We start from the raw sequence: 288,358 nt of genomic DNA on the forward strand, positions 1-288,358 counted from the left end.
TTCCCTTCTCCTTTATATGCATACCCTCCCCCCCACACTCTCTCTCTCTCCCACATTCTCTTTCTCACACTTTCTCACACACTCTCGTTCTCTCACTCTCACTTTCTCTGCTCTCTCCCTCTCTCAATCACTCTCTCACAGGCTCTCTCACTCTCCCTTTCTTACCTCTCTCTGACACAAACTCTTTCTGCCCTCTCTCCCCGGCCAACCCGCCTCTCTTTCCCCCCTCTAACCCCCCACCTCGCTCCCGCATTGTTAAGAGATGTGCTTGCTTTCCTGACAGACTGCAGCAATGGCCGGTATTATTTCCACTCTCTGCTCTGCGTCCTCCCAACTACCAGCTCCTGCTGCTGCCTCAGGAGGATGTTCACCAGGGGGGGGAGGGAGCAGAAATTGGAATGTTGGAAATGGACGTGGGCCAGATAAATTAACCACCGGGCCAGATATGGCCCGTGAGCCACTTGTTGGACCCCACTGCGCTACAGGACTCCATAATAATGACCCGGAACATAAAATGACAACGTTTCCAAAACTGTTGACAAACTGTCAAATAAAACATCACAATTGTCAGACGGAGTTGCTTTTCAGAGTTTGGTACAGTGTAGACAGGGTTCTAAATTACATCTTATAAGATCAGTTATTTCTCAGTTTTCAGCTTGTTAACCACAAATAATGGGGTCTCCAACTTCAGTGACCACTGCTGGTAGCACAATAGAATCAGACTCAGCTTTGGTACTAATTTACAGTCAAATCAACTGTGGACATTCACTCTCTATGTTCATACACAACATGATGGGCCAAATGGCCCTTTTCTAAAAAAAGGACATACGCGATCGCCTTAGAGGAGGTGCAGCGTAGATTCATTGGTTTGGTTCCTGGGATGAGGGGTTGACCTACGAGGATAGGTTGAGTAAACTAGGCCTATATTCTCTGGAACATAGAAGAAATAGAGGTGATATTGGAAAAAACCTATAAGATTCTTAAGGGTTTTGTCTATTTTTGCACATTCACAAATTATGCACTAACAGCATTGTTAGTAATTTTAGAAAGCTGATAAATTTATGTTAATAATCCTTGCATTTGATATAGCGCCTTATCATGTCTCCTCGATGTCTCAAAGCGCTTTGCAGAATACATGGTAAAGTGAATTGACTGTATATTTTGTGGGCGATAACACTGCAGCCAATTGCGCTCAGCAGTATCCCATGAACAGTCATGGATTGAAGTAACCAATTTATTATTTATTTATATATTTTTTGGAAGGAATTATTATCCCCGGAAAAGTGATCCACCAATCCACTAACAACAACAACAACAACAAGATTGCAATTATAGAGCGCCTTTCACGTCGGGAGGACGTCCTAAAGTGCTGGACAATTGGGCCAGGACCCGAGCAGGGGGGAAATGGTCAGGGTGAGGGGAGGGAAGGGAGGGAGCGAGGAGGGGGTAGAGAGTCGAGAGGGGAGCTGAAGGCACGGTCAAAGAGAAAGGTCTTGAGACCGGCCTTGAAGGAGGAAAGGGAGGAGGCGGCGAAGGCACTGGGGGATGGAGTTCCAGAGCCTAGGGGCTGAGAGGCTAAAGGCCCGGCCACCGATGGTAGGGCAGTTAGGGTGGGGGATGTGGAGCAGACCGGAGCCAGAGGAATGGAGGGTACGGGCAGGTAAGTAGGGGGATAGTAGATCGGAGAGGTAGGAGGGAGCAAGGCCGTGAATGGCCTTGTAGGTGAGGATGAGGATCTTGAATTCGATCCTCTGGGGAATGGGGAGCCAGTGGAGGCGAGCGAGGGTGGGAGTGATGTGGTCCCGAAGCCTGGTGCGGGACAGTACATGAGCTGCAGAGTTCTGAATGATCTACAGCTTGTGGAGGGAGGTGCCCGTAGTCCAGCCTTGAGGTGATAAAGGCGTTTAATAAAGGCGTTTGATAAAGGTAAAGTGATAAAACAACTGGGTTCCTATCTACTGCTAGGTAAACAGAGGGGTGTGGAGTAAGGAATCTTGGCCAATACTTTGCCCTGCCGGGAATCAAACCCAGGTCTTTCGCTTGTGAGGCGAGTGCTGCAACCACTGAGCCACAGGACTCTACGATACTGACAAAAGGGATGTGAAATGGTGAAAGTTGCCGAATTATGGAATGAAAGGCTGGAGAGCAAACTACGGTCTTCCCACATCCGTCCATTTCACTCACTCGTCTTTTTTGTTGTACTTAACTCACAATTTGTGGCTTTTCAGAAATTACTGAACCCTAATTTGACCAACTAGGCTGACTAGTGTCAAATAAGCGTTAACTGCCTATTCAGCAAAAAACACAACTTAAACCCAATATCAATATGGTAAAAGTTCCTGGAATAATAATAATACTCCACAAGCATTCATTTCCCAGCAGGAATCACTGATTAGTAATTAGGAGCAGAAACACTGACTGATTTTTCCTTATTCATTGCCGAAGTCTGGAGAACTCTTTGTTAACTAAGCAATCTTACCTGTTTCAATTGAAATGAATACAATAGCTCTATTAGCACTCAGCAATTAACTAATGGTCTTATCACTTCAGGTTAATTACAAATTGAAACAGCAAAGGCTGATCAATGAGTTATGCTGACTCAAGCAGTGTTAAATGTGAGGACAGAAAATTTTCCTGGTTGGATTTCTTAAGAGTTAAATATTACACACAACCACTCATAGAATTGATATTTGTTATTTCTGTTCCTCTGGGGTATATGAGATGGCCTCATGATTAGCGAGCCAATCAACATGTCACTGCCCTAAGACCTCAAGGACTGTTGTGCGTTGCACTTCTGGAACTGATTCATTGCACATTGTAAAAGTACATTTTAGGCAGAAAAAAATCTTGAAACAAACCAAAGGATTTTGACATGTTATTTGTACGTTGTGCCGTGTTGAATACTCATATATAGTGCATGACATGCAACACTGCAGCTTTGAAAGTTCATGTTGGTTTCTGGGTTTCTTCAGAGAGAGGCAGAGCAAGGACCATTCTTCTCAATCATGTTCCTCACCAATTTTACGAAAGAAGAAGTCGACTGGATTAACCCTAAACTTTAGCACTTTGAGTGCTGCACTGCAATCTACTGATAACACTCCAAACTGTCAGACAGACACAAATTCACATGCGGCACAAGTATTACGCAAAGCTCCAATGGGTGCCAATCCCTAACACGCACAATCTTTTCATTCCATGTTTGTAACTGTAACAATTTTAAAGACAGAAAGAAAAGATTAGATCTCAGTATCCAAGGCACAATGTACTGGAAGTGGCACTGAAGTGTTTAAAGAGGGCACCGCCTTCATGAAAATGTATTTCTATTTTGTTGAGGGAGGACGATAATCCTTTGTACAATTGTGCATTTTGGTGCGATTCGAAAGAACAAAACTTATTTTACTTACTTTTAAAGTGTGCTTTTAAGTCATTTCTGTGAATTTTTTTTAAATTTAAAAGTAATGGTATCTAAATGTGTCAATAATACCTAGGGCCAGGCAGAATGGCACAATTGGAATCTGGAGGGACGTACTCAGCCAAAACATTGGCTCTCAATTATAGGTCAAAGACTTGACAACTTTATTGCTCCCTCCCTACCTATCCAACTTTAACTAACCAATGTTGGTGTTTTCTGAGCAAGTCAGCAAGATAATAGTAGGAACCAGGAGACCAATCTACGTGACAGCTGAAATGTGATGAAAGTAGAATTGTTGCCAAATGTCTCTCGCCTCTGATTCAGAAGGTTGTGGGATCAGTTCCCATGTCAGGGTTTTGAACATCACACAGTCCAGGGTGCTGACATTCCAAAGCATTGCTAGGAATGCGTTGCATTGTTGGAGGTGTCATTCTTTAGATGAGACATTAAACTAAGGTCCAGTCTGCCTATTCAAGTTAAAGATCCCATGGCTTTACTTGTAAAAAGTAAGGAATTTCTCCTGCTGTCTTGGACAACAATCCCCCAGATAAAATTGATCATTCACTTCATGGCTGTATGTGGGACATGCTGTGTGAAAATTGGCTGCCACCAAATGCACATTCACTACAGATTACAGTAACTCCTGTGAAAAGCTCTGAGGGATCTCAACAATGAGATAAACCATTACATCAAATGCAAAGATTATTATTCTTATTAAATGCCCAGGAACTGGTCTGACTGTGGCACAGGGATGCCTCACCTTTACACTTGCAGTCCATTCAGCATCTAAACAAAGCCCTCCCCCATCTTTATTTTTCTTGAGTGAGATGGGGGTACCTCTATTAATACCCTAGGAAGTGGAAGTAATTCTGGAGTCATTATAGCCTAAGGAATTTCTGTCATCAGCATTAATAAGTAATGTACATGTATTTTAACTGAACTCAAATAGCCATGACCTTGTTGTTTATGTTTTCTCAAAGTCATTCAGCCAGTTACTTTCCATATCCTATCACACTTTGTCAGATATGTTGTGTCTACTTCACTAACTGATTCTGTGGCTATCAAGCTACTTCAAAGTGGAAGCTGAAGATTGACTGGGCAATATTCTTTCATGCTTCAATACATGGACTGTTTTAAACAGAGCTCCTTTTTCTGATGTTTTGAGCAATATAGTAGAGCCTCATTGGAAAATGTTTCACTATAAGCGTTTCATTTAAGTGCTCCAAGACTCTACCCCGCTTGAAGGGCACTATATAAATGCAAGTTGTTATTCTTATAACACAGATTTGTTTAGAGTGCAGTTGAGCTATGGTCCAACCATTAATCTCAGTCGGAAGGTTGTGGGTTTCAACCCCACATCAGTACTTCGAACTCATATACTCTAGGCTGATACCCCAGTGCAGGGCTGGGGTGCGCTGTATTGTTAGAATTGTTGTTTTTTGGATGAAATGTTAAACCGAGGTCGAGTCTGTCTTTTTAGGATGTTAAAGATTGGAAACGAGAAGGGAGTTTCTCCCATATCCTGGCCAACAATTCCCCAAATCAAAAAATGGCCATTCACTTCATGGTTGTTTGTGGGGCATTGTTGTGCACAAATTGGCTGCTTTCACCTACAAATACCAGTCAGTCCACGTTACAGTACATCCTGTGAAGCTTTTGAGACATCCTCCTGACATGAAATGTACTTTATCAAATGTGAAGATTATTGTTGTTGTTTACTCAAAAGAACAAAATGTGCATTTCGGCTCCATTGGTGCTTCTCCAGCACAGGCATGCCAAACTGGTTGATCTAAGGTCCTAAGTCGGCAGCAATAACCAGTAATCGCTCTCCGCTGATTGTGATTTTCCTGACCCCACCTATCACTTTATAATGGGGGCTTCACTGTAATACGAAACATTCTGATACAATCCTGGCTCTAGTGAGATCTACAGAGCTGAATCTACAGGGAAATAATAGAAGGGTCAATTTTGCGTAAATTCTCAGCAGATTTCTTAATGTAAGAAATGGTTTTCTTAATTAAAAATGGAGCCTTTTACAGTAACTGGAAGCACTGCATTTTGGTCGCTCCGACTCAAGGGAATACCATGCTGAAATGAGGTTGCGTTGGAGCAGTGTTCCTGAGATGGGGCATCGTAGATTTCTTAATAAAGAAATCCATTAAGAAACAATGTAAAATTAACCCACTGATACATATACACAGATTTGCAGATACATGAAATTTTCTGAATCGCAAGGGGACAAATTGGTGTCCCTGCCTCTGTTTACTGATCTGTGTGCGCTCTGAATCAGAAAGAAAAAATGTCTCTCCTTCCCCTTTCTTATAGGAGAAATATTTCTTCTGTCCTGGAGGGGAGACACTATCACTCGCTAAATTTTTTTGCTTTTCAGGGAGTTGTTCTTCAGATGAGACATTGTGGAAAAGGATGGGCAATAAATTGGCTTCCTTGTTTGAATTATAGACCTCGATCATCAATTGCAAAGGCAGTACATTCTGATGGTACACAATGAGAAGTTACATTATCGTTCTGAATTCTGACTGTTAGTTGACTAGTGGATCACTTTTGCAGGGGTAATTATTATTTTTCTTATATTTCAATAATTGAGCACAGCACCACAGACATCACTTTGTAATCACAAGCAAGGAATGAATTCGGGAAGATGATGCTTTTGGTGTCACTGCCTTTACAGCAATCTAAAGATACGAATAGAACAAATTACTCTTAAAATAGTGAAAAATACCTCCCAGCATTGTTAATGACTATAGCATATAACGAGAGGTTTAGAACAGACACACAATGCTCGGGTGATAATAATAATACTAATCCTTGCATTTGATATAGCGCCTTATCGTGTCTTTGAGACGTCTCAAAGCGCTTTACAGAATATATTGTCAAGTGAATTGACTGTATATTTTATGGGCAAAAAGCGGCAGCCAATTGTGCACAGCAAGGTCCCACAAACAGTCATGGATGGAAGTGACCGATTTATTATTTTTTTTGGAAGGAATTATTACCCCAAAAAGCAATCAGCCAATCGACTAACAACTGGGTTTCTACTTACTGCTAGGTAAACAGAGGCGTGTGGGGTAAGGAAACTTGCCCAACATTTCACCCTGCCGGGAATCGAACCTAGTCTCTCACTTGCGAGCACTCTAACCATTGAGCTACAGGACTCCACAACTTTTCAAGTTTATTATTTAACTGCTGAATTTCCCTCTTATCTGTTCCATGGTTGTGGTATCCTTTCAATAATGAGGTCTCCAGAACTGGAGTTAGGAGGTTCTATTAAAGGAGCCTATTAAGTATTTCAAGTTGAGAGAGAATAGACACACATTGAGAACCATACCTGGAGGCTCCCAGTTGACAGTTCAAAGTATGTTTTTCCTTCCAGTTTACTCACCTACGTTGCTCAGGAGGTGCTGGCTCATGCTGAGATATGGTCCCAATGCTGTCAGGGTACCCCTCAGGCATTTTGCTTCCTTGGCCCATTTTTCACATGTCTGACTGTGAGTGTGGGCAGAATATTCACAATATGGGACATCACAGCAAACCATATCCTTCCTCACCTTCATATACATGGACTTACAGTGACATGGTTATCAGGCTGTGTCAACCTGGCTCAGTTGGTTGTAATCTGAGTCAGAAGATTGTGGATTCAAGCCCTGTGTCAGGACGTGAATTCTTAAAGTCTATGTTTATATGCAGAGTTAAGGGTGTGCAACCTTTGGATGAGACATTAAACCAAGGTCCTGTCTGCCTGTTCAGGTGGACTTTAAAGATCCCATGGCACTATTCAAAAAGAGAAGGGAGTTTCCCCTGGTATCCTGGTCAACAATCCTCCAAATAAAAATGGTCACTTATTTCATGACTGTTTGTCACACTGTGACATGTGCAAACTGGCCACCGCTTCATCTACAAAACATACACTTTACTTCACTGAAATACCCTGTGAAGCACTTTGAGATGCCCTTCAGACATGAAAGGAATATATGAAATGTAAATTTGCATTAGCACCCTTAGGGTTAATGTGAAGGATAACTTTTTAAAGAAGAGTAACTTTCGCAGCAGTCTCTTTTACATGTGTAACCATTTTTCTAAAACGCAATGTGGTTTAAATTAATATGACGTCTGTCAAAAAGGGAAATGTGCTTTGAATCAGTAATAACAGTACAGTCGAATGCATTTTGAAACCAAATGAGTTCTTGAAGAAAGTTTAAATTGTGTTAATCAAAACGATTACAATGGCAACCATGTGAAAAAATAAGACATTTTTAGGAACTGTGAATGGGCCTTTTTGTGACGATTTTCAATGATAAGAAATCTTATATTAAGATCAAATAGTCTCCATTTTCATGACATCTTATCTTCTGCCATTTCTACTAGTTTTCTGGTTATAAATCGCCTATGGCTACTTATGATTTTGACATTGCCCCAATAATGATGACAGCATTCTGTAATTTGAAGTAACCAAGATAATTCTATCCAATTATAATCATTACATCAGTGGAATGGCACAGCAGTAAATGGCAGTGAAGGAAGGTGAGCTGTGCTGTGACCATTACCTCAATCAATCTGAATAACCATCTGCTCAACTTTGCATTACTTTTCCAACATCCAGTGAATCATCGCACTATTGTTTTGCATAGAACATATTTCACCAATAATATTCTCCCTGATCGCTGCTTAAATGAGAGTAATCTGTATGACTGTATGCAATAAATATATAGTATGGATGCAGGTGGAGAGGGAAATCAGGTTTGTGGTGCATGTATTATTTATCACATTGTTGTAGGAGGTAGAACGTATCAATACTTGTTCTCAATGGTTGGATTGGATCCACAGCTTTACAGTTCCAATGTATTTTCGCCTGCCAGCTGACGGAATTTTGAGTTGTTTTGATGCCTGGGATGTCCTCCCGACTTGAATGGCACTATAGAAATGTAGGTGTTGTTTGCTTCCTAAAATTCTGGCATCTTGCTAAGCGCTGTTTAAGGCTATGAATGGCAAACCTGAAGTCCAGTCTGGCTATTATCTACTGCACTACTGATAACTGACTGTGGATGAGGGAGGAGAAGCAGGGGGGCTGGATGGCGTGATCGACTGTGTCGAACGCAGCAGAGAGATCCAGGGGGATGAGGAGGCAGAGGGAGCCGTGGTGACAGAGAGAGAGAGGATGTCATTTGTAACCTTGACAAGAGCCATCTCTGTGCTACAGGCAGAGCAGAAACCAGACTGGAGGGGCTCGAGGAGGGAGTGGAGGGAGAGGTGGGAACAAAGCTGGTTAGCGACAATGCGTTCCAGAACTTTGGCAAGGAAGGGCAGGTTGGAATTTGTAAGGTTGGAGGGGTCAAGGATGCTTTTTTTGAGGAGGTGAGTGATGACAATGGTTTTAAGGGGAAGAGGAACAGAACCTGAGGAGAACGATTGGTTGACTGACTAGCCTCAAAAGGAGTTGTAAAATTATACAGGACTTTGTTTTTTAACCTTCCCCTTATTGAAGACAAAACGTGCTACTGTCTATCAGTCTGAGATGTAATTGAACCCAGGTCTCAGAGATGAAGGGCCAGAATTCTCATTCACATTTTCTACTCTTGTGGCAGTGTCTGCCCACTAAGAACTGGTTTGAAGCTTCCAAACACCCTTCACATAATACTCTCTTGGCCAAAAGACACAGGAGATGTTTTCCTACTAGGCTATGTTATATTTGCGGCCAGGACACAGACACTAGCTTAACTGCAGGAATTAATTTGTTTACAGTTGAGCAAGCTACATATTGCCCCTTACCCTTTTCAGGTCTTAAGCATGATGATAGGTGTCTGCATGTGTCAGACATCCAGCTGATCAAAAAACAAATGCTTTCAGACAAAAGCCTAGTCACAAAAGAGTATGAGCAGAATTGTCCATGTTATATCATTAACAATCTTGGTTTACAGAAGTCCAGATAGTATGACATCCATGCTGTGTAATGTATTCCAATTGTAAATCCAATATACATATTAACAGTTCATAAAATGCCAATAACTAAAAAGTTGTATATGAGCAGTTAATCATAAATCAGATCACTGGTACAACTATTGCTAAAGCCAGGGAAATGGTTTCATTAACCATGGACTGTGGAAATGGGTTTAGACAGATTTACGGCAGATCAAAAAAATTGTAGCTTTCTTGTGGATCAATAGTTTTCCTCAATTCCACTTCCTTTTAAAAGTTTCCTTTAATCTTTTTTGTTTACATAGTTGTAAGTGGGGAGGATGTCCTTAAACATCTGATTTGAATTTGGGTTGAAATTAATCTTCAAAGCACTTACCAACCATCTCCTCCTGCCTCGTTTTAACATATATGTTGTCTAAGTTCTCTTTTCATTCTGGTATGATAGGGGTTGTATGTTAAACACCCCAAATCACCAATGGCACCAACACCATTTAACTGTGGTTAGCTTCTGGTTGCTACCTAAGATACAGAGACTAATAAATGATCTACACATTAAGTTGTTTTCATAAAGGAAGATCAAGAATTATATCACTGGGTCCTATTAGGGATAAAGCTATTTCCTGATGTGAAATGGAGCTATGCATACATGGAAGGTCTCATTCGTTCTGCAGGAAGTGGACTTTGTAAGTTGAGGTGTGGGCTACAAGATGTTACAAGAGAGATTCTTATGTAATAACATAATCTCAAACATAGTTATTTACTAAATTATTCAAATGAAAACAAATCAAAGGCATCATAGGCACACCTCTGCCAACCTTAGAGTGAAAATGGGAGTGTGACTGGGAATACATGCCTGAATTATCTTGGCCATGGTTCATACAGTCATATAGAATATTATATAATTGATAAAATAATATTAACAATAATAACAACAATAATAATACTAATATGTAATAATCATTACATTTGGTTTAGCACGTTTCACTTTAGGAGGACATCCCTGAAAAGGCAGACAGGGCCTTAGTTTAGTGTCTCATCCGAAGGACAGCACCTCCAACAATGAGGCACACCCCAGCACTGTATTGAGGTGTCAGTTTAGACTATATGAGTTGAAAGTCCTGATGTGGTGCTTGAACCCACAACCTCCTGACTCAGAGGTGAGAGTGTTATCAACTGAACTAAGCTGACACACCATGGCTGGTACAAGTAGTAGTTCTCAGCAGCTCAAGTGGTCTCTTGAGCAAAGCAACAACACAACAGACGCCTGGCTGCAGATCAGGCACCCAAGACTCTTTTGTATTGGCTCCTGCTCCATGTCAGCTGTTGCGTTAAGGTTAGGAGCATTTTTTTGTTGTCAGCCATGTGTCTGACACAAGCGGAAACCCATTACTATGCATAAGAATATTCAAACCAAACTGTAACCCACCTAAATATGAAATTCCAGAGATAGATAGATTGTTGGAATGGAATGCGCACTCTCTCCCTGGAGGGACGCATCCTGTTTACCTAATTCTAGAAAGTATTAAGCACAGGTTGGCAAGAGCCAAGGTTTAGGGACCCCGCAGTGTGTGTGGGGGTACTGCTGGAGTCTGACCAGCTAAAATCGAATTGCTTGTCCAGGAGCATAGAATGAATAGACTAGTCATGGGATGACTGGCTCACACAGTCCTGCACAGGGATTGTATAATTTAGTCATAATGTGTTTCTGTGTGCAGGATTTAAGTTTGTGTGGTGTATACAGTTGTACTGTGATGTCAGGCGTAGGGTCAGGCACAAAGAAGTTAAAGAAGAATAAATAAAAGGCCCTGTGTTATCATGATAGATGGACAAACAAAAGCACTTCGATAAGCTGCTAGGATAAGAACATAAGAAATGCTAGACAAAAATAAAAAAGGTCCATCTAGTTCGCCTTCCACCTTTCTGATGGTCGCATGCACATATATCCCAAACTACGTATATACTATATTCCATAATGTTATCTCCCAAAAGAAAACTAATCTGTTTGAAGGAATCAACACTACCTGCTTCAACCGTCTCCCTAGGAAGTTTTTCCTCATTTTTCTCCGCCTCTTGCCAGGATACAGTTCCACAGTTGTTGATCACCCCTACCTCCCCTCCCACCCCACCAGTACCACGCCTGAGCATCATCCATTTTCTACGCATTGTCAAGATACTTAACCATGAAGGGCACCACAGTCAAACTTGATCCTGTCTTCATTCAACAGTCACCTTCCAGCAAGGGATTCTTTGTAGGCAGGGGGATGGAGTTTTAGCACTTAAATGCTGCCCGGGTTAGATCAGCTAACTTTGCAACCTCTCAGTGTGTGTGGCCTAGACAGGACAGAACAAGGCCATTGGGGATTTCCTGACAAAAAGTTTAATGCAGCATTTAGCTTATCGACAACTTGTGAACTGCTTCAAATATTCAGCCTAAGGCTGCTGGTGCCTGGAATTTCATCCATCAAAGTAAACCAGGGAAGTGGGGGTGGGGGGCAGGGGGGACTTCCAGACACATGGAATATTTATACAATATTCATAGAGTAGCCTCTGGGTGAACATTTGAATTAGTTCTCAAGTTTTGAATAAATTAAATATTGTATTAAACTTACCATGGGAAACTCCCCCAATGGCCTAGCGTGTAAAGCCACCGCCTTGTAGATGTGTGAACTTGCTTTAAGTCATGAATTGCAACCCAATTTTTCACCTTACTTAATAACTAGGGACTGAGTGGCAATGGTAAAGCTCATGCTGACCTGTCAGGGCAGACCGAGAGCTAAACTTGTTCCCCAACTACAAAATCAGAGAGGCTCCATGGAAATCTTACCTCACTATGTCAGATGCTGCTGTCTCTGGAGCTTGAATGCACTTAGAAAATCACAGAAGAGAGGTTCAAGTGAAGATGTCTATTTGATTTTTATTCTTCCAGAATATCTAATCTACCATCTCCCATTACAGCATCAAGTTGTTTCTTGTTAGATTGGGATATCGAGAGAAAATAATATTCCTTGCATTTGATATAGCGCCTTATCACGTCATTGAAACGGTCTAAAGCACTTCACAGAACATAGTATAAAGTGAATTGACTGTATATTTTGTGGGTGAAATGTGGCAGCCAATTGTGCACAGCAGTGTCCCACAAACAGACGTGGATTGAATGAACAATTTTTTTAAACATTTTTCTTTTTTTTTAAGGGATTATTCCTACTTACTGCTTGGTAAACAGAGGGGTGCTGAGTAAAGAAACTTGCCAAATGTTTCACCCTGCCTGACTATTAAACAGAATTGACAACACCTGCCTTGGATATTGGGCAAGGGCGGGTAACTGGAGTTGAGGCACAGATCAGCCATGATCTTATAGAATGGTGGAACATGCTTGATGTGCTGAATGGCCTGCGTCCTGGCCTCAACACCCTTCCTGGTAACGCTCGAGTTTTGATTAGCCTCTACGAAACAAAGTAGTTCCTGATGTCCTTCCTTACATTGCTCCTCACAATCCTGAAGAAGAGCAGAGGTGGGTGCTGCCAATTCACGGTCTGAGGATGTGTCCCACCAGAGAGAGAGTGTGCATTCCATTCCAACAATGTATTCTGGAATTTCTATGTGTAATTGAGATGCATGGAATTAATTCTCAGTTTGGTTTGAACACTCCCAAGCATGGTGACGGGTTTCCGCATGCGTCAGACACCCAGCTGATCAAAAAAAGCATTCTTATGAAATTCATCTTAATCCATGCACCATAGAAATGTAATGTTCTTTTGTAGACAAAATGAAGAAACAGTTTATCTGATCTCCAACAGTTTACAGTTTAAATTAAATTAGCACTGAGCTGCTTTAAGTAGGTGTATCTCATTAAAATTATCACAAGACAAACTCTCTGGAGCTGGTTGATAGATTCAGTTCTTCCCTAATAAATAATTGTGAAAAAAAGGCCAAATACTGCTGATGCTGGAAATCTAAAATAAAAACAGAAGTTGCTGGGAATACCTAGCAGGTCAGGCAGTATCTATGGAGAAAGGAAAGCAAGTTAACATTAAATTAAACAATTAACCTAATTGTCAGCTCTGTTCCCAGCAACTATTTTGTAGATCAGGAAGAGGAGGGGGCCAAGGATGGATCCTTGGGGTACCCCGCAGGTGACCAGGTGAGAGCAGGAGAAGAAGCAGTTTGTGCAGATGTACTGCTGGCGGTTTGTGAGGTAGGACTCGAACCAGGCGAGTGCGGTCCCACTGAGGTGGATGACGGAGGAAAGGCGGTGGAGGAGGATGTATCGAACGCAGCAGAGAGGTCTAGGAGGACAAGGAGGCAGAGGGAGCCCTGGTCACAGATAGAGAGGATGTCGTTTGTGACTTTCACAAGCGCAGTCTCTGTACTGTGGGCAGAGTGGAAGCCGGACTGGAGGGGTTCAAAGAGGGAGTGGGAGGAGAGGTGTGCGCAAAGTTGATTTGCAACAATGTGTTCTACGACTTTTGCGAGGAAGAGCAGGTTTAAGATAGGGCGATAGTGGTTGGGGTTTGAGGGATCTAGGGTAGGTTTTTTGAGGAGCGGGGTGATGACAGCAGTTTTGAGGGGGCAGGGATTGATGATGTCAGCCAGTAGTGGACAGAGGAGGGGGAACTGGGTGACCAGCAAGTTGGTGGGGAGGGGGTCGAGGCAGGTGGTGGGTTTCATTAAGGTGATGGTGGGTGAGAGGGAAGAGGGAGAGATGGGGAGGAAGGAATGTAGAATGGGTGTCGTGGTAGGAGCTGATGATGGGGAGGGTGAGGGGGACGGAGAGGGGGTTGCTGTGTCTGTGACTGTGTCAAACGTGTGTCGAATGTGTGTCGACACAGAAACTGGACACTGCATGTGCGTTTTGGCTGCCGCCCGACCCGGGCCTCCCCCTCCACTGAATATCTCTCCTCCCACCCCCCTCTATCCGCTACTCCCCCTCTGTCCTTCTCTCCCACCACCCTCCCCGCCAGAGGAGAGGCGATTGTGAGCAGCTGGACGGCTGCTTCAGGATCTCCCCGGGTGGAAGGCCAGAGGGATAGGATATTTGATGATGAGAGGGCCTTTGTGAGGTTCTCAGGAGGTAGCCTTTCCCATGGGCAGTAGAGAATGGTTGAGGGCTTGGTGGAGGAGAGAGGGATGTGAGAGGAGGAGATGAGAAAGTGGTCTGAGATGACCTTGTCTACTATGTTAAGGTCAGAAATGTCAAGGCCGTGGGTGATATCGAGGTCAAGGGCATGACCATGGTTCTGGGTTGGTGAATTTATGTGAAGGGTGAGGTTTAGGGAGGAGAGGAGGGCAGTGAAGTCGGAATAAGTGGTGCAAGGGGAGTTTAGGTTGAGGTTGAAATCGCCCATTATGAGCAGGCACTCGGAGCAGAGGGACAAGGAAGAGAGGAGAGTAGAGATGTCTGTGTGGAAGGAGCTGGGGGGCTTAGGGGAGGAGAAGACCACAAGGATTTTCAGTGGGAGAGAGGAGAGGGATGGAAGACGATGAGGTGCTCAAAGGAGGAGAAGCAGCCAGAGGGGTAGGAGGTAAGACCAAGGGAGGCTTTGGAGATGAGGACCACCCCTCTGCCACGTTGGTTTGGACGGGGGTTCTGGTGGAAGGTGTAGCCTGGAGGGGAGGCTTCAACTAAGGGGATGGGGTCATTGGGGGAGAGCCAGGTTTTGGTGAGCCCAAGAATGTCAAGGTGCTCATCCAGGATGAGGTCATGGATGGTGAGGGCTTTATTTGAGAAGCAACGGACGTTTTGGAGAGAAATGTGGGTGGGTTTGCAGGAGAGAGTGATGCGGAGAGGAATTTTGGGTGTTCAGGAGAGATGGTTGTGGAGAGTGGTGTGAGTGGAGAGTTAGGGAGGGTTCGTCTGAGGAAGGAGGAAGTTGTGTTTGCCTTAAGGAGGCAGTTTGTGCGGAGGGAATGAATGATTGGACACTTGGGGTTGCTGCTCTGGACAGCCAGTGCTGGAAGCCACGATGGGCTAGTTACATTTAGTTACATTCACATCTGTATTTAGTTACAGATACAACTGCCAAATGCACTGCATTTCTGCCTACTCATTCATTTTATCTATTAGTCCCAACATCTCACCTGACTGCTAACTCACAAAGCCATGGTAACAAGCACACCTACTCTCAGACATAGCTGGCACAGAGCAGGATTTGTAGGCAGGGCTGTCTATAACCACTCGGTGATGCATGTTTCCCAGGACACAGGGATCTAATCTGAGATAGTTAGCAAAATGAGGGAAACTCTAATTTGAACTCACCTAATCCTCATCACTATTCAATGACTCATTGATTTGGAAAATGGTGTGCTGCTGTGAACTGGCAACTTCTAAATTAAGTCTAAATTGAGGATTTAATCAGACCAGAGGTCAGACTGGGGTTTTGATTACATTTAGAAAGCCACCAGAGTGCAAAAAAATACAGGACTGAACAGTGAAACACCTGTGGGTAGTTGCAAATATTACAAATAAGATGGCAAAATGGAAATCACAACTCATTTTATCATTAACTCTATTGAGACCCCAACTGTAATAATATATGCCATGAGAGCAATTTATGACAATACTCCATTGGCAGGGGTGATGACAATTGCAAATCAAAAGAAAACCATTAGACTTTACCTTCAGTGTTTAAATGCTGGCTCGGAAGAAACATTAACATGAGACAACTGTTATGGATATGAAGGTTAGAATCATTACACAGGTATGCTGAGACACACACCTTGACAAGATGGCAGAAGACAGTTGACATCGGGATCTAAACTGTAGGTTGGACTAACAACTCATGGTCTAACCACAGTCAAATGCATACAGGTTCCCATAATTATATAATTAACCAGTGAAAAGCATTAAAGAATCATGCATTACTTAATTTAATAAAACTTACTGTAGTATGTTGCCTTAAATTCTCACATGAAAGGTAGTGTCAGGTTCGTACTGTAATGATAAACAATTGGATTGTCTCATATTGACATCTTTTCCCAGAGAGTGAACCTGGATTGGCTGTTGTATTGCACCCCACTGGCAGTGCCCCTCAAGGACATGTGTGCTGGTGGATCACATGGCAGAGCTCAATGATGGCAGTGATTATTCCCTTACGCTTGGTGCTAGAGATGAGTGCTAGTTTTACATAGAATTTTAAAGAAAGTTTTCCTTTTCTAGCGGGACATAAATTGTCCAGTGTTGTGAATGTTCTGCAGTCCGACCCCATGGCATTTATAAAGTTGCACAAGCCTGAGCAAGGACTTTTCAACAGGCACTGAACATAGAGGTGAGAGTCACAGGGTTACAGAGCAGCTGGTTTCCGAGGAGACATTAAAGCCAAAGATTTATTGAAGAGACATTTAGCACAACTTACAAAATAGTGAGACTATTAAGCAACCTCAAACAATATGAATACTGTACTTTAGTTGAAGTAATTTTTTTGCATACATTTCTGTTTTGAAACACAAACAGAATTGACAACACCTGCCTTGTATCTCCAATATCAAAGAGTTTACTTGTGAGTTATAGTATTATTATGTTTTTACTGTAGTCATAATTCAAGAGACATCTGTCATTTCTCAACCAGCTACTTAGGAAGACAGATCTGTTTACCCCAATGGAGAGGGTAAATGCACTGAGACTAATAAACCTGAGCCGTAACGTCAGGAAATACATTGGCTGTTTTAAGTGAACCATTGCACTGTTTCCTCTACAGCTGTTTGTGATGTTGGCAGGAATGGGTACTTGAATGAAGTGTGTATAGACATAGAACAGTGGTACTCGTGATATGGCCCAGGGGCCATTTACAGCCCACCTCCACTTTACCTCTTGTTGTCCCCAGAGCTGCTGATAAATGGAGCAATCTGGCCAGATCTGGATTTCAACACTGCCAGACCTGAGATTTAATACTGTTCCCTCTGCTCTTGCTATCCATTAAAAGAAAGCAAGGAAACATTATTAGGAAACAAAAATTCCCAGCCTCTGCAGAACCAGTGAAAGGCTTCTCTCTATGTAAAGTAATAATAATCCTTGTATTTAATATACTGCCTTATCACGTCTTCAAGATGTCTCAAAGCGCTTCACAGAATATACTATAAAGTGAATAGACTGTACACAACAACAACAAAATTACATTTGTGTAGTGCTTTTCACATCGGGAGGACGTCCCAAGGCGCTGGATAGTCAGTGGTTTCGGACCCGAGCTGGGGGTCGGGATTGGGAAAGGTGGAGGGCAGGGGGAAGGAGAGTGATCGAAAGCACGGTCAAAAAGAAGGATCTTGAGATGGGTCTTGAAGGAGGCAAGGGAGGGGGCTAGGTGGAGGGACTGCGGGATGTTGTTCCAGCGAGTGGGCGTATATTTTGTGGACGAAACACGGCAGCTAATTGCACACAGCAGTGTCCCACAAACAGTCGTGGATTGAGTGACCAAATTATTATTATTTATTTTAAAAAATCTGGAAGGAATTATTACGCTTGGAAAAGCCAATCAACTACCCACCGGGTTCCTACTTACTGTTAAGTAAACAGAGGCATGTGGAGTAAGTACAGTCAGTTTAGCAATTACATTGGCACTGACCTCGGGCACTGAGAGCATCACCATCCAAGGATGCACACTCCACCTCACTGCACCAGTCCAGAAACTTGGCATCTTGTTTAACCTTCAACTGTCCTTTCTACCCCACATCCATGCCATGACCCTCTCTGCCTTCCCCCACCTCCACAACATTGCCAGGCTCCGCCACTATCTCACAACGCAGGCCGCCGAGACCCTCATACAATCATTCATAACACTGAACCTGAGCTGGAGGTAGGGATCAGGAGGGGTGGAGCACAGAGAGAGTATCGGTAGGAGAGTGACCGAAGGCTCGGACGAAGAAGAGGGTCTTGAGACATGCCTTGAAGGACACAATGCCTTGGAGGGGGTGAGGCGAGGGGACTGTGGGATGGAGGTTTAAAGGGTGGGAGCAGAAAGACTGAAGACTTGACCACTAATGATGGGGTGGGGTGGACTGGGCGGTGGAAGTGGATTAGGCCGGAACCCATTGAGTGGAGGTCTATATGGAAACAACAGCCAATTTGCCCATAGCAATTCTCAAAGAAAGCCATTACTCAGACAAACAATTATCTGAAGAATCTGGAGAATCTCTCTTATTTCTTCAAAGAATGTCACAGGATCTTTAATGTCCAATAGGCAGATAGGACCTCAGTTGAGCATCTCGGTAGAAGGGCAGCACTTCTGACAATACAGCGCTCCTACTGAACTGTGCTGAAGTGTTACTTAGACTATCAAGTCGAAGTCCCAATGTGGACTTTGCACCCACAATGTTCTGACTGCCACTTAAGTGGAGGTTTACCCCAATCCTGAGACTGGCCATCAACCAAGACACTCAGTGAATCATTAGTCAAAGGCTCTGTGATAGGAGCTTCGAAGACAGCAGCAACCGAACAAAGGGAGATAAAAATTGTTAATTGGACTCAGCATTGTAAAACGTTGCACATCAAAAAGTATTTGCATAGATTTAACTATTTAGCTGGAGTTGGCAGTTCCCGCGCAAGATTAGATAAGAAACCAATGAAACTGGCAGCAATTGCTGACTATTTTTAAGCAGTAATTTATCGAGACAGGTTCCAAAAAGCAAAGATTATTTTGAAATGTTTAGAGAAGCATTCAAACTGAAGATCTGGGTGAAGTACGGATATCATCTTTCTTGGGTTCCAAATTCTGATTACATTAACATTACTTCTAAATTGCTTTTGCCTCCAGGTCAGTGAAGCACAAAGCAATGCTCTTCAACAGTGATTAACATTCTACCACAATGTTCTTATGATCAGGAAATAGCCTGGCACATTGCATTTACTTGATGGGGATTTTTTGAAGGGACTGCCTTACCCCTTTGGTTAGTCACACAAAAAGTCATCATGGATTTTATTTTTGGGGAAACAGCAACCTTGGAATTAACATTTATAAATGTATTGGCACACTCTACACATGGTGTAGTTGCCAGCATATCAGTTAGTCACAGTTTGTTTTCTTTCTTCTCTGCCAATTTTTTCTTTCACTCTTCTTCTCTCTTCTCCTGAAGCCAATTGACTCTTTCTATTAGTGTAAATGCCAGATGCCCTCCAGGGCCCCACCAGGGTGAACATTCTTCATGTGTGAGGCTTGACATTGAGTGTTGGCAGGCTACATGCCCAGGGGCCATCACAACTGACCCTGATCCTGCCCTCACTTGATGTCTGCACACACACACAAACACACGCACACACCTTCCAACAAGAGAGTCCCTAGCTAGCCAAAGGCAATAGGTCTAGAGAGGGCTCAACCTCTACCACCCCAGCTCCCCAACCCTCCCCCCGATCTATGTACCACCTTAGCTTTCGCCAGTTTTGGCAGAAAATGTTCCCTATTCAGCCTCGCACTGCTGCTATAGTCTAGTGTCTTACTCTCAAACAGGTCCTGTCTTTCCTTGCATTGGTTTTGCTGAGGAAGATCTGCTCAGGAAGAAAAGATTTTGGAAATGCAATGCGAGCACCTTCCTTATGTGTCCTTCCTTGAGCACCTTGCAGGCTGTGTCAGCTTGGCTCACTCTCGCCTCTGAGTCAGAAGGTTGTGGGTTCAAGGCCCCACTTTGGGACTTGGAATCATGTAGTCTAAACTGACACTACAATGCAGTGCTGGAGGCGTCGTCCTTCGGATGAGATGTTAAACCAAGATCCCATCTGCCTGTCCAGATGGCTGTTAAAGATCCCAAGGCACTATTCGAAAAGAGAAGGGAGTTTCACCCGATGGTCTGGTCAACAATCTCACAAATACATTTGGTCACTCATTCCATGGCTGTTTGTGTGAATTTGCTGTGTGCAACTGGTTGCTGCATTTCACCCACAGAAAAAAACACTGAATTTCCCGTGCAGCACTTTGAGACATCTCGATGACGTGATAAGGCGCTCTAACAAATGCAAGGATTATTATTAACAAATGTAAGGATTATTATTGGGCAGAATGTTTCTTTAAGGGGAACTCTGAGCCCTGAGGAGGACCACAGCCAATCCTCTGAGCAGCCCCAACCTGCTTCACCCACGGCTTCGCTCTTGCCCCTCTGCCAACTCATTATCAAGACCCACCCACTTGCGGTCTAACAGGCTGCTCGCTGGAACATCCTCGCCTCTGATTGGCCAATGGACCTGCCAGTCAAGTCACTTTCATTTTAATTTTTAACCATCTTCCTGTTCTGTCATTTTTTAAATTTTATTTAGTTTTAAATAAGATTTTTTATTTATTTAGTCTTACGTAAGTTGTTGTTGTATGTTTTTTGTTTTATTTCATGTTATTCATATTTGCGACAGACACAGGGCTCTAACTATGACTCACACCATCCTGAACAGCACGAAATGTCAATTAGCACAGTTAGTTTTGCACAGCCTCCTCTCAAAAGAATATTTTCATCTGCCGCATATGTGGATTTCTCTCTAACCCAGGGAATGCAGAGGCCAATTGTACCACATTTTGCCGACAAAATATACAGTCAATTCACTTTACAGTATATTCTGTGAAGCACTTTGAGACTTCTCGAAGACATAATAAGGCGCTATATCAAATTCAAGGATTATTATTATTATTACCATGCCAACTCCTTCCTTGACTAAAATCAGATAACTCAACACAGATTTGAATGGCTATTTTCTGTTTGTAAGGCTTAATGCTGCACCAGGTGCTGTCTTTACACACTAGACCGTCAAAGGAGTATTAACCACCAAATTAAAATAAAGGTTACAGATATGCAGGTAATGTTTGACTGAATAATGAAATGCTGCAAATTGTGCAGACAATCTTTTTGGAATCATGGCACATTAAAATTTGCTGTTGAACATAGATGCATTGACACAGAGCCCAGATAGAGAGGAGACTGCCAAGGAACGTTTAACAGCTAAATGATCCGATGAGAATGGGCAGAATTGCTACATTGCTGCTCCAGAGGCATTCCAGTGCAACAGCCAGCGAGCTTAGTTTCATAGTTTTCCGAAGCTGATTTATCACAATGTAATCAGTGGGGTCCAACATGCGGTTTAAATTTAGAAATTCCTAAAATATGGAATGGGAATTACTTGGATGCACTGAGGCAGATCTCCCATGTGCCACCCCCCACAACCCCTCCACCCGTTTTCTCTATGCTGATGTCCATAAGGCAGAGCTGACAGCTTTACACTGAGTATTTTATTTAGTAAAACATTGCCTGTCTGACCAGTGCACGTGAAGAAATGCGAGTTAATAATAATAATCCTTGCATTTGATATTGCGCTTTTCACGTCTTCTCGATGTCTCAAAGCGCTTCACAGAACATACTGTAAAATGAATTGACGTGTGGGCGAAACGCGGCAGCCAATTGCACACAGCAGTGTCCCACAAAGAGTCATGGATTGAAAATAACCAAATTACTATTTTTTTTGTTGCTGAAGGATTATTATCCCAGGAAAAGCGATCTGCTATTCAACTAACAACCGGGTTCCTACTTACTGCTAGGTAAACAGAGGTGTGTGGAGTAAGGAGACTTGCCCAACATTTTGCCCTGCCGGGAATCGAACCCAGGTCTCTCACTTACGAGGCAAGTGCTCTAATCACTGAGCTAGAGGACTCCACAATGATGTTATTATACTACAAAAACAATAATTGAATCACAGTGGAATGCAATAACTAATTTGTATCTAAAAGGATTTATTGTAGGAACATAAAAAACAGGAACAGAAGGAGGCCAGTCACCCCATCAAGCCTGTTCCACTAGTTTATTAGATCTTGGTAAATCTATTAATCCAAATGATCTACTCTTTTGCCATGTCCCTTTATATCTCTACTATCTAGTATCTGTCTATCTCTCTTGTATGTATCCCTATTCATTCCACCGCCATAGCTTTCTGGACAGAGCATTCCACATCTTCACATCTTTGTGTGAAGGAATATATGATATAGCACCTTATCACTTCATCAAAGCGCCTCGTCCCCTCCCCTCCACCAATGGTGAATACACAATGGGCAACAACAGGTAATAATAACAATAATAATAATAATAATCCTTACATTTGATGTAGCGCTTTCATGTCAGAAGGATGTTTCAAAAGCACGTCACAGGATATATCTTAAAATGCAGTGATGATGTGTTTTGTGGGCATATGGTACATACAACATACAAGGCTTATTTAAATGGTAACCAGTTGATTTCACTTACTTATAAAATCATTATTATGTTGGTTGACCACTGGTCCTGAGAATGGAAGGCTTTGAACGCTTTAAAAACATGGTGGGTCCACACAGTCCTTTACTCTTTTAAGGTCAATAAAATGCATACCATGTCCAAACAACATCCTCTGGTGGTTGTAATCGGAATCTCCGTGGCTCCAAGGAAACATGTCTGGCAAAACACAAAGCATGTCTATAGCAATTCAAGGTAGGTTTGGAATTGTTAACATGTTTTCAACCCTAAAAGCCAAAGCTCAATGGGTGGGGTGGCTCTTGCTGGATAAGAACCATGCTATGTGTTTGCCCACAACATATCTTTAATTCCTTATGTATTTTCTACACTGTACTCTGCCTTTTGGATGTTTTGTATCCCCCAAGATGGACATAACCAATATATTTTGAACATAACCAATGTGGAGTCCTGTAGCTCAGTGGTTAGAGCACTCGCTTTGCAAGCGAGAGACCTGAGTTCAATTCCAGGCACAGGGCGAAACCTTGGGCAAGTTTCCTTACTCCACACGCCTAATAATAATCCCTCCAAAACCAAAACAATAATAAATTGGTCATTTTCAATCCATGACTGTTTGTGGGACATTGCTGTGCGCAATTGGCTGCCGCGTTCGCCCACAAATATACAGTCAATTCACTTTACAGTGTGTTCTGTGAAGCGCTTTGGGATGCCCTCCCAACATGAAAAGCGCTATATCAAATGCAAGGATTATTATTATATTGATTGCTCAGTGTTACAGAGTGGTGTACCACCTAGTCACTTCAGGTGCTGACCACATCAACCTGCGGAGATGCTCACTACTCTTCATGCAACTGGTGCAGAACCTTGGTGTCTTGTTCGACCATCAGACTGTCCTTCAAACCTTACATCCAGGTTCTCATTCACTTTGACTTTCCTCACACCCACAACATCATCTGCCCCTATCGCTAGCTCTGCTCTCGGTTGCTGAGACCCCCTTCAACCATGTCTTCATCACTTCCAGGCTCGATCATTCCAATGCTTTCCTCACCAGATTCCCCAGCTCCTCTCTGTACAAGCCTTAGAACTCTTCAGTTCATGTACTCTCTCACTCCAGGTTCCTTTGGCCCATCCCAAACCTCATTCAGCTGCACTGGCTCTCCATCCCCCAGTGGATCAAATTTGAAATTGTTGCATTCACTTTTAAATACCTCCACGGCTTCAACCCACTCTCCCTCTGTGACCTCTTGAGTAAACAACAACAATAATTTGGATTTATACAGCGCCCTCCACGCTGGATGGCGTCTCAGAGCACTTTACAGTAATGGATCCCGGGGCCGAGTCAGGGAGAGGGGAAGGTGACCAATGGCGCGGTCGAAAAGAAAGGTCTTCAGCAGAGACCTGAAAATAGGAAGAGAAGGGTCGAGGCGGAAGGAGTGAGGAAGGGAGTTCCGGAGCCTTGGGGCATAGTGACTGAAGGCACGGCCACCGAGGGTGGAGTGAAGGACTTGGGGGACAAGGAGGAGGCCAGACCCAGAGGAACGAAGGCAACGAGCCCTGGTTTGAGGAGAGAGGAAGTCAAAGAGGTAGAGGGGTGCAGAGGAGTGGAGTGACTTGAAGACAAAGGTGAGGATCTTGAAATCAATCCTCTCTGGGACAGGCAGCCAGTGCAGTCTGGCGAGGACTGGGGTGCGGAGTTTGGTGCGGGTGAGAATGTGGGTGGCAGAGTTTTGAATAATCTGGATTTTATGGTTGGTAGTGGAGGGGAGGACAGCAAGGAGGTCTGCTTCACTTCCCCTGCTCATCCCACACTACCATTTGTGGGCAAGTTTTCAACCATTCTGCCCACGCTATCTAAAACTTCATTCTGAGATTGCTTCCACTTGTCATCTTTGTCACCACCTTCAAAACCCATCTAAAGGCCTATCTCTTTGACCACATTTTGGCCACCTTCCCCTCCTTCCCTGCCCCACTCTCCCACAGCTACCCTCCACCTCTGGCTTCAGTGAGTTGTGTTAAGCCATTTGAGATGTCCTCGCAATGTGAAAAGTGCTATATAAAAGTTTGGATTATTGTTGAATATGGACGATAAAGGCTGAAGAAAATAATTTTTGTTGATGTGTGGAGCCCTAGTCGCTTCAAGTCTGTTGCTTAAAAGAATGCTATTATTGCAGTATTATGGCATCACCGTGATGTTAGACTAGTTTCAAGGCTTTTGGCTTTATCATATCGTAACCTTGATGCCTTGCTAGCATAGTCTGATGCACTGCAAAGCAGAAATCCAAGAGCATTATTTTATCTCAATGTTTTGCCGTTTTGTGCAGAAGCTGCTATGATATTGGATTTAAACTTTTGCAACACTGTAATTGAAAGAGGAAGTGTTAAATCAACCCATTGTAAAATCGAAAAGTATTAAAGAATAACTGAACAAAAAGAATCACATAGGCATAATGCTTCTTTTAGACTAGTTCTTACATATAAATTTACATATAAATGTAAGTTGTTGTTGCTCTTCTCACAGACAACAGTTATTTTTTTAAAAAAATCTTTGGTGGAAATCATGCCAGCTCTTAATCTCACTGAGAATGAGTATGATCTTTGATTTCCCATTTCTCATGTGTCCTTGGATCCCAAACTCACTTTCTGCAAATAGGTTAAAACTGGTTATGAAGCAACGTTACCTCTATTCCTCAATTTGACTGTCCTACTTGGGGGGGAGGGAGCTGAGCTGGCTCCAAGGTGAGGCAGGTCCACAGTATTCCAGGGCACTGCTGGTGACAGCTCAGCCAAGCTAGTTCAGCAGCAGGACTTGGAGAGGCAGACCAGCACTGGGGGCAGGGAATCCTCCCGCTTGGCTCCCATTAACCCTGCAAGCCAAAGCATTTCACAGATGGTCCAAACTAGACAAGCAGGGGGAAGTTTGCCAGGCAGTGCTCTCAATGGCAAATGATGGGATTTTAGCTGGTTAAACTTCAGCAGTACACCAACACATATTGTGAGGTCCCCAAGCCCTGGCTGTTGGCAGCTCCTGCCTAATATTCTCTGGAACTCGGTAAGCAGGTTGCATCCCTCAAAGGAGGGAGTGTGCATTTCATTCCAGAGACAGGGACATTTTCATGCATAGGTGACATATACACATGGATCTCTGTTTGGTTTGGATGCTATTACACATGATGATAGGCTTTTGCATGTGTCAGGCATATGGCTGACCAAAGAAATTGCTTACATTTTCAGTTTTTCTCCCTATAATAAGATGTTAGTAGGATTTCTGAGTTTGGAAAAAAGCAAGTTTAGATTTATTCCCAAGCTGTTTTCATAAAGCAGCGCATAGTTATTTTTTCAAAAGAATCAAGTTGCAATTGCCACAACGTTGATTCCAATAAAACCTGTCTTCAAGGCTAAAGTTAGCAAACACAGGAAAATATTCAGAAATGTAAATAATTATTCAAGGCAGTGAATCCAGTTTCTTGGTAGAATATCAGATTAAAATTTTAATTTTGCTTTGTATATTTTGTTGGCAGAAGAATTCCTTGCAGAAGTTAAGTTGTTCAATATAGAGAAAGTTTGGCAATGGAATATCAGAATCAACCCAGCTCTGGCGCTCTTGTTAGTCCGGTTCCTGAGCCAGATGGGTCCGCAGTATTCCTGTATTGAACTGATAATAAAGACAAGAAGGGCCTTCTGTATAGCAGGGAGATAGGAAATACACAGCTCAGCATAAAGAATTCAGATAAACACAACTTTCAGGACCAACACAGGGATACCAGACATACCATTGCATTTTCCATTGATTTTTTGTGTATTCTTTGAATCAAAGAAGATGAAAGAAACACACTGAGCATTATCAATTCTAGCTTGTGCCTGTCCTTGAGCAAACTACCAGCAATTGGCATTGTTCCCAGATGCAAACAGTTCTGTCTTAACTAACTACCAGAAGTATTTGAATCTCCCGAATGTGTGCCAAGTCTCCCGAATGTGTGCCACTTGAATACATGGGTGTCAGTGTGGCTGAGTTGGTAGAACTTTCACCTCTGAGTCAGAAGGTTCAGGACCTATATTGAGAGTTTGAATTCACAGTCTAGGCTGATACTCCAATGCAGTGCCGGGGGCACACTGGATTATAATAATAATAATAACAATAATAATAATAATATATTATTGTTGGAAGTGCAGTGCTTCAGATGAGATGTTAAAACAAGGTCCCAGCTACCCATTCAGCTAGACATTAAAGATCTAGTAATATTATTTGACAAAGAGAAGAATTTCTCCGAGTAATCCAAATAACAATCCTCCAGATATATTGGTTATTCACTTAATGGCTATTTGTGAAATATTAATGTGTGCAACTTTATAAAACATCCCATGGCGCTAAGAGAAGGGAATATCTTCTGGCATCCTGTCCAACAATCCCCCTGATAAAATTCATCATTCACTTCATAGTTGTTCGTGAGACATCACTGTTTACCAATTGGCTGGCACATATGCCTGCAAATAATATAATATAATAATAATCCTTGCATTTGATATAGTGCTTTTCACATCTTCTAGAAGTCTCAAAGCAGTTCACAGAATATACTGTAAAATGAATTGACTGTATATACTTGTGGGCAAAATGCCCACAAATATAGAGTCAGCACACTTTAGAGAATTGAATCTGTTCAACAGATAATTATTGCATAGAATCTGTTATGAAATGTTGAAAATATCACCTCACTGAGTTACCCTGAAGTATTGTGTTCTTACATAAGCCAGAGCAACAACTAGTGGTGTCAGAAGAGTCCTAATGAACAAGAGGAATGGCCAGATCCTCAGTTCTTGGTGGATTTGGAATAGGGATGAATAATAATTATAATAATCCTTGCATTTGGTAGAGTCTTATCACATCGGAAGGACATCTCAAAGCGCTTCATAGGGTTTACTGTGAAATGAAGTAACTGTATTTATAGGCAAATGGGGCAGCCCATTTGAACAGTAAGAGTCCCACAAACAGCTATGCAGTGAGTGACCAAGTTTGTTTCAGGGATTGTTGACCAGGACATCGGGAAAAACTCCCTTCTCTTTTCGAATAGTGCCATGAGATTTTTAATGTCCACCTGAACAGGAAGACAGGACCTCGGTTTAATGTATCATCTGAAGGATGGCACCTCCGACAAGGCAATATACCACCAGCACGGTATTGGAGTGTCAATTCTTAGAATCTAAATTCAAGAGCTGATGTGGGATTTGAACCAACGACCTTCAGACTTAGAGGCAAAAGTTCTACCACTGAGCCATGCTTGCACGCCTGAATAGAGCTGAAGAGAGACTAGAATAGCTCAAAGATCTCACACTGACCACATGATGAGATGAAATGGGCCAAGGAACCTTCTTCATCCAAACCTCTATAGTAACTATTTGAAGAGCATTGGGTCCCTCTCATCAGAACCAGTGTCTGTGACGGCCTTTTCCCATTCCTCGTGTGAAATGGTTGCATTGGCAGTCAGCTCACCGATGGACTTGATGACCGATGAAACTCTTCTGCAGGTGCAGCTCTGCTTCCCAGACAACCGGAATTTATCAGTCAGGAATTTGGATATTGTTAACCTGTCCTGTAGGCTGTAAGGCAGCTGAAGAAACCAGAGAGAGGTAGTAAGGTCATACCTTGTACTTACCAGAACATTTATCCAGTCATGTATTTATGATGTTCTGAATGGCTTCAGTGGAAGGCAGTGTGTAGTTGTGTAAATTCATGGTAAGCAGACTTTAGCAGCCAATTTGCGCACAGCAATGTTCCACATACAGCCATGGAGTTAGTGACCAACTTTAATGTGGGATTATTGTTTAGGACACCAGTTAAATATTTGCTTCTACAACTCACCCTAAGTCAGAAAAAGTAGCAACCTAAATCACTGAGTTTTATAAACTGAAAATAATTTGGGGTCTAATTTGCAATATTAGTAAAAATGGTGGGAAGTACCGAAAAACACCAATTTTATGAAAGAGGCCTCAAAGCCTCACATCCCCATGTCTCACTTTGTCCCCAGAATTTGTTTGCACTTTGTTTGGAAACTCTTGGAAATTGCTAGCCCCAAACTGAATTCTCAGACCTGACCAACGACGACTCAAATAAGTGCTTGTGAATATTTCTCAAATCTCAATGCAAGTTTGCCCTTTTTGTTACCTCAGTACTGCTCTGAAAATATACAAGTAACTTTCAGGAAATACAGTACCATGTGTCAGCTCATGAAATTGTACGAACACTTCATAACTAATCCCGGGAGCAGTTTGGCTGCACAGGATTGTTAACCTCACCTGACTCCAGGGTGTTCTTTGATGACAAGTTCCACAATATTTGATTTCAATAAGATTCAACAAACTGGAAATGTGATTCACTTATTACTAATGTGGCAGATCAGAGTGGAATCAAATTGGATCCCTACGGAGTATTTAACTGAGCAAGTTTTTATAGAACAAAGTCTACGCAAGCTTTCAAACCGTCACTTTGCATGCAACATGACTTTATCATTTCAGGGAAATAAGAGTGAAATCATAGTCAGAAAGTAGTGTTAAGTCTTTAGAAACAAGAGCTTAGCTACATAGGGAATTAGCATTCTACAAGTGGTGAATTTTACACCACTTGGAAAACTTTGATTTTGTCTATTTAAGAAAATTTTATTCTCAGTATTTTAAGTGAACAAATTGTTTTTTAACTGAATAATTTTTACACAATGTCCCTCAAACATCCATTTAACTGAGTAAGTTTTTATAGCGCAAAGTTTATGCAAGCTTTCAAAATGTCACTTTGCATGCAACATTACTCTATCATTTCAGAGGAATAGAGTGAAACCTTAGCCGGAGTGAGTGACCAATTTTATTTGGGGGATTGCTGGCCAGGACACCAGGATAAACTCCCTTCTCTTCAAATACTGTAGTGTTGTGGGATCTTTATCTGAGGCAGATGGGACCTCAGTTTAAGATCTAATATAAAGAACAGCACCTTTGCCACCCCAGCACTGCACTGAAACTTCAGCTTAGACTACATGAGTTCCTGGACGTGGCATGGGGTTTGAACCCGCAATTTTCTGTCTCAGAGGTGAGGGTGCAACAACAACAACAACAAGATTCCATTTATTGAGCGCCTTTCACGTCGGGAGGACGTCCCAAGGCGCTGTACAGTTGGGTCAGGACCCGAGCAGGGGGGAAATGGTCAGGGTGAGGGGAGGGAAGGGAGGGAGCGAGGAGGGGTAGAGAGTCAAGAGGGGAGCTGAAGGCACGGTCAAAGAGAAAGGTCTTGAGACCGGCCTTGAAGGAGGAAAGGGAGGAGACAAGGCGAAGGCACTGGGGGATAGAGTTCCAGAGCCTCGGGGCTGAGAGGCTGAAGGCCCGGCCACCGATGGTAGGGCGGTTGGGGCGGGGGACGTGGAGCAGACCGGAGCCAGAGGAACGGAGGGTACGGGCAGGTAGGTAGGGGGATAGTAGGTCGGAGAGGTAGGAGGGAGCAAGGCCGTGAATGGCCTTGTAGGTGAGGGTGAGGATCTTGAATTCGATCCTCTGGGGGATGGGGAGCCAGTGGAGGCGAGCGAGGGTGGGAGTGATGTGGTCCTGGTGCGGGACAGTACACGAGCTGCAGAGTTCTGAATAACCTGCAGCTTGTGGAGGGAGGGGCCGGGAAGGCCGGCGAGGAGAGAGTTCCCATAGTCCAGCCTTGAGGTGATAAAGGCGTGGACCAGAGTTTCAGCAGCGTGAGGGGTGAGGTAGTGCCGTAGTCTGGCGACATTCCGGAGGTGATGGAAGGCGGTGCCAGTTGTGGCGCAGATATGAGGGAGAAAGGACAGCTCAGGGTCGAACAGAACCCCGAGGTTCCTGACTGCTTTGAGAGGTGGAGAGTGCAGCCTTGGATGCTGATGGTGTCAGCGCCTGAGGTGCGGAGGCGCTGACGTGAGCCAATCAGGAGGGCCTCAGTTTTGCACACGTTGAGCTGAAGAAAGTTGTCTCTCGTCCAGCACTCGATGTCGGACAGGCAGACTGTCAGGACATCGGTGGTCGTGGAGTTGAGGGTAGAGGAGGAAAGGTAGAGTTGGGTGTCATCCGCATACATGTGGAAGTTAACCCCATATCTGCGGATGATGTCACCAAGGGGGAGCATGTAGAGGGTGAAGAGGAGGGGACCGAGGACAGAGCCTTGAGGGACACCGCACGAGACAGTGCGAGGGGTGGAGGAGAAGCCATTTGTGGAGACAAAGTGAAGACGGTGGGAGAGGTCCGACCTAAACCACTCAAGGACAGGGCCTTGAAGGTTTAGGTGGGAGGACAAGCGGTGGAGGAGGATAGCATGGTCGACCGTATCGAATGCTGCCGATAGGTCGAGGAGGACGAGGAGGCAGAGGGAGCCCTGGTCACAGATGGTCAGGATGTCATTGGTGACCTTGACCAGGGCAGTTTCTGTGCTATGGGCAGCACGGAAACCCGATTGAAGGGGTTCGAATAGTGAATGGTTGGAGAGGAAAGAGCGCAGTTGGGAGGCGACAACTCGTCCCAGGACCTTAGATAGGAACAACAACAACAACAACAAGATTCCATTTATAGAGCGCCTTTCACGTCAGGAGGACGTCCCAAGGCGCTGAGAAGGGGAGGTTGGAGATGGGCCGGTAGCTTGATAGCTGCGACGCATCAAGGGAGGTTTTTTTTTAAGGTGGGAGTGATGGTGGCAGTTTTTAAGGGAATGGGAATAGAGCCAGAGGAGAGGGACAGGTTGACGATGTCTGTGATATGTGGGGCAAGGAGGTGGAGCTGGGAGATAAGGAGTGAAGTGGGGATGGGGTCAAGGGAGCAGATGGTAGGTTTCAGGGTGAGGATGAGTTTGGTGACAGAGGATGGGGAAACGGGTACGAAGGTGTGTAGGGGAGGATGGGTAGGAGTCGGAGTGTGGTAGGGAAGGGGTGGGTGGTGGGTGGATGTTGGAGGGGAAGTGACCGCGGAGCGGATTCCCTTGATCTTGGATTCAAGGAAATCCAACATCTCCTCGCAGTGAAGGTTGGAGGAGATGACCTGCGCGGGGTGGCGGGGCGGACGGAGGAGTTGGGATGTGGTAGAGAACAGTAGCCTGGGGTTGTCCTTCGCCTCCAGGATTATCCTGGAGTAAAAGGACGATTTGGCCAAGGCTAGAGTGGAGCGGTAGATTTTGAGGAAGTCCAGCCAGATTTGTCGGTGGACCGTTAGGCCAGATTTGACCCAGGTGCGTTCAGCGGCCCGCACCTGGCTCTTCAGTGAGCGGAGGTGGGTGGTGAACCAGGGGGAGGAGCGAGAGTAGAAGACAGTATGGGAGGTGATAGGGGCAAGAGTGTCAAGTGTGGAGGAGAGGGTGTTGTGGAGGAGGGAGAGAGCAGAAGAGGGGTCGGTGAGGGTTGAAGGCCAGAGGGAGAGGAGTTCAGAGGACTCCAAGGTAGCGGTTAGGGATTGGGACTCCAAGGCAGCGGTTAGGGATTGAGTGCAAACAACATCATGATAATCCTCACCCTTGATACAATAACTACAATGTCAAATAACTCAACATGCTTGATAGTTAATTGGTATAAAGTGTAGTGATAGTGCATTTGTAGGAAGAAGCATCAGTAACTTAGTACGCAGAATTTCAGTTGTGTTCCTGATGTGGAGCTTGAACCCCAAACAAAGTTGAGTTGTGAAAAGTGCAAAAATAAGCTGATTAACTACTGATAGTACATGTTGCTAATACAATCTCTTTATTTTAGAGGCTATTGTAGCTGAATTGCAGGCAAATCAGTTCCAATCATGTCCTAAGGGGAAGAGTTAAAAAAAAAGTAGATCTCAAAATCTACAAGGAACGATGAACAGAAACATGGGGTTATGGGTGAGGGGAATGAAATGATGGGATCGGATTTACTGTATTTCTTCACCAAAGTCAATTCCAAAATCCTTTCCAGTAGTACCACATACGTTGGTATTACACATATTGCTAGTATCACATATATTGGTAACCTGGAGCCAGGTTTAGGGGTCAAGCTGGCTCAGTTGGTAACCAGGCTGGGTCAGAAGGTTGTGGGTTGAAGCACCATATCAAGATTTTATTTGCTCGCGCTGGGCTGACAGTGCAGTGCCTAGGAGAATTGCAGCATTGTTGGAGGTGCCATCCTTTGGTAGAGAAGTTAAACTAAGGTCCTGTCTCACTGTTCTGATGGCCGTTAAAGATCCCATGGCACTATATAATATATATATATATAAATCAAAGGAGTTTCTCACGGTGCCCTTGCCAACAATCCTCCAGATAAATTGGTCATTTACTTCATGGCTATTTGTGGAACATTGAAGTATGCATATTATTGCATGTATCTAATAAACAAATAAACAATGACAGAAATGTTGTGAAGTGCTTTGAAATGTTACAGGCGTCATATAAATGCAGATTATTATTTTATTACATACTTCCAGCTACTGGAAGGAGTTATTTTCATTTATAGAAGGTAGCCAAGGAAAACGAAGCAGGAAGTCTTCCACAGAGCTGTATATATGTATTTTTTTATGTACACACTGTTGTTGGAGGGAAAAAGACAAGTTCTAAATTATAAACAACATTTCCTAACCTCGTGCAGAACTAAGACCTTTTAAGTGTTTTGTAGTGGACCACCATATCTCCAAAAGATAGGCACCCAAAACTCACAGGAATTTAGGGTGTATAATTAATGTTCGCTTTCCCCTTAATTCCCCAAATTAAATCAGCCATCTTATTTTACCTCATATTCAGAAAGGAATTTCAAGCCTATGCTTTCTATAAGATGCCTTTGTTTTGTGTGAAACACATCATGTTCATAGTTAAATGATGCTCCCTAGATTTTTATATATTAAAAAAATGACAGTTTTCATTTCAGCCTCCTGTGTATTATTAGCACACATATCTAACTTATTTTTTTGATCGGATTGCCCTTGTCTAAACTAGCAATGGCAAATTCCAAGTCAAATGTATTTAAGAGTCTGGGGTGAAAGCAAAAGACAGCCGTAACCTCATATCAAATGAGCATTAAACTCAGTGACTCTCCTGGATAAAGGCTATAAAGCAGTTTGATCTCTAATAGAGGTCATAGGCTTCAAGCTAGGTTGCACAAGTTTGTCAAGCACCATGCTTCGAATTCCATTTAAGGACTAAGGGTTAGATTTTCAGGGTGTTATGCACTCAGCAGTCTATTTTGTTCTGGTTCTTATTGTTTTTTGGAATGAGTCTATGTGTAAACATCTGTGTATTATGTGTAAGCATATTTGTATTATGTACAGCGTGAATTAGAGCTACTGTGAATTATTCAATATTCAAATGATTTGAATTGGTCAATTATATAATTAACAGGTCAACAAATTTGGTCACTCACTCCACGACTGTATGTGGGATACTGCTGTGCACAATTGGCTGCTGTGTTTTGCCCACAAAATATAATGAATTTACTTTACAGTATATTCTGTGAAGCACTTATCAAAGCTCTTGATAAGGTGCTACCTCAAATGCAAGGATAATTATTATTAATATTGGCATGTCAACCTAAGAGTTCCAAGTCCCTTGGAGCTGAACCCACAACCCTCTGACCTGGAGGTGAGAATGCTACCAGGCTAACAACACAATGTATTCCAAACCAAAAGGATTAGAAAATTAATAACAATTCTTTGGAGCAGTTTAAGAGAATTTTACGATAGTAATTGTACATTTTGCCTAATCAATTTCACGAATAATTCTGGTTTGTTTATTAGGGTACCAGAATTCTTTAATACTCCCACTTAAAATTTGATAACACTTTGGAAATGGTTAGAAAAGAATATTAATATCTAGTCATTCTGTATTTTGTATAATTAAAACACCAATTTAAAAATTAACGTTAGGATTAATTACATTTCTTGGAATGGGTTAAAAGAGAAAGTTAATATGGACACAGTCTATAGCTTGTATAATTTATTTTAGGGGGTAATTTTAAGAGTCTACAGGGTGTCTTGATACCCCAATACCAACATGGGTTGGTGGGGGGGGTTAAGTTCACTAATCACCAGTAAGAATGTGCAGTAGACATCATCAAACATAGTTTAAAGATTGATTTAAAGATTTGATTAGAAACATTCAAATGTTATCTGATCACTTGTGCAGCCACAGAAGGTTCAATGTAAAATGTGTTCCACGTGCTCGCTCTCTCTTTCAAAGGCTCAACGAAGCCACAGCCCAGTGTGGAACCACGACATGCCTGGATAGCCACCAACCTGTTCTGCTCTGAGCTCGCCTGGATTCAGTCGAGGTGCCAGTTGGCCTCAGCGATGAAAATGATGAAAGCGATGAAAATAATGGATTTTGTGATCTCTATGTCCATCCAGTGCCTCATGCTATGTAAGTGGACTTTGCATGAGGATCGCCCAACAGTTGAATAGTCTGTAAACATTCAAAGGTCCAGGCTCACAAATGAAAAGTGGCCCATTTTGGATAAGGAATCATATCTCTTGTGATCCAAACCTGACATTGTGTGCTACTGAATACCACATTTCACCCATGAAATACACAATCAATCCACTTTATAATATATTCCATGAAGCGCTTTGAGATGTCTCAACATTATATCAAATGCAAGGATTATTATTATAATTACTGTTCAGTGCGGATTCTGAGACGCTATATAATTACGAGCTGTTGTGTCTAACCGAACAGAAAGCACAAGAAAGGTGCAAGAGCAAATGACAACCTTTATTTTAATCTTTTGAAGTCACTTTAAAACTATAAGCCATTATGGACTAAACTGATTTTACTCGGGAATGAAGACCATGTACAAAAGTGTATGCATTATAAAAATATGCTAAAACATATCTTCAGTTAGTCAGCTGACAAAATCCTTTGCCTGCATCTGAATGATAAATTACATTTCAATTAATGGCTTGCTATGGCAGCACTAAGTGATGATAAATTACACACCCCTTTACATAACATTTACCACAGAGAGTTTAGAGGACCAGGATGCATTCAAATCAGTCATAACAACATACACCAAAGGCCGGCAAGCCACAACTCAGCTAATCTTTCAAGTAATTATTACCATACTCATTCATACTTCAAAAAATACTTTATATCTTGGTGTCAGATGTTCCATTACAATTTGTACTGCACCGCTCCACATAATAACATTCCCTATCTTTGCCAGAAGCTTTTATGGATTTTGTATCACGGATTCCTGCAGTTCAGTACTGGGGGTGGGAGGGTGGGATAGAGAAGGAAAGGGGGTGAAGGGGAATTATTCTAGGCTCCAATAACAATGATACACTAAAATACAAGCTCTAACACTACTTAAAATATCACATGAATCACATTTGATGGAGTACGTCTTGAGTTAAGCCAACGTGATATCCTACTGAAAACAAACGTTGTTCAGTTTGTTTGATTTCTTAAACCATGCACAACTTTTGCACCATTCTGAAACAGTGCAATATGAGTACAGGACATGTGAGTGGAAATGGGAGAAAATATGCCCTTTGAGACCTGAGCAAGATTTTTTTTTTGCTTTCTTATGTTGGAGAGCGAAAGCCACCCTGTTGAACAGAAGTTTCTCTGGTGTTTGTTCAGACAGCTCAAGATATTGCCAATGACAAGCACGATTTAACCCAAAACCCACACCTACCCTCCCTCCCCCCAAATAAAAATACAAAGAAACTGACATTCACTCAAAGAGCTGGAGAGAAAAATCTACAAAACTGTACAGAGTTCGATGTGAACAGCACTCCGAGTGAGGTACTGGACAAAGGCTGTAAATCCAGGATTAGGGTTCTTATTTTTATCAAAAAAAAGCAACCGATGCAGTACAACCAAGGCTGACGTACAGAGAGTGATGAGCACTACCGCATCGCAGTGTTACAGGTGTAACTAGACTGGATGCATGCTCAAAGGTCAGGCGTAACTGTTCTGTTGCCAGCGATATAAGAGGAGTATACTGAATTGCACATTTACCACAGGCCATCGTACAGAACGCCAGTTTGGTCGGGTGAAGAGGGAGAGGGCGGTGGATGTTAGATCAGATCAGCTCGATAACTGAACTACGAGACGTGAAAGAAGGTGAGGCAAACCAATTTACAATTCGACAGGGAAGAGAGGAAAAGGCAGGGAGTTGGCAAAACTGGCACACTGGCTAGACACTGGTCAGCAATAGTATCATCATTCCGCTGTAACAAATACTTTGGCGTCAGTGAGCCACTGGACTGAGCTACATTACATGCAGTCATCTACCACGCTGACTTGCTCAGAGGGAGCGCAATAATGTAAATTGTGCTTTCAGGTTCCAGACCTTTAGACATCAATAATAAAGACTAAAACGAAAAAAGCAATAACAACAATGAAAAAAATCCAAAACAAAAATTAAAAAAAGGAAGAAAATAAGAAACGCTGATATCCCAAAAAATAGAGAAACGAAAAGTGGGCGAAGAATTCATGGGAATGCGTGGTTCCGGCACTTGCAGACTTGCGAAGGAATGACGCACGTGCTAAAATTCTATTTATATTTTTAAAAAATACAAGAAGCTATGTCCATGACTTCAGCAAAGGCCAGACCCGCGCAAAGCATGGCAGGACCCGTCCCCGGGAATGACATCTTCAGAGCAGATCAGGAGACTCCAGCCGAAGGACAGCCACAGGGACAAGAGAGCAGTTGTTGGGCCTGTCTCATCATGAAGAGCTCAGAGAAGCAGTCACCAAGGCGAAAGAGGGATGAGAGGAGGAAACATGAATTCAAAGGAATCTGCGAAGAGTAAACGTACAATCCTGTTAGTGCACGTCATTCATCCGGTCAGAGCGAAACACACCATCCCACCGGAGTCGGTTCAATTTTCAGGATTTGGAATGGAATTTGTAAATACTGAATCCTGCAGGTTCCTAGATGTGTCTCAGGCCAACCTAACATAACTGCTCAGCAGCTAATCTCGTCTCCAACTTCTGTCACAGTATCAGTATCCAAACTGATTTGGAGCTGGTTGAACCAAGATACATTCTGGTATCTGTAGGCTTCACAACTTGCAAATTCTTTTACAAATCCCGAAACTCACTTTGCCAGGTCAAACAATCTTTAATATACTCGTGAATATTGTCTGGAATAACAGAATTGTCACAGAGTACAGAGGGAAGCAGGAAGGAGCCCTGAATGGCTTGGTTCTCGATGTGTGGGTGTGTGTGTGTGTTGAGTGGAGAAGGGGTGGGAGACAGCAAGAGGGTTAAGAGCATCAGTAAGTATGGGTGTGGATTCTGGATGGGTGACAGCAAGATCTGCTGAGATACCCCTAGTGACAAGCAGTCAGCCCCGGGTCTCACTCACTCCCTGGCTCATACGCAAAAAATATAGCAGTGGATGAATATTGGACTCCAGAAAATCAGTGTGCTGGTTCGGGGGTAGGGGGAGGAGGAAAAGGAAGGAAAACTGTGGGGGGGGCAACGGAATGTTTATTGGTTAGCAATAGAAGATGGCAATACTTACCACAGGCATTTTCAAAGGTTATCCTGCCTTTGTGTCCACGAGCTGCATCTGAACATTGACTGGCAAGGCTGGACCTGCATATCCACCTTTGGATTGCATTTGGCTCTGAATCGAGTTCACCTGGAGACGGACACACACAGGAGAGGTCAAATGTAAACCACTGCTCAGAGCGGGCTCGGAAGCCTTAGGCTGCTCCCACTGGCACACGAGAAACTCCCCCTTCCCCTTCCCCCACCACCAAACGCCTTGCTGAGATTTTCACACGGCTGTTGCTCAGTGATGCGGGCCAGTATCACAGCTGGCGAGGGTGATCCTGACAGTGACTCACTGCCTTTCTTCCCCATTTCATTGGACGCGGCAGAAGTCAAAAGCCACAGATTTTTTATTAACCTCCGTCCGCTGCAATCCTGAACACACGCAATTGGTTGAGCTAAAACAGTAAGTAAAACTGGCTGCAATGAAGCCATTGCATTCTGCAGTGTGCTGGAGTAATCATGTCAGCCTTTCATTGGGCATCCCCATGTGACTCAGTTTGTTTCATTAACCCTCTGGAGTTTAAAGTGGGACTTTTTGGCTCTTAAATGAGTGAAAGCTCAAATGGAGCACATCCGCTTCATGTGGGACCACAGCTCAGCCCGTATCAGTCTTGCTTCATGGTATGTGCAAATCAGACCTGCTTTACATACGAGCACAGATCAGACCAGCTTCCAAACAGAAGCAAGTGGCCTGAATGCTGAGGACACCTAGCAGTAAGCAGTAAGCAGGAACTCGGTTGTTAAGTCGATTGGCAGATTGCTTTTCTGGGGGTAATAAGCCCTTACAAAAAATAAATTTTAAAAATGTTTTGGTCACTCAATCCAGAACTGTTTGTGGGACACTGCTGCGTTTCACCCACACAATATTCAGTCAATTAATTCACTTTACACTATATTCTGTGAAGAGCTTTGAGACTCCCGAAGATGTTATAATACAACGATTATTATTATTATTATTAATATGCCACACTTACGCAGATGGGCACAGTCCAAAGCTCCCTCAGCAACACGGAAACATGTGAGAATTATCACGCAGAATTGGGATAAGCACAGATTAGGTAGTGTCAAACCTGCTTCAAGTGTGATTGCCAGGGAGACTGCAGTGTTGACAGGGAAGTGACACTGGTTAGATGTTAAACCATATAATAATGATAATAACCATCTTTTTTTCATTTTATTTGCGATGACATGTTGAAAAGTTACAGGGTTTAATGGAGCCAGGCACTCCAATAAACACAGGGAAACATATTTGCGTTACTCTGCCTGCAATATTAATGACTCGGCCACAGACCATGCCACAATCATTTTCGAACGCAGGATATTCATGTCACTGATGGAGAGGGGGTGGGGTGAGGTGGGGGAGGAGATAAGTGGGCTGCTGTGCCCAACTGTGCGTCACCCCACTCTGGTGCTACTGTTTTGCACACTAGCTGCCAGTGGAAAACCACAGGCTCCACTGGCAATAATAGAGCTAAGCACCTGGCATCAGTCATGGTACAGCGGAGAGAGTCAGTGAGGGGTGACTGAACCTTTGACTCTCATAAAATAAAACTCACTATACACATGATAAAAATATATGAACTCAAATCTGGCAGCCTTGGGGGAAGGGGAGCGGGGATGGTTACAATTAGGTAAGATAGTGAAAATAGTTTACAGAAACTGGGCTTTTTGCCTTCCCGTTCAGATCCACTGCTGGTTTTTGCAAGCCCCAGAGAATGTCGTCATTGTAACCAGAAAGTCCTGCCTCAGACAGCACTCAATGTTTTACACAGCAAACCCAATCTGTAAAACCACACTTCACATAACGCTGCAGGCCTGTTTTCACTAGAACAGAGAAGGATGAGAAGAGACCTGATAGAGGTGTTCAAAACTTTGAAAGGTCAATAGAATATTTCCACTGGTCAGTGAGCTGGTAACTAACACACACACAGTCGCGTGAACGCACACACACACGCTCACGCACTCATGCCATACGATTGCACTCACGCGCACGCTCAGATAGTACACACTTTGTATAATGCCTTTCACATTCGGAGGATGTCCCAAGATGCTGGACAATCACGGATTTGGACCTGAGCCGGGGGTTGGGATCAGGAAGGGTGGAGGGCAGCGAGTGTAGGGGTAGGAGGGTGACTGAAGGAGTGGTCGAAGAGGGTGTTGAGACGTGTCTTGAAGGAAGCAAGAGAGGGCGCGAAACGAAGGGACGGTGGGATGAAGTTCCAAAGGGTGGGAGTAGGGAGGCAGAAAGCCTGACCACCGATGGTGGGGTGGGCCAGGCCGGTGACGTGGAGCAGGCCAGAGCCCTTGTTACGATACAAAGTCACATCTCTGAAGAGCTTCAGCAGTTTTTTCCCACAGGCAGGCCCAGTGCTAATAACCCATCACGTCAGCCCCACTTCACTTAGGAAAGAGCAGAGGGCATCGTGTACCAGTGCTGCAGCCAGAAAAAATAGAAGCTGTTATTTCTCAAATGTCCTGGGAATGAGTCTGTGCAGCTTTGTGGGTGTCCAGTCATGACCTCAGGGTCAGCAATCTGACTCACTTATCCAAGTGTCATTTATATGAGCTATACTTTCCCCCGATCAAACTCCAGCATTTGACTCGCCTGCGTTTCATTATTCTAAGTTCTATTCTACAATTAGTTACTATTTTTCCCCCCCAAAATGTAAAATAAAGAACACTTCATCTGTGGGGGTGAAGATCCTCTTGCTATGAAGTGCAGTAAGTTGGATGATGCGCGCTGTTGCCAAACGACTCGCTAGGATTTCTCCTGTTGCATAAAAATTTCACAGAATGTGGCAGTCGGTGGGGCTGGAGTGAGTGAGCAAACTTTTAATCGTGTATAAACAGTAATCTCAACGGGCTGAGTGACCTACTCCTGTTCCCAACTCTCAACAAAGCCACTGAGGAAACCTGCCAGCCGGCTGGCATCCTACATTTCACCCCAGAAGTATACAGTCAATTCACTTTACAGTATATTCTGTGAAGCACTTTGAGACGTCCCAATGATGTGTTAAGGCGCTATATCAAATGCAAGGATTATTATTATTATGATGCCTTTAGCGGTTCCTTCCTCTAACGTGCAGCTTGTAACATCCAGCTGCACAGTTCACTTCAGAGAAAATCCACGTCAAACATTTCGAAACGTGTTGTCTAAATCGAAGCTGGAGTAATAAAAGCCTGTGGCACTCATTATTGATCAAAACGATGTAATGAGTTTTGTTTTCTTTTACATTGAGGACACACCTTGTGAGTGAGACCTGCACTGATGTGCTTGTGATCGACTGACTCGGCATTTCACAAAGCACTCTGCTACATTTTATTGAAACCTCAGTTGCAGCATGCATCCCACTCCCCTTTCGAGGCTAGTCCAAGAATGTGAATTTTAGATGGCTTTTGAAGACAGGGTGGAGGAATTGAGGGAGAAAATTCCAGAGGGGCTTGGCATAGTGGCTGGCGATTTATAATAATAATAAAATAATAATCCTTGCATTTGATATAGCGCTTTTCACGTCTTCTCGACGTCTCAAAGCGCTTCACAGAATAGACTGTAAAGTGAATTGACCGTATATTTGTGGGCGAAACGCGGCAGCCAATTGCGCACAGCAGTGTCTCACAAACAGTTGTGGATTGAAAATGACCAATTTATTATTGTTTTGTTTTGTAGGGATTATTATTAGGCGTATGGAGTAAGGAAACTTGCCCAAAGTTTCGCCCTGCCTGGAATTGAACCCAGGTGTCTCACTCGCAAGGCGAGTGCTCTAACCACTGAGCTACAGGACTCCAGCTGCTGATTTGACTGCCAATGGTGAGCAGAGAAAATGCAGGAGTCCTGCAGCTGAGTGGTTGGAGCACTCACCTCGCAAGCGAGAAACCTGGGTTTGATTCCCGGCAGGCTGAAACGGTGGGCAAGTTTCCTTACTCCACATGCCTCTGTTTACCTAGCAGTAAATAATAATAAGCCTCGCATTTGATATCAATGGTTGATTGGCGGATCGCTTTTCCGGGTGTAATAATCGAGTATAAAAACATGTGGTCAGACAGTCAGCACTCCACTTTAATATCAAATGCAAGGATTATTAATATAGTAGCTGGAGACTCAGCTGCCAAAGGCGAGCAGAGAACATGCAGCAATGGAGGGGACAAGCAGGAGAACGTCACAGAGGCAAGGAAAAGGGCAGTGAATTGGGATTAAAGTTTATAACTTTGTTAGAGGAGCTGGCAGCAGAATGAACTGGTTGAATCCTTCCAACCCTCCCCAGCTCTGGTCCCAAATTAACACTATGAAGCACTTTGAGACGTCCTCTCGACATGGTAGGCACTATATAAATGTAAATCGCTGTTTTTGTTGAGTGGCCTCCTCTGTGCCGTACATTCTGTGATTCTGTGAACACAACTGGTGTCAATTAAATAAAACAACAGTTGGGTTAAGACCAAATCAGTCTCGCATTAAACAGGACTCACTTCACGAAACGTGGCCAATTTGCCAATACTCAATTGTGAAGCCAATGGAACTCTATAAAGTGGTTTCTTGAAACTAAAACCACTGAACAGTGCATATAAAGTTGGAAACTTTTCGCTTTAAGCTGGCTCAGGAAGGACTATTCACGTCTCCTTTGACTTGCAGAACAATGGAAGCTCAAAAGAAATATTTTTTAAAAAAATTGGACGGAGTGACTTTGAAAAAGCCGCTGTTTCAGATGAATCCTGTTCTGTATGCTGGAAGCAGCAGTTCTGAGTTGCTAGAGAGCTCTCACTTTGCTCCCGTGCTGCGCTCATCGGGTTCCACGAATGAACTTGTTGCACATAGAAAAATAGGCTGATCACTCGCCACTAAGAGCCTGTTTGAGACTGTAAGTGCCCTGCACCTTGTGCTGGGTCATCAAGTACATTGTCAGGTCCAGGAGGGATTGGGTACAGCAGAACTGACTCTTCCAACAGGTTTCCCAGACAGTCAGGACTTGGCCAACATGCACCCAAATGTTCCCATTATTTTTTAAGACACATCCTGAGTTTTTTCCTCCTGTTTCTACAATACAAAGTTAGATTTGTTTAGTGTTTTTCACATTGTGAGGACTTTGCAAGGCATTGGACAGTCAGGGATTTGGATCCGAGCAGATGTTTGCGATCAGGAGGGTGGAGGGCAGGGAGGGTAGGAGGATGGCCAAAGGTACGGTCGAAGAGGAGGGTCTTCAGACGTGCCTTGAAGGAGGCAAGGGAGGGAGAGAGGCGAAGGGAATGTGGGATGGAGTTCCAAAGGGTGGGAGCAGAGAGGCTGAAGGCCTGACCGTCGATGAAGTGGCAGGCCGGACGGGGGAACGTGGATCAGGCAGGAACCCACTGAGCGGAGGGAGCGGACAGATTGATAAGGGGTTAGCAGGTCACAGAGGACCTCTTCAGCTCTGAAGAAAACTGAAACGCAATGTCACATAGTTGGAGCATGTTTCTGTTGAATATGGAGCCTTAGGACGTTCTACCGACGTGAAAATTACTATACAAATGTAATCTTGTTGTTGTTGTTGATGTACTTTCTGCGGGTGAAATCTCGTGAAATTTTATATTCTTTAAGGTGAGATATGGAACCTTTTTCCACCCATTGACCGTGTTTAAGTGTTACTGGTCTGGAGATGGTTAAACTCAGGATAAAGGCGAAGTTATAATAAAAATAATCCTTGCATTTGGCATTTCACATTGGGATGGACGTTCTCAATGTGCATCACAGGATTTACTGTAAAGTGCAGAGATGGTATTACTGTGACCTCCTTCTGTGTTAAATTTACATTAAGATGCACATTCCCAGATTGCGATTCACTTTTAAGTGTTCTTTCTTGCCCGCTCCATTCCTACACTGTACCAGGCAGTGTGTCTTCCCAGCACCTTGGGACGTCCTTCCGACATGAAAGGCACTATATAAATGTAATTTTATTGTTTTTGTTGTTGTTGTGTCACAGCAGCAACTCCACGCAGAAAGCGCTAGTTAGTACTCACTGAATTCATCCCGCTGTTGAAGACGTCTCCTGATCCCACATGGGCCGTGTGAACAAAGTTCGTCGGCTCTCCGATCATGCTTCGGTCAATCCGCCGTCTCCTCTTCTGAAAGAGTAAAAAAGGGAGTGTCAGAGCACGACAGCCAGAGGAATGCCCGAGCCTCGGCTATCTACCCGGCTTCTCTACGTCCTTCTTTCAAGCAGAAACATTTAATTGGATTTTTTTAAAAAAAACTCTTCATTCTTCAGTCTGTTGAGTCTATAGAAGCGCTCCTGTTGCACGTCACATTCTCTGTGTGCTGCTATGGCAACTCAACAGCCTTGGCCATACACCACAGGCCTCGCTAATGACTTCTTGTTAAATCAGGAGAACACATAAAACGGCGTCTAACAGCATTACGTGTGCGGCTTTCACAAAGACAGAAGGTCCCGGACATACACTATGGGAGGTTTATTAGGTACTTACACAATGATTCATTTCGGACCCTTCTCTACAATACAATTACAGAGACACAATCTCCCACCTTGCGGGTACAGGGAGATCGCTGTACAGCATGGTCCGCTGGGTCCAATACCTCAGTACCCGCGTTACAGGCACGGAAAAACTGGTGGATTTCCATGTTAACAAGGCAGCCCTGATGTCACTTCCTACACCTTGAGCACATGAATGCAATGCGCATGAAGTACCACTGACATCACTTCTTTCTGGCGGCACTTCCTGCACAGAGCATGCATTAACAGCACACAGGAAATGACGTTAGTCCACAGTAGGCCAAAGGGGCTATAAATGGGTTCCTTTGTATTTAGAATCCCTTGAAAGTGTACATGGTCCTCCCTCCGTGAAAGGCGCTCTATAAATGTAATTTTGTTGTTGTTGTTGTTGTTGTATGATTCATTCATTCATTCATTCACAAGCTATCCAGATTCTGCACTCTCTCACACCCACACATTTGCTCCAATTTCAAGTGATCTCATTTATTCATTTGCTTTGGAAGATAAGGTTGTGGAATGTATGTTGTTAAAGGCTCTGCAGGGAGAGGGAAAACTTTTAGAGCAAAGAGTTTGTCATGGGTACCCGGAAATGGAGCAACTACTTTCAATATTGATGCGATTTGGAAACATGCAGAGGTGTCTCTGAAATCTAATACAGTGATTTCCTAATTTCAGCCATGCCAACAAGGCCAGGTTCCCATTGGGAGCACAAACCACAAGGATCACCCAGGATGCTCTGCCTATTTCCTGCTGGACTCATTTTGAAACAACACTTGTCAGAGGCTTCAAGATTAGGTCTCTAACTTGATCTCACAGTGGAAGGCAAAATTACACAACACCACTTTTATAATCCACTGTTTATCATATTGCTCAGAGTGCACGCTGTCAATCGTACCCAGTACCTTGTAGTTTAATAATAATGATCATCGTTACATTTGGTACAGTGTCTTTCACATCGGGAGGCTGTTGCTTCACAGGATATTGTGTAAAGTGTAGTGACTGTGTATACATGTCTGATGGAGTATCACAACGTGAGGAGAGGTTGCCAGGAAGCAGGCCCCTATATACTCACTACCTTAGCAAATGTAGATTGAGTCATTTTACAGAAACTTTCAGGACTCCCAGCAACCCTACCTGTTAAAAAAGCCATCAAACCGAGCTTTGTAAACCACAGAGAGATTGAATTGCACTCAGCTCTGATACTCTGCAATATCAGGCAGATCTTTTCTCACATACATACACACACACATACAACAAACTACACATACAACCATTACTGGCAAACGTTTGCTAGAGTTAATGATCAAGTTTCCACACCAGGTGACAAAAATGTGGAGGACAAAGCTACTGAAATCTGACTCATTGGATCCCCACAAGCAACAGTTTCCTTACAAGGCACTGTACAGTTTATGTCAACTTGTGTTCACTCAACTTGTGTCCAAACCAAGAAATCAGAAACTGCCTCAAACCTTGTGTGAATCCAGTGCTGATGGGAAATGCCTTTAATCCCAGGTTAAAGTAGGGATTTTTTTTAAACCACTGCATTCCTGACCCTGGAAATCGAATCACTTAAGTTCAGATCCCCAGACATCAAACTCAGGCTGTATAGTGTTCTGGTCAGATCATGCTTTGAGTACTGCATACAGTTCTTGTCACCACAACATTAGGGGGGGGCTGCCCAGGCACCAGCAGAGGAGGGCAACGAGAATGATTTCCAGTCTTAGAGGAATGAACACAATCAGACAAGGTAGGGCTCTTCAGACTCAGGGGGACCTCATAGTAAACCTTACATAAGTCGCATCAGTTGGGACCATACATTCAATATGATTTATGCAAAGTATGAGTTAAGTCAAACTTGCATAGAATATAAACTCTTGAATGGGATTTGGGTAGATGTATGACTTAGACAATTATACGATTTATACAGATCAGATTTAAGCAAGTTTTACTATATAAAACTTTAAATGGGATTGAAAAAGTGAACCAATACTTTAGGATGGACCAAGACAATAGAACAAGAGGACACAGGTTTAGATTTGTAAAGGGCAATTTCTGGACAGACACGAGGATGTTTTTCTTGACTCAGAGGGTAATTAACGACTGGAACAAGTTGCCAGAAAGGGCGTTTGCGGCCAGAACACTGGACTCATTTAAAAAGCAGCTTGATGATGCGATGGGTGGGATGGTAGGGTGAATGTTCTGGAGGGAGTGAGATTAGATAGGCCGAAGGACCTTCTTCATCCAAAACAATCTTATGACATTATGTGATCTTGTAAAGTGGCAGCGTACAGCAACTATAAAGGATATTGAAAGATGTGGTTTCCCTAACGGCCCTGTAGTTAAGGGCACTATCCTGATACTCCCATGTGGATCAGAAGATCCCAGGATCAATTCCTGGCCTTTGTCGAATTACCACATCTCAGCTGGGGTTGCCTAAGGCATGTTAAATTGTCTTTGGTGTTGGTTTTACATATGGGGCTGAAAAAAATAACCATTCCCAATAAAAATTCAGTGAACTTTTCTCCCTGGTTGGAGAGTGTGTGTGCGGGCGTGCGTGTGGAGTTTGGGGAAGAGGGAAGTCAGATAAGGATAGGAATTATCTCTGATGCCCTCCCCATAGTCAGATAGCCTGCTGACACTCATGGTTTAAGCTTTACATGTGAAAAATGTCCGATTGGATGAGTTACTCCAGAACATCAGACATCCATAGAACCACAGAAATTTGCAACCCAGAGGAAGGCCATCAGCCCATCGTGTCTCTGCTGGCTCTTTTAAACAGCAAAATCCAGTGGAACATTGTGTCAATATGAGTCAACATCCTCTCCAGGGGAGGAAAATGGCCAAAAAAAAGTATATACTTATTTGTCTGTGAATCCCATTCACAAATTACTGCATATGGGTGAGCTAGTTACAACTGTCGTCACCGCATGTCAACATGTCATCATGTTGTTATGTACAAAATATAGATCTGTGTTGGGGAATTTCTCTTGTTGGTCTGGCCAACAATCATTCACTTCATTGTTGTCTGCGGGACCTTGTTTTGTGAAAATTATCTATTGCGTTTAGCCACAAGTATACAGTTACTGTTCCATAACAATTACTTGTGAAGTTTGAGGAGGTTTGAGGTTAAAGGCGTAAGATCAAATGCAATGACGTTTATTTATTAAATTGGTACATGGAGGAAATTCTGAGTCACAGAGGAATCTGAACTGCACTTCCTTATGTAAAAAAAACCCCACAAGGCCAACTATAATAAATGCAGTTTGCTAAGTGTTGTGCTCTTTTTTTTGTCAGCTGTTGTTTGACACATGCGGAAATCCATTATGATCGTTAACATTATCCAAAGCAGACAAAGTTCCACATATAATATATACACAACATGTGCCTGGAATAGAGTCCACATTCCCTCCATGGACAGACCACTCTTCTTACTTAATTCCAGAGTATGAGGCGCAGGTTGTCAGGAGCTAGAGCTTGTGGATCCCAGAGTGTGCATGGGAATTTAATCAACTAAAACTGCATGGCTAGTCATTTGGGAAGGTGCCATAGGCTAGTCACTTTACCCACTGGCCCCCGAGTGCAACGAGTGCTGCAGAGAAGTTGCTCTTTACGGTCTGGACTAAGAACCAAAGGTACTCCGGGGACAAATAATTTATACTTTTATATATTACCTTTCAAGGTAAATATCTCAAAGTGCTTCACAGAGATGAGTGTGAGTTCCAGCAGAGTAGGAGATGGAGAAGGAGGGAATGATTGATAAGCACAGTCAAAGAGAGATCTTTAGGAGGCTTTGGAAAGTAGAGAGGAAGAATTCCAGGTGATGGGATCTAGAAAAAGAAACAGTCAAGCAGCTTGTGCAAGCACAGGATCTGTACCAAAAGTTACATTTGCACAGTTATTACACAGACCACAATTGGGGTTTCCTACATACATTTCATTCCACGAAAAGCCCTGGCCACCAGTTCCCACTTAGCAGGGATCACTTTGGAAAGCTGAACACATTTTTACTGAGCCTATTCAAGGCATCCTGGCTGTGCTCCATCTCAGTAAAGCCAATATCCTGTGAGTAAACCCTGAGAGGCCGTTTCCTATGCTCGCATACGATAACCCAGATCATGCCAACGGAGAAGCACAAGTTATGGGCTGTTTTCAAAACATATTTTAAGAAAGTTTCTTCAACGAGTGCATTTAGAAATTCATTTATTTCCCGGCTTTATTTTGGCACACTATCAGAGGTGGGTCATGAGGGTGTAGGTTAGTTAGATCCAGCGGAGGAGCTAACACTGGTTTGGGTCATTGGTCTGAATAGTCTCCTTACACTCCAATCTCTGTGATTCTGTAGAAGGTCCCCGAGCCTGCTGGGGAGATCACCATGCTACAAGCAATTTGCTAGAAGTTCTCAAAGCGTAAAAGCTGATTGTCTCACTGAGGCTCTGACAGTGTCAAGTCAGGAGACTCTTATACAATAGAATTTACAATTATGTGTAAATCTAGTGCCTTTCATGTCAGGAGGACGTCCCAAAATAATAATAACGATAATCCTTGCATTTGATATAGCGCCTTATCACGTTGGTGAGACTCCTCAAAACGCTTCACAGAATATGCTGTAAAGTGAATTGACTGTATTTTGTGGGCGAAACACGGCAGCCAATTGTGCACAGCAGCGTCCCGCAAACAGTTGCGGATTGAAGTGACCAATTTAATATTTTTTTGAGGGGATTGCTTACAACAACCCTTCCTCACGCATCTACACATTCAAAAATGACAGGCAGCATTAGATCAGCTGTATCTTCTCTACAAATGAACGTTTTTTCCAGAAATCCCATGAAGCTTTTCCACAATGCAATAAGGCGCTATATTAGATACAAGGATTATTATTCCTCATTCACACCAATGGGAAGCTTTGAATATAGTGTACTCAAGGGTGTCCCCTGGGTTCATGCTAACAATCCCCAATCACTGAGACAAGATTAGGAACTCATCATGTAAGGAAATGGCAAACAGAAGTGGAAGGTAGCTTCTCACTCATTCAAACACAGTGCACTGTTCCATTCCCCTTTGCTGATACTTCACCTGCACCAATCCACGCCCTCATTCTCCACCCTGCACCCTGATCTGTACCTGGTCACCTCATCAAATTCCCCACTGATGTCTTTTCACATTGCCGAAGAACTGAGGTACTGTTGGCCCTGGAGAGGATCATAAATCATTCCACAACCCAAAGGTTGACTCAAAGGCATTCTTATATTCGATACAGCGCTTTCAAGTCAGGATGACGTTTCAAAGTGTTTCATGTGATATTCGGTAAAGTTTATGACTGTGTGTTTTGTAGGCAACCGCCCAACCAGGTAGACAGGCCTGGATTTAACATCTTATCTGAAGGACAGCACCTCTGACAATGCAGTGCACCCCAACCACTGCACTGGAGTGTTAGGCTAGACCAGGGTCGTCCAACTGGTGGCTCGCAGGCCGATTTCACCCCCCCCCCATTTCATCTGGCCCACCAACTCCCTCCATAACCCGTAAATATTGTTACGTTTCTGGAAGGCAAACACAAACGTGGCCATTTCTCAAATAGGGCATCAGGCCCTCAGCAGCCAAAAGGTTGGACCATCCTGGACTAGACGATGAGGTCAAGACTTGACGTGGGGCTTGAACCAACACCTTCTGATTAGGAGAGAGTGCTTGCTACCAAGGGAGTCATGCTAAGGCACAATACAGAACAGTGACTGTTGTGGTGTTAATGTACTGTTAGCATCGTGCCCTCGGCTGGTCCTCGTGGGGGGGTTTCTGAGAAAAGGAACTTGGTTTACCAGAAGCAGTGAGTTTCTTCAGGCTGCTAGTACCAGACTCTCTTTTAAAGACCCTTCCCTAGCTGTGGCAGGCAGGCCTCTGCAGGTTAGAGTATACAAATTCACAGAGCTCCAGGGTCAAGTCTTGCACTGAACAAGACTAACACAAGTCTTAAGAAAATGGCGGCAACAACTGTAAGGGTAGAGCCATCAGAAAACCTTTCCTTAACCCATCTCTGTTGTCCAACTACCGCCCCATTTCAAACCTTCCTTTTCTATCAGAGGTCATGGAATGTGCCATCACTTCCCAGCTTTGCTCTTTCCTCTCCCAGCATTCCATCCATGAACCCCTCCAATCTGGGTTTCATGCTGCGCACAGCAGAGACAGCCCTGGTGAAAGTGACAAATGACATTCTGTCCACCTGCGATCAGGGGTCCCCCTGTCTCCTCGTCCTTCTCAACCTCTCAGCCGCTTTCGATACTGTTGACCACTCTATTCTTCTCCACCACCTCGCCTCTCACCTCCACCTCAATGATTCTGTTCTTGCCAATTCCAATCCTACCTTTCTCACCATCTGCACTTTATGGCCACCAATGGCTTCTCTTCTAGCCCCCGCACTGTAATGTGTGGTGTCCCTCAGGGCTCTGTCCTCGGTCCCCTCCTCTTCAATCTATACATGATCCCGCTTGGGATGTCAGCTGCAGGCAGGGGGTCAATTTCCACATGTATGCGATGACACCCAACTCTATCTCCCTGCCTCCACCCTCGACTCCAGGACCGTTCATGTCCTGGCTAATCGTCTGTCTGACATCAAGTCCTGGACGAGAGACAATTTCCTCCAGGTCAATGTTGGCAAGACAGAGGGAGGCCCTGCTGCTTGGCTCCTGGCAGCGCCTCCGCACTTCAGCTACTGACACTATCACCATTTCTGGCTGCACTCTTCACCTCACCGAGCCAACACAAAACCCCGGTGTCCTTTTCGACCCTCAGCTATCTTTCAAACCCCACATTCCTGCCGTGTCCCGTTCCGCCTTTTCACACCTCCGCAACATTGTCTGCCTCCGCCACTGCCTCTCACCACAGGCCGCCGAGACCCTAATCCACTTCCCGCCCCACCATTGGCAGTCGGGCATTCAGCATCTCTGTCCCCACACTCTGGAACTCTATCCCGCAATCCCTCCATGACACCTCCTCTCTTGCCTCCTTCAAGTCCTGTCTGAAAACCTTCCTCTTCAACCTTCGGTCACTCTCCCACCCCCACCCCACCTGTCCTCCACCCCATATGATTCCAACTCCCAGCTTGGGTCCAAAACCCCTGATTGTCCAGCGCCCTGGGACATCTTTCTGACATGAAGGCCGCTATACAATTGTAATTTGTTGTTGTAAACAAAGTCTGTTCTTACCTCAAAGACCTCTCCCCAAAGAAAAAGGTAGTTCTCTCAGAGAATTTTTTTTCTTTTGAAATGTCTATAACTAGTGTGTACAATGTGCCTATTTTTATCGAAAGAATGAAGTCTCCTCCCTACTGTGGGCAGGTCAACTCTTACTTCAGAACATTCTTACTTGTCAACATTCTTACTCGTTTCTCTCTCTCTCTGTCTTTCTCTGCGTGTCTCTCTCTCTGTCTCTCAGTCTCCCCAAAACACTTGCGTGTCACTGATATAGGGACCAGAATCAGTCACCGAGACTGACTTCAACCGCCCCTGACCCAAATCACTTGTTTGAGTCAATCGAGGTTTTATTTTAAGGTAACAGATGGAGCAAATGGCCTGCAGTTGAGTTGAGAGGTTACTTTGATCTCTGAAAGAGAAAACCCCACAATTTTTGTATTGTGTTCATCGATTGTCAGATTGCTTTTCCAGGGGTAATAATCCCATGAAAAAATTTGATCACGGAATCCACAACTGTTTGCGGGACACTGCTGTGTGCAATTGGCTGCCGTGTTTTGCACACAAAATACACAGTCACTACATTTCACAGTATATTTGTGAAGCGTTTTAAGACGTCTAGAAGACGTGATAAGGCGCTGTATCAAATGCAAGGATTATTATTATTAACATTGGCGTAGGATTTAACACTGGGTTCATTGCTAAAATATTCCTAGGTTCCCCCACATGTGTCAAAGCTGGAAAGAAGGCTGCTGCTGTGAAGCTCGTACAGAGAACCAGCGCTAGAAAAGCATTTTCCTCCATGCTTAGAACGGGACATCCCATTATAAACATGGGCAAGCATGGCAGACAATTCACATCCAGCAACGTCCCAAAAACAACCATGAAGTGAATATTATTGGGGGAGGGGTGTATTGTTTTCCTTTTGAACAGTATGACATACCAAGTAGAGCCCACCTGAACAGGCTGACGGGTCCCCACTTTATAATAATAATCCTTGCATTTGGAATAGCACATTTCACCTCTTTTAGACGTCTCAAAGTGCTTCACAGAATATACTGTAAAGTGAATCGACTGTATATTTTGTGGGCGAAATGCAACAGCCAATGGCATACAGCAGTGTCCCACAAACAATCGTGGAGTGAGTGACCAAATTATTATTTTTTGAAGGATTATTATCCCTGTATAAGCAATCTGCCAATCGATTAACAACTGGGTGCCTACTTATTGCTTGGTAAATAGCCCAACATTTCGCCCTGCTGGGAATCGAACCCAAGTCTTTCGCTTGCGAGACGAGTGCTCTAACCACTGAGCTACAGGACTTTAATGATTTATCTGAATGATAGATTAATTATCACAGATAATTATTTGGGGAGGACACGTTTGCAGGGCTACGGGGAGAGAGCCGGGGAGTGGGACTGAATTAGACAGCTCTTTTCAAAGAGCCGGAACAGATATGTTGGGCCGAATGGCCTCCTTCTGTGCTGTATAATTCTAAGATAGCACCTCCAATAATGCATCGCACCCACAGCACTGCATTGGAGTGTCAAGCTAAACTGTGAGCTCAAAGTACAGATGCGAGTGGTTCAGATTCTCTTTGATGTACTCAACGAGAATCAGCTATTTTTAAAACATAATTCAAATTTATGTGCTGTATGTGAAAGCAACTGGTTTAAATAACATAGGACAGACTACAGCCAGCAAGATTTGAGCATTGCTAATGCCTCCACAAGGGAGGCTGGCTGGACATTGGCTTGTTGTTGTGGGACCCTAAACTACAGGCCTATTAGTATCAAGCTGCAGGAAGCTACCACCTGCTCAGAGACCACAGGGCCCCCGGGTGCAATGTATCTAAATTAAGGGCAGACTGGCTGTAATTGCTGTTGGTGAATTTGTGCTGCAAATTGGGCAGCGCTGAGGGCAAGTGAAGCAGCCTTCAACAACGCTCCACCCATTTAAATGCAATTTGTTCTGAATAAATATTTAAAATGGAGACCAGTCAAGTCCAGCAACTGGGGAGGAAGGGGTTTCAGTTGTGAGGGCAGGAATGAAAATTTGGGCTGTTTTCACTGAAACAGAGAAAATTATAAAGAGGATCTAACAGAGAATGATGAAATTCTGGAAGGTTTTGGAAACCATGGAAAAATGATTCCCGACAGTTAGGAATGGAAGGAAGCATAACATCAGTTTGATCACTGAATATTAATAATAATCATCCTTATATTTGTTGTGGTGCTTTGTCATGTTAAAATATCTTAAAGTTCTTCACAGGATTTACTGTAAAGTGGATTGATTGTATTTATGGGCAACCAGGCAGCCAATGACCCACAAACAGCCATGAAATGAATGACCAATTCAATTTGGGGGATTTTTGGCTAAGGTATCTGGTGAAACCTCCTTCTGTTTTCTAAAGTGCCATGGGATCTTCAAACTTCCATCTGAACAGGCAGACGGGACCATCCAAAGGATATCACCCCAACAAACCAGCACTCCCCTAGAACTACACTGGTGTCAGCCTTGTCTCAAGTCCTCAAGTACGGCTTGAACTCACAAGCCCTGAGTGCTGAGGGGAGAGTGCCACCAACTGAATCAGTATGAAACCTAAATTATTTAAATGTCACATAGCATCATGTAACCCTTCACAAACTTTCATTAGTGCTGTTTGTTTTGATAAGTATTGAAGAAGTGACTACCTTGGAAATAACTCAAGGTTTGGACTTCACACTTTGTTTGGGCGTTTAGAATGATGTTTTGTTTGTCAATGTCCCTCTCGCTTCAATAATAATAGTAATCCTTGCAGTTGATATAGCGCTTTATCACGTCGTTGAGACGTTTCAAAGCGTTTTATAGGAGATACTTGTAAAGTGGATTGACTGTGTATTTTGCTCGCACAATAATACACACACAGGTCCTTGAGTAGCTCTCCAGCCAGTTTGTGCCACGGGAAGGAACCACTCCCCTCCCTCGATGAGGCTCGAGCGACTGTGCAGTTGGGCATAAGCTAGTGAGGCACCTAATACAGGCATTTAGACATGAAAGGGTGGTACACAGTGAGAACAGCGTGTTCCATAGTACCAGCTGAAAAGACCATATCTACTTGTAACTGTAGTTTCTAGTGCACTGCACCTGCAACAGGCCACACAACTAGTGCTTAAAACTAGTATTTCTAGTGGGTGGCGATTCAGTAATAAAGAATACGGCAGTAATTTTGCCAACCGATGGGAACATAGCTCTGATGCGATCCTCTCCCAAGCTGAGTTTTCATGGGTTGCTGTGACGTACTTCCTGTTACTACAGAGGTGTCCCCACTCGAACTCAAAGCAATCCCACTGGAACCCAGGGCACTTAAGTCCTGATAGCTCAGTTACTCAGCCAGAATTTTTTTACACACATTTGATATATGCTTCTGCAAGCAAAGAGCAGTCACTGCCAGCAGTAGGGATTGGCCCCTGTACAACACAGCCAAGGTTCGAACCCTCCCCACACACCACCAATGGCTCTCCCCCACCCATCCCATGTCACGGTGCAGATATAATCAGCACAATAAAAATCTGAGGGCGTATTCTGCCGCTCACTGTTGGTGCTGTGACAGTGGAGCCACAGTCAGCGGCAAGCAATGCTATTTGCAACACTTCTGTCACCTCTTCACCGAGCTGACCCTTGGTCACACTGAGAAGGTACTGAGCTACCCAGCTAATGTATACATGTGATATGTGATATATGAAGCATGATCATTGCTCACTGGCTGGCTGAGGTTGTTCTGCAATACTCTATAGTGAGGATAAAAATTGCGCCTGAAGCAGCACATTTGAACGCAATTTTAAACATGGGAAGCTAAATCTGTTTTCTTATATATAAAAAGAGTAAAAATAATAAATTACTCAATGTTTTACACCAACCTGGAGTCTGCAGTTTTTTGCCTACACAGTATCACATTTCTAGCTTCCAGCTACATATAAAGACGCCATGGTGTAATCAAATTTTCAACATAACATAATATCTAAAATCTGTATCATATAGAGAAGCATTTGACAGACTGTGTATATTGGATTAAATGCTCCAATACTAGAGGTGTGACATTGCTTTCCTTTGAATGTTAAACCTGTCTGCTTGTGTCATAGGCAATAAAATATTGCATGTTAAAAAAAAGCGAGGAGTTCCCTTTGCATCCTGGCCATTATTCCTCCCTCAGCCAAATTAACCAAATCAGATTCTATCCTAGATTGCAGGCTCGCTGTTTTTAGACTGCTTGCAATATCAAGTGCAAGCATTCTATTAAGAAAATATTAAACCAATTATTATTTCAGCTAAGGCATTGGCAAGGTGAGTCCTGTAGCTCGGTGGTTAGAGCACTCGCCTTGCAAGCGAGACACCTGGGTTCAATTCCAGTCAGGGCGAAACTTTGGGCAAGTTTCCCTACTCCACACGCCTAATAATAATCCCTCCAAAACAAAACAATAATAAATTGGTCATTTTCAATCAACGACTGTTTGTGGGACACTGCTGTGCGCAATTGGCTGCCACGTTTCGCCCACAAATATATACAGTCAATTCACTTTACAGCATATTCTGTGAAGCAGTTTGAGATGTCGAGAAGATGTGAAAAGTGCTGTATCAAATGCAAGGATTATTATTATTATTAATCTAATGTCTGAAACGTCAATCGTTGCTTATGAAATACACAGACAAGTCATTTCCTGCTTTCCCAACGGCCTGGGTGAAGTGAGTGTTTGACCTCAGTCTCTTCTGAGCTACACTTCCCATTAAATTTATCAGAGTTAACATATCAGAAGAACTCCTCAATGAGAAGCTTTAACTTTACCTCCAGCGGCATTTCCTCTTGAGTCAGCCTGACTCAATTGGTATCACTCTCACCTCTGGGTCGGGTGGTTGTGATTCAAGCCCCATGATACTTTAATACAGGAGGGTTGCTGTGTTGTTGGAGGTGCCGTCCCTCAGATGAGATCTTAAACCGAGGTCCCGGTTTAAACAGCCATGAAACGAATGACCAATTTTATTTGGGGGATTATTAGCCAGGACACTGAGAGAAAATCCCTTCACTTTTTGAACAGTGCTACTGGATCTTTAATGTCCACCTGAACAGGCAAACCTCAGTTTAACATCTCCCACACTGTAACAACCCCCACCTTTGCATTGGAGTGTCAGTTTAGTTGATGTAATTTCAAGTCCCACGTGGGATTTGAACCCACAACACTGCAGCCAGAGGTTTCTGTCTAAGGAAATTGAAAACTGCAGCAGCAGAGCAACGCCAAGCTGAATCCCACCAGAGGCCCTGCCTATACTGTGTCTATGCTGCATATTAGTACTTATCTGATCATAATGCAACTCTTGTGGTCGAGGATAAGACACAGTGTACAGGCTCCACCTTACAAGCGTTTATATAAAAATGCTTTTACCGCATTCTCCAAATTCAGAAACAGAAGAAACAAAACAAATCTGAAACTCAAGGCCTCAGCTGTACAGTTTGTGAAATACATCCCGAATCCGAATGTAATCACATTTTTTGATGTGCCCAGCGCAGGCAGACCCATCAAAGCATTGAACAGGGAACCAGACAAACACGGAAAATAAAAAAATATGAAGAGAGAGCAGAGAGGTGAGATTAAAGAGTTGCACTGGGGGCGAAAATAAGAGATTAAAATAAGTAGCTCTAGTTTGTGTGTGGGTGTGTGAAAGGGTGGAAGGAAGAGACAAGAGGATTTCAGATTAGAGTAGATATCTGGAATGGAGAGTGTGACTTAAAATATCAGATTAGAGTTGATAGGTACAGTGGGGGGGGAAATAGATCAGGGATAGAAAATTACAGCAGGTAAATAAGTGGGTCAGACGAGCACAGCACAGACATGATGGGACAATTGGTTTCTTCCTCTGCTAATATCTCTATTGAAAGCAACTATGGAGTCAAAGTGCAACCATGTCATCTGATCAAATGAAAGCAGACACGTGGATTAAGTTACTAAGTACGAATTCCGAAGAAATGTCTTTGGCCGGTTGCAAAACACAAGAAAGTAATTTTTTATCCACTTGACGGTCTGGTTACATTTTTGTGAACTATTTAACCTTACTCTCGGCTGGTGCATTTCTAAGCCCTTTTGAAACTTACTGTGAGGAAATGAGATCACTGCAGCTGAGAACTGAAAGCCCCCCAATTGTAAAGAAACTAATGCAAAATTAGTGGCAGTTGTGAAAAAAATAGAAAAAAGTCACACTTGAACGACGTTGGTGATTTGGAAAATATTAAATATGCAAAAACATCATCTCGGGGTAGTCCTGAACTGCAAAACACAATCACCCACAAAAGCCCAATAGCGCGACAGAGATGTTAATACCTACAGAAGCAGTCCATAAACAACAGTCAACATCCAAGGACATTAAATTCCATGGCTAACATCAGGAATACCTGGAATAGGCTTTGGATCAGTTTGTTATTCCTCTTTCAAACTTTTCTGTTTGAAATAGGGAATTCCTGGAGGATTGGCAAGCAAGAGACCTGGGTTTGATTTCCGGCAGGGCAAAATCTTGGACAAGTTTCCTTACTCCACATGCCTGATAATAGTCCCTCGAGAATAAATAACAATAATAAATTGGTCACGTCGATCCACGACTGTTTGTGGAACACTGCTGTGCACAATTGGCTGCCGCGTTACACCAACAAATATACGGTCAATTCACTTTACAGAATATTCCGTGAAGTGCTTTGAGACGTCTAGAAGACGTGAAAAGCGCTATATCAAATGCAAGGATTATTATTAGTAGTATTATTATCTAAATTAAAACTGAATGAGACTTTTCCAAAATCCTGCACAATCTTAAATTTCAAGACAATGCTCTCAAGACTAAGACAATGATCTGGTGGTAGGTGTGAGGAAATGCAACCACTTAACTGACTGGATGACCATAATCTAAATTACCACAAAATGCCCAGTTAATGTCCTTTATTTAGTATCCAAAGTGTCAGTGTCTCAACAAACCTTGCCAAACGGTTGCGGGATTAATTCAGTGAGTGAAAACTGTTTGACATGTAACAGCCAGAAAATTCCCACTTCATATATGAGTAATCCTGACAGGTATTTTTTTTAAAAAAAAGGCTTGTTCTTTAAGTTACTTTCTGGTTAAATCTGATTCTATGCATGGATCAAATTGTGTGAATGCTACTACTCAAGCATCACCACCGATGAACTGCAGGTCCAGTCTGTCGGCTGGGAGGGCAATGGATATTGCAAGTGTGATTCGGTTGTAAGGAAGGACAGACAGACTATGTTCTGTGCAGAAATGAAAGGAGCTGGGCTTCAATTCTAAAGTAAAAATGAAATAAAAATAAAGAGCTCCCATTTAATTCCTGCGGCTCTCCAATTCAACACCGCTGTTTGGTTAGGTGTGAGGAAATGCAACCAATTGACTGACTGGATGACCCTATCTAAATTACCACTAAATTTAGTGGTATTCAAGAATATAAGAATGGTTAGAGTGTTACGTAATGTTCAACCATTGATCGTAGATACAACAAAAGACAAAAACAAACTCCAACAGCAAAATCAACCGTTCTACAACCATGTCTGTGACATTGCTACCTGTTTTGTTTTCTAAACTTATTATTTTTAATATACAGTATAAAATTAACTCCACTTTCCAGCTCTTTCCTCATATCCAGTAATGTTTTCACTTTTCAGGCACGCACCCAGTTTTTTGTCCTAATGATCCCACTCTTCTTTAGAAAGATTCCCAGATATAGCGCATTAATGTAGGATAAATATCTCACCACAACAACAATGAGGATTCCAGAGCAGAAAGATTGCAGTTGTTGACAAAGGGCATGGTCAGAGATCGGTTATTGATAATAATAATCCTTGGATTTCATATGGCGCCTTATCACGTCTTTGAGACGTCTCAAAGAGCTTCACAGAATATACTGTAAAGTGAATTGACTGTATATTTTGTGAGTGAAACAAGGCAGCCAATTGCGTACAGCAGTGTCCCACAAACAGTCGTGGATGGAAGTGACCAATTTATTATTATAATTTTTCTTTGAAGGAATTATTACCCCCGGAAAAGTGATCCGCCAATGGACTAAACAGTGATCCACCAAGGTAAGGAAACTTGCCCAACATTTCACCCTGTTGGGAATTGAACCCAGGTCTTTTGCTTACAAGGCAAGTGCTCTAACCACTGAGCTACAGGACTCCTTATCAGCAGACTTTTGAAGGCAGAGAGAGATGATGCTCAAGGTTAAGGCATTGTTAGAGAGAATTCCTGCAATTCCTGTAAAATGATCCTAAAAAAAAGCCAAGTCTAACCTAGCTGCACTTTCTGCTCATCTACACTGGTCTTCACTAATTCGACTGCATTGATCGGAACAACTTATTAATTCACACTGAATTTGAATGAGAGCCAGCACACACCAATGCTCATCTTAAATACATCAATATTTGTCTTTTGGAGGATTGGTTAATGTTTGAATCATAAATGATGGGATTCCTTCAAGAAGCTCACAAGTTAAAGTTTAGCAGTACATTCAGACTGAGTTATTTCCTGTTAATCTGGTAATCGCTCAGTCAATGTTCACCATTGGTGTCAGAATTGTTGGTTTTTACACACACCTATCATGAATGAGGGGGGCTATATAAATGCAAGTTGTTCTTATGTGATACTAACATTGCATTCATTGCTGCAAATGAGAACTTTTTTATCAAAAAAAAAGAGCCACTGCTCAATGTGAGAGAGAGCCATACAGACCAGAAAGGTCCCTGATTTGATGTACAATTTGTATTGAGTTTGCTCATCAGATGGGACAACGGTTGGAGAGCTACAGTGGCTTCAACTCCCCAGGTTACGAAGGGAAAATGAGCCAGGTTCCCAATCCTGATTCCTATCCAGGTACTTCTTGTATAAAGAGCAGATGTTTCGCAGAGTAGGCTTGGGATTAGCTGTGATGCTGCTCAGTCGAAAGTTCATCAGCCCCACGTCTTGTTTGGTCAGCTGGGTGTCTGACACATGCGGAAACCCATCCCCGTGCTTAAAGAGCATCCAAACCGAGATTTCCATGCATCCCACCTACACATGGAAATCCCAGAGATAGACTGTTGGAATGGAATGTGCACTCTCTCCCTGGAGGGATGCACCTGATTACCTAATTCCAGAAAGTATTAGGTGCAGTTTGGCAAGAGCCAAGGCTTGGGGACCCCAGAGTGTGTGTTGGGGTACTGCTGGAATCTAACCAGCTAAAACTGCATAGCTTGCCATTGATATTGTTGTCAGGCAAGCTTTTCCGCTACTTGTCCTGCTAGGACCACACTACCCATTAGTGCTTTGGTGTGCAGGTTAACAGCCCCACTTAGGTCTAGGCTTATAGAGAGAACAGCCACTTGGACCAAAAACTGATTGTACTTGTAGAGAATATCCCAGCATGGATCAATGCCACTGGAAAAGTGGGTTGAAAACTTTTGGAGCAGAGTGTAAAACAGAAGTCTCATTCACAAGACAAAAAATTAAACGTTGCCAGCTCTCAACATTTAGTAACTACCCTGGAAATAAACTGGAAAAAAACTGCAAACAAAATGAAACCAAATCCTGCAAAAAATCCCCAGACACAGGTTAGGATCAGTACGAACGGAGGATTCCTCACAGGACACAGAAAGCTTCCCTTTTTCTAGAAAACAAAATTGCTCAAGGCCACTTGATGACCTGCTTTAAACCAAATAAGACTGTGTTCACAAAGCCCATGAGTTATAAACTGATTACCATGCTCACCAATGTAAAAATGTAGATAAGCAAAAGGTGCAGAAGAGGTTCGACTTTGAAGATCAGTTTACAGGTAACACTGTAGTACTGGAACCCACCTCACAGTAAGTCAACTGCAAATGGTACAAGACCGATTTCGCCTTTTGCAAGAGACATTGGATGGAAGAAAGCGAATTGTTATGGGACTGTCATCTGGTCCAACGCTTCGGACTCATTGGCATTCAGTCCTCACTGTAACAACACTTAATTCATTCCAAGAAAATTAGGTTCTCATAGTAGATGTCCTTAAACAAAAGTTCCTGTAAACAGGCTTCACAGCCAAGGAATGTTGTTCCAGTCTGTAATGTCATTGGAACCTCTTGATTTAATTACAGGAATCTAGCACACTCTGCCCATTACTGTACCTAGTAACCATGTGAAAGTCATTTCTTGATTTTAAAAAAATGCATAAGTAATTATTATTAAAGNAAAAAAGTCTAGAGGGAAAAGCAACTAAAAAGTATTCCCCTTAGATAAGAACAATATAAATCCTTGCAGGGCCTTTCATGTCAGGAGGCCATCTCAAAGTGCTTCACAGGACTTTGCTGCAAAGTGTAGCGACTGTGGGCAAATGCAGCTAAAAAAATATATTCTATGTACAGAATGTCCTCCCTTTCAGTGAGAATGCCAGCGCAACACAGTATAGAGCAAGCACACTGACTGCTGAAACAATCCTGAGATATGCCCTGAGCATAGAAAGACAGATTCAGGACTCCACAAACCATAGCCCTAGGACATTTTTAAAACAAACTCAGATGTATGGCAACAATTTCAGGGCTGCAATCTAATATCAGGCTTCAGAAGGTGGTTACAAACCACTTGAGCTTTGCTCTCTTTATTCACAACCTGACCTTGACCTTTCAATCAGATTACTGCCTTGTAATCACTTCCAGGTCTGCTGGTTTCTATCTGACTATAGATTGCAGCAAAAATCATTGCAGACAAAATCCTGGTAATCCCTCAAGGCATCAAGTAATGTACCCCGAGATCCAAGGTCACCAAGAACTTCAGATGCTCTGTCACAAAAATAAACAGACAGCCAAATTGATAGGAAAACTTCAAAGAAAGTCTCAATGTCTGATGGGGTTGCGTGTCAGCCTGGCTCAGTCGGTAGCACTCTTTCCTCTCAGTCAGAAGGTTGTGGGTCAAGAGAACGTCAGAACTTTGAACTCATATAGTCTAGACGGACACTCCAATGCACTGCTATGCTGTAATGTTGGAGATACCATCCTTTGGATCAGAAGTTAAACCAAAGGTGCAGGTGGACACTAAAGATCCCATGGCACTATTCAAAACGGGAAGGAAGTTTCTCCCGATGTCCTTGCCAACAATCCCGCAAATAAAATTAGGTATTTACTTCATGGCTATGCGATATTGCTTGTGCCAAATTGGCTGTCGCGTTGACCTGCAAAATAAACAGTCACTCTACTTTAACATGTATCCTATCAAGAGCTTTGAGGCCTCCTCCTGATGAGAAAGGCTCTATATCAAATGTAAAGATTATTAAAACTTTGTGTGTAGGGGCAATGCAGATATTGTACAGCAGATACTTACAGTAATGTCATCAAGGGGAGTTTGGAGGAGGTAGAAATGGAGCTGACAGAAAAGTACACTGAGAATCTCTCAATTGGATTACTGTCTTGTACATCGATTCCTTACCGTTTACCTGTCATCCTCTATGTACCACAGGGTTTATTTGCAGAAGCTAGGTATTTACTTCATGGCTATGCGATATTGCTTATATAGTATAGTCTTATATAGTCTTATGATCATCTCCTCCTTTCCTTTCAGGGGCTGAATAGCCGGTCGACAATCACTGACTAGGAACACTACACAGTCCTACGTTCTGGTTGACCCTCAGTTATGCATAGCGCCCCACATCCCGTGCCCCACGTCCCATCCCATCTAGCGCTAAAATCAACTTTTTCCGCCTCCAGAACATAGCCTGAACGTTTCTCAACTTTAATGATAGAGTTTTCCAATCCTCTCCTCGGTGGCCTCTCTAGCTGTACCCTCTATAAGCTTCACTGAAATGCCAGGTGCGGGCTGCTGAGCGCACCTTTGTCAAATCTGGCCTAACGGTCCACCGACAAATCTGGCTGGACCTCCTCAAAATTTACCGCTCCACTCTAGCCTCGGCCAAGTCGTCCTTCTACTCCAGGATAATCCTGGAGGCGAAGAACAACCCCAGGCTACTGTTTTCCACCACATCCCGACTCCTCCGTCCCCCCCGCCACCCCGCGCAGGTCATCTCCTCCAACCTTCACTGCGAGGAGATGCTGGATTTCCTTGAATCCAAGATCAAGGGAATCCGCTCCGCGGTCACTTCCCCTCCAACTTCCACCCACCACCCACCCCTTCCCTCCCACACTCCGACTCCTACCCATCCTCCCCTACACACCTTCGTACCCGTTTCCCCACCCTCTATCACTGAACTCATCCTATCCCTAAAACCAACCACCTGCTCCCTTGACCCCATCGCCACTCCACTCCTTATCTCCCACCTCCATTTTCTTGCCCCACACATCACTGTCATCATAAACCTGTCCCTCTCCTCTGGCTCTGTCCCCATTCCATTAAAAACTGCCATCATCACGCCCACCCTGAAAAAACCCTCCCTTGATGCGTCGCAGCTATCAAGCTACCGGCCCATCTCCAACCTCCCCTTTCTCTCCAAGGTCTTGGAAAGAGTTGTCGCCTCCCAACTGCGCTCTTTCCTCTCCACCCATTCTCTTTTCGAACCCCTTCAGTCAGGTTTCCGTGCTGCTCATAGCACAGAAACTGCCCTGGTCAAGGTCACCAATGATATCCTGACCATCTGTGACCAGGGCTCCCTCTGTCTCCTCGTCCTCCTCGACCTATCGGCAGCATTCGATACGGTCGACCACGCTATCCTACTCCACCGCTTGTCCTCCCACCTCAACCTTCAAGGCACTGTCCTTGAATGGTTTAGCTCTTACCTTTCCCACCGTCTTCACTTCGTCTCAACGAATGGCTTCTCCTCCACCCCCCGTACTGTCTCATGTGGTGTCCCTCAGGGCTCTGTCCTCGGTCCCCTCCTCTTCACCCTCTATATGCTCCCCCTCGGTGACATCATCCGCAAACATGGGGTTAACTTCCACATGTATGCGGATGACACCCAACTCTACCTTTCCTCCTCTACTCTCAACTCCACGACCACCGATGTCCTGACAGCCTGCCTGTCCGACATCGAGTCCTGGACGAGAGACAACTTTCTTCAGCTCAACGTGCGAAAAACCGAGGCCCTCCTGATTGGCTCACGTCAGCGCCTCCGCACCTCAGGCGCTGACACCATCAGCATCCAAGGCTGCACTCTCCACCTCTCAAAGCCAGTCAGGAACCTCGGCGTTTTGTTCGACCCTGAGCTGTCCTTTCTCCCTCACATCCGCACCACAACTGGCACCGCCTTCCATCACCTCCGGAATATCGCCAGACTACGGCACTACCTCACCCCTCACGCTGCTGAAACCCTGGTTCTACGCCTTTGTCACCTCAAGGCTGGACTATGGGAACTCTCTCCTCGCCGGCCTTCCCGCCACCTCCCTCCACAAGCTGCAGGTCATTCAGAACTCTGCAGCTCGTGTACTGTCCCGCACCAGGACCACATCACTCCCACCCTCGCTCACCTCCACTGGCTCCCCATCCCCCAGAGGATTGATTTCAAGATCCTCATCCTCACCTACAAGGCCATTCACGGCCTTGCTCCCTCCTACCTCTCCAACCTACTATCCCCCTACCTACCTGCCCGTACCCTCCGTTCCTCTGGCTCCGGTCTGCTCCACGTCCCCCGCCCCAACCGCCCTACTATCGGTGGTCGGGCCTTCAGCCTCTCAGCCCCCAGGCTCTGGAACTCCATCCCCCAGTGCCTTCGCCGCTTCCTCCCTTTCCTCCTTCAAGGCCGGTCTCAAAACCTTTCTCTTTGACCGTGCCTTCAGCTCCCCTCTCGACTCTCTTCCTCCTCCTCGCTCCCTCCCTTCCCTCCCCTCACCCTGACCATTTCCCCCCTCCTCTCTCCCTCCCTTCCCTCCCCTCACCCTGACCATTTCCGCCCTGCTCGGGTCATGACCCAACTGTGCAGCGCCTTGGGACGTCCTCCTGACGTGAAAGGCGCTCTATAAATGGAATCTTGTTGTTGTTGTTGTTGTTGTTCAGATCTTCCAAAACTCTGCGGTGAGTTTTCTCCCAAGCCCCCGAAGCTCTTCCACACCTTTTTTTTAAAAACAAATTAATAATTTTCAATTCACTCCAATTTTGCTCCTCCCATAATCCCTTCTAGTTCTATTCTCCTTCCTGAACGTTCTTTTCTTCCGAGTCTGGTCTACTGATCGCCTCCCATTCTTTCCATCCAGCTGAGCCTTCAGCCATCAGAAGGTCTCTGGAATTTTCTTCCAAAATCTCTTCGCCTGGTTTCCTCTCTTTAAATCCATTTCAGTGTGTCTTTGGACTTTGAGGTAATAGCCATCTAAGCTGCCACTAGTGCAGGACTGGGGGAGGCTGCATTATCAGAGGCACCATTGTTGGAATAAGACAAGTTACATAAGTGATACAGCATGGAAACAGGACATTCAGCCCAACTAGTCCATGACGGTGTTTATAATCCATACAAACCCCCACTGCTCCTCTTCCCCTCTCTTCTCCCCCATGCATGCATCAACGTTTCTCTTAAGATGTTTAAACCAAGGTGCCGTCTACCTATTTCAGGTGTACATTAAAGATGGAATGACATAACTCAAGAAGTGAGAGCTTCTCCCAGTGTGTCCTGTGCAACAATCATCCGGATAAATTGGTCATTCATTTCAGGGTTGTTTTGTGGGACATTGCTATATGCAAAACAGCTGCTCCATTCACCTACAAATATACAGACACTACTCTCGACAGCAATTCCTTGTGAAGCACTTTGAGGCATTTTGACGTTATATGGGCTATGTCAAATGAAACAGCAGTATCCTTAAATCTCTCGTTTTGCTGCTTACCATTATAACTTTGAGCTGTACATTCTGTGAGAAAGGGAGTATATAAGCACAAGCTGTTGTTGCTGTCACACATTGATATAATTTTTCACATTGTAATCACTTCAAAGCCATGGCTGAAGATTGGAGTTTCCCTACAACACCCTCACTTTCAACTACCTTTCAACCCGGACTGGCCAAGTCAAATGACGGTGTTTTTTTAAAAAAAAAGTCTTACACAAAGCTGGGAAAAGTCCACCTTTAATGTGGAAAATGATGTTTAAAGGCTGATTTAAAAGGAGAGAGTTTTCACAGTAAGAGTCTCAAATTGCTTTAAAAGTCTCAAATTCCATGGAAAATAAAACTCACTCATTGATCGGGTTGACAATTGTATTTGTTTGTACTTTGTATATTTACATTCAAATTCTAAAAATAGTGTTACATCTATTTTGCTGACCTACTTTGAGCAGTCACATCGGCGTCATATTCGAGCAACAAACAGCTTGTGTTGAAATTCCCCAAATATCTAAATATATTCTCTGAGAGTCCAATCATTGAAAACAAGGAGGCTGCTCCTTTGGACTTTTCTTCGTGCTCCTCTAACACATTGTTATAATATAATAATAATCCTTGTAATTGATATAGTGCCTTATCGCGTCTTCGAGACGTCTCAAAGTGCTTCACAGAATATACTATAAAATGAATTGATTCTATATACTTGGTGGGCAAAACGCGGCAGCCAATTGCGCACAGCAGTGTCCCACAAACAGTCGTGGATTGAGTGACATTATTTTATTTGAAGGTATTATTACCCCCAGATAAGCAATTATAAACCGGGTTCCTCCTTACTGCTAGAGTAAGCAGAGGCATATGGAGTAAGGAAACTTCCCTAAGATTTCGCCCCGCTCGGGAATCAAACCCAGGTCCGCTCACCTGCGAGGTAAGTGCTCCAACCAATACGCTACAAGACTCCACTTTGTTACAATACGCAGAACCTGCAGTACCTGAAACACCGGAATTTATATAAATCAAATAGATAACCCTCATACTTGCCCTTACATATAACGTCAAAACGTATCCAGCTCTTCACAGGGCATTGCTGCCAAGTGTGGTCACTGCGTATATTTTGACAAACACAACAGACAATAATTTTTACACACAGTAACGACTCACAAACTGCCACAAAGCAAATTTACCTGGAGAATTGTTGGCCTTCTTTTTACAGAAACTAATGTCTGTAGAAACAGAGCCGCTTATAATAGTGTAATAGTCTGTACTGATAGAACTAAACTGCATGTAATAGCAATCCCAGCATAGATACTGCTGCAACTCTGAACTGCAGTCAGCTTTCAACTCCCAGGGTTTACACAAGCCTGTGCAGTGCTTATCAGAGGTACAAACCATCATAAGTAGTTCTCTTCATCAATTCGAAGATTTCAACAGCTTTCTTCTGGATAGAAAGAGCAGCAGAATCCCGGGAATATATAACAGTCACTTTAAAGCATATTCTGTGAAGCGCTTTGAGACATCTCAACGACTCAACATTCTATTATACTGAGGTATTCAGTGTGTTTTTCTTAAAAATGATACCATGTGCTGAGCCACCTCAACTATGTCCAAGGCAACTACTGCTGTAGCAAATGCTTAATATAAAACAATAAAAGGGGGGCTTGGAACTCGTATAGTGTTGGCTGACACTCCAATGCAGTTATGGGTGTTTGCTGTATTTTGGAAGTGCATTCCTTCGGATGAGACATTAACTTGTTCAGGTGAACATTGAAGATCCCATCGCACATTCCCCCCAAAACAAATTGGTCATTCACTCCATGGCTTGTGGACATTGTTGTGAGCAAATGGACTATGTTCACCCACAAGGCACATGGCCACTCCATTATTCAGTATAAATTGTACTTTGAGACGTCCTCCTGACATGACAGGTGCAATATCAAATGTAAGTATTATTAATACTAAAATATTAATAACAATTCCAGTCACAGTTGCAGGGAGCAAACCAGAGAGTCAGCCTGGCTCAGGCAATAGTCCTCTCTCTCCTCTGGCTCAGAAAGTTGATCATTCCAGGTTTACAGCAGCGTGTGAGTTCATAAACTGGACTTCAAATTCCAATGAATTGATCATTCATTGCTGTTTGTAACCTTTATGTTTTAGCCCAATTGGATGAAATACTAACTCCCTCACACACAGTCACATGAGGTCACATTGGAAAGTACATGCGAGACAGAGACAGCTGACTGAATTCCTTGCGTCAGAACTGATCCAAATTAGAAAATGAAGACCTTATTAAGGAATGTATCACACACTTATTCTTTTTGAAAGGATTAAAACATTTTTTTGAAAGGCCTTTTTTCAGCGCAGTCTCGTGAAAGCAATTTGAAACTGGCCATTTGCATTTTAGTGAGATGCTGAATACATTTCTTGCTGGGTAAAAACCCATTCCTCAAATCCTCCAGCCACGCAGAAGTTCCAGACTATGCAAATCCTTTAGCAACAAAGTTGATTGCCCCGTAGTCTAATGTGTCACTTTCATTAACATTAACATCAGAACTCCAGCTGATCTGTGGGAAGAATGCGAGTGGGACCAAATCCCTGATGGTCTACATTACATATGTCCAAATTACTGTAAGAAAAAAAAATCTAAATTAGACCCAATTCCAGGAACTCAAGGTTTGATATTACCTCCTATTCTCTCTCACTCTTTTCTCTTACTTCCTCTCTTCCCCTCCTCCGTTAGCCATTACACTCACTCTGCCCAGGATCAGAAGTTCAAGCTAATGACCAAGCGTTCCTTGGTCAATCTGCTGTGAAGCCATGTGCATCCCATCTCACCAGCCAACCAGAAAGACAGGAGGCCAGGGCCAGAGACTGTGGCCGGGTCACAGCTACCAAAAGTCAAAGTCCGTTCACTTGTCTGACATTCACCAGTTTTTACTAAATGAACCACTTGTGAAGGTTAAACACTAGCTCACCTGGCCTCTGGTCAGGACGTTTGAGTTTCTTGCCCCCTGGCTGGAAAGAGATTTCATAACATCCTGTGCTGCACAGACCTGTTGGCACTGAGCAGGGTCACTCACAATTAAATCCACCAGCATATCTGCAATATTTTGAAATACTGCAGGCAATTCTGTATTTTGTTTTCAGTATTGCAGGTGGCGTCAGGCAAGAGTGCTACCAACTAAGCCCTAAATTAGTACAGGAATATTTAAGGGATTGAGTTCCAGGTAATGGCTGGAGCTCTTTGAGTGTTTGCTAATGGGAAATCCCACTGTAAAGACGTAACGATAAACAGTAGTTGACGTCTGGGATCAAGACAGGAGATGCAGTGTGTGAAGCTTTTCTGCTGGTATTCTTTAAAGATGTTTCTGGATCAACATATAAAGGGCGAACAGCGACGCTTGTGTTATTGGTACAAACACGGAGGGAGATGTGACTGTGCAGCTGTATGGGGTGTGGCTGCATCACATGAGTCCACTCAGTTTAGCCACAGCACATCTCAAAATATTCAGTATCTTTTCACAACACACACATGCACCCGGTCTTACTTTAGTATAGAATCGTGCAACGTAAGGGACGCTCAGGTTGCTGGGCAGCCTGAGTGAAGCTGTAATACAATCAAGTTGATTTGATACCAAACATCAAGCAGATCCTGAAGTCAAAAAACCCTCCAGAGAGTGTGTTACAGCTCTTACACACTCCTCAGCAGTGCACTTGCCCCTCCTCTCCACAATCGCCTCCGCTTACTAAACGTTTAAGTTCAAATGCTGAAACATAAAACTCAACGATTCTATCGCCCTGAGCCTGGACACCCCAGCTCCTCCCTCCACAAACTGCAGGCTGTCCAGATCTCTGAGCCGTAACCTGTCCCACACCAGACACTGCTGCCTCATTGCCCGCATACTCGCTTAGCTCCACTGGCTTCCCGACACTCAGCAGATCAAATTCCAGATCCCTGCCTTCAAGTTCCAATCCCTCCACAGCCTCCCTCCACCCCACCTCAGTGACCTCCTGCAAACCTCCTGACCTAGCCGCTCCCTTCCCTCAGTCAACATTTGCTTGCTTCATGTCTGCTTCCCTATTTGCCCCACCATCGGTGGACAAGCTTTCTGCTATTCTGCTCACACTCTCTGGATAGCTATCCCAGAGTCCCTATGCTTCACCTTATGCCTCCGCCACCTCCCTTCCCATTTTTCAATTCCATTTTAAGACCTATTTCTTTGACTACCCTTTCAGTCACCTATTCCACCCCCGCCTCACCCCCCAGTTAGGGTTCCAACTCAGCTGTTTGAAGCAAGAACGACAACAAGATTACATTTGTATAGCACCTTTCACGTCGGGAGGAGTCCCACGGTGCTGGACAGTATTCAGCATTTCATACCCGAGATGGGGTCAGGGGGGGAGAAGGGAGGGAATGGGGGGTGACCGATGGCATGGTCGAAGAGGAGGGTCTTAAGGCGGGACTTGAAGGAGGCTAAGGAGCGGGCGAGGCAGAGTGATTGGGGGATGGAGTTCCAGAGGTTGCGGGCAGAGTGGCTGAAGGCTCTCCCGCCAATGGTGGGGTAGGTGGGTCGGGGGACGTGGAGCAGGCCGGAGCCGGCTGAGCGGAGGGAGCGGGCGGGTTGGTAGGGGATTAGGAGGTCTCAGAGGTATGGTGGGGAGAGACCATGGAGAGCTTTGGAGGTGAGGACCAAGATTTTGAACTGGATCCTCTGAAGGATAGGGAGCCAATGGAGTCGGGTGAGAATGGGGGAGATGGGGTCACGGAGTTTGGTGCGGGAGAGGACACGGGCTGCAGAGTTCTGGATTATCTGCAGCCTGTGGAGGGAGGAGTTGGGAAGGCCGACAAGCAGGGCATTTGCATAGTTGAGCCTGGAGGTGATGAAGGCGTGAACAAGAGTTTCAGGGGCCTGAGGGGTGAGGTAGTGGGGGCGTCGGGCATTGTTACGGAGGTGAGGGAAGGCAGAGCGGGTCATGGCTTGCATGTGGGGAAGAAAAGACAGTTGAGGGTCGAACAAGACACCTGGGTTCCTGACTGGTTTGGTGAGTTGAAGTGTGCAACCATGGAGGTTGATGCTGCCAGAGCCTGAGGTGCTGAGGCGCTGGTGAGAGTCAATCAGGAGGGCCTCAGTCTTGTTCACATTCAACCGAAGGATGTTTGCCCTCATCCAGGACTTGATGTCCGACAGACAGTCTGTCAGGACAGCAGTGGTCCTGGAGTTAAGGGTGGAGGCAGAAAGATAGAGTTGGGTGTTATCCGCATACATATGGAAGTTGACCCCATGTCTGCGGATGATGTCACCAAGGGGGAGCATGTAGATATTAAAGAGGAGAGGGCCAAGGACAGACCTCTGCACTTTGAGATGTTCTGTCCACGTCAAAGCCGCTATATAAATGTAATTTGTTGCCCATTTCATCCTCTTACAAGAAATTCCAGTAATACTACCATCAGGTTCCATCCTGCAGTTTTCTGCCACATGACTGGGAAAGGCTTCAAGAAGTTATGGCCCACTGCCAGAAATGCAATTCTATTAGATGGCATAAGCAGAGCTTTTCGGGAAATTATTTTTCAGCTGTGAGGCAAGGCTGAACAGGCGAAGATTCGCAGCAGGGGGAAATCCCTCAGAGAAGGTGCTAAACTAAGTCCCATCTGCCCGTTCAGGTAGATGCTAAAGATTCCACGGCACTATTCGTAACAAAAATACAGTTGTGTCTCTCGGTGTCCTGGTAAACCATTACTCCAGGTAAAATTGGTCATGGCTATTTATGGGACATTGTCGTGCACAAATTGGCTTCCACATTTGTCTACAAAATATTCAGTCACTACACAGAAATATGCTGTGAAGGGCTTGGAGACATCCTCTTGATGCGAACCACACAATATCAAATGGACGGATTTATGTACTCACAGGAAGAGCTAAATGATTTCACAGAAATTTTTTACACCGGTGCGACAGATTTACTTACCTCATCATTGTTTATAAGAGGATTTCCTCTTCAGTTGCTCATACCATGCTGGCAATATGAAATGGCTTATAGCTGTGATCAAGAATCTCAACTGGCATTTCCACTTGTGTTTGCGGTAACAGGTACAAGGCAAGATTTGTTTGCACTTTAGAAAGAAGATACACTATAATCATGGGCGTTTCATCAATAGTAGCAAAACTCTAAGTCAGCGAGTGAGAAACCAGGCTGTGTGGTACATTGCTCAGGCAAACCTCTCATTCCTGTTTTACCTTAGTAAGTGGAGTATGCTTGGATGAACGAGGAAACTGCGGATCTAAGGTTCCCAAAGCTTTCCACTCTGTCGTAGACTTACAGAATGAATTGCTATCAACATCTCCATTATTGTAGCATGCGACTGCCAGGGTGGAAGAAGGCAAATCAGATGGATGTTGATCTTTTTTCGTTAAGTAATTCCTATGTTTCTCTCAACTCTATTTCTACCATTTTACTTTGAACCTTGATAACACTTGGTGGGGGAGGAGGAGTCTATGTATTACTTGCTATGTATTACTCTCACATAGTAAGAGAGACGGAGAGGTGGGGGGAGGGAGGGAGAAGAGAAGAGAAAGAGAGAATTGTCCAGTAGTCTACACTTCAGTTCCTGAATGCAAGATATTATGGTGTATTTGCCATCATTGGTGGTATGAGCAACTGAAGAGGAAATCCCCTTATAAACAATGATGAGGTAAGTAAATCTGTCGCACCGGTGTAAAAAATTTCTGTGAAATCATTTAGCTCTTCCTGTGACAGAAAAACCTCGATTGGCAGACAATATTGGGAGAACAATTTGCTTCCCCTCTCTCCTCCCTCCCTTCCCCCAATTTAATTCGCATTTCGCCCACAAAATAGTCAATCCGCTTTACAATATGACAACAACAAACAAATGACACATGTATAGAGCCTTTCACGTCAGGAGGACGTTCCCACGCGCTAAATATATATTCTGTGAAGAGCTTTGCGACGTCCCAACGACGTGATAAGGCGCTATATCAAATGCAAGGATTATTATCATTTTTACACTTACCGGCTGAGGCTGCTCTGCGATACAGCAATTGAAACACAACCAGAATTCACTCATGATTTACAGTCCCCTGTGCAGTCGCCGTCACCAGACCTTTACCCCAGCGTGGGGAAACTCCACTCCTCCTTCAGCCGGACAGATAAGTGAGCGATACTGAGAAAGTGGAGTTCCTCTTGGTGTATCTCCCGGTGGCTGTTCACTGGACTGTCTGGTAGCGAGAGAAGGAGTTGGGGAGTGAGTCTCCGGTGGAAATCTTCGCTCTTCTCCCTCCACACCTCCTGACCCAAGAGGCGACAACCTGCAGGAATTAAACAAAACAGACAACGAGTTAAAAGAAAGAAAAAGAGGAAGAGGAGAGCAGCCACAGCACTGCATGTACGAACCATCTCTGTATAATCAGCCTGTTAGTCTTTCTCTAGAGACATACACACACACATTCACACATAGATATTGCAGGGCAGACTGAAACCTTTCCTGTGCATTCAATAGGGTCTAAAACTGTTTTTGAAACATATAAACAGCACTCACCTAACCCTCGCCTTTGCTTCCTGATTCTGCTGTCAGAGCATCGAATCAGCTAAAGGAAACCAACGAGTGAAAGCAGCTTAAAGGAAATGCCTTAACGTGCTCCTGAATCCTTTCACCATGCTGCTTCAGAAGCTGCCCCCTTTGTTGTTTTTCTTACACACACACACACTTGGGCCGTACTCGAGAGCATTCCAGGTAGGAAGCTTTACATGTGAAGACTAGCACCGCTTGACTACAGGACACGGAAGCTCTGGGGCTGTGTGGAACTGGCAGCAAAGACTGTAAAAAGGGAGGAGACCAATGACTGCACTGCAGTTTGCATACAGAGAGAGACGCACACACACACACAGCCAGGCAGGTAGGCGGGGAATAGGAGACATTGTGCAAATCACTCCAGTGCATGTCATAAAAGATTAATCCAACAGCAATGAAGTGAGCATAAGACCAGAGGCTGCTGGAAGAAAAAATTCCATTCAGATTCTGCAACTGCAAATTTTACTGCTCTAAATTCCCCTTTTAATGAGCGGAGCAGTGGTTATGATTGAAGCCGTAAATCATCTGAAAACCGCTTGCCTGGTTGGGAGTAGGAAGTAAACAAGCTTGTTTTAATGTGTCCCCTACCTGAAGTAATCATTTTACATTCCAGCAACAGCACAAATGTGCTCTAAATTCACAAAGAAAATGAAAAGGTAATCACTGCATTGCAACGTTTCCGCATTCTGCTGAGATAAGGATCTGACGAAGAGCTGATTCTTGATATCATAATAATCCTTGCTTATTTGCATCACGCATTTCTCCTCAGGAGGACATCTCAAAGCACTCCACGGGATTTACCTTAACGGGTAATGACTGTATATTTTGTAGGCAAAACATTGCAGTTGATTTGCACACAGCAGTGTCCTACTGCCATGAAATGAGTGACCAAATTTTATCTTTGGGACTGTTGGCAGGATGCCAGAAGAAGCTCCTTTCTCTTATCAAATTGTACCACGGGATCTGTAAAATCCACCTGAACAGGCAGACAGACAGGACCTAGGTTTAAAGACTCAACCAAGGGATAGAAACTTCAAACTATGCAGCACTCACTCACCCAGCACTGTATTGAAGTGTCCCGATGTTGGCCTTGAACCCACAAACTTCTGATTCGGAGGTAAAATGTCCTACCAACTGAGCTAGGATGAGGTCTATCAAAAGGAAGGACTGGATGTGTGGTTTGAATAGGGAAGCACTCTGTCATAAATCCAGGAATACCGAAAGTTCCATTAGGGCTTACAGGGTTAACAGGAGCTGAGCGGAAGTTAGCAGGAACGTGCTCCTAGAGTCTCCTATTCTAAGTCCTGCCGATGAGCCTGACTGGCTGCGGTGCCAAAAGCAGCGCCCTGGAGACCTGCAGCCCCTCCTAGCTGAGGAACCAAACTACAGAGAACGCCACAGAGGGTGGACTCTATCCCAACGCTCTTTTACCAAGCATATCGACTTGGACCCAGTTCAGCTCCAAGGAAACCTCAATTCCCTTCACTAGTTGGTAATTTGATTAAAGGAAAATGATGATATCTGAAAATGTTGTTACATCCCCAGGGTTGTGAAAGGTGTCCACACCCAATTACAGGCCACCTCCAACAGGACTGATCAGAAGAACTATGTCAACAACAAAACTGTGTCAACAATAACAAATCACATTTGTACAGCGCCTTTCACATCAGGAGGACATCCCAAAGCCCTGGACAGTCAGGGGATTGGACCCGAGCAGGGGGTTGGGAGCAGGAGGGGTGGAGGGCAAAGCTTGGAGGGTGACCGAAGGTGCGGTCGAAGAGGAGGGTCTTGAGGCGCGCCTTGAAGAATGCAAGGGAAGGAGCAAGGCAAAGGGACTGTGGGATGGAGTTCCAGAGGGCAGGGGTATCCAGAAAAGGTTCTAAATATTTACTCCCCCCCCCCCCCTACTCTCCGTACACAAGAAAGTACAGAATGAGTCATTCTGTAATTCACACAGTGTATTCTTGATAAAAAAAAACTGAACACTTGGTAAGAGATTGCTGATCCTCTTTACAAGAGCATGGATCATGATACCACCTCGCTGATAGTACAGTGGCTGACGTCTGCATTGCACTACAGTCTTACATCTTTAAAGGTTGAAATGATTCATTATTAAAACATGGGTGCGGGGTGGGGGAAGGAAAGAGAAGGGAAAAAAAATTCCCTCTCTCTCTTCTTCCCATATTAAAAAAATCAATACAGCAGTTCAGAGCTTTCATTGGCAGGAATGCATGTGAATGAGGTCTGAATCTGCCATGAGTAACCGGATATTAGTCTGCAGTTACTCTGTGGGTAAACGATTTAGAGATTTCTGTATTTCACTCAGTCCAGTGCACATCCACATTTAAATGCTGTTTCAAGTTGAACAATACAGTTGATAATAATAATAATCCTGGCATTTAATATGGTGCCTTATGTCTTCAAGACGTCTTCAAAGAATATACTGTAAAGTGAGTTGACTGTATATTTTGACTGTATATTCAGTTGTCTGAAGTGATTAAAATGAATAGGAACTAGATAAATATCCAAAAAAGGGCTAGGCTTACAGGCATAGAGGCAAAAGGGTAGGTAAATGGGACTAAAAGGATTGCACTTAAAAAGCTAGCATAGACATTTTGGGCCAAATGCCTATCCCCTGTGCTATAAATTTCTATTGTTATTTTCCACTCCGATGCTGCATCAACATCTAATTGTTTATTAAATATATATTTGAAATGTATTTAAAGAGAAATCCCATTGTTAGGTCGTAACAATTGATCACTATTTCATTAATTGGCATGTGATAGGACCTCTGTGTGATAGCTCCACAGTTGATAAAATGCTGCCATCAATTAGATCTTTTGGTCAACCATTAGACCTTTATAGCACTGACCATACAGCACCCCTCCCAGCAAAGCAGTACATACTATATGAGTTACAAGTCCCGATATAACAGTTTGAACGCATGAGCTTCTGACTCAGAGGTGTGAGTGCTACCAGCTGAGCCAGGCCAGTACATGTCCGACAAACAAAATAATTTATAAAGCAGAAGTGGGGGGTTAGGGGGAAAGAGGATGGATACAACTCTATTGAGGTTTACTCAGTGAAGCAGAACGAAGCAACTCATTTCACACTATTATGGTGGACGTGTGGAGTGGGGGGAATCGTATTCATTTTAATATGGTGCATGTATTGCAATGTACAAGTATGTACACTATGGGAAGACAGGGAAGCTGTGTGTGCTGCGATCAGAGACCTCGACATTCTTCTGTAAAGCAAGGTCTGTGTGATGACTCCTGAGTGTCGAGCATTCGATGTCGGAATCTGGTGATTTTACCACAGAACTGACTGTTTAAATATTTTAGTGTTTAAATCCCTCCATTCATTGGCACCCCGGTATCTCTCTAACCTCCTCTCTCCCCACAGCAGTATCCGCTGCCACTGCTCTTCTGGGTCCGGCCTCCTCCGTGTCCCCCGAATCCTTCGCTCCATCATCGGAGGCTGTGCCTTCAGCCACTAAGCCCCGAAACTTTGGAACTCCCTCCCTCAACCGCTTTGCCTCGACCCCTCCTTCCCCATTTCAGGTTGCGCCTGAAGTCCTTCCTTTTCGACCGCGCGTGCGGTCACCTTCCCCCTCCCACTGGCTTGGTCTCGGGCTCAGCCACTGTTAAGCGCTCTGAGACGCCGCCCGACATGGAGGGCGCTATATAAATGCAAGTTGGTGTTGTTGTTTATCCCTTAGAGTGGATCTTCATGTCCATTTTTGGCTAATTCCTGTGAGCGAATTGATGTCTACATTTGCACTCAAATACAGATTGAACTTCACAGTATATCCTGTGAAGTGCTTCGAGACATCCTCACAGTGTGAAAGATGCTATAGTAAATGCAAGGATTATTATCATTTTTATCTGAAATTAAATTACCAATCAACCACGCAAGTTCAGCAGTTTCTGATGCACCGTTGCCACCATTTCAATATTTGACTTTGAAAAGAGGCCGCCATCTCTTTCTGTGCTTCAAGTGAACTCATCTCTGCCAATCACAGGCAGATAGGGATCAATATACAGTACTGTAGTTGAGACAGTGATGGATTACGAAAAGTCTTGGATGTGTTTCGATTGCAGGATACAGCATAACACTACATGTCGACTAGCCGTCTTCTGGTGTATCTGCATCAAGCCCAGATGTAGAGTACGATACCGGCAAAAGCAGTTTTCACTTGTGCCCAAGCTCATGAGATTATTAGCGTCACGCACAGTGAGGAAATAACACATGGTAAAACGATTTGTTAATTTTTTTTAAACAGATACAATGTAGGGTTATAGAGAGGGAGGGAGAGAGAGGGAGAGTGAAAGTAAGTGTGAGAGAGGAGTTTTTGGTTAGCATGGTAGTCAGTTTGTATTTTGGAGTCACAGACATGACCCATTATCCACACTGCTTCCATATTCACAATAGGGCAGATCACAATTAGTGCTTTAGAACAGGCTCTATGCACGGTATTCAGAACCAATAAAAGAACTTACTTAGAAGTATCCGGTGCTGATAGACCATCCGACTTACTCTTTGGGGGTGGGAACCAAAGCAGTGTGTACCACATCCAAACTGTGCAGTTGTTCCAGGTTGCACTGTCAGGTTCTTAACATTTGCTGTGTATGAGGCACCTTTTCATCACCAGATGGGTGCTAGTGACGAGATATGCCCAAACTGCCACGAGCCAGGGGACTGGAGGCAGAGTGAGTGAGTGAGCGAGCGAGCAAGGGCATACCTTGCCATCTTTGGTGTGTTTGGCTTTGGGAGGGATGGTCACCGCCTTCTGAATAGAACAGCATCACCTCCTTGCTAACATAGTGTGGGCTGTAAGTCTCACAAGTTACACAGTTCAACATCATCTGGTGGTTTCCTCTTCAGTAACCCACACAATGCATCTTCTATCTAACTCAACTCTGTTACTTTCACCCAGACACATACACTGGTGGAAAAATCTGCAATGCTCAGCACAACTTTCACCCACAAAATATACAGTCAATTCACTTTACAGTATATTCAGTGAAACACTTTGAAATGTCTTAATGACGGGACAAGGCACTATATCAAATGCAAGAATTATTATTATTAACATTGACTTCCACTATTACAAAATCAGTTTGCTTTTTTTCCCCCTAAACTGTACAATAATGTACTCCATGATGGAATAGTGTCTAGACACAAGGACCCAGATCCTACACAGACACCTTTTTCTTTCCCCTCAAGCAAATACCAAACTATAATTAAGATAATGGCATTGATCAAGCCCACACACAAGGAAGAGCTGCCTTTGTAAAGATCCCTTGTTTTTGTTTTTTAACTAACCCAACCTCAAAAATGTTCCAGTGATTAACTTTGAAAATCTGATATCCTCAAGTTCCGGCAGCGTTCAAATGAAGGACACAGCAAGTTGTGTCAAAGGGAGAACGGTCGAGTGGACTTCACTGTTTGACACTGTAATTCGCCAGAGGCTGCAGATTAGTACCTTGGGGGCAGTCAAGTTGGAAAGGCCAACCTGGAGCTTTGCACATTTCTGCCCCCATCTATGGATTCCCCCACAAAATATATAGTGAATCCACTTTAGAACAAACAAAAGGCAAAATACTGCAGATGTTGCAAATCTGAAATAAAAACAGAAGTCGTTGGGAAACCGCAACAGGTCAGACAGCATCTATGAAGAGAGGAAAATTAGTTAACATTTCAGGTTTCAACCTGACATCGACTTGAAACATTAACTCATTGTCCTCTCTCCATAGATGCTGCCAGATTTGTTGTGTGTTCCCAGCGACTTCTGTTTCCACTTTACAATATATTCTGTGAAGCACATTGTGACGTCTCGACGACATGATAAGGCGCTATATTAAATGCAGAATTATTACCATTAATATTATTCTGGATTGGAACATTCAACTGAGTGGAAGGGCGAGAGGGGAGATAGACTGATTTTCAACTGGGGCTTCATCCGATGGTATAATGTCCAACCTCCAAGAGGGGATGATAAATTTGGGACCTGCTATCTCCAGACGTGCAGAGAATGTTTAGGTTGGTCTACTCCAATCCTCTTTCTCTCTTCCCATCCTCCACCCCTTCAACTATAACATAATAATAATACTTACAATTTTATTTGGGGGATTGTTAGCCACAAATCCTGGAGAAACAGGGAGATGGGACCTCAGTTTAACCTATGATCCAAAGATCAGTACTTCTGATGATGCAGCAAAACCCATTCCTGCATTGGAGTGTCAGCTTAAAGAGTTCCAAGTCCCATCATGGAGCTTGAACCCACAACCTTTTGACTCAGAGGCAAGAGTGCTACCAACTGAGCCAGACATTTCCAAGAATGTCATCTTAAAGGAGTCACCGAGGTTGGTGCTATCCTGTAAATGTATCATTGAGACGTTCAGTCTCTATTGAAGGAAATTGTTAAACGCGATCCATTTAATTCATCACCAGATTATGGAAACAGCATTCACTCTAAGTACACAATAATACAATGATAATAATCCTTGCATTTGATATAGCGTCTTATAATGTCGTTGAGATCTGCTGATAACAGACCAGTCAATGTGGCTCATCACCAGAACTTGAAGGGGCTGCAAGCCAAAGCTGTAATGGATAGGGTGGTCCTAGGTGAATGAGCAACGGGAAAGCTCATCAGCCAGTGCACTGAATGGCAAGCTATGTGGTTTTAGCTGGTTAGACTCCAGCACCCCAATGTACAATTTGAGGTCTTGCCAATCTGCGCCTCATTTTCTTTGAAATTATGTGAGCAGGGTGTGTGCGTGTCTCTGGGGAGAAAGTGCACATTCCATTCCAGACACAGAATTCCCCACAAATTTTTGAGGTGGTAATAATAATAATCTTTACATATGATATAGCGTCTTATCACATCTTCGACACATCTCAAAGCGCTTCACAGAATATACTATAAAGTGAACTGACTGCATATTTTGTGGACGAAACGCGGCTGCCAATAGCGATAGCCAATTGCGAAATGCGACAGCCAATACAAGGAAATGTCAGTCTGCTTCGGATACACGTAAACACGGTGATGGGTTTCAGTACGTGTCAGACACCTGGCTGACCAAGCACAATTCTGTTTGCTGAAGGAGGGAGAACTGGCTTGTGTGGAGGGAAAGAAGGTTATTCCTTCCTATAAGTTAGAGGGGAAGGATCATCCAGGGACAGAACATGTAACATTGAAGAGAAAAAAAGGTTTGATTATGAAGGAGTGATTCTGTACTCACCTGTAGTTTCCAACCTTGAGTGTAAATCCCTTTACTTCCAAATAACACATTGTTGCACAAACCCATACAACTAAAACTAAGGGTCCAGCAGCATTTCCATATTTCCAAGAAGAACGTACAAAGCTCACTTAAAAATAAAATAATAATTCTTGCTTTTGATAGAGCGCCTTATCACACCTTCTAGACGTCTCAAGGCGCTTCACAAAATATACTGTAAATTGAATTGATTGACCCGAGCCGACACAAATGCCCCAAACTCTACTCCACACCTCGCGCTATGCGACCTCCGTTCTCCTCTCCTATCGCCCTCCTCGCCTTCGCTCTCTCCTGGACTCGTCCACTGCCTCCCTCTGCGCTAGCCTGAGCATCCACCGTTGGTTGTCCCAGAGCAGCCACCCCAACTGCCCCATCACAACAACAACAACAAAGACGTCCCAAAGCGCTGAACAGTCAGGTGTCGGGGCCCGAGCATGGGGGAGGGGTGGTGTAGGGGTGAGGGAAGGCAGAGAGGTGGGAGGGAGACCAAAGGCACGATCGAAGAGAAAGGTCTTGAGACCGGCCTTGAAGGAGGCAAGGGAGGAAGCGAGGCGAAGGGACTGTGGGATGGAGTTCCAGAGTGTGGGGGCAGAGAGGCTGAAAGCCCGGCCACCGATGATAGGGCGAGTCGGGCAGGAGTCATGGAGCAGGCTGGAGCCCGCTGAACGGAGGGAGCGGGCAGGTTGGTAGGGAGTTAACAAGTCAGAGAGGTAGGAGGGGGCAAGGCCATGGATGGCCTTAAAGGTGAGGAGGACAAGGATCTTGAACTCGATCCTCTGGGGGATGGGGAGCCAGTGGAGTCGGGCGAGGGTGGAAGTTTCACGGAGCCTGGTGCGCGAGAGCACACGGGCTGGGAAGAGTTGGGAAGGAGGGAGTTCCCCTAATCATTACACAAGACCCTCCCCCACATCCATAAGACAAACCCTTCACTCATCCACATGCTTCACAACTCTCCTCCTCCCTCTAACAACACGGTCAATCCCCCCCACAATCTGCAACACCCATCCCCCCACCCACCCCTAGCATCACGGCGGTGGGGTATCCCTCATCTCCCAAACCACCCTTAACCTACCCATATTCCTCTGGTTGTTTCCCTTCTTTCGAGGACCTCACCCTCTAGCATTCCCCCTCTCTCTCCTTCAAAATCCTCCTTGCGTACCGCTCCCCCCCCACCCAAACCTCCTGGCTCCTTCCTCGTGGACATCTCTCTCCTCTCATCCCTGTCCCTCTGCACTGAACGCCTGTTCATCATGGGCGACTTCAACCTTCATCTCAACTGCTCCTGCGCCACCTCCTCTGACTTCACTGCACTCCTCTACACCCTAAATCTCACCCTCCATATAAACTCCCCAACCCACAACCGTGGCCACCCCCTAGACCTTATTGTCACCCACAATTTAGATATTTCCGGTCTATCCATCACGGGCAACGCCATCTCAGACCATTTCCTCGAGTCCCTCTCCCCTCCGTTAATCCCTCCACCATCCTTTCCCGCTCATGGAAAAGGCTTCCCCCCGAGATCCCCACAAATGCCCTCCCATCCTCAGATCTCCTCTCCCTCTGACCTTTCACCCACAGCGACCCTGATGCAGCCATAAAGCCGCTCTACGATCGCCTCTCCTCCACCTTTAACTCCCTTGTCCCCCTGAAATCCAGGACCGCTCCAAAACCACCCGTTCCCCTGGTACAACAGCCATCTCCACTCCCTAAATCATATACCCAGTTGCTCGAGTGCAGGTGGCAGAAAATCAGCCTCACGGTTCACTGCCAGCTGGGATCAAGCACCTTCACACCTACTGCCGCTCCCTCTCACAAGCAAAAACTGCATATTACTCAAAGATCATTCTGGAGGCCAAAAATAACTGTAAAATCCTATTCTCCAAGTCACAAACGATGTCCTCTCTATCTGTGACCAGCGCTCCCTCTGCCTCCTCATTCTCTTGGACCTCTCCCCCACGTTTGACACAGTCGATCAAGCCATCTTCCTCAACTACCTCTCTTCCATCATCCACCTCAGTGGGACCACACTCGCTTGGTTCAAATCCTACTTTACAAACCGTTAGCACTACATTTCTGCAAATGGTTTTCCTTCTCACCCCTACTCGGTCACCTGCAGGATACCCCAAGGCTCCATCCTTGGCCCTCTTCTCTTTCTATATGCTCCCTCTCGGTGATGTCATCCACAGATACGGTGTTAACTTCCACATGTATGCGGATGACACTCAACTCTACTTCTCCTCCAACTGCGACCCCCAGTCCTCTGATGTTCTGTCAGCTTGTCTGACAGACATGAAGGCAGGTATGACCGCAAATTTCTTGCAGTTAAACTTCAACAAGACGGAAGACATACTCTTTGGCTCCCATCGACATCTTCTATCCTGCGGTTCAGAGCACCTCAACCTACCCAATCTGTCCTTAAAATTCTTTGAACCTGTGTGCAACTTAGGCGTCAGGTTCAATCCTCAGTTATCCTTCCTCCCCCACATCTGGTCCCTGACCAGGACTACTTTCCTCCACCTCTGCACATTGCCCATCACTGACAATACCCCACCCCACAAGTTGCCTAAACCATGCCTTCGTAACCTCTTGGTTGGACTACTGTAATGCCCTCCTCGCCGGCTCCCCTCCTCTACTATTCACAATATTCAACTCATTCAAAACTCCGCCACTCGCATTCTCACCCGCACTAAGCTCTGCACCCCAATTACTCCAGCCCTTGCCAAACTTCACTGGTGTCCTGTCACAGATCGGATCGACTTCACAATCCTCACTCTACTGTTTAAATTCTTCCATTCCTTGGTTTCCCTCCTAACTCTCCAGCCTCCTGCTTGCAGCACTACAAACTATAGTACTACGCCCTGAAGCTATGGAACTCCCTCCCTCAATCCCTTTGCCTTGCCCCCTCTTTCCCCATTTTCAGGTTGCGCCTGAAGACCTTCCTCTTTGACTGCGCCTATGGTCACCTTCCCTCTCCCCCTGGCTCGGCATCGGGCTCCACCATTGTTAAGTGTTCTGGGACCCCGCCCGGCGTGGAGGGCGCTATATAACTGCAAGCAGTGTCCCACAAACAGTCGTGGATTGAGTGATATTTAGTTTTGAGGATTATTATCCTGGAAAATGTTCTGCCAATTGACTAAAAAATGGGTTCCTACTTTCTGCTGTTAAACAGAGGCGTGTGGAATAAGCAAACTTGCCCAACATTTCGCACTGCCAGGAATCAAACCCAGGTCCTCTCGTTTGCGAGACAAGAGCTCTAACCACTGAACTACAGGACTCCACATTGTGAGAATGGTATACAATTCTTAAATTTTTTAAAAATCATGTAACCAGTCAACAAGAAGCAAAAATAATTCCGCAAGGAAATGCCTCAGGGATAAATATCTCTCATTCTCAGCTATTTATCTTTGATGCCAGGTTCACATTCTAACTGAATCTCGTTTATGACCGACAGTTGTTTTCATCCAAACACTGCCATGGTAACAATGCAATCTCCCCGTTTGCATCAAAACACTTTATCAGAGCAGGAGGCTCAGTTCCTTCTTACCTGCCCTGTGTGATGCTGGCCTTGTTCCAAAGAAAACAAAGACTATCTAAACAGATGATCCAAAGGGAACAAGCTGGAAGGTGCCGGGCTAGGGCTCCCACAGCATCCAAGTCTTGATATTGCTGGTCTACTGAGACACCAACCAACTGAGTGCAGCAGCATCTGCTATCATCACTTTTCATGCGAGTTTCCTGCGTCTCCAGAACCCAAAGCAAAGCAATGGAGTCCTGTAGCTCAGTGGTTAGAGCACTCGCCTTGAAGCTCGAGACCTGGGTTCATTTCCCAGCAGGGCAAATGTTGGGCAGGTTTCCTTACTCCACACGCCTCTGTTTACCTAGCAGTAAATAGGAACCCGGTTGTTAATCAATTGGCGGATCGCTTTTCCTGGGGTAATAATTCCTTAAAAATAGTAATAATTTGGTCACTCAATCCACGACTGTTTGTGGGGCACTACTGTGCGCAATTGGCTGCCGCGCTTTGCCCACAAAATATACAGTCAATTCACTTGAAAAGAGAATACCACAGAATGGTATCATTGTACCAACACCAATAAACAGCACTGCCTGAGGCAGTTTTCTACTCACTGTATTCAGAGATGTAGTGCTGGCCATTAGGAATGCTTCAAAGCCCAATTAATAATATAATAATCCTTGAATTTGACATAGCACCTCATCGTGTTGACAAGGCATCTCAAAGTGCTTCATAGGATTTACTGTAAAGTGTGTACTTATACACAAACACAGGGCAACAAGTTTGCGCATTAACAATATCCCACAAACAGCCACAAAAGTGAATAATGAATTTTATCTAGGGGACACGAATAGTATCGTGTGATCTTTAATGTTCCCATGAGCAGGCAGGCGGGGCCTCAGTTTAATGTCTTATTCAAAGTACAGACTCTCCGACAATAAGGGCGACCCCCAACACTTCACTGGAGTGAGAGTAAAGATTCAGTTCAACGTACTGACATGGGGCTTGAACTCACAATCTTCTGATTCAGAAGCAAGAGTACTAGCAACCGAGCCAGTGTGATGGATGCACCATCTGACCACTTTTCCAAGCAAGATCAGTTAACTCAGCGGAAACAGGAGCCTGAGCTCTGGGACCTTCCAGGTCGGGTTGGCTCATTTCTATAAGGCACTGACTTTACCAACTGAGCTATCAAGGGAGCTCGTGTCTCCACATCTCACTGATATATGTATTTATGGCCAATAAGTCATACAGCAAAAAGATCTGTTTGGAGCATATACAGGACCTGACAATGTCTCCAATGTTCAGCGTGCGAAATGAACTGATGTACTGAATGGAAAGATAGAAGCTGTCCCTTTATGCTTTTGTATCATGTGGAATGAACTGTCACATTATAAAGCCATGTAGTATTCACAATTTACTGCTGACAAGTCAGTCATGTTACAGAGAATATTTTTGTCCTATTGAATGGGTACTGTAAAATAGAACTAAATTTATGGTTGAGAGCAGGAACTGTACTCAACTGCACAGTTCATGAGATGCTCCACATCACACAAAGGCTCACTGTATAGTGACAGCAACAGCCAAATCAAGGGATTAATGGTCCACACTCAGTAAGTAAAATACACAGGACAGTCAACTAAGAATCTGGTTGAAAAGGCACCTTGAGCTACAGAACATTGAGTATTCAATGATAAAACCGGAGCAAGACAATGAGACCCTCACAAAGGCCCTCACTTCATCAAACATCCTATCCCTCTGGCCTTCCACTCGCGGAGCCGTCCAGCTGCTCCATGATCGCCTCTCCTCCGCCTTCAACTCCCTTGTCCCCCTGAAATCCAGGACCATCTCCAATCCCACCCAATCCCCCTGGTACAACAACCATCTCTGCTCCTTAAAAACCCAAACTCGGCTGCTCGAGCGCAGATGGCGGAAAACTGGCCTGACAGTTCACTGTCAACCGTGGCTCGAGCATCTCCACAGTTACCGCCATTCTTTGACATGCGCAAAAACGGCCTTTTACTTCAACATCTTGGAGGCTAAACACAACCCGAAAGTCCTTTTTTCTACAACCCACTACCTCCTCCGTGCGCCCCCTCAGGCCTCCTCAATCTTCATATCCAATGCCAAGTGCGAGGAGGTCATGGACTTGTTCTCATCTAAAATTCACAAAATCCGCCAGGCAGCCTCATCCACCTGCCTCTTGTCACCCACTACCATGCCCTCTCTGTCCCCCTCACCATCATCTGCTCCTACCACTACCCCCATCCTACATCCTCCCCATCTCTCCCTCCTCCCTCGCACCCACCATCACCTGCATAAAACCCACCACCTGCTGCCTCGAGCCTTTCTCCACCAACTTGCTGGTCACCCAACTCCCCTTCCTCTGCCCACTACTGACTGACGTCATCAACCAGTCCCTCTCCTCCGGATCAGTCCCTGCCTGTCATCACACCCCTCCTCAAAAAACCTTCCCTAGATCCCTCAAACCCCAGCCACTACCACCCCATTTCTAACCTGCCCTTCCTCGCTAAAGTCTTAGAACGCGTTGTTGCCAATCAACTTCGCACACACCTCTCCTCCCACTCCCTTCTTGAACCCCTCCAATCCGGTTACCGCCCTGCCTACAGTACAGAGACTGCATTTGTGAAAGTCACAGACGACATCCTCTCTATCTGTAATCAGGGCTCCCTCTGCCTCCTTGACCTCTTTGCGGCATTCGACACAGTCGACCACGCCATCCTCCTCCACCGCATTTCCTCTGTCATCCACCTCAGTGGGACCGCACTCGCCTGGTTCGAGTCCTACCTCACAAACCGCCAGCAGTACATGTGCACAAACGGCTTCTCCTCCTACTCTCACCCGGTTACCTGCGGAGTACCTCAAGGATCCATCCTTGGCCCCCTCCTCTTTCTGATCTACATGCTCCCTCTTGGGGATGTCATGGGGTACATTTCCACATGTATGCGGACGACACCCAACTCTATTTTTCCACCTCTCTTTGCGACCCCCAGTCCCCTGATGTTGTCAGCCTGCCTTTCAGACCTCAGGGGCTGGATGAGCGCAAATTTCCTTCAACTGAACGTCGACAAGACGGAAGCCATATACTTAGGCTCTCGTCAATATTTCAAATCCCACGGCTCTCACCTCCTCCACTTACCCGACTTCCCCCTAAAACTCCCTGAACCCGTACGCAACCTTGGCGTCAGGTTCAACCCAATTGTCCTTCCTCCCCCACATCCGGTCCCTCATCAGCACCGCTTTCTTCCACCTCCGACGCATCGCCCGTCTCCGCAAATACCTCTCTCCGAAAGACGCTGAAACCCTAGTCCATGCCTTTGTCACCTCTCAGCTGGAATACTCTAATGCCCTCCTCGCCGGTTTCCCATCCACCAACATTCATAAAATCCAAATCATCCAAAACTCTGCCGCCTGCATTCTCACCCACACCAAACTACGTTCCCCGATTACCCCAGTCCTTGCCAGACTGCACTGGCTGCCTATCCCAGATAGGATCGATTTCAAGATCCTCACCCTTGTATTCAAATCCCTCCACTCTTCTGCACCCCCCTACCTCTCTGACCTCCTCTCTCCTCAAAAGAGTGCACATTGCCTTCAATCCTCCGGGTCTGGCCTCCTCCTCGTCCCCCGAGTCCTCCGTTCCACCCTCGGCGGCCGTGCCTTCAGCCACTATGCCCCGAGGCTCTGAAATTCCCTTCCTCACTCGCTTCGCCTTGCTCCCTCTCTTCCTACATCAGGTCCCTTCTGAAGACCTTCCGTCCCCCACCATACTCAAAGCAGATGTCCATTGGAGAGCTGATGAAGAAACTACAAGTCTTAGGATGACACTGCTGGAAGACATTACCCAGAGTCCAAGTTTGTGAACACAACACAGGATTTGGAATCCACCTTGATTGGTATATAGAGAGGTAAGTAACTGCTGCTGGAGCTCCGCGTCCCCAACTAATGGAACCATGATTGAATTGATAGGCTTGTGTGCAACCCTCCATGCATTTCATGTTGAATTGTGCTTCGCACCAAGAAGCTCGCTTGATCATTCCTTCTTATACCCTTAAAACAGCCACAAAGGGTCAATCAGATTCACAAACTGCTCTGCAGTTATTCTGATCAACACTGCTCCATGCCGGCTTTATACAGTCAACAAGTGAAGTGGTGTCAACCCATTTCTCTTCACAATGGGAAGATCGTTTAGACTTTGCACAATTCTATCAGATTGAAGGAGTTTGGTTCCAGAAGTAAACTTTTCAATGCGATCCCCTTACGAAATCACCAATGACTTTCTAGTATCTCTTACATTCTTACAGATAATTTTATTTTAGGAAATAACATTATGGGATATAGTACATAGGTAGTTCGGGACACATATGCATGCGACCGCCAGGAAGGTAGAAGTTGAACTAGATGGACCGTGGTCTTTTTTTGCCTAGCATTTCCTACGTGCTTATGACTTGAGGTGCAGAGCCCTCACGTGATCCAACTGGCTTCAGAATATCACTTATATCAATATCAATCACACGCCAGCATTGCTTGCCTTGAAGCTCAGTTGCTAAAACATTCAAGGAGAGTGAATTATGGAACAAAGCAGCTCAATAATTCCAAGGCTACAATCCACTGAGCTATATCTCTCGCTTCTTCCCAAATAAAATGAACTTCAGATGTGCTTTTGGTTCACTGTAGCAAAATTCCCCTCCCCAACTGAATTATTCACATGTTAGTAAGCAGCAGTTGACCCTTCATTGTGCTATTGGTTGACTTTTGCTTTGGGACACATTTGCACCATTTTCCATCAGACATAAATAACCTGGATGAAAATATAAATATAGTCAATATGTAGTTCAATGGGTGTAAGAGCTTGCTTTACAAAACACAATGGAATGAGTAAGGCCATCCATTGTGCACTAAACAATCTCAATTCTTTCCCCTGACCTGTACAGATATGACTGACTTACGACTACATAAAAAACAAAATTCAGCTTTGTATTGTGGAAATGGAAATTAGGGGGTGTTAAAAACCTGCACGACCTCATAAAAATCACCAATTGTTCAATGTGATGGGTGAAGGCCTTTATAGTAAAATGCTAGGACAAGTTAAAATACACAATTAAGTTATCATTTTTCTTCTACATACTAGGAAGGGTCCAGGTTTGTTCAATGGCCTGTGCTGAGTCATCTGATTTCAGTAAGGCTGCTACCAGTTGACCTCAGCACCTCTGGACTGGAGAGAAAAGAAGATCAAAAGTCCTACATTTTGTATTATTACCAGCTTGTGTTCCTGCTCCTGATCGCTATGCAGTGACTCAGTTTTCCAGTGCGTGGATTAGGAAAGGCCTCAACTGTGTTGCCATCCACCACTGCATGAATTATCAAGCCTCAATGAGGGTTCACATAGTAAGACTGGCTATTTGGATGAGAGTCAAGACGGTGAGCAGCATCAATGGAACTGTACCCAAAAAAGAGAATCACCCATCTCTTTAAGGAGCAGATGACATCTACTATAAAAAGCACCAACCTGCAGTCCTTCAGCACACTTATTCTCTGCAATGCACAACCTCAGTTTTAGAAATGCTTCCTATCAATGGATCAGCAAGTGGTAAGATCATGGTTTTCATGGACTCTCATTTTATATTATACATCGGCACGAGTCAGCGACAGATAGCAAATGGACATTACACAACTGCAACTTGGAATTTACACTGTATGCAATTCCAAATGCATTGTGTTGTATCAGAGGTTAAGTCCACACTGAAGGATTTTGTTTTGTTTAGAGAAGGGAAGTTTCTGTTAGACGAGTGATTCTTGGAAGGATTCCTTGACAAACAGTAAAAATATAGGACTCTTGACCTTCTTTGGAAACAAAAAAAAAGCAAAATAACCAATTTAAGCTACATATACATGGTTTCAGAATGTCGACTAGACTGTTTTCAATACAGCAATAATCCTAGTAGAAGCACTCAGGACACAGGGCACTAGGCTCTTCGTTCTGGTCTTGGGAATACAGATCAAAAGATAGATTAAAGATAGACAAATGAGTTTCAGACATAAAACCCCTTCAAAAACGTCCATTAACACAGGGCTGGTGAGCATATTTCACTATACTTGGCTGCAAATAAGTACAACAACAACAACAAAATTACATTTGTATAGCGCCTTTCACATCACTAGGACGTCCCAAGGCGTTGGACAGTCAGAGTTTCAGACCCGAGCTGGGGGTCAGGATCGGGGAGGGTGGAGGGCAGGGGGGGGAAGCAGGGTGAGCGAAAGCACGGTCGAAGAGGAGGGTCTTGAAATGGGTCTTGAGGAGGCAAGGGAGGGTTGAGGCGGAGGGACTGCCGGATGGAGTTCCAGAGGGTGGAGGCAGAGTGGCAGAAGGCCCATCTCCCAATGGTGGAACGAGCGAGGTGTGGGGTGAGAAAGCAGGCCAGAGCCCGCTGAGCGGAGGGAGCGGAAGTAATACTGATATGTGCTCCAATGGGAAAGTCAAAAGCTAGGCTTTTCTTGAAAGGTAATGCTAAAAAAGGAAATTTCACCTCAAGTAATCTTATTCAATGGATCAGCAGAAATACTTAGTATTAAATTACAATGTCAGCCATCCAAAAGTGTGCAAGTGGGTATGTGTATGTTTTGGGGAGTGGGAGTGGAAAGAGACGCGTTAAAATCTGCAGAAATCAGGTCAGTGTGAGTTCCAACAACTCGAATATAGGAATGTATTTTGAGCAATGATGGTCCAAGAAAAAGGAAGAATGAATAAGGCCTGACCTTTCTCCCCTTACCCAGCAAGCCTTTGGTGTGCCCAAGGAGCATCAAGAAAGGTAAATAGATTTTCTAAAAATGTGATTTGGTGGTTTATGAATTTTCAATCGTTTCCTTGATTATTTTATTCAAACCTCCTTTTTCCTCCCTGTCAAATGCAGTACAGCCAATGAAACTGGATCCTAACAAATTGGTTACTGTAAATTGGATGTTAGGGGCCTATAAATAACAGCTCTTATGTAGGAAGGATTTGACCACAATAGTGATGCCGAACCAGTCACTGCCCAGTTATTATCAACTGTGTAAGGTATTAAAAGATCCAACATTAGGCGACAATAAGCTTATCCTGGGCTGGATTCAGATCGTAGTTCCAGAAGTGAAAGTGTGTTCGGACATTGCTGAGTCAGTGAAGAAATTATGCCCTTAGCCCGTCTCACATTAACTGAAGGACCATCTCCATTTCTTACAAACAGGGTACAATGTCTTCATTGCAGAGCAGGAACTAATGCTTTTTGGGGAGCAAACCCATGCTGACTTGAGGACAGTTAACACTTGGAATTGTGCGACTGCTGTAACGGTATGCCAAGTGTGTACTTCCTCACAGATGTATTTGGGAGTGGGAGGGTGAACAACAACAACAAATTACATTTGTTTCGCGTCTTTCACGTCGGGAGGACGTCCCAAGGTTCTGGACATTTAAGGATTTGGACCTGGGCAGGGGATAGGATCAGGAGGGGTGGAGGACAGGGAGGATAGGGGGTGACCGAAGGTTCAGTTGAAGAGGAGGTTTATTGAGACATACCTTGAATGAGGCAAAGGAGGGAGCAACACATAGGGATTATGAGATGGAGTTCGAAAGGGTGGGGGCAGATGGTGGGGCGATCCAGGCGGGAGACATGGAGCAGGCCAGAGCCTGCTGAGCGGAGGGAGCGGATAAGTTGATATGGGTTTAGTAGGTCACAGAGGTAGGGAGGAGCAAGGCATAGAGGGCTTTGAAGGCAAGGATGAGCATTCTGAACTATCCTCTGGGGGATGGGGAGCCAGTGGAGTTAAATACAAATGTAGCAGTGCAAAATTTAAGATTAATAGCAAGCTCCTCACCTCATGTACTCTGCCCACACTTTACCAGTCCAATCAATAATTGACACTGTAAGAGGCGAGGTTTTACGATTGCTGTAAGAGGTCAACAGCCTACGCCTTGTCCACGCGATATTCCTTCCTAGTGCAGAATTTCTGACCTTCAACACCTTTCAGACTGCTAGCTGCAGTGGTTAATTTGTTATACAATCATAGGGAAGTCCTGGTGATTTTCATCATTTGGTTTGGTTATAATTTAGATTGTAGTTCATATTCCTCAGGTGCTGGGTATTCTTTGTGAAGAGGTTTGAACTATGCTGGAGTCACAGTGACTCAAATGACTCGAAAAACAACGGCACTTCTGAAGTCAGCCTAAACGATGAGCTCATATTCTCAGGACTTTGAGCTCATAGCCTATGCTAACATTCCTATCCAATACAGGAGGAGTGATGCCACCCTTCAGATAAGGCATCAAACTGTCTGCCTGTTCAAGTGGACAGTAAAAGATTCCATAGCACTATCCACCAATCCTCCAGATAAAATTGGTCATTCACTTCATGGCTGTTTGTGGGACATCGCTGTGTGCAAATTGGCTCCCACATTTAACCTACAAATACAGTCACCACCCTTTTCTCTTCAACCGTGCCTTCAGCTCCCCTCTCGACTCTCTACCCCCTCCTCGCTCCCTCCCTTCCCTCCCCTCACCTTGACCATTTCCCCCCTGCTCGGGTCCCAACTATCCAGTGCCTTGGGACGTCCTCCCGACGTGAAAGGCGCTCTATAAATGCAAACTTGTTGTTTACAGAAACTTATGTGAAATGCTTCGAGACGTTCGACGTTATGGGTGTTATATTAAATGTAAGGTTTGTTTTTTCAGATAAAATTAATAATAGTTGTTCACTTCATTGCTGTTTGTGGGACATTGTGGGAAATCAGCAGTGATTTCCTTTTTCAAAATAAATCACAGCTGTTATACGTGACAGCAATTACCCGAGAAGCGCTTTAGGTGTTTGGACATTTTAGGCAAATGTATTTTTATTTATTAAACGCTCTGGCTAGACCTGGAGAGCAGAAAGTTAGGCCCCCACCACACAAAACATTTTTTTAAAAAACATTTTCAAAGTCTCCTGCCTCAAAATCCTCTGCCGAGCAGAACTGTAACCCAAACCTCAAACCCTGACCTCAAAAACATTGAATGCTGACCTTCAAAATAGACCTCTTCAACTGCGATCAGAATGTGTGATTACTGGTGCTGCTGCTTATCACTAACCCAAACACCTCCTCTCCATGATACTGCAACTCTTAACCGCATCAACTATACAAGGACTAGAATCTCAACATATCCTGAGGAAGAAACAAGCAATAGAATTCTGCAGTCAGATCCAAGACACGAGTCTGAACCTGCACAAACTGTTCTCAAACTTCTTTTTGAGGGGATGGGGAAGGAGGTAAGAATACGGAAGCAAATTCCTGATTCACCCAACCGTAAACATTAAAAGGGCACAAAGCTACAAAACAAATAATGTAATTCCTTCATCTTGTACACAGCCAGGGATTGAGAAAATGGATAGTTTGCATTAATATACTTCTCCCAATTTATGTTGATATGAGCAGAACTGCAGAATGTACTGATCTTTCTGACTGCATGCAAAGCGACAGGTTTCTGCTTTGATGGTTTTGCCAAGCTGACATGTTGGTCTGAAAGGTTAAAAGCCATTAGCATTGGTTGTTGCTGAGAGTAAAGGTCTATTATTTTGCAGGATAGTAAGCTGCATGACATCATGCTGTCGCTCTACGTAACAAGTATCACCCTTTTAAAAAGATTTTTTTTAAAATAGCAAGATTGCGAAGAAAGTGTCTCAGTCTGCAAGCAATTCCGCATTCCATTTCCTTTCTGGATGACTGATTTGCTTTCAGTAGTGGAAGGTCAAACTGCTCTGCTGAACATGGCCAACTGCACCCGTTCTGTATTAACTCCCAGCTAAGGACAACAGTGATTTAACAGTATACCATTGAAAAGAAGTTGCTCCTACCATGACCCTGCTTGAATTGGCTGCTGCCTCTCTTTGCCCCTGCATCTAGTCTGACAGTGACCTGAAAATTCTACTATACGAATAATCTTTATATTTGATATAGCGCCTTTCACGTTGAGAGGACATCCCAAAGTGCTTCACAGCTGACCTGGCAAACGGGACCTCGGTTTAATGTCTCATTCGAAGAACGGCACCTCCTACAATGAAGCACACCCCCGCACTGCACTGAAGTGTCAGCTTAAACAATTTGGGACATGAACCCACAACCTTCTAACTCCATAGGTGAGCGTGCTACCAACTGAGCCAAGCTGACACACAGGTTGCTTTCATTCTGGGATTAAGCTCAGTTATCTGCAGCCAAAATCTTGGCAGAGAATTAGTAATAAGAATTAGGGGGTAGACAGACCAGCCTCCTGATTATCATTCTACTGTCTGAAAGCGAATTGAATTTGCCTACACAATACATAGTCACAACACTTTTCTGTAAAAATTCTGCAAAGCGTTTTGAGATGTCCTCCTGATTTGGAAGGCACTATATCAAAGGAAAGGACGATAATAAAAATATAATAATCCTTGCATTTGATACAGACCCTTATTACATCATATGGCCGTCTCAAAGATCTTCAAAGGATTTTACTGTGAAGTGTTGTGATCATGCATTTGTAGGCAAATGCAGCAGTCAATTTGTGCACATTAATGTTGTTTTATTATTATTATATAAATTGTTTCGGATCATATATTCCTGTTTGATTATTTTACAAGAAATTAAAGGATGTAGGAGTGAACAGGAGAACAAGATTAGACTGTCAAAGTGGGGAAAACACAAGTGCAAACTTGATGGGCCAAATAGGCTGTGGCTGTAACTTTCTACAAACCCAATCCTAACCCCCTACACCCGAAAAAATGGAACAGAAAACAATTAAAGAAGTGGGAGATGTATGCTTTCAGCATGTGAGACAAACAGGCTCTCGCTGTGGTTGGATTACAGACAGGCTAGTGGTAAACTACTACTTCCACCCGCTTGAGCAGCATAAGGCAAATCTGCTGATTTAACAAAAGTTTATACAGTAAAAAATACATAAGTCATATCAATCGGGACCATGACATCTATTCTCATTATAAGGGTTATTATTTAATATGATTTACGTGAAGTCCGAGTTTCAGGCAAACTATAAGTCGTATAAAATCTGATTTAATCAATAATCTACACTGAGTATTGAGTAATTGACTGCAGACAGTAAGCGTGCATGTAGTGATGGGTCAGGATTTTGTTTCCCGTGATTCAATGAGCCGGTAAATGTGGAAGTAATGGAGGGTAGGGCAGCGGTGTTATGAGTTAGGAGGCGATTAATATGAGTAACGTAAAGAAATCTAAGTGTTTTTGATAGGAACTCAGGTAAATGTACAACTTATGCGATTATCTGATTTATAAAGTTAAGACTTATGTGAGATTTACTGTATAAAGGCACTACCAAAAAAAATTCTATAGTAATATAGTTTAACTCAAACCGAGGTGCTCCCCCCACCCACCTGCCAACACTCAGAAGAGGACAGCACAAGTTCTCAGTCTGGGTGACCCACAATTACAATGAGAACTACTCCCTGATAGGCTTCATGTGTACTGGCCTATCCGCCCACAAAATACATAGTCAATCCACTTTACAATATATTCTGTGAAACACTTTGAAACGTCTCAGCGACATAATAAAGAGCTATATCAAATGCAAGAATTATTATTACCTCAATGTCAGTCAACGAACAAAGTATTGCCACAATTGCACATCATCTGTTTCTCTTGTCTGGAGACATCAGTCGTGAGTGTATCAAAATTATGCAGGGACGGAGCAGGGGGGGAAAAAATCATTCTCCCCCCCCCCCCAACACCTCAACTTTTCTTCCGCAAACTCCTGGTTACACTGCTTATTTTTTAAAAAAATCATCAGCTTCACTTACACGGGTCTAATTGTGACAATTGTCAGCCTTGTGTGAAGGGCTCCTCCAATTTTTTGCTCTTGGGCTCTGTTGCCAGGGATTGCAGCTGCAGAGTTGATCCTCATCAAACTGCAGCAGTGGGGACAAAGGCCTTCATTATCTTCCTTCAGTGCACACAAACAGTGAGGACAGTACACGCCCATGATTGTGGTGGTGGGGGGGGGGGGGGGGGGTAAATCACTCAAACAAGCACAGCCACTCCATCAGCTGCATTTGCATATCAATTGCCCCGAGCAGAGCTGTGTGAACCTTACTCAGGCGCAGACATGAGGAGGGCACACATGCCCCGTCAGTCACTGCCCTGACCTGCTATTCAGCTTTTAGCTATCGTGCTGGCAAGATAGGGCACATTGGGCTTGCTGCCAATGCTTTATCAGTCAAATTGAGAAGCAGTCTTACAGAAAGACACGAGGAAATACTGCATAGGAGCTTGCCTCAGACAAAAGGTGAAATCTCCAACTGGATGCGGACAAAACGTACATTATGAAAAACGGAGATCCAGACCAGAGTTCTGACAGTGTCTACAAAAACAGCACCCGCATTTGACAATAACTATTGTGAACGACTTTGAGATATTTGACGTGACATGGTGCAATAAAACTGAACGTCCTCTCTCTTACAGTGGGATCTACACAGTAATATTCTAAAGGAATTCCTCAGGAGGGAAACCCACTCCAAGCAGCGGGAATACTGCTCCAACAAAATATACCTTCGGAGCTGCGCACCCATGCTATTCCGTAACATGCAATATGTGCGTCTGGAATTTGGAAGCAATCTCCCATGTATATTGCTTATTAATGAACCTTGTTAGAAACCATCACACATTAGATCCTAACGTATTGGAAATACACTTTTCTGTCTTATATTCAAGTCTTATATTCACAACAACAGTGTAAAGGAAAGGGAATAAACTAACTGACATTTCCAAATGGGCTCATGGGCTTTAGAGGGGAAAGGAAAATCACAGCCGAATCCAATGCTAGTCCTTGTTCTACGTACATAGAAGCACATAATAAATAATAATAATCCTTGCATTTGATATAGCGCTTTTCATGTCTTCTAGACTTCTCAAAGCACTTCACAGAATTTACTGTAAAGTGAATTGACTGTATATTTTTGTAGGTGAAATGCGCAGCAAATTGTGCACAGCAGTGTCCCACAAACAGTCGTGGATTGAAGTGACCAATGTAATATTGTTTTTGCTTTTCGAGGGATTATTATTAGGCGTGTGGAGTAAGGAAACTTGCCCAAGGTTTCGCCCTGTCTGGAATTGAACTCGGGTCTCTCGCTTGCAAAGCGAGTGATCTAACCACTGAGCTACAGGACTCCACACCAATCTCAACATGCTCAACAAGGGTCCCCTGATAGATGGCTAATTTCCCTTTTCTAACCATGGTAGTGCCCAAGTGCCACCCCATTTTTTTCTTTTGTTCTTCAGCAAAGTGCACATCATTGGCAAACATGCCTTTTGCAGAAAGATTTAGCTTTGGTTCAACATCATTTAAACAATACTGGCAAACCTGTTTTTACTGTTACATTCACATTATGTAGCATCTAAGGCAACTTGCCTTAGCAGAGCATCAAGCAGATGAACTGCAATTCGTAACTGGAAAGAAACACTGCGTTCTTCAGAATTTAGTCTTTGTTCTTCTGTTGAATTAGTAATGATTGATGGTGCCTTAGGGAATCTGAACATGACTCACAGGAAGGCACCGTATTACGATTTTTTGTCACTTTTGGCCAATGTATTTCTGTCTATTATTGAAAGTTTAGGAAGAACATGACTCATGTCCATTTATTATTCCTGAAGGATTAATTTATGTTGGATTTTCCAACAGAAAAAGTGCGTAGCATAACATTGCTTTGCTTTTCCAGTTCCGATTTACTGTTACAGAATGTCAAGAGTTTATTTACACAAAGCAGTCAGGACATTCTCACCGTCAAAGATACCCCCAAGGCAGTTTTCAAAATTAATACAAGGTCATGGCAAAGCACACCTGATAGATTGGGAATGACCACCTTGAACTTCCCTTCAGAAACACAACACATGCTATCTGGTCAGACTGAATAGGCAGATAATTTCCTCTTTGCTGCCCCGTCTAAAGGAAGCTCAAGCATCGAACACCTCTCACGCCTTGGCTCAATTATAAACGCTTTCAGACCTCAAGAGTAAACAATGTTCTCCTTCACTTTGTTATCAAGAGAGACGTTAACCTACGAAAGGTGCTATATAAATGCAGGTTGCTGTTGTTGTTACTCATCCTAAATGAAAGGTCCTGTAGCTCAGTGGTTAGAGCACTCGCTTTGCAAGTGAGAGACCTGAGTTCAATTCCAGGCAGCGCGAAACCTTGGGCAAGTTTCCTTACTCCACACAGAGCCTAATAATAATCCCTCCAAAACCAAAACCAATAATAAATTGGTCATTTTCAATCCATGACTGTTTGTGGGACATTGCTGTGCGCAATTGGCTGCCGCGTTCGCCCACAAATATACAGTCAATTCACTTTACAGTATATTCTGTGAAGCGCTTTGGGTCTAGAAGATGTGAAAAGCGCTATATCAAATGCAAGGATTATTATTATTAAGGTCTGTTACAATTAATGTTTTAGATTTTGTCTTGCCATATTTAAGTCTATCCATAAAACGCAACAAAGTTACATTTATAGAGCGCCTTTCACATCGGGAGGACGTCCCAAAGCGCTGAACAGTCAGGTGTCGGGGCCCGAGCATGGGGGAAGGGTGGGGTAGGGTTGAGAGAAGGCAGAGAGGTGGGAGGGAGACCAAAGGTACGATCGAAGAGAAGGGTCTTGAGACCGACCTTGAAGGAGACAAGGGAGAAAGCGAGGCGAAGGGACTGTGGGTTGGAGTTCCAGAGTGTGGGGGCAGAGAGGTTGAAAACCCGGCCACGGATGGTAGAGCGGGTAAGGGGAGAGACTTGGAACAGACCGTAGCCTGCTGAACGGAGGGAGCGGGCAAGTTGGTCGGGAGTCAGCAGGTCAGAGAGGTAGAAGGGGGCAAGGCCATGGATGGCCTTGAAAGTGATTTACTGCATACTAGTGCAGTCTAAGAATGGACTGCAATCTACAGAGGCATTAGCAAACCTACTTTTAAAGGTAGAGAGTGCTAACAACTGAGCCAGGATAACACTGCAAGGATCTCTATTCATCAAACCTTCACGTGGAACCAAACCCCAGCAAGAGAAGCCTGGGGGCTTGTAGAAAAGGCAAATAGTATTGAGGAGAAAATTTAATTAATACTGTAATAATAATACTTACATTTGACATCACGCCTTTCATGTCGCAAGGACGTCACAAAGTGCTTCACATGATTTACTGTAAAATGGAGTGACTGTTTTTTCGGCTAATTAATTGGACACATTAAAGTTAAAAAAAAACTCCAATCGCTTTCCAGTCTCCCCTGTTGGACAGTGCATGTGGAGGCAGGTTAAGACTTCACTGTGATTCTCTGCAAAATCCCCATCACTCACTGGCTGAGATTACTACTGATGGATTGCCACTTGCATGAAGTGCTATAAGGCGTTCACCAATGTAGGGAGTCTCTGCCTTCAGCAGAGGAGGAAATTAGAGGGGCAAGTGGTTCTGCTGCAGAGCGAATTAAAAGTCAGCGACTAGGTGAGCACAATTAGAACAAATATCAACATTAATACCCCTTTACACTACAATGCTCCTGCAGTAAGACAGTGCTATAGTGTAAGTGGAGCAAGGCTGCTACCTCCAGAGGATCAGAGAGCACTTGGTTTCCAGGTGGCCTCCAGAGCAACAGCTTGCTGTTTTTCGCCCCATGCAGGTCTGGCTGAAATTGCCCCATACAAGCTTTCAATGTGGTGGCTGCATTGTTGGCTGGTACAGACTTTTCCCAAGAGTCATTTTGTGACTTACAAACGCGTGTGTGTGTGTGTGTGTGTGTGTGTGTTTGATTATGCGACAATGCTGTGGAATCCACCCTACAATATAAATTCCACAGCGCTGGAGGCAGCAACATCGTGTGGACACTCTGGGGTGTATTATAACAGACCTGCAAGTGTCAGCTCCATGTTTTACACAGGCTGAAAGTAGTTTTTATAACCGTCTTTACAAAGTCAAATTTCCTTTTTTGCTCCTCTCCAGTTAATTATTCCACAATTATTGAATTGGAGAGAGGGGAATCGGAAGGGGCTTATTCTCTTTATTCTCTCCTCCCCACTCCCCCATTGACTTAGAACGGAGGAAAGAGAAACATTGCACATACCACACTCCCCCTGGGTGTACTTATATACATGTTTAACGCCAATAGTCCCTAGGTGATCAGTGTTTGTGGAAACTGCTCTGTTGGGCTAAAGGCACGCAATTTATCAGCATCATCCAACAACAACAAGATTGCATTCAGAAAGCGCCTTTCACGTCGGGAGGACGTCCCAAGGCGCAGGACAGTTGTGTCGGGACCCGAGCAGGGGGGAAATGGTCAGGGTGCGGGGAGGGAAGGGAGCGAGGAGGGGGTAGAGAGTCGAGAGGGGAGCTGAAGGCACAGTTGAAGAGAAAGGTCTTGAGACCGGCCTTGAAGGAGGAAAGGGAGGAGGCGGCGAAGGCACTGGGGGATAGAGTTCCAGAGCCTGGGGGCTGAGAGGCTGAAGGCCCGGCCACCGATGGTAGGGCGGTTGGGGCGGGGAATGTGGAGCAGACCGGAGCCAGAGGAACGGAGGGTACGGGCAGGTACGTGGGGGGATAGTAGGTCAGAGAGGTAGGAGGGTGCAAGGCCGTGAATGGCCTTGTAGGTGAGGATGAGGATCTTGAATTCGAAATCCACAATACAAAAATTGTGTCAAATTGCATTGTTACGGAAACAGGAGCCTGGGATGCAGCACACAGATGCTCATAATAGAGCACTCAGCGTGAATGCTCGAGTCAATCCACCCTTTATCAATGAGACCAAGCCTACTCCTCATGCTCTCACCATCAACATACATGTTATGCCCTCAAGATAATGAAATGCCAAGATCTGAGGCGCCACTTTTTCACCAAGCTAATACTGAGCCTCCTGTTCCCTTGGGCTCAAAGACCTATTCAAGTCTAGCAGAAATGTACTGAAATATCCTCAGTCTCAACCACTCATGCCCTGACCAATAATCCTACAGACTTATTTGCTGTTGTTGTTTGCTGGACTTTACTATTGCAGTGACAGCTACTTTCGCCTACAAAAAAAGTCACTACACTTGACATTAATTACCTCAGAAGCAATTTTGAGATATTTCAATGTAATGAAGGTGCTGTAAAAATGGAAGATTTTTCCTGATTTTTCCTGATCATTTTTCCTGATCATGGATTGAGTGACCACATTATTTATTTAAAAAATTGTGGGGAGGGGGATTATTATCCCTGGAAAGCGTTTTGCCAATTGACTAACAACCGGGTTCCTATTTTATTTTAATAATTGGCTGCCGCGTTTCTCCCGCAAATATACAGTCAATTTACTTTACAGTATGTGCTGTGAAGCGATTTGAGACGTCTAGAAGACGTAAAAAGCACCATATCAAATTCAAGAATTATTATTATTATATTTACTGCTAGATAAACAGAGGCATGTGGATTATTGTGTTTATGGTGTAGAATCTAGGAAAAGAATTGCAAGCAATTATATGGCAGAATACCACAACAACAACAACAAATTACACTTATATAGCACCCTCCATGTCAGAAAGATGTCCCAGGGCAAGTGCTGAACACCCGCAGGTCGCCCTCTGCTACCTAACCAAATGGCCATTACTCACGTGCAAGTTTGAACAGTGAGACCCCGTCGTGTCTGCTTGTAGGTGTGACAAGCAACTGCGTCCAGCAGGGGGTGCTGCGAAGCGATCATGGCCAGGATAGCCCTGCCCAATTTGCCCCCTCCCTAATCCAGAGTAATCTCAGCACAAACGTAGCATCGAACCTGGGACTCGCTCGGTCTAAATGGCCTAGATACTTGCTGGAGAAACTTGCTGAGCCATTGGGGAAGCCACCAATTTTTTTTTGCGCTGTAAACAAATTAGGGAGCGTTTGCTGGATGACATGAATAGTAATAAGGCCATTCTGACCCTGTCACACAAAGATCTTTGTTACCAGCTGGAAATCCAGCACCAAAATACTGGCTACAACGGCCTATAAAAGCGGGCCGCCCCCTCACATCACAAAAACAAAAGTGCTAAAAAAAATTACATTTTCTAACATGTCCGACATCTGACCCGGCATGTTTATGAAAGATAAAATGTCTAAACAGAAAATCGGCTCTAGTTCCACAGCCCAAATTACCAACAAATCAGCAGTGAAGAAATTCAGCTTCTTTCAGTTACAATAAACTAAATGTGCCAGAAAACCTTTCAGCAGGGTCTTACCCACATCGCAGGCAGCAAAATGTAAATGTTATAAAAAGCAAGGTCAGCAGCACGTTTCTGCGTCAAACCTCTCAAGTGGACTTTGGTCTTAAAGTCAGAATAAAATGAGCGAATAGTGAACCTGTGGACCAAGCTCCCTAGGGAGACGGTTGAAGCAGGAAATGTTGATTTTTTCAAACACAGATTAAATAGGAAATAACATTGTGGGATATAGTACATAGGTACTTTGGGACACATGTGCATGCGAACGCCAGGAAGGTGGAAGGCGAACTAGATAGACCTTGGTCTTTTCTCGTCTCGCATTTCTTATGTTCTTAAATGAAACATAAAAATCACATTTTACGAATACTATCATAATAATCCTTGCATTTGTTATAGTGCTTTATCAGGTCATGCAATGTCTCAAATCGCTTCATAGAATATACTGTAAAGTGAACTGCCTGGATATTTTGTGGGCAAAATGTGGTGGCAAATTGCGCACAGCAGTGTCCAAATAGTCATGAAATGAGTGACCAAATTAATGAATATATATTTTTAAGTTATTATTATCCCCGGAAAACAATACACCAATCGACTAACAACCAGGTTCTCACTTAATGCTAGGTAAACAGAGGCGTGTGAAGTAAGGAAACTGCCAAATGTTTCGCCCTGTTTGGGAATCGAACTCGGGTCCTCTCACTTGCGAGACGAGCTCTCTAACCAATACTCTACAGGACTTCACACATGTAGTTACCCCATCCTCACATCAGTTACAATTTCTTTAAAGGTTTCATCAATTTCTAAAGCACAAACATAAAAGGTTGTCAGGTTGACTGGTTATAATAATAATCCTAGCATGTGATACAGGCACCTTAACACATTGTCAAGAAGCCTCAAAGCGCCGAGACTATTTGTAGGCAAATGTGGCAGCCAGTTGGTGCTGAGCAACGTTCCAGTCATGAAGTGAATTACCAATTTTCTTTAAAATGTTTATAATTGATACACTGGCTAATAATCGCCAGGAGCGTCCATCACAGACGTGTTACTTACAATGCACATGCACTATATATGTGCTGATAGAACTGGGCTCAAGCAACTGCATTCTCAGAAAATATCCCATCAACACAACCACAGTGTATGTAAGGCATTAAACAGAGCACGACATTGAAATTAATAGGCTAGTTACTTCTTGCAGTCAATGATACAATTAAGGTGGATTCATTTGGTATCTGGATTATTTGTGTGCGTCTGTGTGTATGTATTTTTTAAAAAGGGAGGGTTAACCAGACAGCAATGTCTGCTTTAAAGAGCAGACCCTGTGACCCAAGAGGTCCTTGGTAATGTGAAGGTTTAGTGCCTTCACCATGGCAACAGAACCAGCTCTGCATTGCCTTCCTTTTTGCTCTCAGAAGAGGCTGAAGGCAGCGCGTGGTTACAACTACAATGTGCACTGGGTTAAAGCAGAAGTCAGCTTTAGCTTTAGGAAATACTTCAGTTTGTGTTGAGGGCTGGAGGCACGGATAGCTCACTCTTCAGGATAAATAATATCCTCCAGGGAATGACTGCATTATTTTGGGTTCCTATTTCTAACGATGCGCTGCCAGCTATCTATCTTGTGCATATCAATCTCACTAAACCAGTACTAATCTTTACGATAGTGCACATTGGACCAGATGCACATTTCAGTTGATGGCACTCAAAGTGAATGGCCACTATTAATTATAGGCTTACTGTTGGTACCATTTCTAGTCCCAAAACACCAAGACAAGGGAGACGCAGGTTATAAATACTCATCTGAAGTCCTGTAGCTCAGTGGTTAGAGCACTTGCTTTGCAAGCAAGAGACCTGGCTTCGATTCCTGGCAGGGTGAAATCTTGGGCAAATTTCCTTACTCCACACGTCTAATAATAATCCCTCAAAAAAATAGTAAATTGGTCACTTCAATCCACGACTGTTTATGGGACACTGCTGTGCACAATTTGCTGCGCATTTCGTCCACAAAAATGCAGTCAGTTCACTTTACAGTATATTCTGTGAAGTGCTTTGAGACGTCTAGAAGATGTGAAAAGCGCTATAGCAAATGCAAGGATTATTATTATTATTATCTTGCTGTCACCAGCTCCTTAAATCTATAATAATCCGTAACACTCCACAAAACAAGACTCCTTTTTTTGGGAGGGAATTTCACCCATTGAGGTGGGGGACAGTGTTAGGAAATGCTCCGCGTTCTCCTCCTTCCACCTAGTTTCCATTTGAACTTTAACTCTCTTGAATATTGCAGTAATAACAACAACCTGCATTTATGTAGCACCTGTTATGTGATGCAGCGTGAATCTGGTTTCTTCTCAAAATATGAAGGACACTCCTTATGCACCAAGATCATCACATTGCCATTTTTCAGACCTCCCTATCACTGGTCCAAATAACCAGGTCACTATATATTTCCCTGCACAAACCAAGTTTGTTAGTGCACTACCCAGTGATAAACAGAGCTGCAAAGTCTACGAAGCTCCAGATTTGATCCTCTCTGCGTCTGTGCTAAGCTACTATATCTCAACTGGAGCAGCAATGAAGCAGCCCTCTAAAATTGGCCTCAACTCCACTATCATGCCTTGTTCTGGTTTGAAATTTTGTCGATCCCACATGCCAGACTCCACTGGATTTATTGGGTAAAGCACAGTTTTTCTTCTCCACATAATAATCGTCAGCCTGACTCAGTTGTTAGCACTCTCTCTCGCCTTCGACTCAGAAGGTTGTGGACTTGAAACATCAATGCCCTCAAAACAGAAGGGACAAGAGAACAAATTCTAAAACTGATACATCATTAATCATCAAAACAGCAGTCAGAGTTTTCACAAATCATTTTCCCAGTACAAGATTCTAACCAAAAAAAAGCTTGGTGGTTGAAGCCTATTGGGAGAAACATTAATAATACAATGCCATGGGGTCAGTAATCTGCTTTTATAAAAACTGCAGCTGCAGTCCTGATTCTAAACCATGTGCCCATTTTACCATCTGCTATATTAAATTTAGGAAAAAAAACACATTTTAGCCTTATTAATTTCAGCAATACGTCACAAAAAAATACACCATTAAAATCAAGCCATCAAAATGTAGTTTTGTGGAGTACTGTACCTGCAGCACAGAAGAGTGTCACCTACAATACAGTCACTACACTTTACAGTAAATCCTGAAAAGTGCTTTGATACATACTCCAGATGTGAGAGATAAATGCAAGGATTATTATATTTCATTTTATCCTGCACTTTATCCCACAAGTACAAGGTGTAGCATTAATGCTAATGCTTATCTGACATCCTTCTCCACAAGAGATATCCTGGGACTACAGTAGCTGAGACAGTAGCTGCAAACGAGAGCTCCACCGCACGAATGATTGGGCTCCAGCAACTTGTCTGTCAAGAGAATAAGGGAATGGAAGCAGAATTTCAATGAAGAGAAAGACTCTTGGAAAACAACAGGAAAAAATACAACGATGTTCCACTGTTCTAACGGGTAGTCTGGATGATTGGGACACAGAGCGTTGCTTTTTTGCACAAATTTTTCACACAACGAACGCAACATAACAATCACCATTCATATGCCCTCACCTTCACAAGTACAGCTCTTGAAATCAAGTTGTAATAAAAAAATAAAAGGCTCAAAAGCCAATTCCATTCAGCATATTTATTGGAGAGTCATCAATCTATTCAGTAAAGCTATTAAAGAATAAATTAATCTGGAGACTGAGTAAATCCAAAGGTAAAGACCAACGTCTGGCTGACTCAGCCTCAGCGCTTGTAATGAGTTTCTCTTATTCTCCTTGTCAGCTTTCCCTTCCCGCCCTCCCATTACTCCTAGGTGTATATAATAATAATTCTTGCAGAAATGTCTCAAAGCACTTCACACAATATATTGTAAAGTGACCTGACTGTGTATTTTGTGGGCGAAACATGGCAGCCAATTGCACACAGCAGTGTCCCACAAACAGTCGTGGATTGAGTGATCAATTTTTTTTGTTCTTGAGGGATAATTGCCCCCGGAAAGCGATCCAGGTTTCTACTTACTGATAGGTAAACAAAGTCACGTGAAGTAAGGAAACCTGCCTAAGGGTTCTGCCCTGCCTGGTAATCAAAGTTGCAGCAATGGAGGCCATTTGGTCCATCGATCTCAAGCTAGTCGAGACACCTTGTACTTGTGGGGTAAAGAGGATAAAATATAATATAATAATCCTTGCATTTATCTCTCACATCTGGAGTATGTATCAAAGCACTTTTCAGGATTTACCGTAAAGTGTAGTGACTGTATTGTAAGTGACACCCTTCTGTGCTGCAGATACAGTACTCCACAAAACTGCGTTTTGATGGCTTGATTTTAATGGTGAATTTTTTTTACATATTGCTAAAATTAATAAGGCTAAAAGGTGTATCAAAGCACTTTTCAGGATTTACTGTAAAGTGTAGTGACTGTATTTGTTGGTGATAGAAACAACAACAACTTGCCTTTACATAGCTCCCTTCACACAGGTTAGTGTCTGGGAGCTCTGAACGATGGAGGAGATTGATACTGAACCAGGTAGAAAGGGGAGGTGGCCGTAGGCACAGCACAAAACATCTTAAGCCGTCCAGAATGTTTTAAAAAAACATTCTTGGACATCAAGGAGCCAACGACAAAGAGATGAGTATTTAATTAGGCCCCGATTCCAAAGATTTGCTTGATATGCACTGAGAAATGCAACATCAGCAAACCTCCTGCAGCCACCAGGGGAATTTAATCCAAACCATTTTAGATTCTGCAGGTTTCCTGCCCCCCAAATACATAGTTCAGCACGGCACAACGGTCAATGTACAGAAACAGGCATATGCACAATCCCAGTGTACACAACAATTTTAATAATCCTTGCATTTGATCTTATCAAGTCTTCGAGACGTCTCAAAGCGCTTCACAGAATATACTGTAAAGTGAATTGACTGTATATTTTCTGGGCGAAACGTGGCAGCTAATTGCGCACAGTCCCACAAACAGTCGTGGATTTGCCTCTGAAAGCATTCTCCCCCGCACCCAATATGCACATGTCGCCAAATGGTCAAACATCTTTGAACACAAAAAATAATGCTCAGTCAGGGCAGCGGGATGGGGGTGTCATGAATACTGCAATTGGCCTCAAGCTACCAAGGGAATGGGAGGGTGGAAAAGAAAACCAGCCAGGTTTCCTGCTTCCGTATGCAACTCGCTGACCCGAGGTGCATGACCTCGGCTGTTAATACTATCGGTTGTCAATAGGTCTTGTTGTTCATGGCATCTTACAGCAAAGAAAGAGGCCATTCAGCACATCATATCTGCACAACTCTCTAAAGCGAATCCATTTTCTCCCACATCTCTATATATACTCTCATATTTCCTTTTTCAGATATCTTTTGAATTCCCTCTTAAGAGCTATTATGGATTTAACATCCATTTTTTGGTAGGGCTTTCTATGTTCTAATAACTTTCTGTGTCTGAAACAAATCATCTAATCTATCCTTCTGCTTTTTATTGATCTTAAATTTATGCCCACTCATTGATCAGTGGAAATAGTTCCTCTGTATTTACCTTATGCTAAACCCTTCATAATTATGAACTGTAGCTTCGAGAAGAGGGTTACAGAGCAACATTGGCAAAGAGCTGGTTATCATCTACCTGCTTTGTCTGACAAAGGGCAGATAATACGAGCAGAGCAGCTGGCCGAACTAATAACAGAGAAGAAATAAAGTGAGAAGACAAGACTAATGCTTAATGGTGTCTTTTAACAATCTGCAAATCAAATAGATTTGCGTCAGCCTTGCCTCAAACCATTCCGTCAAACTCCATATGGGGGCCAGACTGCAAGTTGGTACCTATTTGGGGAGAAAGTGCTAACAAACTGCAAATGTACACCCCCACAGGTCAACAATCCTTTCTCAACAAACTGCTTTGTGCAAACGAGGAAGGAAAGGAAATGGAACCATTTTGTTTGCCCGGATTGAGCTTATCAAGCATCACTTCCACACGTTCTCTATTAACCGGGCTAATAGAAAGGAAGGTATTAACGGTTGCTAAAATAAGATGATGAATGAGCTTGATAAAGATCTGCTTTGTAAACCAAACCTCAGAATGGAACAAAAAGAGTGGGGGTGAAAAAGGTCTACTTTTCTCAAGTTTTCCACAATTAACCACCACTACCTCAATGGAGAGACCCTCTCCCCACCACTCCCACATACATACACCCACCCCCGAAACCCTCCTCCCCACCACACACACACACAAACACAATAGAGAGAACACACACACACACACCTTAAAGGATAGGGGAAAAAAACTTAATTTAAAGAATGAGGAAAATCTCTTACTTCTTCACTTGAATAAAAATGTCAAAACAACTGAGCAGTTTTAAAGCTAGTTAATTACTCTCAGAAAAAAAAGCTTCTCTCTCTCTCACTCACACACAACACATATATCCACTAAAAATGATTAGAGATTAATTCTCCCTCTGACTGCAGGCTCCCCTACAGGGATTCTGTTACTTATAGCCAGGAGCATCTGAACAAATGGGGAATAGTCCCATTGCATTCCTAGGGCACATCCTGGTGGTCAACCTAGTTGGCAGCATTAGACCTCCTTAACTTGTGAACATTGCATGGTGCAAGCAGTGATAGGAGGCGGAGGAGGAAGAAAAGTGGAGGCAATGTTTTAAAGAGCTCTCTGCGATGCTACCCCAAGTGAATATATATATATTATATATAAGTTGTTGTAAAGATAGTACAATATACCCAACCAATGTGAAATATTTAGACTTAACCCACCCTTAAAACATTATTAGGAAAACCACCTAAATACAGCTTAAACATCTACATCAAAAGCTTAATTCTATGTGTGACATGGAGCTGCTGAAGTTCAGCAATATGAAATTCTGTGTTACAGTGCTTAGAGTAAGTAATCCTTTCACATGCCTCGATTTCAAGTCTCGACTCAGTAGCTAACCACTGCTTCAAATTGCCATAAATGGGTTTTGGGTTGCAAGTTGGAGCCTTCCTCTACAGAAGCACATTTCCTGCCAACCACTGGAAGCGGCACAAGCCATAAATGAGAATCCAGCCAGCCGCAAGAATAGTTATGAAAGGCAAGAGTGAGAACGGAACGGAAACAAGGGAAAAGACAAGTGCTACATTTTCATTGTGAGCTATCCAATAGACAAACCAGCCCCCTCTACCCCACTAACCAAGCTCTCAGTCACTCGCTCTCTCCCTCCTCTCTCTGTACCCAACTCCCCCAAATCCCTCTGCTACATGCTCCCCTCTCCGATTTGGAAACCCTTCTAAACATCTATTTCTTTGACCTATACCCCCGATCCCTCCACTGCCCACCTTGTTCTGGTTTCCACTCTCTGTAAAGCACTTCCTGTCATTACCCAGTGTGAAAGGCGCTATATAAAATATATGTTGCTGTTGTTGCCTGTAGCTTATGATGAAGAAGTTGAATTTCCCTAGACTCTTAAGGCTTGGATTACCTAATGCTTTTTCAGCAAATTATCCCTGTTATCGGACTGCACTATTCGAAAAGAAGAGGGGAGTTTTTCCCCAGTGTTTTGGTCAATAATCATCCCAGATAAAAATCAGTCATTCACTTTGGGGCTGTTTGTAGGACAATTCTGAGAGCAAATTGTCTGTCAGGTCTGGCTACAAAATAAAGGCAATACATTTTATTGCATATCTGGTAAAGTCCCACAAATCTCGCCAGTTAATTGAAAAAAATTTGGTCATTCGCTCCATGACTGTTTGCAGGACATTGCTGTGCGCAATTGGCTGCTGCCTTTCACCCAAAAATACACAGCCAATCCACTTTGCAATGCATTCTGTGAAGCGCCTTGAAATGTCTCAACAAAGTGGTAAGGATTAATTATTATTATTATAATACTGACATACATCGAAAACAGACGCTCGAGAGAGATTATCCCGAGAATGATCCAGTTCTACACTAATGGTAGTAGAATCAGACTGACAAGGATGCAGTCTGTACCAGTGAAATTCAGAATCACAAATCTTTTCTAAAAAGGCTGGCTCTGAGCCAAACCTTGGTGCAGTGGCATAAATGGGACACTTGCCCCAGGAGCAGTGTGAGGAAGGCTCACACCTTGCTGCTCCTCTCTGAAACATGCACACAGGAATCCAAACTCATCATAACTCCGTGCATTTGAGATTGAAAAGGTTTTACAGCCAAATTCTTTCTATTTGGAAATTATTTTGAAGCTTACTCTGGCTCCAGCTTGTCCAGATCTGTCATCTGTAAAAGCAGGCCTTTTGGAATCCACTCAGAATCTCCAGAGTACTTAAGTCTGTCTCTTGTAAACTGGGACATAGAGCTGTACAGAAATGCCAGTGATTAATACAAGTCAAAACTTGGGTGAGAGGTCTCTTTCCCCCAATCAAATCTCAAATCAATCCACTGCAGTGTGTAAAAATACAATCACACAAATGAATTCAACTCTACTTTCACTTTGGACTGAAGTTGGACTGAGACCAAGACTTCACTGTATGACCATTGCTTGAAATAGGTTGTCTCGTAACATGCCACTGGGATTACTCTCTGCTCAACGACACATTTATAGACCTTGACGTACATCCATATTATGGATTTCTTATTATATGCCTACAATATCAAGGTCAGTAAATTAATCAACAAGGGGAATCACCCCACCCCCAGAGAGGTAAAAAAAATTATGTCCTTATTATGAAGGTACAACCCTTACAAAAGGTCATTTAAAGTCTTTATTACACCAACCAGCTCTCCACTGATGAAACCTTACAGCACACCATTCCAAACACATCAACTGCATAAGATAGTTTTAGTACTAAGTAGTATACTGTAGGAAAAAAAACTAATCCAATGCACCTTTAAGGTTGTGTTACATGCTTCTTGTGCGATACCTTAAAATATTTTCAACCACTTGTGACAGACGCGTAACGACAAGAACATCACCCAGTCGTTAACTGGTTACAAATTCTCTCTGCAGGCAAAGGGTTTGCTAAACACGTCAAGACATTGTGCTACATGAAAGGTACTGTATAATTGCACGTTGTTGTTGGAAGGGCATAATCTAGAATTGTATTCCTGGGCTCATTATTACCTTTCAAGTAGACATTATATAAAAAGGCCAAGCATCTGCTATTAGTGTCCACAGAAATCTTGGTTGATGATGGTTGCTCTTACGAACTGCATTGTTGTGGAAATCTTCAGGCTAGTAACAGCATTAAGTGAATCCAGGTATTGGAAGCCAATTGCTCTGATCTTTAGTGAAGGGCAGTTCTGTCATTCATCCAATATTCCAACAGTGCTAAACTGGCCAAGTCAACACTTAGTGCAATTACAGGAAAAGCTGAGAATGCTAAATCTCTGGCTCCATTCCAAAACCAATCCCAAGTATCATTTACCAGCAGTCTGCAGAGTACTTATTTAATGTGAAATGGGTATTTGTCGGTGCATGCAATAAAAATGTGTAGCGTAGGAAATGCTTTGTAAACAAGGATTTTCAGGTGAAACTTCACTCAAGATTTCACTCAATGGCCGCTTCTTTCATCTTCTGAAATAAAAACAAAATCTAAACAGCTCGTACCTACCCACGCAGAATTAACACATTTCACAATTAGTGCTCGAGCCCGATAAGAATTGAGCAGTAACTTTCCACCTGCAGAGAAGGAACAATCTGGACAGTTACTCTATCCCCGCTCAGACAATCTGCTACCTTGTGCTGACTGTTCCTGTTGAAGTAATGGAAAGAGAGAGCGGCATTTCTAGAGCTGGAGATTCAAAGTAAAATAGCTTGTATTTCTCCCCATCCCCAGCAGCCATCCAACCCCCACGGTAACAATATGCTCAACCCTCCAATTTGGGCCTGACAGCAGTGGATCAGTGCTAGATTCAGTTCCTTATGCTTTTTTTAAAAAAAGTCAACAATTGCATTGCATTCTCAATGTTGAGAAGATGCACCTAATTCGGGGATTATCGCCCACAAAATACACAGTCAATCCACTTTACAGTATATTCTGTGAAGCACTTTGAGACGTCTCAATGACTTGGTAAGGTGCAATATCAAATGCAAGGATTATTATAATATTAATAGTAATATCAAAACAGCCAACAGCCTGAAGCACCCCACAGCATTGTGAAATATCTGTGCAACCCTTTACCTCGGAGTTAGGTTTCCGTGTTAAATGTCACAATTCAGAGCCATGCTCTATGGCACAGCCCTCCTCTCTCATAGTATTTGTCAGAATCTGGTATCTCAGAATTGTGCCTGAATAGGTCTTTGCACAACTCTTCAACTTGTGGTTCAATACCTCAATTTTCTGGTTCTATCAATCAGAGCAGGGAAAGTATTGAAAAATGTTCTCAAGTTGACAAAGTTAACAAATGCCACTCTCTTTTCAGGAATATAAAACAAACCTAAACCTTGCACCCAGGCTTCCCTGAAAACATGGTTTTCTTGTCTGTTTTCCAAAACAAAGCCTTTACCACTGAGAAAAGGCTAAACTAAGTTTGTTAACAAAGGTTAAGTAGTTAATTTGCAGCTGTTAAAATTTAACAACTTGCATTCACACAACACATAACTCAAAACATTTCAAAAGGGTCAACACTGGAAACAGTGCACATTGGTAACAATTTGCATTTATATAGCGCCCTTCATGGGAGGTAGGATCTCGAAGCGTTTCACAGTGACAGAGTTTGATGCCAAGCTAGGGGACAGAGGGGAGGTGATCATAGGCTCAGTCAAAGAGGAAGTTCTAAAGACGAGGAAGGAGGAGTTGAGGCGGAGTTGGAGGATTTCGGGCATAATGGCTGAATGCACGGCAGCCAACGGTGAAGCAGAGGGGACAAGGGACAAGTAGAGGCTGGAACTAGATGAGTGAAAGAGTGGGGTTTCAGCAGGTTGGAGAGGTGGGCATAACATGATTTATTGTGAGTGTGAGAATCTTGATATCCATCCGTTCAGTATTAAGCAGAGAGTGAGAGGAATAGTGACCAAAGGCACCTCTTAATTCCTCCTCTTTAAAGGGATAAATTGAATAAAACCCAGTTAATTTAACACTGGTCTTAATCCCCCAGACGAAAGATATGTCCAGGTGGGAATAGGATCTGTCTTGGCAGCAATGCCTCAGCTCAGCTTAAATGACAAGGCAATGCTTATCATCAAAGCTTATACATTAATAATGAGCACTACCAGGAAGCAAAAAGCAGTCAAAAAGGCTTTCTCACAGAAAGGCAACAGAATATTCGGGGGGGGGGGGTGTAGGAGGAGGAGAGTTAGAAGAGGAGAAAAACTAAACACAAAGCTTTGCAACTTGGTTGAAATTAACACAAAGATTGTTGCCAGCGGGCTGGATAAGTTTCAACCTGTCCTCAATGACTATGCTGAGGACAATAGGCATGGCTATGTTCATGTAGAGCTGAGTGAATTTGGAACCGTTTGGTTCAACGCAGTAATGCACTGAACCCCCACACCCCCACTCGAATACAAAACATGCCCACAGTGAAACACAATGGGGTCTTATTTGCAGAATTCCCACACTTCATTTGATGCACTAACTACAACTTCCAGTTGCAATTATCGGAAGCAATCTTCTTTTGCGACATTTCCAATTTCTGATACCAATCGAAACGCCTACAAAACACAGTCACTATCCTTTATAGTACACCCTAGGAAGAAGCTTTTTGAGACATCCTCTTGATGTTTAAGCAACGCTTATTATAAGTGCAAGCTTCAGCTGGAGAACAAATCAGCCGACACAAATGGTTGACTTTCTGATGATCATCTTAGAAAGGAACATGGCCATTACATAAGGGATCACATATCTCCTCACATGTCTATGGGAGCAAGCAGAATTTAAAAAAGCAAAACCCAGTGGTCAACAGCTGGAAAAAATCTGGACAGACAAATTTGTTAACGCTGTCATCACACCAAAAGATCGAGAACTGATCTTGCTTATCGTCTGCTTCCCACCCAGCTCGGATGGATGTTTGAAGTGAGAGTGTGTAGATCACCTGGAGCTCTTCCTGACCAGAGTGAGTGTAATACAGACAAGCTTGCACCAAGACTTCCAGTTGGAAAAAAAATTCTGAAAACACATCACCTCAGATTAGGGCAAAGAGCGGTCGTGTGGCAAGTGAATCCTCGGTGCCAAAGTTGCAAAGAAGGGGTTAATCCTTCCTCACAGTGACTGGCAGATCCTGGCCTGAGAGACAGCTGGCTTCCATATAGTAACCTGGAATGGAATGTTCGCACACAAAAGGAGGGTACGAAAACACCCCACGGCTTAACAAAACACAATTTCTCTTCGCTGAGGAGTATTCGCTTTGAAAGTGGTCAGAATGTTTTCGGTGTGAGCTCTGCTCATCGTGCCCTGCCCCAAGAATGACCTCTTCTTCCAAGCGACTGTGGTTTGCCCGAGTTCGACAGCATCATCGCCATCCTGTTGGAACGCCCCGGAGAACTGAACTTCCTGTGCACCTTGCAGCGCACAAATGTTTTTCACATCTGTAGGAACAGCGTTCAACAGAAAATGCCACCGGGCACACACTGTGATCAGGAAAAAGAGCACCTATCAAAAGAGGGAACCATCGCTACAGAAACGCTCTTAAAAATCACTGTGACAGGCCAATGTGCCTTTGGTTAAAATACAAGCAGTGTTCGAAAACAAGTCATCCTGTTGATCGCATGCCGAAAATGACAGGTGGCTTTTCCATCTGTTCTCTACTGTAATGGCAAAGCGACCGTACATCCGAAGTTAAACGCAGTAGATGTCCGGATATCCCAAACCCACACATCCGGAACGCTGAGCTGTCCAAATTGGCAGTTTGCTCTCTCCTCGGGCTCAGAGATCCTGCTGCAAACTTTCACTCGCTTAAAAAAATACATGAAAGAAGAACCCTCTAGCTTCTTCCTAGCAACCATTATCTACTACCATAGGCATTAAGCCATAGTCTGCACTGACACTCCAGTGCAATGCTGGAGGTGTATTGCGTTGTCAGAGGTGCCATCTGTCAGATGAGATGTTAAACTGAGGTTCCGTCTGCCTGTTCAGGTGAGCGTTAAAGATCTCAAGGCACTATTTGAAAAGAGAAGGGAGTTTTTCTCTCCAAGGCCCTGGCTAATAGTTCCCCAGATATAAGTGGTTATTTACTTCATGGTTTTAGTGGGACATTGCTGTGCACAAACTGGCTTACAAAAGCTGTGTTTGCCTACAAATACATAACCATTTCATAGTAAATCCTGTGAAGCGTTTTGAGATGTCTTGATATCATGAAAAGGTTCTATATCAAATGTGAGGATTATTAATATTACAGTATTGCCATAATAAGCAATGTAGCCACACTATGTCACCTCATCCTGTACAATACCAAGTCAGAACTGAGTCACGAAAATCAAGCAATAAACTCCCTTTTTACCCACAAAATTGACAGATCAGCAATGTTACACTTTACATACGAGGAACCATATGTTAACCACAAGCTTCCCACAACTCAGCCTAAAAAACATGCTCAACACACACACACACACACACCCATGTTAGAAAGTGAACACTGAGTAAAGATAGGAGTGAAGTTGGGCTTCGATTTCCCGAGCTCTTGTTTGACCAGCTGACTGCCATAGACTGTCTATCTTATACATGATTTTGGGGTACCTACTTCTGTTGGGTGGGGTTGAAATAGTGGAAACGTTAGGCAAGCCCATCAGGAAAGGAAGAAAGTTGATGGGTGTAGGGGAAATCAAGTAGATACAATTGTCTTTATTTGAAATAAAAAAAAGTTAATCTGATCAAGTCCTGAAAGGGTTAATTCCACCGCTCAAGTTGCGAGGTACTGATTAAAGCCGAGACCTGCAGCACGCATTCCTTGACAGCTCCGGGAACAAATGTTTGGAGTATCCCACTGCCAGCTCCCCCATTGCAAAAACAACAGAGAGAGAGAAGCAAGAATTATATGCGGCAGTCACTGTTACCATGGGCACGGGTTTCCATTTACACAATGTGTGCGAGGCTCTGAAGGTGGGAGGATAGGGAGCAAAAGAGAGAGAGAGTCTCACAGATTAGCACAACCACTTGCTGACCATTCCCAACCAAACAAATGTCACATGCTGAAGTCCACTCAACTCTCACTAACTAGTCTAGTACTGTGATAACAGAACAGACGCCGCATTTATAATCATCGTTGCATCTGGTATAGCAACGTGGGATTTGAAACCACGACCTTCTGACTCAGAGGCGAGAGTGCTACCAATGAGTTAAACTGACACTTACAGTACTTTGAAAGATTTCAGGTCTTAAAGTGACGAGATGTCAAAGGACAGAACATTGCCACAATCTGATCCGAGAGTTGCACCGTACCTTTTACCACCACGCTCAGTCACATTGGCTGCATTTCCGTGAAAATTTACAGAACGAGATGAATTTTACAATATTGTTCGCAATCCTGGCTCAAGTTTCATCTCGAGCATTTAGAGCCTGCACATGTTGGAACTTTGAAATGCAGCCCATCATCGTGGATCTGACCAAATGCTGTGCCCAAAATATCAACTTTACTCTCGGACGTCGATTGACCTATGTGGCTTTCCACCATTTCCCTGTTTTCACAGTGCAATGAGTATTTGAAACCGAAAGTATTATTGGCTCACAATCTATGGCGAGGGTCTGCCTCATTGTTGAAAGTGCAATCCTTTGGATGAGACATTATACTGAGGTGCCATCTGCCGATCCAGGTGGACGTTAAAGATCCCATAGTGCTACTTAAAAAGAAAAGGAAGTTTCTGCCAATGTCCTGACCAATAATCCCCTGAGCAAGGGAGGGAGAGAGATCGGGGGGGCAGGAGGAGGGGGGGTTGCTGACCATAGGCCCGGGCAAAGAGGTACGTTTTAAAGTGGAATTTAAGAGGAGTGAGGTGGGTAGTTCCTGAAGTTGGGGGAGTTGTGGCTAAAGTCATAGCCACCGATGGGGGCTCGGAGTGGCCTACATTAGCTGAACGAAGGGGGTGAGCAGAGAAGTAGGGTACGATTAAGTCAGAGAGGTACGAAGGTGCCCATGCAAAGGATATTGTGCAACCTTTTGGATGAGACATTAAACCGAGGTCCCATCTGCCTTTTTTGTCCGGCCAACCAAATCCATTTTTCTTGATTGAATAATTCTTGATTTATGACCACACCATAAATATCACCACTCAGTAGCTACTGGAAACAACATATTGATGAAACACAGACTTACCTAGACTAGTGTCAATGTTCAGCTGACCACTTCTTGATGCCCCAACTGGCCACTTTTGGCCCAAGGACCATGGATTTGTTGATTAGGGTGTGGTCCCACTGATGCCACTTGCCCTACAGTATCTCATTCAACTGACCATTATTTACATACGAGGGTTCACTGAGAACTTTACTGATGGCACCACAGGTACCACTGAGCCTGTCCTTACATCCACGTGAACTCTCCAGCAGGGAGAGTTCTCGTGTCTCAGCAGATCTTGGGTTATGATGCAAACAATTGCTAAGATTGGTTATCCTCAACCAGTTCACAACTGGAATCCTGCATCGAAACAACTGGCTCTTTTTGTTTGGGGCCGGACTTGTTCCATTAAACCATTGGCATCAGAGTGACACAGCACAGTTGCAATAAACACAAACTGCACATTGTGGAACTGCACAGAGAGTGTTCACTTTGACGTACAGACTGCACAGTTAACATCAATCGGCTCACGACGTGTGTCGGTGATACTGGACTGCAGGAGTGATTAAACAGTCTGTAAAATAGGCATCTATGATTGTGATGGTGTTTACAAGCATGTGAGAAAGGCAAAGCTATTCATTTTCGACATTGAAACTACTCATTAACCTCTGCAGGCTGTTTTCTATCTGTTGATGCCAATTTTGGCATCTCCTCCCTGAAAGTGTTGGACTCCTTTTTTAAAAAAAACATGTGCAGAATAAGAGTAGTGGTGGCCTCATTGTTGAAAGTGCAACCTTTTGGATGAGACATTAAACCGAGGTCCCATCTGCCTCGGTCAATCTTTTTTGTCCGGCCAACCAAATCCATTTTTCTTGATTGAATAATTCTTGATTTATGACCACACCATAAATATCACCACTCAGTAGCTACTGGAAATAACATATTGATGAAACACAGACTTACCGAGACTAGTGTCAATGTTCAGCTGACCACTTCTTGATGCCCCAACTGGCCACTTTTGGCCCAAAGACCATGGATTTGTTGATTAGGGTGTGGTCCCACTGATGCCACTTGCCCTACAGTATCTCATTCAACTGACCATTATTTACACGCGAGGCTTCACTGAGAACTTTACTGATGGCACCACAGGTGCCACTGAGCCTGTCCTTACATCCACGCGAACTCTCCAGCAGGGATCCAGGATTGATGTTTTCTCTGTAACCAGGGGTTTTGATGCCAAATTGTTGCATCATGACTGGTTCGCCAGCTTAGACTAGTATCTGCAATTTGTGAGATGAAGCCATTAGTTTTCAAAAGTCCTCGTGTTTTTGCTACTAACATTCACCTGTTTAACAAAGTGGTTTTAACACTGGTGTAAGTAACATTCAGTGTTGCATGACTCAAACACTTCATTATACTCCTTTTACAAGTGAAGGAATGCGGTTTTCTTTCCTGAAGGAAGAAATTAAACTAATAATCCAGCGAATAGTTGAGCAAACTTCAGTCTGGGCTGATTTAGCTGATTTGTATCATTGGAGCTATAATTGGTTTCATCAGAATGCAGATTGTGTGTGTGTGTGTGGAAGAAACGAGTATCCAGTACGCCCAGTCCTGATGGAGGTGCACAAGTGCGGATATCAAATGAGCATAGGCGGGGGGAAATTTCGCCTAGGTCTAGATTTACTCTATGTTGACATTTGAAGCATCCTGAATTAGTCAAATTCTTAAATAATAATCCTTGCATTTGCATTTGAGATAGCACCTTATCAAATCATCGAGACCTCCTAAAGCATGTCGCAGAATATACTGGAGAGTGGTTTTGACTGTGTGTTTTATGGGTGAAACGCAGTAGCCAGTTTGTGCACTGCAATGTTCCACAAACAAGCATGACCATAATTTATCTGGGGGATTGTTGACCAGGACAAACTCCCTTTTCTTTTGCTACATGCAACATATATACAGCAAATCTAGATCCTGAATTTCTCCCCCAAGGAATGGTATCAGTTTTCTGAGTGGGAGGGCAGTGGAAAAATATGCCTGCTAAGGGATTTTTTTTAAAAAGAAAAGAGGAATTTCCTTATGCATCCACGTACAAAATCCAAATCAATGAGATGGCAAATAAAGTCAAAGTCCTTAAATTAACTGTGTGTGGTTTGTGTGGGTAGTAACTCTTCTTACAATCAGTGTACCACAGTCAGCGATCTCTGAGCAGCTAATGTTAATGGCAGCCACATTACATCACCACAATGCCAATGATTAAGTGGAACAAGGCCTGTCCCACAATAGTTCCAACAATGGGTCAGATGGAAATGATCCCTTCAATTGAGGTTAACAGCTCAGTCCTTGTCTCTTAATTTCTTTTAACTTGAGGTATTTATTTATATTGTTTGACTTTGTGGGAAACTGTATTGCAATAATAAAATATTTGCAATACACAGTATACCTTAAAAAAATGTAGCAATCTATCCTGGATTGTATCCTCCTTCAGTTAATAATAGATCAACACAATTCAATAAAATTGGACTTTGAACTTAGTCTCGGCTTAAACTCCAATGCAGTGCAGAAGCAGTGCTACATTGTCAAAGGTGTGGTCCTTTGGATAACTTTAAACTGAGGCCCTGTCTGACTGATCAGGTGGATGTTGAAGATCCCATAGCACTAATCAAAAAGAGAAGGGAGTTTCTCCTATTGTCCTGACCAATAATCTCCCAAATAAAACTGATCATTCAATTTATGGCTGCTTGTGGGACATCTGCAAATAGGATGCCGGGTTTCCCTACAAAACACACAGTCCCTGCACATTTACAGTAAAACCTATGATACGCTTTGAGATGTCCTCCTGATGTAAAAGGCGCTATATCAAATGTAAGGATTATAATTTAGCTCCCTGTTACTGTACTGTCAAACTAAAGTAGTGATATTATGCACTACTTAGGATGATGAATATACCACTGTAACACACCATTGGCCAGTGCAGTTCATACAACCTCATGAACAGTAAGACCACCTAAAAGCCATCATAACAAGGAGAAATCGCTACATACATTGCAGCATTGTAGCCCTGCAATAGTCAGGATTTTCTGAAGGGAAACAAAGAGTTTAACCTGGACTCAACAGGGTTAATAACAGTGGAGTTCAGAAGTCTTGTGGTGTCCAAAGGCTTTGAACAGTAGTGGGAAACCCACACCAGCCAGCGACTATACTTACGAACACAGTTCGATGCAAATGGTTTCTGCAGGCAGAAAATATAGGCTTTTTAATAATAATTCTTGCATTTGATATAGTGCCTACAGTATCAATATGTTTCAAAGGGATTTACAGGGAATTGATGTCATACACAGCATCTGCATTTGTAGGCAAAATATACCGCACAATTTTCAAGTACACTAAAATTAGGGCTAGTCGGACCAATGTGTCCGGGGGGGGGGGAGGGAGACGTGGAGATGTAAGCGGACTTTCCAGTTAAGTTAATTTCAATGCCATTACCAGCTCTTTCCTAATAGCAGCAAGGAACAGGCCTCAAAAATAGATTAAGTGCCTGCACTGGTCGTTGGTTTGAACCACTCGTGCAGTTTCAGTAGAAATGCCCAACAATACAAACAATATCACTATCGGCTGGCTTGTTTTGGTCACTCAAAGACTCGATGGGGGGGGAGGGGGTATTTTCCAGTCACTAGGATAAATGTGTGCGTGAGAGTGTGTGTGTGGCCGCTCCTGCAGGTCAATGATGATTATTGGGTGGTTTGTCCTCAAATTAACCTTAAGTGGTGCTATTTAGTGAAAACCAAAGCCAAACAAGGCGCAGCAAGAATCTAGGCTTTGAAGAGCAAAGGTTTACAAACAGTAATGATGTAATTAAGTGTTAAAAGGTAAATGAAATGTTCCTTTTGAACTGTATACAAGTTATTGCTCAGGAGCAATGTAAAAGGATAGACAGGACTACGTGTGATACATAGCTATTTGAGGATTGTCCTGCTGTGTCCCTTGTTGCATAAACGGTTATTTTGTCAAAATTATTTCAGCAGATACGCATTACGTGAGTTTTCCCACTCAGTTCCTGTTAACCCTGCAAGCCAAAGCCTAATGGGTAGGGTGATCTTTGCTGGACAAGCAGCAGGAAAGCTCGCCAGATAGCACTTTCAATGGCAAACCATGCAGTTTAGCTGGTTAAACTCTAGCAGTAGTCAATGTGCACTTTGGGGTCCTGAAGTCTTGGTTCTTGCCAACCTGTGCAATCTCACGAATTAGGCAAGCAGCATACATCCCTACAGGGAGCGAGGGCACATTCCATTCCAACACACAAGAGTTTCCATATGTAGGTGGGATGTATGGACCACTCGGTCTGGATACTCTTGGATAATGATGAGTTTCCGCATGTGTCAGAGACCCAGCTGACCAAAAACAAAATCAAGCGATTAGACAGAATGTCATTTTTCAAGTTACAGTTTTGTTCTAAACACAACAGTTTTAGTTTCCTGGTATAACTTGTAAATAACTCACAGCAAATAGATAGAATCCAAGTAACACAGGAAAAAAATACCATTTCTTCTTAGGAGAAATTCTTACAAAAAAAGCAGAATATTGGGGTTACAGTATACAGTATCATTGGAAGGGTGGGGAAAGTGGGCAATTGTAGCTTAGTGGAGTCTTGTAGCTTCATTTTACAATATATTCTGTGAAGCGTTTTGAGATGTCTCAAAGACATGATAAGGCGCTATATCAAATGCAAGGATTATTATTATTAGTGGTTATAACACTCGCCTCGCTAGCAAGAGGACCCGGGTTTGATTCCCAACAGAGTGTAATGTTGGGCAAGTTTCCTAACTCCACACACATCTGTTTACCTCAAAGTAAGCAGGAACCCAGTTGTTAAGTCGATTGGCGGATCACTTTTCCGGGGGTAACAATTCATTCAAATTAAATAAAAATTATTTGGTCAATCAATCCATGACTGTTTGTGGGACACTGCTGTGTGCAAATTGGCCCACAAAAATATACAGTCATCGCATATATGCGCATACGCAAATATACGCATTTCGCCCACAAAAATATACAGTCAATTCACTTTACAGTATATTCTGTGAAGCGCTTTGATACGCCTTGAAGTCATGATAAGGTGCTATATCAAATACAAGGATTATTATTATTAATAGTGAGAACAACCAACCTTGGTCACATGTTCTGTAATTCAATAATAACTTTCAAAAGGGAATTGGATATTTACTTGAAAAGAAGAAATTAGCAAGGCTATGGAGAAAGAATGGGGACGTGGGACTAATTGGATAGGTCTTTCAAAGAGCCAGCACAGGCACAATGGGCCAAATGGCCTCCCTGTGTGCTGTAGCATTCTATGTTTCTAGGACTCTGGACATTGAGCAAAGGTTACAAACTGGTTTAAATTCATGTCATTCATTCCACCAAATCATGGAATGTTAAACCAGCACACGTTTGGCCCATTAAATCCGCACTGATGCTTTTCTTTATGCAAACCACCCAGTCTAATCGTACTCTGCTGTTCCATCCACATACCCTTTAATAATCTTCTTTTATAAGCATCTACCAATCTGCTTCGACAATGTCTGGCTGAAGAAGGTTTCAATTTTTGCAGAAGTCACGCCTTTCAAAACAAATTGGAATATGAGAACAAAACATCAATTCTACTGCAAACCCGCGCTGTTTGCCAAAGTCAGAATTTTTTTTAAAAAATGCTGTTTTTTTTTTGCTCATGTCAGCACTCCAGCTCTTCAACCACACATTACATATGTCTACAAGTGATGTGGACTGGATACCTCATGTAAGCAATAGTCACACTGAATTGTGGTTGGCCTTTAAAATGGAGACAGTGTGCAGAAAACCTCACATAAGTTGCATCAGTTGGGACCATACATTGAATATGACTTGTGCAAAGTATGAGTAATGTAAACTTATAAATAGTAGGAAATTCAACGGGACTTGGGCAGACGTACGACTTAGGCGATTATACGATTTACACAGATCAGACTTCATGTGAGTTTTACTATATTTGTTATATCTCGGGGTTGGTTACAACTTCCTCTAAAAGGTCTAATTATTTGCAACTCGTACAGGGTTAAATGTGATTTCTAAAAGCAACTAAGCCAGAGTGCAACATCCCTCCCCTCACACAGAGAATTACATAGAACAATACAGCATGGAAACAGGCCATTCAGTTTAACTAGTTCATGGCGATATTTATACCCCACATGAGTAACTCACCTACTTCCCTCTTCTTCATAGGTTGATGTTGTGAGGGGCCAAAAGGAAAATCGTGTGACACGAGATAGTATAAGTGTGGTCGCTGTCCACCTTACATTCCCCATTTGGTGCCCCACAAGGTTTAATATCTCACTGCGTAATTTAATTAAATATGTGGAAATAGATTTTCTGCATTAAGTCACAGAGCTGTGTTAAAGCAAACTCAAGCATCGTTCCAGTAAAAGAAGCTTTTATTAAAAAATATACATGGAGTCGACCATAACTCCTCAGATGGTTGAGGGCTTAACTTCATTCTTGCAGTTACAAAATTTAACACATTTCCTACTCACAACTCAACAATGTAAAATACTCTATTTCAACCATAGTAAATTTAAACAAACGGGATACAGTACAAACAAGCACAGACTTATCCATTAAAGACTGGAACAAAAGGCCTGCAAATGTTTGGTTTTAACCTCCTTTCCCCACCAAAAAACACATGTGATTGTCCTTCATTACACCATAACATTTTAAAGTGCTCAAGAAATTGATGCTAGAAATGTATGAGAAACAGAAACAATAGGAAGCCTTAGAAGTTGCCAAGCACACAGCATTCCTCAAAGACTAGAGAGTAAACCTGTAAATGTTAAACTGAGAAGAAAGACTGCTAAATAACCAAATACCTGCAAACAACATGGCCTCAGTGGGACAACTGACACTTTAGATGTGGCTCGAATGTAAACATCGCGTCGGAGATCAAGATTATTATTCTGCTTTTAGACCGCGTGTTTGATGATAAAAATGGAAAAAACAACCTCTTACATTTGGCAACCTCTGTCCCTGAGAGGTCTAACAATGGAGTACAACTTCCAGTAAAGCACATCGGATCAGTAGGAAGAGTACTGAACTGCACATACAGTCAGGAATTCCGGGAACTGAAATCTTTTACAATAGACGATCTAAGCTGAAAGGAAGTATATTCCTTGTATGGTCATTTAAGTCTGGAATCTATTGGGTGGGGGGGGAGTGGGGGGAGAAAGGAGTTCAAGAAGAAAGATCTTGATGGCTAAATTGCAAATACGATGGGAGGCGGGGGAGGGGCAGGAATCGTAAAATTCATACTGACAATTATGTCCAAGTGGCGCTCCACTGTGTTTTCGCTCACAAAATATACAGTAAATTCACTTTACAGTATATTCTATTAAGTGCCTTAAGACGTCTCAACAACGTGAGAAGGCTCTATATCAAATACAAAGATTATCATTATTAATGTCACTCCCGGCCTTTCCCTGAAATCGTACCACTCATCAGAAAATCACCAGATTGTTGACAGAGAGCAGATTTTTAGAATTCGTTCGTGTCATTCCAAGCCGGGTGCTGCAATGGCCGGATTCCAATACCAATTTATTTTCTCTCCATTGCTGCAGGATCAGATGTATAACCTACGGCCCCTGGTGCGCAGTTTTGGCATACTTGAAAATCCTAAACAAGAAGAAGTATTTTTTGGGCTGGTGTCATTTCATACAATTTTTCGGCACAGGAGGAGGTCACTTGGCTCACTGTGCCTACGGAATGGGCCAAACAAATAACAATAACTCTGGAATGAGTTATCCATGGTCCGTATCTAGAAGAGAGTTACTCCCAGTGTCCCGGCCAACAATCTCCCAGATNAAAAAAAGGTTGCAGGCGCTGCAGTGCCCAAATTAGCTGTTGCATTCACATACAAATACACAGTTACTAAGTTTAACAGTAAATTCCTGGAAGCATCAAAACCTTTGATAAAGTGCTATACGAAATGCAAAGATTGTATTATATTCCCTCTTCTCTGCCCTTTCCCACCATATCATTTTATATCTTTCTTGGAATGAGCCATTTTGAAAAAAATTTATATACATTTATATATAAACTTTCCACGAGCAACTTGAAGCAACTTGAAGCAAGCAAAACACAAAATACTGCAGATGCTGGAAATCTGAAACAAAAACAGAAGTCGCTGGGGAACACTCAGCAGGTCAGGCAGCATCTATGGAGAAAGGAAAGTCAACGTTTCGAGTCCACAGAACAGCAACAAGGCAAGTTCTCCGGGTTATGTGAAGGAACAGGACTTGCATGGTTTTCACTTTGACTTTCTCAATGGCTCAATGGCTTAAACATTCATGGCTTAATGTTTTGAAGTAAGAGTGTCAGTGCTGTGGAAGAACCTTGCACACTGCATCTAAGATCTCACTGGCTGTTCCACCAGACTCCTTCAAGCTGCCACTGTCAAACGAGTTTCAGAAGTGAAAGGCAGACACCAGTCCACTGGGGGTAAACATGACAGGCCCATTTTTCAACACTGCGGTATACCATTTGGTTTCCACAAACTTAAACCCCCAGAGATCCTCATCTTTCTTCCAGGAATGCATTTAAAACAGATCTCAAAAAAGGTCAAAAACATATTGGAGCTAAATCAATTCAAGACACAAATAAGTGCCTCGAATAGGCTTGTGAGTAATGTGCAGCATCAGGCTAAACAAGCAAAAGGAACCTCAACCATTGGCCTGGAACTTATAGTGATCAGGAATCCTGGCCAGTATTTCTTCACCCTCAGCAATTGATCTGCATATTTGAGCGTTGTGAGACGTCTCATTGACATGGTAAGGCACTATATCAAATGCAATGATAATTATTATTATTAACGTAAGCCTGTGTGTACGTGTCTATGCACATCAATCCATGCTGAAAACAGCTTTCAAAGAAAGCCTGAGCCCATTAAGAAAGGTCAAATAAACATTTGAATATTCTTTCACCAACCCCCACCTTCACAGTGCCCAAGTTCCAGATATGAACCACAGTTCTGCATTGAGTTAGCTGATCTGTGGTAGGAGCAGGATTTTACAATTGGACTCGGTAACCCTGGTTGTAGGGAGACTAGAAGATCAGACAGGTAAAAGATAAAGAAAGGGAAATTATGGAATTAGTCGGGTAATTTTAATTGTGGTCCTGTGGGAGCACATCCTCCCCCACCCATCAGTGTATGGAAGAAACATCAATCTTCCAATCTTTAATTTTACTTCTGATCTGACTATTTTTAATTTAGCATGTTCAGAATTCGGATACTTACACCAACTCCCCAGAAATACTAGAGTGCAGATGCTCTCAACTGATCCTTTCACTTAAGACCTAACATTAGTTCACAAAGTGATTGTTTTTCCACTCGTAAAACATTCTCTACAGTCACAACAAAGCAGTTATTACCATCATCTCGTACGTTTGATGGTAAGTCATATGTAACTAACTTTGGATTCAACAAGCTGACAACAGACCAGCACTGCCAAGACATTTTATACTAAACACATTTCTCAATGTAACTGGCATGGAACTGCATCAGTTGATATTAACCAACCCTCACTTTTACTGGATATCTTTGTGTGTATCCGGGTATCTGCTGGGAATTTATTTTTAAGTACCAAATTGCTTTCTCTCCCCCCCACCCACAACCCAAGGCTCAGTTATTAAAGCTACTGCCAATTGTGAAACAGCCATACGCGTACCTCCCAGATCAGATGATCTTAGTCATGGTTTTGCAATTGGTCTCAGCACATGTGGATCACGAAGAGGGGGGAAAAAGAAAATCAGGCAGAGTTCTTGCTCTCAATAACAATTCAGAGACACATCTTCCTTTGCTGGGAAGTGTTTGTTGGGTGGGAATGGAGGAGTCTTGGCTGTAATTCTCACACAGTCTGATAGCTTGCAGACTCACACTCACCGCCTCAGTTTTAAAACAAGATTTCCAGGCTACATAGTTTGCTTAAGCTATGCATGTTAATGCCATTTAATCCACATAGCAAAGAAATGGAAACAGACAGAATCCACCTGCACTGTTTCAGTTTAAACTCTCACGCGCTTTTCCTCAAAAGCAGAGCCCAAGATTTAAAACACCAGCTTCACCATTAGATTGGATATTTCAAGTATTTATAGACATATATTAAATTATTAATCTCAATGAAATTTATGAATGTAAACGAGCTTGAGAATTTACATGATTTTTAATTGCGCTATATTTCAACAGTTACATCGAGTTTGGTGACCTGCGGTAATCTGGAAGTAATTTCATCCTTGACATCAGCACATGGCCCCATTTCCTGATAGAAAATGAAAACAATGACTTAACTATATTTATCTCCAGAAACAAGCTATTAATTATTTTCACTATTCTGTTGCGCAGCAATGTTTTATAGCTCTGCAAGGCTTTGACATTACTCTTTTCTGTGATTCCATGCATTTATCGATAGCCAGGGACACACTGGCTTTGCCCGGTGTTACATTTCCTTGCCAAGCAGCCAAGACAGAGAATGTTACTGTATGCTGCTTCTAATGAATGGCAGAGATTAAGGAAGTGCACAGATCTCTGGATCTCATGAATGGGACATGCACACTTGTCTGCCAAAAGTTTAAGACCAAAGCAAATATGCAGCCTCTCGATTACGGATGTAAAATTAAATTAAAACAGAACATTGATGTATACAGATAGGAAGGGAAGGAGACAAGGCCACCGAGCCCCCCGCTCTCTGAATGAGAGATTTGTGTTCCATATATCTAGGGTAGAGGATGAGCAGCATTCAAAGCCTGACGCCCACACATAAGGAGGACATTTATTCCCTGTGCACTGTCCATTTCAGACCTACATTCCCTTTGTTCAATCTTCTTCCACTATTCTCTCATAATTCATTTAAAGCTCTCAAGGATCGGTGGTTAGACCTATTTTCTGAAGATATTCCACAGATATTTAAAATGGATAAAGGCTCTGGTAACTGTGCAACTTAGCCTGAAAGGCTTTAAGGCCCAATAACTTCAGCCACCTTCTCTTTAACACATCCTTCCATCCTCACCCATCCAATAGTCTGGGCTCCTATTCAGACTTTGTAAAGCTCTTTGAAGTGTTCCCTTGCGTGAAAGGCATCACAGCAGTGCAAATTATTGTTCTTCATGGGAATTTATTCAGGCCAGGTTACAATAGCTCCACACAGCTACCAATACCCTACCAACACCTAATGAGACTATTGCTGGTGGTCATGTTCTGGTATGTAAAGAGGGACAATATATCTCGATATCCTTCTCGTTCAAAACCTGCTGTATTTTGCACATTTATCAAAAGACAAAGCCTTAGTCACAGTCTAGGCTGACATTCCAATGCAGTGCTGGGAGAGCTTTGTATGGATGGAAGTGCTGTCTCTCAGGTGAGACGTTAAACCAAGGTTCTGTTTGCTTGTTCAGGTGGACGTTAAAGATCCCATGGCACTCTTCAAAAAGAGAAGGCGTATCTCCCAGCGTCCTGGCCAACAATCCTCCAGGTAAAATTGGTCACTCTCTTCATGGCTGTTTGTGGGACATTACTGTGTGTAAATTACCTGCAGGGTGTGCTTACAAAACACAGTTACTACACTTGACAGTAATTCCTGTGAAGCACTTTGAGGTGTCTCGATGATGAGATAAGGCGCAATATCGAATGCAAAGATTATTGTTATTATCATCAGATTAAGGTTACACAGTAGGAGTTCATCCATTGTTCGTGCACCTGAGGTGGTGTGTAGTCTAGAGAGCATCGAAAACTAGGTCACACCTAGTTCTCATAAGGTAATAATAATCCTCGTATTTGATTTAGCACCTGTAACTTCAAATCTAAAAGCCTTTCACAGGGAACTGTTAAGTGTAGCAACTATGTACTCGTAGGCAAATATGGCAGCCAATTTGCACAGCAAAATGTTCCATAAATAGAACAACCAATTTTATTCGGAGGATTCTTGGCCAGAACAGCAGGAAAAACTTCCTTTTCTGTTTGAATAGTATCACAAGATCTTTAAGATTCACATGAGCAGAACAGATGGCATCTTGGTTTAACATCTCATCTGAACACAGCACAGCATCTCTGACAGTGCAGCGATATCTGTCCCTATCTCCCCCCACCACCCCCCGCGCCCCCAAATCACCAGTACTTGTGGAATGTCAGCCGATAAGCTCAAGGTATAGGCAGACAAGGATTTGCAAGGAAACCAAATCCTATTACATAACATTTTCAACAGTATTTCACTACAATAGTAATAATAAGTGCATACTGTATAGAGAACAGTAGGCAGGCATTGCTGAGCATCTGCAAAGTGAAGGAATTAGACACTTTACACCCCAGGCACTGGATGTCCTCAAACAGTGAACAACTTGGAGATATTTTAAGAGTATGAGGAAGGTCAGGCTGACAATGGAGACCACCATGGAGCCAGACACACATTCCAGGCAGACTTGTAGGTGAATTCACCATTCAAACAGCAAGATAGTGCGAGCTTATACTGTTGTATCCACTGCCCTACAATTCCTGATCACCAGAATCCCTGAATGTTTGCTGACATCAACTTATGTAGCACATGACACTGCATCAAGGAAATGCTGAAACTTGTAGAATGCACGTCAGTAGATTTATCCAAGTTGCAACTCACAGCAGCACAAATAGCTTTTCCAACATTGTAGCTTGCCAAGGTGCAGGGAATCCTAGCTCATGCAATGATTTCTGCACCAATACGTAACCCAACAACATGCCTGGAATACAAAGGATTCTATTCTCTGATCATTCAGAGTCCAGCATCGTAGAGGGGAAAGAATGCAGAGAGCACAAAGCTTGAGAGCACCTACAATCAAAGAGCTGCTTGAAATGGAACCAAGAACGGTTTCACACGTACATGGATGAAGGAGTCATTCATTGGCTCACCTCAGCCTTACACAATTCCTGTACCTCGGAGAATGATTGTACATCGAGCACACGAACAAAGTAGGGTCCACAATGAGGACACTTTTGGTACCCTGAAACGAGTCCGGTGTAGAGATCATCCATTGTTCAGCTCTTTGAAACATCAGTGCCAGTTTTACTGCGATGCTACAGTTCCACATAATTAATCCTGTAACTCAACACTTTGTTTTCAAGTCTTCTCAGAAACCTCCTACAGGATTCTCCAAGTCTCAGCTATTGCACAGACTCATGAAGATACATCTAACTGGCAACTCATGTGCAGTACTGGGGTGTGCTGCATTGTCGGAGGTGCCATCCTTCAGATGAGACATTAAACTGAGATCCTGTTTGTCTGATTAGGTGGACAATAAAGATTCTATGTCAATATTCATAAAGAGAACAGTTTCTCCAACAACCTCCCATATAAAAACTGGTCACTTACTCCATGGCTGTTGTGCGATATTTCTGTGTGCAATTGGCTGCCACATTTCGCCCTCAAAATATACAGTCAATCCATTCTATAGTGTATCTTGTGAAGCGCATTGAGCCATCTCGACAAAGTGATAAGGCGCTATATAAAATGCAAGGATAATTATTATTATTTACTAACCCGTGGGCTTTTCAACACATGGTAGTGGAACCTTCCATTCAAACCAACCTCCCCCACCACCACCATCTCCTGGCATTAACCAAATGTCCCTCCACTCTGCAGCAAACAACCAAGATTATTTATTGAAGGCTTTTCCGTATTAGCCATTCCTCGGGTAAAAACTTTTTAACACCATCACACTGGGCCCACTGAGTACAATGTGGTTAAGGATCACTCGATATGTGACTTAGAGAATGAAAATCCTCTGAGTTGTTGTAACAAAAGTGGAAAAAGCCCATTCTACGCTCTTACATTCTACGCTTTTTCCACTTTTGTTACAAAAACTCAGAGGATTTTCATTCTCTAATTCACATATGACGGATGGCAATTTAAGCAAGGTTTTTGTAACTGCACAATTCACAAGTTACATCAAAAACAAACACCAACTTGCATTTATATAGCGCCCTCCACCCTGGACAGTGTCTCAGAGCACTTAACAATGAGGAGCCTGAGGCCCAGCCACGCGGAGGGGGAAATAAGGTCAAACAACAATTTCCCCCCCTAAATCTATTGCATTTCCTCCCCCCCCCCCACCACCCACACACACAGAATTAAGTGGTAAAGTGCTATTTGTCTCAAGTCACTTGTACCCACCGACCCACTGGCAATTACAGTCTTTCACACTGAACACCAACAGCCCGCAGCAAACCTGCTCAGTTGCATTTCCGTATACGGTTGCACGGAATTTAAATCCTCTTTTTCTATTAGAAGCCTAAAATTCTATCTAACCTTAGCCTGTAAGAATGGTTTGTGTCAACAGTCAATTGTGGAAAATGTCATCAATTTGGAAGACAGTTTTGTAAATGTTAGAGCAAAATGGTCATGCAGGCTAGATCCAGCTGGAATTTCAGGTCTCAGAACACATTGGGAACATCGACAACATCTACTGACAATGACTCACTATTTATTGTTCTTTGAGGCACAACCACTCAGCGAAGGAACAATAGTAAAGCATTTAAACCTCTGACAAGTCAGTTGATAACCTTACTCATGAGCCTTTTCAGTACACAAAATCACGGATAGCTAGAAGGAAATTACAAGGTCCTGTTTCAACTCTATTTCGACCAGCTATTTCAACTGTCACTCTAATTGTACTGATTCGTGTAAGAAAACTCAAATAGAGGGTTGCAAAAAAATTCAAAGCTGTCAAATGGGTCTTTTTAACGGCAATAATCATCATGGCCCACCCCACCCCCAATTAATGAAGGAGGAAATTGTGGTGAGTAACTTCGGAAGAAAGCGTATTATATCTAATTAGGTCATTTGACCTGAAGGATTACCCCATCATGTGACAGCCAATTTAGTAGTATCACAAGGCTTCAATTGTTTTTAAAGCCTTAGCAATACCACATAAACTGTACATATGAAAACAGAAGTAAACAAATCCATGCTCTCAGACTAGGAGCCAGTGTGAAGTAACAGCAATAACTCAACTGAATGACTCCCCCTTGCATCCTCCCCACCTAATTTTCTCCCCTGTTGAAGGTGCTGCCTCTTGCTGACATCCAGCATCTGGGCCCTCTGGGATCTTGCTCACCAGTGGCCATTCTTTTTTTAAGGTATGAGACTGAACAATAGGCATCGGCAGGCTCCTCTACTGAAGAGGGCTTCATACCAGCAATAACAACTTGCATTTATATAGCGGCCTTCCCCCGGGGTAGCGTCCTGGAGCGCTTGAATATATGGAAACGGTAGTAAACACATCCAGGTTATCAGACAAGAAGGCAGTGAGATGCAATAGCAATAATTCAACTCAATGACTCCTCCTCCCTCCCCCCCACCCCGCCATCCAATTCACAGTGGACCTTGGTACTGTTGATTTCTCCCTCCCCCTTTTTAAATTTTAGTTCTTGGGACTATTTCTTAATTATTTCAATTATTTCTTGAATTTTCTCTTGCTGGGGTGCGGTTTCACGTGTGAACCTGGTAGTGAGCGTCAACAGACCACTTGATTGTATAGAGCATCACAACCACAACAACAACAACAACAAGATTCCATTTATAAAGCGCCTTTCACGTCAGGAGGACGTCCCAAGGCGCTGCACAGTTGGGTCATGACCCGAGCAGGGGGGAAATGGTCAGGGTGAGGGCAGGGAAGGGAGGGAGCAAGGAGGGGGAAGAGAGTCGAGAGGGGAGCTGAAGGCTCGGTCAAAGAGAAAGGTTTTGAGACCGGCCTTGAAGGAGGAAAGGGAGGAAGCAAGGCGAAGGCACTGGGGGATGGAGTTCCAGAGCCTCGGGGCTGAGAGGCTGAAGGCCCGACCACCGATGGTAGGGCGGTTGGAGCGGGGGACGTGGAGCAGACCAGAGCCAGAGGAACGGAGGGTACGGGCAGGTAGGTAGGGGGATAGTAGGTTGGAGAGGTAGGAGGGAGCAAGGCCGTGAATGGCCTTGTAGGTGAGGATGAGGATCTTGAAATCAATCCTCTGAGGGATGGGGAGCCAGTGGAGGTGAGCGAGGGTGGGAGTGATGTGGTCCCGAAGCCTGGTGCGGGACAGTACACGAGCTGCAGAGTTCTGGATGACCTGCAGCTTGTGGAGGGAGGTGGCGGGAAGGCCGGCGAGGAGAGAGTTCCCATAGTCCAGCCTTGAGGTGACAAAGGCGTGGACCAGGGTTTTCAGCAGACTTCTTTCCGTCTGGCTGCAATGTATATTTACAAACAGTAGAGGGTGCTGTAGAAGGACTAGGAGCAGGAACTCTGGCTGCTTTTCTCCTTCTTAACCCTGAGAACATCCTCCCAATGTGTAAGGCACTATACAAGTGCAACTTGTTATTGTTGAGAAGTCCAGAACCAATTTAGGGTCCCTACACATCGACTACCCAGATGCTGTTAATTATATTGACCAGGCAGTGTGCAAAGGATCCCTCAAGTGGCTTCAGCGAGGAAGTAAACTGTATTGTGGCCTGTCAGAAGTAAGATAGACACTTGGGAAGACAGGCTTCATGGAGAAAGAGGGAGGAAAAAGAGGAAAATGAAAATTGGATTCAAAACTCTGCCAATATGTCATAAAATGGTAAAAACAAGCTGAATGGGCTGAATGACCTACTCTTGTTCCTGAACGCAAAGTGCGAAAGTCACATTTTAAAGCATATCCTATTTGTGTGGGAGAAACGGGAAGACTTGCATTGTATCAGTAAATCATGAAGAATACTGGATTAATCATTGGATGAATCAGTGTGTTCGCTAGCCTTAGTCATCTTGCACTTCTGCAAATAAGGTCTAACAACTCACAAGCAGCACTGTCATGTACAAGTTATTACAGGGCTTCAGTCACAAAGTGTATCTAATCATTCTGCTGAACATTTTGTTTGATACCAGTTTACATTTAGTGGAGTTTCCCATCCCCCCCACCTCAATCTTCAGGCGTTAGTGTGCAAGCAGCCACCACCCCTCAGTGTACCAGCTATTTGCCAACATTGGACTTTGGCTGATGTTAACAGCTAACATCTTCATAAGAGGAAAGGGCTTGAGTGGTAATTAAAATACAGCTTGCTTTAGTAAGGAGAGGTAAGTGCACAAGATATACCATCTGCCTGCAAATCTTTCAAAATAATTTCTACTTTGTGTCAATGAAAATCTCAAAATGCAGCCAGGATTTAAATAAAATTGGTCACTCACTCCATGGCTGTTTGTGGGACACTGCCGTGCGCAAACTGGCTGCAATGTTTCGCCCACAAAATACAGTCAATCCATTTTACAGTATATCAGCCTCTCAAGGTGCTGCTGGGCGCAGGGCACATTTGCAAAAATAATAAAGCAGCAACATCGGATGAAGCGAGCCAAGACGTCACGTGGGGAGCTGGAGGCATTTGAGTGCACAAGGATTCCCATTCCTTAACAGCAACAACAACACATTACATGTATTTAGCGCCTTTCATATCGAAAGGAGTAAGACCCAACCAGTCTTGTGCAGAACAGCAGAGACCAATATCAAAGGCGGGTCTGACTGTGGTAACAGAATTCAATCCCTGGGCCTGGAATTCTTCCTCACAAGTGATCAGGGATGGACTCCCTCCCGTGACGGGATGCATTCCCATTTAAACTTTGGAACTCTCTACCCCAATCCCTCCGCCTTGCCACCTCCTTCCCCTCTTTTAGATCACGACTGAAGACTTTCTTCTTCGACTGTGCTTAGGGTCACCTCCTCCATCCCCCGGCTCGGCGTCGGGCTCCTCCACTGTTAAGCGCTCCGAGACACTGCCCCTCGTGAAGGGCGCTATAATAAATGCAAGTTGCTGTTATAATACATCTCCATTGTGCCCTTTCTTCCATCCTGCTTGATGAAGAGAAGGTTTAATTCTATCCATCAGTCACATAAAGGACTGTTTCCAGGTGCACACATGGTTGTGATCTACATGGTAGGTGGCTTTCCTATTAAAAACCACAATTGGGCTCCATCTGCCTGCTTCTTGCAGTTGTTCTCTTTTCTCTGGAAGCAGATGGCAAAAGGAGAAATTGTTCTGCAGACATTGCCCACACGGTGTCCTAGCTGCTGAGCCTGGACTTTCTCTGAAACCTTTAAAACTGACAGCTGACTAGCAACAGCTGCTGAATCAAAGGACGGATGAGCAACAACGAAATGTCCTCTGCACCGACTAGGGCTGCTCTTAACTACTCCCTTTGTGGTTCTATGACTAAAAGTAATTTGGGCAACCTTTTCAAACACGCAAAGCAATACAATCAGGCTTTGTTATTGAGGGTAAACTGCGATGTTCCATTCTCAAATTTAAATTAATAATAATCCTGGCATTTGATACAGATATGTTGGGAGGATGTCTCAAAACGCTTCACAGGATTTACTTTCACATCTTCCTAACATGTCCATCACCCCAGTCCTTGCCAAGCTCCACTGGTTCCCAGTCAATCAGCTTCAAGATCCTCACTCTCACTTATAAATCCCTTTGACACCCAAGGACCTCCATATTTTTCCAATCTTTTACTACCCACTTCTCTGCTCGACCCTCCACTCCTTGAGCCGCCTGTGTGTCCCACCCCCATCAGGATCCAAACCGTCATCTATTACATGCCTAACCTCTGGAACTCCCTACATCTACTCCACAGTTTCACCCCCTTTCTATCTCTCTTTAAATGCCAACACCATCATTGTTAAGCACTCCAAGACGTTATCCTACAGGAATAGCAACTATATTTTAGTTTGGCTTTGTAAGTTGTGGTTGCTGTTGAACATTAAAATGAATAATCCTTGTATTTGGCATAGCACCTCACCATAGTGTCAAAATGTCTCAATGCACTTCACAGGATAGTGGCTGTGTAGTTTCTACACATTTAAGCTAGGCAGACCAAAAAGGTTATAGCCTCAATTCCTACTCAACAGGATCGAGCTCAGTTGTGATATTTCCCTAATGATCTGATGACACAATACCGTCTTGCCTCACAGCTGAAGACTTGCCATTTGAAGGAATATCATAAGAAAGCCATTTACTAAGGAATTGAACCAATCAGCACATTCAGGAGAGGAGGGGAGAAACGTCCCAAGAATATGCAAAGGTCAATGTATATTGGAAATGTATATTATGGTCAATATATATTAGAAATACAATGCAATCTACATTTATATAGTGCGTTTCACATCAGGACGTTCCAAAACACTCAACACCACTGGGTGGGCACCCGAGCTGGGGGGTGGGCACCCGAGCTGGGGGGTGGGCACCCGAGCTGGGGGGTGGGCACCCGAGCTGGGGGTGGGCACCCGAGCTGGGGGTGGGCACCCGAGCTGGGGGTGGGCACTCGAGCTGGGGGTGGGCACCCGAGCTGGGGGGTGGGCACCCGAGCTGGGGGGTGGGCACCCGAGCTGGGGGGTGGGCACCCGAGCTGGGGGTGGGCACCCGAGCTGGGGGTGGGCACCCGAGCTGGGGGTGGGCACCCGAGTGAAGAGGAGAAGATAATCAAAAGCTCGAAACAGTTAAGTCTCGAGACAGAACTTTAACGAGGGGATGGAGCAAATGAGTAATAAGGCATCATTTATGTTTTAAAAAATAAAAGTGGTCAAGATCACTGTAGCTCCTGATTTAAAATATCCTTTGGTGTGAAGGATGAGTGGCTTACAATCAGCTTTGTGCTTCACACATGAAGTGTGGTGTGGATCATTGGCTTATCTCCATTCAGGACTCATTCCGAGACATCACATGATATCACCGCAATCATCGCTTCAGTGTTGTTCTCCACACTTCTCTACTGCTTCTTATCAAACTTGGACTTGTGGGTTATGTGGCTCCTGAGAACATTGAACGGTTGCTTTGGTAACGTATCACGCATCATTTATTATTCACAGATGAGAAATTCCCTGCACGTTTTAAAGGTTTTTTTAATACATTGAAACATTTCACAAACATTTTACGATAATAATCGATAATATTCGTCGGATTTATTTTTGCAGTCAAGTGCAACAACTCTTTTTACACACATCAAGAAGCCTAAAAACAGCTGCGAGGTGAATGACCAAGTTACCTGGTTATTATTCTCTTCTCTTTCTGAACAATGTTATGGGAATGTTAGTGTCCACCTGTAAAATAGGCCGATCACACCTCCAATAGTACAGTGCTCCCTCAGCCTGTGACCTCAAATCCTGACATGGGGCTTTACCCACAACCTTCTGACCCTGAGGTGAAAGTGCTAACTCGGCTCACACAGAAACTCAGAAACCCAGGATTAGATCTGCAGGACTAAGAATAATAATAATGGTAGCAATAATCCTTGCATTTGATATAGTGTCTTATCACGTTGTTGAGACGTCTCAAAGTGATTCAAAGAATATACTATAAAGTGAATTGGCTGTGTATTTTGTGGCTGAAATGTGGCAACCAATTGCGCACAGCAGTGTCCCACAAACAGTCGTGAATTGAGTAATAACATTTTGTTTGAGGGATTACTGCCAGGCGTGATCCGCCAATTGATAACAACCAGGTGCCTACTTACTGCTAGGTAAACAGAAGCGTGTGGAATAAGGAAACTTGCCTAAGGTTTCAGTCTGCCCAGGAATCAAACCCGGGTCCTCTAGCTTGCGAGACGAGCACACTAACCACAGCACGACACAGAGGTAAATAATATATCTGACTGAGGAACTCACACAGATGATATTGGATAGCCGGCCAGGATTTGTTCCCTCCTCAATCTCCAAAATTACACTCATTTCCACTTTCCATTTTTCCTGCAAACAGGCTGCTTTATCCAGTGCTTTCCAGCCACTCACTGTTAATGCTCTCCATCCTGACTGCCTACCATCCATTTTACTATTTCCAATGGCGCCCAGTGAAACGGTACCATTTATAAATGCTCACGGTTAAAATAAAAATCATACAGGTAAGTTCACAACATGATAATTACTGTACCTTTAAGATGCTACTGTAAATCTCCAGAGATTGTTTTTATTTTATTTTTGTTTCTAGTCCAAATTTAATAATAACTTAATTCTCTCCCATTTTCATCCTGTAAAATGCTCTAGGGCGGCCAAACACTGTGATGTGAAGTGTAAGTAGAACACAGCAAGGTTGCCATGATGACCCAGCTAATTATTAACCACCAGGCTGCAGTTAGACAGACCAGCCTTCATTCTTCTCAACCATCTCCATTCAACAACAACAACAAAATTACATTGGTATAACGCTTTTCCGTCAGGAGGACATCCCAAGGCGCTGGACAGACAGAGTTTCGGACCCGAGCTGGGGGTCAGGATCGAGGAGGGTGGAGGGCAGGGGGGGGGGAAAAGCAGCGAGATCGAAAGCACGGTTGAGGAGGAGGGTCTTGAGATGGATCTTGAAGGAGGCAAGTTAGGGGGCGAGGCGGAGGGACTGCTGGATGGAGTTCCAGAGGGTGGGGACAGAGTGGCAGAAGGTCCACCCGCCAGTAGTGGGGTGAGCGAGGCGGGGGACGTGAAGCAGACCAGAGCCCGCTGAGCGGAGGTAGTGGGCAGGATTGTAGGGGGTTAGGAGGTCGCAGAGGTAGGGGGAGCAAGATCATGGAGGGCTTTGAAGGTGAGGACCAGGATCTTGAACTGTATCCTTTGTGTGATGGGAAGCCAGTGGAGTCGGGCGAGGATGGGGGTGATAGGGTCACGATAGGATCATTCAGCTGCCAGCATTGCCCTCTCTGTATGTCAGGGCACAGCTCTCTGAAGGTGAAACTAGCAAAATAAAAGCCCTCAGGATGGTCTCAGCACTCTGTGGCCTAGTACAAATAAATGCAAACCTCACTAATATTTCTGGGGGAAATGTTTTACAGAGGACAGTAGATCATCTTTGGCCCTTTCTACACCTCAGCTGTGAATTCGAATCTGTTGAGAACTCACAGCTGTTCCTGATCAAAATGCACAGCCTGAAAAGTGAAAATTTATTCACAAAATGTTTCAACCTGATTAAAATATTCTGCCATCCAATGTGGATTTAAATCCTGCTTCAATTTACATTCCCGTTTAAATAGTGTGCATGATTAAGTGCTAATGGACAGCCATTTGGTCCAGATTCACTCATTTGGATTATTTAAGTACCGCGTGATATAAATGAGCTCTGACGATAGGATACTGATACAGGCCTTTTCTCTCTGGGTTTACCTACTCTAGCCAGGCCACTGGGAAAAGCCAAATAATAATAATAATAATCCTTGCATTTGATACAGCGCTTTTCATGTCTTCTAGACGTCTCAAAGTGCTTCACAAAAAGTGAATTGACTGCATATTTTGTGGGCTGCCAGGCCAAATAATAATAATAATAATAATCCTTGCATTTGATATAGCGCTTTTCACGTCTTCTCGACGTCTCAAAGCGCTTCACAGAATATGCTGTAAAGTGAATTGACCATATATTTGTGGGCGAAACGCGGCAGCCAATTGCGCACAGCAGTGTCCCACAAACAGTCGTGGATTGAAAATGACCAATTTATTATTGTTTTGGAGGGTTTATTATTAGGCATATGGAGTAAGGAAACTTGCCCAAGGTTTCGCCCTCTGCCTGGAATTGAACCCAGGTGACTCGCTTGCAAGGCGAGTGCTCTAACCACTGAGCTACAGGACTCCAATCCTGTAAATGACTGCCAGGTACAGTACTCCCGTCATAACACACCTCTCAAATAGAACAGATTCACTTATAAAACAATTGGGTTTTAGACCTCAACATTTTCTTACCTGAAAATTTTAATCGTATCATCCAAATCCCGATACCACAAAAAAAATTGCCAACTCCAGCTCATCAGGTGACTCCTAATCTCCTTTCCTGCATGTGGTGCATCACCACAATGCACAGGGAAAGGACCATTAAAGTCCAGTCTTTTTTCACATAGCCACATTGGACCCAGACATTTGCATTATAAAGGGGTTGTCATGTACTTCCTTACCCAGGAGAAGAGGGCAATCAGAGATCAGTAAGTTTCATTGAAAGGTGTCCCATCCTCACTGAGGAAGAAGAAGAATCCTTTCACTTGATAACATATTGTCTGTTGTGTTGAAATGTCTCCAATCACTTTACAGGTATATTTGTGGAAAAGTGCAATTGCACTTTGCCACAGCAAATTCCCAGAAATAGCTATGGAGTAAGTGACTCATTTTATTTGGAGGATTGTTGCCCAGGACACCAGGAGAGAGAAACACCTTTCTCTGTTCAACCAATGGCAGTGAATCTTCAGCTTCCACCTAAGCGATGGCACTGAATCATGCACACCGTCTAAACTGGAGTGTAAGTTGGTGCAGGGTTTAAATCCACATCAGATGGTTGAATATTTTTTATCAGGCTGAACACTTGGGAATAAATTTTTACCTTTCAGACTGTAAGTTATGATCACAGACAGGACCTGCGGTTAACATCTCATCTGAAGCACGGGACCCCTGACAATGAGCGTTTCCCTCGCCCTGCAGTGAAGTGTCAGATAGACTGAGCTCAAGTCCTGATGTGGGGCTTCAAACAATAAGTTGCCTCCGGTTGGCAACAGATTGAGGTACTGATCCGAAACTGTACATCTCATATTCACATCTTCAGATATGTGGTCAAATCTGTACTACTACATTAGTATTTGTATTGCAAGCACTGGTTTAAAAATGAAAAGATTTTTTTCCTTCAAATTAATATTTATCCATTAAATTAATATTTATTTACCCCTCTCCCCACCCCCAACCAAAAGCCCACGCTCCTGTTGTCATACAGGTCCACTGACACCAGTCAAGTGACAATATCTCACCCCAACGGGCCACCCCTCATGTGGGAAGTGAACAGAAAGTACGCCGACAACTTGACGGCAGGAGGCATCACAGCCCAAACTGATCCGACTTCAACCATTATCCACAGATCCCCGCTTTCCAAGAAGAGGGAAAAGAATCCCCCCAAACCCCCCCACCCCAACACACACACACACACACTCTTTTGTATCCCGGAGGTGCCCCCATTAATTATCGTGCGCTGACACAGTGCATCAGCACCCGGAGTTTACACAGCAAATGATCACACTCCCAGTTGGGTTGAAGGCACCTGCTCTGCAGTCGTCTCTCGTAACCTGAAGCCTCGGGCCTACCCTAGTCAGCTGAGGAAACAGTCCGCTCGCTCAATCAACTGCACTAAAAAAAATAAACCTCTGGGTCTGCGTCGTGCTCCGCCACTGTCGAGCGTTCTGGGACTCTACCCTGCAATGAGGGGCGCTATATAAATGCAAGTCACTGTTGCACACTCACTGATTAAGTGAAAAATTCCCATTCAGATGATCGAGTGTGAAGAGATAGCAAACGCACGTGTGTGGAGCTCTATTGTTTCTTTTCGCCCACACAATACTTATGTGAAGGGGCAGAGCCACTGTCCCAATACTGAAAGGGTTTGTTCACACAAACCCACGCTCAAACCTGACAGGAGACAAAGCTGAGGGTACGACAGCCCCCACATCACTGCTGAATGAATAGAACTCCGGTCAACATCACCAATCAAACAACCAGCTCTTTAAAAAGAAATTCCACATTTGGGGACTTCCACATTCATCAAGCCTTTTTTTAACAACGTTGCAGAGGATTATTTTGCTTCATCCGCACCTCCTAAAACAATGTACTGATAAAGGGAAGAGTGTCAGCATTTTAAGTTAAAGGAAAAGCAGAAACAGCAAATATGTCACAATCGCCTGCCTGCCTGCCTGCCGATGGATAAAAATAGTGATATTTTCATTACATTTTAAACTGGGTTGTTTCCCTACAGACGAGCAAGGAAAAGATTGCTATTTCCAACGATTTTTAAGGCGCCCAACAAATCAAAACGTGTCAAAGTGCTTCACAGTAATCACTATCAAATGCAGAGTTTTTTTTTGTAGCCAAATGCTGGCAGCTTTTTCGCGGATAGCAAAATCTGACAAATGACCACAAGGTGAATGACTGATTTGATTTGGAGGATTGCTGACTAGGAATCTGGGAGAAACGCTTGAATCTTTTCTCATGAGATCATGGGACCTTTAGCATCCACCCAAACAAGACGGTACCTTGGGTTAACATCTCGTCCAAAGTACGGCAGTTCCAGTAATGCAGTGCTCCCAAAGTGCTTGTCAACCTAGACCGTGATCTTGTCTTAATGTTTTCCCAGTACCTGCTATCAACTCATGAGGGCTCAAACCTGTACCTGTCAGATGTCATGCTAGGCACTCATGACTGTGGGGAGGAAGCAAAAGGGGTAACGTCTCCTTGGGCTGAGCTGGCTCCGAGGTGACATATTTGGCAACAGAATATCAGAATCAAGTCACCCTCTGTGGTGCCTCAGTAGATCACTTCCTAAGCCAGGAAGGTCTGCAGTACTCCAGGGCACTGCTGACAGACCAGACAACCTGCCTTGTTGGCAGGACTTTGAGGTGCAGAGATTCTTCCCATCTGATTCCCATTAATCCTGCAAGCCAAGGCCCTAGACAGTAGGGTGGTTCTAGCTGGATAAGCATTGGGAAGCCTGCCAGTGAATACTCACAATGGCAAGCTATGCGGTATTATGTAGTTAAACTGCCAAGTATTCCAACAACAACTTGCACTTATGTAGAGCCCTCCACACAGGGTAGAGCCTCAGAGTGCTTAACAGTGGCGTAATCTTTCAACACATACTCTGGGGTCCCAAATCCTTGGGGCTTGCCAACCGCACCTAATATTCTCTAGGATTAGGAAAGTGCGGTTTCTCTTTCCAGGGAGAGAGTGCACATTGCCTTCCACACACAGGGAAGTCTCCATGTGTAGGTGATAAATTCTCGGTTTCAGTCAACTTTGAATACTCTTTAGCATGGTGATGGGTTTCCACATGGGTAAGTCACCTGGTTGACAAAAAACATCGATCCAAGGCTTGAACTTGGAACCTTCTGACCCAGAGGCGACAGTGTTATCAACTGAATCAGGATGACACCTAAATGACTGCCAGTGATTGATCTTTTCTTGGAGCCAAACCCAAATCCCTTTGCAAACGCATGCCCAGCGCCAATCACAGCGCCATTCAGCAACGCATGACAGAAGCGATTTAATAGCCGTTTAACTGCAGCAAACCGTGGGTAATCATTTTATGATGCACCTCATCACTGAGCGCTCCTCAAGTCACAATAGAGAAAGTTGAATTGTTGAAATAACAATGAAGGGGAGGGCAGAGAAGAGAAAGAAGTAGTAGAAATATACCAGGTGCAAGCATTACATTTCTAATTTTGAAAATGTGTATACAATAAAGCTTCAGACTGATCTCCAGGCAGGGTCGTACTATCTGTGTAATCTGTTTATTACAGGGCAGCCAGAGACACAACAGCAGGGAGATGAGTTTTACTGGAAGTAGTGGGAGGGGGGGGAAAGGAATTAGATAGTAAGGGAGTAATAAAACAGGTGTACTGATAATAGGAAGCAGTAACTGGAAAATTGAAGCTTATCTCCTTCACCAGCAGAGTGCTCTGAACTACTGTGGAATCAGGGAATGGGTTACCTGTCAATTACAGGGCAATATATCACATGAGACCAAGAGCCAGCCCATATTCAACATACCAGCAGAGCATACAAAGCTACTCACTCATCAACTGAATTAAGATTAACAACAAATAAAATAAGACATCCTCCCAAACTGTGGAAGGAGAACAGCAAATGAAACAGTGAAAAACAAATTAAACATTGTAGGAACAAAGAAAAATTGTACAAGGCTCAAATTGGAATAGATAATGATTCTCGGAATTTGGACCAAGCGATTCTAAGTTCATCCCTTCAGTCTTCACTGTTAAGCGTTCCGAGATGCTATCCAGAGTGAAGGGCGCTACGTAAATACAAGTTGTTGTTGATTGTTAGAACTGAAAAACGGCTCTAAAAACTGTCTTCGTGAGGCAGCGGAAGGAAGAAATGTAAGGAAGCTGAACTGGCTTTGAGGATATCTGCCTTGTTTTGGAATAATCAAAGGCGCTATTGATGGTTGACCCGCCTTTTCTGGCTGATCAGTGCAACATGCAAAGGTGTAAAACTGGTCCTCAACTCTCCAAATCAAGTGCTGCTGAACATGTACAGCCACCCTGGCTAAACAGGAAATGTTTACCTTACAAAAGCTGAGTCAAGCATTTTATCTACATTTTTTAATTCAATAAAATACTCAGGGAAATGGCTTTGCTGTTTGACCCGCTGTCGATTTCCAGTAATTTTATTTTAAGAGAGGTAGGAGGAGGAGGAGGAGGAGGAGGAAAATTATCTTAGAATATAAAATCAGTGGAGCCAGATCCATAAATGTTGACAGGAGGAAATTTGCATTCCAGCACTGATTTATTTGATTTGCAAAGGGCCACTAATTATTTTTTTGCAGCAAAGGGTGTAAAGTTCTTGTAAGGCAAGGAGGAAGGAGTGAGTGACTGGATGCTGCCACATCCTGGAGCTGAAGCCCAGTTACAAGCAACTAGCTGGTCTGTACCCTGGGGAGACAGGGTCTGGGGCTCTGAGAGGAGGAGAGAGGCAAAGTCTTTGAGGACATTTCAAGTGTAAACTTGTGAAATAAAAACCTTGGGGTGGGGAGGGGAGGGGTGGTCATCTGAAAATTCCTCCTTCATTACATCCTTGGACATTCTCATGTTTTTTTTAAATAAAATAACCTCAGGCTGATCCCTGCCTCCCTTAAATGCAAGAGGGATGCCATAGCTCCTCTTGCCCCTCTGAGATCTATCCAAAAAGCAGCTAGAAATAACACCCAGTGAATGCAACCAGAAAATTCAACCAGCATTGCTTGGAAGTTTCCAAATGAGGCAAGTGAGCGTTTGGAGAATGAAGCAAATACAACCTCTCTTTCCCCTCCACAAACACACACACACACACACACACAGAGCAACACATGAAACCCATCTGATTGCAAGACTGAAATGTGCAATTCAGATATTATTATTCCACAAACGATGCACTGTAAATAAAATCTGCACATCCTCTTTTAAAGAGGGCTGCAAACTGCCAATGCTGCATTGTTGAAAGGATGTTCCTGCTACAGTACAATTCTCTCTCTCTCTCTCTCTTCCCCCCCATTCATTTCAGTAAATCTCTGCACATTCATTTCACTGCTGCAAATGCAAACCCGCCTTTTCACTGCACATTGAGATCTGCAACTGCATCCTTGTCCATTTCACTGCACACATCTCTCACTCAATGCATTGTAACATTACTTCACACACACACTCACATATATATAGATACACACACACACACACACACATATAGGGGGTTGGGGCTGATGTGCCAAAACAACAAAATAAAGGCGATTGCAAAACATAAAGTGGATATAAGCAAATAAAGCGATGATCACACCTTTTCTCCCTTTGCTTTTCCTTGTCTTCAGTTCAGCTTCTAAAGGATTCCCACAGAAAGGCTCTCTCACTGCAGCCACTCACTCAGTCAGTCAGTCTGTGTGTCTCCTGTTGTTGCTGCTTTCCCCCAGCAAATATATACTGTATTTATATATTCAGATATATCTCCCTCTCAGGGCTGCACAGAGAGGCGAGTGAGCACTAAATCATAGCTCTAAAGAGGAAGATGGCGACTGACTGGGGGAGAAGATTGAAAACCTCTGTGGCTTTGAAAGAAAACTGAAAGAGGGAGAGGAGGAGACATGTAATCCCTCCCTCACAGTCAGCACAGAGAGCAGCAGAGCTCACACAGCACTGCACTGCACAGCACTGCACAGCAGAGCAGCGCCTTCACTGGCCTCAGGTGGCACAGCAACACCACACAGTCTTTATCATCTTACAGTCACAATCACCACACACAGTCTTTATAAACCTACAGTCACCGCGCACAATGGAGTCCTGTAACTTACTGGTTAGCGCTCTCGCCTCGCAAGCGAGAGCACCCGGGTCGATTCCCGGCAGGGCAAAACGTTGGCTAAGTTTCCTTACCCCACACGCCTCTGTTTACTCAGCAGTAAGTAGGAACCCGGTTGTCAGTCGATTGGTGGATCACTTTCCGAGGGTAATAATCGCTTAAAAAATGTATGATTTTGTCAGTCAATGCCACGATTTGTGGGATACTGCTGTGCGCAATTATCTGCCGCATTTCGCCCACACATTATACAGTCAATTTACATTACAATATATTCTGTGAAGCGCTTTGAGACGTCTCAAAGATGTGATAAGGCGCGATATCAAATGCAAGGATTATTATATTATCATTATTAAACCTACAGTTACAACACACAGTGTTTATAAGGCTTCATTACAGGCACCACACAGAGATATCCTTTGGATGAGACATTAAATGAGCTTCGCCTGCCTGTTCAGGTTGACGTTAAAGATCCCACGGCACTATTCGAAAAGGGAAAAGAGTTTCTCTCTCCTGGTGTCCTGGCCAATAAGTCCCCCAAATAAGATTGGTCATTCATTCCATGGCTGTCTGTGACACATTGCTGTGCGCACACTGCTTGGTATGTTTCGCCCACAGAATATAGAGTCAATTCACTTTACAATATATCCTGTGAAGTGTTTTGCGATGTCTCGATGACATGATAAGGCGCTACATCAAATGCAAGGATGATTATTATAAACCTACATTTACCACCCAGAGTGTTTATAAACCTTCACTCACAATCACCTCAAACTGTTTTCACACAGGGTTATATTCAACCTTCACTCACCCATAATAATAATCCTTGCATTTGATATAGTGCCTTATCACTTCACTGTAACATCTCAAAGCGCTTCACATGATTTACTGCAAAGTGTAGTGACTGCATTTATTATGCAAATGCAGCCAACAATTTGCATACAGCAATGTCCAATGAACAGCCAAAAAGAGATGATCAATTATATGTGGCATGTAATTTGGCAGCAAGTTGGTACTGGGAGGACAGGCAAATGAAGTGAAATGGGAGAAAAGTCTGGCCTTTTCAGGGTTGTCACTTTTCAATGCTGTTACTTGGTATCAGTTAAATTAACCACTTGTGTTCCCAACTCTAGGTATGGCCGGCTAATTTTTGGCTTCTTTCTTGTTTATCCTTCAGCCGTCCCCCTCTGTCACACCTTGCTCTGCCGTGTCTCTCTCTCTCTCTCTCACACTCTATCTCTCCTGGTTAGCTTCGCTGTTGTGCCACACTCTCTTCCTCCTTTCTCCACTATTGTGTTCTGCTCACTGACTGCTTTCTCATTTTACCCAGTGCAAATCTCCGAGACGCTATCCTGTGCAAAGGGAGCTAAAGTAATGTAAGTTGCTGTTCCATAGATGCCCCCTTTAGATAGAAATGTCTGTATCTGGAATGGGATACGACTCTTTCCCCGGAGGGATTCATCTTTTACTCATCTAATTCCGGAGAGAGTTAGGCGCAGGTTGCCAAGAGCCAAGGCTTGGGGACCCCAGAATGTATTCATTGTGTATTGTTGGCGTTTAACTGGCTGAAACTGCTTTGAGACGTCCTCCTGACATGAAAGGTACTGTATCAAATGCAAGTGTTATTATTGTTTGGTATTTTTTAACTCAAGGGACAGATGACAAGGCAGACATACAGGCTCTGTTATGCAGAGTTCTTGAGTTGGTAACATGGGCATTACTTAAACCTCAGTACAGATGAGGAATGAACAACCGTTTTCCCACAAAGCATTAATGTAGTCCATAAGTTTACATCTATATTTGGAACAAATATTCCCATTGTTTTATTATTCTTTTCAGCTTAAGCACTGTTTACAATCTATAATTAGATGATTTCAGTGCAAAGAACCTCACGGGTTGTCTAATGTTCTTTCAGATGGTCAAGAGCTTCAGTAGAGATTTTTTTTATTTGCTCTACTTCGGGGACAGGGATAGCCTTTCCCTTCTGACTGTTGTCAGCAATCTGTGTATGTGTATGTGTTTAGTGGAGGCACTTGACATCATTAAAACCATGTGTTTTACAAGGGAAACTGCATTAATTATTTCAGTGCTTTCATCCCACATCCTGTCTCTCTCTCTTTCTCTCTGTGGATGTCAGAGCTCACTATTTGATGCCAAGGTGTTTTTTCTTCCCTTTCAGAACTTCTCACTTACTTTTGAAGACTAGCCCCTTTCAGTGTCTGTTATTGATACCTACTGCCGTTGAAAGCTTTCTTCCTTTGATGGTAGGACTATGTTTAAATTATTCTCTGTGCCATTTCTTTGAGACTTCCTCCCAATGTGAAATATATAAATGGAAATTGTTTTGGAAATCGTATTACATTTAGATTCTAACCATAAATGTTTGTACAATCTCAGCTCTGCCACTGTACTGTTATGTGGAATGGCATTTACTACATGACAAGGACAGAAAATACCAATTTACTGAAAAGGCAAGAAGAACAATAATTTGCGCTCATATAATGCCCTTCAGCAAGGAGCACTTAACCATGGTGTAGCCTAACGTCAAGCCAGGGGGCGAGGGCAGATGACTGTAAGCAAGGTCGAAGAGGAAGGTCCTCTAGTGTGATCTGAAAATGGAGAAGGAGGGGGCAAAGTGGAGGGTTTGATGGAGAGTTCTAAAGTTTCGGGAAGTAGTGGCTGAAAGCAAAGCCACTGATGTTGGAGCAGAAGGGACGAGGAACAAACAAGAGGCTGGAGCCAGCCGAACGGAGGCGGCAGGTGGTGGAGTAGGGAGTCAGCAGGTTGGAGACACAGGGAGGTGCCAGGGCATGAAGGGATTTGTAGACTAGTGTAATGATGTTGACGTTGATCTGTTCTGTAATTAGGGAGCCAGCGAAGCCTGGCAAGAATAGGGATACAGAGTTTGGAGCAGGTGTGTATATGGATGGCAGAGTTTTGAATTAGTTGGATTTTGTGCATAGTGGAACTGGGGAGACCAGCAAGGAGGGCATTGAAATAGTCAAGGCAGGAGGTGACGAAAGCGTGGACAACAGTTTTGGCTGCATTAAGTGTGAGGTAAGGTTGGGGGTGGGAGATGGAGGAAAGCGGTCCTCGTCAGGGTCTGGATGTGGGATAGGAAAAACCGTTGGGGATCGAACCTTTACTTAAGGTGTAGGGGTAGGCTGGGGAAGTTGAGGAGGTGAGAGTTGCAGAAAAGAAGATATTGACAGGAGCCAAAGAGTATGGCTTCTGTCTTGTCAACATTCAGCTGAAGGAAGTTTGCGCTCATCCAGGCCTTGATGTCTAACAAACAAGTTGACAGAACATCAGTGGACCTGGAGTCACGGCTGGAGGAAGAGAAGTAGACTTGAGTGCCACCCCCGTAGATGTGGAAGTTGACCTTGTGTCTGCGGATGTCTTCGCTGAGAGGTAGCATATAAATAAGGAAAAGAAGGGCGCCAAGGATGGAACCTTAGGGTACAGCAATATAAGAAATGTTTTGATGGTTATCACCCAATCTGGAGAACATCCTATAGCCAAGTTTGTTTATTTACCCCTCACACCTTCATGACTCACCCTTTTCAGTGAATCGAATAAGTTTGTGCTGTGACCTTGGAACTGACCAGGCTGGAAGAGGCAGAAAAGATTGGCCACTCACAACAGATTGATCTACATCTGGAAGAGAGAGATAGATTAGTGTTTCAGGGGCAATTCAATCCCGGATGGAGCAAAGTGCCAGCTGTTATATCAGTTGCCTTCATGACATCTCTGTCCTTCATGAGAGGGAGTTGCATCCATCTATGGTTCATGAGAGGGAGAATTCCCTTCTCTTTTCGAACAATGCCACAGGATCTTTAATGATCCACCTGAACACCCAAACTTCAATTTAATGTTTCATCCTAAGGATGGCATCTCCGACAATTCAAGAACAACAACAAATTACATTTGTATAGTGCCCTTTCAAGGTTGGGAGGACATCCCAAAGCACTGACAAATGGTATCACTATAATTTTGTGGTACAAATATAACTCTACTCACTTGCAAAAGTCAAGCAGCACTAGTCCAAGTTATTAAGACACCAAATAAGGTTATGTCTTTTAAAGGGGATGTCAGTGCCTTGGGATGTCCTCCCGATGCGAAAGGCGCTATACAAATGTAAACTGTTGTTGTTATTTAAAAAAAAGGCAGTTTAGAAAAAGCAGCCGCGGCCCAGACACAATGCTCTGAATTGTTCTCCTTCGTGTAGAAAACGTCAACGGTTCAACCTTTGGGCCACTCCAATGAGGATTTGATTAGATGGCTATGTTTTCAGCAGGAGGGTTTGCTGCTGTTAAAATATGTAGAAAGTACATCGTCACTTTGCTGATAAATTGCCTGCCAATTTACTGCCTAACATCCTTCAGCGCTGAGGAAAAAGAGAATCAGAGTTTCAGCTTTACCATTAGTTACACCCAATGACTGAATTTTAATAAGCAAGAAGCATTAGAGGAGTGGGAAGGCACTTTCTCTTAAGTAGTGAAGAGGAGCTCTTTATATAAATGTGTCTCACTCTCCCCATCTGTGCAGGATTATCATGTAATGCCTCCATAGAGGAAGAAACGGGGAGAGAAATTGCTTTTGTATAACCAAGTTTTTTGTAACTATTGTTCAGCACAGAATGACAGCATACCATGTGCTGCACATACACAATAATGAAATGAAATGGCGGGAGGGAATTACAGAGGAAGTGGAGAAACCCAATCCAGGGCTTTAGATGATCTCGTAAACGATGAGAGCAAAAGCATGAGCACTTTACACATGTCATTTGAGGCTTTAAATGACAAGTTATGTCAGTCGTTGCCTCTAGCTTTTTCCTGCCTACTAAGTTTATGTGGAATTTTGATTTGGGGAAAATTGTTAATTCTGGTTCGTCTTCATCATTTCTCACCATTACAGATTCTCAGGGAGAGGCAGTGAAAATGTCTTGATAACGAAGGCAAAGACAGAATAGCATGTTAATACCAGGAGAGAAACAGCTGCGGAGGTCAATATTGTGGTGGAAGAAATAGGTCATGCATCATAAATCCACTGGAATTCGTTCAGGAGGTAACCAAATTGGTGAGCAAGCATTATCCTGCGTATATAATTCACTTGAGTTTTCAGAAGGTGTTTGATAACATTTTAAAGGAAGGTTAAACCCACAGAATGAATGGTAAATTATCTACAATGGAAAGCAGAAAGCGTTAATAAATAGAGTAAGTTCTGGCCTGAGGAAATGGTGGGTGGCTGCAATTCTTCTAAGAATCTAAGGTATTTTACAGGTTCTCCACTATTCCCAATGTGCAGAAACTATAAGAGGAGAAGAACTTATGGTCAGTTAGTAAAATAAGTTTATTGATTGAATATTTCTTGATTTATGCTATAAATCAAGAAATATTCAATGAAGAAAAAACTGAAAACAAACTAAAGATCGAACATGGACTTACCTAGACTCGTACAAATGTTTGTGGGGGCTGCTTCTTAATATTCCCTGGGCCTGTTAGGGTGACCATACATCCCAGATTTCCAGGAGCAGTCTTGGGATAAGGTGTTGTGTCCCTGGGGACAAATTTGCCCTGTCTTGAATTCAGCAACAAACTGAGCAAGAATAATAACATTCTAAAACAGATACATTCATCAGAGAAACACAGCCATTAGTCCAATAAGCTTCTCCAGTAACTGCCAGCATCAGGAATTGTGGTGAATTCATTTTTTTTTGTGTGTGTCTCTGGATTTGGTTTACAAAATATGGCCACCCTATCTGCTGGCCACTTATGGCCTACAGGCAACAGGTTCGCCTCAAGTATTACAAAATGTGCTGATGGTGTTCAGCTTTGGCAATGATAATGATCAGCGCCTTGGGACATCCTCCCGACGTGAAAGGCGCTATACAAATGTAATCTTGTTGTTGCTGTTGTTTGTGGCCAGGTGACAAGTATAAAGGAGATAGCGAGAATTCAAAAGGAACTGGATCACTTAAACAAACTGTGGCCACTTGAATTGTCCCTTCTGAGAACTGATAATAATAATGTGATAAAAATAATGTGGCTTAGACCATGAGAAATTTCAGACCTCTGACATGTAACCTGTGAAGCTAAAAAATGTCAGCTTCTATGTAATTTAGCAAATACTGAAGATATTTGTTGATATGGCTGGAGGTTAAACACAGTCTGTTTATTTTACCGAAAACTGCCAGGATTAATTGCACACCATAAACCCTTCATACACTCTGGATTGGTGTTAATCTTTAAATTGTATTTTAAAATAAAACTTAAATGCCTCAAACTATGTTTTCGAAGTACCCAGGAAACTAGATGGTAGTACAATAATTCTCAAGGGTCTTTCGACATTTAGAATCAAATCAGACTTAAGTGATTTGCTATTTGTGCCAGGTAACAGGAGATAATAATGTAGTTTGGTTGATTATGAATTCTGACTGGGAAAATATACAATGTGAATTCTATTTTCTTTCCATCTTGTAAATCATGCGTGTTTTAAAATGCCTCATTAAAAAAATACTTGGATTTGATATACAGCGTCTTTCACGTCGGGAGGACATCTCAAAGGATTTACTTTGAAGTGTAATGATTGTATATTTTTGTAGGTGAACTTGGCAGCCAATTTGTGAACTTGGGAACTCTGATAAAAGAGGCATATGGTAGATACTTGTTAAGTTAACCTAAAATGCAGCAACAAACATTACCTTTATAGAACACAGCACCTTGAAAGTAATGTACTAACACTGTTAGTCATTTGCATTTACATCAACTAACGCACAGCTGCAAACCAAAAAAAACTTAGTTGGTCCTCAATCAACTACAATTATAATTAAATTAAATTCCATTAATGCAAAATTTTCTCACTTGGTTTACTAGTTTTGCCCACAAAATATACAGTCAATTTACTTTACAGTATATCCTGTGAAGCTCTTTGAGATGTCTCGAAGACGTGATAAGGCGCTCAAACTGAGGGTTAGAATCAAAACGGGTGGAGGGTAGTTGGGCTGGGGGGATGGGATTCACAATACTTCCTCATTCCAACTTCCAAACCGCTCATGTGGCAAAGTTCCCTTACCTGCACCACCAACAGCAATCTGCATCAAATAGGACTGATTCAATTGTAAAGCATTTTAGGTAATAGTTAGTGGAATGAACCTATAGTCTTGACTTCATTAGAAATGTGTTTTTTTCATTAAAAAGCTCCATAGTCAGAATCGTTGGCATCTTAAAACTGCAATAATGTTTCTCTTTTTCCCTAAATCTTCCTAAATCTTCCTGGGCCTTAGATTTAAAGGTGAGAGATTTGAGTAACATGTGTGTTACCTTTGAACCTGGGGACTAGATGGGATGCAGTGGTACTTGGCAGTCCAGTGCATTCCTATATTAATTGTAACTTTTATCCTGACATTTATATCATCCACATTTCACTGTAAGCCATGAAGTTTATATTTGAATTACAGTATTGGATTTACTGTTTTAGCTTTGGAGCTAAAAGCTGTATCTGAGCAGCTATAAATTTTTTTCTATTCAAACTTGCTGCAGCCTATTTTTATATCCTGGGAGATTTCCAGTAGGATATCTCTGAAGAGAGGATGAAAGTTCCCTCACATAAATTGCACTGATGCACCTCATAGAAATGTGGGGGTTGATTAAAGTACTCGCTGGAGCTTGCATTTTTCCTTATTAAAATTCAAAGTAATAGTATTAATAATACAAATATTAGTATTAATAATACTATGACTGGTATAGTATGTTCTAATTTGTTCATTGTACACATAATTTTACACATCACATGTTACCCAGTGGATTACTGCAAAAACAACAACAACAACAAGATTTCATTTATAGAGGCCTTTCACGTCGGGAGGACGTCCCAAGGCGCTGGACAGTTGGGTCGGGACCCGAGCAGGGGGGAAATGGTCAGGGTGAGGGGAGGGAAGGGAGGGACCGAGGAGGGAGTAGAGAGTCGAGAGGGGAGCTGAAGGCACGGTCAAAGAGAAAGGTCTTGAGACCGGCCTTGAAGGAGGAAAGGGAGGAGACGGCGAAGGCACTGGGGGATAGAGTTCCAGAGCCTCGGGGCTGAGAGGCTGAAGGCCCGGCCACCGATGGTAGGGCGGTTGGGGCGGGGGATGTGGAGCAGACCGGAGCCAGAGGAACGGAGGGTACGGGCAGGTAGGTTGGGGATAGTAGGTCGGAGAGGTAGGAGGGTGCAAGGCCGTGAATGTCCTTGTAGGTGAGGGTGAGGATCTTGAATTCGATCCTCTGGGGGATGGGGAGCCAGTGGAGGCGAGCGAGGGTGGGAGTGATGTGGTCCTGGTGCGGGACAGTACACGAGCTGCAGAGTTCTGAATGACCTGCAGCTTGTGGATGGAGGTGGCGGGAAGGCCGACGAGGAGAGAGTTCCCATAGTCCAGCCTTGAGGTGATAAAGGCGTGGACCAGAGTTTCAGCAGCGTGAGGGGTGAGGTAGTGCTGTAGTCTGGCGACATTCCGGAGGTGATGGAAGGCGGTGCCAGTTGTGGCGCAGATATGAGGAAGAAAGGACAGCTCAGGGTCGAACAGAGCATCGAGGTTCCTGACTGGCTTTGAGAGGTGGAGAGTGCAGCCTTGGATGCTGATGTTGTCAGCGCCTGAGGTGCGGAGGCGCTGACGTGAGCCAATCAGGAGGGCCTCAGTTTTGCGCACGTTGAGCTAAAGAAAGTTATCTCTCGTCCAGGACTCGATGTCAGACAGGCAGGCTGTCAGGACATCAGTGGTCGTGGAGTTGAGGGTAGAGGAGGAAATGTAGAGTTGGGTGTCATCCGCATACATGTGGAAGGTAACCCCATGTCTGCGGATGATGTCACCACAGGGGGAGCATATAGAGGGTGAAGAGGAGGGAACTGAGGACAGAGCCCTGAGGGACACCGCACAAGACAGTGCGGGGGCTGGAGGAAAAGCCGTTTGTGGAAACAAAATGAAGACGTTGGGAGAGGTAGGACCTAAACCACTCAAGGACAGGGCCTTGAAGGTTGAAGTGGGAGGACAAGCGGTGGAGGAGGATAGCGTGGTCGACCGTATCGAATGCGGCCAATAGGTCGAGGAGGATGAGGAGGCAGAGGGAGCCCTGGTCGCAGATGGTCAAGATGTCAATGGTGACCTTGACCAGGGTGGTTTCTGTGCTATGGGCAGCACGGAAACCCGACTGAAGGGGTTTGAATAATGAATGGGTGGAGAGGAAAGAGCGCAGCTGGGAGGCGACAACTCTTTCAAGGTCCTTGGACAGGAAGGGGAGGTTGGAGATGGGCCGGTAGCTTGATAGCTGCGACGCATCAAGGGAGGGTTTTTTCAAAGTGAGATTGATGGTGGCAGTTTTTAGGGGAATGGGAACAGAGCCAGAGGAGAGGGGTTCAGAGGACTCCAAGGAAGCGGTTACGGATTGTAGGGGTAACTTCTTCCAGGGGCGGTAGAAGATGGTGGTGGGTCTGGTGGAGGTGGGGAGGGGGTTGGAGGTGGTGAAGGAGATGCAGTGGTGATCGGAGACGGCCTTGTCGGTAATGGTGACATCCAAGACACTGAGGCTCCGGGTGATCACCAAATCGAGTGGGTGGCCGTGACTGTGAGTGGCGGAGTTGATGTGGAGGGAGAGGTTGAGCGAGGAGAGGAGATGGAGCAGGAGGGGGTGAAGTGCAGGTTGAAGTCACCCAGGATGATGAGGCGATCAGAGCAGAGGCAGAGAGATGTTAGTAGGGTAGAAATATCGGAGACGAAGGTCGGAAAGGTTTTAGGGGGCCGGTAGAGGAGGAGGATTTTGAGTGAGAGAAAGGAGGGGTGGGAGAGGGTGAGGTGCTCAAAAGAGGGGAAAGAGCCAGAGGAGTAGGGGGATAGGGCAAGTGGTGTCCTTGAGATAAGGGCTACACCACTGCCACGGCGGTTGGGGCGAGGAATGTGGTGGGAGGTGTAGCCGGGTGGTGTGACCTCCGTGAGGGGGAAGGTGTCACCTGGGGTGAGCCAGGTTTCCGTTCAAGGATGAGATCGTTGATGACCAGGGCCTTATTACAGAGGGAGCAGACGTTTTGTACTCCGATGTGGAGGGAGCGGTTGACAGAAGGGTGTGTGGGGAGGGAGGGGGTTCCAGGTTGTGAGGCAGGGGTGGGAGGAATGGGGATGAGGGAGGAGAGGTTGGCTCCCCGGGTCTGTGTCGGGGTAGCTGGCGAGTGTGGTGGGGAATGGGGCAGTCGGAGTGGATTGCAAGTCTCAATGTGAAAGATTCACATAATAACTAACTTGTCATTCATGTAAAACAGTCACATGTGATCAATCTCACTTGTCAGATAAGTTATTTCATATTTACCTCTTAACTGGCCTTTTATTGTACATTTTTATCATACTTTCTAAATTTAAAATCCTGCAAAGGCCGTTTGTAATCTGGGGTTTGTAATGAATCCACGAGCCAAGACTTGATCATTAACTACAGTGGAATGCAGGTGACAGCTGCTGTACATTGTTAATGGAGCCGATGCCCTTGTGAAAGGATTTTATTAATTGAATGCTGGTGCCCAATTGCAGTGCTCTATTTATGAAATTACTCATTTATATAAAAAAAGAAAATATTGCATTTAGCTTGTCTTAGGTAGGTAGATAGGTAGATGTAAGATTTCTTCCTTACATTTTTTTCTCTTGCCCTATTTGCTTCACTAATTTTGTCCCATTTCCTCTTCATGTAAACGTTTTAATTCCTCACTGGGTAAGTTCTATGGGAAAGGTCCCTTTCTCAAGTGTAAATTTCACAATGCCGACTAGTATAATCTTATCCTATTAGGTTCATTTTGTCCTACAATTTAAGGTCACATTTTTTTGTGGAAGATTCTTAAATTCCTTCTTAATTTGGAAGTTTTTTTTAAAAACTGCAAAAAATCAACTGTCAAATTAAGATTGAATTTAACAATTTCCATAAATTCTGTGTGATTTTAATTTTGAAGACAAAAATTGTTTTTGGGCTGCCCCCAAAAAATTGTCTTACGTACTTGCAAGAGGTGGAATTTTAGGACTGTAGACACTGAGACCAATTGCAGCTCACAACCACTGTCTAAGTTGAGTTCAGCTAATTCAGCATAGATCGGGATTGGAACTTTCAACCTTCTAGTCTGCTTATCTCAGTTCAATTATTTTGACTATATTTGCAACAAAAAATAAAATGAGTCCTGGAAAGAAAAGATGAAACATAGCACATTACACCAGCCCCACCACTCCGTCCTGAAGTATAATACTTGTAAATTACAGAATGGCTATTTATATAACACTGTTAACTGCTGTTTTATACTGAAGAGTAGAAAAAGGAAAACGGAACCTCAGGATAACTTCAATAATTTGTGCATTTCTCTTCAGCATATTGCTTTTCAGAAAGAATAAATCACATCTTTTCAAAATAAATGGGCTTGGGTGAGATTCTGGGCAATGAGTTAACAGACACATCATGCATCCATCTTCATTACTCACAGGAAAGGAAGATTTCTGAGGGCTGAATGGCCACTGCCCTTTGCATTATAATTACTACTGTGACAGATGCTTCAATACCTGCGGAAAAAATAATGAATCTTTTGTGAATGAATGGCTATATTTTCCATGTGTCATGTTTAGTGTATTGCAATTACAGTAATTAACAACTGTTTTGTGCTAAATACCTAACAATAAGAAGGATCAGAATCTTTGCATTTGGTATTGTGCCTTTCACATTGGGAGGATGTCTCAATGCACTTGACAGGATATACTGTATAGTGACTGTGTGTACGCGCTCCAAGATGTTACCACGTACGAAGGACGTTATATAATTGCAAGTTGTTGTTGATGTATAAATATAATCTTTTACCTTTGCTGGAACACACTTTCCCTTTATTAGTTAACCGCTCCTCTGAAAGATAAAATTAATCTGGAATCAAGATGCAGTCCAAGCGGTTTAGCTCTGGCTCCTGGAGGTGGTCTCCTTCAGGAAAAAATTGATCGTGAGCCTCTTCCACTTCTTTGCATTGATTCTCCTGAAATAGACAACTGTTCTTCATTTCACTTGATAAGCTAAATCCTGGCTCCGCTCAGTCCCTGCCTGCCCCCAAAACTCTTCTACTCTGCGGTCACGTCACTGATTATATGGATAATAAACATTATAGATCAGATTACCAAGACTTTGCTAAATATTGTTGGCAAGCATATTATGGAAATTATTAAAATTGCCGTGATTATTATTTAATCATGAGTACATTTTGAAAATATGTATAGAACACTTACTGGAGCGGGCCAAAGAATATTGGGGGTCTATTTTACTTTAATAGCTAAACATACAATCTTTCCCCACATCTTTATAATAGTGAAAAGATCATTATTTTAACTATCAGCTTAAAATGGACATCAGTATTTTGGCTCCCTTACTCGGAAGATTTGAGTCATTCACAATTATAATTTCTGAGCATATGGTCCCTTCTATAGAGGGATCTTACAGCTGTGTCCCTCCATCAACAGCAGTTTACAATCCGTACTACTATGAACCCAGCAATGGGTTTCCAATCATTAATTTATTTTTGCCATCTTTCTGCACTCTGAGAAACTTTGTAAACTTTGGGGGTAAATTATGCATCATTTCATAACCAATTTGTGGGTAGAAATTCCATATGGGTCTAGATTTACTCTGCTAATGTAATATTTTAGAGTAAGCAGAATTTTGCAAATTGTTGATTTCAGTTTTAACTATGAAGCCCATTTTCTGCAGTTCTTAGCAGGAAAAACGTACAGAAAACCAGCCTCTAAATTTAAGTCCTTATTTGTTGAGGATAATGTTAATCCTTGCATTTGATATTGTGCCTTATCATATCCTTGAGACATCTGAAAGCACTTCAAAGGATTTTTACTGTGAAGTGTAGTGACTGTGTATTTTGTTAAGCGAATGCAATAGCCAATTTGTGCACAGCAATGTCCAACAAGTAGCCAATTTTATCTGAAAACTTTATAAATTCTTGGATGTTCTGAAATGCTTTGTTAATAGAGTAAATCTTGACCCAGGTGGAACTTCTTTCTACCCACTGATGCAATAATGGGTGATTGAGAGCTATTCAGCCGCTCACTGACTCACCATAATATGGAATATGCTTATCACTAATGATAGTTAACACATGGAATTAGTTAAAAAACATGGCTTCTAAATTAACACGCATTTGCTACATTTTACACTGTTATGAGCAATCTTAAATTTTAAGACAAAATAGTCTTAAAACTAAGACTGATTAGAATGTCAGACAACAACAACAACTTGGATTTATATAGCGCCCTCCAAGCCAGACGGGGTCTCAGAGCGCTTTACAGTTTAGGATCCCGGGACTGAGCCAGGGGGAGGAGTGGGAAGGTGACCAAAGGCGCAGTCGAAAAGAAAGGTCTTCAGCAGAGACTTTACATTGTTAAAGGGGGAATTTTTTAGAGTTGCTTTAAAGAGAATTTCTTCCAATTTTCTTGGAGGTTTAGTTGACTTCCTTGACCTTGAAGTGGAGTAATCCAAGTAATGCTCCACAACCTCGCAGTAATTCTGCTTTGTAGACTACCCAGGAGTGGATGCACCTTGTCCAAGCTTTCATCTATTTCACCTCTTGCCAAGGTTGAATGCTTTGCATTAATTAGGTATTCCACCTAGTGGAACAAATACTGTCTGAAATAGTCCATAATAATAATATGTGGCACAACTTGTTGAATGATGGGGTAGTTCTGGTCTAAGTGGAAAACCCATTATCATAACTACCAGAGTGCAACCTGCAAAGTTATTTTATATAAGATGTGCTGTGATATCTTAGGGAAGAATCATAAACTAATGGAACTGCTGTTAGTTCTCTCCATTCTCTGCACTGTACCTTTAATGGTGGTTCTTATTGTGCGTGCTCCCTCTCTGTATTTTGAAACCCAAAGCTATAACTTTATTGCTGAGCTAACAAGCACATATTCAATGCTATCAATAAACAGAAGTAAGGAAAGCGGCATACTGCCCCAAACCATTAATGGCCCAGATATACCATACTGCCCCTTGTATCTTCAGCAGCAATTGCAATCGACAGTTCCAGTTATACTGCTTGTTCATATTGCTGGGGGGGTGGGGGGACACAGCGCTGCATGCATACACATCCAAAAATATGCACTGCTTTACAGCCTTCTAAAACCTCCTGAGTAAAGTAATCCACAGTTGGTAGGATTTAATTTTCCTCATCAATTTAATCCAACAATTTTCTTCCCTTTATTTTTCCAGGATTCGGGATTAAGAGTCAATCATTTTATTAAAGTTACTGACTCATAAATTTACTCGTGTGAAGTTATTCAGATCTGATTTGTTTTTATACATAAGGACATAAGAAATGCTAGGTGAAAAAAAGCCCAAGGTCCATCTAGTCTCTTTTCTCTCTCCTGGCAGTTACATGCACATATGTCCCAAACTACCTATGTACTATATCCCATAATGTTATTTCCTAAAAGAAAATGATATAATCTGTGTTTGAAAGAATCAAACACTTCCTCCTTCAACTGTCTCCCAAGGGAGCCTGTTCCACAGGTTCACTCTTCGCTCACTGAAATAGTGTTTGCGTAGATTCATTTCTGAATTTACCCCCCTCAATCGCAGGCTGTGTCCCCTGGTTTAACTATTCTGGAATAATTGAAAAAAATTGTTAGAAAGATTGAAGAATAACCACAATGCATGAAAATCCTCTTGTGTTAGACTTTCCCAATGGAAAGAAAAAAATGTGGTCACTCGATTCACGATTGTTTGCGGGACACTGCTGACTGGAATTAGCTGCTGCGTTTCGCCCACATAATATACAGTCAATCTACTTTACAATATATTCTGTAAAGCGCTTTGAGACATCTCAACAACGTTATAAGGTACTATTTCAAATGCAAGGATTATTATTAATAATAATATTTAGCCACCTTGAGACCATTGGGGTTTTAGACACTACATGACCACATACTGTACTTCCTGGCTGCCTGTAACAGTGTTAGAATGTTTCCTATCTGCAGAATTAATGACGTTCTTGCACAAAAAGCTCAGTAAACACATAGCAAGGTGTACAGGTTGTACAAGGAGCCCAACCTGTATACTCCAGAACAATCATATTAGTTGTAATACACACAAAAAAGCATTACATGATTCTTCATCTTTACTCATGTTCTGTGTAAGCAATGCAGTGTTTACAAGGAACGTGAGTTGCATGAATTACAAGGAAATGATTGCATTTTTTGCAGCTTACCGTGCTGAAATGCCTCAAATTGTTTCACAAATAATTACCATCAACTGTCAGGACCATTTTTATAGCCGATGATGTATCAGCTAATGCTCCACAAACAGCCCTCAGATGAATGATTGATTAACTCAGTTAATACTATTGGAGTACTATTGGTACTATTGGAGCAGGATATTGGAGAAACTACTTTCTCTTTTTGAATGTTGGGGCCTTTTTGAATGTTGGGCTACCTGTGTCGCCCCTGGAAATGGTGCCTCCAGTATAAACATATTTTGTCCATGTAAATCACACTGTCTCCAGGCTTGTGTCTGAGATCTCATTGGACCCACGAGCTTACATTTCTGCCTGATATACAGGCATCTCCATTGAGGAAATACGGTTTACTTTTGACGTGTTTTTATTGGACACCAAGCGTCGGTGACACTTGTAAAAATGATACAAGAGAGATCTTACCTCTTTCTTGCATTGAAAACAATTGGAAAAAAAAAATTGGATTTTGAAGATTTAACAAAACGTGGATAACTTATTTACTTTACACTTGTAAGGTTAGAAATTATTTAAACACATCAGATCATAGGGAGTAAGAGAAGCCTATTCAGCCATTGAATCAACCTGTTCCAACTGACCTTAGTAACCTGCTTGTTGAGCAATCCATGACTGGTTTAGCATGAACAAGCTATCTATTGATTCCAAATGTTGACATTGACCAAGATTTGTATTGCTTGGCAATGTAGGCCACCTGCTTATTTGAGTAAACAAATATCCTTGCAGCTGTTACACCATCAGGTTGTCTGACATTGGCTATATATGCATGTGGAATAAAGTGCACCATACTGAAACCCTTTGAGATCTAGCAAAAAAAGTATTTTTTACTCTCTGGCCAGCTCTCATTCATAACTCCTAGAAAAAGGGAGTCTGGTACAGGCATCTGTCAGGAATTGTAAAGCATTTCATAGCCAGTGCAATCAATTGAGAGGCATTGGGATTAAAAGAGCTACCAAGTTCCAATAAACCATCAAAAAGACTTGAAGGGCTTACTGGCTTCCTCCTGTTCCTGTTTTCCAATCTTCCTATGATATAGTTTTGTCATTCACAACCTCATGAGGCTGAAGGGTTAAACACATTTCTGATATGTGCAAGTAATTGACAACGTCTCAGGGTGTGACTGGTCCCTGTTCAGGTTGTCCGGCGTGAAGTGCGCTATATAAATGCAAGTTGTTGTTGTTCTCCTCATCACCTATTGGGTCATCTTTTCCTCCACATTTATCTCAGACAGGTCCATTCCCCCAACACATTATGTGCTTCCTGATAGGTCATACATCTCAGATCTATCGTCCATTTGTGAAGATCATATTGCTCATTTTGCTCCAGTGGTGATGTTAAACTTTAAAATGTGACTCCTCATGTGTGTGCTATTTGTCTTATAACACCAGGAATTAAGAATAAGCTGCAGGATTCCAATGATAGAAGAGAAGACTGCTGTGGAAGTTGAAGGAAGTCTTGCATTATTAGACCACTTGCCAACTACAAGCACAGAATACATATCAGAGTCCCAAACTGGCAATTTAGAATAGCAGTTGCTATTGTTTGCATTTCCTTCTCGAGCAATTTATTCCTTAAGTGGGCAGTTTCATGAGACATGTGGGTAGTGCACTTGAACGCAAAGACAATGATTCTGGCTTGAGGGCTAAACATAAACAGGGCACGATTTTCCCATGAGAAAGAGAGAGAGAGCGAGTGAAAGAGAGAGATGGAGAAACAGTCCAAATATTTTCACTTGCCCAGCTGGCAGCCAGTTCAAGAGTAATGGAAGAAAACTGACAGGCAGCAAACTAACCACCCTGGTGTAGAGTTGGAGTCCTGGAGCTCAATGGTTAGAGCACTCGCCTCGCAAGTGAAAGACTCGGGCTCAATTCCTGGCAGGGCGAAACATTGGGCAAGTTTTTTTACTCCACACGTCTGTTTACCTAGCAGTACGTAGGAACTCGGTTGTTAGTTGATTGATGGATCGCTTTTCCGGGGTAATAATTCCTTCAAAAATATATAATAAATTGGTCATTCAATCCATGACTGTTTTTGGGATGAACACAGAAGTCACTGGGAACACACAGCAGGCCAGGCAGCATCCATGGAGAGAGGAAAATGAGTTAATTTTTCAGGTCAATGACCTTTTGTCAGAAAATAAAAGGTCATTGATCTGAAACGTTAACTCATTTTCCTCTCTCCATGGATGCTGCCTGACCTGCTGCATGTTCCCAGTGACTTCTGTGTTTATAACAGATTTCTAGCATCTGCAGTACTTTGCCTACTATTTGTGGGACACTGCTGTGCAATTGGCTGTTGTGTTTTGCCCACACATTATACAGTCAATTCACTTTACAGTATATTCTGTGAAGCACTTTGAGATGTCTCGAAGACGTGATAAGGCCCTATACCAAATGCAAGGAATATTAATTGATGGTGTGCAGGGAAACTCAAATGGTACAATTCAAATGATCTTTCAGAACGTTTCTTGTTTCCAGACATGCAATTCACATAATGTGGTCGCTGTCTTTAATAATAATAATACGACACATCTTTGTGACAACCAAAAAGGAGTGAAGCAAAATTCAAAATGCAGCCATTACTGATGAGGATCAGTCCTAACACACTGTCAATCAAAAAGCAACAACGAGAACAACAAATTACATTTGGATAGCGCCCTTCATGTCGGGAGCACATCCCAGGGCGCTGGATAGTCAGGGGATTGGGATTAGGATTGGTGGAGGGCAGGGAGGGTAGGAGGGTGGCCAAAGGCGTGGTCGAAAAGGACATGTCGTGAAGGAGGCAAGGGAGGGAGCAAGGCCAAGTGGCTGTGGGATAGAGCTCCAAAGGGTGGGGGCAGAAAGGCTGAAGGCCGATGATGGGGTGGGCCGGGCGGGGGATGTGGAGCAGGCCGGAGCCTGCTGAATGGAGGGAGCGGACTCGTTGATATGGGGTTAGTAAGTCACAGAGATAGGAAAGAGCCAGACCGTGGAAGGCTTTGAAGGTGAGGACGAAGATTTTGAACTCTATCTTCTGGGGAATGGGGAGCCAGTGAAGCCAGGTGAGGGTGGGGTGATTTTGTCATGGAGTCTGGTGTGGGAGAGGACACGAGCTGCAGAGTTGTGGATTTTCTGCAACTTGTGGAGGGAAGAGTTGAGAAGGCCAACAAGCAGGGAGTTGGTGTGGTTGAGCCTAGATGTAAGAAAATGGTTGAGGGTTTCGGCAGCCTGAAGGAAAAAGCAGTGGTGGAGCCGGGCGATGTTGAGAAGTTGGGGGAAGACAGAGAGGGTCAAGGCATGGATGTGGGGTAGAAAGGACAGTTGAAGATCAAGCAAGACCCCAAGGTTCTGGATGGCTCAGTGAGGTGGAGTATGCAACCATGGATGGTGATGCTGTCAGTGCCTGAAGTGTGGAGGCGCTGATGGGAGCCAATCAGGAGAGCCTCGGTCTTGTTGACATTCAGCTGGAGAAAGTTAGCTCTCATCCAGGACGTGATGTCTGACAGACATTCTGTCACGACAGAGGTGGTCCTGGAGTCAACGATGGAGGCAGAGAGATAGAGTTGGGTGTCATCTGCATACATGTGGAAGTTGACCCCATGTTGGCGGATGATTTCACCTAGAGGGAGCATATAGATATTGAAGAGGAGGGGACCAAGGACAGAGCTCTGAGGAACGCCCCACGAGACGATGCAGGGGCTGGAGAAGAAGCTGTTTGTGGAGCCAAAGTGGAGATGGTGTGAAAAGTGGAATCTGAACCAGTCAAGGACAGAATTATGAAGATTGAGTTGAGAGGAGAGATGGTGGAGGAGGATAGAATGGTCAACAATGTCAAAGGCAAACAAGTGAATTGGTCATTTGTATATTGCTGTTTGTGGGACATTTTTGATGTAGATCAGCTGCCATGTTTGCCTTTGGAACTGAGGTCCTTGAAATAACTAATTGTGTGAAGCTCTTTCGACTGATAAAGCACAATATCCTGTGTAAAAAAAATCACTTTGGAGAAATCTATTTCTTCTGTCTGACTTGAAGTCAAGCTGTGCTGTAACCTACTGGGTGATGTAATGTGATTTAAATGGAAAGCAGTGTAACAGAGAGCAATCAATGCTGCAAATTAGTCAGCAGTGCTCTTTGGGAAACAGCTATAAAATACTTATATTCTTATTGATCCTCTCTTTCACTGTATGCTTCATTGCCTAATTCCTATACTGCAAAGGTTTATGTTTGTTTGGCTAAGGTTTTTTTTTGCTTTTCTGGCAAAGCTTGATACAATTAAATGAATAGACTCTATAGAACATTACAGTAAGTAAAAACAGGTAATAATCTATAATCCTTTTCCTTTTTCACTTTTTATCTGTCCATGTCAGAAGATTGTGGGTTCCAACTCCATGTCAGGGCTTGAGCTCATAATCTAGGCTGGCACTATGCAGTAACATGGTCGGAGATCAGACCTTCAGATGACACATTAAACCAAAGTCTTGTCTGTTTGTTCTACAAGAGGATGTTAAACATCTCATTACACAATTTATATATAATAAAATCCTTGCATTTGGTATAGTCATGAGGATGTCTCAAAGTGCTTTACAGGATAGAATGCGAAATGTGGTATATGTGTATAAAATGTGGACTGTGTATTCCGTGGGTGGCAGCCAATCTCTGTACAGCAATGTGCCACAAACAGCCATGGAGTGAATGGACATGCAGACGAGACCTCTGTTTAAGATCTCACCCAAAGGATGGCACCACTGATAATGCAGCACACCCCCAGCACTGCGTTGGAGTGTCAGCATAGACTATATTGGTTCCAAGTCCCGATGTGGGGCTTTACCACACAACCTTCTGAATGGATACGAGAGTGCTACCAACTGGGCCAGCCTGACACTATTTGAAAAGAGAAGGAAGTTTCACCCAACGTTCTGGTGAACAGTCCCTCCATGTAAATTGGACATTCACCTCATGGTTCTTTGTAGGACTTTGATGTGTGTAAAACAGTTGCTGCATTTGCCTACAAAACAACAACAACAATAAAATTACATTTGTATAGCGCTTTTTACGTCGGGAGGATGTCCCAAGGCACTGGACAGATAGAGTTTCGGACACAAGCTGGGGTCTGGGTTGGGGAAGATGAAGGCGGGGTGGAAGTAGGGAGTTTGAAAGCACTATCGAAGAGGAGGGTCTTGGGATGGGTGGGAAGGGGCGAGACAGAGGGACTGCGTGATGGAGTTCCAGAGGGTGGGGGCAGAGCGGCAGAAGGCTCGCCCACCAATAGTGTTTGTTTGCTAAAACAAACAGTTACTAGAATTGACAACAATTATTATAAAGCGGTTATGAAATGTTTCAAAGTATAAGGCTCTGTAAACATACCTTCTCATCTGTAAAGAATAAATGATGGCTGATACTTTACCCAACCCCCCACCAATATCAAGAGCCATATAACCCACAAGCCCAAGCTTGATAAAAAGCAAGAGAGAAGTGTGGAGAATTACACTAAAGTGACATTTGTGGTTATATCATGTGATGCTTCAGAGATGAACCAGTGATCCAAGGTTCACATGCGAAACATAAGTCACTCATCCATCACACCAAAGGATATTTCAAACCATAGAACTATGGAGATTTACAGTACAGAAGAAGCCCATCATAACTGTGCTGGTTCTCTGAAAGAGCAATCCATCCAGTGCCATTTAACTACCTTTTTAAAATATTTCTGTAAATTGATTTTTTTTAGATATCTATCCAGGTCTCTCTCGAAAGCCAGTGTGGATTCTGCCTTGAATTCTACCACTGAACCTGGCAGGCATTACAAATCCTAACAACTCTCTGGCTAAACAAAATCCTACTAATCTCCATCTTTTCTTCTTTGCTAATTTTCTTAAACTGATCTCCTCTGGTCATTGACTCACCGTCTTGTGGAAATAATTTCTCCCTATCGACACGATCAAAATCCCTTCTAATTTTAAGTGCTTTTATCAAGTCTCCCCTTAATCTTCTCCATTCTAATGAAAATAATACAATTTCCTCTTTTCTCTGCGCGTAGGTTTCACCGGTAGCTACACCGATCCAGCCCACTTTAATTATTTAAAATATAATTGTTTTTATTACATTTCCAATGCAGTTCAACTCTCTGCATAATGCATTATTTGGCACTTTTCTTCCTCCTTCTCCTGAAGGCAATGGCAATGAGTGCGGTTCCCCTCCCAACTTTCACCTCTTTGGTCCAAAAACACATAATCCTGCATTACAAAACACACAATGCTCGACCACAAAATACACAATCACTACACTTTACAGCATATCCCGTGAAGATCTTTGAGATGTCCCCCTGGTCTGAAAGGCGCTTTATCAAATGTAAGGAATATTTTTATTATTAAATAGTAGAGTCTGTGGGAATCCTGATTTAAAAATCTTATTTGTACTTAAAAGCAGATCAGGAAACCAACCATATAAAGCTAATTTCCTGTATTTATTTTTACCTGAGAGCTACTGGGGTACTAACAGTTTTGAGGGAGGAGTGGGCTTGGTGTGTGTAGTATAGATCTTGGGGAATGTAGCATCAATTCAACATCTAATGGCAAATTTCAAACCATTTCATACTTTGCGCCAGTGCTATTTAACACAAGGAATGGGTTAAGTAAGGCTGGAAGTTTTACCCTAACATTTCAAACACATTCAACTTTCATACTAACAAAAGAATACTTGGCAAGATTGTCAGTTCATAAGAAGTCTGTCTTGCCACAGAAAGTTTCATATCACAGATCATGGCCCAAGATTCTTCTCTCTCTTGAAGTTAAGAAATACTGTAAATAAATACAATACTTCAAAATCAAGACTAACCCGGTGCAAGGTGACCCTGTGGGAGACATTTAAGTTGGCATCACAGAGAATTATTATTAATTATCCATCCAAACTTTCAGCCCTTCCCCCACACACTTCACCACCCCCCCCTCCCCTCACCCCCACTAAAGGGTTGTTAAAGTTGAATCATAACGCTTTCTCAGTGATCTGTGTAAGCTTGTGTAAGCAAAGCATTGGCTCAATGTTCTCACAGAACAAAGCAAGGCTTCCCATTATCTGATGAGATAAACGCACCATGAGTAAGTTTCAGCTTCGATTGGGCAGGGACAGTAACTTTTGTCCCAGTGATCATTATTAATTTTAGGAGCTGTCCTTCACATTCTGATTAGAGAATTGGACCCTACAAGGTGGAATGGCCTGCCAGCCAGCTGGCATTAGCAAAACCGTTTCATAGCCTATCTATTGTCAGACGAGATGATCTCCAGAGGGATACTTGATGGAATCTGCCTGATATAGAAAACACAATGAAAAATGTGCAGGGCAGCACTCAATGTAGACAGATTGGTGCTTCACTTCTATGTTTAGTCCTTGGTCAAGATCAGCCATTCTTATTGAAGACTTTCAACTAGGTTTGATAATGAGTTTCTGAATCAATCAGAGTTGTTCTGTTTTCTATTAGGGAAGAAGGGAAAAGATCTAAATCTACAGAGGAGGACCTGCTCCAAATTATTGTTAACAGAAAAATCTTGAACATATTCTTGGCAAAGCATTAAAAAAGAGTTGCTCTGAGTTTCAATGAAATGATCAGAAAGAGCTAACAAAAGAAGGCATGTTATTAAAACTCCCCCCTCTCTGCCTTTAAGTACTTTTTGGGTTGTTTTCTATGTAAACCAGCAAGTATATAACCTTTTCGCTTCCACTCTCAATTCCTGGACTATTGCTGTTTTGACTGAAGACTCATCAAGTTCTAGATGAGACTTCAGTTGAACCTCAACGAAACTGAACCATCTTGTTTGACACTCGGCAGCACTTTTGGCATTTGGCTCTGACTATCAATGTCTGACTGGGTCAGTGACTGGTCACTCTATCTGACCGGGCTAGTGAATAACCTTGGTGTTTTGTTTGAACTGCTAGCTCTGCATCAATCCTTAAGTCTTGTCCTTAACCAAAGTGGCTTTCTTCTATCTCCAGAGCATTACCTACTTGCATTCCTTTCTCATTCCCTGTTAAACGCTTTGCGACATTTATACCATGTGAAAGTTGTTAGTAAACTGATGGCTTTCATCACTGCCAAAAACAAATATAGGGACACAAATTGCTCTGACAATTTTTTTTATTAATTCATGATAGCTCTTTATCTTTCTAAACCTATGTTTCTGTCTATTAACACCCTTAAAATAAGAAGGAAGGATGGGGGAAAGGCGTTGCTCGTCAGAGAACATGCATGTGATAGGAAAGTGGCAGCAAAAATGATTAAAAGATAGTGTTGCTGTGAATAATACAGCCTAAGCCAATCCTCAGTTTCATCTTTGATCTGTACTGAGTTATTGAATTCAGATGGAGTGACAACCTTCTGTCAGAGAGATAAGAGTGCTTCCAACTGAGCCAGGCTGACACACCATTAGATAATAGAGTCATCTGGGTTTAGTGTGAGTATTGTAAGTCTTCCTAATTTTCGACAATTATGGTTTTCTCTTTGACCGTGCCTTCAGCTCCCCTCTCGACTCTCTTCCCCCTCCTCGCTCCCTCCCTTCCCTCCACTCACCCTGACCATTTCCCCCCTCCTCGCTCCCTCCCTTCCCTCCCCGCACCCTGACCATTTCCCCCCTGCTCGGGTCATGACCCAACTGTGCAGCGCCTTGGGACGTCCTCCTGACGTGAAAGGCGCTTTATAAATGGAATCTTGTTGTTGTTGTTGTTGTTGTTTTATTCCAACTCTCTTGTAATGAATAAATGCTCTGGTTTTGGCTTCTCAGGATTTAGTCACGATGACCCACACCGCCTCTTCCAATTCTACTTGAACAGAGGAATGAGATAGCTTTGCCCAATATACCTTTTTTTTGAGTTAACACCCAACAAGAGTAATGATTTAGCGTTTACAGATAAATGCAAGATTGATTACATCTAGATCTGTGAACCTAAGGTTGTGACAGAATGCAGTTGGTTTGCTGACATTTCACCAAATGAAAAAATGTAACTCACAATTGTATTGATCAAATGTAGGCAGCAAAAATCCAAGGCACTTCACATCTGGACTGTAGAGGGCTCGTCAGCAACTGCTAAAAACCACTGGTTTCAGTGCTCCAGGCAATTAGCACCAGAGATGCTAGAAAATGACGCTTATATACTAAAATATATACAATATTAATAGATAAAATAATGGGTATGAAGTCAGACAAATCTCCAGGCTCAGGCAGTTTTCTGAAAGAAATAAGGGAAGCGATTGCGGAGGCTTTAATTATTATTAGCCAATATTCAATAGGTTTGGGAATTGCACTGGAGGATTAGAGAACAGGAATTGTATCACCATTATTCAAGAAGGGCGAAAGGGACAAAATAAGCAACTGTAACCTATGTGTTTAACATCAGTGATGGAAAAATGCTGGAATCTATCATCAGGGACAGAATAGCTGAGCGTCTAGATAAATACACTCGAATCAGTGAGTCAACATGAGTCGATAAACGATAGATCAATTGACAGAACCACAGAGGTGATAGATAAAGGGAGATCAATGAATGTTATTAATATGGATTTTCAGAAAGCGTTTGATAAAGTGCACATAAAACAATATTAGCTAAAATTAAAGCCCATGGAGTTCATGCAATATTGTGTCATGACTCATGGGTAAGAAATAGGTTCACCTCAGGCATTGACCGCATCACCATCTAAGCCAGTCCGGAACTTTGGCATCTTGTTTAACTCTCAACTATCCTTTCTACCCCACATCTGCGCCATGACCCTCTTTGCCTTCCCCCACCTCCACAACATCGCTCGGCTCCTCCACTGTCTCACATCGCAGGCCGCCAAAACCCTCATACGTGCTTTCATTACATTGAGGCTTGACTTGCAAATTCATTGCTTGTCAGCCTCCCCAACTCCTCCCTCCACAGGCTGCAGATCATGCAGAACTCTGCAGCCCATATCCTCTCCCACACCAGGCTCCGTGACCCTATCACCCCCATCTTCGCCTGACTCCACTGGTTTCCCATCACACAGAGGATATAGTTCAAGATCCTGGTCCTCACCTTCAAAGCCCTCCATGGCCTTGCTTCCCCTACCTCTGCGACCTCCTAACCCCCTACCATCCTGCTCGCTCCCTATGCTCAGCGGGCTCCAGCCTGCTTCACATCCCCCGCCTCGCTTGCCCCACCACTGCCAGGCAGGCCTTCCGCCACTCTGCCCCCCCCCTGGAACTCCATCAAGCAGTCCCTCTACCTCGCCCCTCCCTTGCCACCTTCAAGACCCATCTCAAGACCCTCCTCTTCGACTGTGCTTTCGATCTCTCTGCTTCTAATTTCCTGCAATAGTTCCTGTTATAAAGTGTAGTTACTTGTTTTCAAACATACAGTAAGTAATTGCTAATAAATAATGATAATAATCCTTGCATTCGATATACTGCTCTATCACAACAAAATGTCTAAAAATGTTTCGCAGAGGTTTCCTGTAAAGTGTAGTGACTGTAAATTTGGAGACTATTGCAGCAGCAAGTTTGTACACAGCAATGACTCACAAATAGTCATGGAGTTAGTGACCAATTTTTGATCTAGCGGATTATTGACCAGGAAATCACTGTGAGAAAATCCCTTCTCTTTTTCTAACAGTGCTGTAGGATCTTTAACATCGACCTGAACAGCAAGACAGGATGTGCTTTAACATCTCATCGAAAGGACGGGTGACTTCAATATGCTCAGTTCATGGATTCTTAACATTCAGTACCTATTTGTGTGTTTTTTCTGATGTGGCATTGTGTGCCCTTATCAAAAGAATATTATTTGTGGAAAACAACCTCAACTTAATTACAGGCACACTTTCCAGCAGGGAGATGCCACCAAAGAATTCAAAGAAAGAACTAACTCCTACTCAATAGTTAAGAACCTTTCTAGGTCTGGGAGCCTGAATTTAGTGTTAGATCCACTGAAATTGCTTTGTTATTGATCAGAGGATTGGACCAGGTTTTTTGGGCAGGTTTTGTGAAAAAAAAGGGTCAAGAAAGCAAGCACACCCACGAAGGACTAAACTCTTTGGCAACCAACACAAGTACGTGCCCAGCCATATAAATGCATCCACAGTGCCTTAGGGTTACAACAAGCAGTAAGTCAAGAAATATATTTTTTTACAAAGTAAAAATAAATTGCTAACAGTTCCCAAGCTGACTCCCCTTCCTATTTCTGAAACAGTACAGTATGTTCTAATTTTGTTTGGTATGAATTAACTGTGAATGAATACTACCTAGGAAACTTTTAGCAGATGGGATCTATTGCAGGATGTCTAATTGTTCTCCAGTAGGAAAACATTAAAAAATATGCTCTATCCAAAATCACCACGACCGGCGGGGGCAAGTAAGGTTTAATTTTTGGCCTTTCTTTTTACAGACTCTCCCTTCCCCCATGCCATGCTTGAATATCTGCATTAGTACATATAGTGTACCTCAGCAGCTATTATGTTTCTCTCCTTTACAGGACTGTGTGACTTATTGGTATCAGGAGTTGTGTTCTGTCAGGGTAGTAATGCCTTACATCAGCAAGAGCTCCAACTCCATGGTCTGGCTATGTAGGATGAGGGAGTTCCATACTATCGCTGGTCAATGACATGATCTGGGTTTCCATCTTTTACAATGTTTTCTCTTTCCTTCTCCCTCGAGCTTATTTCTTTAGTCATTTGAAAGGGCTGACAAGTTGCTGGAACAATTGGCAAGCCATGCCGGTGCACGGTTACTCTGATACATCATACAAATTGCTTTTCTTCACATGTGAGCCTAGAAAATGTGAGGCTATTTGACTATAAGAAAGAGTTCTGGCTAGAATTCAGAAGAGGAAACTGAGCTTACTTTTTCTTCCATTTTTTATTCCAACATCATCTCACTAAGGTCGGGGAAGTTTGTGTTATTCCTAAACTGTGTACTCTCATTGCTTTATTTTAACATGTGGAGGGAGCCCTGTAGCTCAGTGGTTAGAGCACTCACCTCACAAACGAGAGACCTGGGTTCGATTCCCAGCAGGGGGAAATGTTGGGCAAGTTTCCTTATTCCACATGCTTCTGTGGTTAGAGCACTCACCTCACAAACGAGAGACCTGGGTTCGATTCCCAGCAGGGGGAAATGTTGGGCAAGTTTCCTTATTCCACATGCTTCTGTTTACCTAGAGGTAAGTAGGAACTCGGTTTTTAGTCGATTGGCGGATCGCTTTTAATTCCTTCAAAAGAAAAGTAATAAATTGGTCACTTCAATCCATGACTGTTTGTGGGACATTGCTGTGCGCAATTGGCTGCCGCGTTTCGCCCACAAAATATACAGTCAATTCACTTTATAGTATATTCGGTAAAGTGCTTTGAGACATCTCAAATACGTGATATATCAAACGCAAGGATTATTATTATTATACCCAGTGTCTCCCAAATGTTTTTAGTCAGCTCCCGACGCTTCACTTAATTATACCAATTATGATACAATACAGCCTCTCAGATAGAACCACATTAATAGTTTTTTAATGCTTTTTTAAAAAAAATCTCCCCAACCCACTAGAATAATTCATCCTGAGGCAATTCAGCACAGACATGAAAAACCTTTTGACACCTGCCTCAAGTAGCAGATTTTCATGTTTGAGATGAAGCATCCTTGATAATTCTGATTGAACCCTGGAATTGAGACAAGATTTTATTTTCAATTCCCAGTAGGTCCATTTCAGCCCTTTACCCTTTTAAGGTCAATAATCCGTGTTCTGTGTCTAAAAAAATGTCATCTTTGGGTGTAAGCCAGGACTCTCTGGCATTTAAAATTGCCCTGAACAGGCAATATTCAGTAAAGCAAACAAGAGTTAGAAATGTACATAAATTTTGAAGGCAATGCTTTACTGTGTAGGATTGTCTTAACTGGACAAGGATTGTGTTATGCAATTATTATCATTTTATCATTTTACTGGATGGATAATTTGATAATGATTAAGAGCGGGCAGTTTGACTGATTTTTCCAAGCCCAAGGGCACTGTGGTCATGTGCAGCGTTCCAGCTGAGATATGTTAACTCTGCACAGATCGTGATTTGAACCCCTAAAGTTCTTGGTTGATTGAGTATTGCACATCCCTAAGCATCAGTTAGGCACTGAGCTGATGAATAAGCTAGGAATCATAATAATCTTTGCATTTGGTATAGCATCCTTATCATGTCATTGAGACATCTCAAAACATCGTGCCTGTTTATGTTGCAGGTGAACGCAGAAGTCAATTTGCACATGGCAATGTCCCACAAACAGACATGAAGTAAATGAACAATTTTATCTGGGAGATTTTTGGCCATGACACCAGGAGAAACTTCCTTCTCTTTTTGAATTGTGCAATGGGATTTTTAATGCCCACCTGAAGAGGCAGATGGGACCTCAGTTTGATGACTTATCCGACAATGTAGTGGAGTGTCGCCTTAGACCATAAGTCCTGATGTGGAGCTTGAAGTTGCAATCTTGTGACTCAGGTGGGAGTGTTACCAACTGAGTAGGATTGACATCTACATGAAATGAACCATTTGAATCATTTGCAGTGCTTGCAAATGTTTGCCACAACTTGATTCATTTTGTAAAAGCCATTTGTCCTTGCCATATATTTTCCTCTGTGGACACATAGGAGTTAATATTGTTAGAAGCTATCTTCAACTCTTGTTTGCTAGAGAGAAAAGCATTCTGAAAATAGTATCTCAGGAAGGAGATGATTTGCGTCAGAACGCCTCCACAATAAAGTTGTGATTTTTTTTCTCCTCCAGTTCCTGAGTTAAAATGCGCTTCAGTTGCAGTCACGAATCATGACTGTGAAAGGATTGCTCAAATGAATTAGAGGATGCAATGCTCTTGTCCAGTATTAGTGCATTTCAACACCTGCCCCATCATGATCATTATAAATTGAAGACAATCTCTTTCGTTTATCGAAAAGACTTGTATGGTTTCAAAGGTTTGAATACATCTTCAAATGCTGTATGTTGCTTGAACCGGATATGATAATAATAAACCATGCATTTGATATAGAGCCTTATCTGTATTTGATATGGAGTAGCTGAAGTGCTTTGAGATGTCTCGAAGATGTGGTAAGACGCTATATCAAATGCAAGGATTATTATTATTGCGTCATTGAGACTCTTCACAGAATACAATAACTTGCATTTATATAACACCCCTCACACAGGGTAGTGTCCCAGAGGACTTGACAGTGGTAGAGCACGATGCTGAGCCAGATGGAGGAGGGAGGTGATCGCAGCATGGTCGAAGAGAAAGGTCTTCAGGCGTGATCTGAAGATGGGAAAGGAAGGGGCAGAGTGGAGAGATAGAGGAAGAATGTTCCAGAGTTTGGGGGCATAGTGGCTGAAAGCGCAGCCACCGATGGTGGGATGGAGGGCACGAGGGACATACAGGAGGCTGGAGAGGGAGGGAGGTGCCAGGGCATGAAGGGATTTGAAGACGACTTGAGGAGCTTGAAAGTGAATTGACTGTATATTTTGTGGACGAAACGCAGCAGCCAATTGCATATATCAGGGTCCCACAAACAATTGTGGAATTGAGTGACCACATTATTATCATTGTTTTAATTAATTTTGTTGAGGGATTACCCCGGAAAGCGATCCGCCGATCGACTCAGACATGCTCTAACCAATACGCTGCAGAACTCCACATATTGCTTGTGTTACAAGGAACATTTTCCCAGAAATAGTGCAATTTTACATTTAACCACAAAACGTGATTGGGAACCAACAGACGCTAAAACAGAATATACCCTTCCCTAAGCACTAAGGGTTCCCTGCTTTTTCATAGGCAATAAGATTTAGAAAATTGGAATGCAAAATTTGTCAGTACTTGCAAACACACCATTTTAGATTCCTTATGTGAAGCTGCAGTTAAACCCATACTTCGACGAAAAAAATGTTTGTGGTATTTATTCAGCAATCAGTGTAATTGAGATTGAATACAAATCCTTGCCAAATAACAATGACATCGAGATTTATGGGGTGAAATTACACTAATGAGTAGTTACTGATCTTGGCAGTGAGCATTTGGTGATTGTTCCCCATTATAAGCAACTTTATTGACCAGTGGAATTTTACCCCCTAGTTTCTGAAATGGATTTTAGGGAATAATTACAACAACAACAAATTGCATTTATACAGCACCTTTCATGCCAGGAGGATTACAGATTACCAATTTTGTGTTGTTTTGTACATTGTGAAATTCAATATTGCTGCATTGCTCAAAACAGAACTAAACATTCGAGTTACAAATTACCACAGTGCCTGGGTTCCCCATCTAAAACTCTGTTTCGTTTGGATACTCTTAAGGATGGTGATGGGTTTCCGAATGTGCCAGACACCTGGCTCACCAAAAAAACAACACATTTGATGTGATATTGGAAAATGACCGTAAAAAAAATGTCCTTTTTATGCCTTCAATATGATTGCTTGTGTGTGTGTGTGTCGGGGGGAATAATCAATCACAACTTCACAAGAAGCTTGCTTTTCTCAATGAACGACCACTTTAAGACTATTACAGAATGCCTACACGCTTCTCAGGAAAATATACTGAGAGGATCTGAATGATGTCAATGACGAACACAGCTGTTGAAATCATGGCCCCGGGTGATTCAAAATCAAGAGGCATCAAATGAATCACTTCCAGGTGAAAAATAACCCTATGTTTGCACAGGGAGATCAACTCAAGGGGCAGAACATGCTGTTACTTGACACACAACAGTGCCATCTGCTGTAGAGGATGGTGCTGTGGCTGGTAGTGGGTAAACTCCCATTGAACAGTCAGCGTTAATAATCCTTGCTATTGATATGACACCTTTCACGTTGGGAGGACATCTCAAAGCATTTCTAGGATGTACTGTAAAGTGTAGTGTATTTTTTAGGCAAAACGTGGCAGCCAAATTGTGCACAGCAATATCCCACAAACACCTATGAAGTGAATGACTAATTTTATCAGGGAATTGTTGACCAGCAGTGTTGTCGATTTATACTTAGTCGCATGTGTGAGTATCCAATTATGTACGATGTGAATCAAAGATAAACTCAGCAACAGTGGAATTATAATGGAATCACTACAACAAAGACATTACATATTTGTGTATACATATGTCAAAAACACTGGGTGTTTTAGAATATTCCATTCAATTCAAACTTTCAGGGATTACGCAAATAATTCGTCATTTTCAAATGGAACTTTATAAATTTGTCATTGACGCTTTGTATAGTGGCTATTATTTAACTGACATGCATTTACATATGAAGAGTGTAGAGACATTATGAAGTTCAAGTTATATTCATTTAAATACATGGAAAACAGTTGCTGGGAATTGTGTGTTTATTATACAAATCTGTGTCATTATATTGCCACTCAAAAAACATATACCAATTGAGTAGCCTCGTTTTATTCAATTATTCAGTGGAATATTATTTTAGACAACTATTTCAATTGGATATTCGAAAAGCCTTATGAGAGAATTTTTTACCGCATATATATAACACGTTTAAATAGCCATGCACATTGTCTCTGCAAGCAAATTGTCAGCAGGAATTATCTGAGACATGTCCTCCCGACATGAAAAGCGCTATATCAAATGCAAGGATTATTATTATTTCTACTGAAGCTGAGGTGGCCGTGAGCCACACCCAGACCCTTTGTGAGCCACATGTGGTTCATGGCTCTATGGTTTGACAATGCTGGGCCAGGTCACCAGGAGAAACTCCCTTTCCTCTTTGAGTAGCACCATAGGATTTTGAACATCCCCCTGAAAAGGCAAACGGGACCTTGTTCAATGACTCACCCAAAGGATGGCACCTTCAACAATGCAGTGCTGCCCCAGGTATGCATTGAAGTGTGAGCCTGGAATACACGAATGAGTATTGTAATATGGCCTTCAAACAACCGTTCAATTATTTTGAATACATCATGCATACGACAGAGGGGGCAGCAAACTCTGCTTCAGTGCTCTTGGATAAGGGAGAAAAAGGTAGTCAAAGTTCCTGCCTGTGGATAGTGGGTGAGGACAAGATCAGGCTTGGCTGTCAATCACTCCTACAATTGCAGAGTCTGCTAACACTCACTGTCCAGGGTCATCCATAAAGAATAACTAGTTGGGTGAGGTATATAGGACCATTGGAACCTGTGTAAGCATCTGAAACAAGGGGCCAGTCTTAACATTAGAGCTAATGTAGTTAGAAGTGAGATGAGAAAATATTTTTTCATACAAAGAATCACTCTTTCAAAGAACCAGCACAGACAAAAGGGGCTGAATGGCCTTCTTCTGTGCTGTAAATTCCTAACACCCTGTATCAGTCAATCTGGTGGTTGTACCCACTCTTTGTTGGGGGTCTGCATTGCCAAAATAGTGGGATCAGCAGATAATCCTGTAGCTCAATGGTTAGAGCACTCGCTTCGCAAGTGAGAGACCTGGGTTCGATTACCGGCAGGGCAAAACCTTGGGCAAGTTTCCTAACTCCACACACCTGATAATCCTCAAGAATAAATACAATAATAATTTGGTCACCCAATCCATGACTGTTTGTGGGACACTGCTGTGCGCAATTGACTGACACGTTTGGCCCACAAAATATAGTCAATTTGCTTTACAATATATTCTGTGGAGTGCTTTGAGATGTCTCGAAGATGTGACAGATCACAGATCACAAATCACAGATTACCCAGTTATATGAACAGGATGACCTTTCAGGTAGCTTTTCAAAGGCCTGGTTATTCATTGAAACAATCATTCCCAAAATGTGGCAATGTGAAAATATTACACATCTTTGATTTAAATTGTGGAAATTAAAAATACTTTCAAATCCAGGCAATTCCATGGTCAACATGATATTTCTCAAAATATTGTATCATTAATTTTGCTCCCCCGCCCCTCCTCATAACAGTAACTCGTTTTTATTTAACAGTACAATAACAAATAACAAATATAGGCAAATGTAGACGAAAGAAGATTGGTGAATGGCACCACAAAACTATGGATTTTATTTTTTCCCCATCCAATTAATTTATTTAAACAAATTTAAAACAGAGGCATAACATGTATCAAAATCTTCATGAAAGGCAAGAAACCACAAACTAAAATTATACAAGTGGATTAGATGTTACTAACAATGCGTTATCTGAAATGTAATACCCTTGCACATTAACTCAACACCAGCAATAAACAACAACAAATTATACTTGTATAAAGGGGTTAATGGGATATTTCTTACATTCTTACGTTATAAAGCTCCCTCAGAGGGTTTTCTTTCCCCCACTCCAATATCGAGGGGCATTTTGGGTGAAAGTGTATCTAGATTGGAGAGCTTCACAGAACAGACTGCCCTGTCTTCTTCACTGAACATCGGCTGGAAAATGGTCTCTTTCCAGATTTGCCAGAACATCAGTAAATAGTTCCTTAGGAGATGAAAAATAATGAAGACTGGTCTCACCTTAGATCAACATAACCTGTTCATTAAATAGGTAAATGGGTAACAGTCCAGTTAGCACCTTACTACTCATTAGAGCTTTGTCTTACAAGATTGAAGACGTGTCTACATTTCCAGGATTCAACTCCTTGGAGATAGGAAAATTCCACTTATCTTTATTCTCCTCTCATTCGATTTCAAGACGTACATCTTTAACTGCGCTTTTGGTCATCTTTCCCCTCCCCACCTACCTCAGCTCCCACCCCCAGCTCAGGTGCCAAGCCATTACTGTCCAGCGCTTTGGGATGTCCTCCTGATGTGAAAGATGGTACATAAATGTAAATTTCTATTTGAATTAAGCTTTTAGTTTAGTTGTATTTTTTAGTTCCTTTTTTTTTTAACTGTGATAGGATGAATAGACCTTCTCATATTTGAACCCAGAAAGATCTGGTCACAAGCCTAATGATGAACCAACCAAGTTACTGGAAATCTTCTATTCATTTCAACATTGACTGCAGACCCAGCATCTCAAATGAATGAAGAGGAGTAAGGGAAAGGAAGAAATTCTTGAGACAACCTTAGTAGGCCCAACTTTAGTATAAAGCCAAAATATCCATATCAAATGTCACACTGATATTTAATCAGTGCAACTGCTTTGCAAATTCATTGCCACTGCAAAACAATACTGTATAAAGTTTGTATTTGCCAATAAAATGCAGTTTTCAGTAAATTCTGTGAAGAGCTTTGACACAACCTCCCAACACGAAAGGCGTTGAATAAAATGCAAGAATTATTATTAATATTCTATGTCTCTCTGGATCTTGAATTTAGTTTCTCTAAAAATCCAATATAACTTCACACATTATCAATCAAGGCTGTACTTAAGGATGTACACAAACACATTCCAGTATTTTAAAATATAAGTACAATGTAGTGTTTTACAACGATTTCCAACAACTGATAAAACAGTTCAGTTTCCTTCAGTGGGGTAATGGCATCAATTATAAAATACTACAATCAGTCCATGATTGAAGAGTTGCCTGTATTAGGTATCTTTTCTTGGAGTGTCGTGGAAAGGTGCGTTATCCTGAAGCACTTCTTTTGTGGGTCGAAGTACTGTCGGGAAAGAAAATATTTGACTTCTCTGCACAAACAAGCATTTTAACAAACAGCGCCAATCTTATTTTTAAACCATGGCTGAAATTTAACCCAATTTTCCCATGGAGTTCCTTATAAAGGAATATAAGAGAATACGATTGTGAAATAACCTTGTTGTCAACCTGCACAATGGGATCTAAATAGAGACATAGAATGATATAGAATTATTTAGAATGATATGGCCCAACAAGTTCGTGCCAGTGTTTATAGTTTACATGAGGCTGTTTCCTCTTATTTCCCATCTCCTTAACCCTTCTACTCCTATTCCCTTCTCCCTCAGGCTTTCACCACAGCTTCCGCCAAAGATTTCCACATCAAACCATATTTGCTATGTTAATATCAGAGTGCGAGATTCACAAACAGCGAGTAGTTCTGCCTTTGGCCCTTTTGTGGACTTCCTTGGCTTGGGATTTGCAATTCCGATATTCTCAAACTGGAACTGAGCCATTAACTCAACAAATCTGTTAGCAAATTTTGATTTTTGAACCCCAATACATTAAAACTAGAAAAAGAACACAAAAAGATACTTACAAATTTTGTTATGGTCTATGTGAACTCCTTGGATTACTGATGTTCTGAGTACAACTTCTACATCTGAGCCTAATTTAAGTAACTGTGAAAAGAAAACAATTTACATAGAAATACAACAGGTTAGACACAAAGATGTGGAACAGTTGAAAAATTGCTCCCAACAAAACAAACTTACTCCCAACCCAATCAACAAATGCTAGTGTATTTTTTCCCACATCTCTCCCTTCTCGAATGAGTTTTACATTTTCCATCTACTGCGGTACAATTCCCAAATTAAGGCTCATCAATCAGATGTCAAGTTACCTGTTTAGGTACAGGATTTAGGAAAAAAAGAAAGCATCGCCGAATATTATTCAAAATCCAATTCTACCAGGTTTTGGGTTTTATATGTAAAATGCAAATCAAATGAAATTACTTTTTCAGGAAACATTTATTTATTATTTGTGAAGTTTTTTTTGGAAAAAAACAAATTTTATTTGCAACAGTAGGATATAGGGAGTGGTGTCTATGATTTCCAGTCTGAATTCATACATAACCCTGGCAAAAGTGGTATAAATTCACCTGAAATTAACATTCACATTCCTGGATTCCCATCACAGGATGTCATCAGGTTGTGCTACTGAATAGAATGGGATTCTTTCACTGGAAAGCAAGCCTTCCTGGAAAGCATTACAGTATCTCACCTACTAATACCAACACGTTTAATCCAATAATAGTACTCATTTCATTTAAAATACACTGGAAAGTACAATACAATACAACATTACATTTATATAGAGCCTTTCATGTCAGGAGGAAGTTCCAAAGCGCTGTATCCGAAAGCATGATTGCCTTGGACACATCCTAGTAATGAACTGTTCCATGTTAATTAGGCTTCATTGAGAGGAGTATTTAGTAGCAGAGCCAATGGCTATGTGTAAAAGTTGTCAGGTTGAACACACCTGGGTTATTTTCTCCGGAGAAGACTCAGCAAGGTTCTTCCTGAATTCAGAGTTAATCTTCTGCTTTGCAGCTGGACAGTAAAACACACCAGTTAGTCTCAACCCACATTTTTAAAGGTATCAAACGTATTTGTAGATTTGAAATCTGAATTGATTTTATTTGCTTTGACACACATGAAAACCCATCACCATGTTTTTGAGTATCCAAATCAACCTACTGAGAATGCCACATGCTGCATGCATGGACATGTTTTGTCTCGTGTGGAATGTCAGAGGGACGCACTCTGCTTACCTAATCACAAGATCACAAAAGAGATTTGGATGAAGAAGGCCCTTCAACTCATTTGATCTCATGTTTCCAGAACACCCACCATCCCATCCTCCAATAACAGTATCAAAGTTTTTTTTAAATTGCTGCCTTAACCACCCTTCCTGGTAACTTGTTCTAGTTCTTAATTACTCTCTGGATAAAGAAATACTTCCTGGTGTCTGTACTTAAATTGTCTTTTGCAACCCTAAACCTGTACCCTTTTGTTTTGCTCTCTCGATGCATTCTTGGGATGTCCTCCCGACATTTTAGGTGCTATACAGATGTAATTTTACATTGTATTGTATTCTGAAGTACTGTTCTGACTTTACTTTCTCAATCCCCTTTAAAACTGTATATTGTTCTATAAGGCCACCTGTGAGAAGTCTCTTTTCAAGACTGAAGAGGCCGATCTTGTCTAATCTTTGCTCATAGCTTATTCCTCTAACACATGCGATCAACCATGTTGCTCTCCTCAGTGCTGTCTCTAGGGTGAGATTCCTTTATGTCGCGATGACCATAACTGCTTGCAGTAATCTAGGTGTGGCCTGACCAGAGCACTGTATTGATTACAGTAGAGTCCTGTAGCTCAGTGGTTAGAGCACTCGCCTTGCAAGCGAGACACCTGGGTTCAATTCCAGGCAGGGCAAAACCTTGGGCAAGTTCCTTACTCCACACACCTAATAATAATCCCTCCAAAACAAAACAATAATAAATTGGTCATTCTCAATCCACGACTGTTTGTGGGACACTGCTGTGCGCAATTGGCTGCCGCGTTTTGCCCACAAATATACGGTCAATTCACTTTACAGTCTATTCTATGAAGCGCTTTGAGACGTCGAGAAGATGTGAAAAGCGCTATATCAAATGCAAGGATCATTATTATTATTATTAAGTATTAAATCTGGTGATCTGAACTTAACTGATCTGGCAAAATTGTCCAGCATTCTATTTGTCTTGCTTATTGCTGCATCATACTGTTTTACTACAGTGAGCTATGAGTTGAATAACACCCCTGAATCTCTTTCAGCTTCCTGTTAGCCATTCACTCCCATTTTACTCTCTAAGAAGTGAGACGTCTATTACATGAGTTTTCCAAAATTATTCTCCGAACACGTGGAGTAGATGTGCCTCCTTTGCTTAATTCTGTAGACGGTATCTTGCATTTATTTGTATTGAACCTGTTTTGCTGGGGGAGGGGGGAACCAGGAACTAGGGGAGGGAGGAAGAGAGGGGCTAGGTGAGTGGGGGGAGAGAGGAGCCTAGGGAAGGGGGGGAAAGAGGAGCTGGTGCGTGGGGGGAGCGTGGAGCTGGGGGAGGGGGGGGGGGGTGAGGAGCTTGAGGAGGGGCGGAGAAAGCAGCTGGGGAGTGGGAGGGGTAAGAGAGGAGCTGGGGGAGGGGGGAGAGAGGAGCTGAGGAGGGGATAGAGTGGAGCTGGGAGAGGGGGGCAAGAGGAGCTTAGGGAGGGGGCGGAGAAAGGAGCTGGGGAGTGCGAGGGGTGAAGAGAGGAGATGGGGGAGGGGGGTTAAGAGACAAGCTGGGAGAAAGTATTTTACTTCCTAAAAATGAGTAGTCATTACATGAGTTTTCTAAAATTACATTCTCCAAATATAGTCTCACTCAACAACAACTTGCTTTTATACATCGCCCTTCATGCGGGGTAGTGTCCCGGAGCACTTCAAGGGGAGGAGTCTGACAATGAGTTAAGGGGAGAGTGATAACCATAACTGCTTGCAGTAATTTAGTTGTGGCTTGACCAGAGCCCTATACAGATTATTGTTGCATGATAGTGTTTTGCTATAGTGAGCTATGAGTTGAATAACACCCCTGAATCTCTTTCAGCTTCCTGCTAGCCAAGTTCAATCCCATTTTACTCACTAAGAAGTGAGACGTCTATCACACGAGTTTTCTAAAATTATTCTCCAAACACGTGGAGTAGATGTGCCTCCTTTGCTTAATTCCTGTAGACAGTACCTTGCATTTATCTGTATTGAACTTCAGTGGCATTGAGAGGAGCTGGGGGAGTGGAGGCAGAGAGGAACTGGGGGAAGGGGGAGAGAGGAGCTGGGAGAGTAGGGAAGAGAGGAGCTGGGGAAGTGAGGAGCTCAGGGAGAGGGGAGAGAGGAGCTGGGGGGGAAGAGAGGAGCTGGGACGGAGGAGAGAGGAGCAGGTGGAGGAGGATAAGAAAGAAGAAAGAAGCTCGGAGAAAGTATTTTACTTTCTAAAAAATGAGCAGTCATTACATGAGTTTTCTAAAATTACGGAGTCTGACAACGAGTTAAGGGGACAGGGAGGGGGGTCAAGCACGGTCAAAAAGGAAAAAGTTTAGGCGGGATTTGAAGATGGATAGGGATGGGGCAAGGCGGAAGGATTGAGGAAGAGAGTTCCAGAGTTTCAGGGTGTAGTGGTTGAAGGCATGGTCACTGATGGTGGAGCGAAGGCCACAAGGGATAGTTAGGAGGCTGGAGCCAGCCAAGGGGAGGCAGCGGGTGGTGGATTGGGAAGTAAGCAGGTTGGATAGTTAGGGAGTTAAGTGATTTGAAAACGAGTGAGAGGATCTTCAAGTCGATCCGTTCAGTAATTGGGAGCCAGTGGAGCGTGGCAGTGACTGGTGAGATGGGGGTACAGAGTTTTGTGCAGGTGAGTATCCGGATGGTGGAGTTTTGAATTAACTGAATTTGGTGTATGGTGGAGCTGGGAAGACCAGCGAGGAGGGCATTGGAATAGTCCAGCCGGGAAATGACAAAGGCGTGCATGAGGGTTTCAGCTGCATAGGTTGTGAGGTACAGATGAAGTCAGGCAATGTGGCGGAGGTGGAAAAAAGCGTTCCTGGTCAGGGAACGGATGTGTGGTAGAAAGGAAAGCTGGGGATCGAACCTGACCCTCAAAACACAATGAAACACACATGCAACGTAAATCCTGTTGAAATAGGTAATACATTTCATATCATTCTGTGGTGTGATAACTTTATCTCATTTGGTGTAACTGTACACTTGCTGTATAAACAACATTCCTAATCCAGGCAATTTATTTTACCTTCTAGGGCTTTATCATCTTCTCTGAAAATTAGCTTTCTTGTTCGGTGTAAAGTCCTGAAAAGGTTCAATACCTTCCGAAAAGAAAAAAAATGCAAGCAAGTAAGCATTGACTCATGATGAAGTAATATTAATATGTTGCAGTTTTATGCATTATTTAAACAAAAAAAATACAATTCTTCCTGCTCCCCGAAGTTTTCTTCTTTCAACCAGATGTCAGGAGTTACTAAATGTGGTTGATTACTCTCTTTGAATTCATAATAAACCACACAATATAATTCTGTGTCTTTTGGCACCACTGCCAATAGCAAAGAAATGTTCCCAGTGTGATTGATGAGCGAGGTACATTACAAACCGATTTATGGTTCAGTTACTTAGCAAAGGCGCCATATCTGAGTAGTCACTTGTAGTGGAGCAATGCGAGCTGAGACCACATAATTATTCTGTTGGCTCCACACAGCACTCTCCTGAGGCAGAACAAAGCTCTGTGCATGTGTCAATTTCTACTAACGAGTGTCAAATTGCTGTCAATTTTTTAAAGGTTTTTAAAAATTTCACAGGTCTCCACTAAAGTTCAGAAACACCTGGAGAATCGTAATAATAATAATAATCCTTGCATTTGATCTGGACATCTCAAAGTGCTTCACAGAATATACTGTAAAGTGAATTGAGTATATTTGTGGGCGAAACGCTGCAGCCAATTGTGCACAGCAGTGTCCCACACAGTCGTGGATTGAAGTGACCAATTTATTATTGTTTTTCTTTCTTGAGGGATTATTATCAGGCGTGTGGAGAAAGGAAACTTGCCCAAGGTTTCGCCCTGCCGGGAATCGAACCCAGGTCTCTCGCTTGCGAGGCGAGTGCTCTAACCACTGAGCCACAGGACTATTCTCACTACTTCTGCTAAACTTGGTCCATAAAACAGAAGTTTGTGCCAAAATATGGTACAAAAATCACATGGACACAATGTAAACACTGTAGCAGAATTTGGGCGGGTATCTGAATTAAGTAAAAATAACATGCACCAAAGTAGATGACACATTTGAACTAAATGAACATCAATCTCCTTTGAGTGGAGTCCTTATTATTATTCTCCGAGTGATTTGTGAACCTGTGTGAAGGTGACCACACCAAGGCAATAATAATCCTTGCGTTTGATATCACCTCAACCTTCACGGCTCTTTCCTTGACTGGTTCAGATCCTACCTCTCACACCACCTCCACTTCACCTCCACAAACGATTTCTCCTCCAGCCCCCACACCGTCTCGTGCGGTGTTCCTTAGGGCTCTGTCCTTGGTCCCCTTCAATATCTCTATGCTCCCTCTTGGTGACATCATCCACAGACATGGGGTCTCATTGTATGCAATGATACTCAACTCTACCTCTCTGCCTCCACCCTTGACTCCAGGACCCACTGCTGTCCTGACAGAATGTCTGTCAGACATCAAGTCCTGGATGAGAGCTAACTTCAGCTGAACAACAACAAGCCTGATTGACTCCCGTCAGTGCCTCCTCACCTCAGGCGCTGACAGCATCACCATCCATGGTTGCACACTCCACCTCACTGAGCCATCCAGAACCTTGGGGTCTTGTTTGACCCTCAACTGTCCTTTCTACCCCACATCTGCACCACGAACCACTCTGCATTCCCGTCTCCACAACGTTGCCCGGCTCTGCCACTGTCTCATATCGCAGGCCACCGAAACCCTCATACACACCTTCATTACATCGAGGCTTCACTATGCAAACTCCCTGCTTGTCGGCCTCCCCACCTCCTCCCTCCATAGGCTGCAGATCATCCAGAACCCTACAGCCCGTGTGCTCTCCCGCACGAGGCTCCGCGACCCTATCAGCCCCATCCTCGCCCGACTCCACTGGCTTCCCATCACACAGGGGATACAGTTCAACATCCTGGTGCTCACCTTCACAGCCCTCCATGGTCTCGCTCCCCCCACCTCTCCGACCTCCTAACCCCCCACCAACCTGCTCAGCGGGCACCTCCCCCGCCCCACTATCAGCAGGAGGGCCTTCCACCACTCTGCCCCCACCCTGTGGAACTCCATCCCACAGCCCCTGCCCCTCGCCCCCTCCCTCACCACTTTCAAGACCCATCTCAAGACCCTCCTCTTTGACTGCGCTTTCGATCTCCCCCCCAGTCAGCTCCCGGGGGCTGGTAACCGGGGCAGTTGCCATGGCAGCGCCTCTCACCTGACAGCGCTGCTCCATGTCCTTCGTACGTCACAAGCTCCGCCCCTCCCACTGTACAGGTTGCGCCGTAGGACACACCACAGTCACACAAATCGCCATTTCGATTTGGCTGATTTTCCTGGTAGTTGAAGCTCTTGAGATCCCAAGGCTCTGGGTTTTTTTCTTTGCTGACTGCTTTTGACTCGATCTTGCGTAGGGCGATCAAATCCACGCACACGTACGCACGCGCGCACGATGATGATAACTACTACTACTGCTACTAATGATCCTTGCATTTCGATACAGCGCCTTATCACATCTTCGAGACGTCTCAAAGCGCTTCACAGAAATATACTGTAAAGTGAATTGACCGTATTGTGTGGGCGAAACGCATATATATATATATATGTGTGTATAAATTGAACTCATCACGATTCCTGAGGCTGGCAGCTACTGGAGAAGCTTGTTGGATTAATGGGTGATGAGTGTATCTGTTTCGAATGTTATTGTTGTTGCTCAGTTTGTTGCTGAACTCAAAACTGGGCAAATTTGGTCAGGGACACAATACCTCATCCGGGGACTTCTCCAGAAATCGGGATGCATAGTCACCTTATTTTGAAGCAGATGGTGCAGAGATGTCTAATATTCGACATCCATGTCCTAATGTAGATCTGGGCAGCTTATTTAAAATCGAAGCTCCATCGTTGAAATGATGGCGATTCCCCATCCTCCCCAACCTCCGCTTGTTCCCTGACTCCGTGTTCTGCAGTAGATCAACTTCAAGGTCTTTAGCACTCTTGAGATGCTACCCTGTGTGAAGGCTGCTATATAAATGCAAGTTGTTGTTGCTGTTCCTATTCACCTTTAAATCCCTCCATGGTCTCAGCCAACCTGACCTCTGCAATGTACTCCAGCCCTGCTCTGCTGTTCTTCACTTCCTTTACTCTGCAAACTCAAATCTCCTACATGGTTCTTGCCCCCTCCATCCCACCTTCAAGGGTCAGACTTTTAGCCACTTTGCCTCCACTTTTTCCCTGTTCCCCTTTTGTAAGCGCACTGGGACACCACCCTGCTTGAGGGGCGCTATATAAATGCAAGTTATTGTTGTTTCGTAGACAAGACACCCACTACAATTGCTCAGGAATATTTTAAAAAATGACTGATTCAGAACAGAATTAAAGCTGTTAGTATAAATATTGATACAATTAGCCAAATGGCAGAGAACAAATTCTGCTGTAATGTTTAATACATTGAGAAATTCCAGTTATCTATATCAAATGCAAGGATTATTATTATACATTAGAGTAGCTATGTAATATTCCTTGCATTTAATATAGTGCCTTATCACGTCTTCGAGACAGTTCAAAGCGCTTCAAGAATATACTGTAAAGTACATTTTTGTGAGCGAAATGCAGAAGACAAATGTAATATGAAATGTATGGGTTATTGTTATTTGATACAGAGTATACTAAGTCAAATTGTCTCAAAGCATTTCATAGTTTTTTCAAAGATCTTCTTTGTCTGCGTTTTCAGTTGTCTTCCCCAACACTTCCTTCAGCACCAACCCTCCCAAACCAACCCCAGCTTGGGTGAAAACTCTTGACATTTGAACACTCTCAAGGCGTGAAAGGCGCTGTATAAATGCCAAATAATAATCCCTCCAAAACCAAAAACAATAATAAATTGGTCATTTTCAATCTACGACTGTTTGTGGGACATTGCTGTGCGCAATTGGCTGCCGTGTTCGCCCACAAATATACAGTCAATTCACTTTACAGTGTGTTCTGTGAAGCGCTTTGGGACGTCCTCCCGACGTGAAAAGCGCTATATCAAATGCAAGGATTATTATTATTATAACTTGTTGCTGTTTAGTAATGATAATCCTTGCATTTGATATAGCGACTCATCATGTAGTTGAGACATCTCAAAGCTCTTCATAGAACGTACTGTAAAGTGAATTGACCGTATATTTTGTGGGCGAAACATGGGAACCAATTGAGCACAGCAGCGTCCCACAAACAGTTGCGGATTGAATGATTTTTTTCGCGGGGAGGGATTATTACTCCCGTAAAGCGATCCGACAATCGACCAGCAACCGGGTTCCTACTCGCTGCTGGGGAAACAGAGGCGTGCGGAGGAAGGAAACTTGCCCAACATTTTGCCCCGGCCGGGAATCGAACCCGGGTCCTCTCGCTTGCGAGGCGAGCGCGCCGACCACTGAGCTACAGGTTCGTGGTTGAAGTGCTTCGAGACAAGGCGCTGCATCGCAATGCAAGGATTATTATTATTATTATTATTATGACTGTTATCATCATTATTATAAACATGAATCCTCTGGCAGCGGCACCGGAGGGAGGTCTCTCTTGTCAATCACACCATTGATTGACAGCTCTCGGCGGGGGGGTGGGGGGGGCGGGTCCAGGCGCCGCCCCTCCCCCTCCCGCTCCCGCTCTGTGTCTGTCTGACTGCGGGGCAATGGCGGACGAGATCAGGAAAGCGCAGATCGCTAAACCCGGCGGCGACACCATCTTCGGCAAAATCATTCGCAAGGAAATCCCCGCCAAAATCATCCACGAGGACGATCAGGTGGAGTGAGCGGCGGGAGGGAGGGACACACTCACACACACACACTCACAGGCCCGGGGCCGCTCAGCCCTCGGTCAGTCGGTCGGTCAGTCGGTGCGCGCGCGTGTTTATAGGGTTCATTTTAATGCCGTTTTCTGATTGTCGGTGACTCGGGTTTTAATGCCGTTACAGCGCGCGGGGCCGCGCGTGTGTGTGTGTGTGTGGGGGGGGGAGCGTGTGGGGGGGTGGGAGCGCGTGGGGGGTGGGGAGCGGGCGGTGGGGGGGGACCGTGTGGATGGGGAGCGCGGGGGGGGGGGAGCGCGGGGGGGGGGGGGGGAGCGCGCGGGGGTGGGGAGCGCGTGGGGGTGGGGAGTGCGGGGGGGGGGGCGGGGCGGGGGGAGCGGGCGGGGCGGGGGGAGCGGGCGGGGCGGGGGGAGCGGGCGGGGGGGGGGAGCGAGGGGGTGGGGAGCGCGGGGGGGGAGCGTGTGCGTGGGGGATGGGGAGCGCGTGGGTGGGGGATGGGGTGGGGGGGGAGCGGGCGGGGTGGGGAGCGGGAGCGGGCGGGGGGTGGGGAGCGGGCGGGGTGGGAGCGGGCGGGGTGGGGAGCGGGCGGGGTGGGGAGCGAGGGGGGGGAGCGGGCGGGGGGGGGAGCGAGGGGGTGGGGAGCGCGGGGGGGGGAGCGTGTGCGTGGGGGATGGGGAGCGCGTGGGTGGGGGATGGGGTGGGGGGGGAGCGGGAGCGGGCGGGGGGTGGGGAGCGGGCGGGGTGGGGAGCGGGCGGGGTGGGGAGCGAGGGGGGGGGGAGCGGGCGGGGGGGGGAGCGTGTGCGTGGGGGATGGGGAGCGCGTGGGTGGGGGATGGGGTGGGGGGGGGAGCGGGCGGGGGGGGTGGGGAGCGGGCGGGGGGTGGGGAGCGGGCGGGGGGGGGAGCGCGTGTGCGTGGGGGTTGTTTAGGGAACATGTGGGGGTGTAACCACTGTTATACTCTGTGTGAAGAGCACTTCACTGGTTGTAAAATGATAGTTGTAAGTAGTTAGGGCGGCTTTACAAGAAGCTGAATGTAGCATTGCAGTACTTTGCTCCCTAGTGGTCCTGTTTGTTTACAGTGACCCTGCGTTGGCTTTCCCAGTTTTCCCCATGTTTTCAATCTATTAACTCCATAACAACAACAAATTGCATTCATAAGCATCTTTCATGTTGGGAGCAAGGCCGAAGGCACTGGACAATGAAGGGTTTGCACCCGAGCTGGGGGTTGGAGCCAGGAGGCATGGAAGGCGAGGGGGTGGGAGGGTGACCAAAAGCACGAGCGAAGAGGAAGGTCTTGAGACAGGCCTGGAAGGAGATGAGGGAGCGAGGCGGAGGGTTTCCAGAAGGTGGAGCAGAAAGGCTGAAGGCCCGACTGCAGATGGTGAGGTGTTCAGGTGACACGGAGCAGGCCAAGGTCTTGAAGGACTTTAAAAGTACTGAGATCCTCTGGGGCTGGGGAGCCAGTGAAGCTGGGCGAGGACCGGGGTAATCGGCTCACAGAGCTTGGTGCGGAAGAGGACACGAGCTGCAGAGTTCTGAATAATGTGCAGTTTGTGGAGGGAAGACTTGGGAAGTCATGACATTCCCAAAATTAGCTGTGGGAGGTTATTTTTGGGAACATCATGTTTGCGTAGCCTGGATCAGGGCTACTTAAGGCAGCTCAATATTAAAAATAGATCTGTAAGACAGTGCAACCAACTGATGTTTGCCTCCCTCTGGTGGCTTATTTAGTAAGTCTGTCCTGGCGAGTTTATTCCTGTACATAAGAACATAAGAAATGCGAGGTGAAAAAAAAACCAAGGTCCATCCTGTTCGCCTTCCGCCTTCCTGGCGGTCACATGCATATATGTCCTGAACTACCTATGTACTGTATCCCACAACGTTATTTCCTAAAAGAAAGCTATCTAATCTGTGTTTGATATTATAACAATTATATTCAACATTCGCTGGAATGTGCGCTTGAGCCGACACGAGGCTTAGCTGTGATGCACTCTGTGGTTAATTAGCCGGCCAATGCTCTGATTAGATTCTTCCAAGCTCATCCTGTTTACATCTCATACAAGGAAGTTCTCCAGCTGATGAAACTGGATGAACATGCTGAATATTTCCAAAAGAGTTGGGACATTCTGCAATTCAGGAAAATACCATTAAAATTAAGTGTTTTGTCGTTATGTTGGTAAATGTACTGACAATTGTTGAATAACCCCCAGGATGTGTTCAGTGTATTTGGATTTAAATTTATGCCAAAGATAGGGTTGCACTTTCTATGCTTTGGGACTACCAACGAACATGGGCAGTAAAAGATTCCCTCAATCTCTGCAATTTGTTTACTGTGTAATTATTCGCATGACAGGAGATAGTGGTGATGCTTGCCCATTTTGTTAACGGTCCGTATTGAACTTTCTTTTTGCAGTGCATTGCTTTTCATGATGTTGCACCACAGGCTCCAACACACTTCCTAGTGGTTCCAAAGAAACCGATTGCCCAATTGTCTGACGCAGATGAGTCCGATGCACCAGTGAGTGGGAATATTTTGATTCATATTTTACAGCGCAATTATGAAGCTAGCTTATTTATTGTGACTTGAAGTATTCTGTCTGATAATAGGATCCTTGCAGTATTAGCCAAGGGTTGTTAAAATGTTTTATACTGTATCAGCTATACAATACTGTGTCAGCTGTTGTTGGAGAGCGCAAAAACTTCCCTGGTCAGTTTATGTCCACACTGTGGGTTTGGTGCATGGGAGAGTTTTCAGAAAATACATTTTTACAACTTGAAATATTATAGAAATGTAATATTATAGAAATGTAAGTGCCTTCCCCTGCTCCTTGCTAATTTAATTTCAGGAGCATTTCATTTTCTGAATGAATTTGATTTTTATACTTACTGTAAGTCAGTAACTTTGGGAAATGGTAGAAAGGGTTAAAGGGAGAAAGTAAACTGTTGAAGCAGATGAAAGTGTGAAGGAGAGAGAGGGTGGAAAAGCTGATTTTAATTGTAAATTAAAGTAATTGTAAATTGAGTAAATGAATAACCTCATTAAGAGTGATTAAGATTAATGGACCTTGTCTGAGTATAATTGGAAATGTTTGCACTAAATCATATAGACTAGGTTACAGATTTGATTTTTTATCTATGCTGAGTTAGTGTAGACAGCTGTGCCATTCACGGCCTCGCTCGCTCCTACCTCTTCGACCTACTATCCCCCTACCTACCTGCCCGTACCCTCCGTTCCTCTGGCTCCGGTCTGCTCCACATCCCCCGCCCCAACCGCCCTACCATCGGTGGCCGGGCCTTCAGCCTCTCAGCCCAGAGGCTCTGGAACTCTATCCCCCAGTGCCTTCGCCGCCTCCTCCCTTTCCTCCTTCAAGGCCAGTCTCAAGGACCTTTCTCTTTGACCGTGCCTTCAGCTCCCCTCTCGACTCTCTACCTCCTCCTCGCTCCCTCCCTTCCCTCACCCTGACCATTTCCCCCCTGCTCGGGTCCCGAACCAACTGTCCAGCGCCTTGGGACATCCTCCCAACGTGAAAGGCGCTCAATAAATGGAATCTTGTTGTTGTTGTGGGTTAGTAGGTGAGGAGGGAAGAGAATCAGCTCCTGATCCTTTTCCATGGCCATGACTGGAAATGGTTGCATGGGCTTTGAGTGAGGACTGAATCTAACAGAATTGAGGCATTGAATTGAACTGTGTGCCAACACTCCCTTGAGCCAAACTTGTATTCATTCTATGGTGGACCCAACAACACACCGTACCTTGCCTGTCTGGACTACTCGACTGCCTTCCTCGCCGGTCTCCCCAGCTCCCCCATCCACAAAATCCAGCTGATCCAAAACTCCCTTGCCCGTATACTCACCAGTAGTAAACTCCATACCCCGATCACCCTAGTCCTAGCCAGGCTTCACTGGCTCCCTGTCACCGAATGGATCGATTTCAAGATCCTCAGACTCGTTTTCATATCCCTTCATACCTTGGCACCTCCCTACCTATCTGACCTGTTTACCCCCTGACCCATAACCCGCCGCCTCCTCTCGACTGGCTCTGGCCTCCTACATGTCCCTTGTGCTCTTTGTCAGACTCCCCCACTGTGAAGCGCTCCGGGACGATACCCTGCGTAAAGGGTGCTGTATAAATGCAAGTTGTTATTCTTGCTATGCCCTCTATCCCACTATCGGTGGCTCCGCTTTCAGCCACTACGTCCAGAAGCTCTGGAAAACTCTTCCTCCATCCATCTGCCTTGCCCCTTCCTTCCCTATCTTCAGAATGAAGAAGGAATGAAGGGATATGAAAACGAGTCCGAGGATCTTGAAATCGATCCATTTGGTGACAGGGAGCCAGTGAAGCCTGGCTAGGACTAGGGTGATCGGGATATGGAGTTTACTACTGGTGAGTATACGGAGTGGAGTCCTGTAGCTCAGTGGTTAGAGCACTCGCTTTGCAAGTGAGAGACCTGAGTTCAATTCCAGGCAGAGGGCGAAACCTTGGGCAAGTTTCCTTACTCCACACAGAGCCTAATAATAATCCCTCCAAAACCAAAACCAATAATAAATTGGTCATTTTCAATCTACGACTGTTTGTGGGACATTGCTCTGCGAAATTGGCTGCCGCGTTCGCCCACAAATATACAGTCAATTCACTTTACAGTGTGTTCTGTGAAGCACTTTGGGATGTCCTCCTGACATGAAAAGCGCTATATCAAATGCAAGGATTCTTATTATTATTATCGCTCCTGAAGAATGTCCTCTTCGACATTGCCTATGATTATCTCCACCCTCTCCTTCCTCCTGGCTCAGCGTCGTTTTCCGCCACTATCAAGCGCTCTGGGACACTACCCTGCGTTTGGGGTACTATATAAATGCAAGTTGTTGTTGGTCGATCAAAGTTTTACTCACATTTTTATTGCTTTGCAGCTGCTGGGGCATTTGATGATCATCGGTAAAAAGTGTGCACAGGACTTGGGCTTAAGCAAGGGATACCGGCTTGTCCTAAACGAAGGGGTGCACGGTGGTCAGTCTGTTTACCACATTCATCTCCACATCTGTGGCGGACGCCAAATGGATTGGCCGCCAGGTTAATCGTCTACCGCATGAGTATGCTGTACACAGTCATGGTGTTCAGAGCAGCACTTATTGTACAAAGCACTGGATACAAAGCTTGTCTATGGTTACATATTGCTTGTGTCCATAACCACCATCACTGTGTTTTCCTTCGAGCTTGTTGTTTTTGAACACGTTGAAAAATAAATTCACTGCATGTGGAATTTGCTATGCAAGTATTTTTACTTCATTGTTTAGTTAAAAGTACCTGTACCCTTTTATTTGATTTAGCAGCTCCACTGTCTCAAGTGAATTGCCGCAGCAAGATTCCACAAACATTCATGAAGCAATTGACCAACTTATCTGGAAGGTTGGTGGCCAGAACATAATGTTTTGAACAGTACCACATGATCTTTAGAGTCCATCTGAAAAGGCAGATGGGGCTTTGGTTTAGCATTTCAGCCGATAGATGGCACATCTGTAGTGCAGTGTTTCCGAGGACTGTACTGGAGTGTCAGTCTGAACTGTGAGTTCAAGTCCAGTTGGGTCTGAACACCCAGCCTCTGACACAGAAGCAAGAATGCTACCGACTAAGCTTAACTAATATTTGGGAAGGATAACCGTGTGATTCTCTGATCCTTGGTAAATTTAGCAGCCTTGGCGATGTTATTTTGTAATGTAAAATTTTATTATTACCCGTCCACCTACCAACCCCCAAAGTCTGGTTGGTAAATCGTAGACTGCAAATCATTTTTTTAACATCTGAATACATTTCTTTTTCATAAAGCATATTGTTATGAAGTCATCACTGTGACCTTTTTGTGCTGATTTTTTGGAAGAACCTTTGGAAGAATATAGTGGCCTTGGAGGGCATTCAATAGGCAATTTACCAGATTCATCCCTGGATTGAAGGGTGACGCTATGATGAGAGGCTGGATTTAGTTACATTCCTTTGACTGAAGTGAAGGGATGATCTGATTAACGTGCTTAAAGGAATTGGCAAACTAAATGGAAAAATGACTCCTCTTATTGAAAGATCCAAATGAACAAGACATAATTTTAAAATTGTACTTCAACTGCTTAAACGTGAATTTGGAAAGCCCATTTTGACACAAATATGGAAAATCTGGAATCGCTGCCTCAAGGGGTGGATGTAGAAACAATCAGAAGTTTTTTAAAGGGAAACTGATCAAGAGTTTAAATAATGATAATCCTTGCCTTTGTTATTGTGCCTTTTCAGGAGGATGTCTTAAAGCCCTTCACAGGATGTTACAGTAAAGTACAGTGACTAGTGTATTTGTAGGTGAATGAGGCAGCCTAGTTGAGCACAGCAATGTCCCACAAAGAGCCATTAAGTGAATAACCAAATTTATTGGGGAATTGCTGGCCAGGACACTGGGAGAAACCTCCTTCTGTTTTTGAGTAGTGCCACGGGATCTTTAACGTCCACTTGAACAGGCAGACAGGACCTTGATTTAACGTATTCTCCAAAGGGCGGCACCTTGGAAAACAATTACAACAACAACAAAATTACATTTGTATAGCGCTTTCACATCGGGGGGATGTTCCAAGGCGCTGGGCAGAAGAGTTTTGGACCCAAGCTGGGGGTTGGGGAGGGTGGCGGGCAGGGGGGTAAGCAGGGAAATCGAAAGCACTGCGGAAGAGGGGGTGTCTTGAGATAGGTCTTGAAGGAGGCAACGGAGGAGGCGAGGCGGAGGGACTGCAGGATGGAGTTCCAGAAGGTGGGGGTAGAGTGGCAGAAGGCCCACCTGCCAATAGTGGGGTGAGCGAGGTCGGGGAAGTGAAGTAGGCCGGAGCCCTCTGAGTGGGGGGGAGCGAGCAGGATGGTAGGGGGTTAGGAGTTCGCAGAGGTAGGGAAGAGCAAGTCTATGGAGGGCTGTATTGCATTATCAGCACTCCATTAGCACTGCATTGGAGTGTCAGCTTGGACAATGTCAGTTCAATTCTCGATGTGGAGCTTGAACCTGGAACCTTCTGACTCGGAGGCGAGAATGCTATCAACTGAGCCAGACTCACACACGATAGGGATAAGAGGATTTGCATTTTTACAGTACCTTATTTAGAAATGTTACCTGGTAAGTGGCAAGTGTAATGATGTAGGTAAACGAGACAGCCATTTGCTTCAGGTCCCCCAAAACAATCGAGATTGCTTTCAGTTGGGCAATAAATTTGGATGATTGTTGAGAAATTTCCTTCACTTTTTGAATGTTATGGAATCTTTTAATGTCCATCCGAATAACAGGCAGAGAGAACCTTGGTTTATCCTCTCTTTCTTTCTCCATCTCCCCAACCCCCGCTCCCGTGTTCATTATAGATAGCATATTATGTATTATATTGAATATTTAAGGAATTATTCTTCCATTTAACTGTTTTGACTCAAGCTGCACATGCCTTGAGTCCATCATAACAACACCAACTTGGATTTATATAGCGCCCTCCATGCCAGACGGCATCTCAGAGCGCTTCACAGTAACGGATCCTGGGACCGAGCCAGGGGGAGGAAGGTGACCAAAGGCGCGGTCGAAAAGAAAGATCTTCAGCCGAGACCTGAAAATAGGCGAAGGGAGAGAGGAAGGGAGTTCCAGAGCCTGAACATCTTAAGAAAGGTCATTGTGTTGACTAGTCTTTTTGTTGGTTTTGGCTGTTTTAAATGTCAGATGTATTTTAATTCACAAGATTTTTTTGGGAACAGCCAGATGGTTCTGACCACGCAATTCCCTCCTTCTAATGTATATTGATAGCAGAATAGAATACTCAACTCTAGCAAGGATGTTTGCACTGTTTTCAGTATTGCATCTTCAAACGGATAACACAATGTACCATCTCACCTTCTGGACACAACATAATAACATTATCCTGCATGAGCATTCTTCAATCTTAAAATACTAAAGAAGAACATCCTACATTCTTTTAATCTGTGCATAATTGATGCAATAATTTTGCCTAAATCTGTTTGACCTGTAAAAGGATTCACAAATAATAAATCTTGAAGGAATTGTCTGAAGCTGTCTTGCCAGAATTCTGCTTGGTTGCTAATTTCATTTTCAACTTTCATGGAGTCAAATCAACGAGATTTGACTTTGTAAATTCAAAGGCATTATTTTAGCGTTTTGCAATATTGTGCGCAAGTTTGGTCAGCTTACTTTTAAATGGATTGGCAGAGGTTTAAGATGATCAGTAAGGATGATTTTGTGGACTTTGGGTTCTAAGTTTATGAGATTTACTGCATTGAACTTGCTATAATTAGAAGAGAACTGAAGATGACAATGATCTAGATCTTTAAAATGATGAGAGGCATAGATTTGCTTGACATAGACTCTTGAGTGCAGCACCAGAGGAATGTTTAAAATCAACAAACCTCAAGCAAGACGAGAGATCAGAAGATATTTTCACACAGAAAAGGATATTGTAGCACTGGTGTGTTAACTCCTTTGATAAAAGAACTAGATAATAAGAATCCTTGCATGTGATACAGAACCTTATCTCTTCGTTGAGGCGTCTCAAAGCAATTCACAGAATATACTGTAAAGTGAATTGAGTGTATTTTGTGGGCAAAACGCAGCAGCCAATTGCACACAGCAGTGTCCCACAAACAGTCATGGATTGAGTGGCCAAATTATTTTTTGAAGGGTTATTACCCCCGGAAAGCGATCTGCCAATTGACTAACAACTAACTTATTGCAAGGTAAACAGGCATTTGGAGTAAGGAAATTTGCCTAAAGTTTCGCCCCTTCCCAGGAATTGAACTTGGATCCTCATGCTTGCGAGATAAGCGTGCTAACCAATACGCTACATGATGCCACAAGGTATCTGGTTGATGAAATGCTCCCAATGGTTTCTATGCTATGGGATGGGGTGAAGAGTGATGAGTTGGGAACTGAACATGGATTGAGTAATAAACGTGAGGTATCATTCTATCGACTTTGGAAGACATACAAATGACTCAGGCATTTGTACAGTTGGTCATGATTCTATCATTTCTGGTCATGTACAGAGAAGACATCTGTTCCTTGTTTACTGAGCTTTTTTCCCCTTCAATTAGACAATTCTTGGAATAAGCTGTTTTTCCTTGGCTCTGTTTTTTAGAACTAGTTGACATTGCGGTCTTAAAACACCAGACATTTCAAATGGGATTCCTCAATGGAAGAATCCAAAGGAGTCATTGTACTGGCTCTTAAGAATTCCTTCCAGTGCAATTTACTTTCAGAACGGAGTTCTTGTGAGTTGGGGTGACATGCTTGGCATTCATCCATTTATCGGAAGGAATTTCTACTTGGATTTCTCAATGAAGGAATCCTGTTTCAATTGGCTGCGTGCTGGACACCAGTGGCAGACTGGCTCTCTGAAATGGCTCTGGATCATCAAGTAAAATGGGGATGCTGAGACGTGCGAGGGCTAATTCCGCATAAAACCTCTGTGTGCTTAAAAACTTTGTTGGACTTAAATAGAACTTCTAAACTAGACTGCACAGGCTGGTTAATATCGGGAGCCAATCACACGGGCCCTCAGGAACCATTCATGGGCGTACTCAGGAAATTTCCCGATTTCCCATATAGCCAGTCTACCCCTGCAGCTACCCTCAATGATTTCTCTGCTTCCCTATTGCTGATCAGACAGTAGTAATACTGTGTTACCCTCTGGAACCCTCCACTCATGATGACCTAATCTTTTCACCCAGTCTTTGCACCATCTCTTTAAAGCATTTCGAGACTTTAATGGGATTTGTCAGTGGCAATGTTACAACAACAACTTGCACTTGTATAGTGCCCTTCACGTGAGGTAGTGTCCCACAGCACTTCAGTGGTGACATTACTGTGTAATGTACTGTGAGAGTACTCTGTTGCTTCTGCAACTTCACTGACATGATGCAGAAATAGAAACATTAAAAATGTTGGGCTTAACTGTCTTATTTAACAATTTTAATTAAAACTTTTATTTTTGGTTACAAAGTGGAGTGTTGCTACAGGGCTGAGGAACCCTGCAGCCACTGCTGACGAGCAGACATCAAGCGGATCTCATGATCAGAGTGAATGGTGAAGTACAGACACAAACTCTCCAGTTCCTCCCTATACAAACTGCAGACCACTCAGAACTCTGCAGTCCAGGTTCTCTCCAGCACAGGCTCCGAGGGCCTATCACTCCCCCATTCTCGTTTGGCTCCACTGGCTCCCCATCCCCCAGTGGATCAAATCCAAGATCATCCTCGTATTGAAATTTGTCCATGAACTCGGGTCTAAACTGTTGCAAGATCAAGTTATTTTCATTGTTTAAAAATGATGAGGTTCGTAGACATACAAACAATATATGACCAACACAACTTCTATGATCTTCTGTGACCTTATGCCCCAGCTGTTCCCTTCGAACAGCCTGTGACCTGTTTAATGTTCCCTGACCAATCTGCCTTATCATCAGTGGGCAAGCTTTAATCCATTCTGCCTCCGCACTGGAACTCCATCTCAGAATCCATCCACCTTGCCCTCCATCCCTGCCCTAAGACCTATTTCTTTAAACCACCTTTTCAGTTTCCCACTCCTCCCCTCAACACCCCCCCTCCCACCCCGCTGGGGCTCGCAGCCAGCTAAGTGAAGTGCTTTGAGACATCCTCCCAAGGTGCTATATAAAAATAAGGTGTCAGCATGGCTCAGTTGGTAAACTCCTGCCTCTGAGGCAGAAGGTTGTTCGTTCAAGTTTCATGTCAGGCGTTAAGCTCACAGTTTGGGCTGGCACTCCAGTGTAGTGTTGGTGGAGTGTTGTATTCGTACCTTTCTCACCGTCTTCACTTTGTCTCGACGAATGGCTTCTCCTCCACCCCCCGTACTGTCTCATGTGGAGTCCCTCAGGGCTCTGTCCTCGGTCCCCTCCTCTTCACCCTCTATATGCTCCCCCTCGGTGACATCATCCGCAGACATGGAGTTAACTTCCACATGTATGCGGATGACACCCAACTCTACCTTTCCTCCTCTACTCTCAACTCCACGACCACCGATGTCCTGACAGCCTGCCTGTCCGACATCGAGTCCTGGACGAGAGACAACTTTCTTCAGCTCAACGTGCGAAAAACCGAGGCCCTCCTGATTGGCTCACGTCAGCGCCTCCGCACCTCAGGCGCCGACACCATCAGCATCCAAGGCTGCACTCTCCACCTCTCAAAGCCAGTCAGGAACCTCGGCGTTTTGTTCGACCCTGAGCTGTCCTTTCTCCCTCACATCCGCACCACAACTGGCACCGCCTTCCATCACCTCCGGAACATCGCCTCACCTTACCTTACCTCACCCCTCACGCTGCTGAAACCCTGGTTCACGCCTTTGTCACCTCAAGGCTGGACTATGGGAACTCTCCCCTCGCCGGCCTTCCCGGCACCTCCCTCCACAAGCTGCAGGTCATCCAGAACTCTGCAGCTCGTGTACTGTCCCGCACCAGGACCACATCACTCCCACCCTCGCTCGCCTTCACTGGCTCCCCATCCCCCAGAGGATTGATTTCAAGATCCTCATCCTCACCTACAAGGCCATTCACGGTCTTGCTCCCTCCTACCTCTCCAACCTACTATCCCCCTACCTACCTGCCCGTACCCTCCGCTCCTCCGGCTCCGGTCTGCTCCACGTCCCCCGCCCCAACCGCCCTACCATTGGTGGTCGGGCCTTCAGCCTCTCAGCCCCGAGGCTCTGGAACTCCATCCCCCAGTGCCTTCGCCGCCTCCTCCCTTTCCTCCTTCAAGGCCGGTCTCAAAACCTTTCTCTTTGACCGAGCCTTCAGCTCCCCTCTCGACTCTCTTCCCCCTTCTCGCTCCCTCCCATCCCTCCCCTCACCCTGACCATTTCCCCCCTCCTCGCTCCCTCCCCTCACCCTGACCATTTCCCCCCTGCTCGGGTCATGACCCAACTGTGCAGCGCCTTGGGACGTCCTCCTGACGTGAAAGGCGCTTTATAAATGGAATCTTGTTGTTGTTGTTGTATTCATGGAATCATTGAATTATACAGCACAGAAGGAGGCCATTTGGTCCATTGTGTCTGCCAGCTCTTTGAAAAGAGCTATCCAAATCAGTCCCACTCCATCGCTCTCTGCCCATAGGCCTGCAAACTTGTCCTCCCTGCAAGCTTGTTGGGCCTGTGCTTCTGATGAGATGTTAAACTGAAGCCTGTTCATGCAGACATTTAAGATCCCGAGTTACTATTCAAAAAGAGAAGGGAGTTTCTCCCAGTGTCCTGGTCAACAATCCTCCAGGTAAAGTTGGTCTTTCACTTCATGATTGAAGGTGGGACATTGCTGTGTGCAAATTGGTTGCTGTGTTTGCCTATAAAATACACAGGCACTACACTTGACAGTGTGAAAGGCTTTGAGGTATCGGCAATGTGATAGGAGCTCAATAAAATGCAAGTTCAGTATATAAATTATGGTTGGATGCAATTCACTTTGTGGCAGTTTGTGGCATTGATGTGTGGAAAATGGCTGCTGTGTTCACCTACAAGTACAGTCTTTGCAGTTAAAATTGTTAAATGTTTTGAGACATTTTGATGAGATGCTATCAAATGCAAGGGTGATTATTATAGCACAAAATGGTATAACCAAGCATCTTTTTAAACAACTGAATTTTCTATATTTGAACACTAGATGTCCTCACAGTTTCAACATTGACAAGGTTCCTCATGCATTAAATACTGGTGTACCCATTTATGTATGCAACTTGCAATTTGGTTATGAATGCAATTGACCACAGTACAATTACTTTCTCATTCTTTCTCAGAATATTTACTTAACTGTTATTGTGGCAGACAGATTTTAATGTGGTTAAAAGTAATGCACGTTGGCACAAGAAATGGAAAATGTATACAAGAAAGTACTTCACCAGAATTTATACTGATTTTATATTTTCAAACAGGAACTTCAGTAATATTATCTTTGTACGTTGGATACATTGGCTCCTTTTAGCCCTGACTATTTCTTAGTGCTACTATTTCCAAACTGCTGTGCCATAACTCACATTATTTGCACTTTAATGAGGGTTAATTTCAATCATTAATGAGTGTCAACTTCAACAAAAACAACAACAAATTACATTTGCATAGCACCTCTCATGTTGGGAGGATGTCCCAAGGCTCTGGACAGGCAGGGATTTGGAGACTGAGCAGGAGATTGGTATCAGGAGGAGTGGAGAGCAGGGAAGGTAGGGGTAGGATGGTGGCCGAAGGTGAGGTTGAAAAAGAGGGTCTTGAGATGTGCCTTGAAGGAGACAAAGGAGGGAGCGAGGCGATTGTACTGTGGGGTGGAGTTCCAAAGGGTTCTCGCAAGCAAGAAACCTCGGTTCAATTCTTGGCAGGGAGAAATGTTGGGCTAGTTTCCTTACTCCACACGCCTCTGTTTACCTATTAGTAAGTAGGAACCTGGTTGTTAGTCGATTGGCAGATCGCTTTTCTGGGGCTAATAATTCCTTCAAAAAAACAAAAAAATTGGTCATTTCAATCCATGACTGTTTTGGGCCACTGCTGTGATCAATTGGCTGCCAAGTTTCCTACAAAATACACAGTCACTACATTTTATAGTGAAGCACTTTGAAAAGCCTCGACGACTTGATAAAGCGTTATATCAAATGCAAGGATTAAGAGGCTAAAGGCCCTACTGCTGATGGGGCAGGCTGAGCAGGGGAAGTGGAGCAGGCAGGAGCATGCTGAGCGGACAGATTGATATTGGGTTAGCAGGTCACAGAAGTAGGAAGGAGCAAGGCCATGGAGGGCTCTGAAGGCAAGGAAGAAGATTTTGAACTCTGTCCTCTGGAGGATGGAAAGTCAATGGACCAGGTGGGGGTGATGGGGTGATGGAGTCTGGTGTGGAAGAGGGCAAGGGCTGTAGAGTTCTGGATGATCTGCAGCTTGTGGAGGGAAGAGTTGGGGAGGCCGACAAGTGGGGAGTTGGCGTAATCGAGCCTGGATGTGATAAATGAGTAGATGAGGGTTTCAGCGGCCTGAGGGGTGAGGCAGTGGTGGAGCTGGGCGATGCTGGGGGAAGACAGAAAGGGTCATGGCATGGATGTGGGGTAGAAAGGACAGTTGAAGGTCAAACAAGACGCCAAGGTTCCAGACTGGCTCAGTAAGGTGGAGTGTGCAACCATGAATGGTGATGCTGTCAGCGCCTGAGGTGAAGAGGTGCTGACGAGAGCCAATCAGGGGGCCTTGGTCTTGTTGGTGTTCAGCTGGAAAAAGTTAGCTCAGGACAGCAGTGGTCCTGGAGTCAAGGGTGAAGGCAGAGAGGTAGAGTTGGGTGTCATCTGAAAACATGTGTAAGTTGACCCCATGTCTGGGAATGATGTCACCAAGAGGGAGCATGTTTATGTTGTAGAGGAGGGGACCAAGGACAGAGCCCTGAGGAATGCATTTTGAATCATTATTGAGTGTTAATTTCAATCGTTAAAACTCACACTCACTGGTGGTGGGCAGAAGGGGCATTGAGCTGATCAGGGTCTGGCAGTATCAACCTCCATGGTTGCACACTTCAACCCGCCAAAACAGTCAGGAACCTAGGTGTCTTGTTCAACCCTCAACTGTCTTTTCTTCCCCACATCCAAGCCATGACCCTCTCTGCCTTCCCTCACTTCCGTAATATCGCCCGACTTCGCCACTACCTCACCCCTCAGGCCGCTGAAGCTCTTGTTCATGCCTTCATCACCTCCAGGCTCGACTATGCAAACGCCCTGCTTGTTGGCCTTCCCAACTCCTCCCTCCACGGGCGGCAGATAATCCAGAACTCTGCAGCGCGTGTCCTCTCCTGCACCAAACTCTGACCCCATCTCCTCCATTCTCACCCGACTCCATTGGCTCCCTATCCTTCAGAGGATCCAGTTCAAGATCCTGGTCCTCACCTACAAAGTCGTCCATGGCTTTGCCCCACCCTACCTCTGTGACCTCCTAACCCCCTATCTGTGACCAGGGCTCCCTCTGTCTCCTCGTCCTCCTCGACCTATCGGCAGCATTCGATACGGTCGACCACGCTATCCTACTCCACCGCTTGTCCTCCCACCTCAACCTTCAAGGCACTGTCCTTGAATGGTTCAGGTCGTACCTTTCTCACCGTCTTCATTTCGTCTCGACGAATGGCTTCTCCTCCACCCCCCGCACTGTCTCATGTGGTGTCCCTCAGGGCTCTGTCCTTGGTCCCCTCCTCTTCACCCTCTACATGCTCCCCCTTGGTGACATCATCCGCAGACATGGAGTTAACTTCCACATGTATGCGGATGACACCCAACTCTACCTTTCCTCCTCTACTCTCAACTCCACGACCACCGATGTCCTGACAGCCTGCCTGTCCGACATCGAGTCCTGGACGAGAGACAACTTTCTTCAGCTCAACGTGCGAAAAACCGAGGCCCTCCTGATTGGCTCACGTCAGCGCCTCCGCACCTCAGGCGCTGACAGCATCAGCATCCAAGGCTGCACTCTCCACCTCGCAAAGCAGTCAGGAACCTCGGCGTTTTGTTCGACCCTGAGCTGTCCTTTCTCCCTCACATCCGCACCACAACTGGCACCGCCTTCCATCACCTCCGGAACATCGCCAGACTACGGCACTACCTCACCCCTCACGCTGCTGAAACTCTGGTCCACGCCTTTGTCACCTCAAGGCTGGACTATGGGAACTCTCTCCTCGCCGGCCTTCCCGCCACCTCCCTCCACAAGCTGCAGGTCATTCAGAACTCTGCAGCTCGTGTACTGTCCCGCACCAGGACCACATCACTCCCACCCTCGCTCGCCTCCACTGGCTCCCCATCCCCCAGACGGATTTGATTTCAAGATCCTCATCCTCACCTACAAGGCCATTCACGGCCTTGCTCCCTCCTACCTCTCCGACCTACTATCCCCCTACCTACCTGCCCGTACCCTCCGTTCCTCTGGCTCCGGTCTGCTCCACGTCCCCCGCCCCAACCGCCCTACCATCGGTGGTCGGGCCTTCAGCCTCTCAGCCCCCAGGCTCTGGAACTCCATCCCCCAGTGCCTTCGCCTTGCTTCCTCCCTTTCCTCCTTCAAGGCCGGTCTCAAAACCTTTCTCTTTTGACCGAGCCTTCAGCTCCCCTCTCGACTCTCTTCCCCCTCCTCGCTCCCTCCCTTCCCTCCCCTTACCCTGACCCATTTCCCCCCTCCTCGCTCCCTCCCTTCCCTCCCCTCACCCTGACCATTTCCCCCCTGCTCGGGTCATGACCCAACTGTGCAGCGCCTTGGGACGTCCTCCTGACGTGAAAGGCGCTTTATAAATGGAATCTTGTTGTTGTTGTTGTTGTACCAACCCGCCCGCTCCCTCCGCTCAGCCGGCTCCAGCCTGCTGCACGTCCCTCGACCCACCTGCCCCACTATTGGTGGGAAAGCCTTCAGCCACTCTGCCCCCAACCTCTGGAATTCCATCCCCCAATCATTCCGCCTCGCCCCCTCCTTAGCCTCCTTCAAGTCCCGCCTCAAGACCCTCCTCTTCGACCATGCCATTGGTTACCCCCCTTCCCCTCCTCTCCCTTCTCCCCCACTGACCTCAGCTTGGGTCTGAAGTGCTGTACACCGTCCAGCGCCTTGGGATGTCCTCTCGATGTGAAAGGCGCTATACAAATGTAATCTTGTTATTGTTGAGCAGCTTTCCGTACATTCTCCATGTGTGCAGGCAGTATTAACTAACGTGCATGCCACTTACATCATTAAGAGTTTAAGGGCCTCATTAGCTATAGTATCCAGTTTGAAAAATACGCAGACAAGAAAGTCAGCAATGCCCCACAAAAATTTAGAATAGAGATGGGAAATGGCTGGCCAGGTTGGTCACTGATCATTATTTGGATTTTGACAAATTGGTGTTTGGGATTCGCAGGCCAAAACTTTTGTGAACTGGATATCACGAAACAGATATTGCAACTAACATAGCAAATACAGTTTGTCAATATTGCAGTTTAGATCCTATAAACCTCATACTGCATAGTGCAGTATTAAAGTAGCATCACTGTTCTCCTATATGTTTTCCTCCCCTGAGTTCTCCTGTCCCATACCAAAGTGACTGTTCTTCATGTGTGCTCAGACAACTAATGTCAGCAAGCTTCCTCATCACGGCATTATCAGACTGCTGTCCAAACTTCCACATCCATTCACTTTCCAGCTTGTGTCACTACCTAGTGATCCAAAGCAGGACTGTGGCTTTTTCCTGGCAAGACGAAACCTTAGGCAAGTATTCTTAGTTCACACGGCCCTGTTTACCTAACAGTAAATCGGAACCTGCTTGTTAGTCAATTGGCGGATTGCTTTTCCGGGATGGTACAGTATTAAAAATACAGTAATAATAATTTGGTCACTTCAATCCACAACTGTTTGTGGGACACTGTGTATGCATTTGGCTGCTGCGTTTCACCCACAAAATATCAGTCAATTCACTTTACAGTATATTTTGTGAAGTGCTTTGAGACGTCTCGAAGACGTGATAACAACGACAACAAGATTACATTTTTATAACGCCTTTCACATTGGGAGGATGTCCCAAGGCGCTGGACAGAGTACAGCATTTCAGACCCGAGCTGGGGTCAGGGGGGGAGAAGGGAGGGGAGGGGAAGGGGAGTGGTTGATGGCATGGTCGAAGAGGTGGGTCTTGAGGCGGGACTTGAAGGAGGCTAAGGAGGCGGCGAGGCGGAGTGACTGGGAGATGGAATTCCAGAGATTGGGGGCAGAGTGGCTGAAGGCTCTCCTGTCAGTGGTGGGGGGTGGGTCGGGGGACGTGGAGCAGGCCAGAGCCGGCTGAGCGGAGGGAGCGGGCGGGTTGGTAGAGGGTTAGGAGGTTGCAGAGGTAGGGTGGGGTGAGGCCATGGAGGGCTTTGTATGTGAGGACCAGGATCTTGAACTGGATCCTCTGAATGATAGGGAGCCAATGGGGCCAAATGCAAGGAATATTATTATACATCTACGACCATCGTAATTTTTAATTCATGAAAATAACTTGATCTTAACAAGTAATTTAATTTCAAACATGAAACTAAACATTTTTAAAAACAAACACAACCTTTTAGCATTGATGGTGGGGAAATCTCGCTGCTATAACTGGTATAACACAAAATATCATTCACAAACAGAAGCATTGCAATCTTTTCAGAAAGGCCTGGAACAGATTCACCAAGTCCATCTGCTCAATGCATCCAACATGTCATTAATGAATACATTGAATGGATTGATTGACAGTGGGCAACCTTGCCTTACTTCCTTTTCAAGAAGAATGGGCTCAGTAAGTTCACCATTGATTCTTACTCGGACAGATCTTGGAGCTGGAATACACATTCTGGATAAAATCCAAAATTTGGCAATGTATTCCCATGGCTTCCAGTTTCATCATGTGGGCTTCATGAGACACTAGGGGAAAAGTCTTGCAGAACCGGGTTAGTTAGGAAATTAACTAATTATATTAGTTAGGAAATTGCTTAACATTTAGGGTCAAAGTCATCATTTCAGAGCAGCTCATTCTGTGAAGTGTTTTGTGACATTCTCACATGTAAAACAGAATATCAAATGCAAATATTGTCTATTATTAAGTCAACTTTGGCTTGATTGCTGCCTGGCCATAGTTACGATTTTTTGACTGCTAATAAACTGTTTAAAATAGTATTACTCCACAGCAGCCAGTGACCAGAGGTCCTGACTGACTATTCAGGATGTTCCCAGTTTCCATCCGTTCTTTTAAATAACGTTTCAATACATTGACATTTATTTACAAGGGAAGATTAAAGCTGCTGACAGGTGACAGAATAAGCATTTTCACCGATTGTAGGAAATAGGAGTTCCAATTGGATTGCATTCAAAGAATATGTCGTACAGGAAAAGAAAAAGAAATGTCAGACCCACATTTTGAAGCATTGAGAACATCAATGAGTGTTCATTGCAGTTTGTAGATATAAAGCAGTACAGAATGTACAAGTATGTAACCAGTATGTACACTTTGAAAAGTATTTAAGAGGAATAGGTCTCAGAATACTGGAGTGTGCACTGTCCTTTCAGTCATTGGCCCTGGCATTCAATCCATTGAATCCAGGGGGCTGAAAGTCTCTTCACTGTACTAGAAGTGAATCACAACTAGTTCTTAAGGGATGATTTCCACAGTTCATAAAGCGCAAAACTGTCATACTTGCTTATGCATAAATTGGGATTAGAGTTACAGTCTCATTCGGAGGCCATACGTACAACACCAACAACTTGCACTTATATAGCACCCTCCATGCAGGGTAGCATCTCAGAGCGCATATGTATGGCTGGCGTCAAAAATGGGGAAAAAAAAGTTATTGGTCTTTTTGAAGTTAGGGAGCAGTATTTGAAAAGATCAAAAGAGAGCTTTACTGTCCATCTGACCATACTGTAACTGATCTGTGAATGCTTGATATTCACACAAGTGCTAAAAGTACAAAGGTGTTGTATTTCCTTGCAGGCAATTGTAAAATCTCACTATCCTGACGTTGGTGGAACTCATAAAAACTAAAATGTTTTTCATGTGCAAAATGCCAAAAAGTATACAAATTAAATAAGACAAGAGGTTCAATATTAATGTAATGATTAGTGAACAGTATGTAAGGGGAGAGGAAAGAAACATGGAATAATATCTAAGCATATATAAGTTGTATTGCAGGACAGATAATTATGAGCAGCAAATTAATTCAGCACAAAAAGCTTGAAATTACACCTAGTCTTAGCCTGTAAGACTATTTTGTGTTAAAATTTCAAATTGCGGATGAAATGTGGAAAATTCTTAATTCAATCTTAATGTGGAAGCTTTTTAAGAACTGCAGGTAAACAGTTTCCAAATTAAGATTAAATTCAAAAAAAATCTATGATTCTGCACAATAAATCTTATCACAAAATGATCTTACAGGCCAAGAATTTCAGACCTACAACCACAATTTACAGTAATCCTTCCATTTGATATAGCGCTTGTTGTGTTGAGAGGATGCCTCAAAGCGCTTCACAGGATTTACTGCAAAATGTACTGACCTAAGGGGGAATTTGGATGGTGTTCTATCTCCCTGATCTTTGCTGAATTTGTGCTTCAGGGAGCAAAATGTATTGAGAGAAATATCCCACAATGAATTCATTGAAGGTGAAAATTGCCATGTTTCCTAACAGATTCATGTGATAATTATCACGTGGACATTTTAAGAAACCTCACAGTTTCAACCTCACTGTTTCTTTCATTTCTTAAAATGTGACAAATGTAACAGTTTCTTTATGGATATAGAATGAAAGGAGCTTGTATGAAAAGAGCCTTAATGTTCCAGAGAGTTTAAGATTTGTCTAATAAAAGATCATATTGACTATTTTATATCACTGTTACATTTTGCTGCCCAGAGGTTGATTAGAAGACATTCATGAGAAAGAAATTCTTTGAGCTGCAAATTCTGGCAACATTTAAATGCCAGGTTTATAATGGAGAAGGTGTCCTGATGGGTGACACATTGTCAAAATCACAACATTTAAAAGAATTCTTCTACAGTGAAATAATAATAATCCTTGTATTTAATATAGTGTCTAATTACATTGTTGAGGCATCTCAAAGCGCTTCACAAAATATAATGTAAAGTGAATTGACGGTTTACTTTGTGAGTGACATGCAGCAGCGAATTGCGCACAACGTCCCACAAACAATTGTAGATTGAGTGACCAAATTTTTTTTGAAGGGATTATTTATTACCCCCGGATAAACGATCCGCCAAATGACTAACAACTGACTTCCTACTTACTGCTAGGTAAACAGGTGTGGAGTAAGGAAACTTGCCTAAGATTTTGCCCTGCCTGAGAATCAAACTCAGGTCCTCTCGCTTTGTGAGGCGAGCGTGCTAACCACTGCACTATAGGACTCCACATTGCAGTGAGGTATGGTGTTATAGTACAAGTTTTGACACATCTACCGATGCAGATTTATAGAACCAAACGCGTGTATCGTTTTGTTCATTATCTTACTGATTTTCCTTCAAAAGGAAATTCTGTTCTAATTATAAACACTTTGAAGCCAAAAGTCTAGTTACGTAAAGATTCATGGAAGCAGTGGTGCATTGCTGTCTTATATTTTATGTGTAGGATTTTTCAACAAACCAGATGTTATTTTACTATGATGTAAAACAGATTGCTTTAATGATAGATATATCAAAATATATTGCATGTTAAGTTCTGTTCTAATTTGTCACTATTTCCTTTTTGAATTACTATTTTTATATCAGTACAATATGCTCAAGTTGGTAAATCCACAATTATTCTTATAACCCAGTAAACCTTTATTATTTGTTCTTTATAAAAATTGTAATCCTTGCAATTGATACAGCACTTGTCATGTCGAGAGGATGTCTCAAAGCACTTAATAGCATTTACTGGATTTACTGTAAAGTGCATTCACTGCATATTTTGAAGGCAATCACGGCAGCCAATTAGCACACAAACAGTAATGAAATCAACAACCAATGATATCTGGGGTAATGTTGCCCAGGACACTGGGAGAAACTCCCTTCTCTTTTTAAATAATGTCATGGGATCTTTACCTAATAGACCTTGGTTTATTGTCTCATCTGACAGACAGTACCTCCAACAATACCACCCTACCTTAGGCCTCTGTTGGATTGTGACTGACTTGGGGCTTGAACCCACAACTTCCTGAACCAGAGTTGTGAGTGCTTAAAATATACCAAATAGACACCTTATCTATGAATACTGGGGCAAGCAGCAAAGAAGTTAGTAGCCATAACTGGCTATAATGTTTTTCCAGCGAGAGTTCAACACAAAATGGTAATGAACTGCATTCTAAACATGGGAACATTGGAACAGGAGGGGGACATTCAACCTGTCAACCCTGTTCTGCTTGCTAATACAATCAATTTACATTGATATAGTGCCTCTCACATTGGGCGGATATCACAAAATACTTGATACTGCTAGCTGGGCACCCAAGCTGGAGGTGGGAGCTGAGGGGGATGAAGCGGGGAGAGGAAAGATGCCCAAAAGTGCAGTCAAAGAGGTAGGTTTTGAGATGAACCTTGAACATGGGAAGGGAGAAAAAGCAAGTTGAAGGGATTCTGGAATGGAGTTCCAGAGTCGGGGCAGAATGGATTAAAGCTCACCCACACTCCTTTAACACACTTACTACTCAATCATGGGTTGATAGCAGGAGATCCTTTTGGTAATAGTTGATTATTTAATATCTGATGATAATTCTTTTCATTTTCGTGAAATAACACTGTTATGCCGAAAGACCCCTTGGCAATGCTGTGCTGTCCGCAGCAGCTGCTAAAAGCCTTATCCAAGTACTTTTCTCTCCAACTTAGATCATCATTGATTGATTCCTTGATGAGCTAAAAACACTCAACACAGTATCACTTGGCAGATCTGACTATTACTTTGCCTGTGCCAATGCAGCTTTTCATTTGTTTCTTGAAAGGAAAGCAAAGGGCAAAGCTTAGTTGTATAACTGGTCTGAATGAAATGGTCTCAAGGAGGCTTTTGCTGCCTTGGGTTGCTATCCCACCTACCTATCAGTGGATCAAATATTCACCTGAAGCTCAGACTAAACAGATTATATTTCAGTGCTGCAAGGTTGCTGCACTCCCATCAAAATATTTGAGCATTAGCGCAATGCTCTGAGTTAATGAAACTTGTGCTGCAGCATTTGCCAAAAATAGGCAGTATTTGTTAGATAGAAAAGATCAAATATCTGAAAGAACAAGGAATCAATTCTCCATACTAAGTCTCCGCATAAAAAGACCATCTTATCAGCTTGCCAGAGCTTTGTTTGATATCAGTTTCAAAATCATGAATTTATAATAGATTTGAAGAACTGGTAGAACTTATTCAGATCTGATTCCAATATCATTCCCATTATTAATGCCATTATTCCCCCTCTTGAAGGTGTCACAAGGCACTACATCTAAGCCAAATATTTTGAAAAGTCTTCTGCAATCAAAGATCAGCAGATCTGTAGATATTTCAATTTAATCCGGTCTAATCAGTTAATCAAGTAAATCAATACCACACAATTACAAATACAATTTACACTCATGTAACACCTTTCACATTGGGAGGACATCCCAAAAATGCTTGAGAATTCTGACTGGTCACTGGAGCTGAAGGGGTGAGGAGGGGAAGGTGACCAAAAGCACAATCAAAGAGGTATGTTTTGAGACATACCTTGAAAGAGGGGAGGGAGGAAGCAAATCAGGTTCAAGTACAAAAAGCTAAATATTTCAGTAACCAGCCTGCCAAGCAGATCACACAGTAATCTGTCAACAATATCAGTAGTGAGAAGTTGTTAGAGCAACACAACATCCTTTGTGTGATCAGTATCTTGGTCTCGGAGCAAGTGCATTTACTTCTGATGCTCTCCATCCCATCTAAAGGCTTGCTGCATCTTCTAACAATAGTAATAATAATCATCTTTATATTTGATACACATTGCGAAGATGTCACCAAGCACTTCACATGATACCCTCTCTAGTGGAATGACTGTATTTATCTTTAAAACTAAAATACTCGCTTCAGAAGATGTATTCTGCCATGGTTTTGAATTTAAAAGACCAATAGTCTTAAAAATTCCCAGCACAATTAGAATTAAATTCTGGTTGTCTTTACACAAAGCTCTTCCGGCAATGTTGACCTCTAATGGAATTTCCCTAATCGCACATCACCAAAGAGACTGCACAAAACACATTGAGTGAAGCATTTTGAGACTCTCTCCGGGGACCAAAACTACATAAAGGCAAGTTGTTATGGCTGTTGAAATTTCAGCCTAAAGGTTGCAACAAAAATCCTCAACTGTGTGAAATTACGATAAATGATGTGATATCTTTTTGATCTTGCCAAAATAGTTGGGTCAGAAGCTGCTTGTGGCAACCTTTCATTTTGTTGTTATAAGCAACTCTTACTTTTAGTGCAAAAGGTTACTTGAGTTTGTGAAACCTCGTGATAAATTAAGGCTGACAACGATATTCAAATTAATACGTCTCTTTACTAAACTGAAATGGCATAATATTACAGATATTTTTGTTTTGGTCAGTGGGTGCCTGACACATCTAGAAACCCATCGCTATATTTAAAAGTATTCAAACCAAACTGAGAATTCCATGCATCCCACCTACATATGGAAAATTTCAGAGATAGATTGTTGGAATGGAATCCGCCCTCTCTCCCTGGAGGGACACATACTGCTTACCTAATTCCAGATACAATTAGGCGCAGGTTGGCAAGAGCCAAGATTCCCGTCAGTGCCTCCACACCCAGACACTGACAGCATCACCATCCATGGTTGCACACTCCACCTTACTAAGCCAGTCCGGAACCTTGGCTTCTTGTTTGACCCTCAACTATCCTTTCTACTCCACATCCATGCCATGACCCGCTCTGCCTTCCCCACCTCCGCCACATTGTCTGGCTCAGCCACTGTCACGCACCACAGGCCGCCGAAACCCCTCATACACACATTCATTACATTGAGACTTGACTATGCAAACTCCCTGCTTGTCGGCCTCCCCAACCCTCCCTCCACAAGCTGCAGATCATTCAGAACTCTGCAGCCAGTGTCCTTTCCCGCACCAGGCTCCGTGACCCTATCACCACATCCTTGCTGGACCCCACTGGCTTCCCATCACACAGAGGATACAGTTCAAGATCCTGGTTCTCACCTTCAAAGCCCTCCATGGTCTTGCTCCCCCCTGCCTCTGCAACCTGCTTTCCGTTCCCTCAGCTCAACGGGCTCCAGCCTGCTTCACATCCTCCACCTTGCCTGCCCCACCATTGGTGAGTAGGCCTTCTGTCACTCTGCCCCCATCCTCTGGAACTCCATCCCATAGTTCCTCTGCCTCACCCCTTCCGTTGCCTCCTTCAAGATCCATCTCAAGACCCTCCTCTTCAACTGTGCTTTCGATCACCCTGCTTAACCCCCTGGCCCTCTACCCTCCTCATTCCTGATGCCCAGTTCGGGTCCGGATCTCTGACTGTCTAACGTCTTGGGATGTCCTCCTGACGTGAAAGGCGCTATACAAATGTAATTTTGTTGTTATTGTTGTTGTTGGGAGCCCCAGAGTGTGTGTTGGGGTACTGCTGGAGTCTAACCAGCTATACTATGCTTACAACTGTGGCATGTAGTTCCAAACTATCAAGTCTGCGTTATGAAAGAGTCGAAGTGTCAACTTCCTTACTTCCTTGCAGTAATCCTTTAATCATCAAGTCTATTTGCTGTAGTTTGCTCTTTTGACTTGCAGAAATTTGTCCTTTATACTTCTGGTCAAGCACATCATTCTGATCCTGTCAATCCCAGTGTTTCTAAAACAATTTGGAACTGATCTTGTCCATGGAAAATTGATCTCATTATCTTCCATCATCGTTCTTTACCTTTCCTGAAGAATTCTGGATCTTACAGTCCTTCCTCTAGTGGTATTGTCAGTGGAAGGTTAACCTTGTTGCCTTGAATCACCATTTTGAAGGATTCTGGATCTTCCACTGTGGCATGGCGACCACTGTGATACTAGCTTAACTTTTACTTTTTGGGTTAAGCCAGTATCGGAAGAACCAGCTCTCAATTGCTATTCTTTGCAGGCCGCCAATGTTGGCGCAAGCAGCTTCAGGCCTGATCATTTAATCAACATTGAGGGATGGGTGTGGTGGTTACATCTGAGGTTAGTCACTGACAGGGTGGAGTTTTCTGTGATTGAACAATTATCATATCAACTGTTGCAATTTTCAGCCCGGTGTTCCAGAATCTTGCTAACTGACAGCCCAGCTAACTGTCCCGAATGTTAGAGAGTATGAACTCTGAGGAGGAATATGCTCTTCTTGAATATGATCAAGTGCTCTGGGATACTGCCCGTGTGAAGGGCGCTATATAAATGCAAGTTGTTGTTGAAGTTGTTGTTACTCATCAAATGCAACCCTTTGCAGTTAGCTTTCAAATCCACTACTTCAGGTGCAAGAAATTGCTTTAATTTTGCATCATTCATGATCAGTTATGGAAACTCAGTTTAGAAAAATGTCTCACTGGAATTGTTTCATGTATCTGTGGTTGAATGTGGCCTTAGTAGCACAGTATGGTTCGGCAATAATAATCTTTGCATTTGATATTACGCCTTTCATGTTGGGAGGATGTTTCAAAGTGCTTCACAGGATAAACTGCAAAGTGCAGTGACTGCATCTTCCAGGCGAACATGTCAACCAATTTATGCACAGAAATGTCCCACAAACAGCTATCAAGTGAATAATAAATTTTAGTTGAGGGATTTTTGGCCAGGACTCCCTTCTCTTTGTGAGTACTGTCACGGGATATTCAATGTCCATCTAAACAGGCAGATGGGACCTTTGTTTAACATCTCATCCAACTGACAGCCTAGGGCCTATGTGGAACTTTACTTTCAAAGACTGATGAATTGTTTTAAATTCATTTTTATTTCTGTTGCAGATCAGTTGAGTATAACAATGTCTGATACCAGTATCTTCCTCATCATTCTATCCATGTTATGGAAGGTGTCACACTGAACATGGTGACACGGATCATTATCTGCCATGAAAATGATGGCACTCACATTGATCCTTTGGATGTCTAAATACAGTTAACACTGGTACTGAGTACAATGAAGTACTTCTAAATGCAATTATCATCATTCTTCCACATGTTTCAATTGTTGATCAGTGCACTGTAGAGAAAAGCCATGGGGGTAACATGACTTTGTGAACACCCTGTACAATATTTGTGTACACCTCCTAGCCGAAGGTTCAGAGTGGCAGTAAGAGAGACCAGGGAACAGACCATCTGCCCATGTGATGGTGTGAAGAGGCAGTTATAGTTTGTGCAATCCTGTCCATTTCTGATACTGGCCGTAACAAGCACCAATGACAACAGAAACACACCAACAACAACTTGCACTTATATAGTGCTCTCCACGCAGGGTAGCGCTTAACAGTGGCGGAACCTGACTTCGAGCAGGAGGGGAGGTAATCTGAAGCACGGTCGAAATAGAAGGTTTTCAGGGGGGACTTGAAAAAGGGGAGAGAGTGGGAAAGGTGGAGGGATTGAGGGAGAGTGTTTCAGACTTTCCGGGCATAGTGGTTGAATGCGTGACCTCCAATGGTGGAGTGGAGGGCTCGAGGAACGAGCAGGAGGCCGGTGCCAGTCGAACGGAGGTGCCGGGTGGTGGATTGGGGAGTGAGGAGGTCGGAGAGGGAGGGAGGTGCCAAGGAGTGAATGGATTTGAACACAAGTGTGAGGATCGTGAAGTTTTCACATTTACCACACCACTGCAGGTTTTACATTTTCATCCATTGCTTCTTTTCTCTTTACTTTTTAATTTATTCAATTCAATTTGACCCTCCTCAGTGTTACAGATATTGGCAAAGCGTCACAATGTTATATCTCTAAGTGTTGCTGGCAGCTTTGCAGCTTTTAATTCCATGAGGCAGCCTTGGAACTATTGAGTGATAGTTGAAGTGCAACCAGAGGGAAGCGTTTTTTTGAAGCGAGCTCCAGCTGACTCATTTGAAAGACCTGCAGCATCTTTAAAGATAAAGTGCTACCTTTGAAAGATGTACTGTGCAATGGTTTTGAGTTTAAAAGATTGATCCGCCGTGTAATACTCCAGCAATTCGGCTCAATGGTATAAATTCAATGTTGGAAAATCTTCTGGATTGACAAACCCTTGTGGACCAATTTTCCCAGGGTTTTGGGGGTTTAAAAAATGTGTTTATAAGAATGATATGTGTATAAAAAATAACTCATTTACAAAAGATTTTTGGATTTAAACGTGTATAAATGTATTTTTTAAAAAAATTATTCTGCTGAGCGGGCGGGATGCACAACAAGCATTGACGTTATTTTATTAAATTAAATCATTTTCTATGATTACATAAAAGGTTTGGTTTCAGAATACTTCCCAACTGGAAAGCAGCAATAGGGGAAATATAAAATGTAATCCATCTATGATTATCCTTTAGAGTGGCCAAGTGGTTCGGGATAATAAAAGGCCTTTATATAAAATGGCCTTGTAGAAATGCCAAAGGATTACACTAACTCAAATCATGGGATTTTTAAAAATATTGAATTAACTCTACAAATGATCACATGTCATGGCCTGACACAGAACCCTATTTAGAAGCAGGATATCTGTTGCTCTCATTGTGGTTCTGTTTCATTAGAATGATTCAAGAGAGAGAAAAGTTTCCAAATCTTTTGACAACACCAGACATCTCTATTTATTTTCTCTATAGAGTCCTTTACTGAAAGATCACAAATGCTGGAAAGAGTACTGGGGTCAAAAATATTGGTTTGTGATATAAGTATCATCAGAAATAACAAATGCATCATATACTCCATTTTGCACCCAATTGTCCTTTTTACAATGGACCTGGGTTCAAATTCAATCTAATCAGGTCAAAATCAAATTCCCTTACCTTCAGTTTCTCTAAGTTTCAACCTTGGAGCTGTACTCATCCAGGAACACAAACACTTTGTGGCTCTCTTTGATAGCTGTCAAAGGTTGTCAGTAAAACTAGACTGAGAGAAAATATATGTCGCTCACAGACTATGTATGTGTTTATATATGAAAACACACGAATGCGGACTTATTTAGACTCAAAGCGAAATTTTGTTGGGCCGCTTCTTGACTGAAGAAAAATTGAGAAAATACATACATTTCTCACGGAGTATGTCAAAGGATACATATAGACATACCTATGTGGGAATGTGTTTCTGAGTAACTCTCTCTAAGTGTGCTGTAAGGCCAGTAAAATGTAAGTCAATTTAGCACCTCTTACTGCTGTCTGTCATATATTTCTAGCTTGTGTTTCAAAACATTTTTTTTAAAATAGGAAAAATGTTGAGGTCAAGATTCTTTTTGTTTGTCTTGCTGTCCTTTATCTCTTTATCTGTGGACCAAATTGCCAGAGAACTGCCTTTCTCCTCCGTGACCTGCAGCTCTCTGCTGACTATCAAAAAGTTTATACAGGACCATCCTGAAGATGGGCTGCCTTCAGCCTGTTGTGAAGCAGCTCCGAGGGTCTGTTTGATGTTAGCCTGCTTTAGTTCATAGCGTTCTTTCCTCTGAGTCAGAAGGTTGTGGGGTCAAACACATCAACTTTTAATAACAACAACTTGGATTTATATAGCACCCTCCACGCCGGACGGTGTCTCAGAGTGCTTTAAAATCATAGTCTAGGCCAATGGTGGCAAATGGTGGAAATACTCGGAAATATGTTTCCACAGTCTGTGAGTGATATGTATTTTCTCAAATGCCTTCAGTCAAAAAGTGGCCCCACAAAAATTCGCACAAGTCTAGATATGTTCTTGTTCGATCGGTTGTAGGTTTTCAGTTTTTTCTTGATTGAATATTTCTTGATTTATGGCATAAAAAGAGAAGGGAATTTGTCCCATTGTGCTGGTCAACAATCCCGCAGATAAAACTGTGTATTCACTTCATTGCTGTGGGACATTGTTGCGTGCAAAATTGGGGAGCAGGGGAGTGGGTGGGATGGGGGTGGTGGTGTTGGGATAAGGGAGGGTGGAGCATGGGGGTTGGGATAAGGGAGTGTGTTGGTGGGGGTGGTGTTGGGATAAGGGAGGGTGAAGAGCAGGGTGGGTAGGAGGGTGACTGAAACCACAGTCGTAGAGGAGGGTCATGAGATATGCCTTGAAGGAGGTAAGGGTGGGAGCGAGGCAAAGGGAATGTGGGATGGACTTCCAAAGACTGAAGGCCTGACCGCTGATGGTGTGGGGGGGGCAGGGGATCTGGAGAAGGCCGGTGTGAGACAGTGGCTGAGCCAGGCGATGTTGAGGAGTTGGGGGAAGGCAAAGCAGGTCATGGCACAGATGTGGGGGAGAAAGGACAGTTGAGGGACAAACACAACGCCAAGGTTCTGGACTGGCTCAGTGAGGTGGAGTGTGCAACCATTGATGATGATCCCTGTCAGTGCCTGAGGTGTGGAGGCGCAGACGGGAGACAATCAGGATAGGCTCGGTCTTGTTGACGTTCAACTGTAGAAAGTTAACTCTCATCCAGTACTGTGAAGTATTTTGAAACATTTCAATGATGTGAGAAGGATTATTATAATTCTGCACATAATACCATTCTAATTTCAGACAGGACATTGGAGGAGCAGAGAACAATAATCGCACTTGATACAGCGCTTGTGACATCGAAATCTTTCAAAACTCAACTTGAGGAATTGCTGTCAAGTGTAGAGACTGCATTATTTGTAGACAAACATGGCAACCATTTGCACACAGCAGGGTGCCTATAAACAACCAGGAACTAAATGACCAATTTATCTGAAGGATTATTGGCATGAACACAAGGAGGCTAAATTTGTTTGTTGAATAGAGCAGTCCAGCCAAGTTCGAATTATACTTCTCCACCGTACCACTATGAAATGTCTCCTTTTTAAAAACAAATTACCTTATTCCTCAGATTTAAACTCATGTGTTATTTGCCGTCTCCCTCCTCGCCCGTCTCACCATTGGCAGGCAGGCCTTCAGCCACTCTGCCCCCACCCTCTGGAGCTCTATCCCGCAGTCCCTCTGCCTCTCCCCCTCCTTTGCTTCCTTCTAGACCCGTCTCAAGACCCTCCTCTTCGACCATGACATCAGTCACCCTGTTTCACCCCCTGCCTTCCACCCTCCCCAATCCCGCCCCTCAGCTTGGGTCCGAAACACGGATTGTCCAGCGCCTTGGGACATCCTCCCTAAGTGAAAGGCGCTATAGAAATTTAATTTTATTATTGTCTTAGCTCATTTTTGTGTACCCTTCTATGCTTATTTCCAATCCTCTTTTGTTCCTTCAACTTCTAGACAAATGCATTATTTTATATATTTTGGTAAGTTACTACAACAACAACAAAATGACATTTGTATAGCGCCTTTCACGTCGGCAGGACGTCCAAAGGCGCTGAATGCTTTGTTGATTGACAAAGCTGAAAAATCCAAGTACTTTATTTTATGTGAAATGATTTGAGGTATTTTGTTAAATTGATAGCATACGCTATGAAATGCAAGGATTATTATTATTAACAATAACAATTTCTGGAATATAAATCACATTCCCAAAATGAGCAAAACAGTGTATCTGAGGTGGAGGATAATCCAGGCCAGCAGCAATTTCTATGGTTTGATGACTTGCAATACTTTAGTGGGACTTTCCGAGATATTCTGAAGGACATATATATAGTTACATTTCAGGTTCTATTTTGTAGTAATTCTGAGAGTCAGTGGAAAAAGCGGTAAAGCAATTCAACTGTGATTGAATCTTCTGAATTGTGAGCCCCTACTGGCTCCAACGTGATAAGAGTGTGCATCTCTCATTCAGTGTGCCGATTGCACATGTCACGTCCACTTTATCTGTGAATTCCAGGGGAACATCAGCAGTGACAATAACAGTTTCAAGCAGCAACTCAGAAATTACAGGGAACATTTTCAACATTGAGATCCATTGGGTTAAAATCTCTAGTTCATGTTCATGGTCACTCGTGATATGCCTCACCCATTGATGCATTTTATCCAATTAAAGATTGTTGCTTGGAAATTGATTGTAAGCAGCTTGTAACTAAAGTTGTAATTTCATTCAGTTATATAGTACCTGAGTTGGGCCATTGTTCTATCCACACTGGATCCATTGCACTGTACTCTCAGTGCATTTGACAGTAACCACTTGAGAAGCACTTTAAGACTTTTGAATGTGATAAAGTGCTTTTCAATTGCTTTTCTTATTTTTTTACTGTACTTGAGTTCAGTATAATTAGGTTGACCTGATTTACACCAGCAGGAGCCAAACTTTTCTCACTGCAGCGTGATGACGTGGAAACAGGAAATTGGGATTTTAGTACCCGCTCCACATCACGTTCTATTCAGCTGAGATATAACTGGGAAACATGCCGGTTTTTGCACTGAATACCCAAATCCGGATTTTTACTTTAAAAAATTAAGTGATGTTTAAGAATGTTTACAAGGCTCCATTTAATAATAATAATAATAATATTAATGATAATAATAATCCTTGCATTAGAAGTTTCTTGGCTGCCCCACAACTTTGAGTGGACTTTGGGGAGAAAGCCCAGTGTATTTTATTCACTGTGAATCTCATTATTCCAGGATGTGTAAGGAGCAGAGCAACAATAACAACAATTTATACAGTGCCTTTCATGTTGGGAGAACATGTCAAAGTGCTTCACACACTGACTGGAATCTTGAGGTGTGTGTGTGTAAAGCACTTTATAACGTTCAAAAATCTTAAAGTGCTTCTCAAGTAGTTACTGTCTAGTGTACTGCTCGAGCCCCTGTTTGTACTGCATATTGTGGACTGCTGCCTAGTCTTGGCTCCAAATTTGCAAGCAAACATGTAGTATAAAGGCAGCTGTGTAAATTATCCAGTGCATTAATTTTAGAGACATTGAAACCGAGCTAAAACTGCTGATTCTCATGGTTTAACTGGTTTAATAACGGTCACATTTTACAATTAGCATTGGTAATTTAGAACCTCTCCCCTTGCCATTTATCTTCAGCAATCAATTGGCATTTGCATGGACTTAGTCAGATTTATTGTTGGCTGGATGATTTTTCTAAAACTGCCAATTTTTTGCTCCACTTTTCTCCCCTCCCCTTAAAGTGCTTGATTCTCCTGGGGTACAGCTCCTGGCACCCTCCAATGCTTTGCCCCTGTAATTATCATTTATGTGCGAGTCTTAATAGCAGTAATAATAATCCTTGCATTTGATATTACATTGTCGAGTTGTCTCAAAATGCTTCACAAGATATACTGTAATGTATAGTAGTAACTCTGCATTTCTAGGTGAACGAGGCAGAAAAATTGTGCACACAACTATCCCCCAAAACAGCCATGAAGTGAACGGCCAATTGTACTTGGGGATTGTTGGCAGGATATTGAGAAATCTCTGTTCTCCTTTTGAATAATGCCATGGGTGTTTAATATCTAACTGAACTGGAAGATGGGACCTCAGTTTAACATCTCACCTGAAGAACAGCACCTTTGACAATGCAGTGCACCCTCAGCAGCTAAGTGTTAGTGTCAACTAAGACTGTGAGTACAAATTCTTGATGTGGGACTTGAACGTATAATCTTCTGACTCTTCTGAGTGCTACGAGCTGAGCCAGGCTGACATCTAAAGCCTTGACAAGGTATTAGACTGTGCTGCAGGGAGACATCATAGTTGAGCCCAATCCTCTCATCATTTGGCATGCATTTTTGTGCACCTTCTGGTAGGGGTGGCTGGATCACAAAGAGCAACTAGCTTATGTTCCCCTTCTTAACTCAAGGAACTGAGGCTTTGGAAGTTTTCTGCGCAAAAAAAACCTGTTGAATTCAGAAGAATGTAGTACATTATATCATTTGATTGCAGTTAATTACAAGACAGAAAGCACTATCAAGGGCACATGTAATCATCAGAACCTTAACACTGCTGTGGTGAGGCCCTGAGCAAGACAGACCAGGAAGGTCCTGGGTTTAACCTTTGGTCTTGTCAGTGTTATATGAACTCAGCAGAGGTGGCAATGGATGCACACCAGTCTGAGCTCACTGAGCCAGTCTGGAACCTAGGTGTCTTGTTTGACCCTCAACTGTCCTTTCTACCCCACATCCATGCCATGTCCCACTCTGCCTTCTCCCATCTCTGCAACATCAACCGGTTCTGCCACTGCCTCACCCCTCAGGCCACTGGAACCCTCATTCACGCGTTCATCACATCTAGGCTTGACTACGCCAACTCCGTGCTTGTTGACCTCCCCAACTCTTCCCTCCACAAGCTGCAGATCATCCAGAACTCTGCAGCTCGGTTCTCCTGCACCAGGCTCTATGACTTCATCCTCGCCCAGCCCCACTGGCTCCCTGTTCCCCAGAGGAGAGAGTTCAAAATCCTAGTCCTTGCCTTCAAGGCCCTCTACATCCGTGACCTACTAACCCCATATCAACCTGTCTGCTCCCTCTGCTCTGCAGGCACCAAGCTGCTCCAGGTCCTGCGTCCGGCCCACCCCACCATTGGGAGTCAGGCCTTCAGCCTCTCAGCCCCCACTTATGGAACTCCATCCCACATTCCCTTCATCTCGCTCCTTCCCTTGCCTCTTTCAAGGCAGGTCTCAAGAGCCTTCGGCCACCCTCCTACCCTCCCCACTCTCCACCTTACTGATCCCAACGCCCGCTGTTTGGGTCCAAATCAATGTATATTTAATTGTCATTAATGGAACACAGTAAATAGTTCAACACAGCGTGGGTAATTAGCTGCTGCTCAGGGGAATGCTTGGGTAATGGAAGATAAATGGCATCCAATAAATGTGATGAATATTCATTCTCTTCTGTCAATTCAGAAATATGATAGCACTGGATAAATGCTGGTTGGTGAACATAGGGCAAAGTTTAAGACTCCGAGATATCCTGCATGAACGGCACTTAATAAATGCAAGTTGTTGTTATGTAGCATGTTGAATCATTAAACTATTAGTTACTCAAGAAATATCTTTGAAACAGCAAAATATCAGTATAATCAAGAATGCACTGTTTATGCACAGAATGCACAGATTTTGTTTGCCTTCAAAACACACAGTTACTAGTTTAATAATAATAATCCTTGAATTTGATATAGCGCCTTATCAAGTCTTTGAGACGTCTCAAAGCGCTTCACAGAATATACTGTCAAGTGAATTGACTGTATAGTTTGTGGGCAAAATGCAGCAGCCAATTGCATACAGCAGTATCCCACAAACAGTGGATTGAGTGACCAATTTATTATTTTTTTTGAAGGAATTAGTACCCCCAGAAAAGCGATCTGCTAATCGACTAACAACCGGGTTTCTACGTACTGCTGGGTAAACAGAAGCATGTGGAGTAAGGAAACTTGGCCAGCGTTTTGTCCTGAAGGGAATCGAACCCAGGTCTCTCGCCTGTGAGGTGAGTTCTCTAACCACTAAGCTACAGGACTCCACTTTACAGTAAATCCTATGAAGAACTTTGAGACATCCTCCTGATGTGCTGCTTCAAATCCAAGAATCTTATCACTGTTTGTTTTCCATTTTTCAAATACAGTACTATGTCCTGGTCACTTGTCCTTGTAGAAAAAATAAATTCATCCCAGTTGCTGGTGAACTGTAGCTCAATTGCTTTCCTGGATTTCATAGGAATCAATATGAGTTTCCAATCTTTTGAAATGACAGGGCATTATGCTGTAAGACATGCTTATAAACGTAGTGTCATAAAGAAACAGTTACAGGCGATTTAACTCACAAAGGCATTGATCCGGTATAAATTGATCAACTTTCCTTTGAACGGAGGAGAATTTGGGATCTGCCTTTATCCATTGAGAATTTACATTTGACAGCATAAGGCACGAGGGAGCGTAGATACAAGAAGAGGCCTTTCAGCCTATTGAGTCTGCTCAGCCAGTTTAATAGATCATGACAAATCTTTTCATTTCAATTCTCTGCCTTTTCTTTACGCACCTTGCTTCCCAAATATCTGCCTATCTATCTCCCTTTTAAACATCCTAATTGAATTTGCCTTTATCAACCTTTGAGCCAGGGCATTCTATATTCTCACACCCTGGGTGTGAAGAAATGATATCTGTCTCACTTTTAACCAGTTAATAGCTTAATTTGAAGATTATACCCCTTTCTTTTGCATCTCTCTACCGAAGGGAAGAACTGTCCATGATCTAACTTGTCTATTCCTATCTTTCTTTTGGGGCAACCCTATCCTTCTCACTTTTAAGGGATAAATTCCAAGTCTACCCAGCCTCTCATCACAGATAAACTCCATTCATTCTAGGTACTATTCTGGTGAATCACTGTTGGACTGGTATGCTGGATTTCATAGGAATCAATATGAGGTAAAGGCTGGTATGCCTAAGATTTATAACCTAAATAGTATTCCTTGCATTTTTATTTCAGACCATTTGTTACAAAGCTTAAAATCTTAATATGCTTATTGATTTCTCTCAGTATTTGTGAACTAGATTTAATGAGTTATGTACTTGGACCCTTGAAGCCCCTTTCTCATCTGACCCTCTTGGTACCTTTCCCCATTTAGAACATATTCTCATCTACTATTCTTGCATCCAAACTGTACTACCCCACATTTTGCTATGTTAAACTGCAGCTGCAGACGATACTAAGCTAGGAAAAGTAATTAATGGTGAGGAGGTTAGCACTAGACTCCAAGAAGACTTAGACAGATTGGTAAAATGGGCAGAAACATGGCAGATGAGGTTTAATGTGGAGAAATGCGAAGTGTTGCATTTTGGTAGGAAGAATGAGGAGAGGCAGTGTAAGCTAGGTGGTACAATCTTAAAGGGGGCAAATAAACAGAGAGACCTGGGGGTCAACATCAGGTGGCAGGACAAGTAGATAAAGTTGTTAAAAAAGCATATGGGATACTAGGCTTTATAAATAGGGGCATAGAATACAAAGTCAGAAGGTTATGTTGAATATTTATAAAATGCTGGTTAGGTCTCAGTTGGAGTACTGCATTCAATTCTGGGCACCGCACTTTAGGAAAGATGTTAGGGCATTGGAGAGGGTGCAAAGGTGGTTTATCAGGATGGTACCAGGATGAAGGACCTTAGTTATGAGGAGAGGTTAGTGAAACTAGGATTATTCTCCCTAGAGCAGAGAAGATTAAGAGGGGGTTTAATAGAGGTTTTCAAGTTCATGAGAGGATTTGATAGGCTGGACCGGGAAAAACTGTTTTCACTGGCATGTGGGTCAGTAACTTGAGGACACCGATTTAAGATAGCTGTTAAAAGAAACAGAGGGGAGGTTAGGAATTTTTTTTTCACCCAGCGAGTTGTTCGAATCTGGAATGCATTATCTGAAAGGGTAGTGGAAGCCGATTCAATAACAACTTTTAAGAGAGAAGTAGATGGGTATTTGTGGAGGACAAGATTGCAGGGCTATGGAGAGAAAGCGGGCCAGTGGGATTGAGTTGGATTGCTCTTTTCAGAGCTGGCGCAGATACGATGGGCTAAATGGCCTCTTTCTGTGCTGTATGATTCTATGAATATGATTGGGAGCAGGAAGTATAAATCAGGCTTCCTGCTCCTAATTGTTTGCTGCTGAAATCGATGATACTTTGCTGCGATCTGTGTAAACTGGGTATTAGTGATCCATATGGGTTATAATTGGAAACAGCTTTAGCAAATGTAACTGCCTGAGGGTTCTGGTTATTGTGGATTGTTTTTAAATTTGAAGCTTGCAATGATCACAAGCTCACTGAAGTGAACTCCGCTTGAACAGATACATCGCTGTCAAGGTAATGGTCTTGATTGAGAGATGGGCAAAGTGGTGTGGAGGGTTTGCACATTCCCACAAAGCTGTCAGAACCGATGTCTCGAGAAACAGATTCCGTGATAGACAATTATTTTTAAATTCTGCACTTTCTATTCTAATTCATCATTATGACAGGCGACCAGCACAGCAAGTAAGCAGTGTGAGCTGCTGCAACTCCTGACCCATCCACCAGGGCAACTGCTGACTTGACTGCAGCATAAATCAGAGGCTCACCAGGTGAACAAGCCAATGCTCTCTCATTTTGAGCATAAATAACAGAGATGCCCCTTTTCCTGCAACATTATTGGACAACTAATGTGTTTGTTTAGACATTCAGTAGTGTAAAATATTATCAATAGATTTATTGCACATGTTAGACTAAGCAGTAATATTTAGCAATTTCATTAGTATTGCTTCAAATTGCATAATTCATCAATTAGGTCAACATACACTTCATATAGAAAATTTTGCCAGCTTTGCAAAAAACACAACTTTAATATATTGCCCTGAGGATATCAGTAGTAATGAGATTTGATGCAACTGTGACTTATAATTAAGACCCATTAAAATAGTTTTTTAAACCAATTTTTCACTGTTCTTTTTACCTGTTCTTTTACCTGTTCTTTTGGGGTGACATCAATTTATAGAAAATGCTTTTCACACACATTTCATTTTAAAAAACACAAGTCTGATGATTTTATTCAGCATCTGTGTTGATGTGGAGGGGAGAAGAGGTGACCATACGCAAGGTCAAAGAGGTAAGATTTAAGGTGGGACTTAAAAACAGATAAGGAGGGCACAAGATAGCTGGAGGGGTTGAGGGAGGAAGTTCCAGAATCTAGCGACGTAGAATTGGAAAGCAGAGGAGTTGGGTAGGAGGAGGTTGCAGAGATAGGGATCTGCGAGCATATGAAGGGAATGATAGGTGAGTGTGAGGACCTTGAAATCAATCTGCTGAGAGATAGAAAGCCAGTGAAGGCTCATGTGGACTGGGGTGACAGATGTACAGGCTTTGGTGCGGGTGAGGATGGGGTGGCAGAGTTCCACATGAGATGAAGTTTATGGGATGGTGGAGCAGGGGAGACCTGGAAGAAGTGCATTAGAAAAGTCCAGATGGGAGGTGACAAAGGCATGGATAACAGCAACAAGAATAACTTGCATTTATAAAGCATCCTTCACGTGGGGTAGCTTCTCATTGGGCTTACCTGGATAAGGCATTGAGAATGAGATAGGGGTGAAGGTGGTTGATGTGGTGGAGGTGAAGAAAAGCAGTCTTCGTCAGAGACCAGATGTGAAGGAAAAAGGAGAGCTGAGGATCAAACCAAATGCCAAGTTTGCGCACTGGTTCTGTGAGTTTGAGAGAAAGGGTGGGAGCCAGAAGTAAGGAGACTCTGACAGGAGCCAAGGAGGATGGATGTCTTCCATCTTGTCAATGTTTAGTTGCAGGAAATGATGGCTCATTCAGGCCTTGATGTCTGCCAGGCAAGCAGGCAGAACATCAGTGGACCTGGAATCAAGAGAGGAAGTGCAAAAATAGACTCGGTTGTCATCTGAGTGTACACCAGAATGTCAGTCTAGACTGCAAGCTCCAGTTCCTACAAGAGCTCAAAGCCACAACCTCCCATCCCAGACGTGAGAGTGCTATCAAGTGAACCAGATGGTGAATTGGAACTTGCAGTGTTAAAGTCTCACTGTGAGTGTTTGACTTCTAACACCACAAATCTTTCCAGTCTGCTTTTACTGCTTCCAGTCTAAATATAGGGTCCATTTATGCTAACACTTAATCTCCCTAGATCGGCAGACTGATATTCAATTGATTTTGAATAAAGGGAAGCAACTGACGTCATTCGCATTATCAGCCAGCTCTCTGCTGTCTTTTATGACACTAACTATTATATGTCAAACATTCATTTTGACAATTGTTGTTAATTATAACATGAGTTGGCAAGTGCCCAGTGCAGATAAATGGCTGGGTGTGTGGGAGTCTTTGAAGCAGGAAATTAAAGCTGTGTTGTTTTGTGGGTTAAAGTTCTCTGTTGCAGTGTCAGATAATTGCCTCAAACCTTCAGTCGACTGATATGCTGTTGCTTGGTAACAAGACATGAGGTAAATTTGCATTTGCTCTTTACCACTTAGTCAGAGATTTGCAGGAACTTTTAGACATGACAGAAAGGCTGATTTTGTGTGACACAAATTGGGTCTCAAACATTTGAGAGACGGGAATGTAATGCTGTCAGTTTGGTTCAGCCGTTAGCACTTTTGCCTCTGGGTCAAAAAGCTGTGGGTTTAAGACCCGTTTTGGGACATGAGCCATAGTGCAAGCTAACACTTAAGTACAGTACCTATGGGAGTGCTGTATTGCAAAAGTTGATGCGTTTTTGATGAAATGCTGAACTAATCCCATGTCCCTATTCAAATAGAGAAGAAAGTTTCTACTTTTATCCTGGCCAATAATCCTCTAGATTAATTGATCATTTTCCTCATGGCTGCTTGTGGGAACTTGCTTTGTGCATAATGACTTCTATGTTTACCTTGATAAACAATCGCTACATTGGGTACCACATCATTATTGCAAAAGATTTTGAGCTGTTTGAGCTGAAACAAGCACCACATAGTGTGGGAGTTCCTTTTCAATTAATTATTTAATAATGTTTAATTAATGTTTTAAATAATGTAATTGCTTCCTCCTGAATTAATCAGCTCTTTTACTACTGGCATAAAAATGTGAAATGATCTCAAGACTTTGCTAAGAATTACACTCACCGTCAATTTAGCACTAAAACCTCTCACCAGGAAATGTAGAGAAGTATTTTTTTACCCCAGAGAGAAATAAGCAATTTGCATGGGTTACCAGGAAGTGTGATTAGAGCCAGCACACTGGGCTCATTTTATTTAAAAGAAACAGCTTGATTCTGGAAAGAGGTTCACTCACAAGATAGTTAAAGGCTAGTTTGGATTGTAATGTTCAGCGAGTCAATAAGCTATTCTTCAATTAAGGATTACCTTTAATAATAATAATAATAATCCTTGCAGTTGATATAGCACTTTTTCACATCTTTTCGACGTCTCAAAGCGCTTCACAGAATAGACTGTAAAGTGAATTGACTGTATATTTATGGGCGAAACATGGCAGCCAATTGCGCACAGCAGTGTCCCACAGACAGTCGTGGATTGAAAATGACCAATTTATTATTTTGTTTTGGAGGAATTATTATTAGGCGTGTGGAGTAAGGAAACTTGTCCAAGGTTTCGCCCTCTGCCTGGAATTGAACCCAGGTGTCTCGCTTGCAAGGCAAATGCTCTAACCACTGAGCTACAGGACTCCACAAGGAATGGAAAGTGTTTAGAAATACTCCAGTATATATAAACAGATCATTGCTACAGTATCACACATTTGATGCAGTGATACTATCTGTCCTGTTAACACTCTGTTAGTTGCTAAATATGGACAGCATAATATGTTTTTCAGTGGTTTTCACACATAATACTGTGTGCATAGGATTGTACGACTCAGCCACTAATGATAGAAATGAAGCGGGGATGCACAGCAAGCCTGAGTTTACTGAGTGGATGGGATAACCAGTAGAGTGGGTAGGAGAAGATTGGAGAGATAAGAAGATGCTCGGGCCTGAAGTTGAGGATGGGCACTTAAACTGATCCACTGGGAGACCATTAAATTGATCCTATGGATCTTGATGAGGATTGGGGTGATAGGTGTATGGAGTAAGTAATATAACACCTTATCACGTCATTCAGATGTTTCAAAGCACTTCACAGGATATACTGTAAAGTGGATTGCCTGTGTATTTTGTGGGCAAAAATGCAACAGCTAATTTGCTCACAGCAATATCCCACAAATAGCCATGGAGTGAGTGACTAATTTTATTTGGGGGGTTGTTGGCCAGAATACGGGGAGAAACTTCTTCCTCTTTTCAAATAGGTAATTTGGATCTTTAACATCCACCTAAATAGGCAGACAGGACCTCTGATTAAGGTCTAAGTTTAGGCTGACACAATCACACACATGATCTCCAAAACCTCATATGTTTTTTCATACACTTTTAAGTATATAAAAAAGTAAGACTGTTTAGCTTGACCACAGGCAGGTAATCATTCATTCAAGTGATTTCCTCACTATAGTTTTGCTGGGACAATTCCTTATCAGTAAATGCAGGTGATGAGCCATGTTTGCTGTCTGAGCAGTAAAAGATGATTTATCACTTTGATGCAGTTCCATTTACCAGACAGTGTAATCTGGGACGTCCTATTAAATGTTAGACATTATTTCCGCAACTGAAACAGTCTAACAACCATAGAACAGCCCGATTGCCCCAGTCCTTGCCAGACTGCACTGGCTGCTGGTCCCAGAGCGGATCGACTTCAAGATCCTCACCCTTGTATTCAAATCCCTCCACTCCTCTGCACACTCCGCCCCCCCCCCCCCCCCCCACCTCTCTGACCACCTCTCCTCAAAACAGTACCCGTTGCCTTTGTTCCTTCGGGTCTGGCCTCCTCCTTGTCCCTCGAGTACTCCGCTCAACCCTCGGTGGCCATATCTTCAGCCACTATGCCCTGAGGCTCTGGAATTCCCTTCCTCACTCCCTTCGCCTCGCTCCCTCTCTTCCTATTTTCAAGTCCCTGCTGAAGACCTTTCTCTTCGACCGTGCCTTTGGTCACATTCTCCCTATCCCCCTGGCTCATCCGTTACTATAAAGTGCTCTGAGACGCCATCCGGTGTTGAGGGCGCTATATAAATCCAAGTTGTTGTTGTTGTAGAAAATCCACTTGACCCTAGTTATAATGCCAGAGGTGTTTCCTTTTGCAGGTGATGGAAACAAATGCGATGCAAAAGCCCACTGAGGATTAAGTTGCATTTCAGGGAAGTGGAAGGAGTAAATCTTGATGGTAGTAATAACTAAAGTGGTTTGAAGCCCAAAGTACAATATAATGATGAACATTAACTACCCTAAACATTATCGCAGCCTTGAGTTTGGTTACAGAAAGATTTAATAAAAAATTATGATATGAAAAGATAGCAACAAAAACAAAATTACTTTTGTATGGCACCTTTCATATCAGGAGGACATCCCAAGGCACGGAACAGATAGAATTTCGGACCCGAGCTGGGGGTCGGAATCTGGGAGGGTAGAGGGCAGAGGGGGAAGCAGGGTGATCGAAAGCATGGTCGAAGAAAAGGATTGTCAGATGGGTCTTGAAGGAGGCAATGGAGGGGGTGAGGCGGAGGGACTGTGGGATGGAGTTCCAGAGGGTGGAGGCAGAGTGGCAGAAGGCCCGCCCGCCAATAGTGGGGCGAGCGAGGCGGAGGATGTGAAGCAGGCCGGAGGCAGCTGAGTGGAGGGAGAGAGAAGGATGGTAGGGGGTTAGGAGTTTGTAGAGGTAGTGGGGAGTAAGACTGTGGAGGGTTTTGAAGGTGAGAACCAAGATCTTGAACTGTATCCTCTGTGTGATGGGAAGCCAGTGAAGTCAGGTGAGGATGGGGGTTATAGGGTCTGGTGCAGGAGAGGACATGGCCTGCAGAGTTCTGGATGATCTACAGCCTATGGAGGGAAGAGTTTGGGAGGCCGACAAGCAATGAGTTTGCATAGAAATGCCTCGGTGTAATGAAAGTATGTATGAGGGTTTCGGGGTCTTGTTTGACCCTCAACTATCCAACCTGCCCACTCCCTCCAATCAGCGGGCTCCGGCCTGCTCCATGTCTCCCGCCCGACCAACCCTACCAGCCTCTCTGTCCCCTCACTCTGGAACTCCATCCCACGGTCCCTTCGCCTCCTTCAAGGCCGGTCTCAAGACCCTTCTCTTCGATCGTGCCTTTGGTCGCCCTCCCACCTCCCTGTCTTCCCTCACCCCTACACCACCCCTCCCCCATGCTCGGGCCCCGACACCTGACTGTTCAGCGCTTTCGGACGTCCTCCCGACGTGAAAGGTGCTCTATAAATGTAAGTTTGTTGTTGTTGTTGTTTCTACCCCACATCCGTGCCATGACCCGCTCTGCCTTCCCCACCTCTGCAACATCGCCCGGCTCCACCACTGTCTCACACCGCAGGCCGCCGAAACCCTTATACATGCTTTCATTACATCCAGGCTTAACATTCAGTCAGGACAGCAGTGGTCCTGGAGTCAAAGGTGGAGGCAGAGAGGTAGAGTTGGGTATCATCCGCGTACATGTGGAAGTTGACGCCATGTCTGCGGATGATGTCACCAAGAGGGAGCATATAGATATTGAAGAGGAGGCGACCAAGGACAGAGCCCTGAGGAACGCTGCACGAGACGGTGTGGGGGCTGGAGGAAAAACCGTTTGTGGAGATGAAGTGGAGGCAGTGTGAGAGGTACAATCTGAACCAGTCAAGGACAGAGCCATGAAGGTTGAGGTGAGAGGAGAGGCGGTGGATGAGGATAGAGTTGTCGATGATGTCGAAGGCAGCAGAGAGGTCAAGGAGGACAAGGAGGCAGAGGGAGCCCTGGTCGCGGATGGACAGAATGTCATTTGTCACTTTGACCAGGGCGGTTTCTGTGCTGTGGGCGGCACGGAAACCTGATTGGAGGGGGTCGTGAAGGGAGTAGTGGGAGAGGAAGGAGCGAAGCTGGGAAGCGATAACTTGTTCCAAGACCTTTTAGAGGAAAGGGAGGTTGGAGATGGAGCGGTAGTTTGAGAGTAGAGACGGGTCCAGGGAGGGTTTTTTAAGGATAGGAGTGATGACGGCGGTGTTTAATGGGCCTGTAAACAACAATGATATTGGTCCAGCTAAGAATCTTTGCTGGGAGAGCAAATGAAAATTGCACAGTATTCACAACCAAGCAACTTTTCCCTGAAAAGGCAATGTGAGAAAATTTAATATTTTATTCCAAGTAAGATTGACAGGAAAAGGTAACCTTCTGAGAACATTTCAGGATACAGGACCAACAGACTGCATAAAAGAGGCAAAAATCCTGCACTATTAATTACTGTTTTAACATTAGTGACTTTAGTCTGAAACATCTGGTTTGCGAAGTGTGGTTTAGTGACATGATACTTAGCTCAGATGCAAATGCATGGGCGGTTTCTTCCTAAAGATGCTTCACATCTCAAGTGAGTTGCTTCAAATGTAATTTATTTATGCAGTTTTTACACTAATACAGCTGCGGAAAGATGAGCTTGGATTCTGGTGTTATTAATATAATTTGGCAAACAACCATATTAATATGCTGTGACATGAATCTGTTACAACTTGTGCTGAGTTAGTATTGCCTCGGGAAATAAAGCCAAAATCTTTAATATTATAGCTGCACCTGTTTGGATAAATCTTTTTTACTTAATAAAAACTGCACTGTAACTTCAATTACAATGTAGTTTTTATTAAGTTAAAAAGACCTCACTCTGAAATTCTATCCAAATACGATAAGTTCACCCAGAAAACAATAGTAATTTTGTTTATTGGAGTAGAATAAAAATTACAGCAGGTTATTCATGTATGAGGTGCTAATATTCATTATCAAAAGTATAAGATTAATTGATATATACCTGTTCAATAATCCCAACCTTTCTAAAATAAAGTAAATTAAATTCACTGAGTTGAAATAAGATCTGTTGTTTCAGTAAATTCATTATTTTGGTTAAATATTTCATTAACTATTAAGAGAGGTCAATTTCAATACACAGTTCAGAAAACACGTAGCCGTGAAAAACTACAAATATGATTACAGTTATTGCAACATTATAAGGAGCCCATTTCGTCGATTGTGCCTGTAAAACTACTGTCACAAAACTACCCGGTAAAGGATGATGTAGCTATATAAAGAATCAGACATCGTATCATAAGGCATTAATTTCTGAATACATTTACAAAACCCTTCTCCGTTATGAGAATGGTCAACAAAAGGAATTTATGTTAAAGTGTCTCAGTATGAATCATTTCTAGCTACAGACATTTCCCCCCCTCTGTTTTCTCTTTGTGTGCTTTACTTGGTTGCATACATACTCCTTCTGAGAATGAGCCTGGCACTCTTTCCTTTGAATCAGAAGGTTGTTGGTTCAAGCCCCATGTACCAAGACATTGGGGCTTTGAACTCACGTAGTTCCAGGCTAGCACTTCAATACAATCCTGAGAGAGTGCTGCATTGTTGGGAGGTGCTGTCCGGATGCGATGTTAAACTGAGATCCCATCTCCACCTGTTCAGATGGAAATTAAAGAATTGTATGGCATTACTCATAAAGAGAAGGGAGTTTCTTCTGGTATTATGACCAACAAAGATATAATAATGTTTTTCACCCTTCTCCCCTATATTTCTCAAGAAAGTACCTCTAATGGTGCTATAATAGTGCACGTTCTCTCCTCATGGTCCAAATCAATCAGCTTGCTTATACTAACATCATCGATACAATTAAAATATCTGGATCAAGTCCTCAATTTTTCCAAATGAAAGCAAGTTCAGTTTTGTGAAATTCCCTATGACTCCGTATTACACAATCCTGATTTCTGGAATAATGCTGGTCACTATTTTGCAAATCGTCTCCAATAACCAATATCCCTTTGAAGACAAATATCAACAGTTTTGTGTGATGTTCCAAATGTAGTCTTGTCAGTGAGGATGTACAAGATGAGAACGCATATTGAGTCCTGTAGCTCAGTGGTTGGAGCACTCGACTCGCAAACGGTTTAATTCCTGAGCAGGACCTAATATTGGACAAGTTTCCTTATTCCACATGCCTCTGTTTACCTAGCAGTAAGTAGGAACCTGGTTATTAGTCGTTTTGCATAATAATAATAAGGAGCCCATTCTGTCGATTGTGCCTGTAAAACTATTGTCACAAGACTACCCGGCATTATTAAAAATAATAATAATAATCCATGCATTTGATATAGCACCTTATCACGTAATCATGATGTCTTGAGGGGCTTCACAGGATATACTACAAAGTGGTGTGACTGCGTGTTTTGTGGGTGAACGCAATAGCGAATTTGTGTGTAGCAATGTACCACAATAAGTATGGAGTAATTGATTTTGTTTGGGGATTGTTGGCCAGGACATTGGGAGAAACTCCCTTTTATTTTTGAATTGTGCTATGGGATCTTTAATGACTGCCAAATGGGACCTTGGTTAATGTCTTCTTGGAAGGGTGGCACCTCTGACAATGCAGCACATCCCACTGCATTGTGGTATTAGCATAGACTATATAGGCTCCATATCAACAACAAGAATGGATTGGCAGGAAGGGTGGCTAATGCCAGTACACTGGACTCATTTAAAAAAGAACTTGATATTTGATGGAAAGATGGTAGGGTGGACATGCTTGAAGTATGCAATAAATGGGTTGAAGGACTGTCTTCATCCAAACTAATCTTGTGATCCTAATGCAAGGATTATTATTATAATAATGCTGCCACTTTAAATATGAATGTATTATTATTATTATTATCATCTTATATTCAAATCAGGATGTGGTGCTGAATTACCTTAATTCATAGCAGCTTCACATTGACTGGAAACTTTCAGTAAACAATTACTAATCAAAAGCCTTTTTCATCTCCATCTTTGCTCTGCATGGAATAGACATATTCACTGTTTTTGCATTAACATATTTAACATGTACGGAATTTAGCTACATTACAATTTATCTGCCACTCCAAAATTGATCCAGATCTTTTAAGTGTTATTTATCCACTACCCGGCTAACAAAAAAAAATGTAATTAACTTTTATGATAAACTAGTCTATATCGTCTACACTTAGGGCTATGACCTATGAAAATGCTAAGAATTAGAAACAAAATGCAATGACAGCAAAACATATTAACCACAGATATAAAAAATGGTACCAAGACACTAACGTAATTGAATTTCATCTAAATCCCTTGGTTAGATTACGACCTTGCAATAACCCTTGCTATCCATTATTTTCTGCATGTTCTTTATACTGTAATTGATTTTTTTTTAGCTTTTTCCTAATAGCAAAAAAAATGTGAATACATTTCTCATTAGTTTTTTGAACAGGAAGTTGCTTGATATCATTTGGATAGAACATATCACTAAATTACTGTGCTTATAAGCATTATCGGGGGTATTTTCTCGAGAAATATAGGTCAATGGTTGGGTATCTCTCTCAGGTTATCTAATGGCTTTATGGAACTTATCCATTTGTATCAGTTTCCTCATTCACTTCATGTCATTTTACTGCATTTAATATTCTAATAACATATTCATTTGTATCCATTTCTGTTGTTGCCACCCTTCCGTGCCTTCAGCTCCCCTATCGACTCTCTACCCCCTCCTCGCTCCCTCCCTTCCCTCCCCTCACCCTGACCATTTCCCCCCTGCTCGGGTCCCGAACCAACTGTCCAGCGCCTTGGGACGTCCTCCCGACGTGAAAGGCGCTCTATAAATGAAATGTTGTTGTTGTTGTTGTTGTTGTAATGTGCATGATGGAGATTTTATTTCCGTGTAATCAAGAATTTGGGATTGATGGTTTGCTAACTATCCCAGAGGATTAGTTGCTGAAATACAATCATTTATCAACAATTCTATATTCAATTTGTCTTTGATGACTTTGACTTGTTATTTTGAAGAGTTGCCTGAAAGAGAACAACAATTCCTAATAATATTTCTAGACTATAGAAATGCTAATCTGTGGTCTAGAAATATTATTAGTAATAGTTTTAAGGTTCTATTGTACAATGCATTGCAGCTTCTATTGCAGTATCAAGTATTCAATAACATCATTTTCGAAAGAAGAAGATAACATTAGAAAATATACACGTATAAAAGGAAATGGGGGAAAAATGGAGAAATGGGAATAGAATCGGTAGCTTCATTAGACAGCTGGCACAATGAGCTCAACGGCCTCTTTTTGTGCTGAAATTTCTGTGATCACTGCAAATTGCTATAAAAGTTCAAGCAAATTAGTCAATTTTAACAGAAGCCAACTTACTGGTGATGATTCACTTAGCCTGAGAGAAAACAAAATATCAGACCCATTCTAATCCTCTAGTGCTATTAAATGTGAAAAATGTGGAGTCCTGTAGCTCAGTGGATAGAGCACTCTCCTTGCAAGCGAGAGACCTGGGTTCGATTCCCGGCAGGGTGAAACCTTGGGCAAGTTTCCTTGCTCCATACGCCTGATAATAATCCCTCAAGAAAAAAACCAATAATAATTTGGTCACTCATCCACAACTGTTTGTGGAACACTGCTATGTGCAATTGGCTGCTGTGTTTCACCCATAAAATATATAGTCAATTCACTTTACAGTATATTCTGTGAAGCACTTTGAGACGTCTAGAAGTCGTGAAAAACCACTATATCAAATGCAAGTATTATTATTAATAAAGGTCCATCAATGAATCTCACTTCTGTCTTAAAAGATTTAGATTTTTTTTGTATCTGAAAAACTCAGTAAGTCCTCTCCTGCTTGGCTCTCGTCAGGCCCTCCTCACCTCAGGCACTGACCACACTGACCTGCACTGACCTATTTATTCTATGTGTGGATCCTCGGTGTCTTGTTTCCCCCAGCTGTCCTTCAATGCTACATTCAGGCTCTTGCTCGCTCAGCTTTTCCACACCTCTACTACATCGCCTGCCTTCAGCACTACCTCTCCCCCAAGGCTGCCGAGACTTTCATTCACGCCATCAGAATAAATAATAATAATCTTTGCATTTGATATAGGCAGCACATCATTTATTGAAATTTATTCTATTATTATTTAATTATTTATTATTATAAAAGTTCATCACCTAAAGCCTCAATTTTTCAAATATTCTGCTCTCCAGACTTCTGAGCTTCTCTGCAAACAAGCAGCCGATCATCCAAAATTGCACCCATGTTCTCTCCCACACCCAAAGAAAAGAAGATGAAATTTAATGTTGAAACATGATGTCCTGATAATCTTCTTGGTGTCAGCCTGCTTAATCAATAACACTCTTGTCTCTGAGTTAGAAGGTTGTGGGTTCAAGATCCTGATTGGGACTTTGAACGCAGAGTCTAATCTCAACAAGATAGCAAACCTCCAGAACTCTACTGCAATAGAGTGCTGGAGGTGTGCTATGTTGTTGGGGGTGCTGTCTTTCAGTTGAGGTTTCAAATCAAGATCCTGTCTACCTGTTCAGTTGGATGTTGGATTCCATGGCACCATTCAAAAAGGGAAGAGAGTCCTGAAAAACATTCCCCAGTTAAAATTCCTTCACATCATGGCTGTCTGTGAGACGTCGCTGTATTCAAATTGGCTGCCGTGTTTGTCTACATTTACACAGTCACTACACTTCACAGTAACATCATGTGAAGCACTTTGATACGTCTCGGCAATGTGATAAAGTGCAATATCAAACACAGGGAGTATTATATAAGTGCTGTGAGACGTCCGCCTGACATGAAAGGGACAATATCAAATGCAAGGATTATTATTTTATTATAAACCCTCAATTTCCTGCAATTGTACCGCTTGCCTTTTTAAAATAGCTTAATAACCCCACAGTACCTCACATATGTATGTGAATGAAGTGAAAAAATATTCCATTCAGGTTAGCCTGAAATAATATGACAAAAGAAGCTATGTGGAAAAAATAGCTAGTCAGCAGAAGACCACATACTTCTGTATTTATCCTAATAGGGCCAAAAGGGATTGATGTTGCGCTAACAATTGGACATGCTGAACAGATGTCACTAGACTAACAGGACTCCAATCTAGACATGTATGCCATTCAAACACATAACAATTTGATAACCTCATTGAGAATGACAATGAAGTAATTTGGAGTGTTATGAGAAAGAAATTATAGAAGTTATTATATAGGATACAGATGTGGAATTATAAACATAATATTAATACTAATCCTTGCATTTGATATAACGTCTTATCACGTCATTGAGAAGTCTCAAATTGCTTCACTGAATATACTCTAAGTGAATTGAGGGCATATTTTGAGGGCAAAATTTACATTTATTTATCCCCTTTCATGATGGGAAGACATCTCAAAGCTTCACAATACTGGATAGTCATCCAAGCTGGGGGTGGGAACTGATGGGGAATAGAGAGGGGAAGGATACCACGAGCAGAGTCAAAGACATATGTTTTGACATAGACAAAGATTTGGACACAGATAGAAATGAAACAATTTACTACACATATTGCTTTGATGAGGAGAGATGAAAATGGGAACGCAACCTGCGAGTTACATCTGGCAAAAGATTTGGGAAACAAACATTTTACACTGAGGCCAAGTCATGTAGGTATCTGGCACAAATGGAAGCCAAATAGACATTCAAGTCACAAAAAGACTAGACATGAAGTAATTATTTTCTCATTTATATTTTTCCTTGTCTAGGTTCCTCCCTCCACCATAGCTCTTGTCTCAATTGGATGTTTTAGAATTGCTTCAGGATCAGCTGAGAGAAGTTTCCACAAACCAGGATTCAGCCTTGATCCTTGTGATGTGAGGATCCTAGTGGTTTGGCTGAAAATCCTGGGAAAGTCTGCCAGCAAGAGCAGCAAGGTTTGGTACTCATGCAAAAGGACACGTTTACCTTACTGCTTTGTACATATACCATGGAACATTTTTCAGAAAAGGGAAAAGTAAAATAGACAGAGTGACATGGAGAATAAAAAGAAAAAGGCACAGTTAGATCTAAGATGGGCTAATAGCCCATTGTCTAATACTGTTCAAATGCATTTAGTAGTTATGTAATTAACTGTGAAAAAAATTACATAATCATCTATTAATCCTTTTCCATAGTAGTTAGTTATTAAATGAAAGGCAACTATATGCCTTTGAACATGGTTAGGCTATGGACTATCTTGTTGCTGTTGATTTTAAAAATGCTATGAAATATTGTATCCAGCGCAGGCAATGTGGCATGTTGGCAGAATGTGGGTTGGTGCTCACAATGTGCACATTTCTGATCTCAGTATTCCATCCAACAGATGGGAGTACTGAGCTGACACCAAGCACTGCTCCACTGGGAAGTGAGTCCCTTTCACATATCTTCCAGCAATAGGTAACACACGTGAACTTTGGCAATGGAGTCACTCACCTTTGATCTGAAAAGATAGGACCTGCTCAGTAAAAGGCCACTGGCCTATATATGAACTTTACTGACTTGAGGTTTACAATTCGTCATCTGGAAATCTTATCGTCCTTCAGATATGAGCAACAATTAGACAAGTTAGGATTCTTCAGCCTTCAAAATATCTCAAAGGAGATCTTGTAGAGATCGATAACATTTTAAGTTGGATTGAAAAAATAAACCCATGTGAGGTGAACAACTCACGCTAAGGACATTATGAAGGGTCTCTTTATGAGCAAAAGAAATAGTACATATCAAAATTCTCCCTCAAATATTCTACTTATACTTTGCATGCATAATCAATCGTAAAAATATGTAAAAGTTATTTGGATCATTTTTCTTTGGGCTCTAACAAGGACTGTTCAAGGCCTGGAGAGTGTTTGTCTTCTATTAATGAAATGTTTGTTTGGTGAACTTTGTGGTCGTGGGGTTTAAGGGACATTTAGTGGTGAGGAATTTTCTATTTTAGACACATAGGGTCAGCATCAAGCTCTCTAATGTCAGATTTAGCACGTGTCCATGCACAGTGAAACTGTCATTGCTCCACGCCAGTTATCCCACAACCTCAGAAAGACATTTCCTATTGAATTAGTGAGATATTTTTATTTCCAACTCCAGTCATCCTGTGGACCCTCTGAATGAGATTGCCAAGCGAAGGTCAGTTTTGTCCTGTCAGACTACGCTCATTGGAATTAGGTTGAGAATAACCTTAGATAACATCTTGCAACAAACTTACAGCTAACAGACAGAGAAGACTTTTGTCCCTGCGTGAGAATTGAATCCAAGCCTCGGAGGTGTAAAGTCAGTGTGCATTGGAGAGTGCTTTAACTCACAGACTGTCAGCGGGCCCTGGAATGTATTGTATATTTGCCAATACCAAACACTCACAAATGACTCCAGATCAGATCCTTAGAAGACTCAGCAGATGCCACTCACATTAATCTCAATGGGACCACATACTGTTCATCACTGTATTATAATAACCTGTTGGAATGGACTCAGTGGGCTGAATGGCCTCCTTCTGTTCCTGTTTTCCTAGGTTTCTTCCAATATTTCATACATCACAGGAACAGCCACATATGTGAGAAGGTGTCTCCGGTACTGGATTAAAGTGAGGAGTACTTTGAACAAGATGCATTCCCTTTAGGCTTCAGTATGTTCTTTTATTAATAAATAATCAGGAATTATGTTTTCTTTCTTTCTTTCTTTCTTCCCTCCCTGCCTGCCTGCCTGCCTACCTCTACCTACCTACCTGCCTGCCTACCTACCTACCTACCTATTGAGAGCAATTGGTTTAGTGATAAATTGACTGCACTCAGGAGTGGATGCTCCTATATTGTATTCAATCGAGATATCCCTGAGACTGACACTGAACTCTGAACTTGTGGAAAAAAGCCAGTGTCCTGTCTGGCAGTTGAATCTGAGAGCCAATAGTACTTTATTACGATAGAAAAAGTAAAATAACTTGCAATTGATATAAACTTATAAAGTCTCAAAGCAATTCACAGGTAATTACTGTTGGTGTACTGAAGTATAGTGACTTTATATTTGTAGCCAGATGTGGCAGCCAATTTGCACACATCCATGTCCCACAAACAACCATGAAATGAATGACTAATTTGTCTGTAGTATTCTTGGCTAGGACACTGGGAGAAACTCTCTTCTCTTTATGAGTACTATCATGAGATCTTTACTGTAGGGTGATCATATTTTGTAAACCAAATCCAGGGATGCATATAAAAATAATTAAACTCACCACAATTCCTGATGCTGGCAGTTACTGGAGCAGCTTGTTGGATTAACGGCTGTGTTTCTCTGATGAGTTTATCTGTTTTAGAATTTTAATATCCTTACTCAGTTTGTTGCTGAACTCAAGACAGGGCGAATTTGGCCCCAGGAACACATCCGGGGACTGTTCCCAAAAATCTTATGGTCAGCCTACTTTACCGTCCACCTGAACAGAGAGACAGGGCCACTGTTTAATATCTCCTCTGAAGGAAGGCACCTCCGACAGCAGAGTGCTTCTTGAGTACTACAATGGAGTGTCAGCCTACACTGGGAGTTCAGTCTTTACGCAAGAGCTAAACCCGGCAACCTTCTGACTTGGAGGCAAGAGTGCCACCAACTGCATGCACCATTTGCCATTTGCCGAGGTCCAATCACGTCTAACTACATTTAAACAATTAAACACCGAAATCGGTTCAAAATGTTGAGGATAACAAAATAAAACAAAGTAATTCTGTCTTTTCTCTGCATTAGTATTGTGACGTACGACAAAGATTTTCTGTGGATTGCAAAGCAGAATGACAGTTTTACTTTATGTCCCTGCTCCTATGCGATAAAATTCTTCTGCCACTTCATCACTGATACGTTACTTTAAAATATGCATTTGGTCTTAACTCTTATTAGATTGAGGAAATGAATGTGTATGTGGATTTACTCAGTATGCTAGCAATAATTATTCGGGTAAGCATGCTCAATGATGCAGGGTTTTAAACACATAATCCATCATCAGGAAAATAAAACATATAGAAAACCAAAATGTCGCACTGATACTGGGCTCTCAGGAAAATTCAACAGATTAGTTACAGTGCAAAACAACACAACACAATTTCAATCACTTTTAACTGAATGAAATGTGAAAAGGAATTCATGCAGGGAATATAAATGAGGCTCCAACGCAGGGCAAGGGGGAAATATAATTAGTTAGTGACGTAGGCAGCTGACAAGTCATTGGCACCATGACATTTGTTTTGTTTATTCAACGAAAATAAAAACGGGGAGATTTAGATAGTAAGCCTTGCATTAATAATCACTCCATTTGGTTTAGCACCTTTCATGTCAGGAGGACGTCTTGTCGCGCTTCACAGGAATTACTGTGAAGTGGATTGACTGTGTGTTTGTAGGTGAACTTCGCAGTGAATTTGTACAGAGCAATATCCCACAAACGAATGACCTATTTTATTTGGGGGATTGTTGGCCAGGACACCAAAAGAAATTCCCTTCTCTTTTTGAATGGTGCCAGGGCATCTTTATCATCTCTGTGAACAGGCAGACAGGACCTCAGTTTAATGTCTCATCTGAAGGACAGATCCTTTGACAATGTGAGTCTAGACTATGTTAGTTCAAGTCCCAGGGTGGAGCTTCAAATTACCTTCTGACTCAGAGTTGAGAATGCTGCCAACTGAGCCAGGCTGACACCCTGAGTAACACATTTCAAGATGAAACTACGAATCAAGGTGCATTTCTGTTACACTTGGCCTTTACTTAGTCTGTAATTTTTCTTCCCAGTAGTAATTTTCAGATCAAATATCTTAGGCAGGAAACATTTATTTTGTTTATTTATTGCTGACAAGAACCACTCCAGTGTAAAATGAAACATTATGAATCACTGTTGTGCTGGAAATAGTTGCAGAACTAATAGTACTAACAGTATTTGGAACAGTTCTCTTTTTATGATTTACATCTGTGGGTTTTCAAAGCAATTTGTAATGATAACAAAAGTTAACACAACTTACAGTAGTTTAGTTAGTATCTTAAGCACAGAAAAAATATTCACAGTTTTCCCATTTTGATTTGAAATGTTCAGCGTTAGAAACTTACAGGAAAGTGACAACCCCACCAACAATTTCAAGTTGCTTTTATATAATGACTTTCATGTTGAAAGCCTTCCCAAGGTGCTGGACACTCAACGCCCTAGTTCTGGGACTAAGTACCAATAAATGGTCACTGATGACCACTTCGCACCTTACAGTCCTTTTGTCTCTGACGTTCACTATGTGATATTTTTCTTCTCACGTTTGCCCATTTTCTGTGTCATTTTGGATCAGTTGCTAGCACTCTCACCATTTAGTCAAATTCTTATGGGTTCAAGTCCCATATCATAACTTGAGCTTGGCTAGTCAGGCACTCTGGCAAAGCTTTGGTTTGCCAGGGGTGCTGATTTTCAGATGAGATGTTGAACCCAGGCCACTTCTGCTTGACCTCAGCTGGATATTAATATCCCCCAAATCCAATTTGAAGAGAGACAGGAGTTTTTCTAACTAACTATTATGCGGATAAATTGGTCATTGATTTAACGACTGTTTCTAAGACCTCCATGTATTCAAAATGGCTTATGCATTAGCCTCCCTTATGCATTACTTTGAGATGTTTTGATGTGAAGCGACTATGAAGTGCAAGGTTTTATCTTTTTCCAAGCTTTAAATCTCTGGCAGTGCAAAAAGCTATTAATATTAGACTCGTGTGTTGAAATATCTGCCAAAGCCATTCCTAATGAAATTTTAGACAGCCACATACATGTGCTATATTGTCAAAATCTCAGCTAGGTTCATAAAATATATTGCAAGTAATCAGAATTAATTAAGATCCAAATCTAGGGCCATTCCAATCATATTGAGACCAGAATTGTCTCTGTTCATTTGCACAGGTTCGAATGGGAAAGTGACACAATGGCAAATTCAAACTGCAAAGTTGATTTTCCCTAATTAGCACTTTTCAAATGCATTGCATATCTTTCTCTTAATTAAAGCTCACTTTCCATGTTGTTAAATGTTTGTGTGTGCACTTGTGCACTCTGCCTTCCCCACAAAATTCATGTTCTAGGTTGCTTGCTGCATACACCTAACGTGAAATAATCCACCCCCCCTCCCCCACTGTTCAGCCAAGCCTGCCAAACCAATTAAACTCTGAGCTGCCAAAAGGATTTTCCAGTGATCTTTCATTGATTAAACTCAGATTTATATTAGAAATCTGTTCATCCTCTCCTTGCCACAAAATGTATTACCGGCTCATTCATTGTATGTGAGATATGTTACACTTATTTCATTTGACAAATCCTCTCCTATTAATTATACGAATGCTTCTTTGCACGCACCTTGACGGAGGAGGCTGTTTTCTCTGTGTCTAATACAGATTCTGCTCTTGCACAGTGGGCTCACTGTTTTGCTCAGTGACTTCTGCAGTTACGGGATGTGAAGCTGCTTTGTGGACTGCTGACGTCCCAATGCCATGAAACCTCAGTGCTTTCAGCTGGCGATCTGACTTCAAGCCTGGGAGGTTTGGTCAGCATTATCCCACCAAAGGTTTAACAAAACTACAATTCTGCATTGATTCAGCAAATAAAATTAATATTAATAATCTACTGCCTTTTGTCCAAGTTGTAAATAAAACCCACAATTAACTGCTCAGCACTAGGTTTACAGACACCCTGGCTTAGTTGGTTAGATGATTGTTAGTTCAATTTCCATGTCAGGACTTTGAGCTGTGAGACTGGTTGACAGTCCATTGCAGTGCTGGACTGTGGGCGGGGAGGTCCTTTGGATGAGATGTTAAACCAAGCTCCTATCTGCCTGTTCAGATGGATGTTAAAGATACCATGGCACTAATTAAAAAAAGAAAGGAGTTTCTCTTGGTGTCCTCTTCCAGCATTGTGGATTGTCAACCTAGATATTGGGCTCAAAGACCCAACATAGGGCTTGAACCTACAATCTCAATGGAGGATAGGAGGGTGACCGAAGCCTCCGTCGAAGAAGAAGGTTTTGAGATGCACTTTGAAGGAAGCAAAGGAGGGAACAAGGTGAAGGGAATGTGGGATGGAGTTCCATGGATGGAGGCAGAAAGGTTGAACTTTTGTCAGTTTATTGGTCACCTCCTCCCTCCCCTCAGCTCGGCGTCAGGCTCCACCGCTGTTAAGCGCTCTGAGATGCTGCCCCGCATGAAAAGTGCTATATAAATGCAGGTTGTTGTTGCATTAATAATTTTACCCATAACCCCACTAACCACAATTGTGTTGTTGTTTTATCAACAATGTGCTCTATTCCCAACATCCCAGACTCTCTCACCCTCCTGAGTTGCTCTCCTTAGAACCCTATCCCCCCATCAGGGGCCTGACCATGCCCTGCTGATCCTCTGATCGACTATTCCTAGTCTCAGCGTGTACATTTTGACTGCCATCCCTGACCCAAGCTGCCACTCCCCCAAATAATAATAATTAATAATAATCCCTGCATTTGGTAATAACCCCTTATCACATTTTCGAGATATCTCAAAGCGCTTCACAGAATATACTCTGAAGTGAATATGTGGGCGAAGCACGGCAGCCAGTTGTGCACTGCACTCTCCCAAAAAGAGTTGTGGATTGAGTGACACCATTTTTATTTTTTGAGAACTTATTATCCCTGGAAAAGTGATCTGCCAATTGATTAACAACCGGATTCCTACTTCCTTCTAGGTAAATAGAGGCGTGTGGAGTAAGAAAACTTGCCCAACGTCTCACCCTGCCCGGGAATCAATCCCAGATCCTCTCGCCTGCGAGGCGAGTGCTCTAACCACTGAGCTACAGGACTCCAAATGCTCCCATTCCTGTCCTCTGTTTCCTCCAACTTGTTTTCTGCCTTTTTCTCCCATTTTTGATATCTTCTTACATCTTTACAAAGGCAATGTTTAATTGTCCTTATTCATCATGTTTGAAATCAGGTAAATCTTAGGGAATTTCATACACATTTCCTCTGGCAATTAAATAACAAGGAATGTTTTAAGGACCATCACAAATTTTACTCCAATATTTCAGAACGGTATGCATTGTGTTTTACACAAAATCTGTCATGAAACATTGCATTTGCATGTCAGCCTGGCTCAGCTGGTAGCAAGTTGCCTCTAAGCCAGAAGGTTATCAGCTCAAGCCCCAGAGCTCACAGTCTCTGAGCTGACACTCCATTGAAATGCTGGTGGAGCACTACCCTGTCAGAGAATCATTGAACCGAGATTCCGTCTGCCTGTTCAGGTGGATGACAAAGATCACACTGGTAATGTTCAAGCAGAAGGGAGTTTCGCCTTGTGTCCTGACCAATAATCTCCAGATAAAAAATTGTTCATTCATTTCATGGTTGTTACTGGCACATTGCTATGTGCAAGTTCACTGTCATGTTCACTTACAATATACACAATTGCTACACTTTCCAATAAATTCTGGTAAGTGCTTTGAAACAGTTTGACGTAGTGATAAAGTGCTACATCAAATGCACAATTTTTATATTTTCACACACAGTTTCAATTATTCATATCGTAACTGTGTTGATTCAACTTCCCGTCAATACAACAACAACAACAATATTTCATTCATAGAGCGCCTTTCACGTCGGGAGGACGTCCCAAGGCGCTGGACAGTTGGGTCAGGACCCGAGCAGGGGGGAAATGGTCAGGGTGAGGGGAGGGAAGGGAGGGAGCAGGGAGGAGGTAGAGAGTCGAGAGGGGAGCTGAAGGCACGTTCAAAGAGAAAGGTCTTGAGACCGGCCTTGAAGGAGGAAAGGGAGGAGGCGGCGAAGGCACTGGGGGATGGAGTTCCAGAGCCTGGGGGCTGAGAGGCTGAAGGCCCGGCCACCGATGGTAGGGCGGTTAGGGCGGGGGATGTGGAGCAGACCGAAGCCAGAGGAACGGAGGGTACGGGCAGGTAAGTAGGGGGATAGTAAGTCGGAGAGGTAGGAGGGAGCAAGGCCGTAAATGGCCTTGTAGGTGAGGATGAGGATCTTGAATTCGATCCTCTGGGGGATGGGGAGCCAGTGAAGGCGAGCGAGGGTGGAAGTGATGTGGTCACGAAGCCTTTTGCGGGACAGTACACGAGCTGCAGAATTCTGAATGACCTGCAGCTTGTGGAGGGAGGTGCCGGGAAGGCCGGCGAGGAGAGAGTTCCCATAGTCCAGCCTTGAGGTGATAAAGGCGTGGACCAGAGTTTCAGCAGCGTGAGGGGTGAGGTAGTGCCGTAGTCTGGCGATGTTTCAGAGGTGGTGGAAGGCGGTGCCAGATGTGGCGCGGATATGAGGAAGAAAGGACAGCTCAGGGTCGAACAGAACGCCGAGGTTCTTGACTGCTTTGAGAGGTGGAGAGTGCAGCCTTGGATGCTGATGGTGTCAGCGCCTGAGGTGCGGAGGCGCTGACGTGAGCCAATCAGGAGGGCCTCAGTTTTGCGCACGTTGAGCTGAAGAAAGTTGTCTCTCGTCCAGGACTCGATGTCAGACCAGAAGTTAACCCCATGTCTGCGGATGATGTCACCAAGGGGGAGCATACAGAGGGTGAAGTGGAGGGGACCGAGGACAGAGCCCTGAGGGACACAGCACGAGACAGTGCGGGGGGTGGAGGAAAACTCGAATAGGTGATTATAGACATTCTCCTCAAGATGAGATGCGCAAAACTGCATCTTACAAAATTGCACAAATAAGGCTAAATTGTATTACATTTTGTTCCCTTGAGACATAATCCACATTCACGCTTTAAGGCTTTGTGCTTAAACCTTATGTTGCATGTTTGGCAGTCTATTCTCTGCCTTGTCACACTTCACCTCAAGATACTTTGAGCTCACCCGATTATGTCAGAGATTGAATTGACATTTTAACAGTATTCAGATTAATTATGCAGAGCCATAAATAGGCTGCCTTGAAATTGATACAAGCAGAATATCGCACAAAGCAAATGGCTGCAGATCATGATCATGTTTTGAACAATGAGTGAGAGGCGAGAATAGAGCAAGAGGTTTTGGTGACTGAGGTGATACAAGACTCCTGTGAACTTTGGAAGTGGCACAGCATTGCTTTCCCTGAAGTAGGGCAAGGAATACTCAGGACATTCTCATGAGGAGAGAAGGGAAAAAGCTGAAGGATCAATGAGATGCACCAAGTAAAGGAAGAGGCTGGTGCAAAGTGTTGGGAGAGGAGAGAGAGAGAGACTGAGCTCCCCTCCCTGCTGCTATTTGGTGGTTAGCTGGGATATTTTCTCCAGCTGCTTTATAAGCATGCCATTCAAAGTTTGAAATAGTTGAAAGGGCAGGAATCACATTACTACATAAGTCTTTTTCTGTATCCATTGCTGGTAAGAATCAAAAATACAAACTGTTTCATATGTAGCAATTGATGGATGCTTTTTCAAAATCAGTCCCAACTTTTCACCTGCTGTCTGTCTTGCATGATTCTCTGGAAAAGGTTGACACATGCCTCTCTCTCACTCTCAGAGCAGGCTGTCAACTTTTCCACAATCTTTGTGCTCCAGCAGTGGCACAGAAATCAATAAACAAATGTAAATTTTGCACTCGTAAGTCAGATTGTGGCCTTAAAGCACAGCTGTTGTGTGATATTCTTCAATGAGTTTTATGAGCTCAGGTGAGTGCTCTGTGACAAAGGTTGCTTGGGCTTGCAACTCTTCAGCATTATTGTTCAAAAGCGTTTTTAGCTTTTTCACTTTTTTCCTTGAAGAAATTCTGCCAAGACAGGCAAGTACTCATACAGATATTCAACAGCCTTCACCCAGGAGGAGCAACACCCATGAACCGCAAAGACTGACATCTGTGGATTAACTCTATCCTTCGTCTCCATAAATTCCAAATACTGATGCTGGCGTATTGGAATTCGCAGAAGACTTACTTGACTGTAGCAACCACTGTGTTTAAGTCCTCCAATATAACAGGCCAAATTTCCAAAATCAAGTTCAGAAGATGGGCAATACATGTAATATGTATTGAGTTAGGAAACAATCTCAACAGAATTGTGTTAAATGCTCTGATCGTGTAGCTTGTACTGTCTGTGGCAACTGCAAGCAGTTTATCAAACTTAACAATTTTTGCATTTAAGACTCTTAGAAGAGCTTTGTGACACCGGCGTGGTTGACTCACTGCAAGAATTCCACTCCAATAAGAAGAGGCTTCTCCCCAACTTTCTGCTGTGGCTGTACCAGCACTGCCAGAACACTGTACCTGGTAGAATCAGTGGTCTCATCCAGGAGTAAGTACACATCCGTGACCTCAACATGTTTCACCAGAAATGCTTCATGATTAAGATTACTTTTGTAATCGTAGAAATTAAGATTTTCTTTCAAAATTAAAGTGAAAGCAAATAATGATACATTTTTGTTTAATATTATGTATATCAAAAGTATTTTACCTTTTTTTTATGCCACGCATTCACAATGTTTCTGAGATTTCATGTGCTCATCAATGGTGGAGTCCTTTAGTTCAGTGGTTAGTGCACTCGCCTTGCAAGCGAGACACCTGGGTTCAATTCCAGGCAGGGCCAAACCTTGGGAAGTTTCCTTACTCCACACACCTAATAATAATCCCTCCAAAACAAAACAATAATAAATTGGTTATTTCAATCCACGACTGTTTGTGGGACACTGCTGTGTGCAATTGGCTGCTGCGTTTCGCTCACAAATATGCAGTTAATCACTTTACAGCATATTCTGTGAAGCACTTTGAGATGTCGAGAAGACGTGAAAAGCGCTATATCAAATGCAAGGATTATATTATTATTATTATTTGCGAACATGGTCAATTGTGAGACAGCAAATGCGGCAAAATAACTACTACTTTTCTTCATAAAGGCCATCTGGATAAACTACAATTATCCAGGGACAGAGGGAAAGTGAGCCCCTTGGCTTCCTCATGGAATTTACCAAAACGTTTGCGATCCCAAAATTCACACATGTGTGATCGGAGCTGCTCCGGCCATAGCAACAGTGTCGAACAAAGCGTGAGAGGCCTGGGGCACACTGTGTGTAAAGGCTAATACCCGAGGGGTTGTTTGTAGCAGAGAATGTGACAAAGTGTGCCCACACTTTCTATTGGCCCAGGTCATTAGCAATGTAGGCTTCTCTGCTGTAGGACAGTTTGATGGATAGCCTCAGTCATAATCAGTCTGCCATCAATTCTCAAAAGCAGGTTGGCAATAATATCACATGGTCCTGCTGTGATGCATGTGGTAGCATTTGCAAAGCTTCTCAGTTCTACATTGCTTCCCTGTCTCCTTCCCCACCTTCAAGGAAAACACCCAACATTCATGGGAATTAATTGCTTGGCTAGACTCAGATAGCAAAGTGAAAGAAGTCACAGATGCTAAAACGGAGATTCTCACTGACCTCAGCAGTCTTGGAATCACTTATAATCTGCAAATGCATAGAAATGTTAACATCTATTTGTTAAATTGATGCACAAAAAGCATGTTGATAAACCAGGAGGAACCCAAGGAAGACACTGGGAAGAGGAAGACTGTGGAGATTTATTATGTTCACCCATGACATGCACAGTCATTCCACTTAATAATATTATATATCCTGTGACGCGCTTTGAGATGTCCTCGCTTCATAAAAGAATATAAGGACTATTATTAATAATAATATGTAAATAAATATTTTCTGGGATCTTTCCTGAAATTGCCGTTTGGAACTCTAAACCCATGCCCTCTTGTTCTACTGCCTCGCCGCATTTGAAAGTATTCTTCTGTGTTTACTTTCTCAATTCCATTTAGAATTGTATGTGCCTCTGAAAGTCCCATCTGTGAAGGTCTACTTTTAAGGCTGAAGAGCTCTACTTGTCTAATCTACTCATAGCTCAGGGAATTTTGCTGGTAAATGGATGTGCGTTGCACCAATCTGTAGGTGATCCACAATATAGTTACTCCCAGCAGGTTGGAACTGGGATTGCTTCTTGTAGGTTGAAATGATCCATTTCTGGTTGCTGGCAAGATCCTCTATTTGCAGTATTATCAGCTGCTGCACTTCGCATCACTGTAAATTAGACCCGTTGTGAATATCACCAAAGAAAATAATTCTCTGCTGACCTTGTAGGACAGTGGACAGCTGAGAGAGCTGGGTGGCCATCTTTTCAAGCAAAAAAGTAATGACTTGAAAAATTACTTTGTGTTTTTCTGTTTGACTGATGCCAGGAGTTGTCTCCATTGGGAGTCAGACAGGTCTCACACTGCAATGCTTCTCTGACAAAATACTAATAATAATCCTTTGATATAGCACCTTATAACGTTATTGAGATGTCTGAAAGTGCTTCACAGAGTATACTGCGTTTACTATATATTTTGTAGTTGAAATGTGGCAGCCAATTGCACTAGGCAGTGTCCGACAAACAGTTATGGATTCAGTGATTAAATTAATATATTGTTTAAAGGATTATTAAGCTCAGCAAATGATCTGCCAATCGACTAACAATCGGGTCCCTACTTACTGGTAGATAAACAGAGGCATGAGGAGTAAGAAAACTTGCCTAAGGTTTCACTCTGCCTGGGAATCAAACCCGGGTCCTTTTCCTTGCGAGGTGAGTGGTTTGCTTGCCCTGTCCTTGAGTGGTTTAGGTCTTACCTCTCCCGCCGTCTTCAGTTTGTTTCCACAAATGGCTTTTCCTCCAGCCCCTGCACTCGTGCGGCGTCCCTCAGCGCTCTGTCCTCGGTCCCCTCCTCTTCACCCTCTACATGCTCCCTCTTGGTGACATCATCCGCAGACATGGGGTTAACTTCCACATGTATGCGGATGACACCCAACTCTACCTTTCCTCCTCTACCCTCAACTCCACGACCACCGATGTCCTGACAGCCTGCCTGTCCGACATCGAGTCCTGGACGAGAGACAACTTTCTTCAGCTCAACGTGTGCAAAACTGAGGCCCTCCTGATTGGCTCACGTCAGCGCCTCCGCACCTCAGGCGCTGACACCATCAGCATCCAAGGCTGCACTCTCCACCTCTCAAAGCCAGTCAGGAACCTCGGGGTTCTGTTCGACCCTGAGCTGTCCTTTCTTCCCCACATCCGCGCCACAACTGGCACCACCTTCCACCACCTCCTACCTCATTACCTCACCCCTCACGCTGCTGAAACACTGGTCCACGCCTTTATCACCTCAAGGCTGGACTATGGGAACTCTCTCCTCGCCGGCCTTCCCGCCACCTCCCTCCACAAGCTGCAGGTCATTCAGAACTCTGCAGCTCGTGTACTGTCCCGCACCAGGACCACATCACTCCCACCCTCGCTCGCCTCCACTGACTCCCCATCCCTCAGAGGATCGAATTCAAGATCCTCATCCTCACCTACAAGGCCATTCACGGCCTTGCTCCCTCCTAACTCTCCAACTACTATCCCCCTACCTACCTGCCCGTACCCTCCGCTCCTCTGGCTCCGGTCTGCTCCACATCCCCCGCCCCAACCGCCCTACCATCGGTGGCCGGGCCTTCAGCCTCTCAGCCCCTAGGCCTGGAACTCTATCCCCCAGTGCCTTCGCCGCCTCCTCCCTTTCCTCCTTCAAGGCCGGTCTCAAGACCTTTCTCTTCAACTGTGCCTTCAGCTCCCCTCTCGACTCTCTACCCCCTCCTCGCTCCCTCCCTCCCCTCACCCTGACCATTTCCCCCCTGCTCGGGTCCCGACACAACTGTCCAGTGCCTTAGGACGTCCTCCCGACGTGAAAGGTGCTCTATAAATGAAATGTTGTTGTTGTTGAGTGCTCTAACCAATACGCTACGCATGGATTTACAATCAATGCCCAATTCCTCTTTTAAATACCACTCATACAACAGCAGCTTCAAGTTATCTAGTGCCTTTCACAGATGATAAATGAGTTAAACCACGTTGTAAAGACAATGCACAGAAGAATGATGAGGAATTTAAGGGTGTTCACTAAAGAGGTACATTTTCAATGGGATTTTGAAGACAGGAAAAGGCGTGGGGGAAACAGCAATTTTGAGAATTCCAGAGTGCAGAAAGCAGTTTCCAGCAGTGAAGCAATTTTCAGTGGGAAGCAGTGATTATATTTGGAGTCCTGTAGCTTAGTGGTTAGAGCACTCGCCTTGCAAGGGAGAGGAACTTGGTTTGATTACCGGCAGGGCAAAACGTTGGGCAAGTTTCCTTACTCCACACGCCTCTGTTTACCTACAACAACAACAACAACAAGATTCCATTTATAAAGCGCCTTTCACGTCAGGAGGACGTCCCAAGGCGCTGAACTAGCAGTAACTAGGAACCCAGTTGTTAGCCAATTTGGCAGATCGCTTTTCCGGGGGTAATAATTCCTTAAAAAACAATTAAGAATAATTTGGTCCCTCAATCCATGACTGTTTGTGAGACACTACTGTGTGCAATTGGCTGCTGGGTTTTGACCACAAAACATACAGTCAATTCACTTTGCAGTATATTCTAAGAAATGCTTTGAGACGTCATGAAGATGTGATAAGGTGCTGTATCAAATGCAAGGATTATTATTATTTCTTGGTTCAATATTGCCTTTACGGGGGCAAGAAGACTTCTGAAAATGTGCTTCGATGGCCATGTGCAGAGCTCTGGTGGGGAATGCAGGTTAGGTTTTTAACATTATTTAACCTGTTTCCGTAATACTATTCAGAGTAACATTTTGAGTAAAGACAAAGATGATTTTTACCAATTAGTTCCTCGCAAAACCACTTCCCCAAGGTAGTTTCAGTCGCTGACCACAATACCATTCAGTTCGGATTCACAAATAAGCTTTGTACTATAGAATAGTATCAATTCAGCACTATTGTCTCATCACATGAACCTTGAAAAAATCTCAACTCCTTTGTCACATGCTTTGGGACTTTGAGCTGACAGTCCAGGATGACACTTCAGTTCAGTGCTGGGAGATCACTGCATTGTCATCCTGAGCTATGAGACAATAATTCAAGGTCTTATCTACTTGTTCAGTGGACATTAAAGATCTTAAGTCACTATTTTAAAAGAAAAGGGAAATTCTTCCAATGTTCTGGTTAACATTCCTTCAGCTGTTTCATAGCTGTCTGTGGGATATTGCTGTACACAAATTGGATGCCACATTCTCCTACAGATACACAATCACTACATTTCACAACAATTTACCATGAAGCACTTTAAGACATTTTTGACATTGTAGTCGCTATATCAAATGCAAGGACTATTATTATTATTTTCATGAGGATCCAAATCATTGTCAACAGTAGTTGCCTGATCAGCTGAATGGAATTTACACTGCAACCATATCATCATTCAGTGCCATCAATGTTTATATATATATATATGTGTGGATAAAAAGCTTGCCAATAACAAAGAGCAAAACTTTCCATCATCCATTTTTTTGATCCCGGAAAACCTCAGTGTTTAGTCTCAGTAAAAGGCAAAGTTCCAGAGTCCTACACAGAGCGCAGTTAATGGCCCTCTGGGGGTCCACATTGCAGAGCAATACTGTCTCTCTCTTTCTGACCTATATGGTGCTGGTTAAACCAGCCATTTCGATTTTGTGAAACACTGACGCAATCTTGGGCAAGAATGTGATTGCAGTTGGAGAACATTCTTATCCTTATGTGGATGAGGCAGGGGGCATTGCTCACACAGCGCTGGAAATTTCTGACTCAGTTGGTAAAATCTAGAAGTGAAAGTCCCAATACACTAGTTTGCACAAAAACTTGGAATCCAGCCTCCATGTGGGGTTTTGGAACCACACAGAGAACATAAGGAAGAATGTTCCATTGGCATAATTGAGATCAGAGAGTTGCATTTGGGCTTTTTTTTGGTCAACTGGGTGTCTGACACACGGGTAAACCCAACACCAGGCTTAAGAGTATCCAAACCAAACTGAGAACTCCATGCATCCTACCTACAAATGGAAATTCCAGAGATATTTGTTAGAATGGAATTCACACTCTCTCCCTTGAGAAATGCATCCTGCTTACCGAATTCTGGAAAGTATTAGGCCCAGGTTGGCAAGAGCCAAGGCTTGGAGATCCCAGGGGGCTCCTGCCTGGAAAGCTTTCCTGCTGCTTGTCCATCAAAGACCACCCTTCCCATTAGGTATTGGCTTGCAGGATTGACAGGAGCTGAGTGGGATGACTCTCTACCCCAGTGACTGCTTTGTCCTTCCAAGTCCTGCCGATGAGCCAGTCTGGCTGTGCTGTCATCAACAGTGGCCTGGAATACTGTAGATCCACCTGGATGGACTCAATTTTGATATTCTGTTGCCAAACATATCACCTTGTTACTCTGCAAAACAATCAAGGTGGATTCCAAATGCTGGATGTAACGTGTGTTCACAAACTTGGTCTCCAGGTAAGCTGTTGGCCCAAACTGCAGAATTTCCTTGTCAGCTATCTGATGGACATCTGCTTTCAGTGTAATGGTTGGGTGCTTTGGGCTGTCTTCAGGCCAAACCATTGCGCTGAAGGTTTCAGTGTATCCTCTGAAGCACTTTGCTACGTCCTCCTGATATGAAAGGTGCTGTACCAAATGTAAGAATTATTTATGATTATATCAGCAGCCATTTGATAATCATAGACTAGGTTTGTCCTACAATTTGTGGTATAATATCATTATATCACCAGTTTTAATTGGCATTTTTCAACCCAAAATAAGATCAGTATGTTTATTGATTATAAACAGTTAAACTCCAAGCTAATATTGTAGATTTAGACACTGCTCTTTCACCTATGGCTGAGTCTTTGAATGGAAAGGCTCCTCTCTGATAGCAGCTCTCATGGTGATGAGTGCAGTTCATTTGGTAGTCTCCATCCACTTTTTTTTGTGATTATAAATTCAACAACAACAACAAAATTACATTTATAGAGTGCCTTTCACGTCGGGAGGACATTCCAAAGCACTGAACAGTCAGTCACTTCACAATGAAGCCCATAGCTCAATACTCGTCACTCACTCCCAAGGCTTTGGAATTGGAAATCTCCTGTTAGTGCTGTAGAGGGCGATATTCCTAGAATGGGTTTAATTTACCTTATGTGACCCCCTGTGACATAGCTGGTTTGGAACTGCTCGCTGTTTGATTCTAACACCAGGAGGATGAAAATGCGAAAATGTTCCAATTCCTCAGCACTGACAAGCCACATAATATTCCGAACATTAATGCAACAGGTTCAACGTAGGAGGTTTAATTCATGGTATTTATAAGACATGCTAAATATGATTCTGAAAAGCTGCTCTAGTACAAATCAAAGAAGAAACACCACCTCTTCCCTCTCATCTGTTTTGATCTAAACCTTTCACTTTAGTGGCTTCCAGAATTCCAGTAGCTTTCAGAAATCATTGACCCCATCTGACCTCTCAAACCTGCCACAGAGGCTCAAATTAGCACTTCGCATCTTTTATGCGCACATTGCAAATTAGACTCTGCAAAATGTATTATTAAAACAGTGTTCTTACATTTGTTAACAACACAATAAAGCCCAGGTGATGTGGCAGAGGTGTTCAGAATTCCATGCAGTTCAAGTGTTATTAAGCATTGGAACTGAAGAGTCTGGCAGCAGTTTTTAATTAAGAAACAACTTCTATTTATTTCAGTCCAACACAAAAGGGTGAAAGTGCTCACTAGGCCAGAATTAGACCTATTGGTGAATGTAACATATATTCTTATTCCAGACAGTTTAAATTTGGTTAGATCATTGCCAGGAAGATATTGTCATCTTGAGGTTTTTAACAGATGAGAGAGAGATCACTCTTGTTGGCAAAAGTACATGATTTTTTTTAACTGCCAATGTAAGAAATTCAGTAAATAACTAATCTGCTGGGTTCTAAAGCTTCCTTGAGGCACTAGCCTTACAGTGGGTCACATTGCCACTCAGATGAATAAAGCATATTTCTTCTTGATTCCTCCCCTGGAAGTCTGGATCAAAAAAAGACATCAAGCACTGAACAGACTATTTTCCATGCCAGAAACGCAAGGTTAATTTTATCCTGCAGAAGATCAGAAAGGTTTGAAGTGGTGAGTTTATGTAGACATGTGAAAGAATGTAAACCAGGGAGACTTCCTCACAGTGCATTGCTAAATGTCTGACTTCTACCAGCTGCAATTTAACCCATTGCCTCAGAAACTATAATAATAAAATAATCTTTGCTTTTGATATAGCGCTTTTCACAGCTTCTAGACGTCTCAAAGCGCTTCACAAAATAGACTGTAAAGTGAATTGACTGTATATTTGTGGGCAAAATGCAGCAGCTAATTCCGCACAGCAGTGTCCCACAAACAGTTGTGGATTGAAATGACCAATTTATTATTGTTTTTTGAGGGACTTTTATTATCAGGCATGTGGAGAAAGGAAACTTGCCCAAGGTTTCACCCTGCCGGGAATCGAACCCAGGTCTCTCGCTTGCAAAGCGAGTGCTCTAACCACTGAGCTACAGGACTCCACTATCCCTGAGAGTGGCAGTAGGTGTGGACTAAATGCACTTACTTTGTTTCCTTTAGATTCATATTAAATTTTAAATTGAAATGTTTTATTTGATGTTCATCNAAAAACTAATTTTCCCACAAATAGACACATAGAAAGATCATACTGTATATTTCTGAATGTGTATGATTCATCCCTGAAATAATGGAGCTGACAAATATGGAAAATATTAAAATCAAGAAAGCAATTTCATCTTAGTATGCTTAGTTACATTTGAAGCATTGAATCAGTACATCAGTACAGTATAAAACCATGGCTGAGGTGTCATCCTAGCTCAGTTGATAGCTCTCACCTAAGTCAGAAGGTTTTGAGTTCAAACCTTACATTGGAACTTTGAACTCCTTAAGACTGACTCACCAATACAAGTGCTGAGGGAGAAGATGCTGTTCTTAGGATCAGATGCTAAACTGAGGTCTCTTCTATCTGTTCAGATGAAGGCTAGAACACAAATCACTGTATAAAATTACCCGACTATAAACTTTAAAATCTATTAGATGTTTCCAATGGGGAAAAAAATATTGGAGTAAAAAATGCAGTGTTTCGTAACAGATTTGTTGTGTTAATTACCCCCATCCCATTTTAACATCCTGTGACGATACTATTTGAAAAGAAAAGAGAGTTTCTCCTGGTGTCGTTGGCCAATAATGCTCTAGATAAAGCTCATTATTCGCTTCATGGTTGTTTATAGGACATTGCTGTGCGCATATTGGTTGCAGTTTGGCCTGCTATGTAAAACACTATGTTTTACAGTGTATCCTGCGGCTTTGAGACATTTTGACAATGTGTAACATTATTTCCAAACTACATTCACTACAATAATTTGTTTGAAAAATGTTTTCAACATCTAGATGTTTCTGCACACTTTACTTGGAAACTAAATACCATTGGATTTTCAAGAGCTCAGGATTTGGGATGAAACACACCATAAATGTTATAGTTTTAAATATTTAACAGTTTTCAAAACAACACAACTAACTATTGAGATAATACATGCCATAAGATGTAAATATCTTTAATTCTGTGCTACTGGTCAGGATTGTGGAGGAAAACTTCAGGAAAATGTTAGAGGAGCTTACAGCACAGTGACGTGAGAGCTAAAGAACTAGGGGTGCAGGCAGATTGCCAGAGCTTAAACAAGCTCCATAATGAATTGCATTCCATAAGTATATCACACTCATACGCTGCATGGGGAAAAGTTACAATGCACAGCAAAGAATGGATAAGTGAAGGTGATTACATGGACAAAAGTGCGTTCCAAGGCAGAGACCATGAAACATTCAGTTGGGGCCATGAAAGATACAAGCACTGCTTGTTGTGTGATTTATTGTCGGGCACTGGGTGTGCTAGTGGAGGGTGAAGAACAGGAGGCTCTCACAACTCAGTCATCTCATTTGAACTGGAGGGCCATCAGCTTCAGGACAACAATACAGAGCTGTGTGTTCACTCTGTGAGGAGAAAAATGCAACATGTGATCTCAGAATTATCCCATTACTGAAAATTGCAGTACAAAACATTTTAACCCTCTTTCCTCCCTCCCTGCCCCCACCCCATCCCCAATATTGGCAGAACGGTTGGGCCTGAAGCGAGACCAGATGGCCATCATTGTAGCAAGACTTCTCTGTTGGTGCTGGGCTGTCACTGGGCTGTGGGTTGCTGACGTGTTGACATGTTTCATAGTTACGCTGAGACAAGAATGAATGTGACATAACCCTGGCAAAAGTATCAGGCGATGTGTAATCAACAGTTGATTTCTTAGGGCCCTACCGTGTACAGTGCTGCTTGCAGAAACCTAGACACTACTCACTTTTGCTGAATTGTGCCTTATATTTCTATATTTATATTTATATTATATTTGTATGTGAGGATCTGAATTGGTCATCACATACAACAACAACAACAACTTGGATTTATATAGCGCCGTCCATGCCGGACAGCGTCTCAGAGCACTTTACAGTAATGGATTCCGGGACTGAGCCAGGGGGAAGGGGAGGAAGGTGACCAAAGGCACAGTTGAAAAGAAAAGTCTTCAGCAGAGACCTGAAAATGGAAAGGGAGGGAGTGAGACAAAGGGAGTGAGGAGGGCAGTTCCAGAGCCTCGGGGCATAGTGGCTGAAGGCACGGCTGCCGAGGGTGGAGCGGAAGACTCGGAGAACGAGGAGGAGGCCAGACCCGGAAGAACGAAGGCAACGGCTACTGTTTTGAGGAGAGAGGAGGTCAGAGAGGTAGGGGGGTGCAGAGGAGTGCAGGGACTTGAATACAAGGGTGAGGATCTTGAAATCGATCCTCTCTGGGATACGGAGCTAGTGCAGGACTGGGGTGATTGGGGAGCGGAGTTTCGTGCAGGTGAGAATGCGGGCGGCAGAGTTTTCAATGATTTGGATTGTGTGGATGGTGGTGTATGGGACACTGGCGAGGAGGGCGTTAGAGTAGTCCAGCCGAGAGGTGACAAAGGCATGGACCAGGGTTTCAGCGGCTTTTGGGGAGAGGTATTGGCGGAGACGGGCGATACATTGGAGGTGGAAGAAAGCGGTGCTGTTGAGGGACTGGATGTAGGGGAAGAAGGATAATTGGGGGTCGAACCTGACGCCTAGGTTGCGTACGGGTTTGGAGAGTTTTATGGGGAGGTCGGGTAGGTGGAGGAGGTGAGAGCCATGAGATTTTAGACATTGACGAGGGCCAAAGAGTATGGCTTCTGTCTTGTCAATGTTCAGCTGAAGGAAATTTGCGCTCATCCAGCCCTTGAGATATGACAGGCAGGCTGACAGAACATCAGGGGACTGGGGGTCGCAAAGAGAGGTGGAAATATAGAGTTGGGTATCATCTGCATACATGTGGGAATGTACACCATGTCTGTGGATGACATCCCCAAGAGGGAGCATGTATATCAGAAAGAGGAGGGGGCCAAGGATGGATCCTTGGGGTACCCCGCAGGTAACCGGGTGAGAGCGGGAGGAAAAGCTGTTTGTGCAGATGTACCGCTGGCAGTTTGTGAGGTAGGACTCGAACCAGGCGAGTGCAGGCCCACTGAGGTGGATGACGGAGGAAAGGAGGTGGAGGAGGATGGCATGTTCGACTGTGTCGAATGCAGCAGAGAGGTCCAGGAAGAGAAGGAGGCAGAGAAAGCCCTGGTCACAGATGGAGAGGATGTTGTTTGTAACTTTCACATGCGCAGGTCTCTATACTGTGGGCAGGGCGGAAACTGGACTGGAGGGGTTCGAAGAGGGATGGGAGGAGAGGTGTGCGCGGTTGGTTGGCAACAATGCATTCTAAAACTTTTGAGAGGAAGGGCAGGTTAGAAATAGGGCGGTAATGGCTGGGGTTTGAGGGATCTAGGGAGGGTTTTTTCAGGAGGGGGGTGATGACAGCAGTTTTGAGGGAGGCAGGGACTGATCTGGAGGAGAGGGACTGGTTGATGATGTCAGCCAGTCGTGGGCAGAGGAGGGGGAGCTATGTGACCAGTAAGTTGGTGGGGAGGGGGTCGAGGCAGCAGGTGGTGGGTTTCATGGAGGTGATGGTGGGTGAGATGGAGGAGGGAGAGATGGGGAGGAAGGAATGTAGAATGGGGGTGGTGGTAGGAGCAGATGATGAGGAAGGTGAGGGGGACAGAGAGGGTATGGTGGTGGGTGACAAGAGGCAGGTGGATGAGGCTGCCTGGCGGATGTTGTGAATTTTAGATGAAAAGAAGTCCATGACCTCCTCGCACTTGGCATTTGATATGAAGATTGAGGAGGCCTGAGGGGGCGCACGGAGGAGGTAGTGGGTGGTGGAAAAAAGGATTTTAGGGTTTAGCCTCCAAGATGATGTTGGAGTAAAAGGCCGTTTTTGTACGTGTCAAAGAACGGCGGTAGCTGTGGAGATGCTCGAGCCACAGTTGGCGGTGAACTGTCAGGGCAATTTTCCGCCATCTGCACTCGAGCAGATGGGTTTGGGTTTTTTGGCGGTGGAGATGGTTGCTGTACCAGGGCGATCAGGTGGGTTTGGAGATGGTCTTGGGTTTCAGGGGGATGAGGGAGTTGAAGGTGGAGGAGAGGCGATCATGGAGCAGCTGGACGGTTGCTTCAGGATCTCCACGGGTGGATGGCTAGAGGGATAGGATGTTTGATGATGAGAGGGCCTTTGTGAGGGTCTCAGGGGTTAGCCGTTTCCAGGGGTGGTAGAGGATGGTTGAGGGCTTGGTGGAGGAGAGAGGGATGTGAGAGGAGAAGGAGATGAAAAAGTGGTCCGAGATGACCTTGTCCACTATGCTGAGGTTGGAAATGTCAAGGCCGTGGGTGATAACGAGGTCAAGTGCATGACCACGGTTGTGGGTTGGTGAATTTATATGAAGGGTGAGGTTTAGGGAGGAGAGGAGGGCAGTGAAATCGGCAGGTGGTGCAGGGGGAGTTTAGGTTGAGGTTGAAATCGCCCATTATGAGTAGGCGCTCGGAGCATAGGGACAGGGAAACGAGGAGAGTAGAGATGTCTGGGTGGAAAGAGCTGGGGGGCTTAGGGGGTTGGTAGACAAGGAGGATTTTCAAAGGGAGAGAGAGGGGTGGAAGAGGGTGAGGTGCTCAAAGGAGGGAAAGCAGCCAGAGGAGTAGGGGGTAAGACCAAGGGAGACTTTGGAAATGAAGGCCACCCCGCAACCACGTTGGTTTGGACGAGGGGTGTGGTGGAAGGTGTAGCCTGGAGGGGAGGCTTCCACTAGGGGTATGGGTCAATGGGGGAGAGCCAGGTTTCAGTGAGCCCAAGAATGTCAAGGTGCTCATCCAGGATGAGGTCATGGATGGTGAGGGCTTTATTTGAGAGAGAACGGACATTTTGGAGGGAAATGTGGGTGGGTTTGCTGGAGGGGAGGGAGGGAGGAGAGAGTGGTGCGGAGAGGATTTTGGGGTGTACAGGAGAGAAGGTTGTGGAGAGTGATGTGAGTGGAGAGTTGGGGACGGTACGTATGAAGGAAGGGGGAGTTGGGTTTGCCTTAAGGAGGCGGTTTGAGCGGAGGGAGTGAATGATGGGACACGTGCTGTTGCTGCTCTGGGACAGCCAGTGCCGGGAGTCACGATGGGCCCGGCGGAGGATGCCCAGGCTGGAGCAGAGGGAAGTGGTGATGGGGTCGAGGAGAGAGAGAAGGCGGGGAGGGCGTTGAGAGAGAAGGACAGAGGGGGAGTAGTGTATAGAGGGGGGTGGGAGGAGAGACATTTAGAGTGGAGGGGTGGCTCGGGTCGGGGCGGCAGCCAAAATACGCACACAGAGACCCTCAGGTTTCGCCTCCCAGGTCATGGCCGGGATGGCAGTGCCAGGGGCCAGGCCATTGTTGTTGTTGTGTTTTTTTTTAAAAAAATGTTAAAAAAAAATTAACTATGACGTCACGTTGACGTCACCTTGTGAATCACGCCGCCGCGTCACTTACCTCGCCCCGCGCTCTCCTACCTCCGCTCCCGATTGAGTGGCTCCTCATCTGGCTGTGCTTTTATACACAGCTGGGCCTCGGCTCCGCCTCGCGCTCTCCGACCTCCGCTCCCAAAGCCCTCCACGGCCTCGCCCCATCCTACCTCTGCGACCTCCTAACTCCCTACCAACCCACCCGCTCCCTTCGCTCAGCCGGCTCTGGCCTGCTCCACATCCCCCAACCCACCCGCCCCACCATTGGTGGGAGAGCCTTCAGCCACTCAGCCCCCAACCTCTGGAATTCCATCCCCCAATCACTCCACCTCGCCCCCTCTTTAGCTTCCTTCAAGTCCCACCTCAAGACCCTCCTCTTCGACCATGCCATTGGTCACTCCCCTTCCCCTCCCCTCCCTACTCCCCCCTGACCCCAGCTCGGGTCTGAAATGCTGTACTTTGTCCAATGCCTTGGGACGTCCTCCCAACGTGAAAGGCGCTATACAAATATAATCTTGTTGTTTTTGTTCTTATACTTCTTACACACTTGGGATGATTTTTTTTCATGTTCTTAATTGTATCGTCACTAGATGTTAAAATGGGATGGGGTTAATTATCACAACAAATCTGTGATGAAACACTGCATTTTTCACCCCAATATTCTTTTTTCCTTGGAAACATCTGATGGGATTTAAAGTTTTCAGTCAGGTAATTTTATACAGTGATTTGTATTCTGCATTAGAATTAAATATGAGCACATTTTATATACAGTATTTTGTATAATATGCGATATAATATAACCAACAGTGAGATATAGCGAGATATCTGAATTGTATTGTCAGCCTACTCATCTGGATGTCACTCAGGTGAGAGTGGGATTTTTTTCCCCCATTGGGGGATCTTTTCTATCCTTTCCATCTTTGAAAGTTGCTGGCCTAAATCTGCACCAAGTTAGATCTTGTTTGGTGTGTTGATGTGTTATATAGCTGCATTGAAACACTCTGTCTCCGAGCATCTGGGTTAGGGAGGGAAAATCAGCTGCTGTGCCTGCTACTAACTAATATCCTAAGACTTGCTGGAAAGTGTGAGTGTGTGAGTATGTGCATGTCAGGAAATGGACTAATCCACATTTGCTGTTTCCTACCCCTCCCCCTCCCCCAAAGTTTAATAGCCTTCCCAATAAACACTGTCAAAGCTCACACATGAATAATTGCAACCGGTAGGAGCAGAACTGAAACCTAGAAGAATGAAAACGAGTCAGATGTTTTCAGTAGAACAACCAGGGAGAAAGTGGAGCAAACAAAATTGACGAGAAAATAGATTCACACCTGATTGAACGTTAGTTAGAATTATTCAACATCAACTGGATTACGAAGAATTACAAATCATATGCTAATGTATTTCAGGAAATGATAATGCTTATCACCTCATAGACAGGTACCAGGAAGCATTTCAAAATGAAAGGTTTGCAATAAAAAGGTGATCTCAGTTGACTGAAGTTAAAGTGTTTTATTCAAATAATAAATTAGTTTCTGGGACACTGATTGACATAAAATTGACACTGCTGACCACAGCAGAGTGAAAATGTGCACCGCCTACAATACATAACTAACAGAGAACAATGTTTCCAGATTCCATAAATGCCAACTATTGGACTTCAGAAATGGCAAGGAAAATGCATGATCAGTTATTTTAGTCCAGGAGATGTTTTCTTCTAATACTATAATATATAATCCTTGCTTTTTATATTTCGCACTTCACAGACAGAATAACATCTCGAAACTCTTCACAGGATACGGTAAAGTGTTACAAGATATTGCGATGGAGGGGAGGGGGTTAGGACAGGGATTCTGGTTATGAGGAAGGATGGTTGGGCCAGAATGCCAGGTTCATTTAAGAAAAAACCTGATGAAACTAGGGTCAAATCAAATAGGGCCTTCTTGATCTGAACCTCTCTTGAGCTCTTGCAATTTTATAATCACAAGAGATCACAGATAAAGAAGGCCATTCGGCCCATCTGATCTTGTGGAGCTCAGCGGTTAGAGCACTCGCCTTGCAAGCGAGAAACCTGAGTTTGATTCCCAGCAGGGTAAAATCTTGGGCAAGTTTCCTTACGCCACCTGCTTGATAATAATCTCTCAAGAAAAAAATACAACAATAAATTGGTCACTTCAATCCACGACTGTTTGTGGGACACTACTGTGCCCAATTGGCTGCTGTGTTTCGCCCACAAATATACAATCAATTCACTTTACGCTATGTTCTGTGAAGTGATTTGAGATGTCTCGAAGACGTGAAAAGCGCTTTTTCAAATGCAAGGATTATTATTATTTATTAACTGAGAATTCCAAACTGAGAATTCCATGCATCCCACCTACACTCTTGCAATAAATGTTAGTCAAGACTCCCATATATCATCAACCAACAGCTACATTCTCCATTCAATTATGTTGTTTTCCTTTCAATGTTATTATCTACTTTAAAACCCACTACTGCTTTTCAATATTGTCTGTTTTTCTGTCCTTTTGAACTTTTGAATGACGTTAGATTGAATTCAAACAGATTAAAACCCAGACGCTGATTTAATGGTATAGAGCGTTATATTATTTGAATTGCTAAGGAAGCCTGAACAGCTTCTAATTGCCTTTGACTTGCCACCTGTCTTCACTTGCCTCTAATTCATTCCATCTGCCTTGAGTGAAATTACTCCTGTCTGCTTCGATGAAAGGAAAATGTTGGCTCCCTTCTGCATCTTCAGGGTTTATGCTTCTGTCTTTTGTATCAATTGCAATAGTTTATATTTGTTTTTCCAGTGGAGAAACATGCCCAATGGGAAGAGGGACTATTGAACTAGCCGCCTCTGTGAGATGCTACCCCACATGAAGGGCGCTATCTAAATGCAAATTGTTGTTGCTGGGCCAACAGGTGAGACACAGCAACAACAACAACACCCGACACATGTGTAGAGTCTCAGAACACTTAACCGGCGGACAGGACCTTGGTTTATAACATCTCATCCAAAGGACAGTGGCCTTTGACATTGTAACAACCCCTCAGCATTGCAATGGTTTCTCAGTCATTTGAACTCAGTGTTTACTCACCATTTGTGTTCTTCCATAGAAGGTATTCGATTCATTTTACTTTACAGTTGATTCTTTTTCATTGTAAGAACAACCGCAACAACAAATTACACTTGTACAGCAGTCTTTATGTCGGAAAGACGTCCCAGGGTGCTGGACAATCAGGGTTTTTTGGCCCAAGCTGTGAGTTGTGGTCAGAAGAGGAGGAAGGCATTAGGGGTGGGAGGGTGGCCAAATGCACAATTGAAGAGGAAGGTTTTCAGACAGGACTTGAAGGAGGTTGGTGCGGGAGAGGACATGAGCTGCAGAGTTCTGAATAATCTGCAGCTTGTGAAGGGAAGAGTCGGGAATTCCAGTGAACAGGCAGTTGGCGTAGCCAAGCCAGGACGTAATGAAAGCGTGGATCAGGGTCTCGGCGGCCTGTGGTGAGAGGCAGTGGCAGAGCCGGGCAATGTTGGAAAGGTGTGGAAAGGCGGAACGGGTCACGGCACGAATGTGGGGCTTGAAGGATAGCTTCAAGATGATGATGAAGGATAGCTGTAAGATGATACAACCTGCAGCAAATAAATTGGGCAAACAGGATGCTGGGCTAAATTGCTAAATTAGTTGAGTTTAGATCACCAGACCTTGTTCCTCAGGCTGTACAGTGCTCTGGTCAGACTGCACCTTGAACACAGTTGTGGTCACTGGAATATCAGGAGCTGTCCAAGCCATAGAAGAGGTACAGAGGAGAGCAACAAGGATGATCCCTAGTGTTAGGGGACTGAGGTATGAGCAACAACCAGAAAATCTAGGACTCTTCAGTCTTGAGAGAAAACAACTCAGAGGGGACTTAATAGAGTGTGTACAAAATTTTAAATGGGATTGAAAAAGTAAACCCAGATCAATACTTTAGGATGTATCATGACAGCAGAACAGGAGGACATAGGTTTAAAGTTGTAAAGGGCAACTTTAGGACAGATACCAGGAAGCTTTTCTTTCTGCAGAGGGTAATCAACAACTGGAACAGGTTGCCAGGAAAGGTGGAAGAGGTCAGGACACTAGAAACATTTGAAAAGCAGCTTGCCGCAGTGATGGGGTGATGGTAGTATGGGTGCTCTGGAGGATGTCATTGGATAAGCCAAAGACCCTTCTTCAATGAAAGAAATTTTGTGATTTTGTGATTTAGCAAAGATTTTGGACACCATAGTTTTGTGCCTTTTTATCAAACACCTGGAAAATAGGAATGAAGTTTGTAGGGTTTCATAATATGTTGCTTGTATTAACAAGGAGTGTGTTATGAAACACAACAAATTTTTACTGCTCATTTCAGGATATGGGCGACGCTGACATTTATTGCTTATCCCTGGTTACCCTCAGAAGGTGGTGATGGGAAATAAATGCTGGCCCTGCAATGCAGCTTGCAGCTCAGTGGGCTCCGGCATGCTTCACATCTCCCACCTCACCCGCCCCACCAAATGCAGGCGGGCCTTCTGCCACTCTGCCCACACCCTATGGAACTCCATTCCACAGTCCCTCCACCTCGCCGCCTCCCTTGCCTACTTCAAGACCCATCTCAAGACCCTCCTCTTCGACCGTGCTTTCAATCACCCTCCTTCCCCCCCCTGCCCTCCACCCTCCCCAATCCCGACCCCCAGCTCGTGTCCGAAACACTGACTATCCAGTGCCTTGGGATGTCCTCCCGACGTGAAAGGCACTATACAAATGTAATTTTGTTGTTGTTGTTGCAATCTCTCAAAACTTTCAAATAACACTAGATATTGTTTGCCTCCAAAATACACAGTCACAACACATTATAATATATATTGTGAAGTCCTTTGATACATCCTCCCTTGTGAAAGGTGCTATGTCAAATGCAAGAATCTTTAAAAAATATTTTTCAGTATCGCTTCCAGTTTTTGCAACGAAATGAAAGGAGCAAGGATATCTAATTGCTTTTCTTCTGTGGGGTTGGCAGATCTCCTAGGTAATACCCAAATCTTCATGTTAGTACGAGGTGAATGAGAAATCATTATTGAGGGGCAGAAGTAATATTGTACAATCAATATCCAGTTACTCATGTGCTGTTTTAATGCATTGTGTCCTACTGGACTGAGTTTGTGTCTTCAATGCATACGAACGGTAGGATCCAATATCAACACTGCAATATAAACTCTATCATGTTTGATTTTCTCTGATGTCCTATTTTTCAGACGATGAGATACAAATAATACATGAGATAATACACAGATACTACTTTTCTGCCTCAGGCAAACGTCTGAAAATGCTGGCTTGTACTGTTGAAGTAATTTATTTATTTTTCCAAGCTCACAGCAAGTCGGTTAGGTGCTCCAAAGCGATACATTATTTATAATCAATCTGTATGGTAATTTTTTGTCTCCAGAATGATAACTGTAGTGATCAAAGGGCTTGGAGACAGGTAGAGATATCGTGTGAATTTCAAGAATTATAATTTTTTACAAGGTTGGAATCTTCCTGAAATTTGATGATATTTCCACACAACAACTTCCATTTATATGGTACCCATTCACGTAAGCATGTCTCGGAGCACTTTAGAAATACTGAATTGGATGCTGAGCAGGAGAGGGGAGGTGGGAGAGAGGGGAAGGTGGAAATGACCAAGGGCATAGTTGAAGAGATAAATTTTAAGGCAGGACTCAGGGACAGATAGAGATAACGTGAGGTGGACGAATAAAGAGCGTTCCAGAGGTTGGAGGATTCTAGTATCTGGAGGCTTGGCCAATGATGGTGGCATGGAGAGGGTGGAGGGTGTTCAGCAAGTCTGTATTAGCAGAGGCATGATGTAGGAAAAGATCAGAGAAGCTAGCACTAGAGCATGAAGAGATTTATAGGTGAGGATGAAGATATTGGAATTGATCAATTGAGAGGCAGGGAGAGGAGGGTAACGGCCTTACTTCCACATACCTCCACCTATCCCAGGAACACGTGACAACTGCACCTGGAGATAATCCCTTCTGTAAGTGGCTCTTTGTATGGCCACACTTCCTGCTCTCTGCGCTACTCAACCCTGCAGTGCTTGGTGCTCCACTGTGCTATCCCAGCTTGCTTCTGTTTACCTAGCACTAAGTAGGAACTTGGTTCTTAGTCGATTGGTGGACTGCTTTTCTGGAGCTAATAATTAATTCAAAAAAATAATAAAAATAAATTGGTCACTTCAATCCATGGCTGTTTGTGGGACACTGCTGGGCGCAATTGGCTGCTACATTTCGCCCACAAAAAATATGCAATCAATTCACTTTACAGTAAATTCTGTGAAGCGCTTTGAGATGTCTCGAAGATGCGATCAGGCGCTATACCAAATGCAAGGATTATTATTATTATTATCCTCTGTGTGTAAAATGGATGCCTCTTTTGCCAACAAATGCAGTCTTTCCTGAAAATTCAACTTCTTGAGAATAATTACTGAGAAGCATTTTGAATGTTTTGACATAATAAAGCACTAAAAAAATACAACAGAAATGACTCTAGATTTGCCTGCAAAACTTTACAATGGATCTTGTAAGGCAATTTGGGATGGCCTCCCAATGTGATAAACACTACATCAGATGCAAGGTTTATTCATTATTTTCAAATAATTTCAACAACGCAGTTCATGAGGTAAGCAGGGTCTCCTTGGAGCTGAACTCCAAGGTGACGTGCTTGGCAACAGAATTTCAGTAGTCCAGTTCCTGAGCCAGGCAGGTCTGCAGTACTCTAGGCACTGCTGATGACAGATCAACCATCCTGGCTCATCAGCAGGACTTGAATGGGCAAACTGGGAGCAGAGATTAAGAGGATACTTGACTCCTCTTAACCCTGTAAGCCAAAACACAAACAGGTACAGTGTTCGTAGCTGGACAAGCAGCAGAAAAGTTCCAGACAATGCTCTTGATAGCAAGCTGTACAGTTTTAAAAGGCAAAATAATAATAATAATAATAATAATCCTTGCATTTGATATAGTGTTTTTCACATCTTCTAGATGACTCAAAGCGCTTCACAGAATAGACTGTAACGTGAATTGACCGTATATTTGTGGGCGAAATGCAGATGCATACTGCAGATGCTCGAAATCTGAAATAAAAACAGAAGTTGCTGGGAATACTCAGCAGGTCAGGCAGCATTTATGGAGGCAGTTCTGACGAAAGGTTATCGAGCTGAAAAGTTAACTTATTTTCTTCTCTTCGTAGATGCTGCCTGTCCTGCTGAGTGTTCACAGTGACTTCTGTTTTTATTTCAGCTGTACTGTTTTAACTGGTTCACCTTCAGGAGTAACTGAAGCTTTGCCAATCTATGGCTAATACTCTGGATTTAGGTGAAGCAAGGAGAGAGTGCGCATTCCATTCCAGACACAGGGAAATTTCCATGTGTGGGTGGCACACATATGTAGAACTCTCAGTCTAGTTTGGATACTCTTAAAAGCAGGGCAATGCATTACCATTGATACCATTAAAAGAAATTTGCAGTTCAGAATATTAAAAATGGATGATATTGCAGATACGAAAAATCATAGGTAGAAGTTTGAAAGCCTTTTGAACACGAGGTGACTGGATGGCTCAAACACGAGCTGAATCAGGGGAAGAGAATAGCTGGATGGAGGACAAGCTGGCACCTCAGGCTTTCATCCTACACTCCAGGCAAACGCTTTGAGCCAGTTTTGTAGCACTTCATCAGAGCTAGTTCAAAGGCTTGATCCCTGTAAGCTAATTTATTTCACCAGGGCCTCACAGCTCTGATGCAGAGAAAGGGGGTGGGGGTTGTGGGGAGGAGGGGGTTGGAGAAACTACATGAAAGGCACTCCGAAGCTGTGTTTGTCAAATTAATGAGCGCCCTGTGCGCCACAGTGGCAAGACTAACATTCTCCAGGGGAATTTACTGCCCTTCTTCAGGAAAAGATAAATTCACAGCATGAAATAACTGATTAGCAAGGCAGGGGTGGAAAAAAACTATTTAGCTTCTCAGCACTGGGAAAGCTTGTTTCGGAAACATTGACTTTGTGATAATAGATATCACAACAGCTCGCCCGATCCCCTTTTCATAGCCCATTACATTGTATTTGTTTATTGCCTCGGGCTCATACGACCCTCAACATCATGCAGATTATTATAAACAAAGGGTAATTTCTCTCCCCGCCACACTTCAGAGTGAATTAAAGCAGAGGTTAAAACAGTAGTCTGAGTGCGAGTCAATGCCTTGAATCTCTAATGCAAAAATGGTGAGGTAGTATCGCTCTGCACAAGGCAACTGGTTGTTCATTGGATATGGGATTCCAGTGTAACACATGAACAACTAAAGGAAATGAAGCACTTGCTGTTGGATATTACAGATGCTGTAGTAACTCAATGCCTTTATTCCACAGAGGTTTGCTTGGGTTATTCCCGCTCATTACTTATCCCTCGGGAGACTAACTGGCCTACAAAATATACAAGCTGTGACACACGTCACACAAAATCACAAGAGAAGTATTGATGAAGAAGGCTCTATTTGCATTAAGACCTCACAGGAATTCTCTTTGTGAAGTTAAAGCATTTATTTCTCTTAACTCCCGAAATGATGGCCGACATCTCAATTCACATTGAGTGTCATGCTCTAAAGTGATTCTGATGTTTGAAACATTGAACTTGGAGAGTTGTGTTCCTTCTTCTTATAGTGTTCACTGAGTATCAAACTGTCCTCTGCATTGAGAACCTTAGGTAAAGATCAGGGGGAGTGGCACTAGTTGGATGGCTCTTTCAAAGAGCCGGCACAGGCATGATGGGCCGAATGGCCTCCTTCTGTGCTGTAAGATACTATGATTCTATGATAACCAAAACATGTAAAAGGGGTAGATGATAATGTTATAGCAGATTTAATCCTGCTCTTCTCACTTCCTCGTTTGAACATCATTGAAAGTGCAGGCTGTGGCATTTACCAACAGGGAGAGGAAGTGGGTGGGTGGTGAGGGAAGGAGGGACACGGAAGTGATATGCTTTGGTGGTCCCTGGTTCCACCCTATTATTGGCAATGAGGTGAAATTGACAAGGGTCTGGGGAGTAGGCGGTGTGTTTGACATGTTGGCTACAGAGGAGTCAGATAAAGACAGGGGAATAAAATTTGAAGAAAATGAGGAAATGTACACAGGATCCAGCATTTTGAGAAGTGAGATCTTAGGATGTATATCCAACTTGTGGTTGTTCCATGATTTACTCACAGCTACATCAGATCACCCACTTATGGGATATAAATCACATCCCACACTCACTGTGCATCAGTTGTGTATTCATTTTTGTTGCACTAAGTACCTTTTTTTGCTTAATCTTGTCCTTTGTGATATTTTCGCTGGAGTTTACAGTTTGAAAGGGTCTGTTCACTCTATAGCAGACTGGTCCTCAATCCTCAATTTCCTGAACATGACAAAATTATTGTTAAGAAGGGAGATATGAGGTGATAATGGAGGATACAGCAACAATGGGTATTAAATCCTGTACCCTTTATCTGATGATGATTTGTCCTTTAAAACCATGGAGTGAAAAATGCGACTTGTGATGTGATAATTTGCACAAGACAGAAAATACAATCAATGGAATGTCTAAGCCTATGGTGGGGTACATACCCATCCCCTTCCACCTCACCCAGCCCTGGACTGGGCCATGATGGTTGGCAGCTCGAATATTAGACTGCCGGCATTTTGTTTATTTTTAGCAATTGTGTTGAATGCAAACAACAACAACAACCAACAACTTGCATTTATATAGCGCCCTTCACATTAGGTAGCATTCTGCAGCACTTAATAATAATACGTAATAATAATAATAATAATCCTTGCATTTGATATAGCGTTTTAGTCTGGCACATCGCTCAATAATTGATGCTGGAAATCTGAAACAAAAGCGGAAGACAGACTATGGAGAAAGGAAAGTGAGTCAACATTTTGGGTCCATAACCCTTCGTCAGAACTGGGGCATGTTGGGAGGGTGAGGCTTTTAAGGGCTAACAGAGAGGGGGGAGGCAGGGCAAGGAAGACAAAGGAGAAAATGGGATAGAGGTAGGTCAAAGAGGTGTTAATATGCAAAACAAAAGGCAGTAAAATGCAACAAAACAGGCAGACTAGAGAGAGAAAAGGTGTGTCTGGGACCCAGATGATGTGGTAATGGGCACAGAAGGGGGGGAAGGGGAATTTGAGCTGTTATGGTTTGAAATTGTTAAAATCAATATTGAGACCAGAGGGCTGTAAGATCCCTAGCAGATAAGTGAGGTGCTGTTCCTCAAGCTTGCACTGTGGTTCAATGGAACAGCATAGGAGACCATGGATGGAGAGGTCAGAGTAAGAGTGGGAGGGAGAGTTGAAATGGCAAGAAACCGGAAGCTCAGGGTTGTGCTTCATAGAATTATGCAGCACAGAAGGAGGCCATTCAGTCCATTGTGTCTGTGCTGGTTCTTTAAAAAGAGCTATCCAAATCAATTCCACTCACCCACTCTCTCCCCATAGCCCTGTAAACTTGTCCTCCCTAAGTATTTATCTACTTCTCTCTTAAAAGTTGTTATCGAATTGGCTTCCACCACCCTTTCAGCTAATGCATTCCAGATCTGAACAACTCGCTGTGTGAAAAAAATTCTCCTGCGGTGGCATGAGAAGGTGCCGAGGGGGAGAAGAGCAACTGTTGGTGGTGATGGAGAAATGAACCAGGGACTCATGGAGGGAACGGTCCCTTCGGAATACTGAGAGGGGAGGGAAAGATATGTTTGGTGGTTGGATCATGCTGGAGCTGTTCAATAATTGGAGTTGGCCTACGGTGTTCAGGAAGCTCTCCCATCACTCCCTGTGGTGTCCCTCCTCTCCCCTTACCAATGGTAACACTGAGCAGAAAAACTACTTCAGTGAGAGAATAGTAAACTTATGGAACAGGCTTCCTAGGGAGACAGTGGAAGCAAAAAATGTTGTTTGTTTCAAGAACAAATTAGATACTGGAAAATAATATCTTGGGATACAGTATGTAGTTTGGGACACGATGTGTCAAGCGACTGCTAGGATGGTGCAAGGCAAACTGAATGGATTTTGGTCGTCTTCTTTCATCTAACAAATTTTTATGTTCTGATAAATGAGGCAGGCACAGTCAGTTTCTTTTTACAAGCAGATGCAGCAACTTTATCTAACTAGGCTTGGTTGTTCAGCTTTGAGCACATCTTGCTTATTAAAGTGCAAATGAGTTGGCCTACGGCAAGATTTTACTGTCAGGTCAAAACCATGTAAGTTTGACAATCCATCTAAAGGCTGTTAAAAAAGTGTCCATTAGAATGAAAATCCAATGTGCACAAGGTCAATTTTTGCATTATCAGGCAGACGGGTCTTCATTTTTTGGTAGAATAACTGCTTATAGCAAAGCGACCAAAGTGAAATTCAAGCTATATTTGTGCTGCAATTTAATCTCAGAAGTGCATGGTGGCCTGTTAAATATGTAGAAACCCACTTGTAATATCAGAATTATTTTTAAAATATCAATCATTTGTGGTAATTGTTTTACAGGATACCACTGAGCAATTTTGTGCCCTGATTTGCATGTTTAATAAATAAATCATTTCGGATATCAATTTGAAGATTCATCATCTCCTGTGAGTCGCAGCAAGAAGCAAAAGGCTCAGATTGGAAGTAGCCAAGAGGAAAGAAATCTCGGGAGCACTATTTAAGCATCTGCCCAGCGGCGCTGTCAGTTCCAATTCAACACTCTGTGCTGAGTAATACATTTAGATTTGTACAGGATAAAGTTGATAGTCATGGTCATTTGGTACAGAACCTATTTATCAAAGATCTCAAGACCATCATATTTGAGGGTTATTATCTGCAATGCCCTTGCCTGTACACTGAGGTGTCTCACTCATTATTAGGGATGGTTATTGAGAATTGTGGATCATTTAACTTCAGTCCCCTGTGCCAAACAGAAGACTTTAGACATAACAAGCTTGAGTAAATGATTCATTGGGGTCAGAAAAGGGATGGTTTGCGACGAGATTGATCAATAGTGACATAGAGTTGTTAACGGAGAACATAGTCGGAACCGATTGCTGGGAACCATCTCTAAGTCTTGGCACATTCGTGGGATCCCTCCTTTTTGGGTCAGGAGTTGGGGTTTATCTGGGAATGGGCACTGAAATTTATCTGGAAAGTGGAATTTACATCTGTGTAAAAGTTGCAGGTATGGTAATTGAATCAATTGTGTTATGTAGTGAATTAAGGGATGTTTAGCATTTGCGAAGATACAGTACAATATAACATGGATTGCATTAAATGATCCTTGGTTTTTACTCTCAAATGTAAGTTGGGGTAAATCAGTTCCAATTATCTCTGGACATTCTTGTTGACAGCTATTACGATAATTTGTATGGGTTACTTACACTTATTACTAGTTGTGCAGTGACATATGTTACATTGATTCTTCACACTTCAGTCTACTGCTGATAGTTACTGAAGGCATCCAGTGGAATGATAAAATGTTGTGAAGTAAACATGGAGATGCAGTTCCCTGCAGCACCTTCAAATTGGTGGTTCAGGATTACTGGAAGACATAATCAGTCCTCTGATTCTAGTAAATTTCTTTTACTTATCATGTAATCCATTTATGGGATGATATGTACCCACTGCTAATAACAGGTTGTCTAAACATCAGTTTTGGGTGCATATGAGCTGATAGTCCAGATTGACATTCCAGTGCAATGCACTGCATTATTGGAGGTGTCTTCCTTCAGTTAAGATGTTAAATCAAGCTACTGTTTAGTTGTTGGATGTTAAAGATCCTGTAGTACTAATCAAAAAGAGAAGGACATTCCTATGTCCTGTGCAACAATTATAGAAGCATAGAATTATACAGCACAGAAGGAGGCCATTCGGCCCATTGTGTCTGGGCCGGCTCTTTTAAAAGAGCTATACAAATCAATCCCACTCCCCCGCGCTCTCCCCATAGCCCTGCAAATTTGTCCTTCCCAAATAATTATCTACTCTCTTAAAAGTTATCGAATCGACTTCCACCACCCTTTCAGGCAATGCATTCCAGATCCCAACAACTCACTGTGTGGAAAAATTTCTTCTCACTTCTTATAACAACTATTTTAAATCTGTGTTCTCGGGTTACCGACCCACCCTCCAGAATCCAAGCTTCTCCAGCCTCTTCTGATAACTGAAGTCCCTCATTCCTGGTACCATCCTGGTAAATCTCCTTTGCACCCTCTCCAATGCCATGACATCCTTCCTAAAGTGTGCTGCCCAGAACTGAACACAGTCTCTAGCTGAGGCCTAACCAGTATTTTATAAAGGTTCATCATAACTTCCTGACTTTTGTATTCTATGCCCCTTTAAACTTCATCTGCCTTATGTCTGCCCATTTTACCAGTCTGTCTGTGTTCTCTTGCAGTCTGCTACTCTCCTCCTCAGCGTTTACTGTTTTTCCTAGCTTAGTATCATCTGCAAACTTGGAAATTGCATTCCCTATACCCAAGTCCAGGTAATTTATATCACCTGATCACCCAAATTAAATGGATGTACATAAATTTGTTGCTGCATTTTACCTACAGAATCCTACACTTTACACTATATTCCTGGGAAGTGCTTTGAGACGTCTTCCCAATATGAAAGGCTCTCTTATATTGTCTGTCAGTGCTGCACAAACTTCTTTACTTATGCCCTAGGGTATAGTTCACCTATTCTGAAGGATTTGTTGTTTTTCAGCCCCTTACCTAGAACTTCTGACTTTTTTGGTTTTATGTATTGCATTTGCTGCTATGTCCCTTTCCCGTTCTAGCTTGGCTCCCCTACTCTCTTTTTTTTACCACTTTCAGTACAATTTATTGTCCACAAGGGACCTGGGCTAGATGGAATACATCCTAGACTCCTCAGAGAAATGAAAGGAAATTAATATAGAAGCTTCTTAACATTGAGGACTGGGGGTTAACAGATGTTGCCTATTATTTCGAAATAAAAGAGTGAGACATAAACTGGAAATTGCAGACCAGTCAGGCTGACATCTACAAATGAGACCTTGCTGTAGAGAATATATAGATTGAATGGTGAGGTGCGAGTTAGTGATATCGAAAAGTGATAAAAAGTCTGTGAATGGAGTGGATTTTCTGGGCCAAGTGGCCTTTGTTTGTTCAATGCTTTCCTAAATGTTTGTAATATACTCCTTTCACTGGAGCTAATTATAAGATGTCATTATTTTCCGTTTTAAAACCTACCTTTTCGACTGCACCTATTGTCACCTCCCACGGACCTCTTTCCCCTCTTCCCTGCTCAGTCTCGAACCCAGGTCTTTGTAAAACACTTCAAAGTGTTTTCCTTCATAAAAAGCATTACATAAATACAAGTTGTTGCATTTGGTAAAATCTTTTACTGTTTCCAAAAATTCTCTGTTATTAGAAGATTTTTATTGGGAATAAATTTGAGCAGTCCTATGAATCACAAATTATATATATGTATATAGCACAAATCACATGGGCAGATTAAGTGACAGAACATTTCTCTTAGAACTCTGAATGTGTTTTATTTGAATTTATCAATGGAACTTGCTCCTGATGTGAAAGGCACTGTATAAATGTTAATTTGTATCAGTGCACATATGTCGCGCTCACAAATTCAAATCATTCTTGTGTTTGTTTTTGGTATTCAGCCTTTTAATGACTTATTTGATTCAGAACAGTCTACATCAGCAACGATATTTAATGTCTGTAATTTTTACATCCCAAAATGCAATTTATGGTCCGAGGTCACAAACAAATTTGACGCACAGAAGCAATATTCTACTTGAATACTAACAACATAACACTGTGACAGACAGGTTAATTCCAGACCTTGTTTTTCTGGCAATATTATTATATGAATTCACTGTGTCTTGGAATATTTTAGTGGAAATGAATCTGCACTAATGCCTATTAAAAATCTCTGTATTCCTTTGAAACGTTTGGCTGTAATTTAGGGGCAAAGCATTTTGTAATTGTTATTTAAATGTTATTTAAAGAGAATCATTCTTTATTTAAAGTTAATTATCCCCCATAGTCTGTGTTTTCACTTTGCTAATGTGTGGCAGGCAATAATCATGGTACTTCTGTGAGAGGGGTTTGGGTTTAAATAAATAATTGGGATTCACTAAAACAACAAAATGTGTAACACCAGCAGCCTTTGAAAGGAAATATTGGGATCAGATTTTACCACTTCCTTACAGGCTAATGTGAAACATAAACTGACTGCTGCAATAGCTGCTGCCTGCATGGTGCGTGTGGTTCTTGTTCTGACCTGAGGGCTAATACTCTACTCCTTAGCGGTGAGTGAAGGAACACATGGGGTTTAACTGAAGCTGTTTATCCCAGAACAGAGAAAGTTGATTAGCAACCTCATGGAGGTTTTTAAAATTGATATAGGGGAATTATTTCCATTGGTTGGTAAGTCAGTTACTGGAGGGCACAGATTTAAGATAATTACCAAAAAAGCATTGGGAGAGAGTAGGAATTTTTACACAGAAGGTTGTTAGGATATGGAATGCTTGGCTGGAACTGTGATTCAGACAGAATCCTTACTATCTTATTGGAAGAGGGGGAATATAAAAGGGAATGGGGAAAAGGCAGAAGAATGGGACTAAATGGTTAGCTCTTTCACACGGTCACAAATGCGCTCAATGGCCCTCTTTTGCACTATATGTTTTTATGGTTTCCATGGTTAACCGTATATCATCCTTCTTATAGAGGTATTTGACTCTCCCTTCCTTCCATTGAAGCGCAGTTACACTTTACGGCTATTTGTGGGAAATTGCGCCCAAACTGGCTGCCGCATTTGCTTACAAATATACAGTCACTTACACTTCACAGTAAAATCCTGTGAAGTGCTTTGAAATGTCTCAAGACAGGATAAGTGCTAGATCAAATGCAAGGGTTATTATTACTTTTCCCTTCAATACTTTGCAATGATTTCTGTATGAGCCTTGACAGTGAAGATTGGTAGAGCTGCAGAGCTTAGACTGTCCACCTTCTCAATCCACATCCAGTGGATCTACATAAGCACCTCCAGTACTGGTTGCTAAATAGTGGAGCAGAAATCCTGACTGACTGTATTCCCTGACCCAAGGCTCTGAGGCCAATTGTAACATTCCCCACTGCTGCCTGGTTGAGATTAGCTAACTCGACGCAGCCTGGGAGGATTGAATCTGAGAACATTCCTGTGAACTGTCTAGTTACTCACTGATGATAATGACAGTAACAGAGAATGGCAATATGATAGATTAAAATATATTTTTGACAAAGTTATGTGAACAAAGGCGACATTAGATTTAATAACATTTTTGATCAACAATGCTACAAACACAGAAAAAAAATTGTTGATAATTTGGAGAAATTTCAGGGATTTGCTGAATCTCAGTTGACTTTGAAGATCAGAGTTCCTGCTCGTCAGTATTTCCCCTCAAGATATTTACTATTTCCAAGAGGTAAAATTTTCAGAATTACTTTATTCGTGTAACATTTCAGAATGCCTGGGATTTGGCAGATTGTTGATTTCAGTCTTAACTTTGAAGCTGTTTTTCCGTATTTCTTGAAAGAGCTTAGAAGAAACCTGCTTCCTAATTAAGGCTGTAACTATTACCAGTGGGTTAAGATTTCACTGCTCAGCTTTCCTGAGGAGCTGGGAACACAGTTCTCCAGAGCAGCAATGGAATCAGGAGAGAGATGCGACCCCAGAAAAGAGGGAGCAAGGGACAAACCTGAGCAGTGGAGGGCATAGACAATGGGAGAAAATAGGCAACGGGAAACAGACAGGCTGATATTTAGTGACACTAATTGCATTAAAATGTCCATCTGCATTTAGTTACTGTATTGCATTAGTCATTTTTCATAAAAGATATAGCTGATCAGAACTTACGAAATGCTAAAATGTGTCATTTTATTTTGTTAACATCGACATAAGGTTTCAATTTCAGTTAGGCTTCCTCAAGCAGAGCAACGCACCATCAGCCAATGCACTAGCACCAGATGTTTCCAGGCCTGTTAGTAATTTTGCTGATCATAAACATCAGCTTCACATCTTTCTCAATTTTCCTCCATCTGTTTGTGTCTTGTCCTCCTTCCCCTTGTGGCCCACCAAATCAGTACCTGAATTGGAATCCTACTTTCTCATTTGCACTTCAGGTGCACGGAGTTACACAGAATGATGAAGCATAGAAACAGGCAATTTGGCTCAACTAGTCCGTGCTGGTGTTTAAAAGTCACATGAGCCTCCACTCCTATTCCTTTCAACTATAAACCCTTTTCCTTTCTCTCTTAGGTATACAGTCAAGTTTCCTGTTAAATACATTAATACTTTAACCACAGCTCCCACATTCTCACCGCCCTCTGTGGGAAGAAGTTCCTCCTAAACTCCTTATTAGATCTATTACTGGCTATCTTATATTTATGACCCTTTGTTTTAGACTCACCAACAAGTGGAAACAGTTTATAACATCCACCTCATCAAAGGTTTATACCTGTATCTAAGCCTTTTTGTTCCACTAGTGTTCCTGACAGTCCCCATCTCTGGCTGGCAAAACAGTTGAATTACCGATCTGGACTGAACATCCTATTATCATTCATTTCCTCTAGCATCGTGAGTGTCTTGCTTCCCCGGCTGTCAGATCACATTGAGGCAGATGGATCAGTACAGTTAGAACCTAATATTGCTAACCATAGAGAGAATGGTAAGAAATTATGAGCCTAAATGTTAAAAAGTAGGTTCAGCAAGTTGGTGTTAGAGATTAATACATAACTTTTGAATATCGGTCCATTTTTGTCATAATTATTCCACATAGAGAACAACAATGGAGTTGTAGACTTCCTGTCTTTAACTCTGTCCATGACCCTCTGAGGATCAAATGCATTTGAAATCTATTTTCAGACTAATTTTATGCTAATTTACTCTCATGTGAAAATTGGCAGTCCAGACATTAAGACTCCTTTGCTTTGAATGCTAGTTCACATCTTCTGATGTTGCTCTAGCATTTCATACAGCATGCTTAAAATTAAAACTGAGCTTTTTGGGAGATGGCAGAGAGGGAATTAATAATATGCTGCATATTTGTCTGCCACAACCCCTCCCTCGCCACTTTTAAAGCCTGCCTTAAGATCTCTCTCTTTGTCCACATTTTCAGTCACTTTTCTCTCCCCTCCCATACTCTTCAGTTCCCGCACTTCCCCTCCCCCCCCCAACTTGGATGCCTAGTCAGTTGTGTAAAGCACTTTAAGACATATTCCTGATGTGAACATTGTTATATAAATGTAAATTTTATTGTATATTCCAACTGTTTAACTGTTGTTCTGAACTGTGCAATGGGTGATGCATGAACCAAGCTTAGCCTAGCAAAGTCAAATGTCAACACAATTCAATTGATAGTATTTTATTTTTGATGTATGACTGAAAATTGTAAAGTAAAATGAATATGTGTGCCACAATGATACCAGGTCACCCTCCTATCCCTATCCTCCCTGCCCTTCATCCCTCCTGATCCAACCCCTAGCTCGGGTCCAAATCCCTGACTGGGACGTCCTACCGACATGAAAGGTGCTATACAAATGCAATTTGTTGTTGATATATGCAGAATCATCTTTGCCGTAATACTGATGTGTTTCTCCCATTGTGGAGTCCTGTAGCTCAATGGTTAGAGCACTTGCCTTGCAAGTGGGAGACGTTGGTTTGATTCCCTGTAGGGTAAAACGCTGGGCAAGTTTCCTTGGGCAAGTTTCCAAAGGATGGCACCTCTGACAATTAATAGCTCTTCTTTTAAGTATCAGCCAAGTCCTATGAGGTCAAGTCCCGCTGTGAGACTATAAACCCATGACCTTCTGACTCAGAGGCAATATTGCTACCACTGAGCCAATCTGGCATCTGACAGCATGTGGAGCCCTGTAGACAGTGGATAGAGCACTCACCTTCAAGCAAGAGAGCAGGTTCAATTCCCAGTAGGATGAAACGTTGGGCGAGTTTCCTTGCTCCACATGCCTCTGTTTACCTAGCAGTAAGTAGGAACCCGCTTGTTAGTCGATTGGCAGATCACTTTTCCGGGGGTAATAATTCCTTTTTAAAAAAATTGGTCACTTCAATCCATGGTTGTTTGTGGGACATTGGTGTGCGCAATTGGCTGTCGCGTTTCGCCCACAAAATATACAGTCAATTCACTTTACAGTATATACTGTGAAGGGCTTTGAAATGTCTTGAAGACTTGATAAGGCGCTATATCAAATGCAGGGATTATTATTCTTATTGGTGCGTAGTGTTATATGTGATCTTGAACCTCTGCAGCATATTATTTTAATGCTTTTTATTTTTGAATCCATGCTTAGTTTAAGATGAATATCGAGTGCAATTCTGAAGAGAAACTACATTATCGGAGGTGCCATCCTTCGGATTAAATGTTAAACCGAGATCCTGTCTGTTTGTTCAGGTGGTAGTTAAGGATCTCATGACACTATTTAAAAAGAAACAGGAGTTTCTCCCAGTGTCCTGGCCAATAATCCAAATAAAATTAGTCATTTACCCTGTGTCATTTACTTCATGGCTGTTTGTGTGACATTGCTGTGCACTAATTAGCTGCCTTGTTGGCCTACAAACATAAACAGTCACTAAACTTTACAGTATGTGTGAAGCACTTTGAGACATCTCCCAATGTGAAAAGCACGATGTCAAATGTGAGGATTATTTATTTTATTATTTAGGTTAAAATGTTTGTCAATTTTCTTTCAGGCTTTAAAGTTGTGGGTGATGTGGATCTTTTATACCCTTTTTATGTTTGATAATCTTTTGAGTTCAATGATATTTTTAGAACGATCCTGTACATTTTGTTGATTTTCTGTGGAAAATTGATCTAAGTTTTCTTGCAATCTCCTTTGCGTTTTAAAGCTGAATTTGTGCAAAAAAATACATCTGTGATTCCTGAATTGTTTGACAAGAACAAACATTTCTGCTTCAGAAAAGAGTGGCTGTCTTTGTAGTTTTGTTTTGGCTTCCTTCTCCCTCACGTTAACCGGACAGTGGAGGAAATCACGTCCATTTCAGGAATCAAGTATAGGTACAGGTCCCATCCCTCGAGCCTTCCTGCCCTGAGGTCTAGTACCTGCTACAGTACTTTACAGTATTGTATGCTTTGCTACAATTTGCAAGACTGACTGAAGGATTTGCATTGGTGGATTGACAGGCTCGGGCCGAGCTTGTGGAAATGTCACTTACAAATTCTTTGACAAATATTGCAAATTAGACCTTCTGTCAAAAATGCATGCTTTTTTCCCTTTTAGCAAAAGGGGAAATGTCAGCCCTCTAATTTACCACAAATGAAAATTAGTTGATTTACGATGTGGATTTTGCGCACGTTGGACAAAAATAGCCAGTCGTTAAGGTGCTGCACAAATCCGACTGGTCAGTCTGTCATTACTGTAGCAGACTGCTGCAAGCACACAAACTCAATCATTTTTTGCTTTCTAGAGCCAGCCCCAGAGAACGTTTACAAATAATTTAAAGCAGCTTCTAGTGGGCACCACCTTATAAAGGGAGAATTTGCTCATTCATTTGGGATTGAGAAATCATTTAATCATCCCTCTGCTCTGCTGTACAGTATGTGCACATTGAAGAAACTCATAGAACCATAGAAATGTACAGCACAGACGAAGAACGTTCGGTCCACATGTCTGTGCTGACCCCTTGAAAAGAGCAATCCATTCAGTTGTGGAGTCCTGTAGTGTATTGGTTGGAGTATTCGCCTTGCAATTATAATAATAATAATAATAATAATAATAATCCTTGCATTTGATATAGCGCTTTTCACGTCGGGAGGACGTCCCAAAGCGCTTCACAGAACACACTGTAAACTGAATTGACTGTATATTTGTGGGCGAACGCGGCAGCCAATTGCGCACAGCAATGTCCCACAAACAGTCGTAGATTAAAAATGACCAATTTATTATTGTTTTTGGTTTTGGAGGGATTATTATTAGGCTCTGTGTGGAGTAAGGAAACTTGCCCAAGGTTTCGCCCTGACCTGCCTGGAAATGAACTCAGGTCTCTCGCTTGCAAAGCGAGTGCTCTAACCACTGAGCTACAGGACTCCACAAATTGAGAGGACCCAGGTTTGATTTCCGTGGAGGGAGAAACCTTAGCCAAGTTTCCTTATTCCACACACCTCTGTTTACCGAGCAGTAAGTAGGAACCCAGTTGTTAGTCGATTGGCGTATCATTTTCTGCCCCCCACCCTATGCCTACGTTGAAACAACTAGAATCAACATGATTTTGGACAGCATTTCTTGATCAACGGAATCCTTCAGATTGCAAGCGACTTTCCAGTACCTAACCAGCAAATAGTCTTCTATTTAGATAAAAAATAAATAAACTTTCTTGTACCATTACTGCACAATACACTGCAAATAAAGCTTAACTTAAACCAAATCTGGTTTAAAGTATGGGAACAAACAAATTTCCATTCCTGGTGGAAATGAAAGGTAAGGGGCATTATTCACCATTGCTGGAGCTAATCTGCCATCTCTTATTTCATTCCAGCCTTAGAGTGTGTTCACTGCAGCTATTGGAAAATTAATTCACATCTGATTTAGTTTGGGGCAGTGCATAACTGGATACATTATGCAAGTGAGAGACCTGAGTTCAATTCCAGACAGGGCGAAACCTTGGGCAAGTTTCCTTACTCCACACACCTAATAATAATCCCTCCAAAACCAAAAACAATAATAAATTGGTCATTTTCAATCTACGACTGTTTGTGGGACATTGCTGTGCGCAATTGGCTGCCGCGTTCGCCCACAAATATACAGTCAATTCACTTTACAGTGTGTTCTGTGAAGCGCTTTGGGACGTCCTCCCGACGTGAAAAGCGCTATATCAAATGCAAGGATTATTATTATTATTATCTAATACTGGCAAGCCATTTATGTGCTAATCAGCTGTAGCTCTTTATATATGTGACCAAATATAGTGAAAATTAAAATACGTGAATTTG

At 43.3% G+C, this 288,358-nt stretch overlaps 3 protein-coding genes and 4 non-coding genes across 10 annotated transcripts; 1 reads left to right on the top strand and 6 right to left on the bottom strand.

The window, feature by feature from the left end:
- Window positions 1-35,198: 35,198 nt before the first annotated feature.
- cdc42se2 (CDC42 small effector 2) lies at window positions 35,199-146,979 on the bottom strand. 3 transcript variants are annotated; one of them, XM_007892522.2, is made up of 5 exons: window positions 146,648-146,979; window positions 73,486-73,780; window positions 44,007-44,111; window positions 37,984-38,103; window positions 35,199-37,254 (listed from the first exon to the last, which is right to left on the bottom strand). In XM_007892522.2, the coding sequence occupies exons 2-4, from the start codon at window positions 73,537-73,539 to the stop codon at window positions 38,002-38,004; spliced, it is 261 nt and encodes an 86-aa protein (XP_007890713.1). In that variant the 5' UTR covers window positions 73,540-73,780; window positions 146,648-146,979; the 3' UTR covers window positions 35,199-37,254; window positions 37,984-38,001. The 3 variants fall into 3 exon arrangements, with proteins under 3 accessions (XP_007890713.1, XP_042201111.1, XP_042201112.1); XM_042345177.1 differs by lacking the exon at window positions 146,648-146,979 and adding an exon at window positions 74,011-74,248; XM_042345178.1 differs by lacking the exons at window positions 35,199-37,254; window positions 37,984-38,103; window positions 44,007-44,111; window positions 146,648-146,979 and adding an exon at window positions 78,546-78,724 and having other exon boundaries at window positions 73,537-73,780.
- Window positions 39,208-39,337, bottom strand: LOC121851347. The gene has a single exon (XR_006085890.1). It is a non-coding gene; the product is annotated as a small nucleolar RNA SNORA71 (small nucleolar RNA).
- trnat-ugu lies at window positions 59,809-59,880 on the bottom strand. Its single transcript has one exon. It is a non-coding gene; the product is annotated as a tRNA-Thr (tRNA).
- A 33,417-nt stretch (window positions 146,980-180,396) lies between the features above and the next one.
- Window positions 180,397-189,091, bottom strand: lyrm7 (LYR motif containing 7). Its single transcript, XM_007892525.2, has 5 exons — window positions 189,035-189,091; window positions 186,827-186,899; window positions 183,484-183,554; window positions 182,543-182,624; window positions 180,397-181,969 (listed from the first exon to the last, which is right to left on the bottom strand). The coding sequence occupies exons 1-5, from the start codon at window positions 189,050-189,052 to the stop codon at window positions 181,899-181,901; spliced, it is 315 nt and encodes a 104-aa protein (XP_007890716.1). The 5' UTR covers window positions 189,053-189,091; the 3' UTR covers window positions 180,397-181,898.
- On the bottom strand, window positions 187,641-187,712 carry trnaa-cgc. Its single transcript has one exon. It is a non-coding gene; the product is annotated as a tRNA-Ala (tRNA).
- A 2,342-nt stretch (window positions 189,092-191,433) lies between the features above and the next one.
- hint1 (histidine triad nucleotide binding protein 1) lies at window positions 191,434-196,859 on the top strand. Of its 2 annotated transcripts, XM_007892524.2 has the most exons (4): window positions 191,434-191,599; window positions 194,017-194,121; window positions 195,864-195,987; window positions 196,512-196,575. In XM_007892524.2, exons 1-3 carry the CDS (start codon window positions 191,489-191,491, stop codon window positions 195,951-195,953), a joined length of 306 nt encoding a protein of 101 aa, XP_007890715.1. In that variant the 5' UTR covers window positions 191,434-191,488; the 3' UTR covers window positions 195,954-195,987; window positions 196,512-196,575. The 2 variants fall into 2 exon arrangements, with proteins under 2 accessions (XP_007890715.1, NP_001279234.1); NM_001292305.1 differs by lacking the exon at window positions 195,864-195,987 and having other exon boundaries at window positions 191,477-191,599; window positions 196,512-196,859.
- A 63,968-nt stretch (window positions 196,860-260,827) lies between these two features.
- On the bottom strand, window positions 260,828-260,899 carry trnaa-ugc. The gene has a single exon. It is a non-coding gene; the product is annotated as a tRNA-Ala (tRNA).
- Between the last annotated feature and the right edge of the window lie 27,459 nt (window positions 260,900-288,358).

This window comes from Callorhinchus milii, unplaced genomic scaffold, assembly GCF_018977255.1.
Source record: "Callorhinchus milii isolate IMCB2004 unplaced genomic scaffold, IMCB_Cmil_1.0 Scaffold32, whole genome shotgun sequence".
NCBI classification, from domain to species: Eukaryota; Metazoa; Chordata; class Chondrichthyes; order Chimaeriformes; family Callorhinchidae; genus Callorhinchus; species Callorhinchus milii.

Excerpts from the sequence above, each read along its gene's own strand:
- cdc42se2 (XM_007892522.2), bottom strand. The coding sequence starts at position 73,539 with ATGAGTGAATTCTGGTTGTGTTTCAATTGCTGTATCGCAGAGCAGCCT. Across the intron at positions 44,112-73,485 it reads TCGCAGAGCAGCCTCAGCCG|AAGAGGAGACGGCGGATTGA; the intron begins GTAAGTGTAAAA and ends TTACTCTTTCAG. Across the intron at positions 38,104-44,006 it reads TCAACAGCGGGATGAATTCA|GTGAACTCGATTCAGAGCCA; the intron begins GTGAGTACTAAC and ends GTCCGTCTCCAG.
- lyrm7 (XM_007892525.2), bottom strand. Across the intron at positions 182,625-183,483 it reads CTCCGGAGAAAATAACCCAG|TTACTTAAATTAGGCTCAGA; the intron begins GTGTGTTCAACC and ends TTCTTTTCACAG. Across the intron at positions 181,970-182,542 it reads CATAGACCATAACAAAATTT|TACTTCGACCCACAAAAGAA; the intron begins GTAAGTATCTTT and ends CTTTCCCGACAG.
- hint1 (NM_001292305.1), top strand. The coding sequence starts at position 191,489 with ATGGCGGACGAGATCAGGAAAGCGCAGATCGCTAAACCCGGCGGCGAC. Across the intron at positions 191,600-194,016 it reads TCATCCACGAGGACGATCAG|TGCATTGCTTTTCATGATGT; the intron begins GTGGAGTGAGCG and ends TTCTTTTTGCAG. Across the intron at positions 194,122-196,511 it reads CAGATGAGTCCGATGCACCA|CTGCTGGGGCATTTGATGAT; the intron begins GTGAGTGGGAAT and ends ATTGCTTTGCAG.